This window comes from Melanostigma gelatinosum, assembly GCF_949748355.1.
Source record: "Melanostigma gelatinosum genome assembly, chromosome: 1".
NCBI classification, from domain to species: Eukaryota; Metazoa; Chordata; class Actinopteri; order Perciformes; family Zoarcidae; genus Melanostigma; species Melanostigma gelatinosum.
The window spans coordinates 24,912,713-25,201,070 of record NC_136634.1 but is presented as its reverse complement, the minus strand read 5'-3'; the positions used below and the strand labels follow the sequence as shown (position 1 = coordinate 25,201,070).

The following is a 288,358-nucleotide window of genomic DNA, read 5'->3' as shown; positions in this document are numbered from 1 at the left end:
GGATTCACCCAGCTGTATGAAAGTTGGTAGGTTTGTGGAACGTGATGAGACGCACAAAAAATCCTCTTGGCCGTTTTCTCTAAACCAAACAGGAAGTCGGCCATTTTTACTTTTATGACGTTTTTTGGCCGTTTCAAGGCGTCATACTTTAACGAACTCCTCCCAGAGATTTGACCCGATTGACTTCAGATTCGGCTAGTCTGCTCTTGAGACCTTGGCAGTGAAAAGTTACTCAAAGATCAAAAAGTTATCGAACTATGTGGCCGTGGCGTGGCGTCAAAGAAACACCATTCGCCACGAAACAGGAAGTTGTTGTAACTCGGCCGTACATTGTCGAATCTGCTCAAAGTCTCTCATATGTCATAACATCCTGACCCGGAACACATCTATATGATAATTTTGAATCAAACTGATAGCGCCACCTAGTGGCAACCGGAAGTTGTACGCTGCGTACTTTGACATCCTGCTCCTAACAGATTAATCAGATCCCTCTCAAATGTTGTCATACAAGCCTTAAGACCTTGATAATGCTTCATTGTGAAAATTGTAAGAAGTTACTGAAGGGCGGCGACGTGGCGGCTCGGCGAATTTCGATCCTTCGCCATGAACGAATAAACTGATGTATCTCGACTCCACATCATCAGATCTTTACCAGATTTCACATGCTTGATTAGACTCCAGGCCTGAAGACATCTGCAGGCCAATTTCGAATCATAGTCATAGCGCCACCTACTGGTAACAGGAAGTTAAAGTCTTTATACTTTGGCTTGTTTCTCTTAGTAGGTAAATCAAATCAATATCAAATTTGTTCCACACAAATACAAGAAGTTCATAATGCCAGATCATGAAGCTTTTGATGTTTCGTCGAACGCCGTTGCCGTGGCGATGCAGTCTTCGCCGTGAACAACGAAGGTCATTTTGAGAGGCTAAAAATGCTCGAAACATAAGCAAACTTGGCAAGTAGATTCCAAGGCCGAAATGTAGTTATAGAATATGATTTTATTGGTTCAGAGTGGCAAATCGGCTCAATAGCGCCCCCTACAAAATTTCGACGAAGCAGCCCTCGCAGTACGTTTGACCTAGATGTATGAAATGTGGTAGGAACATGTATCGCATATGGACTTCAATAAAAGTCTCTTGGGGCTATGCTCTAAACCCAACCGGAAGTCAGCCATTTTGCATTTTTTATGAATTTCTCATGTCGTTTTTGTCATTTCCAGGCGCTGCACTTTAACGAACTCCTCCTAGGGAATTCATCAGATCAACTTCAAATTTGGTCGGTACAGTCTAAAGACCTTTGTGATTAAAAGTTACTCAAAGCTTGTTGTTTCGTGAAAAGCTGTTGCCGTGGCGACGCCTTCTTCGCCGTTAACAACGAAGGTCATTTTGAGAGGCTAAAAATGCTCGAAACATAAGCAAACTTGGCAAGTAGATTACAAGGCCGAAATGTAGTTAGGGAATATGATGTTATTGGTTCAGAGTGGCAAATCGGCTCAATAGCGCCCCCTACAAAATTTCAACGAAGCAGCCCTCGCAGTAGGTTTCACCTAGATGTATGAAATTTGGTAGGAACATGTATCACATATGGACTTACATAAAAGTATATTGGGGCCATGCTCTGAACCTGCATGCAGTGTCTGACGGTCACGGAACTGAATGACAGCATCAACCAGAGTCCTCGCGCCGTCCGACGGTCGCGGACGTTCTCGGCCGCGCAGGCCGGAGTCCCGCCGGCACCCCGACGTGCATGCACCCCGACGTGCATATTGCGAGGGCCCGCCCATCGCTGCTCGCAGCTTTAATTATTCTTATTTTTAGTGTTTCGTCGCAAAAAGGAGGTGCTTGGGATATTGGGAAGTCTGTGAAATTTGGCACGCAAGCCAGAATTTGCGAAAATTGCAGTCTGATTGGGGTGTCCAGCTGCAGTATGAAATATTGGCTCGCTAGCGCCCCCTATTGAGTAGCCCCAACATCAGGATTCACCCAGCTGTATGAAAGTTGGTAGTTATGTGGAACGTGATGAGACGCACCAAAAATCCTCTTGGCCGTTTTCTCTAAACCAAACAGGAAGTCGGCCATTTTTGCTTTTATGACGTTTTTTGACCGTTTCAAGGCGTCATACTTTAACGAACTCCTCCCAGAGATTTGACCCGATTGACTTCAGATTCGGCTAGTCTGCTCTTGAGACCTTGGCAGTGAAAAGTTACTCAAAGATCAAAAAGTTATCGAACTATGTGGCCGTGGCGTGGCGTCAAAGAAACACCATTCGCCACGAAACAGGAAGTTGTTGTAACTCGGCCGTACATTGTCGAATCTGCTCCAAATCTCTCATATGTCATAACATCCTGACCCGGAACACATCTATATGATAATTTTGACTCAAACTGATAGCGCCACCTAGTGGCAACCGGAAGTTGTACGCTGCGTACTTTGACATCCTGCTCCTCACAGATTAATCAGATCCCTCTCAAATGTTGTCAAACAAGCCTTAAGACCTTGATAATGCTTCGTTGTGAAGATTGCAAGAAGTTACTGAAGGGCGGCGACGTGGCGGCTCGGCGAATTTCGATCCTTCGCCATGAACGAATAAACTGATGTATCTCGACTCCACATCATCAGATCTTTACCAGATTGCACATGCTTGATTAGACTCCAGGCCTGAAGACATCTGCAGGCCAATTTTGAATCATAGTCATAGCGCCACCTACTGGTAACAGGAAGTTAAAGTCTTTATACTTTGGCTTGTTTCTCTTAGTAGGTAAATCAAATCAATATCAAATTTGTTCCACACAAATACAAGAAGTTCATAATGCCAGATCATGAAGCTTTTGATGTTTCGTCGAACGCCGTTGCCGTGGCGATGCAGTCTTCGCCGTTAACAACGAAGGTCATTTTGAGAGGCTAAAAATGCTCGAAACATAAGAAAACTTGGCAAGTAGATTACAAGGCCGAAATGTAGTTACAGAATATGATTTTATTGGTTCAGAGTGGCAAATCGGCTCAATAGCGCCCCCTACAAAATTTCGACGAAGCAGCCCTCGCAGTACGTTTGACCTAGATGTATGAAATGTGGTAGGAACATGTATCGCATATGGACTTCAATAACAGTCTCTTGGTGCTATGCTCTAAAACCAACCGGAAGTCAGCCATTTTGCATTTTTTATGAATTTCTCATGTCGTTTTTGTCATTTCCAGGCGCTACACTTTAACGAACTCCTCCTAGGGAATTCATCAGATCAACTTCAAATTTGGTCGGTACAGTCTAAAGACCTTTGTGATGAAAAGTTACTCAAAGCTTGTTGTTTCGTGAAAAGCTGTTGCCGTGGCGACGGAATTTCGATCCTTCGCCATGAACGAATAAACTGATGTAACTCGACTCCACATCATCAGATCTTTACCAGATTTCACGTGTTTGATTAGACTCCAGGCCTGAAGACATATGCAGGCCAATTTTGAATCATAGTCATAGCGCCACCTACTGGTAACAGGAAGTTAAAGTCTTGATACTTTGGCTTGTTTCTCATAGTAGGTAAATCAAATCAATATCAAATTTGTTCCACACAAATAGTTCATAATGCCAGATCATGAAGCTTTTGATGTTTCGTCGAACGCCGTTGCCGTGGCGATGCAGTCTTCGCCGTTAACAACGAAGGTCATTTTGAGAGGCTAAAAATGCTCGAAACATAAGCAAACTTGGCATACACATTTAAAGCCCAAAATGTAGTTGTATAATATGATTTTATTGGTTCAGAGTGGCAAATCGGCTCAATAGCGCCCCCTACAAAATTTCAACGAAGCAGCCCTCGCAGTACGTTTCACCTAGATGTATGAAATTTGGTAGGAACATGTATCACATATGGACTTAAATAAAAGTATATTGGGGCCATGCTCTGAACCTGCATGCAGTGTCTGACGGTCACAGAACTGAATGGCAGCATCAACCAGAGTCCTCGCGCCGTCCGACGGTCGCGGACGTTCTCGGCCGTGCAGGCCGGAGTCCCGCCGGCACTCCGACGTGCATGCACCCCGACGTGCATATAGCGAGGGCCCGCTCATCGCTGCTCGCAGCTTTAATTATTCTTATTATTCTTATTTTTAGTGTTTCGTCGCAAAAAGGAGGTGCTTGGGATATTGGGAAGTCTGTGAAATTTGGCACGCAAGCCAGAATTTGCGAAAATTGCAGTCTGATTGGGGTGTCCAGCTGCAGTATGAAATATTGGCTCGCTAGCGCCCCCTATTGAGTAGCCCCAACATCAGGATTCACCCAGCTGTATGAAAGTTGGTAGTTATGTGGAACGTGATGAGACGCACCAAAAATCCTCTTGGCCGTTTTCTCTAAACCAAACAGGAAGTCGGCCATTTTTGCTTTTATGACGTTTTTTGACCGTTTCAAGGCGTCATACTTTAACGAACTCCTCCCAGAGATTTGACCCGATTGACTTCAGATTCGGCTAGTCTGCTCTTGAGACCTTGGCAGTGAAAAGTTACTCAAAGATCAAAAAGTTATCGAACTATGTGGCCGTGGCGTGGCGTCAAAGAAACACCATTCGCCACGAAACAGGAAGTTGTTGTAACTCGGCCGTACATTGTCGAATCTGCTCCAAATCTCTCATATGTCATAACATCCTGACCCGGAACACATCTATATGATCATTTTGAATCATAGTGATAGCGCCACCTAGTGGCAACCGGAAGTTGTACGCTGCGTACTTTGACATCCTGCTCCTCACAGATTAATCAGATCCCTCTCAAATGTTGTCAAACAAGCCTTAAGACCTTGATAATGCTTCGTTGTGAAGATTGTAAGAAGTTACTGAAGGGCGGCGACGTGGCGGCTCGGCGAATTTCGATCCTTCGCCATGAACGAATAAACTGATGTATCTCGACTCCACATCATCAGATCTTTACCAGATTTCACATGCTTGATTAGACTCCAGGCCTGAAGACATCTGCAGGCCAATTTTGAATCATAGTCATAGCGCCACCTACTGGTAACAGGAAGTTAAAGTCTTGATACTTTGGCTTGTTTCTCTCAGTAGGTAAATCAAATCAATATCAAATTTGTTCCACACAAATACAAGAAGTTCATAATGCCAGATCATGAAGTTTTTGATGTTTCGTCGAACGCCGTTGCCGTGGCGATGCAGTCTTCGGCGTTAACAACGAAGGTCATTTTGACAGGCTAAACATGCTCGAAACATAAGCAAACTTGGCAAGTAGATTACAAGGCCGAAATGTAGTTAGGGAATATGATTTTATTGGTTCAGAGTGGCAAATCGGCTCAATAGCGCCCCCTACAAAATTTCGACGAAGGAGCCCTCGCAGTACGTTTGACCTAGATGTATGAAATTTGGTGGGAACATGTATCACATATGGACTTAAATAAAAGTATATTGGGGCCATGCTCTAAACCTGCATGCAGTGTCTGACGGTCACAGAACTAAATGGCAGCATCAGCCAGAGTCCTCGCGCCGTCCGACGGTCGCGGACGTTCTCGGCCGCGCAGGCCGGAGTCCCGCCGGCACCCCGACGTGCATATTGCGAGGGCCCGCCCATCGCTGCTCGCAGCTTTAATTAGGGCCCGAGCACCGACGTAGTCGGAGCGGAGGACCTATTGAAACCGTAATGTTTATTATTATTAGGGCCCGAGCACCGACGTAGTCGGAGCGGAGGACCTATTGAATTTCGAATGTTTATTATTATTATTCTTATTAGGGCCCGAGCACCGACGTAGTCGGAGCGGAGGACCTATTGAATTTCGAATGTTTATTATTCTTATTATTCTTATTTTTAGTGTTTCGTCGCAAAAAGGAGGTGCTTGGGATATTGGGAATGTTGTGAAATTTGGCACGCAAGCCAGAATTTGCGAAAATTGCAGTCTGATTGGGGTGTCCAGCTGCGGTATGAAATATTGGCTCGCTAGCGCCCCCTATTGAGTAGCCCCAACATCAGGATTCACCCAGCTGTATGAAATTTGGTCGGTATGTGGAACGTGATGAGACGCACAAAAAATCCTCTTGGCCGTTTTGTCTAAACCAAACAGGAAGTCGGCCATTTTTGCTTTTATGACGTTTTTTGACCGTTTCAAGGCGTCATACTTTAACGAACTCCTCCCAGAGATTTGACCCGATTGACTTCAGATTCGGCTAGTCTGCTCTTGAGACCTTGGCAGTGAAAAGTTACTCAAAGATCAAAAAGTTATCGAACTATGTGGCCGTGGCGTGGCGTCAAAGAAACACCATTCGCCACGAAACAGGAAGTTGTTGTAACTCGGCCGTACATTGTCGAATCTGCTCAAAATCTCTCATATGTCATAACATCCTGACCCGGAACACATCTGTATGATAATTTTGAATCAAACTGATAGCGCCACCTAGTGGCAACCGGAAGTTGTACGCTTCGTACTTTGACATCCTGCTCCTCACAGATTCATCAGATCCCTCTCAAATCTTGTCAAACAAGCCTTAAGACCTTGATAATGCTTCATTGTGAAGATTGTAAGAAGTTACTGAAGGGCGGCGACGTGGCGGCTCGGCGAATTTCGATCCTTCGCCATGAACGAATAAACTGATGTATCTCGACTCCACATCATCAGATCTTTACCAGATTTCACGTGTTTGATTAGACTCCAGGCCTGAAGACATCTGCAGGCCAATTTTGAATCATAGTCATAGCGCCACCTACTGGTAACAGGAAGTTAAAGTCTTTATACTTTGGCTTGTTTCTCTTAGTAGGTAAATCAAATCAATATCAAATTTGTTCCACACAAATACAAGAAGTTCATAATGCCAGATCATGAAGCTTTTAATGTTTCGTCGAACGCCGTTGCCGTGGCGATGCAGTGTTCGCCGTTAACAACGAAGGTCATTTTGAGAGGCTAAAAATGCTCGAAACATAAGCAAACTTGGCAAGTAGATTACAAGGCCGAAATGTAGTAACAGAATATGATTTTATTGGTTCAGAGTGGCAAATCGGCTCAATAGCGCCCCCTACAAAATTTCGACGAAGCAGCCCTCGCAGTACGTTTGACCTAGATGTATGAAATTTGGTGGGAACATGTATCACATATGGACTTAAATAAAAGTATATTGGGGCCATGCTCTAAACCTGCATGCAGTGTCTGACGGTCACAGAACTAAATGGCAGCATCAGCCAGAGTCCTCGCGCCGTCCGACGGTCGCGGACGTTCTCGGCCGCGCAGGCCGGAGTCCCGCCGGCACCCCGACGTGCATATTGCGAGGGCCCGCCCATCGCTGCTCGCAGCTTTAATTCTTATTATTTTATGTGTTTCGTCGCAAAAAGGAGGTGCTTGGGATATTGGGAATGTTGTGAAATTTGGCACGCAAGCCAGAATTTGCGAAAATTGCAGTCTGATTGGGGTGCTCAGCTGCGGTATGAAATATTGGCTCGCTAGCGCCCCCTATTGAGTAGCCCCGACATCAGGATTCACCCAGCTGTATGAAATTTGGTCGGTATGTGGAACGTGATGAGACGCACAAAAACTCCTCTTGGAAGTTTTCTCTAAACCAAACAGGAAGTCGGCCATTTTTGCATTTATGACGTTTTTTGACCGTTTCAAGGCGTCATACTTTAACGAACTCCTCCCAGAGATTTGACCCGATTGACTTCAGATTCGGCTAGTCTGCTCTTGAGACCTTGGCAGTGAAAAGTTACTCAAAGATCAAAAAGTTATCGAACTATGTGGCCGTGGCGTGGCGTCAAAGAAACACCATTCGCCACGAAACAGGAAGTTGTTGTAACTCGGCCGTACATTGTCGAATCTGCTCAAAATCTCTCAGATGTCATACCATCCTGACCCGGAACACATCTATATGATAATTTTGAATCAAAGTGATAGCGCCACCTAGTGGCAACCGGAAGTTGTACGCTGCGTACTTTGACATCCTGCTCCTCACAGATTAATCAGATCCCTCTCAAATGTTGTCAAACAAGCCTTAAGACCTTGATAATGCTTCATTGTGAAGATTGTAAGAAGTTACTGAAGGACGGCGACGTGGCGGCTCGGCGAATTTCGATCCTTCGCCATGAACGAATAAACTGATGTAACTCGACTCCACATCATCAGATCTTTACCAGATTTCACGTGTTTGATTAGACTCCAGGCCTGAAGACATCTGCAGGCCAATTTTGAATCATAGTCATAGCGCCACCTACTGGTAACAGGAAGTTAAAGTCTTTATACTTTGGCTTGTTTCTCTTAGTAGGTAAATCAAATCAATATCAAATTTCTTCCACACAAATACAAGAAGTTCATAATGCCAGATCATGAAGCTTTTGATGTTTCGTTGAACGCCGTTGCCGTGGCGATGCAGTCTTCGCCGTTAACAACGAAGGTCATTTTGAGAGGCTAAAAATGCTCGAAACATAAGCAAACTTGGCAAGTAGATTAAAAGGCCGAAATGTAGTTACAGAATCTGATTTTATTGGTTCAGAGTGCCAAATCGGCTCAATAGCGCCCCCTACAAAATTTCGCCGAAACAGCCCTCGCAGTACGTTTGACCTAGATGTATGAAATGTGGTAGGAACATGTATCGCATATGGACTTCAATAAAAGTCTCTTGGGGCTATGCTCTAAACCCAACCGGAAGTCAGCCATTTTGCATTTTTTATGAATTTCTCATGTCGTTTTTGTCATTTCCAGGCGCTGCACTTTAACGAACTCCTCCTAGGGAATTCATCAGATCAACTTCAAATTTGGTCGGTACAGTCTAAAGACCTTTGTGATGAAAAGTTACTCAAAGCTTGTTGTTTCGTGAAAAGCTGTTGCCGTGGCGACGGAATTTCGATCCTTCGCCATAAACGAATAAACTGATGTAACTCGACTCCACATCATCAGATCTTTACCAGATGTCACGTGTTTGATTAGACTCCAGGCCTGAAGACATATGCAGGCCAATTTTGAATCATAGTCATAGCGCCACCTACTGGTAACAGGAAGTTAAAGTCTTGATACTTTGGCTTGTTTCTCTTAGTAGGTAAATCAAATCAATATCAAATTTGTTCCACACAAATAGTTCATAATGCCAGATCATGAAGCTTTTGATGTTTCGTCGAACGCCGTTGCCGTGGCGATGCAGTCTTCGCCGTTAACAACGAAGGTCATTTTGAGAGGCTAAAAATGCTCGAAACATAAGCAAACTTGGCAAGTAGATTACAAGGCCGAAATGTAGTTATGGAATATGATTTTATTGGTTCAGAGTGGCAAATCGGCTCAATAGCGCCCCCTACAAAATTTCAACGAAGCAGCCCTCACAGTAGGTTTCACCTAGATGTATGAAATTTGGTAGGAACATGTATCACATATGGACTTAAATAAAAGTATATTGGGGCCATGCTCTGAACCTGCATGCAGTGTCTGACGGTCACGGAACTGAATGACAGCATCAACCAGAGTCCTCGCGCCGTCCGACGGTCGCGGACGTTCTCGGCCGCGCAGGCCGGAATCCCGCCGGCACCCCGACGTGCATGCACCCCGACGTGCATATTGCGAGGGCCCGCTCATCGCTGCTCGCAGCTTTAATTATTATTATTTTACCAGTTTGATGGCAAAAAGGAGGTGCTTGGGATATTGGGAATGTTGTGAAATTTGGCACGCAAGCCAGAATTTGCGAAAATTGCAGTCTGATTGGGGTGTCCAGCTGCGGTATGAAATATTGGCTCGCTAGCGCCCCCTATTGAGTAGCCCCAACATCAGGTTTCACCCAGCTGTATGAAATTTGGTCGGTATGTGGAACGTGATGAGACGCACAAAAAATCCTCTTGGCCGTTTTCTCTAAACCAAACAGGAAGTCGGCCATTTTTACTTTTATGACGTTTTTTGACCGTTTCAAGGCGTCATACTTTAACGAACTCCTCCCAGAGATTTGACCCGATTGACTTCAGATTCGGCTAGTCTGCTCTTGAGACCTTGACAGTGAAAAGTTACTCAAAGATCAAAAAGTTATCGAACTATGTGGCCGTGGCGTGGCGTCAAAGAAACACCATTCGCCACAAAACAGGAAGTTGTTGTAACTCGGCCGTACATTGTCGAATCTGCTCAAAATCTCTCATATGTCATAACATCCTGACCCGGAACACATCTATATGATAATTTAGAATCAAAGTGATAGCGCCACCTAGTGGCAACCGGAAGTTGTACGCTGCGTACTTTGACATCCTGCTCCTCACAGATTAATCAGATCCCTCTCAAATCTTGTCAAACAAGCCTTAAGACCTTGATAATGCTTCATTGTGAAGATTGTAAGAAGTTACTGAAGGGCGGCGACGTGGCGGCTCGGCGAATTTCGATCCTTCGCCATGAACGAATAAACTGATGTATCTCGACTCCACATCATCAGATCTTTCCCAGATTTCACATGCTTGATTAGACTCCAGGCCTGAAGACATCTGCAGGCCAATTTTGAATCATAGTCATAGCGCCACCTACTGGTAACAGGAAGTTAAAGTCTTTATACTTTGGCTTGTTTCTCTTAGTAGGTAAATCAAATCAATATCAAATTTGTTCCACACAAATACAAGAAGTTCATAATGCCAGATCATGAAGCTTTTGATGTTTCGTCGAACGCCGTTGCCGTGGCGATGAAGTCTTCGCCGTTAACAACGAAGGTCATTTTGAGAGGCTAAAAATGCTCGAAACATAAGCAAACTTGGCAAGTAGATTACAAGGCCGAAATGTAGTTACAGAATATGATTTTATTGGTTCAGAGTGGCAAATCGGCTCAATAGCGCCCCCTACAAAATTTCGACGAAGCAGCCCTCGCAGTACGTTTGACCTAGATGTATTAAAATGTGGTAGGAACATGTATCACATATGGACTTCAATAAAAGTCTCTTGGAGTTATGCTCTAAACCCAACCGGAAGTCAGCCATTTTGCATTTCTTATGAATTTCTAGTGTCGTTTTTGTCATTTCCAGGCGCTGCACTTTAACGAACTCCTCCTAGGGAATTAATCAGATCAACTTCAAATTTGGTCGGTACAGTCTAAAGACCTTTGTGATGAAAAGTTACTCAAAGCTTGTTGTTTCGTGAAAAGCTGTTGCCGTGGCGACCCATTCTTCGCCGTTAACAACGAAGGTCATTTTGAGAGGCTAAAAATGCTCGAAACATAAGCAAACTTGGCAAGTAGATTACAAGGCTGAAATGGAGTCATGGAATATGATTTTATTGGTTCAGAGTGGCAAATCGGCTCAATAGCGCCCCCTACAAAATTTCAACGAAGCAGCCCTCGCAGTACGTTTGACCTAGATGTATGAAATTTGGTAGGAACATGTATCACATATGGACTTAAATAAAAGTATATTGGGGCCATGCTCTGAACCTGCATGCAGTGTCTGACGTCACAGAACTGAATGACAGCATCAACCAGAGTCCTCGCGCCGTCCGACGGTCGCGGACGTTCTCGGCCGCGCAGGCCGGAGTCCCGCCGGCACCCCGACGTGCATATTGCGAGGGCCCGCCCATCGCTGCTCGCAGCTTTAATTCTTATTATTATTCTTAGTCTTTCGTCGCAAAAAGGAGGTGCTTGGGATATTGGGAAGTCTGTGAAATTTGGCACGCAAGCCAGAATTTGCGAAAATTGCAGTCTGATTGGGGTGTCCAGCTGCGGTATGAAATATTGGCTCGCTAGCGCCCCCTATTGAGTAGCCCCAACATCAGGTTTCACCCAGCTGTATGAAAGTTGGTAGGTATGTGGAACGTGATGAGACGCACAAAAAATCCTCTTGGACGTTTTCTCTAAACCAAACAGGAAGTCGGCCATTTTTACTTTTATGACGTTTTTTGACCGTTTCAAAGCGTCATACTTTAACGAACTCCTCCCAGAGATTTGACCCGATTGACTTCAGATTCGGCTAGTCTGCTCTTGAGACCTTGGCAGTGAAAAGTTACTCAAAGATCAAAAAGTTATCGAACTATGTGGCCGTGGCGTGGCGTCAAAGAAACACCATTCGCCACGAAACAGGAAGTTGTTGTAACTCGGCCGTACATTGTCGAATCTGCTCCAAATCTCTCATATGTCATAACATCCTGACCCGGAACACATCTATATGATAATTTAGAATCATAGTGATAGCGCCACCTAGTGGCAACCGGAAGTTGTACGCTGTGTACTTTGACATCCTGCTCCTCACAGATTAATGACATCCCTCTCAAATGTTGTCAAATAAGCCTTAAGACCTTGATAATGCTTCATTGTGAAGATTGTAAGAAGTTACTGAAGGGCGGCGACGTGGCGGCTCGGCGAATTTCGATCCTTCGCCATGAACGAATAAACTGATGTATCTCGACTCCACATCATCAGATCTTTACCAGATTTCACGTGTTTGATTAGACTCCAGGCCTGAAGACAACTGCAGGCCAATTTTGAATCATAGTCATAGCGCCACCTACTGCTAACAGGAAGTTAAAGTCTTGATACTTTGGCTTATTTCTCTCAGTAGGTAAATCAAATCAATTTCAAATTTGTTCCACACAAATAGAAGAAGTTCATAATGCCAGATCATGAAGCTTTTGATGTTTCGTCGAACGCCGTTGCCGTGGCGATGCAGTCTTCGCCGTTAACAACGAAGGTCATTTTGACAGGCTAAAAATGCTCGAAACATAAGCAAACTTGGCAAGTAGATTACAAGGCCGAAATGTAGCTAGGGAATATGATTTTATTGGTTCAGAGTGGCAAATCGGCTCAATAGCGCCCCCTACAAAATTTCGACGAAGCAGCCCTCGCAGTACGTTTGACCTAGATGTATGAAATTTGGTGGGAACATGTATCACATATGGACTTAAATAAAAGTATATTGGGGCCATGCTCTAAACCTGCATGCAGTGTCTGACGGTCACAGAACTAAATGGCAGCATCAGCCAGAGTCCTCGCGCCGTCCGACGGTCGCAGATGTTCTCGGCCACGCAGGCCGGAGTCCCGCCGGCACCCCGACGTGCATATTGCGAGGGCCCGCTCATCGCTGCTCGCAGCTTTAATTAGGGCCCGAGCACCGACGTAGTCGGAGCGGAGGACCTATTGAATTTCGAATGTTTATTATTCTTCTTATTATTATTATTATTTTTAGTGTTTCGTCGCAAAAAGGAGGTGCTTGGGATATTGGGACGTTTGTGAAATTTGGCACGCAAGCCAGAATTTGCGAAAATTGCAGTCTGATTGGGGTGTCCAGCTGCGGTATGAAATATTGGCTCGCTAGCGCCCCCTATTGAGTAGCCCCAACATCAGGTTTCACCCAGCTGTATGAAAGTTGGTAGTTATGTGGAACGTGATGAGACGCACCAAAAATCCTCTTGGAAGTTTTCTCAAAACCAAACAGGAAGTCGGCCATTTTTACTTTTATGACGGTTTTTGACCGTTTCAAGGCGTCATACTTTAACGAACTCCTCCCAGAGATTTGACCCGATTGACTTCAGATTCGGCGAGTCTGCTCTTGAGACCTTGGCAGTGAAAAGTTACTCAAAGATCAAAAAGTTATCGAACTATGTGGCCGTGGCGTGGCGTCAAAGAAACACCATTCGCCACGAAACAGGAAGTTGTTGTAACTCGGCCGTACATTGTCGAATCTGCTCCAAATCTCTCATATGTCATAACATCCTGACCCGGAACACATCTATATGATAATTTAGAATCATAGTGATAGCGCCACCTAGTGGCAACCGGAAGTTGTACGCTGCGTACTTTGACATCCTGCTCCTCACAGATTAATTAGATCCCTCTCAAATGTTGTCAAACACGCCTTAAGACCTTGATAATGCTTCGTTGTGAAGATTGTAAGAAGTTACTGAAGGGCGGCGACGTGGCGGCTCGGCGAATTCCGATCCTTCGCCATGAACGAATAAACTGATGTAACTCGACTCCACATCATCAGATCTTTGCCAGATTTCACGTGTTTGATTAGACTCCAGGCCTGAAGACATATGCAGGCCAATTTTGAATCATAGTCATAGCGCCACCTACTGGTAACAGGAAGTTAAAGTCTTTATACTTTGGCTTGTTTCTCTTAGTAGGTAAATCAAATCAATATCAAATTTCTTCCACACAAATACAAGAAGTTCATAATGCCAGATCATGAAGCTTTTGATGTTTCGTCGAACGCCGTTGCCGTGGCGATGCAGTCTTCGCCGTTAACAACGAAGGTCATTTTGAGAGGCTAAAAATGCTCGAAACATAAGCAAACTTGGCAAGTAGATTACAAGGCCGAAATGTAGTTACAGAATCTGATTTTATTGGTTCAGAGTGCCAAATCGGCTCAATAGCGCCCCCTACAAAATTTCGACGAAGCAGCCCTCGCAGTACGTTTGACCTAGATGTATGAAATGTGGTAGGAACATGTATCGCATATGGACTTCAATAAAAGTCTCTTGGGGCTATGCTCTAAACCCAACCGGAAGTCAGCCATTTTGCATTTGTTATGAATTTCTCATGTCGTTTTTGTCATTTCCAGGCGCTGCACTTTAACGAACTCCTCCTAGGGAATTCATCAGATCAACTTCAAATTTGGTCGGTACAGTCTAAAGACCTTTGTGATGAAAAGTTACTCAAAGCTTGTTGTTTCGTGAAAAGCTGTTGCCGTGGCGACGGAATTTTGATCCTTCGCCATAAACGAATAAACTGATGTAACTCGACTCCACATCATCAGATCTTTACCAGATTTCACGTGTTTGATTAGACTCCAGGCCTGAAGACATATGCAGGCCAATTTTGAATCATAGTCATAGCGCCACCTACTGGTAACAGGAAGTTAAAGTCTTGATACTTTGGCTTGTTTCTCTTAGTAGGTAAATCAAATCAATATCAAATTTGTTCCACACAAATAGTTCATAATGCCAGATCATGAAGCTTTTGATGTTTCGTCGAACGCCGTTGCCGTGGCGATGCAGTCTTCGCCGTTAACAACGAAGGTCATTTTGACAGGCTAAACATGCTCGAAACATAAGCAAACTTGGCAAGTAGATTACAAGGCCGAAATGTAGTTAGGGAATATGATTTTATTGGTTCAGAGTGGCAATTCGGCTCAATAGCGCCCCCTACAAAGTTTCGACGAAGCAGCCCTCGCAGTACGTTTGACCTAGATGTATGAAATGTGGTAGGAACATGTATCACATATGGACTTAAATAAAAGTATATTGGGGCCATGCTCTAAACCTGCATGCAGTGTCTGACGGTCACAGAACTAAATGGCAGCATCAGCCAGAGTCCTCGCGCCGTCCGACGGTCGCGGACGTTCTTGGCCGCGCAGGCCGGAGTCCCGCCCGCACCCCGACGTGCATATTGCGAGGGCCCGCCCATCGCTGCTCGCAGCTTTAATTGAATTTGGATTTTGATATTGATAATTTTTAATTGCTTTTTTAATTGATTAATTATTGATTTTTTATTTAATTTTAATTCTGATTTTGAACTATTTGAATTTTGATATTGATAATTTTTTATTGCTTTTAGTAATTGATTAATTATTAAATTTTAATTTCATTTTAATTTCGATTTTAAATTTGATTTCGAATCTTAATCTTAATTGATTTATTTATTGATTAATTATTGATTTTTTAATTAAGCGTAATTTTGATTTTAAACCTTTTGAATTCGAATTAGGATCTGATTTTGATTCTGATTTAGGTGTTGCATTTGTTTAAGAGTTCTAGCTTCAATTTTGGTTCAAAATTTCTTCACGTATCCCGTCTTGACTAATTTTGGTACATTTACTAATTTACACAGTTCCGAAGAATCGACTTTGACGGGGACGGTGCTACGACGGGTGAGTGAACGTTGAGCTCACCTAGGAGATAGAATGGCCGTCTTAACTGCTCAGGAAATGTTGGGAAGAGCCAGAGAAAGGATGGAGGACCAAACGGTGCCCAAAGAGAGGGGAAAGGAATGGGAGAAGATGAGAAAATATCTGAAGAAGTGGCAGAGGAACTGGGTGGTTTCCAACGGTGACGGCACCCACGGCTGAACACAGATGCAAAGTGTGGAGAGAAGCTGCGAAGGCTAGGAACAACGCTGTTGCAGATCATGTGGGAGCCAGTCGCCTGAACAAATTAGGTAGGAGCAGGGCCCGCAATATGGAAGAAAAGAGGTGTGCAGATACCAAGCGTCTGCTCACGTACTGGAAGGCGGTCGACCCGAACACCCTTCCAGATGCAGTAGGACTACCTGAGGTCCTGAAGGAGACTGGCTTCAAATCCACCACCACTCCCAGACCTGACACCCCTGGCAACACACCAGTATACCCGTCAGTGCTGACAGAAGCACATGGACAGACTGGGCTTTCCTCACCTCCCCCGCCATATGTGAAAGTGAAGAGAACAATCTATCCCTCAATCCAAGCACCTATCTACAGAGTCAAAGGGGGAACATTGGATATGGAAGAGGAGAGTGAAGAGGGAAGCAGGTCTGGGAACGAGCTTGAAGACATCAGCCCACAGACTGACAGTACAGGAGTGACGGTAAGTACTCCAGAGAGTTGCCATGACCAGCAAGGGGCAATGGGGGGCAGAGTTGAAGGAGAGACCTCAGGGCCCTTCGGTGATATCCAAGCTCCAGAGATGTTGCCCCGGGAACAACGTTATGAAAGGGTGGACAAACAGCTTATCTGGGACCTAGAGTGGTCAAGAAACCATCAAGAATTGACATCAGGCAAGAAAGGAAGACAGGAAAAAGTGAAGAGGAAAAGGAAGGGAATCTGAGGATGGGTGAGTATAAAGCAAAAGGTTACTTGTTCCTCACCCCCGAGAACAGACGGACAGCAATCACCAGTGGCGATGAAGACACTGATGAGGACAGAAGAAAGAGAGTAGAAGGAGAAGATGGAGGTCGCTCACCTGCCAGACGATCCAGTAGGAACAGGAGGCAACCAGAGCGCTATGGAGATCATATCTATCCTGTAAGAGGTGAGATGACACCATTAGCCCATACCCAACAGTACCCCCTGCTGGTAAAATCCAACGGACAAGCTGAGTTTGTGCCATGGGGACATCGAGACATGGACGCACTGGAAAAGGCATTGCCACCGCTGGCCGGTGGAGCCAATCCGTGGATCCGTGTCTTTGAAAAACTCACAGCAGCTGATAAATTGGCATTGGGAGACATCCGTGCCATGATAATCCGAACAGAAGGAACAGCCCAACTGAATATTTTGGAAGTAAGTACAGGAACGACCAATAGGGGGGATGAAACCTCATTTGACAACTTCCGAGGAGTTTTCTGGTCAGCAATGAGGGGCATCTGGGCCACAAAACCCAATATGAACTCTCTTTCTGGACTGAAGATAAAATCAGAGGAAGAGACACATCAGTATCTGAAAAGAGCTGAAGTAGAGTGGTTTATGGCCACAGGAGGGAGACATGACAGCGATGAGGCCACCACTGTTGTATGGCGGCACACTGTACAGCAGGGCCTGCCCCCAACAGTACAAACAGCGCTGCGTGGAGTAGTGGGATTGAGTAACATGACTGATGCCATGTGGAGAGAACACCTTACTCACTACACCCAAAGGCATCTAGCGGAGGAGACAAGTGGAGAAGATGACATAAAGAAAATGACGCAGCGACTGTTGAAACTTCAACTAGCAGAGGCTGACAGAGAACTCACTAAAAAACTTCAGGCCAAGAAACAGATGATAGCTGCAGAAGCCCAGCAGCCACCAACTCCAGCAGAGCCAGCCCCCATGGTGGAGTACTACCAGCCTCCGCCCTATAGAGGCAGAGGACGTGCACGTGCATCCAACAGAGGCAGAGCATATGGAAGAGGCAGAGCTTACCAAGCAGGCGGATATGGCCAACCAGGAAACAGAGAAAACCCTGACAGGAGTGATGAATGCTACACCTGTGGGAGATGGGGCCATTGGGCCCGAGACTGCCCAAGGCAAGTGGGAGGAGGAATGCAGTTCAGTGCGTCACCACGACAGGCTCCATTCTCACCCCAGCGGCAGCAGTACCCAAGACCAGGTCCGCCAGGACCACCTGCACCTCCCATCATGGGACCTCACCGCCAACAGATGCCCATGAGGTCACAAGGACAATGGGAGGAGGCTCACCAACAGAGTGAGTACTGAGGAGGCCCAGAAGATCCAGAAGCATGGGTGGTTTACAGGGCTCAGACAGAACCAATGGTGACCTGTAGCGTTGCCGGAGTTGACACAGAGATGATGGTTGACTCTGGTGCCGCAGCCTCATGCTTACGAAACCTAAATGGGAAGACACCCCCACTCTCGGATAAAACGATGAGAACGGTTGGATATTCGGGAAAAACAGAGGTGCAGAGATTCACAACACCATTGGAAACCACACTAGGAAGACAATGTTTGCTTCATCAATTCCTGTACTCTCCCAAATGCCCTGTCAACTTAATGGGAAGAGATTTGATGACAAAGGTTGGAGCTGAAATTCAATGTTCAGCAGACGGACTTAGAATTACGTTCAAAGGTCAACCACTGACTCCATGGCAGACACATGGGGGAAGAATTCTCTTCATGACAAATTCTGAACAAGCAGAAGAAAAGACTGAAGTGTTTTGGACCAGGCTGGTGCCAGGAGAGAGAGAACAGCCGTGTGTCAACAAAACATACCAAGACTGGAAGCCATGGATCAACAGCCAGGGAGCATATGGTTCCCCTATTGACCCATTCCATTGCACCTATAATTACTTGAGGGCACCTGACGAAGAATATGCTGACGCATGGGAGGAAGAACGAGAAGGAGTGCAAGAGATGATCAGGATCACAGACATCTTTGTGGGTGCAGAAGGAGTTGCAGCACACTGTGAACTCACTGAAACTCAAGCACAATGGTATGAACTACACCATGAGAGTGAACCCCATGTCACGTTAGCCATAGCAGCAGGACAGGAGGCCCGCTCACTAGGACCGATGATGAAGAGAGCCCAGGAAATAACAGACTGGTGTTCCACTGCCTCACCGCTACTTCATCACAGTCCAGACAAGACAATCTGGAAAATAGCACATTGCAGCAGGGAGAATGGAGTATCGGAGAGGCAGGAATTGGAAAGACATCACGGCCGTGAGTTGACTGACCACCCCGCAGCAGAAGACTTGTTGAATGAAATGCCAGAACATCTGTGGGCAAAAGGCGACTATGATGTCGGCTGCACTCCACACCATTTGGTAACCATAGAAAAGAAATCTGGACAGCCATCGGTGTGGAAACCACAATATCGTCTTAGCAAAGATGCTGTGGAAGGGATAACAGCCACCATTCATGGCCTGCTTGAAGCAGGAGTGTTGAGATTAGCAGAATCTCATTGGAACACGCCCATATTGCCAGTTCCCAAAGCTGGAGGAAAAGGTTGGAGGATGGTACATGATTTAAGAGAAGTAAATCAAGCCACAAAGACGAAATGAATTGCAGTGCCCAACCCATATGTGGCACTACAGAACATAAGCCCACAACACCAGTATTTCACAGTACTGGATCTGGCAAACGCATTCTTTTGTCTGCCACTTGATCCTGCCAGTCAAGAGATGTTTGCATTCACATTTCAAGGCCAAAGATATACTTACAACCGAATGCCTCAAGGGTTCAAAGACAGCCCCGGCATATTCAATGCAGCATTGAAAGACGATTTGAAGAATTTGAAACTGCCAGAAGGAGTGACCCTAATACAATATGTTGACGATCTACTGTTGGCAGCGCCATCAGCAGAAAGTTGCCTGGCAGCAACTGGAGCTGTGCTAAGGAGAGTAGCAGAGTGTGGCTACAAGATCAAAAAACAGAAGACTCAAATTGGGAGAAGACAGGTGACATTCCTGGGAAGAGTACTCTCAGGAAACAAGAAAAAGATTTCACCTGAACAGAAATCAGCGGCATTGACCTACCCCAAACCCAAAATTGTCCAAGAAATGCTCGGATTTCTGGGATTGACTGGATACAGCCGAAGCTACGTGCCAGACTATGTCAACCTCACTCAGCCTCTGCGTGACATGCTGACTAAAGTGGGTAACCGAAACCTGAAGGCAGAATTGATCTGGACAATTGAAGGAGAGGAAGCATTCATCAAAACCAAGCAGTGTCTGACTCAGGCAGCCGCATTAGCAGCCCCAGATTATGGATCTGACTTCCATTTAGATGTAGGGGAAAAACAGGGGGTAGTAAACGCAGTCTTATATCAGATGAGGAGAGAGGGAAGAGCAGTTTTGACTTACCATAGTTCTAAACTAGACCCCATAGAGCTAGGACAGGTAGGTTGCACCAGACATTTGGCAGCAATAGTCAGGGCTGTCCAAAAGACAGCATATATAGTTATGTGCCACCCATTGAAAATACACACACAGCATGGTGTAGTCGCCTATCTAGAGACTCAAGCCTTTACTCTAACAGCTACAAGAGGAGCTAGGGTATCAGACACATTGACACAGCCCCACTTATCCTTCACCTCACAGGGAGTAAATATGGCAACTGGATTGCCAAATGATGAAGGCACCCACGACTGTGCAGAAATGGCTGGAAAGGAGACCAAGTTAAGATCAGACTTGGAAGGAGAAAAAGATCCAGATGCAGAGATGACACTCTTTTGTGACGGCTGTTGTTATCGAGGACCAACAGGTAATGTGGCTTCATACGCGGTAGTGGAGCAACTACCTGATGGGACATTGGTGGAGGCAGAAGCAGCAATTATTCCTCAACCTGCTTCAGCTCAACTGGCAGAAGTGATAGGGCTAACTCGAGCCCTTACTTTGGCCAAGGACAGAAGAGTAAACATCTACACGGATTCTGCATACGCTCATGGTGCAGTACACTTGGATGGACCGCAATGGCTGAGAAGAGGGTTTTTGACGAGTTCAGGAGCCCCAGTCAAACACCATGAGGCGCTGAAGAATCTGTTGGATGCTGTAATGCTGCCAGCACAAATTTCTGTGATAAAGTGCAGGGGTCACTCGAGGGAGGACGATCAAGAAGCAAGGGGTAACGACGCAGCTGACCTTGCAGCTAAGAGAGCTGGAGGGTACATTGGTAATGAAACACAAATGTTGGTAATAAGTGTAAACGAGCCACAGCAAGCCCCGGATGAAGGTGACCTTGTTTTGTTGCAGAAAAAAGCTGGTGCTTATGAGCATTCCCAGTGGTTAGCTCATGGAGCATCCTGCAGGGAAGGATTGTGGAGGTCTCATGATGGACGAATGGTAGCTCCTGCCGAGCTGGTACACTTACTAATGATTGAAGCACATGGTCCATCTCACGAGTCGAAAAAGCGAACATGTGCAGCGTTGGAGAAACATTGGTGGCATCCATATTCTAAAGAGATGGTAGAAAACTTTGTAACAAACTGTGCAACTTGTAATGGGTATAATAACAAACCAGTGTATAAGTGCCCAATGGGGAGCTATCCTGTACCACGAGCTCCTTTCCAGGAAATTTGTATTGATTATACAGACATGGGAGCAGACAACAGAGTGAGAGGGTTGCGATACATGTTGGTAATGATAGATCGGTTTTCCCGATGGGTTGAAGCAATACCCTGCCGAAATGAAGATGGTGCAACAGTGGTAAAGTGGCTCAGGAATGAACTTGTTCCGAGATATGGTCTCCCGAGAGTTATACATTCAGACAATGGCTCTCATTTTGCTAATGTACTCTTAGCAGCGGTAGAGAAGTGTCTAGGAATCCAACATAGGTTTGGATCAGTTTATCATCCAGTATATCAGGGAATAGTGGAGAGAGCTAATCAAACTTTAAAAAGGAAAATTGCTAAAAATCTGTCACACCACATCTATCAAATGGCCAGACGCCTTGCCTTTGGCACTAATGTCCATGAGAAATACAGAACACAATAGTACACACTTAACACCACATGAGCTACTCACAGGAAGACCTATGTCTGGCCCACTACGGACCAGTAGTCATGGTCCTAGCCTAGACTTGCTAACTTTAGAAATTGAGGAATACACAAGAGCGCTAACTAACATGAGCCGAGTTTTGTTTTCTCAGGTGACAAACGCAGAAGCAGCAGCTGACGAAAGGAAGCCGCCTCCTGTCGTGTCACCAGGCAGTCTGGTGTGGATAAAAGTCCACAAGCGCAAGTGGAGTGAACCAAGGTGGACCGGTCCATGGGAGGTAGTATTGGCAACCTCACATGCAGTAAAGGTGAAAGGTAAAACTGGAGCTACTTGGCACCACCTCACTCACTGTGCAGCAGCGAAGGTAACGAGTGAGACACTCGCAGAGACAGGATTGAACATCAGACAGGCAAAATTTGAAGTTAAAGACACCTCAAAAGAGGGTTTAGACAGTACTGACAATGACGTTTCCCCCACAGTTTAAGCGAGGCCTTCCATTGGGAGACTCTAGCTTCAGTAGGTTATGGAAGTCTGTAATTACTTTCTTCCTGATTTCAGTAGTTTCCCTCTTAGTATGGGGAATTAACCACAGACAGGAACCAGAACACATGCATGACTACATCAGGATTCGAAATTTAGCCTCAGTAACTAATCAAACCGATCTCAGACCACGTAGAGAGGCTTCTCTGACGACACTCACCTATGAAAATGTAACTCTCACTCTTACGTTCAAAGAAGGTACAACATCAATGGTCCAGTTCGACTTCTGTGAAGTAGTTTCCTGTCCCAGGTATGAACACACCTACGGGTGGATGTCCAAGACCTTGTGCATCATAACTGACGAGTGTGGGCCCGCCACAAATAAGTATGGTAAGCTGTTATCGTATCATAACTGTGATTGTGAAGATTGGGGATGGGCAACGATGAACACAGGTGGCGAGGGTTTAGGAAAAGACCCCAACCCAGGTCTTAAAGACCGACTAAAGATGTTAAATGCCCCAGCTTCTTATCACATGTGTAGAAAAGGGGTGGGTAGATGTAATCCTTTAAGACTTACCTTAACAGACCCAAAATTGACTGACGGAGGACTTTACGTAGTACAGGGAAAGGCAACTACTGATAGTCCTGCTCCACAAGGGCTTATTAGGATTATTGTTAAGCCTGCCAAAAAGATCATGGATGACCAGGTTCGACATACGACTGATGCAGAGAATGAGGTACCGGGGGTGGAAACTGGAATGGCAGATGGGAATTTATGGCTCCGGTGGGTACAATATACGGCTTCAAGTCAGAGAAGTACAGATTGTATTGTGTGTTCAGGACCTAGACCCCTAGCAACACCAGTTCCTTCAAGGTTTAGACCCCTAAGCCCTGAATTTAGTTGTATTTTAACTCTGTTTACTGATGACACTTTGCCCCTCCATCACACTTGTCAGGGGCTGCACTGGGATTACCCACCTGTAGAATATAATACCCCACCTCTGTTCAAGGTTTCAGAGGGTCCATTTGATTGTATAGTCTCAGATACAGCTATGGGGCCCAATGTAGGCAGTATTATTGAAGCAAATTGTAGCAACAGTCACAATGCTAGCGACTATCTATATAACAGTGTGTTAAGACAGACAACACCCAGAGCTGATTTATGGTGGTGGTGTGGAGGAAGAACCATATATCCAATCCTGCCTAAAGATTGGACAGGTAGATGTGCGTTGGTGCAACTTATATTACCATTCTATATCTTGCCTGTCAACGATGCAACTTATAGAGAACTCATCTCTCCACGCCCCCATGCTAACAGAAGATCCAAAAGAGATGCTGGTAGCCCGAAGGGAGCCTTCGATGACCAAGTATACATAGATGGCATAGGAGTGCCAAGGGGGGTGCCGGATGAATTCAAAGCCAGAAATCAGATAGCTGCCGGTTTTGAATCTGCATTTTTCTGGTGGGTAACGATTAATAAAAATGTCGATTGGATCAACTACATTTACTATAACCAACAGCGTTTTGTAAACTTCACCAGAGATGCCATATCAGGACTGTATGCACAGCTGGCGAAGACTAGTTTAATGACCTTGCAGAACAGAATGGCATTAGATATGATATTAGCAGAGAAAGGTGGCGTTTGTCAGATGTTTGGGACTGCTTGCTGTACTTTCATTCCAAATAACACAGCTCCTGATGGATCGGTGACCAGGGCTCTGGAGGGACTGACAGCACTCAGCCAGGAGCTAGCGGAGAACTCTGGTGCCACTGATCCATTCACCGACTGGTTGGGAAGTATGTTTGGCAAGTGGAAACATACATTTTTGTCAATCGTAATTACTCTGTGTGTTGTCATCGTAGGCCTCCTAGTCGTCTGTGGATGTGGGTTCCCTTGCATCCGTGGACTTCTACAGGGGTTTATTGCTTCAACGATGAGCCAGACACCAGTCCAGGGCAACCAGTTATGTGTCGAGGATGAGGGAGAATTGGAGCTTCTGATGGCCACAGTCTAGATGAGGCCACCAGCGGTGCCATAGCGGAACTTCACAAGCGGTTCCTGACCATCCTCTCGGAGATCCTGAAGGACCTGATAAAGGCCCAGATGGACTTCTAACACATCCGGTGAGATATTGGAAATTTGGGAAATAGACTGATTGTTCTGGATGAGTAATTTGAGATTTTATTTTTGTTTAATGGGTTATAATGGGATTTTAGGGTGTAAAGATTAAGAAATGTAATTTTGTCAAGTGTAAAAGAACAGTCAAGGCTTCTCAGTATGTGTTCTCTAGCCTACAGGCTGTATCCTGATCCTGCCAGCCCCAAGACATGGAAGGCAGTGATTTTCAACGCAGTCGATCTTTTCTTTTCCTTTTTTACGGATTCTATCTTTCCCTTTTTACGGATTAAATTTTTCCCTTTTTTTTTGTCTTCCTTTTTACGGACTCAATTTTGAAACGGACTGAACAGAAATACTTGAAATGATATCTGTATGCATGAATTGTTTGCCTCTGTTTAGATAGATAGGGAGCCTCTCCCTGGATTGAGTAGGGGGGAGGTCTCCAGGGACATTTGAGTAACTGACTACATTTGAGTAACTAACAATATTTGAGTAACTTACTACATTCGAGTAACTAACTCACAGTGAACTGTGGGTTAGGGGGGAATTGTAAGAAATTTGAGCAAAAACAGGGGTGGTTAGTAGATATAATAGTGTTTAATAATTCATAATTAAGATTCATAATTAGTCATAATCATAAGGGTTTTGGGGATGCATAATTAAGATAAACATAAAGTGCTGTAGGATTATAGAAGGGAGTAAGTCATAACTGACAGGATTTGAATGTGTTTGTTGCAGGTAGAGCGAGATGTGTAGACAGGCGTATACTGAGGTGTAAGCGTAGATAGCCAATAAAAATTGAGATAGACGAAAGGGGAGGAGTCGCGAATGAATATGAGGGAGGGATATAGGCAAGCGTTTTTTCTCTTCTATTAGGTAGCTGTCCTGGGGAAGACGTGTTCTCCTGGGACGGAGAAGACTTTTTTTCCAAAGGGGGTTAATTGTTTAATATTTCAAAGATTAATGTACACCATTGCATAACTGTAATTGCAACAGCAGGATTAAAATCCTTTCTGACGGTAAACCAGTTTCGGTAACGTTTTTAGCGCCGTGTGCCTGAAAAGCTATCAGGACCACGTGTGCTGGCTGCTACACGCTCCTCATGAGGAGTTTTTCTCAACACAGCGTTGATCAAATATGACTCAAGATTATATTACTGCATTGCTTATTTCTTACCTCAAATGTTTTCAGAAATTATCGATGATAACAGTGATCATGAATGGATCATAAATGTATTTTCTTTGATCTTTCTGTAAATGCTGACCCCGTGTGTCTGAAACGAACATTCCACTCCCGCATCATTACTCAGAGTACAGCTGATCAGTTCTCTATGCACTTTTGCTGTGATAGCAACACAAATCACAATGATGTCAAAATTTTAGTACAGTTGTTTAATGAACATTGCACCACATAGCTGGATGAAGTGGCACCTCTTAAGGAAAGGACCAGGGCTGCCTACAACACTTCTCCGTGGATGACAGACGCTGTCTGCAGCCTGAGTCACAGGACAGAGCGGCTCTGGAAAGCCACTGGGCTAGAAGTGCATCGCTCATATCTCGAAGACCTCAGAGTTTCCTTTAATACTGGAGTAAAGGAAGCTAGAACTGCTTATTTTGCCAACTTAATCTCTTCCTCAAAGAGAAATCCCAAGATTCTGTTTGACACAATTAAGAGAATTGTCTCACCATCTGTCTCTACATTACCATGCTGTTCTGTTGGCGATTGCAACAAGTTCCTTACCTATTTTAAAGATAAGATAACAGCTATTAGGTCTGGCATTCAGCCTGGGATCTGTTCATCTACATGTAGCTCCTCTCAATCTCCTGCTGTTCTTGTTAGGATCTTGGTCTGACCTAGTGTGTGCTCCTCTGTTTTTCCCCCTGTCAGTGTTGTTGTTTGAAGGCCATGTGCTTATGTTTTGTTTTTGTGTCAGCCTATAGTTTCCACCCCCGAGTTCCATCTCCAACCACGCCCCTCTCCCCATGGGCTCAGCTGTGGGGAATTCCAGTGATCATCTCCGACGGACTTAAATACCCCAGCTGTCCTCCGGCGCGTTGTCAGTCCGTCCGGTTACCAGTCTGGTTCTAGTCCACGTGAGTTTGAACAGTGTTTTCGTGAATAGTTATTTCTAGTGATGGCGAGATGAAGCCTCATGAGGCCTCGCAACACTTCAGCCAATTGGTTCGAGAAAGGGTTCATTACTCGATGCTTCATGTGCACACGATACCACCTACTGGCCAAGTGTATAATCACAGGCAGCTGTATCTGAACCACATAATGTGATGCATTGAATTGTTGTGTCTGTTATGGCTGTTGGGAATGACTGAATTACAAAAATGTATGACCAAATAATTTCTGTACATAAATGATCACATATGTGCATAATAAAATATTTTTATATATTTTTTTAATGTATTCTGTGTGTGAATTTTCCCAAAATGGGAGTATCATATGATATGGCAGGTTGTGTAATGATGTTATTATGTCACTTTAGGAAAATGGCATGGGCTTAAGCAGGCAGAGGACAGTGAAAGTGCTTGTGGAACTAGGAAGAGGGGACTGAATATGCTTGTGGAACTTGGACAGTGATGTACAGGACACGGGACATTTTATTCATTTTTATTCAGAAATAACAGTTTCTCAACAGTGTTTGGTTTTAAACGATTCCTTTTTTTTGACACGACCTCTCCGGCCTTTGAAAACACCCTTTCACAGGGTACAGAAGATGCTGGCGTGCACAAAAACGCAAACACAAATGCCCTGAATCCAACATCATCCACAAGACTGAAGGGCTGTGTGTCCGTCACTATCATGGAGACGAGGGCTTCATCCAGCTCTTGTTTTCTGGTGGCTGGTTAAAAGAGAATAAATACAGTGTCTGTTACCTGTCTTAATTTGCACAATACACAAAAGTGAACAGGGAAAAATTGTGATGGTGCATTTGTAATATTGTAATGACTTACAATGGCTGGCTGAAGCTCCAGTTTCCTCCTTATTCTCATGCAAGGCACGGTAATGCCTTAGCATGGATGAGGTGTTGTTATTGTACCCCAGCTCCTTGGAGCACAATAAACACCTCACCTTTGAATAAAAGAAGAAACTGTGAAAAATACAGTTCTTGATAAGCAAACCTAATGTGTCTGAAATAGAGTTAGCTTTAGCTTACCTTATTAGGAGTTATCAAATCAAAGTGTTCCCACACAGGGGAAATCCTCCTCTTCCTAGCTGGCTCCATCACCTATCCTTCTCTCCTCACTCTCCTAACTCTCCAAACTATCTCTCTCTCTCTAAACTCTCCAAACTATATAAACGCTATCCAAACTATCTCTCTCTCTCCAAACTATCCAAACTATATAAACGCTATCCAAACTATCTCTCTCTCTCCAAACTATCCAAACTCTCAACTGACCGCAACTCTCCACCAACAACCCACATTTTGAATGGAGCCTGAGTGGTTTATATTGCTGTCGAACCTCCCGGCAAACTCTGAACCACTTCCCGAAGCAGTCACGTGGTACAGCCGGGCAGCGAGGCTTCGGACGTCATCATTTTTGGCTCCTCCCCTACATGAAGCAAGCCTCGATACGCGCTTCAAGGAAACGCCCCCTCCATTACTCGACACACGCTTCGAAGCGTCGGCACATCTCGTAACATCACTAGTTATTTCTAACCTTTCTGGCTGTCTGCAGCACTCCTGCCGCGCAGAGTCGATCCCCGGGAATTCACCTGTGCGCAGAGGCCGACCCGAGTAGTACCATGGAGTTCACCGGTCGGCGTCCTTTGTTTCCATCCCGGACCGTTTCCAGCCGTGAGTAAGGTTGAGTTTCCCTCCCGACTCCGGAGGCTGCATCATCCTTCCTCGGTTGAGTTTCCCTCCCGACTACAGAGGCTGCACCATCCCTCCTCGGTTGAGTTTCCCTCCCGACTCATGGAGAACGGACAGGCTTTGGCCACTGGACACGGTGCCGTAGTTCGTTTGTTTATTGTTTTCTATTTAAGTCTGCAGTTATATTTATAATAAAGATCTTGAAGGATTAATCTGCTGTGTGAGCGTGCGTTTGGGTCCATCTACTACACCACCACATAACAGTTCTGGACTCTTTCCAGCCTATCAGCCTTCAACACCTGATGGATTTAATCATGAAAACAAAGCCTTCATCTTGTCCTCTGGATGTTATACCATCCTCTCTATTCCAGAAAGTTCTGCTAATTATTGGCCCTACTGTAACATCTATTGTTAATTCCTCATTGTCTACAGGTCCCGTCCTACTTTAAGCATGCCACTATCCAGCCTATATTAAAGAAACCCAACTTAGATCCTGCATTACCTATGAACTACAGGCCCATATCAGAACTGCCTTTCCCATCCTAAATCTTAGAGAAAGTGGTGAACAAACGACTTACTGCTGCGCTGGAGAGGCACAACATGTACGACAAGTTCCAGTCTGGGTTTTGAAAGCAACACTCTACTGAAACCGCTCTCCTGAGGGTTTTGAATTATATAGTCATATCCTCCGATGCAGGTGACTGCTCTGTTAGTTCTTCTGGACCTCAGTTCTGCATTTGACACTGTAGACCAGGGGTCTCTAACTGGCGGGCCGCGATCCGGACCCAGACGCAGTTGCATCCGGACCCAGGACCTAAAATCGATATTTCGGAATCATACATATTAGGCAGAGAGTTTTCACTTTTAAGCGGCGCATCTTATACAGCCGTTACGGTACTTGTTCAGCGGTGCAGGAGACACCGACCAATGCGTGTAAAGCTCAGCCAATCAAATGTGAGTATTCTGGCAAGTTTCCTGACTGAGCGAGGTTTACACACCGTGACACACGGGGGAGAGACGAGGAAACAGAAACAAGAGCAGGACAATTGTGCTAATCAGAGAAGTTATCTCACATGATGTTCTCCAAAAAGAGAAACGTGTTCAGAGAGAATATAATTTACAAGCATGAATGAACAGACTCTTCTCTGTTAATTCTTCCCGCAGGCAGTTAAATCGAAAGTTACGAATGTAACTACTGTTCTATGAATCCTGGATGACCGCCAGAGGCAGTGCTTAACACTGGATATCTTCCGTCGCGCGCATGCGCAGGTCGAATATTTATATCAACAAAGTCACGTGTGACCTCGGATGACCCCCGTCGTCTATAAGTTCCGGTGTCATCCTGAGCTCAGTCCTATGGAATCTTCTCGCGAGTTCACGGGATTCCGAGTGACCAAGAACTCTGGCGGTCATCCAGGATTCATAGAACCGTAGTTACATTCGTAACTTTCGTTCTATTTCATCCTTACTGACCGCCAGAGGCAGTGCTTAACACTGGATGACTTATACCAAAAGAGTCACGAGGAAGCACAGTAACTACCCCTTATAGCTCCGGCAGAGAAAATTGGCCAAGAACCCTCCCCAGTGGGTGAGGGTTGGCAACGTTAACTCTGTAGTGTTTGGTGAATGTGCTCGGTGATGCCCATGAGGCGGCCGCACATATATCCCCCACAGGCACACCACTCAGGGTTGCCCTCGGTGTGGAGACACTCTTGGTAGTGACCCTTCACCCCGGATGGCCGAACGCAGCCGCTCGCCTTGTATGTATCGGCAATGGCCTCCACTATCCAGTGGGACAGGTGCTGTTTTTTCTTTTTTTAAAAGGAGCACAGCCCTTCTTAGGCTCACCATAACTGACTATGCAGGAGGTGGCTTCCATATAAGCTCTGAGGGCCCACACTGGGCACAGCAGCCTTGACCTCTCCTCTCCCGATGGGGGAGGGGGGGGTCAACTTTGCCAGCTGGATAGGCCGGTTTATATGTGAACGTATCCACCCCCTTGGGAGAAACACTGCCTTAGGCCAGAAAGTGACACCCAAGCCATCTGAGTTCCACCTCAGACATGATTCTTCCACTGATAGGGCATGCAGCTCGCCCCCACATTGAGCTGAATTGACAGCAAGGAGAAAACCGTCTTGCTGATAGCCATCTAGGCTCCGCCTGTGCCAGGGGTTCAAAAGGACAAGCATAAGGTGTCCAGTACCAAGGGTAGGTCCCATGCAGGGGAGACCGGCCCTTATCCAGGAGGGACTGTAGAAACTCAGTACAGCAGGCACGGGGCGCTGTACTGGGACCTTGTTCTGAGCCGCACACCAGTCGGAGAACAGCTTCCACCTGTTTCTTGTACTGCAGGCAGGTAGACCGCGCACTGGCATTCAGAATAGTCCGTCAGACTGGTTCTATGCAGCCACTCAGCATCCGGTCGGGCCCTCCCGTGACCCCTAATTGAAGGCGGCAGGGATTGGAATGCCAAATCCGACCCTCTAGTTGCGACAGGAGATCCCTCCTGTCGGGGAAGAACTCTGACAAGCTTATAGCAAAAGCAGAGGGAATGGTGGAAAGGCATAAAGAAGATCCTCTGGCCACGTGTGAGCCAGGGCATCTTGACCCAGAGGGCTGGTCCTCTCCGTCAGGGAGACCCAGTGGGGGCAGTGGGTCGACACGTCTGGATGCAGCCGCCACTCTAACGGTGGAGGCTTGTAACGGAACAGGAAAACCACAACCTTGTTCCATTCTCCTGGTGGGTACATTGCCCACAGGCTGGTCAGGCGAGGCTGTCCCAAGTCAGAAGGCCACGGTGATCCCCGTAGCAACTTCTGCAGATCTGTTGCCCCATCAATAGTTCATGGAAAATCACAGCAGAGGTGCTGTCCACCGGACAAGCACATGCTTTCCCTTCAAACATGGAAGGAAGTGCTCGAGCGCTAGCTCTAGAACCTGGACCTGCGGTCTTTCAGCAGACAACTGCCCCCAGGCTGTCCTGTTCTGTCACCCTGCACCCCGCCTTGAGAGGCAGGTATCTGTTGTGACAATCTCCTGGTGGAATGGAACCGAGCCCCTGGGGCTCGGTTCCTGGGACACTGTTCGCCAGATATGCACTCCCTCCATGGGGATAGTGAATAGATGAATAGACACTGTTTCGATAATATTATTGCCCTGTATCTGTGCCACTTGGCATCCAAGTGAAGGCTGTTCAGCCATCCGTACTGGGGCGACAGACAGGCCCTCATAGGGCCACACTAATGACGGTTATGCTCTGAGAAGGGCTCAGGTAGCTCCTCTCCATGTTCACCTTGAGGCCCACCGGGCCACGTGAGAGAAGGCGAGCAGTGTCCTGTGGCGCCTGAAGCCGGGACGGCGCCTAGGTCAGCCAGTCGTCTAAGTACGGCAGTATGTTCACGCCCTGCGATTGCAGGGGGAAAGGACAGCAGTAACACACTGTGGACACCCATGGGGAGATGGGCGAGTCCGAATGAAAGCACCCAGGACTGAAAGTTGTGGTGATGCACCATGGGAACAGATGTCGATAGACGTGAACCACTCTCCCTTGGAAATCCGCTGATGGGAGAAAGAACCCCGACAGCCGGCCTGGAGACATCTCGCTCTGTTAACTGTGACAGCTCTGTTAACTGTGACAGCCGTAAGGATACAAAGTTGATGGACGCAGTCCCAGTATCAGCTTTGTTTAGCTAGTTTCTGTTAAGAATGAAGATCGAGTTAACAGACTGAGATCGAGGCATTTAGCTCAATTCAAGCAATAACATTTATTTGTGACAGAAGTATTATGTCCAGCAGTTAAACGTGCACGGACCCTAGCAAAAGCAAAGAGTGCCAAAAGTGAAACCAAAGAGCGCTTATAGCAGAGTAAGCAGGCGTGTCCATCTGGTTCTCCTTGTGGAGCCATTGGTCAAAATCAAAGCAGAGGCGGATTTGTTTCTAGCATTCAAATGGCCTGATGGAGCTCTGGACAGCTTCATCCACACTGGCTCACGTCCGAAACCTGCCTTCTCTGGAACGTCAGTGTGTGTGAAATGTTGATCTACAGCATATTGTTAACACTTAAGGTGAAGAAAATGAAAGGAGTGCAGTTCTAAACTATTTCGAAGTCTCTGTGTGAATAGATAAAAAGAGCTCTTCTCCTACTCTAAGATGGCAGTTTCTGCCCTAATCTGGTGGTTTAAGCAAGCGTTACTTTCAGGGCCACTGTATCTGTTCCTATCGTACGAACGGGTGACGGAATGCCCCATTCGGCGTTTTTGACCTACTTACAGTGACCTCACAACTCCGCAATATAAGCTTTACAAGTATAGCGCATATTATTTAACAGTGAATGAATATATTTTATTTACATTTCCCACTGAGTTAACCTGAGCGGGGACGCTCTGTTAACTGTGACAGCCGTAAGGATACAAAGTTGATGGCTACAGCCCCAGTATCAGCTTTGTTTAGCTAGTTTCCCACTGAGTTAACCTGAGCGGGGACGCTCTGTTAACTGTGACAGCCGTAAGGATACAAAGTTGATGGCCACAGCCCCAGTATCAGCTCTGTTTAGCTAGCTTCCCACTGAGTTAACCTGAGCGGGGATGCTCTGTTAACTGTGACGGCCGTAAGGTTTACAAAGTTGATGGACGCAGTCCCAGCTAGCATCCAAGTTAGCCTGAGTGAAGACACTGCTAACTGCGAATTACGTCAGATGTAAAGATTAAATCTCCATGTACACAACGCCAATGTGGATCTAGTGTCTCACAAAGTTTGCCTGAGCAGGAACACTCTGCTAACTGTGATAGCCGTAACACTGTGAAGGGCGGGCCGACAGCGTAATTCTACGCTCTCGTTAGCGCGCCACTCGATTAACTAGAGCGGAAGCGCTCTGCCAACCGTGGAACAAACAACTGTTATAGAAAACAATGTTAATCGATCTTACCGATTGCTGTCATCACGACTTAGCTGGCCCTTATCAGACTGGTGACGACCGATGATAGGGGCGTCCACCGGTCCGGGGCTCGATGTCCGAACGGCGACCACACCGTTCCCTCCGAAGAGGGACAGCTCGTCGCAGCCTTTGGAGGGCGAGAGAACCGCAACTCCTACCGGTAGTCACAAGGCTACAGCGACGAGCTCTAATATGTCTTGATCGTAGACACATCCTTGTTTATGCTACCATGGTAGCTAACCTGCGACGCGAGAAGAAAAAAAGGACTGAGCTCAGGATGACACCGGAACTTATAGACGACGGGGGTCATCCGAGCTCACACGTGACTTTGTTGATATAAATATTCGACCTGCGCATGCGCGCGACGGAAGATATCCAGTGTTAAGCACTGCCTCTGGCGGTCAGTAAGGATGAAATAGAACCAGCATGTCTCATATGTTCAGAAACCGTAACTATTGAAAAAAGCATCAAATGAAGCGCACTACGAGACAAAGCACAACTCTTTTGAACAAACGTACCCACTCACATCTAAATGAAGACACAGAAAATAAACCTAAGAGCCAAAAATGATCAGAATCCTAACGCATGAATTCACTGCCCAACAATGTTACCAGAGAGAATAGAGCTGAAACAAGTGGTTTAATAACCACAGATAAAGTCCATGCTCACTGATTTATCTATTTAGAAGACAAAAATATTATATTGTGACTTTTTTATTGACATCACTTCACACCTGAATGAACTGAATTTAAAGCTGCAGGACAATTCAGTGAAATTGTTTCTAAAATGAATTTATTTTAAGATGCACATTTTTCAAAAGCTTTCTGTTATGTCAGTTATTCTTTAATCCAGCCCTTATTGTACTTGAAATAAGAACATTTTTTTATGTATTTCTATGTATTATTTATAATCTATCCAGTTCAATTTGAAAACTGAGAATAATAATTGTTAAAATATAAATATATAATTGGTGTACTTTCTTTCTTTGATTTGACAGTTGTTGACAACACAGAGACATTGTTACTACTACTAGGCTTCTTCAATATATATATATATATATATATATACATATATATATATATATATACATATATATATATATATATATATACATATACATATATATATACATATACATATATATATATATATATATATATATATATATACATATATATATATATATATTTATTAGGCGTGTAACGGTTCCCAAAATTCACGGTTGGGTTCGGTACGATACAGTGGAGCCACGGTTCGGTACGTTTCGGTACAGTAGAAAACTATAAATGCCAGAGAAATGTACTTGATTTTAAAATATATTTATTCATTACAACTAACATCATGAAGTTATTCTTTGACTTTGAACAATGATGGAACTATACCTGAGTGACCCATCTTCTGGGGTGTCTTCTTAGCAACACATAAGCATAAAAAACAAAAACTGCTCCTTAATGTTATGTAGTATTGTTACTTACATCTTGCTTACATCTTGTATTGTTACTTACATCTTGCAAAAGAGATTTTTAATCTCAATGGGACTACCTGGTTAAATAAAGGTTTAAAACAAAATAATAATACTATTTTATTCAAGCGTATTCGGTTCGTCATGCGTACCGAACCGTGAGCCTCGTACCGAACGGTTCAATACGAATGCGCGTACCGTTACACCCCTAATATATATATATGGCACTAAATAGCGCAAGTTAGATATTATTGTAATGTTTCGGACCTTTGCCCGAGGAGATTTTCTCAATCTGGACCTTTTGGAATTTTAGTTGAAGACCCCTGCTGTAGACCATAACATCCTGATTAACAGGCTACGTGATTGGGTTGGCATATCTGGCATAGCGTTAGACTGGTTCACATCTTACCTCAATGACAGAAGTTTCAATGTCTCTGTGGGTGATTTTGTGTCAGTTACCTCTCTACTGTCCTGTGGCATACCACAGGGCTCGGTTCTGGGGCCTCTGTTATTTTCTTCATATTTGTTACCCTTGGGACAGATTATAAAAAGTAAAATGCTGCATATCATTTATTCAACTCCATCTTTCCGTCTTTATCTCTGCTAGTTAGTCAAAGTAGGTGGACACCTACTACCATCTTTAACACCATTACCGACACCATTACTGCACATTAATGACTTCTTCCCCAGAGTCTTTGTGCTTCCTCTCCTCACAGGTGGAGCATGGTTTCATCTGGACCCTGGTCCTTCCTCCTACCATGACACTGCTGACTCCAACTGCTAATATCACTTTTTATTATTACTCACATTACTATTTCATATTAGCGACACTATTAATGCACATTATTGACCTGCTTCTATACCAGAGTCTCTGTGCTTTCTCGCCTCACAGGTTGATGTGTATCCGGGTTTACCTGGACCAGGTCTTGTCTCCTGCCGTGGTTGTGTCATCCATTGAATGTGCTGTAATTACATTGAATGTGTTTTAATTCACTTATCATTTTCTACACATGACATCTATTGCACTTCTGTCCATCCTGGGAGAGGGATTCCTCCTCTATTGCTCTCCCACATGTCTCTTCCTCTTTCCTCCCCGTTAAAGGTTTTTTTTGGGGAGTTGTTCCTGTTCCGATGTGAGGGTCTCGAGACAAGAGGATGTCAAATGTGTACATGTTGTAAAGCCCTCTGAGGCTAATTTGCAATTTGTGATTTTGGGCTATACAAAAATAAATTGAATTGAATTGAATCTTTCCTTCAAACCCAGCGAGGCCTTCAGGTTAACTAGGCTCCTGGACTGTGTCAATGCCATCAGAAACTGGACGGCAGAAAACTGTTTACAACTTAACGGCACCAAGACGGAGGTCCTAGTTATTGCTCCGGATGAGTTTGTCCCCATGATCAGGCAGAGTATTGGTCCACTCTCCTCTGCTGCCCACTTCAACCTGTGTAATCTGGGGATGTTCTTTGATCGATCCATGTTGTTTGAGCCCCATATTAAGCAGCTGTCCAGATCATGTTTCTTCCATCTAAGAAATATCAGTAAACTGAGATCTGTAGTATCAACAGCTGAATTAGAGATGATCATACACACATTTATCTCTTCACGCATTGACTACTGGAACTCACTTTTCTCATCACTCAGTGTATCTGCTCTTAACCGTTTGCAGGTCATCCAAAACGCTGCCGCCAGATTACTCACCAGGACAAATCGACGGTGTCACATCACCCCCGTACTCCGATCTCTCCACTGGTTTCCTGTAGCGCATTCTCCCTTACAGAGCAAGGCAAGGCAAGGCAAGTTTATTTGTATAGCACATTTCAACAACAAGGTAATTCAAAGTGCTTCACATGAAACCATTAAAAGCACAAAGGCAAAAGTAAAGGAGATTTAAAACATACATTGAAACAATAATCAATGTCTCCCTGAGACATTACGCTGCACGCAATTAACCATACACTGCCGCAATTCTGCAATTACTCGCACACAAACCACGTCTGGAAAAGATCTCTGCCGATCTGCGTTTTATAGTGTACGCCTTGCACGAACTCGGTCCCGGAGGAAATGGCGATATATTGTGCAGTCCTTTTAAAACCATTAAAAGCATCAAAACATAAGGCAAAAGAAAAGGAGATTTAACAGCAATTAAGAACAGTGTAAGAAATAAAATACAATAGTAAAATGCAGAAATGCAGGAAATTGATTAATATAGTAATTGAATGTGGTTCAATTAAAGGCAGCAGCAAACAGAAAAGTCTTCAATCTTGATTTAAATGAGCTGAGGGTCTCAGCAGACCTGCAGCTTTCTGGGACTTTGTTCCAGATATGTGGAGCAGAACAACTGAACGCTGCTTCTCCATGTTTAGTTCTGACTCTGGGAACAGAAAGTAGACCGGTCCCAGACGACCTGAGGGGTCGGGATGGTTCATAAGGTAGCAGCAGATCAGAGATGTATTTTGGCCCTAAACCATTCAGTGCTTTGTAAACCAACAGCAGGATTTTAAAGTCAATTCTTTGTTGGGCAGGAAGCCAGTGCAAAGACATCAGAACTGGGGTGATATGATCCACCCTCCTGGTCTTCGTGAGGACTCGAGCTGCAGCGTTCTGAATCAGCTGCAGCTTTCTGACAGACTTTTTACAGAGACCTGTAAACACACCGTTACAGTAGTCCAGTCTGCTGAAGATAAATGCATGGACAAGTTTTTCCAAATCCTGTTGAGACATAAGTCCTCTAATCCTTGATATATTCTTCAGGTGATAGTAGGCTGATTTTGTAATTGTCTTTATATGGCTGTTCAGGTTGAGGTCTGAATCCATAACTACACCTAGATTTATGGCTTGGTTTGTGGGTTTTAACATCAGTGATTGAAGCTGAGCGGTGATTTTCAATTGTTCGTCATTGGTACCAAAAACAATTACTTCTGTTTTATCTTTGTTTAATTGAAGAAAATTCTGGCACATCCAGTTGTTGATTTGTTCAATGCAGTTACCCAGCCCTTGTATGGGATTATAGTCCCCTGGTGACATAGTTATGTAGATTTGTGTGTCGTCTGCATAATTATGATAACACACTTTGTTGTTTTCCATAATCTGAGCTAGTGGAAGCATGTAGATGTTGAACAGAAGAGGCCCCAGTATTGAACCTTGGGGAACACCACATGTCATTTTAGACATGTCAGAGAAGAATGACTGCCTTGCATTTCTAAGTTCCAAATTATAATTGCGAAGTCTCTCTTTATAGATGTCACAGTGAACCTGGAGATTAGTTTTTCGCCACCTGCACTCAGCTTTCCAACACTCTCGTTTCTCTATTTTGACCAGCATAGCATTTCTCCAAGGAGATCTTTGCTTACCCGAGACAACCTTCACTTTAGTGGGTGCAATGGCATCAATAATATTTTTTACTTTAAAATTGAAGCCATCTACAAGCTCATTGACTGAGAGGCAATACACAGAGCACTACACAGTCAGACTGTGAACATCATGCTGTATTGAAGAAGACTTGGAACTAGAGATTGAGAACATAAACTCATGTTTACAATGTTTATTGAGGTAATAAATCAAGAGAGAAGTAGAGTCATCTTCTCATAGACTTCTATACAACCAGAGGAGTCGCCCCCTGGTGGACATTAGAGAATGCAACTTTTAAGACACTTCCACATTGGCTTCACTTAAGACTGCTCTAGACTCTAGAGCAGTGGTTCTCAAATGGGGGTACATCTACCCCTGGGGGTACGTGAAGGCATTCCAGGGGGTACGTGAGATTTAAAAAATATATATTTAAAATTAGCATCCATTCAAAATCCTTCAAAAATAGTTATTTAATAAATATTCAATAATAATATACAAGTGTAAGTTCAGAAACTGAATTTGATATTCAGTAGGCTATTTCATTTCATTATCCTTAAAACCCAGAGTCTCCCCCATACCAGGATGGCAGCACTGAGATCCAGTAATACTAAGACTGAACTTCTGCCATTGTCTGTGTCGTTGAAAACCTTAACAAGAGCAGTTTCAGTACTGTGGTTCTGTTGAAAGCCTGACTGGAAAACATCAAAGCAGTTATTTACAGCCAAAAAGTTGTTTGGCAATTATTTTACTTAAAAATGGGAGGTTTGATATAGGCCTATAATTTTTCATTGTTGCGGAGTCTAAACTAGCCTTCTTTAGGAGCGGTTTAATAACTGCCGTTTTTAGGGCTTGTGTGAAGACACCTGAGAGAATGGATGTGTTTACTATGTGTAAAAGATCAGTGGTCATGCAGTTTGAAATATTTTTGAAAAAGTGTGTTGGTAGAATATCCAAGCAGCAGGAGGATGACTTCAGATGTTGTATAATGTCTTCCAGGCTTCTACGGTCGATTCTAAGGTTTTATCAGCCTCATGCTCCATACAGGGAGAACTATGTGACTGTGACAGAAATGACTTGTACTGTGACCTTTTGATGCAAGCAGAGAGGTTTTGAGGTTGTGTATTTTATTAAATTTATCTTAATAGTTTCAATGTTTTAGGCCTGTTGTAACACATAAGTCAGCCGATATATTTCTCTCAAATTTGATGTCTGCACAATTGTTTTGCGGTATCTATGATACTTCCCATTTATTCTTATATTTCATTTTGATGTTGTTTTCTGTGTATCGATGAAGAACCACATTTTAATTAAGTTAATGCGGAACTTATAACTTGTTTTTTGAACTTGCAAATTTGTTGCTAAATTTGTGAATGTGAATGTGATTATTTCCATTAAATATCATATTACTTATAAGGTGTGTTTTTGTGGCAAAATAGTTTTGGTATTTGTTCAGTGTGGAGATGGAACAACGGGGAGATGTAACTGTGTCACGCTGTGTAGAAATGCCATCACATCAATGATCTGAGTCTGTATATAAACAGCAGTATGCATGAGTGTGCTGCAACAGGATCTCTCTGTCTGCTGATCCGTGTGAGAACGCTTGTCCCTCAGCATATGCATATATAAGCCTACAATACACTTTCAATTGCAACACTGTTCCTGTTCTCTCCCCCCCCCCCACACACACACACACACACTAACACAGGGACACTGAAAAGGCAGAGTCCCTTTTTTCCCAGTTATGCAAATAACATCAGCCCTTAAAACGGTTTGAGTGAGAATTAAACGTGAATTAAATGAGGCTTGGCTTCTTTCTTCCCATTCTGTCTGAATAAGGCAAAGTCCCGTCACCATGGGAGATCCCCACGCCGCTGCCATGCCTGTTATGGGATTGACAAAACGAGAAGTGACATAAATACCGTGGCCGGCGTTCAATCCAATTATGTGGCGTTACCCGCCTCAATACCTGCTAGCCATGCAGCGCTGTGCTGGCGTCCTTGTATTCAGCCCGCCTCAGAAATGAGACTGGCCGTATTCATCTCTAAGCCTAGCGCTAACCTCGGTCTCTTCACCTCAGCTAGCTCTGAGACTCTGCCCTCAACCCTACGCTCAAGCCACAGCCTGCTTTAATACAGGCCTTTGGAGAAGGTGCTTCTCCAGGCTCTCTAAATACCCCCGGGCTGAAACAAAACCCCCTCTGAACTATCCAAAGACCCCAAGCTAGCACTGGAAATGAATAGCTATTGATACGATATACACAACACAAAGACAGGAAGTCTGAGTGGAAAGAAACTCTGGGTGATGTTTCTGTGTGTGACTGAAGTTTCTACTGAGTCGAAACACGAGGACGACCCAATGAAATCAGCTGTGAGCCCATAGGGGACCATTGCTGTTGATGAGCTTGTTTTGCACGATATAGAACAATTTGTGTTAAATTGAGGAATCGTGGTGCAATGGAACACAGAAATCACAGTCATTATTTTTGACTATTCTATCACTACACACCCCACTGCTCCACCTCCGAGTCTCTGTGACTTTCTGTCAGTAGTCTTTGGAAGAATTGAAACATATGGAGTTTACAGCACATTAATCCTGTGATTTTAACGATGACAGATTTCTTTAAGCATGCAAAAGACCATCTTAAGTTTTACTGCAGCAGCATAGTAGCTCTCTGGCTCATCCACGATGTTCTCCTCCAACATATACTTCTCAACTGTGATCTGTAGAACAATGTGTACAGCTCTCCCCTCATTATTAAAGCCATGTGTGAAGTAGCAGCAGCCACTGGTCTCTTTTGTGGAGCCGGTGACATCGACACAGCAGGCACAAAGACATAAATATGCATAACCTACGCATTGTTTTCGTTTGCCTGGTTCTGTTTCATATATCTGAATCATTGTGAAATTGAGTGCACATGCCAAACATGCTCACACCAATGTGTGGAATAACGCAGCTTGGTCAGTGACACTAAGCTTCAAACTATGACGCTCCACGTACCCCTTGAGCATCAATTCTGCATGTTTCATGCAAAGCCTCTTTTCAAAATGAACCTGTCTTCACAGGAAGTTAGGTTTAGGCCCCAATCACATCATGACGCGGAGCTAGAAAAGCATCGCTCGCAAAACCATTGTCTTCCTTCGGGTCGGCGGGCGCTCGTCTCTTGCGCTGCGTTTTTCAAGCAGATTTTAGACACACATGAAAGTTATAATATGATCAACTTTTCAGCGCCAGGTGCAGAGAAACACAGCTTGTCAATGTCACACTTCGCCCGGGCAGTCATTCAAATCCAGTAAGAGGCAGGCTTTACTTCTTTACCGTTGCCTTCCTTGGTGCCTGCTGCCTTCTCACTAAGTACTCTTAACCAGCCCAGGACGGCGGGGCCCCAGGACGGCGGGGCCCCTCTGCGCCCAGAGTTCTATTTAATTCAATTAAATTTAGTTGTATAGCCCAAAATCACAAAATCCTAAATTTGCCTCAGAGGGCTTTACAATCTGTACACACAAAATGAGTTTCATTGTTTTACATCGTATCCTAACACAAACGTTACAAATGAACAGAATGTGTTGTTGTTGTTGTTGTTTTATTTAATTTTGAATTAGTGAATCATTGATCAACAAACGTGTTAGTTTAGTGCTCATCAGAATGCCCCCGGCTGCTCTTTGTTGCAAGTCCGTCACAGGTGACCCCTTTCACAGTGTCGCATTGTTCTCACATTGTCATTTCAAACATTTATTATACAAATAGGAATTACAGCTGCTGTACAGCTGAATGTAGTTTTCTGTAAAACAACATACAGTATATTTAGTGGTAGCGCTGTGAGAGCATATCAGGTCCTTTGGTTTGAATATATCTGTGCAGTAATACTCCTGGTGCACAGACGATACCGCGCTTTCTGCTTTCCTCTGGCTCTGAGACGACGATTCCAAGAAAAAAGCAGAAGTAAACTGAAGCAACACGTTGCTGTGAGCACTGCGTCACTTTCTTTTTTCCCCAACGAGTGACAAAACCAAAATGTAAAGTGGACTTGACAACCACATCGGTCCCCCCCCCTCTCTTCTCCGGCAGTGCTCGGCTTGTGTTTGGGCCCCAGAACTCACTTTAACCACAGGCATTTACAAGCTCCCCTCTAAACAACCTGCCAGGTGCTTTGAGCTCCCGCTGAAGGGCCGCAGAACGTTATGAGACTTGTTGTGGAATATTTCTATGAAAAGTCGGGAGAAGAGTGTCAAAGTGTTATCAAATCAATGTCAAATGAAACAGAGTCTGGATGAATGATCAAGGTTGTAATAGTCAATTTATTTGCTTGCAAGCAAAGAGAACACTGTCCCACAGACACATCACGTCATCTGCAGGAGGTGCTCTGAATAACACAGTCAGATGCATGTCTTGCAAGCAAAGAGAACACAGTCTCACAGATACATCGCCGTCATCTGTAAGAGGTGCTCTGAATAACACAGTCAGATGCATGTCTTGCAAGCAAAGAGAGCACAGTCTCACAGACACATCGCCGTCATCTGTTAGAGGTGCTCTGACAACATAGTCAGATACATGGACCTTTATACTGCTTCCTTTGATTGGGTCACTGTGACCCAATCAAAGAGTTCAGTCACAAGAAATACAGAGTCTGAATAAGCCTGTTTTACCATCACATATCACATATACATACAGAGGGTCATGCTCTTCAGCTGATGCTGATCAGGAAGTACCGTAATCTAGACCTGTGTGTCGCCGTCTTTGAAGACAGAAACAATGCACAGGAAAACAGATAACAAGATAACAGATAACAAAAACAAGACACCTGGATGCAAAACTGATAGAATCATCTACTCAAATAGGTTTTGTGCCTGCACTTTTAAAGACTTACATTCTTCAATCCTAAAGCATAAGACCATGACATATTTTCCCATAACAGACTCCAATAAGATTAGAGCAGAATGGGCTGTGAAGAGAAGAATGGAAGCTCTTATAATGGGATAGATTGTTAGCACAGCGATATGTTGCTCTGAGCTCCCATGACCAATCTATAACTAATGAGCATTCAGTGAGCGTGCTCTATGTCACAAGTGTCCAGAGGCTGCGATGGGGACACCGAGGCGAGCAATTTCTCATATTTGTCAGCAACATGGGCTTATCGCTTCGGGCAAGTTTTACTTGTATTGTATGAATTCAGTATGCTGAGGACGTTCTCACACTCTGCTTGATGAAAATTCATGGGGCTGGTCACTGACAAGTCAGTATTTTGTAGTGAGATTTAAGCCTCCGGAGATTGAGTTTTGACATTCTGGTTCCCACGTGCTGGGAATGAAGTTAAAAAAACGAAATATTGCTGCTGTAATACAGATTGTACTGTGTATAAACCTTTGCTTAGAACGCTCAATGAGTTTGCTAATACAATTGAAACGCCCACTTCCAGCCAGTGTCAGTGTCTGCAAAACTGCAGCAAACAATGCTGTGGTTGTATGCAATGAACAGAAGTGATGAATAGAAACAAAACGAAGTGCCTGCAGCCATGCTAGCAGCACTGTGGAGCAGCTTTCAGCTAAATGCTAATGTTAGCATTCTAGCAGCACTGTGGAGCAGCTTTCAGCTAAATGCTAATGTCAGCATGCTAGCATGCCCATTGTAGCGGCAATCTTCTCTCCGTCCGATAGTCCACATTACCACTACTGTTACAGTCTGGGTTTGGCAATAAGCTTGACGCGTAATGAATCTTCGTAGGCAGTAGCTTCATTTAAAGAAGGTTTACTTAAAAAAATAAAGTTACAAGATACATTCTTTGCTCAACTTGTCACAGCGTTAGCACAACGGTCAAAAAACTATGTTGCTCCGCAGACTGAATAACCTCAACTGAGGGCTGTTGGCTGTGACGTAGTCAGTAATGCAACTAAAGGAGCATTTCCACATGTTTGTTACACAAATCACTTAAGACATCTTATCAAGTCTCATATGGCTCTTACACCCATAGTGACATTGCTGACATGCTGAGGTTCAGCAGATATTTTATAATTTGTAAACCATGTTCACCATCTCACCAAAGCGTTAGCTAGATTGCAATATTGAAAAATAATAATGTCAAATTTGGTCTCAGATCAAAGTATTAGACAACATGTAATTCTGGCCTAATGGTGGCAACAGATGAAAGGTCACAGGGTCACCAAAGAGAGTTCATATTTAGAATGAGGGGTCAGTGCAGTCCAGGCAACAGTTTGCAAGACCTTTCTCTCCCCACGAATGTCAACCTCATGGTGCTCAAAGAGAAGTCAGAGGATGACCTCATGTTCAATGCTGTGTTTTTATGATAACATAGAACTAATGATTGATTGTCAAGATGAATAATATCGACCTTCGTATGTATTATTACAGCATAAGAAACAATAAATAAACTTGTTGTGGTATTTGAATCGCTCCCTGTCCACACAGGTGAACCATCAGCTGATCAGACTGGAGATGTAACTTGAAAAATCGGTGAGTAACTGCAATCTTAGACATTTGAACTTTCAATTTTTCGATTGTGATATTTACTGAAATGACCAAAAGCAGGATACTCTCTGGCGATCTCCCTCCCTCCTCCTTTTTCCAATGTGAGGGTCTAAGGACAGAGGATGTTGTACAGATTGTAAAGCCCTCTGAGGCTAATTTGTGATTTGTGATATTGGGGTATACAAACAAAATTGAATTGAATTGGAGTGAAATGAAGAGGTATCGTACAGCTCCTCATTTCAACTTCACCAATCAGCTGCTCCTCATTCATATGATGCTTTCAAAGCGAGCGACAGGAATAAACCACAGACTGGATATAAGGAGTGGACGTAGTCACAGTGACGTCACCCATTGGTTTGTGAACTGTGGTTTTAAAGCCTTTAGTTCAGCATTTTTTCCGTCACCATCTTGGTTTTTGGTCGTCACCATCTCGTTTTTTTTGTCGCCAGAAGTGACTCGATAGGGTGGAGCTCAGTACAAGTAAACACTGAACACTTGTAACCTCCATGAAGTGACAACACACTGTGAAAGGGTAAAGTTGTGAGACAAAAACACGGGCAACTTCCAGACCGGACAGCGTCTCTGGTGAGAGACCTGTTAATCACAGTCGCCCCGCCCTAAAGCATCCCCTGCTTTATGGTCTGTTTGACTCGAAATGGACCATAATGTACGAAATGATCATGCTGTATTGAAGAAGACTTGAAACTAGAGATTGAGACCATAAACTCATGTTTACAATGTTTACTGAGGTAATAAATCAAGAGAGAAGTAGAGTCATCTTCTCATAGACTTCTATACAACCAGAGGAGTCGCCCCCTGGTGGACACGAGAGAGAATGCAGCTTTAAGACTCTTAAACATGGCTTCACTTGTCAGACCTGGAGGTTGCTGTCTGCATAAATAGAAACATGGTGTCTAACAAACGTTTAAAAAGCCACGCTGCTGATTTTGTTGCTGTCGCAGTCGCTTCCATCACATTTCATAAGGATACGGTCAAGGAGACTCAAAAGAGGAGCGGTCATGTGTTGTATCATTTGGGCTCAGCAGGATGAAAGGCTCTCTTGTTGATGCACAAGCGTAGAAGTTCTGTCAGGTCGACAACATCCGACTCAGCCATGAAGCACCGGCGGACAACATCCCTTTATTTCTCGCAACGTCTGCTGGAACCCTCAAACATGGCAACTCAAATTGCACTGCGCTTGTGTCCCATAGCTCAGGACCGCTTCCTAGCCGTCATCAGCCTTGGACACGGTAAACGCCGATGGAACCTGAACACAGCATCCCAACACACTAGACCTCTCAGTGTCACTGTAATGAGGTCATAGACACACGTCACTTCCTGCATCTGCTTCACTCTCAGCTTTTACACTTTGTGTTCAGGTTTGGTTTCTACAGTCATTTTTGCGATATCACTCATTGAGTATTAGCTGGGATATGACTATGCACAGGTTGTTGTTTACATCACAGTCACTCTGGATTATTTAAAGTTCAAAGTAAAACCAAAACGATGGTTTGAAAGAAACTAAGACCCGGACGGGAGCTGCAGAGACGGTGATGCTTCTCTGCAGTGTGACACGTCCTCATCTCATTCTTTGTTCAGATAACAATGAGCAGCTAAACGTAGAATTCACTTCCAGTCAGTTCACCTCGTGGACCAACAAACATGTATTCCATTCGGCTACATTCTTTTCTTATTATATCATTATGTTATTATAATCATCTGTTTAAAATCCGTGATATTTATACACATATCATAGATATATGATAAAATATAATAAATATTCTCATGCAGCTTCTTCTTCCCAATGCTTTGAAAGCTGATATTCACAGTTTGATGATGTCACTGACAACCATAACAGAACTACAGTGAGTCTGAATGGAACAACTCTCAGTGTGTCATTCAGTATTGTTCTGCATTGTCTTTTCCACTGCAAAACAGTACATTGAGGGAACAGGTGCATTGAGGGTGACACACACGCACACGCACGCACACACACACACTCTCTCTCTCTCTTTCTCTCTCTGAGGGGCTTTATCCCAGGCCTTGTGTCTTTCTCTCCCTCCACAGAGCGAGGTGATGTTTAATGGAAAGTTAATATGGCTTTAATGCTTGTCGTCGCACTTCGACACTGAAGGCCCCACTAATCCACTCTGTTCCACACTGCCTGGCCCAGGGACACGCAGAGGGACAGAGAGAGTGAGAGAGTGGGAGAGTGGGCTCCAGGAGGAGTGAGAGAGAGTGGAGAGAGACGATACTATTGGCAGTTGTATTGAAACAGTATACAATATTTCCACGATGACATTTCACCTTTTTACGAGCTCATGTCACTCTAATATTCTCGCTCTCTCGCATTCTGAACTTGTGACTTTTCTATTTCTGAAGCGAGGCACCAACCTGCATGGTTATGCATCCCTCTGTCACTGTAAACCCTGGTACTGATGTGCCTACAGTGCTTAATGTTGTTAACACAATGAACTTTTTGTCCTCGCTACACCTTTCTAGTCTACAGTTGCTTCATGGAAGTTTTTAGCAACACTGCGCAACTTTGGTTGCTATCAATTAGCATATCAATTAATATATGTGGAACAAAACTATGCAACACAACAGCAAGTTGAAGTTGTCAGAGGCGATATTGTGATTTCAGATCATTCTGGTGAGATGTTTGAGTAGATGGAGACGGCAGTGTGGCTGCACAGGACAGAGAGCGACCTCCTTCTTGGTGTTTGTGTTTGGTGGCTGGTACGAGTGCACCACGTTATATCCAGCAAACACGGAACGCTCACAGGGACGTCTCCGTCACATACATGTGAGAAAGTATGTCACATGTTGCATTGTCAGGAAACGGAGGATGTTCATGCACGTGAAGAACCGCCCATTTACATTATTACATTATTACATTACATTATTACATTCCATTATTCCATTATTACATTATTACATTATTACATTATTACATTACATTACATTATTCCATTATTACATTACATTATTACATTATTACATTACAGTACCACATTATTACATTATTACATTACATTACGTTACATTACATTATTACATTATTACATTATTACATTGCATTATTACATTATTACATTACATTATTACATTATTACATTATTACATTACATTATTACATTACAGTACCACATTATTACATTATTACATTACATTACATTACATTATTACATTATTACATTACATTATTACATTATTACATTATTACATTATTACATTATTACATTGCATTATTATATTATTACATTACATTATTACATTATTACATTGCATTATTACATTACATTATTACATTATTACATTATTACATTACATTATTACATTACAGTACCACATTATTACATTATTACATTACATTACGTTACATTACATTATTACATTATTACATTATTACATTGCATTATTACATTATTACATTACATTATTACATTATTACATTACATTATTACATTACGGTACCACATTATTACATTATTACATTACATTACATTACATTATTACATTATTACATTACATTATTACATTATTACATTATTACATTATTACATTACATTATTACATTATTACATTCCAGTAAGGCAAGGCAAGGCAAGGCAAGTTTATTTGTATAGCACATTTCAACAACAAGGTAATTCAAAGTGCTTCACATAAAACCATTAAAAACATCAAAACATAAGGCAAAAGAAAAGGAGATTTAAAAACAATTAAGAACATTCTTTGCATGAAAACATTTTTTCTTTTTTTTAAACAGTGTAAGAAATAAAATACAGTAGTAAAATGCAGGAAAATTATGAATATATTAATTGAATGTGGAACCTTTTTGCCACTATTCATTTCTTTCAGTTTACCGTCTAAATCCCCTCATAACATTTTAAGTTTAGCGGCACTTAATGAGCCATTTTCTGGAAACCCAAACTCTTCTGACCAGTATGGAAGACATTCCAAACATGACTCTCCGTGTTTTTGTCGCATTAATTCAACAATCGGACCTTCCGGTTCCGCTGATTTTGAACATTTTCCACCCATGTTACCTTCTGGTGTGGACGTCGACGTTATCTTAGTACAATGCAATTGTCACTGCAAAGTTGAGTTTCCTTATACATCGGAAAAACTTCACAAAAACCTAGTCTGAAATTCACGCATTACGTTATTACCGACGAATCTTATTCTATCAAGTACATTAGTAGAATTCACGTATCAAGGTAAATAATCGTTACATTACATTATTACATTACATTACATTATTACATTACATTATTACATTATTACATCATTATATTACATTACATTATTACATTATTACATCATTACATTACATTACATTATTACATTACATTACATTGCATTATTACATTACATTACATTATTACATTATTACATTACATTATTACATTATTACATTCCAGTAAGGCAAGGCAAGGCAAGGCAAGTTTATTTGTATAGCACATTTCAACAACAAGGTAATTCAAAGTGCTTCACATAAAACCATTAAAAACATCAAAACATAAGGCAAAAGAAAATGAGATTTAAAAACAATTAAGAACATTCTTTGCATGAAAACATTTTTTCTTTTTTTTTAAACAGTGTAAGAAATAAAATACAGTAGTAAAATGCAGGAAAATTATGAATATATTAATTGAATGTGGAACCGTTTTGCCACTAATCATTTCTTTCAGTTTACCTTCTAAATCCCCTCATAACATTTTAAGTTTAGCGGCACTTAATGAGCCATTTTCTGGAAACCCAAACTCTTCTGACCAGTATGGAAGACATTCCAAACATGACTCTCCGTGTTTTTGTCGCATTAATTCAACAATCGGACCTTCCGGTTCCGCTGATTTTGAACATTTTCCACCCATGTTACCTTCTGGTGTGGACGTCGACGTTATCTTAGTACAATGCAATTGTCACTGCAAAGTTGAGTTTCCTTATACATCGGAAAAACTTCACAAAAACCTAGTCTGAAATTCACGCATTACGTTATTACCGACGAATCTTATTCTATCAAGTACATTAGTAGAATTCACGTATCAAGGTAAATAATCGTTACATTACATTATTACATTACATTACATTATTACATTACATTATTACATTATTACATCATTATATTACATTACATTATTACATTATTACATTATTACATCATTACATTACATTACATTACATTATTATATCATTACATCATTACATTACATTACATTATTACATTACATTACATTGCATTATTACATTACATTACATTATTACATTACATTGTTACATTATTACGTGACATTACATTATTACATTACATTATTACATCATTACATTACATTATTACATTACATTATGATATTATTACATTACATTATTACATCATTACATTACATTGTATTATTACATCATTACATTACATTATTACATCATTACATTACATAATAGTATTACATTATTACATTACATTACATTATTACATTACATTGTTACATTATTACGTGACATTACATTGCATTATTACATTACATTACATTATTACATTACATTGTTACATTATTACGTGACATTACATTATTACATTACATTATTACATTACATTATTACATCATTACATTACATTATTACATTACATTATTACATCATTACATTACATTATTACATTACATTACATTATTACATTACATTGTATTAGTACATCATTACATTACATTATTACATCATTACATTATTACATTACATTACATTATTACATTACATTATTACATTATTATATTATTACATTACATTATTACATCATTACATTACATTATTACATTACATTACATTATTACATTACATTATTACATTACATTATTACATTATTATATTATTACATTACATTATTACATTACATTACAGTCATTTAGCAGACTTTTTATCCAAAGCGACTTACAATTCAGATTCTATCACATTCACACGTAGGCACAGGAAGGGAGCATGTTTGGGGTTAAGTGTGTTTCTCAATGACACATCGACATGCGACTAGCGGAGCCGGGAATCGAACCGCCGACCCTCTGATTGAAGGACGGCCACATCATCTGTCTCTGCACACGAGATTGTGTTCTAAAAGTTGACGACTATTTTCTGTATTTACCCACAAAAAGTGCTTTGAGTGGTCGGAAGACGAGAAAATATCTATAAAAGTTGAAGTCCATAACATTCATCATATTTTAAAAGTATACGCTTATTCTACATGAACTGTAAAAAGTATTAATAAACAAAAAAAGATATTAAACTCAATGAATCGTCTCTTCTGTTCTTTGGTATTTTTGTCATATACAGATAATGATGCCTGCTGGGTAATATGTTTGTTCACGTCTCCATCTGGTCACGTGACTCTGGTACGATGGACAGCAGCTGGTTCAGCTGAGCGAGCATCGTGTCCTTCAGTCAGAGAAGCTTCAGGAAGAAGCCGGGTTCATTGTAGACCGAACCACCGAACCACCGTTCACCAGCGCACATGATGTGATGTTCTGTACATGACACCTGCCACACTCCGTGATGAACATCGTCGCCCAGAAACTCTTCTGCCTCTGATGAGTAAAGCATATCGATGTATGTAGTTTCACGTCGCATGCAAGCTGAGCTATGTGCCTTTAAGACAAACAGAGGGAAACGACTTAACAAGCTTCTTGTGAAACATTCATCCCATCATTCTGACAACACGTTCCAGTCAGCATTGTCTCTTTGCTTTGTTTGCTGCATTTTTGTTGAAACTTGGAGGCTTAGAGCTTAACTAGTTACTTCACCACAGACACAGCCGTAGTTGTTTTCCCTCTTTGCATGTGTAACCAATCGGGCCAGTAAGGTGGGAGGCTTCCTGTTGTCAGACTTCAAGAGGCTAATAGCTTAGAAATGAGTCTTAACTGTGTTTAAGTCACCGACAGCTGTTGTGCTGGTTAAGAATCGAGCAGCAGGCCGGCCTGTCTGTCGGACCAGCAGCAGACATTAGTTCTGCTGATGCCCATGTTCCCTCCCAGGGAACCATCTGCTCCACTTCAGTACAATAGAGGGATTTTCTGAAGGAATAAAATGCTTTGAACGCAACTATTTCTCTCTCTCCCTCCCTCCCTCTCTCTCTCCCTCTCTCCCTCTCTCTCTCTCTCTCTCTCTGGTTCTGGTTAAGGTGCGATATTTCACGGCAGGACGGCCACTCAGAAATCTTCTGCATATTTAATGAGTGGTTGTTTTTATTGAAGAGTGGATCATTTCATCTTGATGACTTCAAAATGATCTGATCTAAGTGGGTATAGATTTGGGCCTGAGATGTCTGAAGAATGAGAAGGCTGCTATGTTGAGTGGGGTGAAGCCTCCTGGTTAAAGCTGCTGGAGCATGTGGCCACTAGGAGGTAAAGGCACAGGTGCCTCAGTTGGTTCGGTATCTTATGTTCGGCGTATGTCAGACCACACACGACCGTCCAGCAGCAGCTCCTCTGGTTCTAACCTCCTCAGCAGTAAAGATGCAGAATGGACTTGTGACCCGAAAAGTTGGTCCGAAAACATTTGAGGAGTCAGCGTCAGCTGTCAATGGATGTGGAGCAGAGTGCTGCAGGACAAGACGCCACGCCTTGTAATCAGTTAATTCATTCAGTCCTTCCTGAGCGTCATGCTCACCAGGACGTCATGCTGGTGAGCCGGTGGAAGAGAAGGAGGAACGATGGTGGCTTCAGAGCTCACGGAGGATGAACGGAGAGGAGAGCAGCACACGCTCAAATGCCATCAGTCACAGGTCTTATCAAGAGAGTCAAGAGAGACCAGATCTTCTCTGAAAGTCTTTGTTCCTCTCTCACCTCGATCTTTGTGAAGTCCAAACACCACCACCGCCTTCTCTCACAATCACAAACTCAATCTATAAGAAGACATCAATGCCAAAGGTCACAAACATTTTGCCTACTGCCGAGATCTGAACGACGATTTCCTCCGTTCAGCCTAAAGCAGCATGCCAGGGGGAATTCAGGGGCAGTGGGTGCTCTGTGCCTCATTTTACACTCATTCAAGTCAACGGGGACATTCAGACGATCACATGATCAAAGGAGGCAGAACAAAGCTGACTTTAAGTCTCGCTCCCTTTCAGTCCTTTTAAGTGCAGGACACCAAGGACACCAAGGACACCTGTTTTCAACTTGACTGGATGACTAATCGATGATGATGATGACGATGATGATGATGATGAAACAACCTGGATTTAAGTAGAAAAATAAGTGCTGTTCTTTTTTGGGGGAAATCCCACAGAAAACGTCCAGATCCTGAAATGATTTAATTGACTTTAAGTGACTTGAATAAATATGAGCATTGTTAATTATCATAATCATTATTCTCACAGGCCTGTGATGATGCACAAGAGACTGGGGTTGTTGTTATTATGATTATTCAATTCAATTCAATTTATTTTTGTACAGCCCAAAATCACAAATTACAAATTTGCCTCAGAGGGCTTTACAATCTGTCCCTATTGTTGTTATTATTATTCATATTATTAATATATTTAGTTGAACTGTGCTAGTGGTGGGGTGTCCTTGTCTGAACACAGCCTGTGTAAAGACACTAGTTCTGTGTATTCCTCTGTCGGCTGCATTCATGTGAGTGATTAGTCAACGGGGTCGAGTTCTTCAGAGGTTCTTCAATAAGAACACATATTATATTACAGCTGTCACAAATAATCCAATGGGTCAGACGTAAAACACCTTGATGTGTGCATCTCATCAGTATCATGCGTGCATGAATGACATTTATTACACACATGAATTACAATGAATACAGCAGATCAAACATGAGGGTTTGACTAAAGCATCAGAGGACGTTGACCAATCCCGTCAGCCTGGCCTACTGTTCAAAGAGACTCAGGCGGAGGCTGAGGGCAGAACTTGTGCGCGTGCACATGTGCACGTGTCTGAGTGTGAGTGTGTGTGTGTGTGTGCGTAGAAGTGACTGCCTTGTATAAAACCTCTCCAAGAGGGCGCAGAGGCGCACAGCGCGCAGAGTGACCGTGTCTGTGCGTCCCTCTTTATTTTCTCCTTCGAGGCTTCTCTGCAAACTAAACAAGAAAAAGTTGTAAACTGTTCCAGACTGGACGACCATGATGTTCCCCTGCAGCGCTCTGCCGCCTCCTCTGTACCCGAGCTCACTGCGTCCCGCTGCGGCTCTCTCCTCGCCCCTGAACCGCTCATTCCACTCAGGCTTCCTGGTGGAAGACCTCCTCCGGTTGAGCCAGCCGGTCAGCTACATACATAGGACCTTCTCTTCCACAACTCCCGGGGACATTCTCCCGCTCAGCGTGGGAGCGTGCGGCCCACCCCGGGCGTTAGGACCCAGCACAGAGCGCTCTGCGCACACTGCCCGCCCGGACTCCGGCTACCTGAAGTTCGGTGTTAGTGGCACCGCCGACACGGAGCGGTGAGTGTGAGGCCGGTGTACTGAACGACGATGATGATGATGATGATGATGATGATGATGATAGTTATGATGATAGTTATGATTCTTATGAAGGTAGAAGCTGCTGTTAGTAGCCTAATGATCAGTAGAATATGACAAAATATGTATTTCTATTATTATTGCGATGTTATTTATTATTATAATTATGATTATTATAATTAGTAGTGATAGTAGTATCTCACAATAGACTTTGCAATATCAACTCTCCGGCTCTGCAAACTGCTGCTCCTCTCTCTTGACAAAATAATGATAATAATAACAATAATAATCATAATAATACATTTCACGCATGAAGCGCCTCTCTTACACAGACAGAGGTCAGGCTCAGTAAATTAGCATATGGCCAATAAAAACACTGCCGAGCTGCATCAATCAGAAACAATAAAAAAATGTTATGTTATCTGTTTTTTCAATCAATTATTTGTCCCTAGGCCCAGTTATTAAAGTATTGCATATTTAAATGTTCCTTATATTTATCATTGTGATATATTTCCTGCTGATGTTGTGAAATATCAGCTCAGTCGATGTGTTCTTGTTCCGCTTGCTCCTCAGTCCAGAGTCTTCAGACCAAGTCCTTCCCTCTGCCTTTCTTTGATGGAGGCCTTCATCCTTTCATCAGAGCTTCCTATTTCACAGGTTGGTGGACTGAGAGTCATTTTCATCTCTTTAAAGATGAACATCTCTTTTACAAGAGGGATCTGAGAACACGCAACATTAACAAGAACACAAACGACACAAACGACACAATATACAGCAATTAAAAGAGTTACAAGAACCACAAACATCAGACTGAAGCTTAACATCTCCAAACATAACATATTCACACATTGATCCCTTTTACATAGGTCTCACTTCAGGTTGAGGATATGGACCTCACTTTCACTTTTCTATTTACAATATATTGCACAAATAAACAAGATCAGCGTCATAGTGCACTACGTGCACTACGTGCACTATGAAGTTGCTCCTGTAGCTGTGCCTACGGTGTGATAGGATCTGAATTGTAAGTCGCTTTGGATCAAAGCGTCTGCTATGACTGTCATGACTGCTATGACTGTGATGACTGTGATGACTGCTATGACTGTGATGACTGCTATGACTGCGATGACTGCTATGACTGCTATGACTGCGATGACTGCTATGACTGCTATGACTGCTATGACTGCTATGACTGTGACGACTGCTATAACTGTGATGACTGCTATGACTGTGATGACTGCGATGACTGCTATGACTGCGATGACTGCTATGACTGCGATGACTGCGATGACTGCTATGACTGTGATGACTGCTATGACTGTGATGACTGTGATGACTGCTATGACTGTGATGACTGCTATGACTGCGATGACTGCTATGACTGCTATGACTGCGATGACTGCTATGACTGCGATCACTGCTATGACTGCGATGACTGCGATGACTGCGATGACTGCTATGACTGTGATGACTGCTATGACTGCGATGACTGCTATGACTGCTATGACTGCTATGACTGCGATGACTGCGATGACTGCGATGACTGCGATGACTGCGATGACTGCGATGCCTGCTATGACTGCGATGACTGCGATGACTGCTATGACTGCTATGACTGCGATGACTGCTATGACTGCTATGACTGCGATGACTGCGATGACTGCTATGACTGTGATGACTGCGATGACTGCTATGACTGCGATGACTGCGATGACTGCTATGACTGCTATGACTGTGATGACTGCGATGACTGCTATGACTGCGATGACTGCTATGACTGCTATGACTGTGATGACTGTGATGACTGCTATGACTGCGATGACTGCTATGACTGCTATGACTGTGATGACTGTGATGACTGCTATGACTGCGATGACTGCTATGACTGCGATGACTGCGATGACTGCTATGACTGCGATGACTGCTATGACTGCGATGACTGTGATGACTGCTATGACTGGGATGACTGCTATGACTGTGATGACTGCTATAACTGCGATGACTGCGATGACTGCTATGACTGCGATGACTGTGATGACTGCTATGACTGGGATGACTGCTATGACTGCTATGACTGCGATGACTGCTATGACTGCGATGACTGCTATGACCGCGATGACCGCGATGACTGCGATGACTGCTATGACTGTGATGACTGCTATGACTGCGATGACTGTGATGTAATGTAATGAATGTAATGAATGAAGTGGGGTTACAGTACAGATGTGTGTCAGACCTCCAGCTGTCTGTAAAATATGATGCCTCCATATCTAACATTTGGCGCTGAACATTTCAAACTGATATTGATTAATATATGAATGAATTATTTCATGGATATACCTGATTGATACGTTATCTGTGACTACAGCTGTTGATCAGATCTCACTGATGATGTGACAGCTTGTGATTATGAGCTGCACATGTTACCAGCTGATGCTAATAATGATGCTGATGATGCTGATGTGGTCTCAGCCATTTAGCATCGGAATTCCCTGGACAGCTTGGAATCAGCTCCGCCAATTTGAAGGTCTGTTAAGCGGCGCACTGACTGCTGACATTAGCACCAGTTGTCCCAATCTACAAATTAGTCCAGTTTGTCACGCTCTCAACAGATCAGTGCGGTTTGTCACGCTCTAATGTGAGGCGGGTTTCTTCCCAGCTCAGGAACTCAGCGCCTCTTCATGCGCCGTCGTTTTCCCACCAAGCCCCTCTGCAACCACAAAGATCCCTCACCGTGACCAATACAGCCAAAACCACACACACACACACACACACACACTAGCTCTCACACACACTCACACACACATTGATTTGATTTATTGATTTGATTGTACACATATGAACATGTAGAAGGAAGAGCTTTGATAAGTAGCTCATGAAGAGCGCTAAGCTGTGTCATTATACTGACCTGTCTTTAATGGGCCTGTAATATACTGGCCTGTCTTTAATGGGCCTGTAATATACTGGCCTGTCTTTAATGGGCCTGTAATATACTGGCCTGTCTTTAATGGGCCTGTAATATACTGGCCTGTCGACGGCCTTTTCCACTCTGTTCATTACAACACAATCACTTTTCTCTGTGCATTTGCAGCCCATACACGCCTCCTTCATGCCTGATTAGAGGCAGTGTGGGCTGAGCTGTGGAGAGCCCGTCTCATTAGCATACACTCTGTTTCCACTGCTGGACAAATTGGGGCTTTTTAACGCCAGATTTCAGGCAGAACAAGTATATTATCGGCAGCATGTGTGCTGATGATGGAATCAGAAGGGACGACTCATTGCTGAGATCCTGAGAAACGTAGAAGTTCAGCAGAAATCCTGCTAAAGCAGCTTCAAAGCTTCTCGTCATGAATCACATTCAAATGTATCCGTTCAGAAACTGCAGTTTTACTAAATAAACAAGGACATCAAGAAAGTATGATAGATCGATAGGCTGATTGATTTCTAACATTTTCGACATATTAAAGGCACAAACAATGAAAAAGAAGCAGAAACACCAGAAGGCTCAGTTGGTAGATGTTCTCTTCTGGTCCTCTGACTTCACTTCAGAGCGCTTTAACACGACACCTCATCATTCACCCGTTCACACACTGGTGACTGCTCAGAATGGTACGAGTCAACCTTCAAGATGCTCAGAAACTCTTCATCAGAGGACACAATTATAATTAAAGTTATTAATGCAAAGAATTGTTAATTCATCAAATTGTACAATGAATTGTGGAATGAAACTGTTTCATCTTTAGCAGTGGATACAGAAACAACTGCACGGAAATGTAAAGCCCAACATTATGACTCATGCACTCATCATCATCATCCTCATCCAGTAGCTGCTCAAAGCTGCTGTAAACCATCTGTGTGTCTCAATGTTAGAAATCAACCAATGAATCCATCTATTGTTGCAGTAAGCATCAAACTAAATCATATGTAATGTTAGTACCACAGTATAGTTGAAGGTCATGATTGAGGTATGAATGGCTCACCTACCTGTGCATCTGTTCAGAGGAGCTTCTCTCCTCAGGCTCTTTACCTCCGTACTTTATCCTCATCCTCAACATACTTTCTTCTTTGTGTGTATTTACTTATGTAGCAAAATGACTTTAAACTTCATTTTGTTGTGCGATGACAATGAAGGAACCTTGTAACCTCGTTTTGATGGCTTGCTGTTCGATAATGAGCTCAACTAGTTCTCCATCTTTTATAAACCTAATGACGTCGATCGTTTCTTCTTTGTCCGCGTCGGCTCTTTCTGGGAATTTGGGAGTTAAAGCCACCAGCAGCTGTTCAGTGGTCCTGTCACAGCTCCGGGATATGTTTTTGTAGACTCAATCTCCTCAGAGTTGGCTACAGGGGTCCCAAGGGTCTTACAGAATTTGATTCATTGTTATTTCATTTATTTTTCATCATTAGCCAGATGCAGAATGCACGATGACAACTACAATGCAGTGTTTCCATGAGATGATACAGGGATGGCTTATGAATCTCTTTCGTCCCTCCAGCCTCGTCCTCTGTGGTTCCTGTCCCGGGAACGTTTTCATGGCCCCTGGCCCCCAGAGGGAAGCCCAGGAGGGGCATGCTGAGGCGGGCTGTGTTCTCAGACCTCCAGAGGAAGGCCCTGGAGAGAACCTTCCAGAGGCAGAAATACATCAGCAAACCAGACAGGAAGAAACTCGCCAGTATACTGGGACTCAAAGACTCCCAGGTACAGTACCCCTCAAGGACCATTTCATCTTGTCCAATGCATTGAACACGTTCACGTTACATAATGAGCCAGCGCCCCATGGCTCTCATATTGTGTATTTAAAAACGTGAACGAGGTTATTCGTCGATGAGGTCAGTGACATTCACACACTGGCTTTCTTGTCCTTTGAAGGTGAAGATCTGGTTCCAGAATCTCAGGATGAAATGGAGGAACTCCAAAGAGCGGGAGCTGCTGTCGACAGGTGGCTGTCGCCAGCAGACCCTCCCCACCAAAACCAATCCCCACCCAGACCTCACTGATGTAGGCAGCACCCACTGCCACGAGTCCCGTCTTCACCACCATCATCACCACCATCTTTCCTCTCCGTCAGAGTCCGGCAAACAGTCGGAGCTCTCAGAGTCAGACAGTGAAGAAATCACCGTGTCATAAGAGGCAGACATCTGCCCACAACATCTGGTTAGACTCTCAAACAGCAGCCTCCTCTGAAGACCCCGTCAGCTGTGAAGGACTCCACAAACTGGTGAATGGAGGTGAAAACCACAAGTGCTTGAATCTTCTCTGTACATAGCTACAGCTACTCCATGTCTGTACAGCGCTGTTTATATGACTTATATGTAGTCCAGTAAATAGAGTATACGGAGTTATTTTAGATATTTGTAGATTGAACTGTCCAAAACTCTTAAATATACAAAGTGGTCTTTTGATGCATATCTGTATTCTTTACATTTTCTCAAATAAATCTTGACAAGTGCCATTTCGTGTCCTGCTTCATGAACTCTGTTCCTAGCACGTCTGATATTAAACTAGACAGTACAGGCTGTTTGCCGTTAGCTTAGCTCTGGTTAAGGTTGAAGACCGACAGTGGAACCAGCACAGCCCACAACCTGCAGCTCAGCGAGTCGCCAGTGAAGAGCGGTGACCTAAGGTCATCATAGAGGAGCTGCCACTACATGACCTCTGACCTTCTACAGTGTGACAGTCAGGAATCAACCATTTATTGCCATTGTATGTTGAACATACAAGGAATTTGACATGACGGCAGGTGCGTAACATTTAACAAGCTGCGAGATCACGTGACTGTTTGGAGACATTATCTGACATTGGCAGCCATGGAGAAGAGGAGGGGGGGGGGGGGCTGTGTGAGTGATACATTAATCCGGAGGTCTGTCAGTGTGTGAATGACGTGTAGTGGTAAATAGACTCCTCCTCCGACCACTCAATGCATTCCCCACTCCACGTCCTCCGCAGCCCGCAGGAGGGTGAGGGGTCCGGCCCACGGACAGGAGCACCGCTTCAGTAACACACAGCTGAATAAAGAAAAACCGCAAAATCACAGCTGGATTGTTAAAAAAAAACAACTTTATTTCCATTTTCCACTATGGATTATACAAGGAAAGCAACAACGTAGGACCAGCACACACAATCAAATTAAAAACAATGTTAGTGTTTTTTTTCCTTCTTTCAGATAACAGACAAGACCATCATCACCACCACCATAAAAACAATGATTTAATAAACACAGCCGGTTCGTTAATGGAAACTTTATTTACATGAGAAAATAAAAACAATCATTGACTTCATGCCATACTGTTTAAGCCTACACACACCAGAGTGGCTGCTGTTAAAGAAGTGCAGGGAGGTTAGTGGAGGACAGCTTTTAGTCGCGATCGCAATCGCACGCTTCATGTTGCTGTGGAAATGCAGCTCAAAGTACTTTGTGGCAGGAAAAATATCTAAAATTGATAGAAATCAGACATCCGTATTTGCACGGAGCTATTAGCCACCAAACAATGCTAATTTGACAATTCTCCTTTGCTGTTACAGACAGAAAATGTTAACTTTCTGCAAGTAATCCAAATCATCAGATGCTCCCAGTGCGGAGAATTACAAACTGATACTATGACAGTGTTCAGCCACAAGGGGGCGGTCACACGCTGCATTTACACAGCGACACTTTGCGCTCTTCACCAGCATCTCCTTCTGAACCAGCAGCAGCGCCGCTGTACATCATGTGAAACAACTTTTAAATATGTACAAACATATTGTGCAGGGATATTGAAACAGAGCGGAAGATTACCATTTAATTATCAGAATAAAACGTGTACATGAGTAGAGGGTGGGAGGCAGCCTGAAAGAAAGCTGGGACGGGACGGCAAGATGGATCTGTACAGACTGAGAATTAATAACATCAAAGCTTACTGCTAGACTGAAGTTTGAGTCTCGATCTGAAAGTTCTCGTCTACGTCATACATATCAGATTAGGGTGCGTTTGATGTCTGATCACTTACAGGCACAGTGGGTGGAGTCAGGTGTGTTTTGTCTGCTGCTACCTGGTTTGTTGAACTGCTTCCTGTTTCCGTCCACCAGAACATGAAGATAAACACAGACCGGGTTTTCTACCACCAGCTGAACTCCACAGGCTCTGAGATGGAATGAGGTGCTCCTTACTGCAGGTTGCTCTTGATCCTCTCCAGAAGTTTCTTCAGGTCGTCCAGGTTGGCCGCCGGTGAAGCTGAGCGGGCGTGCGTCGGGGAATGGGATTGTGCGTTGCGTTTCTGCCGGTACAGCTCTCTGGACTCTTTCAGCTGAGACAGCTTACTGTGGAGCATGTCGGTGGACGAGGCCACCGGCGGCTTGGAGGACAGCAGGGAGGACATGGGAGGTCGCTGCTGAGGCTCGTCCTCGCTGCCACCGACACCCTGCTGCAGTAGAAAGGGGAAGACTTGGGTCAGCTGCTATCAGGAGCACACAGTCAATGGTAAACTACAAAGTGTAACGTGCTGCAGCAGAACACCAATTCAAATAATATTCCAAATGTCATCGGAAGCAACATGTTCAGCAGGTGTTTTGTACAAAGCACAAGTTGAACTGCTTTGTAGAGCAGCAGGAGGGAAAGGAAGACCAACCCAGCTCACATCAACTCAGATATTACTCAGTGATGTATCGAGATTAATCATGACATTCCAGAGTACTGGTACACTGCATCTATTGATTAACTGCACATTTGCTGGATTTACCAGCAAGTTAACAGTCAGGGATTTAGTTGCGATGGTCTAGATCAGGGGGGGGCAAACTTTCTGGCTCGGGGGCCACATTGAGTTCTAAAATGTGACAGACGGGCCGGGAGCAGATGAATGGAGTGTTTGTGTGAACTTATATAAATTACAAGTAAAATGTAATTCCAGTGGGAACAGTGCTGTTGGTCACCCTTTTTAACCAGTGCGTCAACGTTTGGTGTCAGTTTGGTTGTGGCAATTCTCAGAACAGATCTGAGGTGTTCATCAGTTAGCTGGGCTCTTACACCGTATTTTTTTATTGCATAAATGCCTATTTTATCATGCACTTCATTATTAAGCAGTCATTTTTGACACAGAGTTTTTAGTGTAAAGGTCAATGACTGTGGTCTTTTTAGCAGTTTGATTCTTTGAAGGGATCATACAGATATTTAACTGTCACATGTAACATGATCAGAGCTCTGCTCTGTAAAGTCTTTCCTCGTCTCTTCCCCCTGTGTCACGGTGTGGGTACATCTCACTGGCGTCAGGAAACGTATCAGAATACCCTTATTGTATTGGTTAAACTGCATCACGTGACGTGATTTACAACGCATTGGTCGGTGTTTTTCCTGCACAGCTGAACAAAGTGCCGTAAATGCTGGAAAGGAGCGTGAATAACTCCGCTGCATAAAGCAAAGGCCACTGAAAACGGGTCCGCGACGAACCACCAGTTAAGAATCACTGGTCTGCAGGATGGTGACGAGCGGTGAACAGCTGTTTGTGTGGCGTGTCTTCCGTCTCTTCCAGTTTCCTTCGCCTACATTCCCCTGGGTCCTAAGCCCCTCCCTGTACAGCTTGTTATCACCTCTTTTCACCAACGTACATTTATAACAAATACCACGCATATTACGGTAATCAGCGTTATTATGTGTCAAACTATCGGTGCATCTCCGGTCTGTCTTTGTTCATCCTGAATCGCTCTGTTCTGTTCTTTAATGGAACATTACTGGAGTACGGAGCCTCTCCCAGCTGTTAGCAGACTGTTGTGCTAGCAAGCAGGCTCGCTCGCGAGCTGTACCCAGCATGCAGTTCGGCGGTGAAATTTTATAAATGTACAATTGTTAGTGTTACAAATTGTTTATGTGTCAGACTGTTGTGTGCTGTGGTGTGTTTCTCTGTTACAGAGCGTTAGTTGTGGGTTGTTCATTGTTGTGTTATAAAGTTATGACCATGACTAGAGTTCCCTCTCAATACATATAAGACAACTAGCGCTGACAGCAGCAAAAATACATTCAGCTGCCTGTTGAAAGCAGACAGCAGTTGTTTCGGCTATGATGTGTGTGAAGAATTCATATCACACGGGAAAAACCCGGGTATACTGCCCAGCCCTAGTCTTTATTATAGTATTGACAATTTATACCAATATTTGACGGGCCGGATTAAAACGCCCAACGGGCCGTAGTTTGCCCATGCCTGGTCTAGGGTCAGGGATTTAGTTGCGATGGTCTAGGTTAGGATCAGGGATTTAGTTGCGATGGTCTAGGATCAGGGATTTAGTTGCGATGGTCTAGGATCAGGGATTTAGTTGCGATGGTCTAGGATCAGGGATTTAGTTGCGATGGTCTAGGATCAGGGATTTAGTTGCGATGGTCTAGGATCAGGGATTTAGTTGCGATGGTCTAGGATCAGGGATTTAGTTGTGATGGTCTAGGATCAGGGATTTAGTTGTGATGGTCTAGGATCAGGGATTTAGTTGTGATGGTCTAGGATCAGGGATTTAGTTGTGATGGTCTAGGATCAGGGATTTAGTTGTGATGGTGTAGAGCAGGGATTCCCAAAGTGTGGTGCGTACGGTTCTCTAGGGGATGTGCGAGAGGAAGAATGTAATGGTGGTCTCATGGTGCAGTCCTGTCTCCTAAAAATGACGTTCCCCAAAACTAAAATGCATTCTCAATTACGTTTGACCACAAACGTATTTTCTCCCCGATTACGTTTGTGTTTGACGTATTACAAATACGTTTCTCATCAACATATCTTTGCCATACTCTAGTCTTTATTATTTTTCTGTGATCTGCCTCGCCTCTACCCTGCCACCCATGAGTTGTTGACCCGCGGCCTGTTCTGAGGGCTGAAGACCTGACGATCGGGTGCCTCGCGGCGGGGGCGGCTGGAGACCTCACGTCCCAGCGCCAACGGGTGAGCGCCCGGATTTCACCCGGGGGACATTCTGGAGGTATTGTGACCGGGTGATGTGCCTCGTTGCTGGGGAGGTATGAGCCGAGAGTGGCGGGGTGTTATGGAGGTATATATTACAACTCTGTTGTTCCCGTGCGTGGATGAGCGCATTTCTGCCGGAGACAGGCGGTGTGTTGTGGTAGTATTCTGACCGCGTAATAGGGAGAAGGAGAGGTGGTGGTGGAGAGGGAAAAAAATGTTAAAGAGATGGTGGAATGTATGATTGGAGAGAGAGAAGCAAAACAGTTGGACGTGATCCGGCGTCCAACAACACTCTGTCGCCGCATCGAAGCTTTGGCCGAAGACATCCTGGCTACATTGGTCGGTCGCGTGAAGAAGAGTGAGTTTTACTCTCTGCAAGTAGACGAGCCTACAGATGTGGCCAATCTGGCCAATCGTCCGTTACCTTCGTAACGTTACGTCCGTTACCTTTTCGAAGGCACGGTGCAGGAAGAGTTTGTGTTTTTATCTTGTGAACAAACGCCACGCGCGAGCAAACTGTTCCCTCATTAGTCCAATTTGGCTGTTGCTTTTTTTTTAAGGTGGGGGGGGGGGGGGGGGTGCGTGAACCCGTTCGGGATGTAGAAGGGGGTGCGTGGCCTAAAAAGGTTGAGTGGCGATGGCCTAGGTTAGGATCAGGGGTTGAGTTGCGTGGGTCTAGGTTAGGATCAGGGGTTGAGTTGTGAGGGTCTAGGTTAGGATCAGGGGTTGAGTTGTGAGGGTCTAGGTTAGGATCAGGGGTTGAGTTGTGAGGGTCTAGGTTAGGATCAGGGGTTGAGTTGTGAGGGTCTAGGTTAGGATCAGGGGTTGAGTTGCGAGGGTCTAGGTTAGGATCAGGGGTTGAGTTGCGAGGGTCTAGGTTAGGATCAGGGGTTGAGTTGCGAGGGTCTAGGTTAGGATCAGGGGTTGAGTTGCGAGGGTCTAGGTTAGGATCAGGGGTTGAGTTGCGCGGGTCTAGGTTAGGATCAGGGGTTGAGTTGCGCGGGTCTAGGTTAGGATCAGGGGTTGAGTTGCGAGGGTCTAGGTTAGGATCAGGGGTTGAGTTGCGAGGGTCTAGGTTAGGATCAGGGGTTGAGTTGCGAGGGTCTAGGTTAGGATCAGGGGTTGAGTTGCGAGGGTCTAGGTTAGGATCAGGGGTTGAGTTGTGAGGGTCTAGGTTAGGATCAGGGGTTGAGTTGTGAGGGTCTAGGTTAGGATCAGGGGTTGAGTTGTGAGGGTCTAGGTTAGGATCAGGGGTTGAGTTGTGAGGGTCTAGGTTAGGATCAGGGGTTGAGTTGTGAGGGTCTAGGTTAGGATCAGGGGTTGAGTTGTGAGGGTCTAGGTTAGGATCAGGGGTTGAGTTGTGAGGGTCTAGGTTAGGATCAGGGGTTGAGTTATGAGGGTCTAGGTTAGGATCAGGGGTTGAGTTGTGAGGGTCTAGGTTAGGATCAGGGGTTGAGTTGTGAGGGTCTAGGTTAGGATCAGGGGTTGAGTTGTGAGGGTCTAGGGTCAGGGACTAGGGAGTGAATAACGTCAGTGAGTGTCCTCCTGAAGATGAGATCCTGGGATGCGCTCCAGTCCACTAACCTTGGAGTTGTTCTCCAGGCCTTGTCTCTGTCGGAGGATCTTGAGTCTCTCATAGTAAACGGCTGGTTTCAGCTCTTCATTGTTACTGCTCAGACTGAAGTCCACACCATGCTGAGGGATCACTGTGGAGATGCACACACACGTTACTATACAGGACTGGCTTCACTGGGACCAAAGAGCCGGTGACGGCTCACAGGTTTACCTGCTGAGGTCTGGATGCGAGCCTTGCCCTCCCTCTCGGACTCGATCATACGAAGGCCTCGCTCTACGGAGCTCTGGAAGAACTGGGACGTGTTTTTGAGGAAGGGCTCCAGGTCTGCGGCAGAGTACTTCTGTTTGTACTCGTACAACTCTGTCAAACCCTGGAAGAAGATCGGACACATAAACTATATACTAAATGTGCTCCAAGCCCTTCGTCAAAATACTCATCTGAAGGTTTAACAAGGCAACGGTAATAGAAACATTTCCTTTAAGTTTGAGACTGCAACAACCAGTACACTTCGAATGATTTGAAAAATGGAGTGGACCTCTTTGGTGTTCTCCTTGGAGCCGATCTTCTTGAAGATTTCCGACAGAATGTCGCTGACCTTGGCCTTCGACATCCGATCCTCCTTGAACAAAAGGACAGAGTCACATCACTTCAGAAACACCGCCACCCCAAAGACTACGACACCGTTTGTGTAAAGTCTTGACCAACACGACGGCGGCTCCAGTGTGTGTAGCTCACGGTTAGAGGAGATACTCTCGGCTCCGCACAGTTCGAGTCAGAGGAATGCAATGCGGTTATAAAACGGATCGATTCTTCGTGATGCATCAACATTTTTTTCTCACTGACTATCTGCTACTTTAGCAGCATCCTCGTAGTAAAAACAGAACTCAGCATGTTCAGTCATTTGACATAGTCTGGTCCATAAATATTTGGACATTGACACAAATTTCATTCATTTCATAATTTTGTCTCTGTACACAACCACAGTGGATTTGAAATGACACAATCAAGATGTGCTTTGCGTGCAGACTTTCAGCTTCAATCTGAGGGTATTTACATCCAGATCAGGTGAACGGTGTCGGAATTACCAGACCTTTTATAGGTGGTCCCTCCCTTTTGAATAATGGTTGAAGAGACAATCCGCCACCACGACTCACCGTACGCAGACCGGTCTTCTCGTTGCCACGGTCACTCTTGAGTCCCGAGAGGTTTCCAGACTGTTTGACCGCCCGCCTCAGATAGGCCTCCAACCCTGACTCATTACGATTCTCTATCATCGATAGGTGGTCCAGGATCTGTTGATCAATGCATCGATACAGAAGTTCAAAACTCAATAAGTCAAAATGAAATAGTTATCACAGCAGGTTTATTTATATCGCATGTTTCACAACAAGGCAATTCAAAGTGCTTCACATAAAAGCAGAACAATAACTAATAACATGGTGGGGTAGGTTTAGTGGTGCTACCTTGGCCCCCTTGAGCCTGCAGAGTGTGTGTAACAGAGTCTTCAGGGTTCTGTGTGGGACGTCATTCTTGAGCTGCTTGAGTTTATCTTTGGGGAAGATCTTCATGAAGTTGTGGACATCCAGTAAGATCCGATCCAGGTTGATGTTGTCGATGGTCTCTGGGAGAAAGCGGATCACCCTCCACAGACACTGAACACACACAAACCGCGCAGAGTCAGGTACCGGACAGCAGGGTCAGTAAGAGGAGGCGGAGTCACTCCTTACCTTCAAGACCAGCTCACAGAACATGGGAGAGGCATTCGTGACCAAACTGTCCTGAAGCAAAACCAGCAGAGCACTGCAGACAGGAAGGGAAGGGTTAACAGCGATGTTCTACCTATTATTATTATTCCAATAATGGCAAACATATTGGTATCGATAGACTGAACACTAAAATAAAGCACAGAACTGGATTTAAGAACATCTCTTGCTTTAAAGAGGAAACTATTTCTGCACTGTACACAATCACGGATTGTTAGCGTATAGAGGCCACATCCCTGGTGTTGATAAAACTAGCTTATATGCAGCTTTAAGTAGCAGATAGCTTATATACAGTTTAATTAGCAGCTAGCTTATATACAGTTTAATTAAACACTAGCTTATCTGTAGTTTTAATAACCATTAGCTTATGCAGCTCTATTAACCACTCATACAATACACACAGTACACGCTAGGGCCAGGGAGAAGCAGGAGGGAGACTACTGATTTAACTGCGCCACAAGGAACAGGCAGCCATCTTTAGATAGATAAGGAAGGAACAATAGACAGTGAGATACAGGGACAACGCCCCAGCAGAGCACACTTTTCCCAGGTCCTCACCTCAACATCTCACTTCACACTGACAGAAGAAACGCCTTCTGGGAGGGGCCAATGTGAACGGACGTTCAAGGCCTCCAACCAGGTGTCATACACGTACAAACGTGCCACGCCTGCATCTTTGAATTTGACCAATGGGCTTCCATAAGAAGTGACTATATGAATTATCACGCTGCTGTGTTGAAGCGTTCTTATGGCAGATCTCGAATACGAGTGAAGCTCTATTAACCCATGCATGTTTGATTGCTGGGCTGAATAACTCTGTTGAATAATAAACTATTGCTTTTGATATAACTATACGCCTCTTGAGAGCTTCTGTTTCATTCTTAAATCCGCTCTAAGTGTGAAAGATAGCTTTATTTTCACAACACTGGGACCATATTTTAGTAAAAATATGTACGATAGTCAACAGCAAGAGAATATTTTTTGACCCCATTTGAATTGTGCCATGAATTACACATATGGTGTTTGTCAGACAGTTTTGCAATTCAAGAAAGTGGCAGTTTGTTGTAGAAACATTCTGTTTTGTGTGAATGCGATCAGTGAACTTCATCTCGTCACCAACATGGCCACTAGCTAGACTAGCTAGCTAACATAGCTAGACGTGCTAGCTAGCTAGCTAACATAGCTAGACGTGCTAGCTAGCTAGCTAACATAGCTATGTTCCTCGCACAAACGTCACATCTTTTCATCTCCCAGGAAGCAAAAGCAGGAGGAGACCAGCTGTTGGTGTGAGGCATCGTAGCTTCAGAGAGACGTCTCTTACGCCACTCCTGGGCGTCTTTGTAATCACGTATTTTCACAGCCTTATACTTTAACCCTTTTTGGACAAACTGCATCTTTCTTGACGAGCAAAATGATCTTTTGAATTAACAAACGTCATGTTACACAATTCAAAATGGGATCAAAAAATTATTTGTCCCTCTCCATAGACTACCGTCAATATTTTTTAGAAATGATATCACATGGTGGTCCACTGGAAGGGGCGGGACTTCGCTGCTCTATTATAATAATACAGGAGATTAAAACCAATTATTTGAAAGTCTGGTTCGGGCGAATTCTCTCTTCCCTCACTGAGTCACAGAAGAGTCAGAGGTCTGTTACGTACGCGTTGAATAAACACATTGAAGAACTACTGGGCGGTTTGGAATAATGTTACCATTTCTTCATACCAACCTGTTTATGTTGGTCTGGTCAGACTTTTCCATAACTCTGGTCACCAGCAGGTTGACTGATCTGATGACCTGCTGTCCGTCTTCTATGTTCTCCACTCTGCCGTCCAGCATCAGCGTTATCACACCGTGCATCAGGTCCTTCAACACTCCCATAGATGCCTCTCGGGCCAGGGACTCCATCGAGAACAACTAATAGAAAGAGAATGAGTCATATCAACCTCACCAATGTAGTTATTGATGCATCACGTTAGTATATGTGACTCACAGAGAGCATGTTTCCGATGATGCAGCTGTACAGTTTCATGATGTCCTTCTTGTCCATCCGCTCATCAGCCATGTGCGTGCTGTAGATGAGCCTCAGCTGCATGAAGGTAGCAATGAGGAACTGATCGATGTGTCCCGACATGACTTCTGCCTTGTCCTCCTGCCGCAACACCTCGTCGATCTACGGGGACAAAGCACACCTCAAAGCATCTGTGTTGGATATTTCTAGTACAACAAATGCATCATGTGACAATATGTAGTGGGGGGGGTCGCTACTTGTAGTGGTGAACATACGAGAGGTATCACTAGATGCTTTATCGAGTGAATTGCAGCTCATTGTTTAGCTGTCTAATGCTGCGTTCACACCGGTCGCGTTGATTTTTTGACGCACTGCAAAATCGCATCCAACGCACCGCCGGTCGTGTTCACACCAAACGCCGCAAAATCGCTCCGTGCCGGAGAGGGGGCGTGGTTTATCGGCCTGAAGCCTGGAAGCCGTTCACCTGGCCGTCATTTCTTTCCGCTGTCAACCATGAAAGGAATAAGGACAATTGCTGCTTTGTACGTGTTGTGGAGGTCCCTCAAACATCGGAATGCCAAACGCCGTCATGTCTGGTTCATAATATTGTTCAGAGGAGCTCCGTGGATTGTATCGAGCTGTATTCACTGTGTCTAGCAAGCCACCGGTCGCTGTTTACTACAGCTGTAGGAACACAAAATAAACTGATTTGGCTGTGATTCAACGGCAATAAACCGACAAAAAGGGACTCCGAAATAACTACGTAATGATGCCGATTTGTACTTGTCTTCTCCGACAACAAGGGACTCCGAAATAACGACGTAATGATGCCGATGTGTAGGTTACTGGTCTTCTCAATGGAGCTCTGATGGATCGGTGCTAGGCTATGCTAACATCGTAGCAGCTCCACCAGCACTCAATAACGTCACGTAGACGTAAATACGGCAGCGTCTATTCATTGTTTGTACCGTATGGTTTACACACACACACATGTATACACACAGTTTGGTCCGGTCTCTGTTGATATGAGGTATCGTAGAGCTCTGGGTGAACACAGACGGCTACAGGATTTATTTCCTGATTCAACAACGGCAGGAAGCCAGTGATGACAGGGGGAGCAACTCAACGCTGATAGGCTATCGCGCCACGCGATTATGTCGCTGAAGTTGAAAAATTTCAACTCGCGCGTTGGCGATTTTGCGGCGTCCACCGCACTGCAATAACGCGTCCAACGCGCCGCTCCATCGCAAAATCGCGGCGCGCCAGCCTCATCGCGTCTGTGCATAGACTTTGTATGTCATCTCGACGCGCCTCAAAAAATAAATGCGACCGGTGTGAACGCAGCAGGCTTTACAGATGCAGCAGGCAGCCGTTTTCAGAAAAAAGCCATAAAACCCAGTGGCCGTTACCTGCTCAGCACCAAACTGACTAAATGGAGCATTTGACAGCAATTTGTTGCGGCCGTTTACATTCCTCCAGATGCAAATTCATCAACCGGATGGTATTTTTTATTTTAGCTGGTGATTTTAATTCAGATGTCAGATCTGTTTGACCTAAATTCCACCAGCATGTCCACATCTCCACCAGAGGAAACAACTGTGTTGTTTGTGTGGAGTCTCTTCCTGTTTCCTTCACCTACACTCCCCTGGGTCCTAAGCCCCTCCAGTACAGGTTCTTATCACCCTCTATGTACCAACGTACATTTATAACAAATACCACATATCACGGTAATCAGCGTTTCATACGTGTCTGACCTAAATACCATTTGTTGTTCAGTCTTTGTTCATCCTGCATCGCTCCGTTCTGTTCTTTAATGTAACGTTACTGAAGCGACACAGCCTCTCAGCTGTTAGCAGACTGTTGTTAGCAAGCTTTACCCAGCATGCAGTTCGGTGGGGAAGTTTTATAAATGTACAATTATTAGTGTCACAAATTGTTGATCCGGTATACCGCCCAGCCCTAGCGTTAACATCGCGGTAACTTGCCCAGCACTAATAAAAACATATTTCACACATGACCTGTTGATTTAATCACAGATTCGTTTAGTGTTTCATTATCAGAGCAGCCATGAGAAAGCTTTAATATTGCTCTCCAGACTGCATATTGTTATTGAATAGAATGACCAGCAGTAAAACTGTTTTCACACTATGATGGTTAAACTCTAACAACATTAATCTGCAGATCACTGACTCCTTGATACATTTTTATATCCAAAATGCTCCCACACTGTGATTTACTCTTTTGGCAGATATAAGGCTGGAGGACATTCTTACAGCTCTTCTATAACACTTCAGGTGAGTAGCTCGAGTGTCACACATAAAACAAACCAGAGCACACACATGCAGTACAATCATAGGCTCACTACTTCCCAAACACATGCATATCCACTCAAATCTTACCATTTAAAACAATTTGGACTGGCCCGGCGAGTAATTGGCCTGGGCATGCGCAAGACTTTTTGTTAGGGATCACTTCAATTTGGTTATTATAGAATTGTGTCTCAGTTATGTGGAGGGTTGGATTTTACATTTGGAAAATAACCGGTCTGTGCTGGACAAACTTTGAGACGCTGCGTCTCTCAAACCACTTCTTTTCTCTGCTGACCTTTCTTGTGACTTATTTGGCCAACATCTACAGCATACTGATGCATCTGTTATAGGCATTCAAGGACTGATTGGTAGGTGTTGTGGTGGTTCCAGCATGCTCCACCAAGGCTCACCCTTTGACCAATATTGTTTTCTAGCTCTAGTAATTGCAATAACGGCAGTAGACAGAAATCCAAGCTTCAAAACATCCCATCATCAGTGATGCCACAGATGCAGTCTTCATGTTTTCATACCTGTGCCAGTGCTTGTATGCTGTTGTTGATGTCACCGCTAGCCACCTGAGAGATGACAAAGTTGATGGTGGAGGCCGTGCTGTTGTGGAGGTCATCAAAGTGTGGAGAGACTGAACGCATCCTTTGAACACAAAAACACAGACTGTATTAAATCACCAAAAATGATTTCCCCCCCCCATGGCTTTCTATCTGAACTGCGTATTTGCATCAGTGTTTGTCAGTCTGGTTGTGTGTCAGAGTGCGTTTACTTGGGTTCAGGCTCGTCCAGCTTGTGTTGGACGAGCTCCGGCAGCTCACACACTCGGCTCAGGTCCATCTCGATCATGTCCAGGTCTAACTGAAACTCCTTGGGGATGGAGGGGTGGGAAGACTCGCTGTGCTGGGCGTTCTGACGGGCTTGGCTGGATGGACGATAGGACAAGAGAGTATATTTAGTCCAGTGTATTATCGATCAGTGCCTTTTAGCTTCAGTCCTGACTGACAAGCTTTCACGTATTAGTTTGAGCATCTATGACACTGTGTGTGTATCCGATAGCAGTCAGTCTAATGAGTATTCAGTGCACGGAGGTCAATAAAAACGAGGATAAAATGTTTGTGATCCTCAAACGGCACAACGCTTTTATTGAGAATCAATTCCATTTTTAAAAAGCATAATTTCCCCTTTTGGCTTCAAAAACCATCAATATCTAATTCTAGTGAGTTAAAAACAACTTTAACAGTCAGACAACAGTCAAACCTTGAGGGTTTTCCCTCCAGTGCATCCCTGCTCTGAACTCTAGTTTAAAGGACCTCATATTACAGAGTTCAAGTGATTAGCTTCAACTTCTCCAAATTGCAGTTGGACTGTCAGGACTGGAGCTGATCAGTACTGATCTAAAACAAACATTGTGCATCTGTATCAAGTATTTTCCATTCGATGACTGTTGGCCACATTAATGAATAACATTGTTGCTACTAGGTGGTGGAGAGGGAGACACTGAAGAAACTATTATCCATATTGGATAACCCAGACCACCCTCTGCACCACCTGCTGCAGGGACAGACTGATCCAGCGCCACTGTCACAGGACAGATACAGGAGAACATTCCTGCCCTCTGCTAGAAGACTGTACAACAAATCACCTCTGGCCAGATCAATCACACAACTACAACACCGCTACACTGTTTGGTTGGTTTTGTTACATCTTGGCACTATTGTTCAGTTAGTTAATATTCTATTTTATTGTATAGATTGTGCATTTTTATATTTAATATTTTTTACTCCTGTGCCTATAACTGCTGCTGTAGCAAAAACGTTTCCCCTTGCAGGATTATTAAAGAACCTATTTAATCTAATCTACCAACTGCCATTTACTGCCACAATGTTACCAACGTAACATTGCAAAGATCAGTCACATCCCATCTCAAAGTGAGTTCATGCATTTCTTACTTCTGGACTAGATTATTGCAATCCCTTATTATCAGGCTGCTCTATCAAGTTCAAATTCAGACTCCGGTTGATCCAGAACACTGCAGCATGTGTACTAACAAACACTAAGAGAAGAAACCCTATTATTGTTAGTCCTCTTTCTAATATTATTGTATTATTAGAACTGTTGTGCCATTATTGTTGTTGCCGTCTCTCGCTTTCAACCCAACCAGTCGAGAAGGGACAGGTTTCTACTCATTAAAAGGTTTGTTTCTTGCCACAGTCGTCTAGTGCTTGCTCATGGACAGTTGAGCCTCTGTTAATTATAGAGCACAGTCTAGAGCAGCGCTATATGAATTGTGTCTATGATTTGACACTATAAAAAAAATTATAAAATAAATAGAATGAACATTATAATTTACTTGTGGTAGGACAAGCATCGGGGTTCTTCTTGGTTTTTCCACCAACTACAGAGGTTGGTTTGGCCTTCTTTGATGGGCCCGATACAATACACATAGCTTCCATGAACCCATTTATGAATGCTTTCATTTCCTTTGGGTGTTAACAGTTGTGAAAGAACCAAAGACTCCTGCTGCATGTTGATAGAATGAAGAAACAGGCGATGGACCACCGCACGGTCATTTTGGGCTGGAGCATTACCCACCACTCTGCATTGCTTCTACATAGGGCCGTAATAGGTCGCGTGATGACCGGTCCCGGTAAATTACTCTTTTCTAGTCTTTCCGACCACTCCTAGCGCTTTAACACTATGTCACCATTCACCCACTGGATGGTAGAATGGTAGCCCCTGCCATCAGGAATAACTAACATTCACATACCGTAGGCACAGCTACAGGAGCACTCTTGGGGTTAAGTATCTTGCCCAAGGACACACCAGCATGCGACTAGCGGAGCCGGGAATTGACCTGCTGGAACCGGGATCGGTAATGGAGTCACGGTCCGTAATGCGGAACCAAAGTTGACAAGTGCAAATTCTGCTCGGACACATTTAGCACACAAAGCAGATTGCTGGTTCAGTCAATCGCACTTGGAAATTAAATAGTGGAGCTGAAAGACCCACCAGCAGGTTTCTTGGTCAGCTGCAAAGTAACTACATATAGAGTGGTGTATAAGACGAGGACGGCGTACTTCCATCGGGAGAGGATGTGAATGAAAACTCATCCCCCAGGATGAGGAAAAAACAACCAAAATTTACTATTTTCAATTTCGAGTTCTAAGAGATGCTTTTCAGTTTCATAGCCAATCGTCACCGGGAGCCTTTTGGCAAAGTGTTTATGCAAAACACAAGTTAGCGGTATAACCAGCCAGATTCTCCTACGGCACGTAGAGAATAGACCATAGGACCCGAACCGCGACTCCCCAAGCCGGGTAGGACCCGAACCGCGACTCGTAACCCTGGGGCTCCCAACAAATACCACAGCCAGGGTTGAGGCTGACCGTGGGGCTGAACGTGAATGAGTGCAATTTAAACGCAGTTGAATTACATGCCTGCTCTCACTGATTGTTGAAACCGATAAAGTAGCCACGCTTCAGTAGGTTAAATAGCCAATGTTAGTATAGCAAGTCATGGTCAAAGTTGCTAGAGCTAGACAGACGATGATCCCGGCCCTCTGGTCCTACAGTGACAGTGTCTCCGTTTGACTGGTAAAAGGTTAGTGTTGAGGCTAATCAAAGTGAAACTACTGGTAAAAAGGCAGGAGAATCCTGATAATGACAGCAATAGAAGTAGTAGGAGGTGCTGATACCATTAAAATGGTTCACTACAGTTTATACAATAGTGAGACCAGTGCACCGGCACATCTCTACCAAGGACCTCACTTCAAAATTGTGCACAATATGTCACATTTTGAGCATAACACTATGACAACCACATAACAGTCTCATTACCAGTGTGTTTAGTAAATTCAGATTTCACATAGAAACACCCAAAATTTAGATAATTATAAAAAAGGTTAAAAAAAACAAAACAAGGTGAGGCCATCAATGGGGGAGGTCTTTTTGCAACTGTCAAAAAGCAGATTTATGTCCCTATATTTGTAGCTGGCACAGTATAAACAACATACATGAGTAAGCCAAAGGGATGATGGAGAAGAGGAAGCGACAGCTAGACACCTTGACTATCAGTCTGGTGCTTTACCTACCATGTGCAGAAGCATGACTAAACACAACGTCACAGCAAACATTTCAGTTTATTAGTTGTTTGAACGATGAGTATTAGATCACATTCAGAGGGGAGTTCTTCCAACGACAACATGTAGAGGAGGGCGAGGAGGAAGAGGTACTCACATCCTATACGTGCGATACATTATTCTGCTCCAGAAGAGGAGGAAGGCAGAGCAGAAAAGAAGGAAATCACACAGGAAGAAAGATGAAGGGTTAAGAGACAGACGGGCAGAAGACAGCCAGCTGCTTTCACGGACCGTGGATCGGATTATTAGGTGCCAATTTCCCTTTAAAATAAGTATCTGTGAGAGCGGCCCAACATGCAATGACTTGCAACGAGAAGGACAGATTAGTTGCGAGCAGAACACAAACATTCAAAAGATTGAAGAGTACGAATCCAACCACAGTCCTCCGCATGTAGAAGGATGGGAAGTGCATCGATAGAATGGATAACATGCTTATGAAAAACCACTGGAAGAGTTGGATTTTAGTGCGTTCAAGACAATTCATGGCCAACGATAAGACATATTAACTAGGGGTGGGGAAAAAATAAAAAATAAATCGATACAGCATAGTATTGCGATATTTTGCGTGGCGATATTGTATCAATACACGGATGCCAAGTATCGATATTTTATTATATAAACCATTAAAACAAAAACTAAAAATTACTAGAAAGATCAAATAAATTGCTTTTTCAGTCCACTAGATGGTGCCGAGTTGTTTTCTGGTGAGGTCAGCAAAGGTCCCGGGTCAGCGTGATTGGTAGGAAGTTGGTCAAAACAAAGAGACATCTGGCCTCAAAACGGGGTTAAACCTGCCAACAGTAGCCGGCTCATGAGGAGAGTGCAGCGCATAACTCTCTCTGCCCTCCACGCATCACAAGTTATATAACTCTAATATCCTACTTATATAAGTTATAGTTCATATACTGAGTTATATAACTCTAATATCCTACTTATATAAGTTATAGTTCATAGACTGAGTTATATAACTCTAATATCCTACTTATATAAGTTATAGTTCATAGACTGAGTTATATAACTAATATCCTACTTATATAAGTTATAGTTCATATACTGAGTTATATAACTCTAATATCCTACTTATAGAAGTTATAGTTCATATACTGAGTTATATAACTCTAATATCCTACTTATATAAGTTATAGTTCATATACTGAGTTATATAACTCTAATATCCTACTTATATAAGTTATAGTTCATATACTGAGTTATATAACTCTAATATCCTACTTATAAAAGTTATAGTTCATATGCTGAGTTATATAACTCTAATATCCTACTTATATAAGTTATAGTTCATATACTGAGTTATATAACTCTAATATCCTACTTATATAAGTTATAGTTCATATACTGAGTTATATAACTCTAATATCCTACTTATAGAAGTTATAGTTCATATACTGAGTTCTATAACTCTAATATCCTACTTATAGAAGTTATAGTTCATATACTGAGTTCTATAACTCTAATATCCTACTTATAGAAGTTATAGTTCATATACTGAGTTATATAACTCTAATATCCTACTTATATAAGTTATAGTTCATATACTGAGTTATATAACTCTAATATCCTACTTATAGAAGTTATAGTTCATATACTGAGTTATATAACTCTAATATCCTACTTATAAAAGTTATAGTTCATATGCTGAGTTATATAACTCTAATATCCTACTTATATAAGTTATAGTTCATATACTGAGTTATATAACTCTAATATCCTACTTATATAAGTTATAGTTCATATACTGAGTTATATAACTCTAATATCCTACTTATAGAAGTTATAGTTCATATACTGAGTTCTATAACTCTAATATCCTACTTATAGAAGTTATAGTTCATATACTGAGTTATATAACTCTAATATCCTACTTATAGAAGTTATAGTTCATATACTGAGTTATATAACTCTAATATCCTACTTATATAAGTTATAGTTCATATACTGAGTTATATAACTCTAATATCCTACTTATAGAAGTTATAGTTCATATACTGAGTTATATAACTCTAATATCCTACTTATAGAAGTTATAGTTCATATACTGAGTCCACACGTTTGCATTAAGTTCAGTTGGACTATGTAGTGATACAAACAGTTCAGTTTGTCAGGTTCATGCAACATTGATGACATTGTTGGTCAGTCTGTCTGCTTGACAATCATATTCTGCTGCAATAAAAATGATTGAAGTGAGATGAACAGACTGAAAACTTTATCTTATCAGATAAAACATGTTGACAGTTTTCCTTTGGGGACATCATTTGAAGTTGAAAAAAGTAATAAATCGCAATATAGGCCTATGTTATAGCAATACTCAGAATATTGCGATGATATCGTGATAATATCGTATCGCGGGACCTCTGGTGATTCCCACCCATCATTTTAACTGCATTCATTTAGAAGCATGCCACGGTCTTCTACCTGTAAAATAATGGAATGAAAGTTTTGTTTGCTGACCAACATCACTGGATAAATCATTTCTGTAAAACAGAAGTGTGCGTGTGTGTGTGTGTGTGTGTAGGGAGCGGAGAAAAGAAGGGGCACCAGATTTCGCGATGGTTTTGCAGCCTTTCTACCAGTTGATGTTGGATCCACCCCATTCATCCCCGGTTGTAATGTTTGGTCATCAGTGAGGCTGCTCGATCGCTTAAGAGTCTTGTATTATGAAAGTCAAAACTTAAACCAATTATGGAAATATCAGTATTGATTTTACGTCTAGTTTTATTTCGGCAAGAAGGTAACTGTTAAGCATTAAAGTCCTAAAATATATTAAAGGATTTATTTGTGCAATACTGTCCAAACTCCCAGTTCAGAGAGCAGCGAACTTTAAACAGCTGAATCCAACCAAGTCTTTCTATATTGTATATTATGCCCACTGTGACTGAATGTTGTATAATAAACAAAGTGGTGAATACATTTCATATTTAGGCACTTTAACACCAGGCATCGCTATGTTTTTGTTTGGAGAAAGATTTGTTGACTTTAAAAGTGGCTGAACCTGTTATCCATCCAACAGTAACCATGAAGCTTTCCAGGCCCGTCCACACAACCAACTATAAGGTCAAAAGCATCCTCCAAGTCAGCATACAGCTGACCACATAATCCACAAGCTCCCCATGTTCTAGTTAAATGCTTTTTACCGACAAAGCAAGGGATCGTAAATCATGGCTCGCTCTCTATCTATCTATATTTCTTTTTTCTCTCTATGGCCATAGATACTGTATATGCTTTTAGTTTTTCCTCCTTCAATATTATACATTTAGTGGTGAGCTGGTATTATTGGCTTCCTTACTGGTTTTTATTCGGCTGACTTTAAAACAAACAGCGCTGAGCCAGAGGGGGCCCTGAACCCTACTTGAGTTTGTTGGGGTCTTCTTGTGCAGGCTTGCGGAGGAGGGTGGCGTTGGGGTTGGTAGGGTGCTCTCTCTGAGACCTCTCCGGCGCACTCGGCTTGGCGGGAGCTGCCGTCGTCTTCTTGGCTGAACGCTTGATCCTCTCCTCCAGCATGCTCATGTCTGTCTCTGATAACTGGAAAGGATAGGGGAAACGAGTCATGTACAATCGGCTGTTTTGGGGTTGATGCTTTTGATAATGGTGTCCTCCATCTTACATTTCCTATTAGTTTGTAGACTTGGTCCCCACAGACATTGTAGACAGCCACCAGAGTGTTCAGGGCAGCGTTGCGAACAGATGTGTCTCTGTCGCCTATGTGCACGGCTATCTCCTTCAGAGACTTCGCTGGTGTTGGCTGGCATACATTCATCCCATAGCCCTCTATCAAACAACCCAACTCCTCCAGACATTCTGAGGACAGGGAGCAACCCACAGAAACAATGTTGTTAGAATACATCTCTTCAAAGACATCATCCCCCACAGTTTGCCATTAAAGAGGCATATAATGGAACAGTACAGGTCTGTAGCGACTTACCAGCTCTCTGTTTGGAGTTCTTGGACTTCGTTCCATCCATGAGGAAAGGGAAGACCTTGGATGCTGGGTGAACCTTACACAGCATGGCCAGTATGGCCCGAACATCTTTGCGAACCACATCCGTTGACTCTCCGACCTGAAGAAGAGACGAAACGGTGAGCAGAAAAGGCTCGACAGTGGCTTCTACCAACCTGAGGGGGCCGTGTGCTCACCTTGAGTATGAGGTAGGGGATGAAGGAGTTGGCCTCGTACTCAGTCAGGTGGTAGTTCTCTCTGCTCAGCATGGCAAACACCAGCTTCAGATACTCCAGCACCTTCATCAGGACTGTGGTGTTGGTGTCAAAGAACCGCAGAGTGAACCACTTGAGAATCAGGTCCAGACAGCTGATGGTGGCTTCGCTCTCACTTTCCAACCTCTGCCAGTCACAAACACACATACAGACTTTATTACCAAAACTAGCCGACTCCTAATGCCGTCATGTGTAGATTAAGACCAACCACTACCTCAATCATGACTGCTATAGCCTTGACTTGTCTCTGGAAGTCGATGTGAAAAAGCTCGTCTTGTAGCCACTTGGCAAAGCAGGTGGACATCTGCGTTTTCAGCTGCTCCAAATATCCATCTCGGGGAGTGGTGAAGTTCCATTTCAAAACCTACAAAGGAAACATTTTGTCAGCAATATTTACGGAGTTATTTCGACAAGTCGCCAGTTTAGGCCGCCTGTTGGACTTCCCAAAAGGACGGGTACCTACAGTCAAATTGACGTTTGTATTGTAATATGCTTGTGGTGCCTTTTTTAAATGAGATTTATTGTTTTTTTCTAAACACTCTAAAACATTATTACTGATATTTCCTCTTCAATACATCTCACCAACAATTATAGACAATGCATTAGTCATGGTAGCCCCACCCAGTTACAGTCCATGCACCTCTCACTCAACTACTAGAGCATCTTACATGTCAGCTAACACTGGACAGAAGCACTCACACATTTTTAAGAGGTACAGATGAAGGTTGTCAATAAAACATGTTATTCATAAGATTTCTTTTCATGGATGTTGACAGTTTTTTCTGATTTGTAGAGAGATATCCAAAATACCATCTGCATAAACCATCGAGCTCAATATGTCAACAAAATGAAACTATTTTGAACCATGCTTCATCCAATGTTCAGATTTATGTTCTGGAATTGTATGCAAATAAACACATTTAGTAAGACAATGCTTCATTTGCATGTTTGTAAGTATTTCACTGGGGAGGCTGCATGCTGGTATCCATCAGTTAAATAGTGTGACCCTATTCACCTGGGTGTAGTCAATAGACCTAATACACCGGCAGCTCAGTGTATACAGTACTGTTTTCATCAGCGTGTACAACAGTGCCTTGTTAGGCGTAAGTTTGGTAATATTTGATTACACTGCACAAAGCCTTACTCAGCTTCCTAGCCATCAGCTGACACTTTCACTCTCAGACACAGAATAGAGCTGATCTCCCACTGGGATCAGGACATGTTTCTCAGATACCTTTAGTTGTTTCTCTTCCTTGATCCTTTGCTCCTTAGCGTTGGGGATGAGGACGAAGATTGGCCCGGACCTATCTTCATCATCCTTCTGGCTTTTGGCTGCAGGCTTCTTGCCAGCTGCACCCTGAGAGGAGAGGCAGCATCACAGTGAGGGACAGCAAGTGAACCAATGTGCTCCGCCTGTGGAATGTTTGGCAGCAGTGTGTGTAACCAGCTTCTGCTGTGGATGACGGAGGGGTGTGTAGGTGGCAGACAGAAGAAACAGGAGACAAAGGGTGTTATGCTGAACAGATCTCAGTGCAGGTTAACACAGCGCAGAAACACAGATGTGATACTATTCCAACACATTGATAAACACACTCATGCAGTGGGGTGACCTGAAACGTGACCCCTCTCAGTTTGTGCTTCTGTTAGCATGCATTCACTGTCTGTCTGTCTGTCTGATGCACTGCATGGGCTGATTTATCTCATGTTAGCAGGTTTCTACATGTTAAAGGTTACTACAGACATGAGTTGATCTCATTCCACCCAACAACTGTGTGTACATGTGCTTCCGGTTATACAGTGGTGTGTTCACTGGCGGTTTTAGTGATTAGAGAAACAGGGTTAGACTGAGCCGAGCCGACCGGGTCAAGGCAGAGAGCCGGACAGGGGTTCACATCTGTCCACGGAAAAACTGGCCCCACATCTGCTACGCAGCTTTAATAAGTAGCAACAGGTAGATGAAGTGTAAACACATTTCATCACAAGGACTACCTGTTGACCGCTAGCAGCAGCCTTCCCTTTGCAGGGGGGCTTTTTACTAGCATTACTGTCCTTGTCCTTGGAAGGGGGGGGGACAGGTTCTTCTGGAGGGGAGGGAGGCTGGGTGAGTAGAAAAACCACATCATATTTACACCTCACGGTCATAAAATGAAACGGTGCGCATCAACAAAAATGAAATTGTGTCAAATGCTCATGCCTGATATGCACAACCACTAACAGGAGAGACATCAATGGGGGAGTATTTACTGAAGGTACAGATCAACTCTTAATGTCAAACCAAACAATTGGAAGGGTCAGACTGGACTTGAACCGAACAAGTCTCTCTTCCTTCATTATTAATATAAATGAGGACATTTATATCAATAATGAAACAAATGATACTTGAGCTAAACAGCCATTCAAACATGTATTAGGTCCTACCAAGTAGAACACATCTGGTCCTCTGTGCACACTGAAACGTCTCAAACAGAAGAGCATCCAGAAAGACGTACCTTCTTCCCGGCCGCTCCTCCTCGGACCTTCTTGACTTCAGGTTTACTGTCCACAGAGTCCTCACTGGCTGGCTGCCTGGAGGCTGCAGAGGAGGGACAACTTTGTGAACATGTGATCAAACTAATATTGCGCAGACTATTAAAACATTTGATGTCAGACACTTCCTGTGTTTGCATTTTTTCTACCCATTTTGTAAATGGGCTGAATTCATACGATGCTTTCAAAAAGAAAATATAAAACATATATTAGCAGGGAGAATTCACACCGCTGTACTTCCTACATCGGTTACACATTCCTCCCCTTGTCTGCGTGGACGTTTAGTGAATACAGCTATTCTGCCGAATGGGAACCAGATCCAAGCTGTCAAACCCAACCATACCTCACATTATGTGTAAAAGTAGCAGAGACTTGGTTTGACATTGAGCATCTGTCTTAATGAGAGACCGTGGTTGTAATAAGGATTGACTGTCATGTGACACAAACCTGAAGCAGCTCTGCTGGGCTCTGCAGAGCCTCTCCCCCCTCCAGCTTTGGCAGGGGCAGCAGGTTTAGCTGGCATCACAGCTCTGGCCTTCTCCAACATGCCTACCACCTGATCTTTGGAGGCCGTCTGCAGGCAGATGAGGAGAGACACATTCCTTATTGCAGACAAGATGGTTGTGAAAATGCATTTAGATAAATGCCAGCCACAGCACAATACATCTGTGAAGTACTTTGAGTTTCCCAGCAGCCTTGTCCATTTTCTCGTAGCCCAGGTGCATCATGAAGGTAGGTAGGGCATCCTGAGCCTTCTTCCTCACATCTCCGTTTCTGTCCTCCAGGCAGGCGTAGAGCTGAGGGACACACGACATCAAGTCCCCCGGTACCGTCCTCAGGGTCGTCAGCTTCTCTGCTAGCCAGCCGAGCACCTGGGTGATAAGGAGAGGGCCGTGGCAAATCGTGAGTCTCTCATCTGCGTTGTGTGCAGTTCTCTGGAAAATGTGCCTGAAATTTCACAAACGAGTCAGTTAAGAGTGTGTTTCACTGTGTACCTCCTGTCGTAGGAAGGGATTCTCCCTTTTTAGCTCCTCTGACAAATCTTCTCCCTCCAGCCACTCCTTCATCCCAGTCTGCTCCACCCAGGCCTGCAGGGTGGTCATTGCAGCCGCCCTTACGTTAGACTGCAGAGAAACAGAGGACATGTCCATCACCACCACAACAGGCCCCAGAGCGACGCGCTTCTTCAGATTCATTTTTCGAAAGTAGACATTTCACATCAGTATTTTACACTGTGCATTTCTCATCTTTCGTGTTAAATTGTAAACTGCTGTAATTTAATATTAAACTGTTGTATGTAATGCCCTCCACTTTGTTTTTCTCCCATTTCTATCTCCACTATGTTCCGTTCTGATGGATCTTATTGTTTCAGTGAAAACCTTGAACTTTCCTGGAACTTCATGAACTGTATGACAACTAAAGAAATGTGTCTGTAATGCTGTGCGCTCCCTTTCAATGCCAGCACTACATTGCCACCGTTGAGCATGGAAACAGAGATGCTTTACCTTGCTGTCTCCCAGTACGGTGATAACGGGGAATCCCAGTGATTTCACATGCTGCTTGAGTCCCGGTCCCATGGGTGCAGACATCTGCTGCAGGATAGCAAGAGTCTGCTGGACCTGGAGACCACAAACAAGTCTCATTTTTACTTCCCATTACTGTCAAATATGCATCATTCCAAAAAAACTATGTACAGACTAATCTCTCTGAACCACCACTGAAAGTTAGGAAACCCTGCCGTACAAGGACAATTCATTAACCTTGTAACTATCTGCAACGATGAAATTACCAAAAATCTCATGAAATCAGGGGCAGTGTGTTGACTTGAGGACTTTCATTTCATGTGGTTTCATTCTGAACAGAGCTGTGCTGCTGCAGGGACGTCTGCTCCCTTACTAACCAGGATCTTGTTGGAATCGCTGAGTCGGGCTTTCAGGGCCAGAGGCAGGTCTCCGATGTTGGCTGTGATCAACTTGGCCTCTGAGATGATGGCTGCAGTCTCATCCAGACCCTCCTTCCTGATCTTCCAGTTCTTGTCACTGATTTTAGACAGCAGATCAGACGTAATCTTGTCACTGTGAGACGGGAGGGAAGAGAGAAAATAGGCACAATACTTCAGTCTATGCCATCGCAATCAACGGAGTGTCTCCTCACTTGAGCCAAACAAACACAATGGGACATATATACTGTACACACACACACACTGCATACTCAGTGGTATGGATAAAAGGCATAGCAAACTTTTAGCTTAAATACGCATCGTGGTTTCTTCAGTACCACGTTACTAATCATTGTTAAAATCTTGTGAGTAAATATGTTATGTTTAAGTGTAGCAACAGTGAAGTCATATTATATCATGTTTGTAGATGATGATCTTCTAGGAGGTCGACCGGTGCATATTAAAGGCCGATATAACGATAGTTTGGAGCAGGAACAATTTAATTGAATCATTAGTAAGAGAACATCCTGAAGTGGGATTTATTGGATTCAATAAAACCCTTGGATCCCTGATCCTGGTTTTTTTGCCGCCGATACAAATTATTGATGATCAATATTGGCAGATACAGTTCCCTTTGTTGTTTGATTATGGCAGCTGGTCTACAAGGATCCAGACTTTTGTACCACCATCCCAAAAATAATTTCAAGCGCTCTGAAGTCAGTGGCAAACATTCTACATGTTATCCTTCTACTTTGTTATAGTCATCTATAGTGTTCTTCCATAAAAAGGGAAACTATTCAAATGATTAGGAAATAAAAGATTATATTTTCATTGATAAAACAAATCTTGGCATTAGTAGTTTTATTGATGCATTATAATCTTTAGGAGGCAGTGTAAACAGCTCATAATTCATCTATTACTTATTTATGTTGCTGTGAAAACATCTCCTTCAAACAACTGGATCTATTCAGGGATGTTATACGTTTACAGATCGTTAAGCCCTCTGAGGAAAATCTGTGATGTTTATTATTTCATGTGGCGAGATTATATAAAGTAAATGTGGCAACAACAAATGTTCAAATAGGCTAAATGTGTGTCACGAAAGCATATCAGCATAAAGATTCTCCTGACGTCGCTGACGGCCGTCTACAATAGTGCCTCATGTTTGTACAGAGACCAGACGATAAAGGAGATTGTACGAATAATAAATAGATAATCTAAATAAATACTGACCTATTCGTGACGTTATTTTGAGTGTTGATGGAGCAGCTACAATATTAACATAGCCACTGAATGAGCCAAACTCCAATCAGATAACAAGCATTTTAAAGTGGTTTGCTTATCGACGTGGACAGACAAGAAACGGCATGAATAGATACTGTATACATGAATAAAACATCTGGGACTTCCACACACATACACCGGTACAAGCAACACTAGCGTATATTTTGGCCAAGATGGATGTTGTATCTACATGGAGGTAAGCTCCTCCTCTCTGAACGAGTCACATAAGGCAAAACGTGGCATGTTTGATATTAACTTTAGGCTTAAGGATACCCTCTTCTCATTTATGGACAATTCCTAAAAGCTTGAGAATTCTCAGAATAGATGTAGAAAAATAAAAACAAGAAGTACGTTTACAAATTATTATTGTGTTCATATTTTGAAAAAGTAGGGCTGTATGAAGTTCAATCTTGTTTTGGTAGACTGGGGCTGTCAGTGTTTGGTTACCCGATGTCTGTTCTGGGCAGTAGGTCCATAATGTCCTGTGCTGCTTCATCTTCTTCCTGCTCCTCTCCTTCATCACCCTCTTCATCTGCTGCTGACTTCTTGGTGAATCGGATTGGTGCTGGTGGGGACTGGCCCTGCATCTGTGTGGGACACATAGAAATAGAGATTTTAGTTTTTTTTGCCAGGTTCTCTTTTCCCTGCACGGGATGACCAGGTGGTGAGAGGGAGAGGTATAAATGTATGCTGTGAAGCGGGGGATAGTAGTTTTGCTTGATGCCCATCCGTCGTCCATACCTTCTCAAACTCAGCATCTATCTGCGTGAGGAGAGCAGGCTTCTCGTCTTCAAAGAACATGCGGAGACGAACTCCCATGTAGAGGAACATGACTCCCAGCAGGGCGATGGCTGCTGTCCGAATAGCAGGGTTAGTTGCTCCCAGAGCGGTCTTCACATTGTTGATGAAACCCTTCACATTGATACTGGAGAGAGGGGGGGGTTCAGGAGGTCTTAAGCCAAAACACTTTCAAACATTGGAATCATTTTTGAAGAAAATCACTGAAATAATATACATATTCCATCAATTTGATATAATAATGAGCTCTAAAATAAGGACTGTAAATTACCCAGCAAAGCCAAACTCCTTCATGGCATTAGCCAGCCAGTTGAGAGTCTCTGCCTGGTTTTTGGGGTTCTTCTGTGCAAACGCCATAGACACAACCTGACAAATACAACACAAGCTCTGTAAATACAGTCGATGGCTCTTAAACAGAATGTATTTTTAACTTTTATTTGGGAAAAATTAACTTTTCTTCTGTCCAGAGTATACCATCCCTCGTAACGAGAAACAAACCTGATCTGCAGTCCAGGGCAGAGAGCAAGCCTCTCCAATAGCAGTCAACCCCGCTTTGGCGTTTCCTCCACATTTGACATCTCCGACCTTGTCCACCAAGCCATCCAAAGCCACGGAGGCTGACATCTTTGAAAACTGTCCTCTCTGCGCGATGAGAGCCACGATGTGCAGCTTCATCTGCATCACCTACACAGGGCAGACAGCATCAGAATGGGTACATCCAATCCCCAAGTGATCATTCCAGCATCCATCTCTGCAGTCGACCTACAAACAGGCGGTTCTAAAGGAAGCCGACAAGATAATAACCGACTCATTAGGTGTGGAAATGTCTATTCTAAGATGCATCACTAAGCGGACGTGAACGGCTTTTTTTGTTTACTCGTTACATTCTTAACACAGTAGAGCGGTCCCTGACGTACAACCTCTTAACTAGAAAGAAGGCGCATGACGAAGCGAATACTAATAGTTAGGGGTGTAACGATACGCGTATTCGTATTGAACTGTTTCGGTACGCATGACGAATACTTTTTTTTTTTTTTTTAAACCTTCATTGAACAGGTAGTGCCATTGAGATTAAAAATCTCTTTTGCAAGATGTAAGTAACAATACAAGATGTAAGCAAGATGTAAGTAACAATACTACATAACATTAAGGAGCAGTTTTTGTTTTTTATGCTTATGTGTTGCTAAGAAGACACCACAGAAGATGGGTCACTCAGGTATAGTTCCATTATTGTTCAAAGTCAAAGACTTTCAAATAACTTTGACTTCAAAGTCAAAGAATAAATATATTTTAAAATCAAGTACATTTCTCTGGAATTCATAGTTTTCTACTGTACCGAAACGTACCGAACCGTGGCTCCACTGTATCGTACCGAACCCAACTGTGAGTTACACCTCTACTAATAGTACAAACAGTTAGCACGGTCTGATTTCACTTTCTCAACAAAGAGAGTTGAGATGTATCTCACTGCTATTGCCTCTTGAAAAGGCAGCCATGTGCAGTAGTAAAGAGGATTGAGGATGCGACACATTGAGAAGCATCGAGAACTGAGAACCGTAATGGAATGGTGAGGCTTCACAGAACCACGGTGTCCACGGAATAGATCCCTTCATTATTTTATCCCCACTTAAATGAAACATTTTTAATGGCGGCAGATCAAATCAGGATGAAATCTGCAAGAAAAAAAATAAGCTCCGTTGGTTTCCGTTTTATCGATACCAGTTTTGCACCATGTTATTATTGTGTTCTTAGTAGTGCTGGGCAAGTTAACACGTTATTATCGCCGACAATTATTTTATCTCACGTTAACGCATTTTTTAAAATGTATTATTTTGAAAGTCTGTTGCTCACTGGCTCTGAAAACACAGACAGAGGGTCACAGGAGGGGCGGGATGTTGCTCAGGCTTGGCGCCATCGCGCGTCTCAACCAATGAGAGCATTTGGGGCGGGCCTAAGACTGCTGCAGCCCTCACATGAACCGGGAACAGAAAAGAACCGGCGGGGACAGAAAAATGTACCGAACTCTTACAAGGACATCTTCATTATAAATCTATTCCACACGGCGGAGTTGACAGAACCAAAGTTATTCGCCACGAAGAGGGCTACAGTCGGAGCTACATGTCTAGAGTGTATTGAGAGGGACCCCTGATCATGGTTATAACACAACAATTAATAACTAACGCTCTTTAACAGGGCAAACACCACGACACAACAGTTTGTGGCACTAATAAGTGTACATTTATAGAATGACACCGCCGAACGGCATGCTGGGTACAGCTCGCTAGCTAGCCCACTAACACAACAGTCTGCTAACAGCTGGGAAAGGCTCCGTCGCTACAGTAACGTTACATTAAAGAACAGAGCGATGCAGGATGAACAGAGACAGACCGGAGACCCACCGATGGAGTCTGTGCCCAAGAGAGGAGCTGCGTCTGCTGTTTGGAAGTGTTTTGGTTTTTAAAAAATCCAACGTAGACCAAAAGACTATATATTGCAAAGTTTGTCGAGCCACTGTTGTTGACGCTAGTGGTAACATGAGCAACTTACTCCATCACCTCAGCAGAAAACATGTTGGAATACCAACAGTGTGATGACGGCCGTCGGATTCGAGGTCGTCAACCGTTAACGTGAGTGAAACAGTGAAGCCGAAGCATCAGACATCGCTTGAAGAGGCATTTGCTCGAGGCACTGCTTATGACAAGAAAAGCAAGCGATGGAGCGACATTACGAACGCAATAATGATCCAGCTCTGCAAGGACATGGTCCCGCTACAGACAGTCGCGAAAGACTCAGAGCAATGATTAAAACACTGGATTCAAGGTACGTCTTACCGGCAATACTTCAGCCAAACTGCTATCCCAACATTATAGGAACAAACGAGCACACCCTCTAGCAAGCAAAGCCTCCATACATGACATTAAAATGTTTTTATAGCATATGTACTTCTGACAGTATAAGCCACTATGAACCTATATAAAAACACAGTCAGGGAAAAAAAAAAAAAAAACAACGTGAAACCACCAAAACCTTAAAAAATACCGTGATACACATTTGTTCATAGCCATAACATGGATGATATTTTGGGTGTTGATGGAGCAGCTACAATGTTAGCAAAACAAACTGATCGATCCAAACATTCAGAAAACAAGGATTGAACGAGTTGTTTGCTTGTCGTCTTGCGGATAGACCTGAAAAAGCATGAAGTCAGACTTCTTACAAATAGGCTTCATCTTGTAGTAAATTCGGCCACCTTCTGATGATCATAAACCCAGGTATCACAGCAGACGGTTTGGTATTTGCCCATCCAGACATGTTAAGGATATCTGCCGGCTGATCAGCTGTACCGTCTTAATCAGAATATGATGATTCAGGGGAGAGGATCTCTTTTCTCTAAAAACATGCTTCCTCACAATTAAGAGTGACAGTCAACCCCAGCCCAGACCACATGGCTTCAGGAAACAGTCTGCTGCTGGACCAGAGACACGTACCTGGAAGTTGGTCTCCTTCCAGCCTGGTTTCTTGGCCAGCATCCTGACTAAGGCCTGGCAGGGCATCTCCGCCCCATCCATGGTCTCAACAGCCTAGAAGCATACATCAATCCATCGATTATTATTACTGCATATTATTGGATAACACGTCAGCCTTTTCCACGGCTCCAACAGTCTTCAATATGAAATGTAGAAGTTTTAGCATTTCACACAGAAGATGTTCATAGTTATGCGTTCAATCAATGAGTTTCTTCAAGAATTGATACTTTGATGACATTAAAAACTTTACTTCAATATTCACTTTAGTACCCTGTAGGGCAGGGGTATTCAATTGAAATTCAGCGAGGTCCAGTTAGAGAATACAACAGGTCCAGAACTGAATATCTGTTATTAAACCACTTCTTTCAGCTCTATTCTCAGCTCACATCTTTGTTGCAGTGAATTCATGCGTTAGGATTTTGATCTTAGATTGTTTATTATCCGACTTCATTTTGGATGCGAGTGGGTACGTTTGCTCAAAAGAGTTTGAGCAAACGACTTTGTCTCATAGTGGCGCTTAAGATTGCTGCTTTAAATAATCCTCATGGTCTCTGAACACATGAGACACACTGGTTATGAACTGAACACATGAGACACACTGGTTATGAACTGAACACATGAGACACACTGGTTATGAACTGAACACATGAGACACACTGGTTATGAACTGAACACATGAGACACACTGGTTATGAACTGAACACATGAGACATCCTGGTTATGAACTGAACACATGAGACACACTGGTTATGAACTGAACACATGAGACACACTGGTTATTAACTGAACACATGAGACACACTGGTTATGAACTGAACACATGAGACACACTGGTTATGAACTGAACACATGAGACACACTGGTTATGAACTGTCCGTGGGAAGAATAAACATAAGAATGTCCATTCTTGGTTAAAGGCTCTGGTCTAACTGTCCACTTTTCTCTTTTTGGAGAACACAATGAGAAATGTATATACTTCTCAGACTATTCTGTCTCTCCTGTGTGTGTTTATCTAACTTGGGTCACGATGCTTACGGGAATACACACATTTGATTTGTTGGGCAGCATCACGTGATGTGACGGGCAAAATCATTTTCATGCAAACCGATAAAAAAAAAATGTATGAAATAATTAGTCATGAATTAACACAGTCATCAAGGAACAAAACACTTCACCCTCTGGAACTCCTCCATACTGGCCAGTCTCTCCTTCCAGTTGGCAGAGTCCAGCTGCTGTAGACAGGAGGCAGGAAGTACAACCGCAGCCCGCTCTTCACACACCTCAGTCTGACATCACACACACACACACACAAGTCATTAGAACGTCCAACAACAATGTACTGATAAAGCCTAAAGTTGGAGCTAAATGGTAATTTACAGTCTCCTTTCTAGTTCCACGACCACTCAAAGCACTTCGACACTACATGTCATCATTCACCCATTCACACACTGATGACAGGGGCTACCATGCAAGGTGCCACCTGCCGATCAGACTAACATCTACACACTGGAGGCACAGCCTACAGGAGCGGGAGTAAAAAAGAAAGAAAATTGACTGACTGGAGGAGCCGGGGATCAAACCGCCAACTGAAGGACAAGCTCAACCTCTGACCCCCAGCCACCCTGGTGCTCAACATAATAGACTCTGTTCAATGCAGACATTGACTTGTCAAAAACAGCAGAGGCACACAGCTGTAAATAGCATTAACAACGGCTCCTAACTACGGACCCCTCTACACTTCCAGACACTCTGTAGACATTTTTTTTTTTTTTTTAAACTTGAGGATCAAGAACTGCATTTAAAAAGTTTGAAGACTTTTAAGGAACTGCAGAGACCAGGGCTGTGACAAAAGCTTCAGCAGCAAAGGAAAGGAAAGCGCATGCACGCAGACTTACCGAGAGTTCGCTCTCGGTGAACTCTTTACTCTCGGGGTTCTTCTTGGTTTTTCCACCAACTACAGAGGTTGGTTTGGCCTTCTTCGATGGGCCTGCTGACGGCTGCAGAAAAGAGCCAAAACGCTTCTAGTACAACAGTAGACCCTTAATGCGACCAAGTTATCGGGTCATGATGTCCATAACACAGCAACATTGGGTAGAACCAGGGGACAAAGTTGTTTCTGGAGTGATTTTAGTTTTCTATATGTGCATCACCCTGAGCATACCTTGCTGGCAGCACCAGTTTGGGTCTTCTTGGGTGGGGCAGAGGATTTAGGTGGAGCTTCAGCGGGGGGAGGAGCTTTAGCTGCTGCCTTCTTTCCCCCCCCTTTTCCTCCTCCTGCACCCTTCTTCGCTCCAGGGAGCTCCACTTTATCAGCAGACTCCTTTATCTGTTCACATGTGGAATAAAAAAAAACAGTGGTCAGCAGGACAGTGGTAAGCAGTTCACTACAATTAAAATGGGAGCTTTATCCTTGTTTGAATTTATTTAACCGTCTTCTAGTGGTCCTTACCTTGTCCAGTTTGAGTTTATCCAAATCAGCCAGGAATGGGTTTACGGCTTTCTCTCCCACCACTTTCATGGCCGTCCCCAAAGCTTCGAAGGCGGCATCACGCACCTCTAGAGCAGAGTCATTCACTTGCTGAGACGGTCAGAGAGAAAAGCACAGGTATGCCTTTTAAAGATGGCAGTTGAAATGACATCATGTACAGCATTACCAAGAGGAAAGGATAGTGGACTGTTGAGACATGTCCAGCCAGCAGACGAGTACCTTGGTGAGAGCAGCACAGAGTGGTTTGAGGACACTCTTGGGCAGCGTGGCCTGTGTGCAGTGTCTGAAGGAGCGGGCCAGAAACAGAGCGGCCTGCTGCTTAATGGAGGGGTTCTTATTGTCCATCACACTCAGAATCTCCTCCGACAGGTTCTGAAGAGTGGTCTGGAAAAAAAAGATGTCACCTTAAATATGACATTATATAAAATTACAATCCATCCAATTTAGATTAGTGCGTCTTCTAGAAGCTTGTCTGGAGAGTCAGTAGAGTGCTCAATAAGAAACACACGAGGTTTACATAAAAGCAGGAATGTTTCCATTTACTGCACGGTTAACATGATTAAAAGGATACAAGTATGCCTAACGAAAAAGGTTACCAAAGTAAAAACACCATTGTGTAAGGCTGTTCTTCAATCAAGTAGTGATGGCTGATGTCACCTACTGCCGGTGACATTTTAACCAGTTAAAGCAGCAGTATTATTATCAATTCATAATTTCTTTCATTAAATATTGTCCTCTGAGGAAAATATCTTAGGATTTTAGGTCTCTCCAGGCTGCCAAAGAAAAAAATAAAAAAAAATAAAAAATAAAAAAGCAGCCCGAGTCTTCATTTGATGCTCCAAAATCAAATCAAGGTCAGAGTAAAGGCACTAAAGCAGTTCCACTGATCCAAATCCTGTCGAGAGATCATTCTCTGTGGAAGTCGTGCTTAGAAATTATGTAAAATATATATCATAGAACAATGCAAACACAGCTGCAGATTTATGCATGCATGGCAACAGAATAGGGGTGTAACAATACGCATATTCGTATTGAACCGTTCGGTACGAGGCTCAATAAGTTTGAATAAAAATATATATATATATATTTTTTTTTAAACCTTTATTGATGAAGAGCCACATTCACTCAGGTTTAGTTCCATTGTTCATACTAAAATGATGATGGAGAAGCTGTAAGTAACAATACTATATAACATTAAGGAGCAGTTTTTGTTTTTTATGCTTATGTGTTGCTAAGAAGACACCCCAGAAGATGGGTCACTCAGGTATAGTTCCATCATTGTTCAAAGTCAAAGAATAACTTCATGATGTTAGTTGTAATGAATAAATATATTTTAAAATCAAGTACATTTCTCTGGCATTTATAGTTTTCTAATGTACCGAACCCAACCGTGAGTTTTGTGAACCATTACACCCCTACAACTGAACCATGTCAACATCGGGGAGCTCTGATAGAAAGTTGTTCTGAGCTAAAGGGAAATAGGAGTATGTTGAAATCATTTTCCAGAACACTTGACTTTTTCTCTCATTTCCATGTGTTTTCAATGGCTGGAAAATTGAGCGACTGTTTTCCACATTTACCAAGATGCGTGAGCACCCGGAGTTTGACGCCCTTCATAACACTTTGTGTATTTATGTAAATGCTAAGAACAACCAACCAAACTGAAAACAGAGCAGAAAACACACGGACATATTTGAAGTGAAATGACAAAAGGAGTAGAGATTTTCAACTGTACATGTTCAGGCTTGTGTAACATAGAGCCACACAGACACTGAGGAGCGCTATCGCACACTGACTTTCCTGAGCTGGGTTTGTCACAGTAACCAACTCCTCCATTACGCTCATTAACATTTCATTGGATGATTCAAGAAGAGCTGCTCACAAATGATGAAGTCAACTTAAGGACTGAACTTACAGTGAGGAAGATGGCATCAATAGCCTCCTGCAGGGCCAGGACCACCTGAGGCTTCTTTTCCTTGAACTTCTCCAGAATAGTTGGAAGCACCTAAAAACACAACCAATCTAATTCAGCACTTACCAAGGATTTGGGTACATGGAATAGAACTGTCATTTGCAGTGGTGGGCCATCAGGGCCAGCAAGGCCTTCTCTGCTGGCCTAGACACAATCACAAAGTTCTAGCTATTTTATAATTTCATAAATATACTACATGTATTATAATTTCTCTTTATCTTATGTTCTCATTGCACAGCTACTGTCTTCCTCAGTTGCTCTGCTTCCAGTGCAGCTTGTTTTAAGTAGAGCTTTTATCCAATCAGATCTCACCTCTGTGTCTCTAGGTAGAACAGAGCCAGAGGCCTGCAGACTCACAAGTGCATCCATGTGCAGTTTAAGTGAATGGGGACGATATTGTTGATTGTCATAGTGTTCAACCAATCAGATCTTTAGTTTGACGTATTCTTTGACGTGTCAGAGCTGCTGGCCTACAAGGATACGGATGTTTCTTGTCATCGTACGAACAGACAACGAAGTAACGCGCCACGGTCGCCCAATGGTCGGTTGTATGAATTTGTGGTTACTTGTAAGTGGGTTGGGTGTAGTTATGCGTGATACATTGACTGAAAGAATAGTTTCTAAAATGTATTCTCAGTCATTCATTGATTAATTTCCTGTTGCAATGGTAATTAAACAAGGCAATACAACCATTGTATTCGCTACATGTCTCTCTCAGTGAAACACAGAGCATGTGGTGTACCTTGAGAATACATGCTTAGTTACTACCTGTAATATCGGCGCGTATATTCATATTGCGACGTCGTCGGGCAGTAGCAGCCACACAGTCAACATTTCCTGCGGAATTTTCTCGTTCATATATTATTATTTGTAAAACTTGTTTTTATGAAGATGAATTTTTGTTTGGTTTTATATGTGATCTGAACCATTGTTACATCCAATGTTGTGCTGGGGACATATTTAGTCGGTGCTAGTGTTGCCAACTTTCTCGCAACATCTGGCAACTTTCCAAACGCTCTTGGTGACTTTTTTTGTCAAACGCTACTAGTGACAAATCTGGCAACTTGTTCTGGTGTTAATGGAGACTTTTCTGGTGTTTTGACTTGACTGTTTTGACATGAAAGCACGTACGTTCTGCCCAGTCGTGAACGAGCAGCGGGTGCTGCCGTGAGCCGCCCCAAAGCACTCACAGGCGGTTACACTCACAGCAGCCTCGCGCTGCTGTCCCAGCTGCAGGCAGAACAGAGCGGAGACGCACTCTCAGCGTATTCATGCATCTGAACTCTGCAGTTAGTATTTATAGACGTTTAGGTTCATTTTTACACAAAACGAATAATAACCGTAGCATCATGAGGTTATTCAGCTGCAGGACAGCAGTGAAGGCCCAGGTATGAAATGCACGGCCCACCACTGGTCATTTGTTCACGTGACCAGTTAAATGTGTTGGGAACTGGAAAATAGTATGAACAGCCAATCTTAAATTCCCATGTAGTTTGTATATCCTGAATGGTATCGGTATTATCCAATATAAAGTTATCTAATGACTACACCCATTTCTTTCCCACCCACATGAATGCAGCACCAGCATTCTGCTTTCTGGCAGTGCGTTTGAAAATGTTAAGAAATAACTCGTCTCTTGATTTCATAAATGTCTGATAACCACTGTAGCCATTTTCTGTGAAATGAAAACAGCAATGCTCATGAGTTCTTTGTACCAATTAAACCCATTAGTTTCACTGGAATGAAAACAAACTCTTTTAGGTGCCAATACAAACTTTTCCGTGGACATTTTGAGACAACAATTCATAGAGGAAAAAAAAAGAAAAAACATCATCATAGCATAAAGAGATTGCTTTACTTACTTGTCCTGCATACGTTCCAAACTTCTTCCTGAGACCAGAGGCCAGTGCAGCAAGACATTTAGCTGCCACTGACACCAGCATCACATTGGCATCTTTCCCCACAACCTGAAACATAAACCCAGTAAGTCTTGTTATGCTGTGTTCACACCAAAAGAGACGCAAATTTATTGCGCGAGGTTATATATGAAGTCAATACAAAGACGCGAATGGACGCAACATCGTGTCAAGAATGATGAGAAATTGGCGAGACGCTGTCAGCATTAAGATTCTCCTCCTGTCATCACTAATGTCGCTGAATCAGAAAACTTAGGAACAAAAATACTGTAGTCGAAGGAGTTCACCCAGAGCTCTAAGATACCTCATATTAGTAGAGACCAGACGAAACTACATGTATAAATGCATGTGTATGAACCTTATGGTACAAACAATGAAAACAACACTGCTGTATTTACGCCTAGATGACGTTATGTTCAGTGTTGATGGAGCTGCTACAATGTTAGCAGAGCCTAGAATCAATCGATCCAAACTCCATTGAGAAAACAAGCATTTTAAAAGTTGTTTACTTGTGGAGAGAACTAAGAAACATGAATTCAGACTTTATTTTGAGTTCATACAGCTGTAGTACACAGCAGACATGCAGCTTGCTAGATAGTGATTACACCACATCTGGGACTTCCACAACAAGTACTAAGCAGAAATAGTGGTCATTTCGTCCACGGTTGATGGCAGAAATAAATGGCTTAGTTGATAACGGTTTCCGTGGAGATCAGCCACGCCTCCTCTCCGGCTCATCTAACACGAATGACGCCAAAGAGCAAATAAAAATAAAACTGATATTCGTTTTCAGTCGTGCTAGTGTGGACGGAGATCATTTCACAAATCATGCTGAAAGGCCCGTGTGGACGGAGATAGTCCGTTAGCCCGGTATTAAGCGAAAACATGGTGTGGATGTAGCCTGAAAACGTCTTTACCTTCTTCAGAGCTCTGACAAGGTCTCCATAGTCTCCATTCTCTAGTTTGAGGTTCTTTGTCAGAGCCTCTACAGCCTCCAGAGCTTCTTTCCTCTCCTGCCACTTTTTAGCTTCCTGCAGTCAGAGACAGAGGAAGGACACATACTGAAACATGCTGAAAGAAATGATTAATTACACAACAGTGTGTGTGTGTGTGTGTGTGTATGTGTGTGTGTGTGCGCTCGTGCGTGTGCACACACACACAGGAGTGTTTCAGTAGCAGAATCTGAATTCACCAAGGCTACGGCTTGGCCAGTTAACACAGACTTCATGCTTTGAAGGGTTGTTGAGTAATCTACGTAGTTAGAAAAACGTACTATTTTGTCATAGAAGTCTTTGGGTATCTTGGACAGAATCTCCACAGCTTCCAGCAGTTCATAAGGATCCACTGCTGCCACTGTTTCCACCTCATCCTCTCCTGAAAGAGGAACAGAAAAAGAGATGGCAGCAGACCGTCACTCTAGAACCCATCAACATCAAAGCACAAATTTGTATGCAGAAATCTGTTAGCAGTTAGCTACCTTCTTAAACCTACCATCAGACGGTTCTCCTCCCTGGGCTTGTTGCTGTTCAAACTTTGCCTTCAGGTCCTGCTGTGAGCGCAGGAACCGGGTCTGCTTGGGAGGCGCTGAAGGCAGCTTCACCCACTCCTCCTCCAGCTCCTTCAGCTGCAGGGACAGAGAGAAAACAAGCATCATTTAGTTTAACTTGATGTTCACAGCTGAATAATAAAAGGTGGGCAGGTGTGTGCACTGATGTGTGTCCCACCTGTAGAGAGTTAATATTTTGCAGTGGTGGTCTCAGAGCATCTCGGATCCATTTGTAGATCTCTACAGCAAGCAGCTTGACTTCATCTCGCACCGCCTTCTCTCTGGACTCAAACTGCTTGGACAAAACCTTCACTACAGGCTTCAACGTCACTATCTTCGATCCAAACTCACTGGAGGAAGAAGATGAGACCGAGAAGGGACAAATGGTTCGTAAACATACTTTACACACATGGAATATTGTCTTCAATTAAAAGGAATTAAAGGAAAATAGTTTGTCTGAAAAATTGAAATTGTGTTACACCAGGACCATTGACAAGTATGTTCCTTTCATATTACTTTACATCAAATAATATAGTCTGGTCCATCATTCAGCCATTTTTTAAAGGTAAAGTTTGCCAGCGTTAAAGCACTGTGTTTTCAGTGCTGATGGTAAATGTAGTCCACTGAAGCTATATTGACAGAGAAAGCCGACTCCTGCTCATGCCTACATGTACCAGGATGCACTACACACAAGCAGCTTGTTAGTGGCTCTCACTCAGTCTTCAAATATTGCCCTGCTGGTCTTGGTTGTGTTTTCCAGTTTATCTTCGGGATCCTGAAGACGGTCTCCAGCACACATCTGTCCCAGTGAGGAGGAGAACTTCCATGCACAGCAACGTACACAAGGACCGCTCGGTCTGGGTTCTCGTCTCAACAGCTGGCAGTAAAAACGGCCCACGCTGACATTCATTAATGATAGTCGGAATAAACACACTCAAATCTACACTGTTTAAATTCTTATCTATAACACCCTCTGCACTCATATTTTGGAATGCCATAACAGAAGCGAAGAGAACCAGGACATTTATGAATGGCTGCCAAAGCTGAAGTAGCACACAGTTATTAAAGAAGAAATGAAAAATAATAATAATGCATTTTATTTGGAATGCACTTTTCATTTTTTTTTTTTTAAATCTCAGAGTGCCACAGAGCCAGTACATAGTAAAAGAAAAGAAAAAAAAAAAAAAGAAAAAAAAAAAACTGTTAAAACAAACCATAATAAAAACCAGTGAATGTACAGAAACACTAAATAAATAACTGACAGTGATTTAGGTCAGAAAGGCTTTCCTGAATAGAAAGGTTTTTAGGCCAGTCTTAAAAGAGACCAGTGTCTGTGTTGCCCTTAGGTGGTCAGGGAGACTGTTCCAGAGGCGTGGAGCTGCCGAGCCAAAGGCCCGGTCGCCCATGGTGCGGAGCTTGGTGCTGGGGACCCGGAGGAGCGAGCTGTTTGAAGAGCTGAGGGTGCGGGTGGAGATTTGGGGGTGTGATGTACCGTACTTTTCGGACTATAGAGCGCACCGGCATATAGGCCGCACCAGCTGATTTAAAAAAAAAGAAAGAATTTGTACCTAGATAAGCCGCACCGGTCTATAAGCCGCAGGTGTCCCCGTTGAACAGCAAGATGCTTTTAACAGTACTAAAGTTGTCTTCTTCTCGGATCATAACATGTCGCTAGCTTCTAAGCTAATTTTAACATTACGGCCAATGGGGAAATGCTAACCGCGATTAGCATTAGCGAATATATAATATATCTTTGTACATCTTTTCATGCAGACATACTAAGGTCTCTCAAGGCTACCAAACGGAAGAAGTAAAACGAAGCAGCGTGTCTTCTCATTAGAATCTGAAAGCCTTGAGAGACCTTAGTCTGTCTTAGCGAGTCGGACATCTACCTACCGTTCATGATGTGGTGTGTTCAAGGATCCAAATGCAGACTCAGGACAGCAGAGTTATATTGCAAACCAAGATTATTTATTTCTCTCACTCAAAAACACGCACACAAAAAATGGTAATACGTCAACTAGGAGGCGTCTCCACGCGCTCTGCACAGGTGCAAGCCGGGAAGTAGCTTACGGTACCGGTAATCCCTCTGATCCGAGCCGGAAAGGATCGCTATTGATCGCTGCCGCCGTCGTCCTCCTGTGCACTAAAACCATTAAAGTCCTCTTCTTCAGTGTCGGAATTGAACAGCCTCAGAATTGCTTCGTTCATGCTTTCAGTCAATCTTTCGTCAGTGTCACTTTGCTATTCATCCGCCATATGCTCCATGGCGAGACGGCAGAGAGAGCGCCATACAGCGATCATAGTTCGTCGATTGTTGGCCACAATTGTGGCAAATCTTCTAGATATCTTCCAGATATGATCTTAGTTCATGTATAATTGTGTTTACAATGGCTGGTATGATGATGTTGCAGACTTTTATTTTAATATGTCTGGACTATTTCTGGTATTTTTCTCCGTGACAAATTCTTTCAACAACACACTGAATGCTACACTTTTCTAAACATTGTCCTAACGGGACCCAAATGCAAACTCAGGACAGCAGAGTCTTATTGCAAACCAAGATGATTTATTTCTCACACAAAAACATGCAGGATCGCTATCGCCTTCGTCCTCCTGTGCACTAAAACCATTGAAGTCCTCTTCTTCAGTGTCGGAATTAAACAATTAGTCTGTAATGCAAGTATGTCTGCATGAAAAGATGTACAAAGATATATTATATATTCACTAATGCTAATCGCGGTTAGCATTTCCCCATTGGCCGTAATGTTAAAATGAGCTTAGAAGCTAGCGAGTCGGATATGTACTGTTAAAAGCATCTTGCCGTTCAACCTTTTTTGTTAACAGTCCTAGTGAGAGGTAGGTCAAAGGTACTTCATCCATATTGTAGCGACCCTGTCAGTAACAGCTGGTAGCAGAGGGGTTGCTGGTAGCAACTGTTCTGTGTCGGGAGCTAGTAAATGTTGTGTTAGACCGGAACCGGAAGTTGCGGTTGTTGTTGTGGCGGAGAAAGGCTACAGAAAAATCCGTATATAAAGCGCACCGGACTATAAGCCGACTCCTCAAAGCGTGGGGGGAAAAGTAGCGGCTTATAGTCCGAAAAGTACGGTAGGTAGGGAGGTGCATGTCCATTTATGCATGGACGTAATGCAAGTAATAACATCGGGGATGGTCATTTTTATCTGCATTACGTTGCACGAATAACATAACAGAGTGAGAATAAAGTACCATGGTGGCTTTATAGATGAGAGACTGCTCGTAGGACTGTTAAATAAAGAGACGTGTTCAACACTGACCTGAGAGCCTTCCGGAGCGTCTCGATGCAGGCCACCACTACCTTGGGGTTCTTGTTGTCCAGGCCTTTGAGCAGCTCGTCCTGAACCACCTCTGCCTTCTCTAGCTCCATGTACATCAGACAGATGTCTGTGCCGAGCTCCTTAGCGCGGGCCTTTGGCTGGTTGAACACTTTGGTCACCACGCCCAACACCACCTCCCCCGACGACCTGAAACAGAGCACATTGATAAAATCAGCATCAGAACACACCGGACAAACTCTTACCAACAGGTTGCCTCACATCATACATATACAGTCAGGGTCCGAAGTATTTGGACTGAGACACAATTTCTCTAATTTTGCCTCTTCACACAACTCTAATGGATTTGAAACTAATCAGTCAATATGTGTTTGAAGTGAAGACTTTCAGCTTTAATTCAATGGATAAAACTAAAATATCACAATAACCGTTTAGGAATTACAGCCACTTCTACAGTCATCCTCATGTTCAGAGGCTCAAAGGTTATTGGACAAACTAACATAATTGTGAATAGAATCATTATTTGTAATGAACAGCGCATTTCTACCATTTACCTCACAGTCGCCACACCAAAAGTTAAAGTAGTTAAAGCCATGAGAACTTCCCAGAGGTGTAAATTCCTGTCTGTTACAAACTGCAGTGTTTTGGTGCCTTTAAAAAAATAATCTGTTAATTGGTGGTGCAATGGATCATAACACTCACAGTTGGGATTAAAGATGGAATCAGAACAAAAGAAAAAGGAGCGAAATTTAACTTTTAGAGATCCCTGATAGTGTTTTATTTCGTGGCCGATACTAATTGCCGATCGTTGATGATCCATGTTGTTGATCGATGATCCATGTTGTTGATCGATGACAGCAGCTGGGTTACAAGGAACCACACTATTTTAATCACTCTGAAATCTGTAAACTAAACAACTATTCTAAAAAGGCTATCCTTTTACTTTACCTAATGTTTTTTCACACAAGATTGTGTTTTCATTGACGAAAACAGATCTCGTCATTCGTAGTTTAATGATGTATTCTAATCTACTTAGAGCTAGTGGAAACAGCTCATAATTCATCTCTAATATCTATTCATGTTGTGAAAACATCCTGAACACATAATGTAAGTGAACAGAACCTTCGCTCTCCTCCGGTCAGTTTAAACACAGATTAGTCGTTTACATTGTAACATCATGAGAGTTCAGCGACTAGAGAAGAATAAATGCAGATGTCCTGATCGCATATTTTACTGAATATTGGCAGATAATGACTCAGTAAAACTGTATTTCACACTGCGGTGATTAACGCTAAACTGTGATTAATCGGCGGTTCACGTGAGTGCTGAACCGCGTGGGGTGACCCATACTGATCAACAGTGGTCCGTTACACCACTACTTTTAATGCATCTGTACTGTATTTGATTGTCTCTCCAGTCCCTTAAACAACGCAGACCCCAGATGAGATTCCTTTGGCAAACATCACTTACTTGCCAGCTACATGGGCATTCTCAATGAAGGCCAAGGCAGCCTCCAGGCCTTTAAGCTGAGCCACAGCATTCGAGTCAGTAACAAACTTCCTTATCAGTCCCAGGTACTTCCCCCACTCCGGACTCTTCTCATCAGTTATCTTCTTGAACAACTTTAGAGCTTCTTCATAACCACTCAGACGAGCTTTCCACACCTGAAGAAGAGCAAGACAGAGCGAAGGTGAAGGCCGGAAAGAGAAAGGAGTATACACAACAGCCATACACAACAGCCAGGAGTTTAAGGCAACCCCAGATGTGCATGAACAGATTCCTCTGTCTTAAAAAGCAGAAAGAGAAGCATGGCTCGTATTCATCACTGATGGGGAAAGTATATGGGTGAGATATGAAAAACATCTTGTGTCATTATTTGACGATATTCATCTATAAAATGAGTGAATGAGATTGAAGTTAACTGCATTGAGGACAAATATTAGTCAGTGAATCATTCACCTTGTGTTCACATTTCTGATCAGTGGGAAGCTCCATCCACTCGCTATCGTCCCCCATGACGGCCGCTCTGGGGTGGGCTTCCCCAAAGGTACTCAACTGGAAAACAACAGAATTATTGAAATAAAATTACATTTGTTGTACTTAATCTGTGACTTGCTGCTGGGGGAATAAGTGAGCCCTAAAATGTATCACAATGTTGGTGACAGCGGACCACCGCTTGAAAACAAAAACACCACTTTCAACAGATAAATTAGCTTTAAAAAGGAAAAAGGTGCCTCACTCACACCTCTGCTTGGGATATTCAACAACATTAGGACTGCACAGAAGCTATTACACTCCAATAATTAGGACCATAGTGGTGAGAGTCGACTGGCCCTACAATTACTGCAATTTCCAAATTGCAAGGGGGTGTAGCTTAATACAGATCATCCACATGGCAACAAAACAGACTCACAGAAATGCCTTCAGTTGCAATGCCACCTCCTGATATGCACTCACTTCCACTTGAAAGCATTAGAATGAAATGGTCTAATGCACAGTCAGGGAGGGCTATGGGTTCATATTTCATATTGATCCAAACCATTCTGGTAAACAGTCCAAAGACATCATCAACATCTCGGTAAATACTGTCAGCTTGGAGCCAGTCCTACACATACGCAATGCAAGCTCAGCAATTCATTGTGTTCATAATGTATGGGCATATTGAGCCGGTATCCGTAGAAGTTCACAACAATGGCTAATAATGTGTGATACAAACATTATAGCAAACCTCTGGATGGAAACAGCACCTAGCCCTATTAAAACATTGCTAGTTTAATGTGCATACTAGAATGAACACAGGGGTTGAGTAGGACGGGCATTTCAAAACTAGACCATCAAATACAGCCAGTCATAATTAATTAGACTAGCAGCCGTTTGCAAACTGGGCTATCATCTAATTTAGCCAACCAATTAACTGGCTGTTCCCGATATTCTCAGCTTGCTCAGACTAGGAGTGGTGCCCATATTATCTAGCTAGCTGTCGTATACTACGAGCAAGTCATATGAGCGCCATTAACTAGCGAAGTTAGCAACGACTGTGACAGTTGCTACATTAGCACTTGTTTAGAAACAAGGCTATGAGCTAGCGGTAACCTTCCACAAGCGCCAACACAGCCAGGCCTAACAACGCAGTTCACAACGACAGATGCTGACCACAACAGCCTAGCATTCTAGCTTAGAGCAAAAGCCACGTTTTAACCAAAATAAGCAAACATTCGCACATCACTGACATACCTGTTTATGTCTCTAGAGGACAATGAGATGCTGGCTGTCCAATTAGATGACGGTGATAATGGTATCACTGGAGAGAAGCCCAGCCGAGCTTTATATAAGCTTTGCCAGTGCCACCCTGTTAATTGAAGCAACTGATTGTGCTCCCAATTATTGCCAATGCATTTCAGGTGTGAGTGTGTCATGTGACTGTCTATTTAAGCTGATGCACCTGCGCAGAATAAAATACGTGTTTTCTCAGAACTTGACCCAGTGGCTGCAGGTTGTTTGTTCTCCCAGGTTTAAATGTGTTGAGTCGGTATATCTCTAGTCAAGCTCTGCAGAACACACCCAGAAGACAAATCACTTCCGGTTCTAAATAAAACTGACAGACAACGTTTCTTGCTCAATACAGAGTACCTAATTAATTGACCTATATTGTGCAGTAGTAAACGCCTGACGTAAATCAAAATAGCAGAAAATAGTTTAATTTGATCATGTCTTTCTGTGCAACTGAGACATTTTACACTCTTATATTAAATGCAAATGACCACCAATTTCCGGTGCAGTCACTGCTGCCTGTGTCCAACTTGTTGTCGTTTTTTGAAACGCCTTCACGGGCGGAGAGACAGAAGAGGGGCGAAGACAGGTGTAGCAGAAGGGAGCATCGGTGTCCCTTTAATTACCGGGCCAATCGCAGTGGGCGGGCATCGCATAAATGCGCCAGGGATCCCCTCTGCTCCCTCCTGACGTCAAACGCGTGTCCCGCTTCCGGTTTGCTGGACATCCGCCGCTGTGCAGACTATCTCTGGGGCTCCCCTCGTCCTGCACAGGTGATTCACCTGCGGAGCTGTCGGTGAGTCTCGATTGGGTCCTGATTTAAATATACTCGTGTTCTGTTAGTGACAGTGCTTTGCTTGTATAGCTGCCGGTAGCTACGCTACATGCCCTCCTCCCCCCCTTCTGGAGCCGACGCACATTGCCTGATCGGTAAGGTGATTTTATTCTGTTAGTTTATATACTTTGTGTTAATTATCCTTTTATTCATTTTTTGCTATCCCGTATTACAGGGGACTTTTGGTTGGGTTCAAGCGGAACGCCGCCAGAGCTGCGGCTACAGCTAACCCTGCGTAAATTAAGGACGCTGCTGTTTTGTGTACCGGTGTTTTGTCTATGGCCTTGGTTCAACTAACTGCGTTGGCCTACGGGATTGGTGTACTTTGACCGGCGCTGTGTCGCCTACAGAGTCTGACGCTGCTGTTATCAGCACTGCGCCCCTGTCTTGTGCTGTTGTTAGCAGCACCCTTGTTTTAATGAACCACCTCTTTTTAGCCTGAGCCATTCACTTCTTGTATTCTGACCAACGGATGTGAAGGCCCACTTTAGCTTTTAGTGTGTATAGATTGGGTTACTGATCACCCCCCGTGGCTGATCAGCCAACCCGAACTATTGTTGTTTTCCTTTTTGCTTATTTTTGTTTCGTTTCCTTTCTTAAGAACCAGAGCCTTTTTATAATTGTGTTCTTTGTCCGAGTAGGAGCTGCTAAGCCAAGGTGGTGGGGTTGGTGCTTCCAGGTGGTGGTGTCTCCCTTTGTGTGCTGTGTCGTTTGGTGTGCCCCGGGTTGAGACCCTCACGTGTGGTTGTGTGTGTGAGTGTTGTGTACACGGGTGATCGGGGTGCCTCCTCTTTTGGGATCCTCACCTGCGCTGGTCCACCGCGCCACTGGTAAGCCGCAGTCCTCCTCTTTTTAAATGTATAACGGCGCTCTTAGATTTCGTGTATAAACTGTAAACAGTGCATTGTATAGCAGAATAAAGTTAATTTTGTATTGGAACCACGTCTCCTGCTCATTTGTATAATGAACCTGAGTGTCTTTGGTACCCTGATACAGATCAGGGGAAAGTGAATCTCTAGGTGCAACTCCTAGGGTGGCGTTGTTGTGCGCTGATAAAACAGTTAGTCCACGTTTCGCCACACAGGGACACCACCCTGACGGACTAACACTAACACACCTCTTCTATTTAATCCTTAATCCAGATGTTGTATACAGTCTCACTGCATGAAGAATACAACACAGAATAGGAAACCCTTGTACACCCCACATGAAGCTGGATTCACGTTTTATACAGTTTAGTCATTAGCGGATGTGTTATTCGTCACTGGACAACGCCATTGATTGGTTGCATTTGAATTACGGCCCGCTCCCAAGGTATAACATCTCTTTGCTGATTGGCCCATCACGCGTCCTTATCCTTGGTAAAAATTAGATTGGCAGCTCTGAAATTAAGCCCTTCCTGTAACTACGAAAATCTCGCCATCATTAATTTCATGCATTGCCTTTGCATTGACATAATTTGTGAGCAATGTGCAATACATATAGAAGCCATTTAGCACTTGGGCATTTAGCACTCTAATCATCCGTGTTGTCAATGTCGAATGTCTCTTACTGTATGTGTTATGATGGTTTTAAGTTGTTTCTGTGATGTTTTTTTGTTTAAAGCAACGGACTGTAGCACTGTCACTAAAGTAGAGTGGTAAGCATGCAGGAGAACAGCACTAAAAGGGACAGTGAGGACAGAATGCAGAGACAAACAGTGTCCTACTGTTAGTGGGGATTGAACTCCATGTTGAGCTGCTCAGGCATTCCCTGAAAAACAGAATCAAGTATGGGTTTGCTTCAAAGACAAGTACCGCAATACTTAAGAAAGACACAAAATCTTGCAAACAAACCTAAATCACTTTGAGAGGAATCACTTGGTGATGCAATTACCGTTCATTTAATCCTCTCTGAAGTCCAGAAACAACCCTACTAGACTAAATATTGAGTATGGGAATATTAGATACAACATAGGCGGTATAAAAGGCATGTTATCGAGTACTAACCATAGAAACACAAATTTAAGAAGACAAATAATCAGAAACGGTTTATTGGCAAGTATGATGACACAAAAGAGAACTCTGACAAGTATAAAGATATAACTAAGAATAATAATGTAAAAATAATCAATATAATATGAAAAGCAGTAATCAGATGTTGGGACTTCCTTGTACAGCAAAGGTGCAATTAAAACTGTAAAACGGCGATGGATAATATAGCGAGTAATAATATTAAAAATACTGCTAGTATAAATAATAATGATGACGATTATTATTATTACGGTATGTCGAAAATAGCAATGGAACCTTTGTGTGCTATGTTGCTTGGGGGCATTTCCTGAATGTAACTGACAACATCCTGCTGTTTCCATGGAAGCCCCAGCCCACCATATTAGAGTCACATCCACGCGACGGATGGTCGGTGCTAAGATGGTGCTATGATGGATGCTACAGAGGTCGCATTGCTTTTAACTGTGTACATTTACCTCAAGTCTATTCATGTTCATTTCAACGTCCTCTCCTGAAAGCATGAGCAGAATGAACCGCTTTAATTCCACCGTCCCAGATGACGAGTACCTCGGTAGGATGTGTGTTAGCTTTGCAGTGCTAACAGCTGAGCTCTTTAGCTGGTGTACTTTAGATCTGTCTAATGGTCGCTCTGTGTCTGTTTCCTCTCAGCGGACAGTAACGTGCTGTTCTACCTGAGTGATGCAGTGACCCAGCTGCTGGAACACAAAGAGGAGTACACCCAGTTTGGGGTGATCCGCTACTTTGCTGAATAGTATGTCACTCCTCACACAGTTAGTCTAATAGTTCCTCTGACCTGGGCAATAGTTTGGACTGATGTAGGCTTTGGGAGGGCGAATCTCCTCAAAGATAATATTGGAAAATTACAGAATATAAGGAAACTGGAACTACAATTTTCAAACTTCCCCGGTACCTTTTATCTGTTATTAGGTGTACAGTATAGTCACAATCATTCAATTGCCATTGTAGTTGCTGGTTTCTTTTGTAGGAAATGTATACTAAGCCAGTGTTCTAATATGATAATGTGTTTAATAATATACATTTGTACATTAAAACACTGTAAATGTGATGCATACTCGTCTTTCACGCTGTTTTGCGTTTATGCGTGGTATGTAATCTAAACGGTGAGAAGTCTACTGAACTAGATCACATTTTGTTTTACAACACTGTCACCCTCGCTTAGAGAGTCGGTGGAAGAAACACAATTTAGTGCTTCTTGTGTTTCTTTTTGATCTAACTGATTACATGAATGTTGAGGTGGACTTCTTCTTGTTTGTTTTAATTGCTGTGTGTGCATGTGTGTAGTTTCAGCAGTGTAAAGAACAGTAACCACGTCCTCTTCAGAGAGTATAACTACATCAGGGCCACTCCCCATAACAGAGCCTCCTTCATCAGAGTCTTCTGGAGATGCTACAGACAGATCGGCAAGAGCGGAGGTGAGTGAGAGCCACACACTTCTTCTGTTGGAGGTGTAGTTTGATCGTTATAGTCACTCAATAATTGCCCCTTTCTCTATATAAGGCTACGTTTATGTTATTACATGCGGAAGTATTAAAATATGAATAATTCATTGACGTGTAAAACCCACTAGACCTGACTTGGTTGGTTTGACTCTTTAACGTTGGAATGAATGCATCACTGTGTCTCTTCTGTAACTGCATTGAGTTGTATTCCAGACTCTCTGTCCGTGCTGGAGTACAGGTCGCTGCTGCACTTGTTGTGTCCAGACTTCCCTTTGGCGATGGTGCAGAGTGCAGCCAGGTCAGTACACAGACGCACCTCAGACAGCACGTGCACATTGTTTTATGTCTTTGTACTGTTGTTCCCCGATCCCAAGAGGTCACACCTTTGTTTGTTTGGTTACCACAACACTAATGTTGCATGCTGGGAAAATGTGCCTTTTTCAGTTTACTCTAACAATCAGTATGAGGCACATGCGGTAGAGTAAAGAGGATGGCCACTACATTTGTATTAAAGTACAGTGTAGTCGTTATTTTGTAGTTACACTGAACAAAAATATAAATGCAGTGTCAGTTTAACTGAAAGATCTAAGACCTTTTCTAGACCCGCAAAATGATTATTTCTCTCAGATTTTGTGTTGCTGATTTTTACACAGATGTGACTTGGGCTGGTCCCAATAATAGGCCACTGTAGCATATGCAGTTTTATCTTCATAAAACATGTATTAGGCTCTCTGAGCTATGGATTTGACATGACTGCTGCTACAGAAATGCATCTTTTAGTCACATCCGTCTTTTATGATGTTTCTCTTTTTGTTGAGTGTAGATTGTGTATACTGCACATGCGAATGCTTTATGTTACAACAGACCTAACAAGAAGATATAATGCAATCAGTCATTGGGTGAGGAGCCTTCTCTTCTCTGTTAAATGCATTTCAGTGTGTTGCATACTGACGTGTTACTGGGCTAGTCGGGTCCCTTAAGGACCAGTTCTCCCCTGGACGTATCTGGTATGAACTGTTATCTGCTTTTCTTTTCTTGTCCTGTAGAATTGTTCTGATGGACGATGCCATCGACTCTCTGATGTCTTTTTCTGATTTCCTCTATGCCCTCCAGCTGCAGTTCTACTACCCAGGTACAATACAAGCTACTGTTTCATATGGCTGTGTTCAGTATGTCCAGGCTTATACATTCACTTCACTCAGTTTGGCTGTAACCTTTACTAACGTGGGTGTGTTAAAGGGACAGTTCACCCCAAAATGAAAAACTACATATGTTGCCTCTTACCTGTAGTGCTATTTATCTCGACAGATTTGGTGTGAGATGCCAAGTGTTGGAGATGTCATCCATAGAGACGTCTCCCTGCTCTCCAATGTCCACCAGACTCTCCGTCTCTCTCCAACAGCGCACTATAGCTCCGATGAAACTGCTCACAAGGTCTGAGGATTATCTTGAGTCAACGAGTTATGATTTCTAGAAAGTGACATCGCTGTTGAGGTTGTAAATGTACTTTTTTGGCGCTTTGAACACCACCAGCCGAGTGCCAACGAGTCGCATTATGTGGGAGAGAAGGGAGATGTCTCTATGGACGATACCTCCAACACTTGGCATCTCACACCAGAACCATGGCCGTGTAGGTCACTGAGGTCCTAACTGTTGCAGAGATGTTGCACGACGCCAAGATTACGACCTACGTATCTCATCGCCGTCATTGTTTGTGTGTGTGGGGGGGAAGGGGGGGCGTGGTGAAGTGGATGATCTAGTTGTTACTTTAAAGTCTTTACTCAACAAGTTGGTTCTTTGATTATATCAACAGCTTGAGGTTCACCTAGTGGACTGCTTGTAGTCTCGTGCCGTTCAATATACGTTGATGTCTGCTCGGTGATGTCTGCTCGTCAGCTTCACTTCCAGCCTGTATCGCCTGCATGTGTTTAAAATCGTCACTGAGACGGATGAAAATGAAACGACATCAGTCAGAGCTCAGCTTTGGGAAGGGTAGAGGTCAACAAAAAACCATCTAGACTGATAAATAGTGCTATTCATCAGTCTAGATCGTTTTTTTGTTTTTTTCAGGTAAGAGGAAAAATATGTCCTTTTTATTTGTTGGTGAACTGTCCCTTTAATGATTTGCATTTGTTTAGACTCTTACTCAATATAATCTTTGTGTTTTATTCTCTATAGTAAGAGGTATGTTATACAAATGTTTCATATTTTCATTATGGATTGATTGTTGTTTAGTTAGAGGGTAAAACTGTCTGACAAAGATAAAACTCTTGCCCACTGGAAGGATTTCTAAGTTCAGATATCTGATATGAAAATAATAAAAGCTACATATTATCTACCGTTAGTGTGTGAGGAATCATCTTATCAGAAGTGAGCCATATAGAGTCATCAAATGTATATCTGATATCGAAGTTATGATGTGTGCAGTGTTAACAGTCTAATCCCATTTCCATACAAAAACTGAATAAAACAGTATTTAATCCGCGTGTCTGTAGAGTTCCTGGACAGCGTGCTGGTGATCTACCAGGATCTGTTAGCAGGGAAGAGTCCTAACACCGTCATCGTCCCCACATCCACCTCCATCGAGCAGCTCCCTTCTGTGGCTGCAGAGGAGACCGACAAGGAGAAGCAGCCGCAGGACGGCGTGGAACCGTCCACTCTGGCTCAGTGTGTTGATGCCCTCTGTGACCGGTTCAAACGCAGGTAAAGCATACACACACGTCCAGCCCTCACTCACTGGGACCACACAGCGTGTAGAATACACTCTGATGTTACAGGGTACATCGTGTTTACAAGAAAAGACATGGATGTTCAGAGAGGTCAGTGTCCTTGCTTCCCATTGGCTGTTGAGCATTCAGGTTGAACCATTTCTGCAACACTTCTAAACATATGATGAAAGGACCTGTACTGCAGCTTGTTGACTGGTATTTGTTTTCATCAAAATAGTTTAAGCATGATTCAAATAAAATAAGACAACTTTTAGTTAAAGTTTAAAATGAGATTAGATACACTTTATATTTGTAGATTTATATTGTATTGATTTAAAACAACTATTTGTGCGTGCATCAGATATATATTTGTGAATTAGATGTTTTGTGTGGATTTTTTTGACATTTACACATTTGAAATGACTTGTTCACAAGTCATAATTTGGCTTTTTTTTATTTCTGCCTGAGACCTGGCAACGGAATATGGAATGCATCCATTTAAACGGACTCCGCCCTGTGGACTGTTCTTATGTTGGGACACCGCGTTTGGCCGGCCGCGGTGGAGGTCTCGCCGTGGTCTGGAAGAATCAGTTTTCCTGCCATTTGGGGAGCACAGAACATTATACTACTTTTAAACTACAGCTGACTAGCTAGTAGCACCAAAGCTGTGGAATGCTCTGCCTGCACCTCTACGCTTTGCTGTTTCTGTGAACTCATCCAGAAATCAGCTCAAGACACACCTGTTTAGACTGGCGTTTGGGTAACAACTCCTGTCCTAGGCCTGCTTTTAAACCGTGTTTCTGTTTCTGTGCATTTTAATGTAATGATTGGCCCTTATATGGTCACATTGTGCTTTTTGTTTGTAATTCTTCTCCTGTTAAGCACTTTGTGACTTATGTCTGTGAAAAGCACTTTATAAATACATTTTACTGACTTACTTACATATAATGATAACTATTTCTATGTGCATTGAAAAATATTTTTGTGGCGAGTCATTAATCACAAAATACATTTGTGAATCTTTCTGTGTGCATTCATTAATATTGAGACTGATCTGACCCTGTCGTGTTTGTGTTCCTGTGTGAAGTCATCCTCCCAGGTCCTGTATGAGGGAAGTAGGGAACAGACCAACAAAGTCTCTCACTACAGCTTCCTAATGAGCCTGGCTAAACACGAGACCATCAACCAGACTATTGGTAGGTTTAACATTACACAGTCGTAGTATTACTGCTGCTACTACTGCTTCTGCTACTACCTATACTGCTACTACTGCAACTTCTACTTCTACTACTACCCCTACTCCTACTGCTGCTACTACTACTGCCTCTTCTACTTCTACTACTACCTCTGCTGCTACTGCTGCTACTACTACTGCCTCTTCTACTACTACCTCTGCTGCTACTGCTGCTACTACTACTGCCTCTTCTACTTCTACCTCTGCTGCTACTGCTGCTACTACTACTGCCTCTTCTACTTCTACTACTACCTCTGCTGCTACTACTACTACTTCTACTACTACCTCTGCTGCTACTACTGCTTCTGCCTCTTCTACTTCTACTACTACCTCTGCTGCTACTACTGCTTCTGCCTCTTCTACTTCTACTACTACCTCTGCTGCTACTACTGCTTCTGCCTCTTCTATTTCTACTACTACCTCTGCTGCTACTACTGCTCTGCCTCGTCTACTTCTACTACTACCTCTGCTGCTACTACTGCTTCTGCCTCTTCTACTTCTACTACTACCTCTGCTGCTACTACTGATTCTGCCTCTTCTACTTCTACCTCTGCTGCTCCTACTGCTTCTGCCTCTTCTACTTATACTACTACTACCTCTGCTGCTACTACTACTACTTTTATTACTACCTCTGCTGCTACTACTGCTTCTGCTTCTGCTTCTACTACAGTCTTCAGCAGACTGGACTACTGTAACGGTGTGTTTACAGGTCTCTGTAAAAAGTCTGTCAGAAAGCTGCAGCTGATTCAGAACGCTGCAGCTCGAGTCCTCACTAAGACCAGGAGGGTGGATCACATCACCCGAGTACTGATGTCTTTGCACTGGCTTCCTGTCCAACAAAGAATTGACTTTAAAATCCTGCTGTTGGTTTACAAAGCACTGAATGGTTTAGGGCCAAAATACATCTCTGATCTGCTGCTACCTTATGAACCATCCCGACCCCTTAGGTCACATGTGTCAAACTCAAGGCCCGCGGGCCGAATGCAGCCCGCCACGTTATTTTATGTGGCCCACGAATCCGCCAGCAAAGAAAAAATTAAATATAATTTTTTTTTCTTTTTTTTTGGGGGGGAAAAATAATTAAGTTTGACTTGAAAATAAAAGTATCCCCATGTTCGAAATTATGAGATAGAAAGTTGAAATTATGAGATAGCATGTTGTCTGTGTACCGACATTAACTATCACAACAGGTGGACAGGAGAGGCAACAGCCCGAAAAGAGGTTTTCCAACGATTGAAAAAGATCGACAAATAATCCCAAAATGTCCACGAAGAGAAAAATTGATACAGAGGGAAGGAAATGAAAGATGGGAAAGCGAATACATGTTTGTGCTTCAAGGAGAAAAACGGGTCTGTCTTCTGTGTTATGAGGCGTGTCGGTGATGAAGGATACAATTCACGTCTGCATTTTGACACCAAACACGGAGCTAAATTTAGCCTCCAAGAAAAACATCAAATTGTCCAAGAATTAAAAGGCAGACTGCAATCACAGCAGAATATATTTACACAGCTACAGCCCAGTGCATGCTGAAGGTATGTGAGCAGAGCTCCGACCAGATACAGACTTTTACAAATGTCAGTTTGTGAAGAAACACCATCGCAGACCGAGTTCATGAACTAGCAGCAATCTAACACAGCTAGCTAAGAGACGAGCAGGTACTTGTGTTTTTAATGAACTGTTGATGAAAGCACAGACAACACGGATACATCATCTATCCATGTTCATCAGACCTGACTCTCAGTGAGCAGCTCTTGGATGTAGCTGCCATGCACAGGACGACGACAGGGAGGAACATTAGTGATGCAGAGAGGTGACACAAACAGCTTTGAACAAAGTTAATGGAATAACTTGTGTTTGATATGTGTCTTTGTTCTTTTCTTTAATAGTTTGATCTTTGATAGAGTAATGTGGGTTTCTTAACCCTCAATTAAAATGATTTATGTTATAATAACAGAAATGTGTTTAAATATCATTTTTCAGTTATATATCTGCATGTACAATATTTTTACACTTGAATAAACAATAATCAAATGCAGAGACAGTTATTTAACAATATGTTAGGGAGAAGTTAGTTTTACAGTCTGCCTTAGGTCGTCTGGGACCGGTCTACTTTCTGTTCCCAGTCAGAACTAAACATGGAGAAGCAGCATTCAGTCCCAGAAAGCTGCAGGTCTGCTGAGACCCTCAGCTAATTTAAATCAAGATTGAAGACTTTTCTGTTTGCTGCTGCCTTTAATTGAACCACATTCAATTAATATATTAATCAATATTTTTAATAGTTTTATGTGAAGCACTTTGAATTAAGACCTCAGAGAGGCCGGGTTAGAGTCCCGAGGCAGGGTTGGAGTCCCACGCTATATAAAAGAACTGCACAATATATCGCCATTTCCTTCGGGACTGAGTTCGTGCAAAGCGTACACTATAAAACGCAGAAAGGCAGAGATCTTTTCCAGACGTGGTTTGTGTGCGAGTAGTTGCAGAATTGCGTCAGTGTATGGTTGATTGCGTACAGCGTAATGTCTCAGGGAGTCCCACGCTATTTTGTGTTTTAATGACTGTTTTTTACCTGTGTGCCTGAAGCTATTTGAAAATATTCTCCATAGAGATCCCATTGAAAATAAAAAGCTTAATAATTCAAAAAGTTTAAAGGTTAGAAATATGAAAAGTCATAGCACCCCTCTGGTGCTTAACAGCATTCCAACAATAAGCTGAACGTTGTCTTTCGTCCCTCTTCCTACAGGAGCATTACCCAGCATGGCAGAGTTCCTCATTGATCCAGAGATGGACCAGGAACTGGACAAACTGTGAGAACGCATACAGTGTACTGTACACTGCACAGGATGACAGTATCATAATACGCAAACACGTTTAGCTTTTCTCACATTTGTTTAACAGACATGCTTTTCTCGTTCTTTCCTTTCGCTGTTTTCTCATTTTGTTGTCCTCATTTGCTGTGTCTGGCCTTTACTTCCTGTCCTCTTTGCTGTGTTGTTCTCCTATCTTCCTTTCTTCTCTTAATAACTCGTTCTTTTTTCCGGTGCTGTCCAGAATCGCCCAGATCTCAGTGAGTCCCGGCAGCAACAGCAGCGGCAGTGCGGTGGGGGGGCTGAAGGAGGTGCAGAGGAGGGCCTCCCCCAGGAGGAACATCCACCACAGGAGGAAGATGGAGGTGGAAAGCGATGGTTCCACGGAAGAGACCGACTCCTCTGAAAACTGACCTCTTATCTTCCACCAGTCTGTGACATCTCACCTTCCATCTTATGTGGGAAACACACTGTGGCTGTATGGTACATGTCAAAACGTCCATGACCATTATTAGTTATGTGAACCCACACTAGTAGTGGATCAGCGCACGGCGGTGCAAGAGAACACTCCACCTTGCGACAGACTGTCTTCATGAGAGTAGCTCTGCATGCACTCTAGATTGACTGATGCTACGTATTGTTAGAAGTCCCACGTCTGCACATGATCATGTGACATGCTACTGCTCTGCACAGTGTTTTGAATTTTACTGGAATCTTACCAAACAGAATGTTTGCATTGGTTGGCAGTAATGGTATTTATTTAGTTATGAGTGGTATAACTAAGTAGAATATCAACAGTATCACTCCACTTTCTACTCAATTTCAAAGTATTTACAATTTTACCTGAAATTCGGTTGTTGTGATGTTGGAGAAGCCTCTTCATACCATAATGAAACACCAATACTCTCCACTACGAGTGAAACTAAGAAGTTTAAGTAAGTTAGCTGCTCCATATTACGCAAAACAAGGCCGGTCTCATTGCTGGAACACAAGATAGGAACCTCTTTTGGTTGTATTGAGTTATTTGTTCTAAACAGCATCCAACGACCCTTTTCTTTGCCTTTGCAGGTGTGTTTGGCCTTAATCCGAGTTTCTTGTAAATAAAACAACTGTCCGACTGGTTTTATGATGCTTCCCCTTTCCCCTAGTGAACTGGGTCGTAACAGGGTGAGAAACACGTCTTCTGGAGCAAAGCTGCACCTCGGCTGCAACATCTCAGCCAGCAAGAAGCTTGCACCATTTTATATCGCTTATGTTCCCACTGAGTATCATTCAGCTTCTCCCTCACAGACATATGCCCATTTTAGAGTGAAACGACTGTTGGAAAAACTTCAGTAATGTTTTTGTTTAGCCACTGTAATCTGAGCAGCTGGTTCCATAAAGTCTGTGTCCTATGAAGCATCGTCACACAAGCTTCCTCAGCTCTCTTCTTCATTAAGTGTCTCAGTTGTCTGTCTTAATGACTTTCTCATGTTTGTTTACTTGTGACCGGCGTCGAGGGTTGATCGTAAATCTGTTGTGTTCACATCAGTTTATACGTAGGATGATTTGCATCCCCACTAGTAGCTGAAGTTCGTCCTGTTTGTTACACAGTGAGCGGACGTTTGAGAGGAATATGCCCGGCAGCGGTGTGCGGAATCCACGTGAGCGGAGACGTACAAGCACGCCGGCCCGCTTTCCTCTCCTGCGTCGCCTCACTGCTTGAGAAAGGATGAGCGCACCCTTAGCAAGAATGTCCAGTAATTCCACAGAAGTTAGCAGAAAAGTTGGAACTAAATCCGCTGGAGTCGTACCCCTGATGTTCATGAGCTCATCTCTGGTGAAGGAGCTCCGGGTATCGCAGCATAAAACTGAATTAACAACAAAAACAACACAAAACATTGCGCACCGAATCATCGAGGCAGCCATGTCCGGCGCCATCTTTATTGACCAGCTAGTGCCCTTGTCCCTACTGGTAGCATGAGGTGGTACCTGCAGTCCATCCAGGTTTCACAGGTAGTCCGGTTCCTCCAGGATGGCACATCCATACGAGCCGTCGCAAAAGGTTTGCTGTTTCTCCCAGTCCCGTCTCAAGAGCGTGGAGGGGATACCAGGAGACGAGCCATTACACGAGGAGAGCTGGACAGGAAACAACCCAGCAGCAGGACCAGTATCTGCTCCTTTGTGGAAGAACAGGAGGAGCACTGCTAGAGCCCTGAAAAAAGTACCTCCAGCAGGAGAGCAGGTTCACAAGTAGCACATGAGACAGACGGGACAGAGTCTGGAGGTGACGTGGCGAGTGTCATGCTGCCTGCAACATCATCCAGCATGAGCAGTTTGGCGGTGGGTCAGTGATGGTGGCACAAACCTCCACGTGCTAGCCAACTGTACCTTGACTGCTGTTGGGTACAGGGATGAAATCCTCAGACCCATTTTCAAGCCTGACGCTGGTGCAGTGCACCCTGGGATCCTCCTGGTGCAGGACAATGCCCGGCCTCGTGTGGCCAGAGTGTGTAAGTCGTTCCTGGATGACAAAGGCATAGAGCCATTGACTGGCCTTCACGTTCCCATGACCTCAATCCATTGGAGAACCTCTGGGACGTTATGCATCTGTGCATCTGACGCAGCCAAGAGAGTAGTGCCACAGACAGTTCAGGAGCTCGTGATGCCCTGATCCAGGTCTGGGAGGAGACTCTGCATTGTCATGAGTGCATACATACACACTACTGAGTGAGTCACATTATGAGCTGTCGTGATGAAATTCAGGCCAATTTGATCAGCTGTGATTTAAATTTTTCCCTTTGATTTCAGGAAAATCTGAATTCAGACCATCGGCCTGGCATACTGGAACAACCCCGGTGTTCCATCGTTTGGGGTTCCCCTCGGGAGAATGTCACACATATCAGTGAACACGAAGGCGTCGCCCTCTAAATAGCATGGAATATGCCACTCTCAAGTTGTGGGTGGAAAATGGGCAAATGCTCCATCCCTCCACATACTGGAGTGTCTGGAGCTGGCCACTGTATGGAAAGTTTGTGTATGCCACTTTGTTTGAACTTGTAGTTGAAAGTCTCATCTTACCTTGATACAGTCACTGATTCCCAGTTGAACGCATCGAGCAGAAACTAGATAATGAGCAGATCAAGACAGCCTGTGTCAGAAGACCTGTACTCCTCTATGTATGATTGATCTGAGGAGTGGACCTCTCTATGTATGATTGATCTGAGGAGTGGACCTCTCTATGTATGATTGATCTGAGGAGTGGACCTCTCTATGTATGATTGATCTGAGGAGTGGACCTCTCTATGTATGATTGATCTGAGGAGTGGACCTCTATGTATGATTGATCTGAGGAGTGGACCTCTCTATGTATGATTCCTCTGAGGAGTGGACCTCTCTATGTATGATTGATCTGAGGAGTGGACCTCTCTATGTATGATTCCTCTGAGGAGTGGACCTCTCTATGTATGATTCCTCTGAGGAGTGGACCTCTCTATGTATGATTCCTCTGAGGAGTGGACCTCTCTATGTATGATTGATCTGAGGAGTGGACCTCTCTATGTATGATTCCTCTGAGGAGTGGACCTCTCTATGTATGATTGATCAGAGGAGTGGACCTCTCTATGTATGATTCCTCTGAGGAGTGGACCTCTCTTTGTATGATTGATCTGAGGAGTGGACCTCTCTATGTATGATTCCTCTGAGGAGTGGACCTCTCTTTGTATGATTGATCTGAGGAGTGGACCTCTCTATGTATGATTCCTCTGAGGAGTGGACCTCTCTTTGTATGATTGATCTGAGGAGTGGACCTCTCTATGTATGATTCCTCTGAGGAGTGGACCTCTCTATGTATGATTGATCTGAGGAGTGGACCTCTCTATGTATGATTCCTCTGAGGAGTGGACCTCTCTATGTATGATTCCTCTGAGGAGTGGACCTCTCTATGTATGATTCCTCTGAGGAGTGGACCTCTATGTATGACATGACGTTGAATCTTGTACTTAGTCGAAGCTTTGCCACAGTCTACTGAGTACGTAGCTGTGGTATTCTCTTCCCTCTTGCAAGCGAACAAACAGACAAAGACAACTTTGAATCTTCTGAAGACTTTATTATTGATTTGTGAACAAAACTCTCTTCCCCCGATTAACATAGAAATCTTCCATCACACCATTCTGTTGCTAACTCTGGTACAAGATGCCTCATGTATGTGTGACGCATGTGATTAGGGGAGGTACTAGAATCAGAGGAACATAAAAGAAGCAGGAAAACTGTGAGATTGGGCTTTCCCCCCATCTCTAGAGACTGGGATAGACTTCTTTAATAGACCCTTGGGGGTCTTACCCCCTCAGAGGTGGGGAGTAGAAGACCCTTTGTGCGTTATCAGAAGATCAGCGAGAGAGAGAGAGAGAGGAGAGTTCCAGGGTAGAAGCTGGATTATACTTCTTTAGCAAATCAGCGAAAGCTGAATAGAAATAAACCTACGTATTACAGTGAGAGTGCTAGAATTAGTTATTGTAGTACTGTGACTGTTTCATTGAATTTTAATTGTTGTATGTGACTGTTGTGTGAAAACCTTTAATAAAACAACGGCCTTACTATTTGTAAGTGTCTGAAACCAAACACTCTGGTTCTTTAGCACAGTTAACCGTGTGACCCAGACACCAGAAGCTACCAGAGGAGCTGAAGGTAAGTTCTCTGGGTGAAGACTTGGCAGTGTTAGTCATAAATGGTGAGATGTTCACAATAGGCAACAGTAAAGTATAGACGGTGTACATAACTATTCATACAGGGTGTTAGGGTTACATCCTACTGAGAGCGCTATAGGGCGTAGCCGTAAAAGACTTTCACAATGACAATATTTCCGAAATCCTAACGACTCAGCTATGGGGTGAGATAAAAGGCCGAAGGTATAGTTCTGACACCTCCAAGAGGAACCTAACCCTCGCAGGTGGGACAGCGGACGGAGTGACCGCCGTGCTAGGTGTAAGCTTGTGCTGCTTTCCCCGGGTCGGGATCCCTTCACGCTACAAAACCCGAGAAAAAGAAACCCATCTCCATCAAGGTTTTTATATGTTTATATAATATATAATAGTCATTAGGAATCTGTAACAAAATGATGTCCTTTATACCACATCAACTATCAAACAAACTACCCAATTAAATGAATCATTTCCTATTTTCTTTGGTATTTTTGTTATATACACTGTATATAACAAAAATACCCAATCAAATACCCAGCAACCATCATTGCACATCTGTATATGCAATGATGATTGCTGGGTATTTGATCATGTGACGAGTCAATATGAGAAACGGTAGCTAGTTTAGTCGCAAGACTGACAAGCTGAGCACAAACTGAGCAAGCAGTGATGCGGTTCAAACATAAAGGTGGCAGTAACAGGGTCCTTTAGAGCAGGTAACACCTAAACAGTGATGAGTAACTGACAAATACATCTTTCAATCTCTGACAAAAGTCAGCCACAACTGCAGTCACTCAAGTTTAGCCCTCCAACACATTCATATATTGCAAAATCCTGTCAAGGGTTATGATGAATAAAAATGAGGTGAACTTACAGACTTGTATTCTCGAAGGAGAAGGTCCTCTGGCTCCCACTGAAGAACATGTATTCTAAGTGCAGTTGTAAATGTAATTTATTGACAAGAAAAACTAGCATCATTATCACCAGTCTGTGCATCTTCTGTGTCTTCATTTTACAACATCGATATCATGCGGTGCTACACCCAGGTTTAAACCAACAGCATACAATGATAACTCCGATACAAACATACATACATAGAGTTTCTATACAGGATATATCGATATTGATGAGTCATGTACAGCAGATCCCCATGGTGTTAGAATCAGAAGAGTGGAATACAAAGAAGACACTTTCTGGTGGATCACAACAACTTCCTGTGGTGCACCTTGAATGGCTGCATGGAAATGAACGTGGTGGAAAGTACACTCAATGAGACTGAAACAGTTTGTCTTTCTTCCAGCTCGCCATTCATTTTCATTCACTTCAGTATGAAACTCAAACAACTGAGACTTGGAAGTGTGACATCTGTCATCCATCTTTGTAAAGTTCTTGTCCGCTTAGATTTGGGCAAATTTCTGATGCATTATTGAATTATTTGATCCCGTTCTGAAATGAATGATAGTTTGGGTGTTTTGAGGTGGGGTTGTATGTACTTATTCACAGTCAGCGTGTTACCGACAGAAGACAGGAGAAGCAGGGAGGACCACCAGCTCTGGAGCAAAGTAAAGTGTTGCAGTGGACGAGTGCAGCACCAGAAGCTTTTTAGCCAATCCACCTTTTAAGAGAGCGTAGGTAAGTTTCACTTTCAGGCTGTCTGCCGGCAAGATGAAGCAGTGAAAACCCTCCAAATATGGCGAACACTTCAATTGATATTGACTTGTGTAGGTGGGTCTTTCTTTTAGATGTCGACAGCAACTTATTGCTTTGCTCTTGTGTCGGTGTTCCTGCCTGTTTCTCCAAACTGGGGATGTGTTGACCGCCAACTACAGTCGGTAATACACTGACTTTGGATGAGGACCTCATACAACCCGGCTTCAAACACCCAAACCATTTCTTTAAGGTAATGGCAGGTAATGGCATATGTGAAATCAATGTTTGTCCTGTATGAAGGCTTCATTTGATACAGGTTTTGCAGACCAAATATAGATGTCAAGATGTTAGTTTCGCCTGCATTGTTTGTATTCTTCCTAGACTACAAAAGTAACAAGACCATGGGAGAAATACTTAGCTACTATTAATACTGCAAGTACTAACGCAAACTATAACAATACATTTGTGCAAACTCTCAGCAAAATGTTTCATTACATCATCTTAGATTAATGGCCTCCTGTAGAAAAGGTAATCAGTTCTACAGTAAATATGAAGTCAATCAAAGAGCATTGAACCACAATGACTGACTGAGGAACGACACCAGCCCCGTGTTCAGATGCACCTTGGCCGAATATCTCTCTCGAGTCCCAGTAACATCATTTAACACGACTACTCATCTGGATGAGATTGACTGTATGGATCTAAATCGTATGATCAGAGACATCAGCAGTCAGCAGCTCAGCAGTCACCACTACACCAGAGCACACAGCACTATCCTCTGAAGACGAAACATTTCAGCCTTCATTTCCATTGACTTTACATTCTCTAATCTGTTTACCAACTTGTTCAACTGCTTGTACAGATGCATTCCGACTGGCTGGACATTCCAGTCCAAATTGTCACAACCTGGATCTTAAAGCTGCATTAATTGATTTTCAGGCTACTTGAGGCAGCAGGACAAGCTGAAAACACAACTTTGCCGTATAAAAGCTGTAATCTCTAGCTTGTTAGCAAATCTTTGTCTCTTTACATATCTGGCAGACACTGAGTAATATTATCGTTATTTTGAGTCAATGCTCAGATGGCCTGAGAAAAATAAATCCAATATTCACTTTCGTTTGGCTCTATTTTGGGCTCCATCAGCCCATGAGAAACGCTCTGTCTCTTTAGCTGCTGTGTGCTCCACTGTGTTCCCCGGCTAGCTGCCAACTGTCAGTGCACAGTGGGTCCATCAGAGCCTTCAGCTCAAACAGCTTCCTGCTGCTCTCAGATGACAGGTTGGTCGGGGTGGAGCTGAAAGAGGCTCTTCATAAGAAGAAGAAGAAGAAGAAATGATTCATAGAGCTGAGCGTCACTGCGTTGTTGGATAAAAAGTCTCTGGTTCATCACTGTGTGTGTCTCCTTTTACATTGCACATCGTCATTTGATCCAACATGTGACTGGTGCAGCTTTGAGCCTGGAGCTAGTCTGAGAAACAAGGAGGAGCTGCATGGACATCCACTCCCCTTGCTTAGATAACAAGTATTTCCTTTTAAATACATCCCATTCAAAATAAAACAGGAAACTAATTCTATGTCTGATGACAAATAAGTGTTTCCAAGCTGACTTGACCACAACTTGGTCCTAGATTTGAGCAGACAATGCAAAAGAAGTCTGAGCTGAAAGTAACACGGACAGACATGGACAGGAGTGCACAGTGATCCACTTCCTCACCAGCCACTTCTTTTGCACATGTAGTAAATTGCACAGCGTCATTTGGGCCTTGTTATTCCAAAGAGAGGACATTCGATTGCTCAAGCAGAGAAATGCTGCAGGTGTTTGTAGTCGAAACCACATTTGGTAAAAAAGAAACATCAAGCAGCAAAAAGAGAAATGAGGCACCTTAACATCTCCAAAGGTCTCCAGCAGTAGATTGTCTAGTCGGGGTTATAAGATACAGAATAAGTCTTATATAGTTCTGAAAACATTAGTTTGTCCTCATTGGTGCAGAGAAGCAAGCAGCTCCATTCGTTTTTGTATGTTCCTTCAAATTGTTGTATGAAGCTAATTTCACGCAGAAGATTTACCGTCTTTTCATGAACATGCAGTCTTGTGTTGTGTCTCTGATCCTCACGTGTGTGTTTGTGGTAACACTGCTGCCTTCCCCGCCATTGAACTGGGGTTTGATTCCACCTGTAAACTCAGACACCTGAAGATGGGCTCACGTCATTGGACACTGCGTTAAAGCTGCAATAACTGTGACTGGAATTCTAGTTTGTTTACCCAAGTGAACACAACACTCATGATCACTAACATTGCTGATCTATGCATTCTCAGCATTAGAAATTAATTTTGGTCAAGAGGATGAATGTTGACTAAGGGAGATGCTCTTCATTGCACTCCCACTTCATTATCAACAGATACATTACATGCAAGTCTTACATAACTTGCTAGGTTTTGCTACTTTTCATTCTACCTAAATTATTAATACATAACTTCATTGCAAAGTAAGACTTCTAAGTTTTCCTTTCAGTCAACATTATTGGTAACATTATGGTCCTACTTTTACATCAATATTCCCAAGTTTAGAGACTGGAATTAAAAAGGTTTGAGTGATTAATGTTGAACCACATGTGACCGTACAGCTAAGAATGGGCTATGACGTTCATATGTACACAAACTAGAACTCTAGCTACAGATATAGACCCTTTCCACTCGAGTGCATTCATCGTACCAAGATTAAAGATTTAGATTTTGTTGTGATAGTCCGGGAGCCAAAGCCTGATTTTTTGATGAACCTTGTTTTGTCGGATAAAGTTTTTTTTTTTTCTGTTTCTTGTAGCTTAGGGGTACCTCTTCAAAATCCAGGAGGGTGCTCGGTGATATCCCTTGAGCATTTTGAGATATTAACCCTTTCATGGCCAAATCACTAAAATCACACAAAAACCAAGATTCATGACATTTGTCTTGGCCTGAGGGAGATGACCCTGCTCCCTGCTTTGTTTTGTGTTGTATCCATGGAATTCCGGGCAGTTGGACTGAGTAAGAACATCCTGTAGAAAACTAAGGTTGGCCTCTGAAGATCTGCTAACCACGACTGCTTGTTGAGCAAGTAACTTCAGGGAGCAGACAGTCTTTTTAGCTCCATCTGGTGGCATTGAAGGCTGTTTGGGTCCCTGGTATCTGTGGATGTCCACATCATATGGAACATCTGGTGACTCTTTAGGGATCCTGTTGATCTTGGGATTTGTCTGCTCCTCACCCTCTTCTCGGTTCTGTGAGTACTGTGTGAGAAGAACAGCCAGAGAATGTGTGGACTGCTTCCCATTCTGCGAGGATATATCTGCATCAAAGTTATCCACAATTGCCTGAACTAGACCCTCTTCAGCCTTACATATGCCAGATAACTTCAGATCGGCTACTGCTGCCTGAGATGCAGATTTCTTGAACCTGCGATACTCTGTGTATGAACAGCAGACACCATAGGAGTACATGCTATTTATAAGCTTCTTGGACTCTACCATCTTTCCTGCTAGGTCTACTTGCAAACAAGTTGCCTGTGACTTGAGAGTACTTGTGACAATTGAACCTATGAGCAGTGCAGGAAGGGTATTATCTAGCCTTGGGGACAACTTTGCCAACAGCATCAACAGGAAGTCACTCACTGACTCTTTGGCAATGTCCTTATTAATGCTGATGTTGTAGTGTCCCTTGTCCATGTCAATGTTTTTCACATCCTGAATGATTTGCTTGCTAGCTTGCGTTGCAATGCTTTCCAAGTCATCCTCGTCTTCATTCACAAGTCTCATAGTCTGCGAGGCACAACTACGAAAAGCAATGATATCAGCTATGCCAGGTGAGGACAGCACCAGGAGCTCACTGGCAAATGTCTGCTGGAGTTGTCGGATGAGCGTCCTCCTGGAAAGCCTATCCCCATTACGGTCTGTATAGGCTGCAAAAAGTTCAACAGAATTCCACATTCTTGACCGGTCAGCTGTCATCTTCTCTACAACTGATGCAAAGGGACTATCCTCATTATCAGTGTCATCTGTGTTTCTACAAGTAGTGGCCGGCCCTGGGAGTGACCGAAAAGAGAGAAATCTTTGTCGACAGTCAGCATGGTACCGGGCATCTGCAGCATGTAGGTCACTAATTGCCCCCTGAAGACGGTGTTGGACACTTTCCGCAACATCATCATTTCGTTTTCCACAAACTTCTAAGAGAGACTTTTTGGTTTCCACTTCTCTGAATAGGTATGCAGCCCTCCATCTGGAGGGGTTCTTCTTGTCGACATTAAGATTGCAAAACTCACCACAGAAAACACAGTGCTTTTGAAAATCAAAACATTCAGCTGACCCTCCTGACCGTGAGCGCCTGGTCACCTTGCAAGGAACATTTGATTCAGTTTCTCCGGGCCTCTGACGTTTGTGCCGTTCAATGTAAGTCTTTGAGGTGTAACTTGAAACACAACTTTTATGGCATTTCAATGTGGTTTCATTGTTGTTATCTAATGCTTCTTGAAGCTCAAAGTGTTTTTCATCCCCATATATCTTACTACACTGGATAATGTTTGTTATTCTGACTGGTCCTGAAGATATCAATGGTTCCGTCTTCGCTTGGCAGTTGAACTTCCAAGTGAAGTAACACTCCTCAGGCACTGGATCCATAACCAACTCTGTAAATAAAATGTTAAAATTTGTTAATATATAAAAAAGGGTTTATACATTTCCCTGTGTGATTTTCACTAAAATGTTGTCTCGATCAGCAGACTTACTCAATTGAACAGCTTGTTATTCTCTTCGCAGGTGAACCTCCAACAGAACACTTCTGAATCCATAACCAATCTCACTGCCAGCTTTTACAGTGTTTTTACCTTGTTTTTTGATGGCAGCTGTTGTAAGCAGTGACCAGTTGTAAACAAAAAATGGTCTTAAACGAAGCACATGGCTGTCTTGTAATTGGAAAAAAACAAAAATGTGACAATACAGGCATACACAGACACAATGCACTCACTATATGAATTAACTGAGTGTTTTTAGCTTGTAATAATCACTGTAGGCAACAAATTATATGCATTTAAATCAAGTATATTGCATGAAATATCATAAATCTAGTTTTTGCATGATTTTGGGCAAGAAGGGGTTAATATCTGAAAATGCTCAAGGGATATCACCGAGCACCCTCTTGTATTTTGAATACGTATCCCTAAGCTACAAGAAACAGCAAAGAAAAAAACTTTATCCGACAAAACAAGGTTCGACCCCACGGCTCCCGGACTATGAGGAACCTTTTTTGAATTGATTCGTGTTTTTTCATTTTATTGACTAATCAGTTCATGAAATGTCAGAAATGATGGCAAAGGTTCATTATAAGAGCTCAAGGTGATGTCTTCACATCGTTTCTCATGTCTGACCAACAGTGCAAAAACACAAACATATTCAATATCCATTACATGATATTTTAGAAGCTGGAAACAACAAAAGATAGCGTTTTCATCAGCCACGCTATCGTGAGCTTTTACACATGTCAGCGTCCGTCAGTCGATTATTCGCTGTGGTGATCTCCTGGCCTTTCATCTAGTTTGGTTTATGGCCAAACAACCTGAAACTGATGACATTACCATCAGCCTCAGCTGAACTTTGTGTTTAACAGATGTTAGCGGCTGACATGATGAACATGCCATTGTGCATATGTTAGCATGCTGAAATGAGCATTTACAGTAGCTTGAAGCACTGCTGTGCCTAAACACAACCTCACTGAGCTGCTAACGCTTGTTTTTTGATACATGAATTAAACGGGTTAATCAATTACCAAAAATGTCACTATTCATTATCAGACATTTCACCAAGTTAAGAAATGTACAACATAACGATTCTGTCATTAAATGAACTCCATAGTCCTGAAGGCTGTCGATATGGTTTTACATCCAATATCTACATGTAGTCACGTGACCCATAAAATATATCAATATCACATATCTGTATTTGTATTTAGGTAGGGTTTATGTCACATCGGTTCTCAGTGGATGGAACATCTCATGTGATCCAATCCATCCACAGAGGTATTTATATTGTGACATGGCTAAAGTAAGGACAAGCTCGCTGTGTCACTGGATGCAGGGAAGAAGAGGAATGCAGTACTCTGACAAAGACATACGAGTGGTCCAGTCTGCTGTGTAAGACCAAGCTTACATGCACATAGTGAGTATTCAATACATGATGTGGATGGGGAGAGGTGTTACTCAATGAAGATGTCTTCAGTGGGACAGGAGTAGCCAACGTTCTCCTTGTAATACTGCTGGAACGCCCTCCTGTGGGACACCAAAGGAGAGAACACAAGGAAAGACAGAAGAGATGAGCACACATCTGTTGTGTTGTATCATCCAACACTCTCTGGGTACAGAGGAAGATAGAACTACTGGCCTGACTGACATTATAGATATCATTATAATGTATAATATCATTATAGATATTGTCAAAAAGAGTTGAGTTCCCAGGATCAGCCTTAAATGAGGAATACATGGTAGGCCTGTAAATTAGGTTAAAGGGACACGAAGCATAAAATTAAGAGAGAAAAGATGAAATAGAATAATTATTTTAAAGCAAGCATGTATTACATAACAAATGTAAAGTGATTTTAACAAATGTCAACCTGATAATAATAATAATATGTGTATCTGAGAAAGAGTGCAGTTTGTGTGAGTGTTTAAATTGAGGAAGTAAGCAGAGTGAGGGGAATGTGAAATCCTGAAGGGATGTGGAAATATCGGCCGAAGAGAAGAAAAGAAAGAATAAGGAAAAAAAGCATAATAATGAGGAAGGATGAAATCAATGATTATTTTATAAGCAAGCGTGTGCTAAATAAAGCGATTAACAACTGTAACCGTGATGATGATAACCAATCTGAGTTAGAAATGAGTGTGTGTGAGAATAGAGGAAGTGAGCTGAGAGCAGGCCTGGATGTGGAAATAACTGCTGCAGAGAGAGAAGGAGAGGAAATCTAATAAGTATTTTAAAAGCAAGCCTGTGCTGAATAAAGTGGTTAACAACTGTAACTGATTATAACAACTGTAACTGATTATAACAATTGTAACTGTGATTAAGATAACCAGTCTGAGTTAGAAATGTGTGTGTGTAGAAATGCAGAGACGTTTGGATTGCAAAATCAGGCCTAACGGAAGGCAAGGTGATTTCCACACGTTCACAGGACAAGCGCACACACATTATGATGAGGACTGGATCAGGTGCCGAGTGAGAAAGGAGGGGGGTCAAGATAACCCAAAGGTGTTATAAAAGAAGTGACACGCTGACAGACGAGAGGATAACGTCGTAAGAGCCATTCGAGTGCTCCACCTGAGAGGACCCTGGACTTCGCTCTACAGACGCAGCGGTGGACTTCGTCTCTGCTCAAGGATGAAGAAAAGAAAGAAGAAAAGAAGGAAGAACAAAGACGACAGAAGCAAGACCGAAAACCAACCGAGAAGGACGATCCAACCAAGAAGGAAGAATCCAAGTGAGAAGGAAGAATCAATCCAAGTGAGAAGGAAGAATCAATCCAAGTGAGAAGGAAGAAAGACGAGAAAAGAAGAAAGAAGAAAGACGACAGAAGCAAGACCGAAAACCAACCGAGAAGGACAATCCCACTGAGAAGGAAGAATCCAAAGTGAGAAGGACGATCCAATCAAGAAGGACAAATCCAAGTGAGAAGGAAGAAAGACGAGAAAAGACGAAAGCAGAAGACGGCCCTTCTATGAGCAGAGATTGAAAGACGAAGAACCACCTATCCTCCCTGCTCAACTTTAACAAGATCAAAGATCGCTCAACAGACGTCGTTTGCCGAGCAGGCAGGAGTGAGGAGGGTCTGGCCAGACCCTCACCCCTGACAACTCCAAAAAATAACTTTTCACCGCACCCAAAGCCAGCTCCAACCTCTAACCATGAGTATAACCAAAGAATTGAAAGTAAGAAATCATGTGTAGTATTATTATTTTATGTGAGCTGAAGCTTTGCCCTTGCTAAATATATTTTGCAATAAATATCTAACCTGCATTTCAAGTAAAATTCTCAATTGCATTAATTTGCTTACGTAGTAAATGTTCCTCATGATAGTAAAAAGTTAAATCTATGTATGTCTAACAACTGAGTTCTGAATGGTTATCCTAATGACCAATCCACTTAGCAAACCCTTACGGCTTTATAAGTAATACAAGCCGTTAAAACCAAACCTGGCAATTTACCAAGAGCACGGATCTAAAAGGGGAAGCTACCATAACTGACGTGACAGGTAGGTGCGCCCGGGGTAGGGTGGACCCTCAGCCGAGTGCGTGGTTACCAGAGGAAGCAGGGGAGACGTCAGGAGTAACGGTAGTAAGCAGAGCCAGGCGAGTTCCTCGAAAAAACACCAGCTTGCCAATCTTTTAATCGAGAGCTGAGTCAATAAGTAGCCCCGTATCGGGCCAAGGAAAACCCCCGGATCTAACAATATGATTATAATGTATAATGTCATTATAGATATGATTGTATCGATAATGAATGTAACTATTTTTGTCATTAAAAGTATTTAGATCCTTCACTTAAAGTTACAACAAGGAACTTTCATTGAGTCACGATTTGGTCGGTCCCTGTGGGAGGAAGTGGTGGTGTTCCCGAGCACCAGATTCCCTTCAGAAAACCTCTTATCTAACTGCAGCAGCCTGCTCGGGCCTGGTTCTCCAGCAGCGTGCTCGGGCCTGGTTCTCCAGCAGCCTGCTCGGGCCTGGTTCTCCAGCAGCGTGCTCGGGCCTGGTTCTCCAGCAGCGTGCTCGGGCCTGGTTCTCCAGCAGCCTGCTCGGGCCTGGTTCTCCAGCAGCCTGGTGTCGGACCGTCAGTCAGCCCAGTATCATGGCAGGTGAAATAGTCGCGAACACAGGACTGTCATCTTGGAGTCCGGTGTTCGACGCCGCGTTGTGGAGTTATGGTTGTGGAGTTATGGTTGTGGAGTTATGGTTGTGGAGTTATGGTTGTGGAGTCATGGTTTTGGTTTTGTTGCCTCAACCTAACCTCTGTTTTTAACGTAATTTTGTTCAGAAAAACAAGTCGTTCCAAAGAGTCTCCAGCAGCGTGGTGGCATTGTTGTTTGCTACCAGTAGGAACCAACTGTTGCATAACCGGTTGTCACAGTTCAGCTCCACCCTCCTCTCCCTCCTCACCCTCCTCATCAGTCCAACTCCCTTCACCTTCAAGCCGCTCTATAGACTCCTGCCTCCCAGACACACATTTGCCAGATTGTTCTTCGGTTTCCGATGCCAGACTCTGCAGCACGCTCTCAGGACTGATCTCCTGTTACTGACCCTGCCTGCCCCTGTTCTACCCGCCTTGCCTGACTCCCGGTAAACCCACCAGCCTTCTGATCCTGACCCTGTTTAGAGTCTGCCTGCTGTTTCTGGAAGTTTGTAATAAAAGGCCAAAGATCCCTGGAATCTTGTGTTGCATTTGGGTCCATATACAACCGGTTACACCAGTAAAAGGTTCCTCACAATAACTTTAAGTAAAAGAAGCAAAAGCCCAATGTAACAATATCCCTTTATATACCTGCATTTTACTTTTTAGTAGCAAAGTAGTACTTATTATGCAGAGTTGTACGTTGTTAAACCATTATATTATCTGCTCATTGTTATAATATCTTAATAAGCGAAGTAACTAGTAACTGTTGCTTTTCAATAAATATAACCTAGCGGAGTCAGGTATGATGGAGCCAGTACAACATTTCCCTGTGTAATGAAGTAGAAGTATAAAGTAGCATAAACTAGAGCAGCGGTTCCCAAACTTTTTAGGCCGCGCACCCCCTTCTACATCCCGACCGGGTTCGCGCACCCCCCCCCCCCCCCCCTTAATAAAAAAAAAAAAAAAGAAGCAACAGAGCCTTTTAAGGCTTCATAGCCGCATAAGAATCGGACCAATGAGAGAACAGTTTGCTCGCGCGTGGCATTTGTTTACAAGATTTAGTCCGCTGTTAAATGTTGCAGTGTGAACACAAACCGAACAAAGGAGCAACTGCAACAAAGCAAACGAACTGAAGGTGTGAAAACGCCCTGAAACACTGCAACAAAGTTTCAATAACTTTCAGTGACACAAGGCGTCACTTTTAAAGAGCAATACGGATGCGAGCACACACGCACAGGCTCAGAGGCAGATTATCACATTTAATTTACAATTAATGACCGACTAATGTAGCCAGGATGTCTTCGGACAAAGCATCGATGCGGCGCGACACAGTGTTGTTGGACACCGGGATCATGTCCAACTTGTTTGCTTCTTTCTCCCCAATCATACATTCCACCATCTCTCTGGCAGCTGGCAAGCTCACGTCTTCGGCGATTGTGTGCGGTAGCCCCTTTCTCGCTATTCTGTAACCAGATATGAAGCCCGTAGTGCGTCATTTATAGACCCAACACATGAATGAGACTGCAGTTGTTTTTGGCTGTTTTGTAACTCCTCCAATTTCGATATAAAATATGTAAGGGGCTTTTGACTTGCACTGGCATGCTTGGTGTTCAGGTGGCGACGTAAATAAGAGCTTCAGACTGTTAGCCAGAACCTCACTGCACACCACGCACTGTGGCTTTGGGGAATCTGCGTTGCCAATCCAAGTGAAGCCCAGACACAGATACTTTTCATCATATTTCCTCTTTTTTTCCCAGTCTGATGCTCACTCTCGTTTCCTCTTTTTTCACCTTGACTCCGCGATGGGCTGATGTGCTCCCGATTTGTCTGTGCTATCCCTTCCTCCTTTTCGGTCTCCTCCGTCTCATCTTCCTCTGACTCTGGCTCGATTTCTTCTCCCGGTCTCTCCCCAAAGCACCTCTCCGTTCCCCTCGCCTCCGATTCCTCTCTCTCTCTCTGTCCCTCTCCTCTTTTACGACTGATAGCTTTAGATGTCCCACCTGACAGTTTTTAAATTAAAATTACATTTTTTTTTAAATATTTAATATTATTACACCATTACACTTTTCCTCTCGCGCACCCCCTAGAGGCAGCTCGCGCACCCCCAGGGGTGCGCGCACCCCACTTTGGGAATCCCTGTTCTAATCCATATCTATGAGACTAAAGACAGCTGAAACATTCAATCAGCTGAAACATTAAAGTCAGAAGTCAGAACCGTAAAATAACCGTAGGGATAGTGGACTCACAGGATCATCTTTATGAGGTCAATAACTAATTGATAATTCATAAAGGCCAGAAGAGCTATAACAGGAGTCCATGTTTACTCCATGTTACTGTCTCCCCCCCACACTGTTAGAACAAATACACATTTAACTACTTGTTTTAAGAGATTTACTTCGCTTGCCAGGTTGGCAAATTTCCCTATAACCATCTTTGTGAATGTAGAGAATATTGCAGGTGTCCGCGTGTGTGCTACAATTTGCAATGAAGACACATTCATCTTGAGTTTTTCTGTTTTCAGGAATGAAAATTGAAGAATCGATTTGAAACCACCACAGAAACTAAGACCAGGAGCTGAGACGGACACACATTACTACACAGATTCATTCCATCTTCAGCTAATTTACGTTCAGAATATCTTCTCTTATCTAGTAAATATTAACTGAATGAGCTACACCGGCCAGCAAAGTGGATGAATTAGTGAACACCATTATTTACTATCAACTTTAAAAGCCAGTAAAAGGAACACAGTCACTGAGACCAATGACTAAATGTGAAGCATTTTTAGGCCAAATGACTCATCATGTTTAACTAAAGATCAAAATCAAGTTGATCTCAATCACTTATTTCTGAAATTTAATACCAGAGTAGACATCACTAATAAGCCAAAAACGGTCCAAACTTGCTGTGAAATTAGCTGTTGGCCTAGCAAGCCTAGATGGCGGACCCCTATCAGAACAACATCCACCACCAAGGAGGGGGGGACAGCTATGGGTCTTATGGAGAAGGTGGTGGCCATGATGGATATGGTTACCGGGAAGACTTCCCTCCCCAGGAAGAGGATGCAGCGAGCGACGTAACCGAAGGACATGATGAAGAGGATCAGACGTACGAGGGAGAATATCAAGGTATCCCGCATCCTGACGAGGAGAAGGCTGCACAAAGAGCTGCACGGTGAGCACGTTTGTTCTTCTTGTTCTTGTGTAAATGTACCAGAAAATGTGCAGCAGTTTAGCTGCAGATGTACCAATTCTAAGGAGGTTTTGAACATGTAGTGTATTCACTCTGGAAAAGTAAAAACTACATAAAGACACAGAGACAGAGAGAGGAGGTTTACGACGCTGAGTTCTCACTCCGTAACTGTTACAGTACCTACAGCAGAACCGTTAACGATATTGGGGTGTCTTACTAATTTGGAACCGATTCTCGTTTAGGACTGAGTTGATGAAGATGAAGATGAAATGTTCTTTGTAAAAGTAAACAGATGATGGGGACATTCAAACAATTGTAATATCACTACAGGCTGCACCTGAACTCTTGCAGTGTTTTTACAGTACCTCACTGCTTGACTGACACACCTGCTGGATCCGGGCAAGCCAAGGTGCCCCAACTAAAGGTGCATCTAGTTTTTGGCAATGAAAAAATAAAGCCTGTTTGAAAACAGAGAGAGCATCTGGGAAAGCTCACGATGAGGTGAAGACATGCTGCTTGAACTAGAGAACCCGTCCTGGTCCAATGGTGAGAGGCTCAGTATGTGATTCTTCAGAGCAAACCCAACACAGTGATCTTCCTGTTAAGGGCTTGATCATTTGATCTGACTAACATCACCAGAAACCAACATCTTTCTACTAGACATTTAAAGGTGTAAAATGAATCTGATTAATAAACACAGACGCATGTTCTTGCCATCTGTATGACTTTTTACTTTCCATCTCTTTCTGTGTCCCAGGGCTAAAGCTCGATCAGCCGGCAGTGTAGTCTCTGAACTAGAAGAGTTATCTGAACAATACGAGGACATCATGGAGGACTGTGGCCATGGGAAGTTCCAGTGGACGCTGTTCATGGTGCTGGGCCTGGCTCTGATGGCTGATGGAGTGGAATGTTTTGTGGTCGCATTTGTTCTTCCATCTGCAGAGAAGGATCTGTGTCTCTCCAACGCAGAGAAAGGAATGTTGGGTAAGGGCTGATTACTGATTTACTGTTGATTACAGTGTTTTATATCCGGCACAGCCTTGTCTAGCCTTTATATGTTCACCGGTCCTGGAAACACACCGATCAATAACATGCATTTTACATCATGTGATGCTGCACAGCCAATTCTGATAAGCACCACAGCTCCAGTGAGATTTAGACAAACACAGGAGAGACGGGGAGAGAGAGCCAACAGTCGAAGAAGTACATGAGTCAGAGAAGTTATTCCACATGACGTTCTCCAAAAAGAGAAAAGTGGACAGTGAGACCAAAGAGACCAGAGACTTTCACCAAGAATGGACAGACTCTCATATGTTCATTCTTCCCACGGACAGTTTAAAACCAGTACGTCTCACGTGTTCAGTTTAAAACCAGTACGTCTCACGTGTTCAGTTTAAAACCAGTACGTCTCATATGTTCAAAGGCCGTGAAGATTATTAAAATCGGCAATGTGAAGCATCACTACGAGACAAAGCACAAATCTTTTTAACAAACGTACCCACTCACATCTGAAATGAAGTCACAGATAATAAACAATCTAACAGCTCAATATGATCAGAATCCTAACACATGAATTCACTGTAACAAAGATGTTAACAGAGAGTATAGAGCTGAAACAAGTGGTTTAATAACAACAGAGAAAGTCCATGCACACAAAGTTCTCTACATATAATATCGTGGCTTTTTTGGTTGACATCACTTCACAGCTGAATGAACTGAATTTAAAGCTCAGGGTGAATTCAGTTCAGTTTGTTTTTCTAAAATGAATTGCTTTCAATACATCTGCTAGGCTAATTCAATATATATGTAACTAAATCATAGCGCAAGTTAGAATTGTTTGTGATGTTCTGAACCTTTGCATGAGGAAATGGACCTCATTGGATAAATTACAACTTAGCACAGTTTAAGCTGCCAAATACAGGAAGGACAGCTGGTAATAAATCAGCGACTGTGTGAATGTGTTTATTAAATGAACAGATTTATAATATCACTGCTTCATCTACAGCATGGTTGATCTGACTATAACTACATGTGTATAGCGTTAAGTTTTGCTTTGATGTTATCTTAAAGAATAGAGGATACTTTATTCATCTATGACAATATGATATTATAATATGACAATGTTTAAAAAATATCTTTCATAAATCAAAAAGAAAATGATCAGGTTTCCTTCCATAATCACCACAGCAAACATAAAAGTAACCGGAGCTACCACACATAAGTGAATATATGATATGAATGAATAATAATAATAATATTTGTTTCTATTTGCTCCCAAGTCTGTTTCACATCGTTGGGGTTTCAGATGAAACAATAAGACTAAAATATTGTCACACACACCATCAGAATACATCTGCAACACATGAATTCAACACACACGCACACGCACACACACACACACACACACACACACACACACACACACACACACACACACACACACACACACACACACACACACACACACACACACACACACACACACACAGTCTTGGGGAGTGAATGATTTCCTGAAGCTTCTCAGTAAACCCTCATGGCCCTGCAGTCTAATCAGCTAATGGGCTCTGAGGAGGCAGGAATGAGTCAGCGAGATGCGTTGGTGTTTTATCTGAATATACTGCGTTTACATTTAGGAGGCTCCGCTTTGTGCAGTGTGTGAGGGAGTGTGAACATGTGTGTTTATATGGTAACGTTGAATGTTGTGTGTGCTATACCTCTGCAAGGTGTGCAGTATATATTGTCTTTTAGTTGAACAGGAGAAGGAAAAAGAAAATATGTGGAGTTGTTAGGAGAGCAGAGAGAGGGGAGGAAAGAAGAGGCGAGGGAACAAGGGGAAGGGAAAACAAGTATCAGACTAGTAGAGTGGAGAGAAGATATAAAGAAAACAAAAAAGAGGAGAGAAAAGGGAGACTGACTGTTGTGGAAGGAGATAAGAACCTCCACACATTCAGACTAATACTTCATGAATTATGAAGCCTCAGTCAGCTACATGCAAGCACAGAATGAAAAGTTAGTCTTTGTTCTCTGCCAACCCGTCAAATACTGACGGTTGGTCAGTGCCCCTCGCAGTCTGGAACTGATGCACCGCACTTTCAACCAACTTAAATGTTAACACGCCCGCATCTCATTGCATTACATTACATTACAGTCATTTAGCAGACGCTTTTATCCAAAGCGACTTACAATAAGTGTATTCAAATCGGTTTTCGAGAGAACAACTAGTCACCAGAAGTCATAAGTGCATCTCCTTTCCTCAAACAAGCATCTAAGAGCATAAACCAGCGCCAACGTACAGTGCAGAAACAAATGATCGGCCGCAGGGACCTCTGAGCGACGGGGCGACCAGTCTCCCCGAGGCAGCAGAGTGAAGAGGTCGGGCGGGGGTGTAGGGCTTGACCGTGGCCTGGAGATAGGAAGGAGCTGTTCCTTTCACTGCCCTGTATGCTAGCACCAGAGTCTTACACTGGATGTGAGCTCTTACAGGGAGCCAGTGTAGAGAATGGATAAGGGAAGTTGTGTGGGAGAACTTGGGGCGATTGAACACCAGGCGAGCTGCAGCTTTCAGGACAAGCTCTAGAGGTCTGATGGCCGACGCCGGGGCTCCGGCAAGTAGTGAGTTGCAGTAGTCCAGGCGGGAGATGACAAGAGCCTGGATGATCACCTGCGCCATCTCCTCAGTGAGGAAGGGGTGAATCCTCCTGATATTGTCGAGCAGGAATCTGCAAGAGCGTGTAACCGATGCAATGTTTGCTGAGAACGACAGTTGGTCATCCAGGGTCACACCCAGGTTTCTCGCAGTTCGAGTTGGCGTCACCACGGTATCATCAATGGTGATGGACAGGTCTCGGTGTGGGCAACCCTTCCCCGGGAGGAACAGTAGCTCGGTTTTGTCCAGGTTGAGCTTGAGGTGGTGTGTCGTCATCCACTTCGAGATGTCAGCCAAGCATGCAGAAATGCGTGCCTCCACTTGAGTGTCCCTGGGGGGAAATGACAAGACCAGCTGGGTGTCATCGGCATAACAATGGTAAGAGAAGTCATGTGAGCGAACAACAGAACCCAGAGATGTAGTGTAGAGCGAGAAGAGAAGAGGGCCCAGGACTGAGCCTTGTGGAACCCCCGTAGTCAGCATGCGTGGTTCCGACACGGCCCCCCTCCACGTCACCTGGTAGGATCGACCTGTCAGGTAGGATGCAAACAGGGAGAGTGCAGAGCCTGAGATGCCCATCCCCTCGAGGGTGGAGAGGAGGATCTGGTGGTTCACCGTGTCAAACGCCGCAGACAGGTCCAGGAGAATCAGGACAGAGGAGAGAGAGTTCGCTCTTGCTGTGTGAAGCGACTCCGTCACTGCAAGGAGGGCTGTCTCAGTCGAGTGACCCACTTTGAACCCGGACTGGTGGGGGTCCAAGAGGTTGTTTTATCTATCACACGCTTAGAGCAACGCACGTAGTATCAAAGAGGAAGGGGAGGTGCGTCGACATTTTGTCATAAGAGTTGCTCGTCAGTCAAGTTAACATCAACCAGCTCTTTTCTTAAACCTAACTTCCATTTATTTTGAAAAGACACTATGCAGATTTCACCAGTTGGGAGTGAGAATGTGTTGGTTTGTGTGTATCATTCATTTTCCCAATTATTAACATGTTACGTTAAATACTCCATGTGTGTATGTTCCAATACTGAAATCTGAAGATGACAGTGGACTTCAGGAGGAGCCCCCCAACACTGCCCCCCCTCACCATACTCAACAACACTGTGTCTGCTGTGGAGACCTTCAAGTTTCTGGGATGCACAATCTCCCAGGACCTGAAGTGGGCTCCCAACATCGAGGTCTGCAGAGAGAATCATTAGTTCCAGCCTGCCCTCCATCCTGGACTTGTACACCTCCAGAGTCAGGAAACGGGCAGGAAAGATGCACTGCAGACCCTTCAGACCCTCGACCTAACCAGTTCCAACTCCTCCCCTCTGGTAGGCGCTACAGAGCTCTGTACGCCAAAACCACCAGACACAGGGACTACCTCTGTTTGCACTATTACCACCATTCTGCACTACTACCTCAAATCTAGTGTCATTGTTGTTGTTCTTTATGTTCATATATATACTTTTGGATATATTTTTACATTTTAGATACTAGTGAAATGTGCATGCTTACCTCTGTTCTACTTTGTTGTCCTTGTATTTATTTGTTTATTTGTATATTGTACAAAAAACGGTGTCAAATTCCTTGTATGCTTACGCATACATGGCCAATAAAGCTGATTCTGATTCTGATTCCTTAACCTTGTACTTCCGAAACTCATACTGAACCACTCTGTATACTATGTCCTGTTGTTTGTTGCTGCTGTCCATCAGTGTTCAGGGTTTTCTGTGTTTTGTTTGAGACCTGGCTACACACAAATTCACTGTAAAGGACAACAAAGACACTTTGAACTGTGAACTAGTTATAATAGTTCCAGTTGTTTTGTTGTGATAACTAAGCTCACGAGATGTCGGATCGGCTGTGCAAGATTAATGTTAATAACAGCTCGTATTTGGCAGTACAGTGGCCAACAGCAGAATAAGTTGTTATGCTGTGGACTCATATGAGATCCAGGATGATATTGAAAGAATCCACAGTAGGTTGGTAGCTTTGAATCCAACCAGAAGAGGAACATGCTCCCTGCATTACCATCAAGTCAATAGCAATTAGTAAGCAGCGGAACACTAACTCTTGACCTAGTTTAGTCACATCTTTACATACGTTTCTACTGAACTCTAAAAAAATGTTGTCTTCAGAATGTCATGAACATGGTATTACTTTGTTACTTTAGGTGACTGATGTGTCTATTTCTCTCCATCTGTGCAGGTCTGACCGTCTTTCTGAGCATGATGGTGGGAGCGTTCTTGTGGGGCGGTCTGGCAGACAAAGTTGGGCGTCGGCGCTGTCTGATTGTGGCATTAGCAATAAACTGTGTCTTTGGCTTCCTGTCTTCGTTCGCCCAGGGCTACGGCTTCTTCCTCTTCTTCAGGCTGCTGTCTGGCGTTGGGTAACGTTCACAAAAACACACACTCTTCCTTTTAGTCAGGTGATAAAGTTAGGCCCTATAACAGTGAACATTTATCCCTGAGTGACTGAGTGAAGAAGTTACGCCGTTGGTCAGTCGAGTGTTGGTCGTTGCTCTTTCATAATGAATAGGTGTGACAGTGTTTCTGTTCTGCTGTTTATTAACCTGAAATTCAGACTGATATCTCTCATTCACTCTGTTTGATAAGTATAACTGGTCATGTTTAAGTGTGAAGCTTCCCTCTTTTCTGATCTGCTCCTGTTTCTCCAATTTGTTGCCATATTATGCTGTTAAATGGTAAATGGACTCTACTTTTATAGTTCTTTTCTAGTCTTCTGACCCCTCAAAGCGCTTTAACACTACATGTCATCATTCACACATTCATACACTGATGACAGGCACCATGCAAGGTGCCACCGGTCCATCAGGACTTTAACTAACATTCATACAACATTCCCAAACATACACAAAATACAGTTTGGAGAAATTAACACACATCAAACCACAGGGATTGAAAAACTACGAGACTTTAGATGAGGAATCCAAGACTGAGCCACCAACATACTGTAGACAGGGTTTTAGACACACCAACGATACAGGTTCAAACATTCCAAAACAAAACGGTTTGGTGTAAACCTGCAGAATGTTCTTGTGTGCTATGGATGTCTGGGTACTGGAGTTCCCTTTCACTGTCATTAGGAGCCACCAATGTGTAGCATTCATTTGCAGCATTATTTGTATTCAACTGCTCTTTGAAAGCCTTTTCATTCCATTAATGTTTCATTACATTAATGCTTTTATCCAAAGCGACTTACAATTCAGATTCTATCACATTTCTAGGCACAGCTACAGGAGCAATTGGGGTTAAGTGTCTTGCTCAAGACACATCGACATGCGACTAGTGGAGCCGGAGCTGGGGATCGAACCGCCGATCCTCTGATTGAAGGACGGCCCTGCTACTTAGCCACAGTAGAAGTACCATAGGATGTTTTCAGCCATCAATACAGTTTTTTAATATAGAGCACATACATTAAATCAAACTTCATACAGTCCATATGCAGAGTCTGGTTAGTGTTTCATTGCAGTGACAGCAGAGTTACTGTCGTCCACAGGGAGCCACACTGGCTTTGGAATTATAACTCTCTTTGTCCTTCATTATCTTCTCATCATCCCTCTCTCCTCTCAGTATTGGTGGCACAGTGCCGATCGTGTACTCGTACTTCTCTGAGTTTCTTCAGATGGACAAGAGAGGAGAGCACCTGTCCTGGTTGTGCATGTTCTGGATGATCGGTGGGATCTATGCTTCGTTCACTGCCTGGGGAATCATACCCAGATACGGTAAGAGCCCAAAAGACGTCAGTTAAGATAGAGCACTGTACAGCATTCCTGTAATGCTGCTTGTGGGGAAAGTGGGTCATTGCAACGTCCAATAATAATGCTGGGGTAGAACCCTGTGTGGAGTCACTTTATCTACAGACAGGAATGAAGGAGAGTTCTATAATTGATATATTGACTTTTGATGAAGATGAGAATTTTTAAACTAAGAAAAAATATAGATAAATATGTTAAAAATATATAATTATTCACATATAATCACAATCAATGTCATTGTTTACCAAGCCTAAACGTCTTAAGCTCTCAATATAGCACAGCGTGTGTTGTGTTTACTGCCACTGAGGAATACGTGTCACACATGTGAGACGCTGTTTTCTCACTGTCCAATGGACAAACTCTCTTAATACAAGGAACCTGATCCCTTGCAAAACGTATTGAAAGTTGTTGTATACAGGCATGCAAAGAGACTAACTGTGGAAGATCTGAGACTCTGAGAGGTGTGCCGTATATTGAGAGGTAGGGAGGGTGAAAGCAATAGGTGGGAGGAATTTCCAAAATCTGTAAATCATATCAGCAGCTAAACAGTTAGCTTAGCGATTAGCTTTCATTGATTATCCTGTTCTTATGATCAAACTCTGTATGGCATCACTAACGTTACCTGCAGTGGACGAGGACAGACGGCTGCTTGACAAACAGTAGAAAACTGAGCATTTCTGCACATTGTTGTTTTGCTTGTTTGTCAGATGTTCCAATAGACTGCTGAGGGAGATACCAGTTTTATTGCATTTATGACAACGAGAGTTCTCAGCCTCTCCTGGAGTAAAATGTAGACAGACTTTGGACAGTTTTCTTCTCTCTGCCATGATGTGAGTCTCACGCTGTACTGAGCCGGAGTCGGTGTGTGTGTGTGTCAGAGTAAAACACGAAGACAAAGAGACAGAGAGAGGAGGTTTGAGAAGAGGACATCTCACTCCAGAACTTCTAAAGTATCAATAGCAGAACCGTTAACTCCGGACCGCATCAATACTTTGTTTTTTTTACTAATTTAGAACCGGTTCCCGTTTAAAACAGGGTTTTGGGGGCATTCCTACTCAAACACATCTGCTCTGAAATATGTTGCCCTTTTGCGAAGGTAGAATTGTTTTGACCTCACTCTGACCGTCACTTTGATCTTGACAGAATGATAGCCTTCGTTCCGCCTACTTTTAAGCCCCAATGCAAACCGAGTAAATCCCAGAACCCCATGAGGTAGAGCTTCTATAACTGCGGGGTCAACTTCTGGCTTTGCCCTTTTGCTCAGAGACCAGGTCTGCGGTCGAAAAGACAAAAAAGTACCTCCTACCGTCGATTCCTAACCACTTTTCCTTAACCTCTATGGAAAACGTCATGAGGTCAAGGAGAGATGTGAAAGAGAGTTCATGAGGAGTTAGGAAAAGACAACTGTGGTTAGGTAATTATAATGCATGGGGGATGTCACTGACATAGGTCTGCTGTGGCGAAACTACAATGAAGGACTACAAAAAGCGCAACTAAAACATTACGCCATGAAAACTATTACTTGCATGCATGCAGGCTGTATAAAGAGCTTCTTTTGTGAGAGGCTGCTTCACTCGGGGTGTGAAGGAGAGAACCGATATCCTGCTGATGTCACACTAACAAGCAACACGGCTTCAATAGAAACAATTCCGTATTCTTTTTTTTGTACTTATTCATGTTCAAAGTGAATAAATACATAGGAGATGAAACACAAGGATTGTCACAGCCTATTCATATTCATCAACATGAATCCTATTACTTTATGACTATGAGTATATTGTTAAACCTGTGTTAGATAAGCACATTGTTTGTTTTCATGGACGGCTGAATGGGGCGTCACTTTAAATGTTGCTGCCGCAAGGAATTGTGGGACGGAATTATCTCCTTCCCTTTGGTACACGATGGTGCAGTGTTTCCTATGCTAAAGGAGCTAATAAAGGAAGCATTGAAGCACCTTTGCTTAGCATTTAGAGAATTGGAACAGCTCTTATCATGGCGGCCTCTTAGATACTTCTGGGTCATTTCACTCAGTTAGGAACCTTCCTAAGCAAAGATTCAATTAATCACTCACGTGGTGCAGGTGTTTGTTGTATAGGCTACATTGCTACATGGTAGTGCTTAGCTGACCATTGCATTGTTTGTTATTAGCCAGAGGCTACTTTTACTAGCATGCTAGCTGGCTCCAGAGTGTCTGTGGTCATTTCTGTTAATTTCAGGTTTTCTACCAGTGAAACAGCCCCTATTTTCACAGTTGGTGAGGTTAAGTGTTGTGCCCACTGGGTATCAGGTACCAGTGCGCGCTAGTTTCTTTGTGTGGGCTTGATTTCCCTTTACTGCAGCCCTGTACTGTTGTGGAATATTTCTATGACTATTCGCGAGAAGAAAGTGAAGGTTTTCAGTCAATATCAAATAAAACAGAGTCTGATGAAAGATCAAAGTTGTGATGTCAATTCATTTGCCTGCAGGCAAAGAGAGCAGTCCCACAGACACATCGCAGTAACCTGTGTGAGTGCTCTAACTAAACAGTCTCAATGCATGGTCATTTAAACCCAGACAGCTTCCTCTTTTTTCAGCTTGTTAGATCCTGGGGTGCTTCTGGCCCGATACGGGGCTACTTACTGACTCAGCTCTCTATTAAAAGATTGTCGAGCTGGTGTTCTTGCGAGGGAACTCGCCTGGCTCTTCTAACTGCCGTCACTCCCGACATCTACCCTGCTTCCTCCGGTCTGAGTGCACTCGGTCGAGGGGCCACCCTGACCCCGGGCGCTCCTACCAGTCGCGTCGGTTATGGCAGCTTCCCTCTTATGGATCCGTGCTCTTGGTAAATGCCAGGTTAGGTTTTAACGGTGTTAAGAATGAAGATCGAGTTAACAGACTGAGATCGAGGCGTTTAGCTCAATTCAAGCAATAACATAGCAAAAGCAAAGAGTGCCAAAAGTGAAACCTAAAAGTGCTTATACAGAGTAAGCAGGCGTGTCCATCTGGTTCTCCTTGTGGAGCCATTGGTCAAAATCAAAGCAGAGGCGGATTTGTTTCTAGCATTCAAATGGCCTGATGGAGCTCTGGACAGCTTCATCCACACTGGCTCACGTCCGAAACCTGCCTTCTCTGGAACGTCAGTGTGTGTGAAATGTTGATCTACAGCATATTGTTAACACTTAAGGTGAAGAAAATGAAAGGAGTGCAGTTCTAAACTATTTCGAAGTCTCTGTGTGAATAGATAAAAAGAGCTCTTTTCTTACTCTAAGATGGCAGTTTCTGCCCTAATCTGGTGGTTTAAGCAAGCGTTACTTTCAGGGCCACTGTATCTGTTCCTATCGTACGAACGGGTGACGGAATGCCCCATTCGGCGTTTTTGACCTACTTACAGTGACCTCACAACTCCGCAATATAAGCTTTACAAGTATAGCGCATAGTATTTAACAGTGAATGAATATATTTTATTTACAAATCCCCCTTTTCACACCTGCTAGGTGTGAACTTCTATGTTTTGGAACTACCCATTCAATGGCTGTAACTCGAGGTTTAGGTCCCTATCATCTGAATCGTCTGGATCAGAAGTTGGTGGGGTGCTATGTCTAGTTCGGGTGTGTGTCTGATTCGGGGATGGAGAGGGAAGAGGGGCAGTTGAATTAGATGGGTGCTGGTGTGTCTGATACTTGGTTTCTAATCCCCAGATCAGTAAGGCAACTAGTATGCCCATACCCACCCCCATTATAGTTTTCTTCCCACATCCCACCCCTTTCCAGGTGAAGCGCTGCCGACCTCGGTCGGCGGGGTTTGCATGAGGGTCCCCTAGACAGCGTCTAAGTTCCCGATGCATTTTCCAAATTAGTGCGAATTTCTCCCAGTGTTCTGGTTGGTACCGGTGCTGGGACACAATGTGTCAGGTGGTGCCAAGGGGCGCCTGATTTGCCCTTGACCTGGACCGAGTGTGAAGTAACCTCCTTCACCTCGTACGGCCCAGTCCACCTGGGGTCAGTCCACTTGCGCTTGTGAACCTTGACCCTGACCCAATCACCTACTTGTATCTGCTTTCCAGCTGCCGCTGCTTCAGGTACTGCTCGAGTCCTCTCGATCTGTTTGAAGAGAGCTTCAGTAAGAGAAGTTAGGGCACTCATATAGTCAGACATTTCAATCTGCTGTACATCCAGAGGTGGCATATGACCTCCATCTCTGGGTGGACCTGGCATCGGCCGGCCAGTCATGATCTCGTGTGGGGAGAGATGTGTTTCTCCCCCTTTTCCGGACCTCATGGCCATAAGGGCCAGGGGCAGGGCCTCAACCCATGTTAATTTGGAGCCCGCGCAAACTTTGGCAATTTTGGCCTTAAGGGTCTGATTCGCTCGTTCCACCAGGCCCTGAGATTGCGGGTGATAGACTGACCCGAATCGGTGTGTGATTCCCAGAAATTGCTCTACCTGTGCGAGCATGGTGTTGCTAAAGTGTGATCCGTTATCAGAGCGGATGCATCTCGGCACTCCGTAACGGGGAATCAGTTCTGTCTGCCGCCACTTTACAACTGTCTGCGCGTCTTCTCTCTTGGTGGGAATTGCTTCCACCCATCTTGAAAATCTGTCTACCATTACCAAGATGTACCTCTTTCCCTGCACTCTGTTCTCTGGTCCCATATCTGTATAATCTATGCTGATGTCTTGGAAACAGGCAGAGGGCACGGGATAAGATCCCATCGGTGTCTTGAATGGTTTTCTTGGGTTGTATTTTCCACAAATTTGACATTCATCGCAGAAGAGGAAAGATATCGCTTCCATGTGCGGATGCCACCATAGTTGTTTTAAATTGTCCAATGTCCGTTTCTTTCCCTCGTGTGTAGGTCCGTGGGCCCCTGGTAGGAGTGCTGCACACAGTTCTGCTGAGGCAACCACTCTGCCGTCGTGGGCTCTCCACAGACCTTCTTTGTCTTTTGAGGCTCCTTTCCGTGTCCATTCGGACCATTCATAAGGTCCTGCTTTCTTTTGATGATCTTTGATGTGTTCGATGGTAAGCTCAGGTGGGCCGGATGTTGGCTTCATAACCATTTGGCGAGGTGTGTAGCCTCCAGTTTTCTTGGCTGCTCTGTCTGCCGCGTCATTACCGGCGCTGATTCGTGATCTGATTGTGTCATGTCCTTTGCATTTCATGATGGCCATCTCCTTTGGTAGTTGGATTGCTTCTACCAGCCTTCTCATAGCTGCTTCGTGTTTTATGGGGTGGTCATTTGAAGTGGTGAAGTTGCGTCTTCGCCATACAGGGCCATCGATGTGGGCCGCTCCATGGGCGTAAGCCGAATCTGTGAAGATATTTACAATTTTGTCCGTGCTCCACTTCAGAGCCTGAATCAGTGCTTCCACTTCCGCTAGTTGTGCTGAAGCGGGTTGTGGCAGAATCCCTGACTCCACTGTTTGGTGATAGCCATCACTCTTCTGTTCGACCACTGCATAGGATGCAATGTTCCCTTTGTAGCAGCAACCATCCGTGTAGAGCCAGGCCTCAGCTGTGAGGTGGGGAGTGTTTTGGAGATCCGGTCTCAATTTGTTTTCTTGTACTGCAACTTCCTTGCACACATGTGGTTGTCCATCCGTAAAGTTAGCCGACATATTTCTTGTGGCTGGCACAAAGGTGATGTGTGGCATGGTGCAAGTGTGTTGAATCTTTGTTTTCCTTGCGGCACTGAACGTGAATTCTTTACTCATCAGAAACGCTGCCACGCCATGGTGCGTGTGTACTTCCAGTGGATGGCCCATGACAATATGAGAAGTTTTTTCAATTGCTTTTGCCACTGCTGCAACATATCGTGGATTGACCATTTTCCACAGTGTCAAGTTTTGATGTGTGATACATCAGTACCTGTCTCTCACCCCCCTTTTTCTGGAAGAGTACAGCATTGAGTAGGCTGTCTCTTTCGGAAACATCAAGGTGGAACGGTAGGGAGTAGTCTGGGGACATGAGTGCAGTGGACGTGGTCCAGGGGAGTTTTGTATGGGAAAAGCTGAGTGATTTTTGGTTTGAGAATGTTGAACCAATATTGGATGGCAGGGGTCTGGGGGCCAGTTTGAAGACAGCGTAGCCAGAAAACTTCTTCGTCTGTGGCGGACACTGTCTCTGTAACGGGAGCAAGGGAGAGAATGCGTACTGGCATGGACAACGTACTAGTTGGTGGGTTGGACGAGACATGGACACCGTCTTGGTTCATCCAGATGATCAGATTGAGGCGAGTCATCAGATTGCGTCCTGTGTGGCATGGGCCCCGCCTTGGGGACCATGTCCCTCGTCCCAAGGAGCCTGATGGGCCCCTTGCTGTGGTCTTTGTCCATCATAGCCATGTCCGCCTCCTCCTCTGGAGTATTGTCCTCTTCCTCTCTGTGTTTGCTGCCGTGCTGACCTGCAGTGTCTTGCGAAGTGTCCCGGTTTCCCACAGTTGTAGCAGAAATAGGATGCTCCTCTGCCTCCAGGCTCTCCTCTTCTTCTGGCTCCTCTTCTTCCACCCCATTGGCCCTGAGGGACCCATGGGCGTGACTGTTCACCGCCTGCTGACATCATAGCTATCAAGACCTCCAGTGGGACAGAGGGAGTAGGTGCCGTTGGAGGTGGAGCCGGTGCAGGTTGGACTACCAGCTGTTGTTGCTGTTTAGCCTTAGATTTCTTGACTAGGGCCTTCTGCAGGGCCTTAATTTCTGTGTCACTACCCGCCTCAGTTTGAATGTGCTTGGAGAGGTAATGTCGGAGCTGGGCGTTCCACATGTCTTGTGTCATTTCTTCTAGGCCAACCACTGCGTCCATGCACTGGCGAGGTCCATCAGGGAGGCCTCGTTTAATCATTGCACGCCATAGTGCCACTGTGGTAACGCTTCCATCATGTGGCTCTCTGAAGGCCTGGCGCCATACCCGTTCTGCTCTGGCCAGATACAGGGGTGGAGACTCTCCCGGGGTCCAGATGAATGCTGCCACTGCGCCTTGGTTCACTGGAGTGGGGAACTTAGTTCTGAGCTGCTGCCACAACGCTGTACGATGTTGATCAAAGGGGTCGGCATCTGGTGCCGCACCAGTGCCTGCCATGTGTAGTAGGGCAGTACACTGGGATGGGTCCAGACAGCGGGAGAGAAGTGCTCTCAGGTCGCCCACTGCCAGCTGGCGGCCAGCAGTCAAAGATTCCATGAGCTCAATCCATGGATTGGCTCCCGCATGGAGGGATGGGAGCTGTTGTAACATGCTGGTCATGTCTGCAAACCCAAAAGGCACAAATTGATCACGCAGTGGGTGCGCGAGAGTGGGGGCTGCTCTCAGGGGATATTCACCGGCATCAATCTCTTCTGTTTCTCCTTTGGGGGGCGGGCCATGGGGCCGAAGGTGATACTGGGGGGGGGAACCGGAGGAAGTGCTGGAGACAGGCCAGTTGAGGGCGGGGGAGGGGCCGAGGCCAGAGATGCCTGGCTCATTTCCTGTGCAGCCTTTTCCAGACCTACCGGGGCTTGAGTGGTAGGGGTGACGTCCAGGGGGTTGATGTTGAGTGACAGACGGGACCAGGTTTTTTCTTTTCCGGTTGGCATGTCCACCTGCATCCGATCTGTCATGGCCATCCCTAGTGCCATCATTGCCACTCGCTGTTCCTCTTCTCTGTCTTTGCGGGCTTGCTTCAGTGGGTTAGCGAACCCCCATCGCTTGGTTTGATTTGTCATTTGATTTCTCTCTGCAGTCTGTGCTCGAGCCACTCGTTTTGTCAAATCGTTGGTGAAGAGCCGAAGGTTGTTGACTGATGGAGGTAGTGGACTGGCCGCCTTCCACCATCCCTCCTCTTGCCATCGTTTCATGCATTTATCCCAATGTGTCTTGTCTCTTTTCCATGCAGTCCTGCCTCCAGTCTCTGTTACTGTTTTTTTTTCAGTTTTGCACGCAGTACTTCTGAGTAGCCACCAGATGGAGCCACAGCTCCAGCCATGTCTTCTTGTGTTCTTCGTCTTCTTTCTCTTTTTTTTTTTTTTTCAAATCAAGTTTTTTTTTTTTTTTTTTTTTAAATCAATTCCAATCTTCTTTTTTTTCAAAATTCTTTTTTTTTTTTTTTTTTTCAAATTTCAAATTTCAAATTTCAAACTTCAAATTTCAAATTTCAAATTTCAAATTTCAAATTTCAAATCTCAAATTTTTCAATGTAAAATGTTTGGATGCAGTACTCCCGAATGTCCACCAGATGGAGCCAAAGCTCCTGTCGAATGTTCTTCTTGCAGTTCCTGAAGTACCCACAGAGGGAGCCAAAACTCCTGTCAAATGTTCTTCTTGCAGTTCCTGAAGTACCAACAGAGGGAGCCAAAGCTTCTCCCAAATTTTCTTCTGCAGTTCCTGTAGTGCTACCAGAGGGAGCCAAAGCTTCTCCCAAATGTTCTTGTGCAGTTCCTGTAGTGCCACCAGAGGGAGCCAAAGCTTCTCCCAAATTTTCTTGTGCCCTCTGACCTTGGCCTAGATCCTACACTCCCTGCACCTGGTTTCTTATCTGAAATTTTCACTCCCTTTTTTTTCCCAGTGTCTCTCTGACTGAATGAATGCCTGCTCTGTCTTCGCTTCTAAATTTGTTGACGGTCCCTATGGAACACAATTTCCAATAAATCTGTAATCTTTGTAACTACACCAGTAAAACTGACACGTATATTAACCCTCAGCTTTCCTCTTCTATCCTCGTGTTCGTGTGCCTGTGTTGAATGCAAAGTTTGTGTCTCATGAGTGTGCTCTGCTCCACTGACCGTCAATCACTGGCAAACACACACGAGCCTCTGCACACTTCAACTCCAAATCTCAGCTGTGTCTCACACATGTACGCTTCACGCAATCACTCTCATCCATACCAAATTGAAACCATACACTGCCGTCACTGAAATACGCACAAATCACATATGGATTTGTTCTTATAGCGTTTTCACGAGCCCGGTCCCCGAAGGAAATGGATACCTCCCTGAGGCATTACTCAACACTCAAACGACCATACACTGCCGTGATTCCACAAATAATCGCACACAGACCTCGTCAGGGAAGATCTATTGACCTTATTGTTTACAGTGTACGCCTTGTGCCAATACGGTCCCGAAGGAAATGGCGAATTCTTGTGCATTCTCTGAATTCTGACCTGTGTCTCCCTGAGACATTACCCAGCACTCAATCCACCACACACAGCCGTGATCCCACAAATAATCGCACACAGACCTCGTCAGGAAAGGTCTATTGACCTTTTTGTTTACAGTGTACGCCTTGTGTGAACACGGTTCCAAAGAAAGTGGCGATATCTTGTGCTACAATTGAATCGATGTCTCCCTGAGCACATCTATGCTGCATGCAAAACCATACACTGCCACTTCTGCAATACTGGTACACAAACCATCAATTCAACCTCCTATTTAACCTCATCAATTTATTTTTCTCAATTAAAATTCTCTGGATGGATCTTCGTTTTACAGTGTACAACATGCATGAACGTGGTCCCTTTAGGAAATGGCGCTGTGCAGTCTCCAGACACACTACTTTCACATCAGCGTATTTCAACAACACTTTCTATATACTTGATCCAAATCTCAGCTTGCAACTTCGCATAAATCAACAGTGTGGCCCGGAATTCAGTCTTTCAGACCGTCATTGGTCAGCGAACCGAAGCTTTCGCCACGGCTGTGTAACCTCTGAACAGTCAATCAAAGCTTACGCGGTGAACACAATGGCAGCTTATACAATGTTAACAACCATCAATTTCTGTTAGATCCACTCACACACATATTCTATGCTAAAAACCCCCACTGCTGTAATAACAATTCTGTCACAATGCTCCATAGTTTATCTTTAGAAATTTAGTCAATGCAATTCATTCTCAAACTCCAGTACTTCCGATCAATTCAATTTAGTTTTTTTCTATATACAATCTGCAGAATTCATTTAAATAGGCTCTGCTTTACCTTTTGATTCAGCGCGCTGTTTGATCAGTTTCTCAGAGTTGAGCAGAATGGCGCCAGTAGGCCTCTGGCCTTCCCCAGCCTCGAGGGGAAACGCCCTGATTTTCCTTTCTGTTGACAGAAGAAAGTCTGTTGCTCGATGAAAAAAACGTCTTGGATCGTTATAACCATTCTCTGCTACCATGTTAAGAATGAAGATCGAGTTAACAGACTGAGATCGAGGCGTTTAGCTCAATTCAAGCAATAACATTTATTTGTGACAGAAGTATTATGTCCAGCAGTTAAACGTGCACGGACCCTAGCAAAAGCAAAGAGTGCCAAAAGTGAAACCTAAAAGTGCTTATACAGAGTAAGCAGGCGTGTCCATCTGGTTCTCCTTGTGGAGCCATTGGTCAAAATCAAAGCAGAGGCGGATTTGTTTCTAGCATTCAAATGGCCTGATGGAGCTCTGGACAGCTTCATCCACACTGGCTCACGTCCGAAACCTGCCTTCTCTGGAACGTCAGTGTGTGTGAAATGTTGATCTACAGCATATTGTTAACACTTAAGGTGAAGAAAATGAAAGGAGTGCAGTTCTAAACTATTTCGAAGTCTCTGTGTGAATAGATAAAAAGAGCTCTTTTCTTACTCTAAGATGGCAGTTTCTGCCCTAATCTGGTGGTTTAAGCAAGCGTTACTTTCAGGGCCACTGTATCTGTTCCTATCGTACGAACGGGTGACGGAATGCCCCATTCGGCGTTTTTGACCTACTTACAGTGACCTCACAACTCCGCAATATAAGCTTTACAAGTATAGCGCATATTATTTAACAGTGAATGAATATATTTTATTTACAACGGCTAGGATCTCTTCTTTCTAAAACCGTAAGGGATTGTTAAGTGGATTCGGTCTCTAGGATAACCTTACAGAACTCAGTTGTTAGACATACAATGGCTTTAACTTTTTACTGCCACGAGGAACTTTTTACTACTTGAGCAAATGAATGCACTTGAGAAATTTACTTTAAATACAGATTAGATATTTATTGCAGGTTATATTTAGTTAGTTTGCAAGGGTTAAGCTACAGCTCTCATTAAACGTTCCTACACTTGATTCTTCTTCAGATTATACTCATTAGTTTTAGATGCCGAGACGGCTCGGTTGGAGCTGGATTTTCAATGGTGCGATGAAAAGGTCATTTTGGAGTTGTTAGGAGCGAAGGTCCGGCCGGACCCTCGGGCTCCTCCTGCTCTCGCAGCGAAGTTCGGCCAACAGTCCACAAAACTCAGTACAAAGTCTTTCTAGGGCTGCTGCGTCTTCTCCGTTGTTCAGTTGTTAACGGCGAGCAGTGGGGAGAGGAAAATCTCCGTCTTTCAATTCTTTGTCCACGAACTGCGGTCTTCTTTCCGTGAACAGACCCGAAGTCCTCGGATACTTCAGTTGCGATCGTCCGTATCTTCTTCTCAGAGCACTTGGACGGCTCTCGTGTAGAAATCCCAGTTTGCAGTTTGCAAGTTACTTCTTTTATAACACTTTTGGGCTGCCTCTCGCGTCTCTCACCCCTCTTCCTCAACACGGGGTCCCTCAGCCCGCTCAGTACTAGGGCTATCACATTCTGGTCCAGAATTCTGTCTGGGGAGAGGGAAGCTGGGGTAGGGACTGGGCTGATTGATGCTTCGTCCTCGGACCCACGATAAACCGCTAATCCTTCAGGGATAACCTCCACCAGCTCTCTGCATTCCTCGTCGTATCCCCACATCCCCATCAGATTTGGTACTATTCCTGCGGTCTCTGTTTGGCTGCCCATGTCTCGGTGTTCCACACTCGTGATGCTTGCTGCGTCGTTATCTTCTTCTGGAGTTGGTGCGCGGTACAGCACCGCTGGCAGGCGTGGTCCAATGATGACGAAGCGGCCATCGGTGAGGTGGGTGATGGACACTCGGGTGCCATCAGGGTACTCCCATATTTTTGTATATACTGGGCAGTACATACCATCAGTGTAGAGCAGGACCTCTGGTGCGGTTCTCTCAGCGAAACTCCACACGGCTTTTGCCTTCGTCTCTACTTCCATACAGTTGACCACATTCATTGCAGGTATATAAGGGGTACGTCCCTTGCAGAAGATGCCGCTGGCTGCTCCTATCGGGAAATTCCCCAGGTAGCACCGGGTGCACCATAGGGCCTGGGTTACCTCCCACAGGTGCAATATCTGCTCCGGGAGGATCCCACAGCAGATACAGCGGGCATCCTCCTGGAATGATGTTGAACACAAAGACTTCATTAATTATTACATTTTCAGCGCGTTTTTTACAAGCAAAGCTAGCAAGCAGGGGGTGGTCTTATTTTCATTCTTTTTTAAGGCCCCCTCTCAGCATTGGAGCGCTTTGTAGAGCGCCTTTCAGCCAGAGAATGCAGCCATGGAGACGCCAACACCATTGGAGGAGGTGTTAGGCCTGGGCTTGTAGGCGCATCCCTTCTTGGAAACAGAGGCTCATACATCATGAGCCAAGCTGCTATCCCGATCGATGATTCAGAACCCGCCCAGTAGATGGTGACAGTTATGCCCCAACCTATGCCCCAAAGAGCAATGGTGCCGATCTTGTGGAGCCAATGCCCTCTTCCTCTTTCCTTTATAGCCATGGTCATGACCACGAGGTACGCCAGTGCTGCAAATGCCATCATGGCCTCGACGATTGCCGAGACCAGCTTCAGTGGGTTGTAGAAAACTGCAGCGACGTTGATTCCCAACCAGATGATCACCATTCCGGCCTTTACTAGACCGAAGCGAGTGGAGTCGATGTGGACTCTCCCCAGGAGGTAAGTAGCGAACCAGGACAGGGTGAGCCACATTGATCCTCGATAGATGTTTTCAATCACTGTTTTCAGACACCCTACAGCTAGGGCTAGTATTCTTAGCGGCTGATCTATGGACCATTTGCCCATGCAACAGTAGAAGAACCATATGATCTCAAGGACTCAAAAGTCCAGTTCGGTTAATCGGATCACTGGTCTGCAGATGCGTTCTGGGTCAGGGGAGTTCTGGAATGCTTCAGTAATACTCACTCCGAAGGTGGTCATTTCTGAAGGTTCAGTGGTTGTGGCCTTGGTGGCGTTGGTCATCTTCGCTATTTAAGATAATTTGTTCTTATTTCAGTATGAGGCTCTTGGTTGAGGTTCCGGGTCTGCAATGGCTATGGCGCTCCAGTGGTTCACCCTTTATAGGTGGGTAGACTCCTCCCTTGTCCGTGGGAGGAGTCTCTCCTTTACTTCTCCTTTTTCCTTCAACTTCCCCTTAAAGCACGAGGCAACAGTGGCTGCTACCCCGCCCTTAATGGCGGCACAGATTATTAGGCCCACGATCACAATTCCAACTATCATCATTAAATAAGGCCAAAGCCAGGAGAACAAACTCCCCATCCAGCCCCTTATGACCGTGAATCCTTCTCCAATTTTCCCTGCCAATTCTTCCACTACGATTGTTGCGGTCCCGACCATGGAGGCTCCTGTTAGTTCGATCCAACTGCACTCGTGTTCTCGTCGGCCGCTCCCGCAACTCAGCCAGTGTTCTTCTGGCTCGGAGCACGTTCCGTTCCCATAGAGGCGCTTAGCCCCTACCCATTCAAATCCTTTGTCTTCTTTACCCTCGCAGAGGCTTTTCCTGAAGGCGTGGCCCTCAGCAAGAAAGACGGTAGGGTCTGTTACCGGGGGGATGATTTGGCCGTTCACATTCACTCTGTCTTTCATGCGATGGCCCAGGATTAAGTTGGTACAGCTGCTGGTTAGAGGCCCTGACCATCTCCATTTCTTATCTTTATCCTTCACCCAGGTTACCTCTTGCACGTGGGTTTCATATTCAGCTCCATAGTGGTTCTGGCAATGGTCTTTCCATCCTGGCACAGTCTCACAATGTCCCCCGGCCAGGCTGATGTTGCAGGTCGTGTTTCCTTGGTTGCATTCCATCTTCCAGGGCCGCGGGCCTATATATGGTTCTGGTCGGCTCCAAACCCCAGGCCAGATATCTCTTTCTTTCGAGTATACTGTGGCCAGGTACTGATACTTCACCCAGTAGTTTGTGGTTTGAGTTAGACATGGCACCACCCATTCTAACACTTCATCCTTCTGTAGGCCCCACCAGGTTGAGCTGTCGTCCCTGGTGTGGGCCTCTTTCCATGCCTGCAGGGTTCCTTTGATCGTCTGATTCGTTTTCAGGCCTGTGCAGTCATATAGCCACGTTCCCCAAGCCCGGTACCACTCTTGCCAGAGTGTGCATCGCGGGGAGGCTCCGTCGGCTAGATACTCTGTTCCATGCAGAGCGTTGAACATTTTGGTGGTCACACAAGTGTCAATTTTTTGGAAATCCCCTCTTGGGGCTGTCATTAAATCCTCGGGTTTCGGCAGTTTTTGTACATACATGTCGGTTGTCCTTGGTCCCAAAAGGCCGTAGCTGGCTCTGGAGTATCCCTGCGTGAAGGCCCCCTTGAAATGCGTTAGCGGGGTTATCCATATCCATGGCAGGGTGTTGTTGAGCCACTCCTCGTGCTGGGCATTAGGTAGATAGATGTTCTTATGAGCCTGATACTGTGGTTTGTTAACCGGAGTTATCACGAAGTACTTCTGCTTTTCGCAATAAAAGAACACATTCCAGAAGCACTTATCTAGGAGAGGGAGCTTGTTCGTTTTACAATGCTTGGTCCACTTCCTCCTCCTATTTCTCCGAAGACTGTCACTCGGATTGAATTGTGGCGGCGGCTGCCATTCTTTGTCCTCTTGATTGTCCTCTTGAGCCGTAGGTAGTACTTCCTCTTCTTCCTCTTCTTCCTCCTGCGTGACATTGTCGGCTCGGCTGGTGATGTTGTGCTGCTGGTGGTTGGTGGTGTTACCTAGTGGCTTCACTTTAACGTTGGGCGCCACGTGTTAGATCCTGGGGTACTTCTGGCCCGATACGGAGGCTACTTACTGACTCAGCTCTCTATTAAAAGATTGTCGAGCTGGTGTTCTTGCGAGGGAACTCGCCTGGCTCTTCTAACTGCCGTCACTCCCGACGTCTACCCTGCTTCCTCCGGTCTGAGTGCACTCGGTCGAGGGGCCACCCTGACCCCGGGCGCTCCTACCAGTCGCGTCGGTTATGGCAGCTTCCCTCTTATGGATCCGTGCTCTTGGTAAATGCCAGGTTAGGTTTTAACGGCTAGGATCTCTTCTTTCTAAAACCGTAAGGGATTGTTAAGTGGATTCGGTCTCTAGGATAACCTTACAGAACTCAGTTGTTAGACATACAATGGCTTTAACTTTTTACTGCCACGAGGAACTTTTTACTACTTGAGCAAATGAATGCACTTGAGAAATTTACTTTAAATACAGATTAGATATTTATTGCAGGTTATATTTAGTTAGTTTGCAAGGCTTAAGCTACAGCTCTCATTAAATGTTACTACACTTGATTCTTCTTCAGATTATACTCATTAGTTTTAGATGCCGAGACGGCTCGGTTGGAGCTGGACCCTCGGGCTCCTCCTGCTCTCGCAGCGAAGTTCGGCCAACAGTCCACAAAACTCAGTACAAAGTCTTTCTAGGGCTGCTGCGTCTTCTCCATTGTTCAGTTGTTAACGGCGAGCAGTGGGGAGAGGAAAATCTCCGTCTTTCAATTCTTTGTCCACGAACTGCGGTCTTCTTTCCGTGAACAGAGACGAAGTCCTCGGATACTTCAGTTGCGATCGTCCGTATCTTCTTCTCAGAGCACTTGGACGGCTCTCGTGTAGAAATCCCAGTTTGCAGCTTGCAAGCGTCTCCTTTTATTCATGATTTGGGCTGTCTGTTCTGCCCCCTCCTATCCAACACATGATCTCATTCCCCCACTCACTTGAGTGGGCGTTTGGTTCTGGACATGTCCAGACAAGTCCAGACAAGTTCAGACTTATCCTATATTATATATATTATGCCTCTATGACTCATCTCTTGCAACAGTCTTTTCCGATCCACACCCAAAAACATCTGTTCCTAACTTCACTCTTTCTGCTGACTCATCATGACAAAACACTCTTCCCACATCTCGGCTCCGGTCACACAGAATATTATTATAATCAGTTTTTACATTTGTTAAATCACTCTATGCATTAAACATTCGTTACATATTCATTAAACATTTTTTTATATAATGATCATAAACCTTATCTTTTGATTACACTTTAACTATTGATTTCTGAGTACATACTTTGTGCTTTTATATCCTGACTCTCCCTTGAATGTGCAAGCATGTATCCGAGGCAGCTCTGTGGGCTCAACTCTTCTCGACAAGCTTAGCTGGCAAGAATACAGAAAGGAGACAATGAAAGGGGGCAAGTCATCATCTGAGCCTTGGTAAATTTCCTTAAGAAAACAGGAAGGTGCTTTATCTCCTGTTGCAGATACCTTTGTCCACAGCTTACAGGAAACCGTTTTAACACACAGCAGGTGCTTCCTCTTAGGCCATTGTGACACATCTTACAGACTATTGCAAAGACCATATAAAATTTTTTTTACGGTTACAGTACACAGGCTGCGATGTTGAGTTGTGGCCTTAACCTGCTTTGTTGGGGGCATCATGACTTCTCAGTGCTTTTTCAGTCTGGGCTGGACCCTGGGATCAGCATCGACAATGGCCCTCATGCTTATTTGGGGACATGTCACCAGTATATTGGTAATAGCTATATGGACAGCACTAGTCAGCCCGTTTCTCTACTCATCTCCACTGCCCCAGGTGATTTCCTGCTCGATTAGTGCTGCGCAGTTTACTCGTATGGGCACCTTGGGCATCCTCCTGGCGGCCTCACGAAAAACAACGAGTCTCGAGGATCAGGATTACAAAGCTCTTATTGATTCCACTTTGTCAGCTTACTCGCATCTGACGCTTGATGTGGGGGAGGCTATGTCATCTGCTTGTGGGAAGCTCCGCCTCCTGGGGTCTTAACTATCACTTTGTTGACATAAAGTCTTGAGAGTAGGCGGGAAAAGGCTACGTTTAAGTTGTAGTGAAAAGTTTCAGTTTGATGGACACCTGACCCACATATGCACTCATTTTCTGTTCTCATAAATTAGTTAAGTATGTTGAGTTTTCTCTAAACTAACTAATGATCATAGTATGCTGTTGTAGTCGTGTGTATTATACAGTAAACTGTAGAATTATGCAACATTTTGGAACAAAGAAATGTCCCACCTCCTACTTGAAAAAGTACAATGGTATAAATAAATGCTGCAAAGAAATTGATAGTTCAAATGAATAAAAGCACCTTATTAGTTACGGTAAACAATCCCAGTGTGTGTGTGTGTGTGTGTGTGTGTGTGTTGTACAGGTTGGGGGTTCAGCATGGGCACAGAGTTCCAGTTCCACAGCTGGCGGGTGTTTGTCCTGGTTGCGGCTCTTCCTGCTATCGGCTCTCTGGTTGGACTCACCTTCATGCCTGAGAGTCCCCGCTTCCTCCTGGAGGTGAGACTGCACACATGTTTATAGTGCACTTCTACTCCAACACTAATGCAAAGGACGAGCACTTCACTGTTCAAATGTCTCTGAGCGCTTCATTAAACCTCAACCATCGGAACTAAATCATCTAAATGCAAATTAAAGTGCTTGTGATTTAGACCCGGAACACATGACCCCTCTGATGGTGAACAAATCAACAAAGGAGCCGATTCAACTTGATACTTGATGGGAGTGCTTTCATCTTTGGGGCCTTGCATATACCTGAGATGCACTAACCCCATGCAGGTCCACTGCTCACTGCTTCTACCTGATGTTGGTTTGAGTTTATGGTGACGACATTGCAATTTAGTGACTGGATTATTTTTACATTGCTGTGTGCATGCTTGTATGCGTGTGTTTGTGTGTGTTTTGAGCAGAATGCCAAACATGATGAGGCATGGATGATCCTGAAACTGGTCCATGACACCAACTGGAGGGCCAAAGGACAGCCAGAGAAAGTCTTTACTGTGAGTACATGTCACTATCCAACATGCATGTAACAGTTCAGAAATATTATTCAGATATGAATGGATGTATACTTCCTGCAAATGCTTATTGCTGAAATGTGAACCATTATCGGACCTTATGCATCTAGTAACCCCATAGCGAGGTATCAGTTCTGTTTGCAGCCACTTTATTACGGTCTGTGCGTCTTCTCTTTTAGTTGGGATTGCCTCCACCCACTTTGAGAATCTGTCCACCATTACCAAGATGTACCTTTTTCCTTGTACTCTGTTTTCAGGTCCCATGTCCGTGAAGTCTATGCTGATGTCCTGGAAGCAGGCTGATGGTACAGGATAAGAGCCCATAGGTGCTTTGTATGGTTTCTTCACATTGTGCTCCCCACAGGTGGTGCATTCGTCGCAGAAGAGGGACACCATACTCTCCATGTGTGGATGCCACCACAATACTTGCATTCTTTGCAATGTTCTTTTCTTTCCTTCATGCGTTGGTCCATGTGCCTCTGATATCAGTGAGACACACAATTCTGCTGATGCTACCACTCTGCCGTCATGGGATCTCCAAAGTCCACTTTCTCCTCTTGTTGCTCCTTTCCTTTGCCATTCGGACCATTCGTATGATCCAGCCTTCTTCTGTATGTCAATCAGTGTTTTCTCAGTGAGTGCTGGCTCTTGTACGGCTGCCTTCAAAACCATCTGTTTTGGTCTGTATCCTCCCACTGTGTTTGTGGTGCTTGGTTGACATGTTCTCCAGAGCGAGGGTCATTTGGCGTCCATGGCTCAGTGCCTCCTAGTGGTGGCTGGTATGGCTGGTATGGCTGTCCAGCTTGATCCTGACTTCTCGGATCCTGATTGCCTCTCCCTCTCTGGTAACTTCCTCTTCTTCCACGTGGTGGGCCTTGTCGTTGTGGCTGACCACGCGAGCGGCAGTCACGTGCGTAGTGACCTGGCTTTCCACAGTTGTAGCAGTAGAAAGTTCCTCCTTGGCCATCCCCTTGCCATGGTTGTTGCATCATCATCACCGGGAACACTTGTTCTGCTTGTGCTTCCTGTTGAGCCATCTGTTTCTTTTTATCTTTAGCAATCTTTTGAGCCGCATCAAGCTCTGCCAGCTGTCTCTTCATTAGTGACACTTGCAGTGCTTTGAGCTCCACATCCGATCCTTCCACTGCTGCCCTGTGTTTATCATAGTGATGCAGTACATGTTCTCTCCATGCCGGTTGAGTGAAGGAGGCAATACCCACGGTATTTTCAATCGCCTCTTTTACTTTTCCGGGCAACCCTTTGGTCACCATGCTCCTCCAGAGTGCTAATGATGTCTGAGATGTATCTGGGGATTCTCTGAATGTTGTTCTCCACACTTGCTCAGCACGAGCTAGGAGATCGGCAGCAGCCTCCCCAGGCTTGGCCACGAAGGTGGACATTTGGCTGTGGTCTGTTGGAGTAGGGTACTCTCTTCTTAGGGACTGATGTAGTGCCAGCCTGACACTGCCTATTGGTGTGGAATCTGGCATCTGCTGCGTTCCAGCTGCATTTTCAATTTTGTTCAGTGTGTGCTGGTCAGTAGCTCGGGCCAATAGGCCTCTGTAGTCACCCAGTGCTAGGTTGTGTGTTGACGTGAATTTTCCCAACTCACTGATCCATGGCTCTGCTCCTGAAGTTAGCGAAGGCAGTGCGGCCAGCAGTGTCGTCATATCCATGAAGGAGAAGGGAGTGAATGCCATTCGACGAGGTGCGGCGGCTGTTGGAGCCGGCCTGAGGGGCATCATGGGAATGCTGCGGAATGGTAGCCCACTTCGTGTTTGTCCCGCCTCCTCGGCCGTGCCTGTGAAGTGTCCGTCGATTTTCAGTGTCTTTAGTGTCTTTACCGGTGTCTTTCGCTGGTAGGTAGACTGTTCTCCCTCATCATCTTCTTCTCCAACCTCCTCTTCCTCTTCACCTGGGTGGTAAAAAACCGACTGTTGGACGCTAAACCCTGCAGCTGGCCCGCCATGCGGAGGCGATTTTGGTAGCAGCCCTTCCTCATCCTCCTCTAGGGTGAGACTTGTCATCTTTGATTGTAGATCAGGGAGCTCTACAAAGTCGAGCGCGCTTAACATACGTGTCTCTCTTCTTTCTGCCACTTCCTGTCTGCGATTGATTTCTTTGGTGAGGCGCTCAATGTCTGCTGCTGCTGCTGCTTCCAGTTCTTCATCATAAGCGTCTGCACACGCTCCGCTTAAGATCCTTCGTCTAGGTATGTTTGGTGTTTGGAGTTCACGGAGGCGTTCTTCCAGTACACTTACTGTTCTTTCAACTTCCTTTGCTTTTCTTCTTCTATTCTTCTCTTGGGGGGAAATCGGTATTTCCAGACTTCCTTCCTCCACTGTGAAGAATCCTTTCAGTTGTCCTTTTTTCACCTCCCTCTGTGGGGCCTGTATGAAGGGGTTGGAGGGCACCTCCTCTGGAGGTGGAGGTGGTAGGTCAGGATACAGATTGCTTTGTTCCTGCTCATGCTTATTTTTGTTGTTAGGAGCGAACGGGTTGTTGTCATATGAGGGAGGGGCTGAGGGTGTTAAGGACGGAGATATGCCTCTGCCATATCTGGCGGCCTCTAGTGGTGAGCTTACTGCTCCAGCTGCCAGCTTCATCTCGTCCTTCTGTTCTCCAATGGGCATCGGCTTCCTGTCCATCCTCTTTCTGTCATAGTCAAAGCACCTCTTGATGTAGGGCCACACTCCTTTCTCTTCATCCACGTGGGTTGACGCCTTTCTTTTTCCCATGTTCAAACTTTTAGGATTTCTGTCATCCCAGTCTTTCTTCTTCTCTTCGTAGTGTTTCACTACTTCTTTGTTTATCTGTTGCAGCTCCTCTTCCGTTGGGGGACGATTCCCACGTTCTCCATCCCAAATGCCTTTATCCTTCCATCTCTTTATCATTCTCTTGTACGCTTGCTGCTCTACTGGCCAATGCTTCCTTCTACCCTTCATCCTACTCTGATCCTGCACATCATTCTCCAAATTGCACAGATAAGTGCGCTCTTTGCCTGCCATGTCTACCTCCTCTTCACTGTCTCCACTAATATGAAATATAAAACGTTTGGATGCAGTATTCCCAAATGTCCACCAGATGGAGCCAAAGCACCTGTCAACTGTTCTTGTCTGTCCCTAGTAACTATTTCTCTGTCTGGGCTGCAGCTGGCCCTTATCTACAATTTTCACTCCCTTGAGCCTCTGTGCCTTTGCTGTGTCTTCGCTCCTAAATTTGTTGACGGTCCCTAGGGAACCAAATTTCCATCATCTGTAATCTCCCTAACTCTACCAGTAAAACTGACACGTATATTAACCCTCAGCTGTCTCTCTCACACATGTACGCTTCACGCAATCACTCTCACCCATACCAAATTGAAACCATACACTGCCATCACTGAAATACGCACAAATCACATATAGATGATCTGTTCTTATAGCGTTTTCACGAGCACGGTCCCCGAAGGAAATGGCATTACTCAACAATCAATCCTTCTCAAACTCAGCAAACCGACTGCAGTGCCGCTGGCTTCTTAGCCACCACACAAATGACAAACTGCTTTTCAGCAAACAAATACAGTCAAATAATAAACACTTCTTTCCCTAACCTAAAACAACAAATGCAGTAAATCAACAGAACAATTTAAAACACATAACCTAGGGATCTTCTCTCGTCCCTGTTCGTTCCTGGTTACTTTTCCTTTAAACTTCGTCCGTTATCAACGACACATCGGTTACCTTAAGTTCTGTGCTCTCGTGCAGAAACTACGTCTAGGCTACTCTAAGCAGAGATAGCATGGTTTTCCACTACACGCCACACACAAACCTAGTGTCCGGAGACTTGATGGCCTTGATACGGTATTTATTCACGGTCTATTTTCTCTATTCAGTTTTCAATGACCTTTAACACATATCCCCGTCATGTTATGCAGTTTTCTTCGTAGTCCAAAACGTTTTATAAATTACGGTAAATATTACGCTATTTGTGGCAAGAATTCGAATGCTTCGGACTCCACGCGTGACCGCGCTTCTTCCTACTTCACTCTACAATACCACAAATGCGTTATCTTTCGCCTTTTATCTTACGTTTTCTGTTGGACTCATTCACTCATGTGTACAAACCCCCCAAATGGCTGTATAACAACTCTGTTGCAGGTTGATTATTCTGTATAAGTACGCTACGACTATGTCATACTCACAGTTCGGTCAGTCTGATAAAATTTGGATTATGTCTATAAATACAATATGCAGAATTCAGTTAAATAGGTTTCTGCTCACCTTAGTTTGTACCGGTACAATCAGACTTTCCCCGAGCTGCGCGCACGGCCCTGGCGGCAATTACCGGGATCCCAGCCTCACGGGAAAAACGCCTTTTGGTTCTGAAATCACAAAGAGAGGTCCGTCATTTCTCCAATCCGATGCTCTGTATCGTGGCTGCCCGCATCCTCCACCAACTTTGTTGTGAGAAAAACTTATCTCCCACACTCAGAGCGGATTTAAGAGGACAACGAAAGCTCTCAAGAGGCGTTTAGTTATATCAAAAGCAATAGGTTTATTATCAACAAAGTTATGCAGCCCCGCAATTCAACATGCATGGGTTTCTAATAGCTTCACTCTCAATCGAGATCCGCCATAAGAACAACGCTTGAACAGAGCAGCGCAGTAATTCATATAGGTTCCTCTTATGGAAGCCCATTGGTCAAAATCAAAGAAGCAGGCGGAGCTTGTTTGTACAAGTAAGCCACCTGGTAGGAGCCTGGACAAATCCGTCCACACTGGCCCGTCCCAGAAGGCGTAGTCATCTGTCAGTGTGTTATGAAATGTTGTAGACTGCGGGGGGGGACTGGTTTAATACAGCCCGAGGCTGTTGGGCCTACCCTAAGATGGCGGCACTGCCCTTGTGACGCAGTTAAGCCAGTAAACTTCCACTGCTTCTCCCTCGCCCTACCGTCTCATATGAGTATTGCCCGAGTAACTATTAAAGCTAAAACTATTAAAGCTGCTATAAGCTATTTTATCCATACTAACTGCGAAACCGTAGAAGGTGTAAAATATTACACCTTAGAAGAAATAAGATTGCATAGCATTTTATCAATACAAGAAGAGACTGGAGCTCAGTGATGGAGGCCGAGGCTCAGAGGAGGGATTCCCTCCAGAATCACTTTAGTTCTGGTCCAGTTTCTGTTCACACCGACTTTTTACAAACCAACCAAGAGAAGTAAACATTACGTTATACAGACTGACTGCTAACTCATTGATTGAACAGGTTTGGCAATTGCCATGATTATTATTATGACATCGAGAAATCAAATTCTGTGACTGACGGAAGTCGATGCAGCACTTTGATGCTTGTGTGTATATGGAGCATATAGCCAGCAGCACTTCTTCTACTTCTCATATGTCCCAGGTGGTGAAGAATGTGGCATCACTCCTGTCTGCCCAACTGAGGTCTGCTACACTCTTGATGGCCATCATCTGGTTCTGCATGGCCTTCAGGTTAGTTCATGATGTCATGTGTTGTCAGTCCTGAGATGTATGTATGGGTGTGTGTAGCAGTGAATGCCGATAACAGAAAAATCAACCCAACAGAACCGTGTAAATGCAGTCTTTAGGTCCACAAGGACGCCCAGAGAGCAAGGCCATATTGACATGATGAAGCAGAGGAGCAGTCCTTTCTGATGTGATAGACAGTCTGCAGTCTTTCTGACCTGGTTGCACTTGTTTTATGCACCTTTCACTGATCCAGCCTCCTCTCTATCACAGTTACTATGGTCTGTCCGTTTGGTTCCCTGACATGATCAAACACCTTCAGCATGAGGAGTACGAGTCCAGAGTCAAGGTAACGAAGCAGCACCGATCACTTTCTCCTGCTCTTGTGACAGCGAGACATTCTGAATGTGTCCATGGTTTGAATTAACATTGTTTGGTTTTAAATACCTGCTTTGTGTCTGTTCAGGTGTTCCATAGAGAGCGAGTGGAGAACTTCCACTTTAACTTTTCTTTGGAGAACCAGATCCACGAAGAAGGAGAATACATCCACGACAAGTAAGTCTCGCTGTATTACCTCCTGGACACAAAGCAAACAGAGATTCACTCGGTGTGAGGTCTATACTGCTTTGACTGATGACCAGTGTGAAGACGTGTTTGTTTGAACAGTCATAGCCGTGTCCTCTGAGACAGATACTTTCCATTTACTGCTTGGAAACCTCCCCCTAGTCAACATCGGAGTTATTATTATCTCAATCAATCATTTCATTCTCAGTTATGTTCTTATCAGAAACTGTGCTTTGCATGCTGACTTGTGTTGTATGTGTTGTATGTGATGCCCTGGAGCTCATAAAACATTAGCAATATGCTCATAGACAGAACAAAGACATTAAAGACAGTAAACCTTGACCGGTTTATGAAGGCTTCATGCTTTTATTGTATCACTCTTTTCAGATCCTATAAACAAGAGAGTTGTGTGTTGTGTACATGCCAGAGGTTGACTCTCCGTACAGGTGAAGTTAGTACAGATACACCAACAGTGTTGTTACAACCCCACGAATCCATCGCTTCCTGTAGCTGAACGTTTGAGAACTCAGTATAGCGTGAAAGTGTATGCAGCAGTGACAGGACAGAATGCTGCTTAAATGTGTTCTTGAATGAACTAAAATACATGAACCTGTGAAAAAGGTGACAACTCCAGTACCAAACTAACTTCAGGCTTAACTGAATGACGGTACATCGCCATGACAACTAACGCTGAACACCTGACTTAATCTAGAGCAGGTTGTGTTGAAGACAAGAGATCGACTTGAATAAGAGCAGCCTACTGACCAATCAGAGCTCGGTGTGAGGATCGTAAATTAATGTTACACAAATAATATTAACAAGTCATAATCCAGACTACAAGAGTTTAAACTGACACATGCAAGAAAAGGCTAGCTGGCAATACATCTCAGACTGGGTGAATGTGTAAATGAACAGATTTATAATATGTCTCATCTAGAGCACGACAGATCTGACCATAACTACATGTGTGAATATTGGTCAATTAAAATGCTGCAGATGTATTCTCATGTTTTTGTAGGACAATATTTTAGCCTTTTCCTTTCAGCTGAAACCCAGTGGTGAGAAACAGACTTGGGAGCAAATAGGAAAAATAAATAGTCTGTATTCTTTAATCCAATATTAATATCATTCATTATCTTGTGTGTTAGTCTCTTGAGCCGTGTGTTACAGTGTGACATGTTGGAGTCCTTTCTGACAGTCACAGACTGGATGTATTGTCTTGTGTTACTTTGCTCCGGTTACTTTAATGTTTGCTGTGGTGATTAGAAGTCATGGAAGAAAAACTTATTACCGCTTTGAATTATGTTTTTATCTGTATTTCACACAACTGGTGTTGCATCTTGAAGACAAAGGCCAAAATAATGTGAAACATGTGTTGCATAATCATGTGGATGCGTCTAAATCGCATGTCCTCCGGGACAAAGGATCCTAATTGACTTACTATTTTCTGTTTTTCAACACATGTTGTGCCACCACCATGTAGTGCACTGCTAAGAGGTCGTGGTCATGTCACGTATTTCTGTGAGATCAGGTTGTAAATCTTCAATAGGTTTCAGTTTTGACCTTGTTTTTTTCTGATATGTCCGTGCGCAACCAATGAGATCACACCGGCGCATGACATAACCTGTAATACAAGATGGATGAAAGGGAAGAAAGGATTTAATGCATGCAGACCTTCGTGATCTTGTTTTTTAAATTCTCCAGTTCTATAAAGTGAAGTCAGTGCTTCATGTGTTAAAGCTGCATTCACTCTAGTGTCCACCAGGGGGCGACTCCTCTGGTTGTATAGAAGTCTATAGAAAATGACTCTACTTCTCTCTTGATTTATTACCTCAGTAAACATTGTAAACATGAGTTTATGGTCTCAATCTCTAGTTTCAAGTCTTCTTCAATACAGCATGATGTTCACAGTCTGACTGTGTAGTGCTCTGTGTATTGCCTCTCAGTCAATGAGCTTGTAGATGGCTTCAATTTTAAAGTTAAAAATATGATTGATGCCATTGCACCCACTAAAGTGAAGGTTGTCTCGGGTAAGCAAAGATCTCCTTGGAGAAATGCTATGCTGGTCAAAATAGAGAAACGAGAGTGTCGGAAAGCTGAGCGCAGGTGGCGAAAAACTAATCTCCAGGTTCACTGTGACATCTATAAAGAGAGACTTAGTTTCAAGTCTTCTTCAATACAGCATGATGTTCATTTAGTACATTATGGTCCATTTAGAGTCAAACAGGCCATAAAGCAGGGGATGCTTTAGGGCGGGTCTATCTTATGATTGACAGATCTCTACCACAAAGTTTTCCGGTCTGCGAGTAGTCAGTGTTTCTGTTTTACATCTTTAACCCTTCCATAGTGTGTTTCACTTCGTGAAAGTTAATTGCAACATTTTGGTCTCTAAAAATGTCTTATTCAGTGTTGGGTTGCACTTAGCTCCACCCTCTCGTGTCACTTCTGGTTATATCCAAAGATAGCAATGTTCAAAATACTGAGCTAGAGGCTTCAAACCGGCAGTCACCAATAGGTGACGTCACAACGATTACGCCCACTTCTTCTACACAGCCGATGGTTTTAACCCGTCTTTCTGTCGATTCAGTGCCTGACTGATATAATGCAGTCATACACATCCTGTCTTGATAGACGTTATATTTTGTTCTTTAACTGATATACTTTGGTGACGTATGTTTATGACCTCAGGGTTCATTCAGACTGAATGGGAAGTTTATATGTTTTAGTCTTTCGTATAATTGTCTATAATCAGTGGATCTACTGACAGCACAGACATTGTGCTGTGTGTAAGGGGTGCGCCGCATGTATTTTAGATTTGAAATATAGCCTACGTTAATGGTATCTAAGGTTTATCCTTGTGGTTTCTATTCTGTTCTTTCAATTTACTTTGCATACATTTTTACCTCTATAGCTCTATAGAGCTGTGTTCACTCTGAGCAAAGCTTTTGCACACAGATTGCATCACCTCGACAGCTGAATCTCAGAATGATGAGCTGGGAGGACACTTGTGAACCTGGGGTTGCTGTTGGGTTCTTTAACACAATGAGAGAGTGCACCTTTCCCAGTACAGATATATACAGTATGTTGCACTACTGTATATTATTTAACTTCTATGCTTTTTGCAGAATTGAAACAGAATGGGCTTTAACTGTCAATCAAGCATGAATAGTATAAATATACAGGCTGCCATTGAATATATCATATTGCCATGGAGATCATCATTCCACTACTTTGCCTCTGACAGTGTGTCTATCTGTCTATCTCCATGGCAGTATTAACAGTGGTAGCCATCTTGGATTTAGCACAGTTGAACCCATTCCTAGCATCCTGATTCTGTGCTGCCACAGCAGTAGAAGTGAGAGTCCATGCTTTCTGTCTGTTGGTGTTTGTGTCCCATCCCATTCCCATAGGTTCATCAGTATAGAGATGAAGTCAGTGAAGTTTGAGAGCTCACTGTTTGAAGACTGTCACTTTGAAGACATCAAGTCCACAGACACTGTGTTTGAGAACTGCACCATCCGTTCCACTGTCTTCTATAACACAGGTAGGTCCAGCTGCAGCAGGGCTGGGAAGAACCCAGAGAATAAGAGTGAATTACGGTTACAGCTTAAATATGAGGTGGGTTGAACCAAAAGCTTTACTCTCAGGTCAGTGTGGGGTAACACGGACCACACCTGAACCAACACGCTGTGAGCTGGCTCGATCTAGACCTTGTTTGTCTGTAAGGTTGTCTATGTGGGAAACAAGTGTGCCCCGTATGAGCCATCATCGTCAGGCAGAGAGTCTGTAGTTAGAACAGTGAGGTACTTTTAACATAAATGTATTAGATACTGAGTAGCATTGTACTGTAGGAATTAGGAATGCAGATACTGTGAAACGATATAACTATAATATACAGTAATCTAACCAAGCTTGTTTGATCTTTCACCACAACACACATCTACATTGGATTATGAAGATCATGTATTACAGGATACAAGGATCCGGTGCTCCTTTATGGTCAAAGGACTCCCCCCACAGTCCATTAAAAAGGCTTCAGTGGTAGAAGTGCAATGCAGGATAAAGCATGACTGGTGTTCCACAGGTGTTTTACCTCATGATCCAATAAATGCACCTCTCATGACATTTAAGCTGAATATATTTTCACCTGGGTCTCCTCTCATTGCATACACAATCTTTTTTATGCAATAGGGCCTCGTTAGTTGTTGTGGTCCCAGGTTTTTGTCAATAGCGGCTCATTTTTCATCATAGACTCATCGTCCCAACCTAACATTCACCTGAGCCTCCTCCCATTAGAAACACAAGCTCCGTTACCGTAAACCATGCAATATCGCCCAATACAATTCTGACTTTCTACTAACATTACGTTACATTTTCACTGTTCCTTTCCGTCCACACCATACAAGTTAAAAACGTTGTATTTAGACTCAGTTTAGAACCTTTTCTTTCTTAATGTTTTGAAGCATAAATACCAATTATGTTTTATTATTTAATCAATTCAGAGACATCTTTAAACTATGTTGATATATTTGGTTGGCAACTGAAGTCATTGATGAAATACGGTCACTTTGCATCTGACAGAGCTAAAGGGGACCATGAGCCCATGATGTAATAATGCTGGTGCCTCGGTGTCACACGTCCGGGACATGACAGAGTGCCGTTAACGGGATGCAGAGAGCAGAGTCTGCAGATACAGACGTCACACACACTTCATCCGGCTCACAAGTGATGAGAGAGGGATTCTTTTTCAGAACATTCCTTCATATTATACCTTTAATTAATCAAATCTAAGATCAGTAATAAAATTCCAATTGAATGAAACCTTGCCATGCGGTTGGCTGAACCAGGTTCAACCAGTTGAGTTCTGTATGTTTCCTCTCATGTTTCCTGGTCTCCCTGTTCTCTGTAGACCTGTGGGAGAAGTTCATTGACTGTAAGATGGAGAACACCACCTTTGAGCACAACAAACAGGGCTGCCACCTGGATACGGTGGAGGAGAACGACGTTCTAATTTACCTGGTCAGCTTCCTGGGCAGTCTGGCTGTGTTGCCAGGCAACATCATCTCAGCCCTCTTCATGGACAAGATTGGCAGAGCCAAGATTATAGGTGGTTATCATTTACTGATGACTGTTGATTGTTGATACGTACATTCTGAAAATGTTCACTATTAATGAACAATGCATTCTCAGAAGAGATGATGACCAGCCTGACTAGTCTGGCTCTGAGACTAAAAACAGACGATTGATTCATCTGTTGGTCCAGAGCATGTTGGACCAACAGTAGAACATGCTGTCAGTTGAAATGCAGGGATTGAATCAGTAACGAGGCAATAACATATACAATTCAACCTCCATGCCACTGCCTTCACGTATCACAGGATTCATTTCCAAGGACCAGATGAAGCCAGGAAGCATCATTTACTATGAGAAGCTGGTCCTCAGCAGGTTTACTCTCCTGACTGTTGTCACTGTTAGATAAGGAGACATGCAGGAGGATGCTTTCTGTTCAAAGGGCCAGTTTCACTTGTGATCTGCAGCCTCATCGCTAGATGCTGCTTTAAAGAGTGTCGCTTAATGAGCTGTTCTATAAGTGACTGTGGACATTTATCATTCTGTAATCACACAAAAACATCTCAGTCTGCTCAAGTACAACTAGCTACCTCACCCTCACTATTAGTGTATTAATGGATGAACATTTCACCATAAACAACAGATCAAATGTTCATATCAACAGTCCAAATGAGCCAAAAGTACGCGAGGGATGATTTAACAACTGGTAATTATCATTAATAATCCTGCCTCTGATGTCTCCCTGCTGGAGATGAGTTTCCATGGTTCATCTCAGTGCTAACGGTTCAGCACACTGCTGTGTTTCAGTGATCAGCTGTTGGCCTTCATAGAGACTTCATCTCTTCCAGCTGTTCGCTCTCTTTGTCTGGTCTGTCATGGTGTTGGTGCTGCTTCATTTCTGCCAGCTTATGTTTTTGCTTTTCTTTTGCATTAGTCCAGAACAATGAAGAGAGAAGCTGGAAGTACATCCATTGACTCTACGTGGTTTAATACTGGCATTGTGTGATCTCCTCAGGTGGCGCCATGCTCATTTCAGCAGGCTGCACCGTCTTCCTGTTCCTGAGCTTCAGCCAATCAGCGATCATCGCCTTGCAGTGTCTGTTCTGTGGCGTCAGTGTAGCTGCATGGAACGGCATGGAGGTGGTGACCGTGGAGCTGTACCCTGCTTCTAAAAGGTACCAACCTTTACTGTTGCAGCTGTCTTGATATTCCTTATTGTCATAATGAAGATGCAGGAAAACAATTCTGTTGATTGTTCACATGGATTGATCAAACTTGGCCAACCTGACAGAAATATCACGTTTGAAGACCTTCAGAATCCCAGTAGTGGTGATGTCATGTCATGTCATGTGATGTCGTGTCTCGGTCTCTCAGGGCCACCGCGTTCGGCCTGCTGAACGCTCTGTGTAAGCTGGCGGCGGTGCTCGGCAGCTCCATCTTCACCAGCTTTGTGGGCAAAACCAAAGCTGTCCCCATCCTGTTGTCCTTCGCTGCCCTCGTGTGCGGTGGCCTGGTGGCCCTCAAACTACCCGACACCAGAGGGAAAGTCCTCCAGTGAGATCGGGGGGGGGGGGGGGGGGGGGAATCAATTGATCTGACTTCTCTCTGCATTGGAAGAAAGTAAGAATGCAAAAAGCTCATACCTAATAATATCAATTATTGTTTCATTTAGTACAGAGAGGGACGGCTATTTATGTTCAAAGTGTGATCCTTTAACAATGCAACAAATCCTTACTAACCACATGATGATGGTGATGATGATGATGATGATGATGATGGTGATGATGATGATGATATGACTGTAGAGTAATGTGATTCTGTTTGGCTTGAATCAGAAGATGTAACTGGCCTTCATGTCCTCTGCATGTGGTCTTCAGTACGTCCATGCATGATTGGACTCATGTCAGATCCCGGCCAGATGTTTTCTGTGGCTTTTTGTTTTTAGCAAATAATGTTACGTCTGTGTGTTATAATTCTGAAGGAGTTAAAGTTCCCTTCTTCTTCTTCTTCTACTTGCACTTCTTGATAACAATGTTATTTCAGTGTTGGTATTTACAGATGTGATTGTCAGTTGTCTTTGTCTTGAGCTTCTAGTTCTGGCTTGATGATGATTCTGTGGTCAGTTAAAGAATCATCATTTGGGATTTTAAGAAAGGACATGTCTTCAAATGATTTGGTGTGTTTGGGAAAGTCTTATTCAAAGTGGAATTACAATTGTAATTCTCTTTTTTGTTTGGGCATAACTAATTACACTGCAAATATTGTGAACACCTTCCCATTGTTCATCTTTTTTGTACATATTTGCAGCAGCAGTGTCTGAGTGTTCAAGCCTAGAATGTTTCTTTCACCCTTTTCACGTCCATAAGGCGTTGTTGTTTATGTACCGTTAGAATTAAGACAATGAACATGTGGGAGCAGCCGTTGTGCTGGTAGGGTGCCTGCACATTGCTCTTGTGAAGTGGGACTCAGTTAGTACGTTAGTACGTTAGTACGTGTTGTGTTTGAGGGTCTAACTCTATCAGCTGTTGACTAAAGGTCAGACTCACCGCTCACAGCCACTCGTGCTCCTGAGCTCCTGTTCCTCAGCTGGTCCACTCGTGTGCCCGTCGGATCTCAAGTGATGGACTACTGTCAGTGTCCACTCACTCAGAGGTACCAATTAAATTACATTACAAACATCATCAGTCACCATCACAAAACTTACATCCGTGCATTCATTTTTCACGAGTGAATTAAATTCAACTTCAGTTTCTTGTTCTTGGTTATTTTTACCAAATAAGTGCATCACGAAGAATACACACCACGTGTGTATATATATAGATATATATATCTATATATATGAGATATACATACATGTATATATACACTTGTTTTAAAAGGATGAAATCTTAAGTTGCGTCATGTTCATCTTAATAATAGCAATGAATGCTGAAACTCATTTGTGACGTGTTGACATTATTGCACCATCTGGTGGAAGAAACTGAACGTCGCAGTTTATTTGGACTTCATGTTTGAACGAACAGCAGAAATAAATAATGAAAACGTTTCTCCATTTAATATGAAGGTGGAGGACATCAAGTTAACTGAAGGCGAATTACAACCAGGTGATGAAGTCAGAAGGAGATTCTTTAATAACTAATTGACAAAAGTGTGTCTTTCACCGATCACTGGTGAAAGGACTGAGGTACTCAGAGGGAGTGTTGGATGGAATACTTCAGGATAGTTCTGATAATTGATGATTGAAGTCCATGTTTTGCTTGTTGTGTTATTCATCATTGTAAATTGATACTTTTTGACTGTTTGGTCTCATAAAACAAGCAGGTTGAAGTCATCAACCAGTGATGGGAATTACATTTGCCAAGTAACATAAAAATGAATGATGAATTATATTAAATAATAAAGTTAATAATGTATTATGGAGCTGTGGAACCAAGTCACACCAACATGTATCCTCTCAAACACACACAGCTGTATTATCCACTCACCATCATGTTCACCTGAGCTTTGATGAGTTAATGCAAAGCTCTCTGATTGAAGTTATGGCCCTGCTTATCTTGTCTTACTGACCTCCACCCCGGAGGCTCCGCCCTCTTATCAGCAGCAGCAGCAGCAGCAGCAGGACCATGCAGGATGAAGGCTGTGTTCATCTGTTCTTGTCCAGTTTGATGTTGAATATGTATTTATTACAGAGGCTTGTGTAGATGACTGCATGTTTGTGTAATGTTTCAATGTTTCTTCAACATAATGTGTACGTTTAAAATGTGTTTTATTACAAAGCAAAAGAATCAGATACAGATAGAAGTGACCTCTGGTTGGACTCTGATGGAGCTGATGTTGGTCGGAGTCCAATGTCTTCCAAAGAGACCGTCTCAGTTTACACGGAGTACGTTCTGCTACCGGCCACATGAGGCGGATCTGCTGCTCTGTGCTTGGCTTTCATCTTGAAGCTGAACATATATCACGACTGACACTTACATTCATTCGCTGCTTCACTGACATGTCTTGCATCAGCGCAACAACACGTGGGTTTAGTGTGTTTCATAGAAACCAGGAGGAAACCATTCAGTCCAGATGAGCTTCCGTGCTGTAGATCCATCCATGGTTTGCATGCGGCTGCTCAAACTAAAAGTTGTGTAAAGATTAAAGAGGCCGCTTGGGAGGGAAATTCTACCTTCTCAAATGTCTCACCTCAGCCCGATTGAAGGGGGAGGGAGGAGATCCCCTGCTGCTGGACCACCTGACAGCCCTCAGTCTGAAGCACACTGGCACCTCTACAAGCTTAAAGCTCAGTGACCTGCAGATCTCTGAAACCGAGTTCAAATTCAAAATATCAACAAGTCCCTTCAATAGAAGTGAATGGCAAGGTTTCCTTTAATTGACATAAAACCTCACTGCTTGCTGCATTGCACTATTTTGTTACACATGACTGGAAGTGTGAAGGACCCAGTTGACCTTCAGAGCTGGACCCATGAGAAGGCACCATGTGAGTTTATTCTCTTCCATCTGAAGACAGACTCTGTCCTCTTGTGCTCCAACAACCTCCCCAGAGTTTCAACATTAGACGCTCTTTGGGTTTTGAGCTTCTTTGCAGAATGAGGATGAAGTCCAGCACCTTTCTAACAACAGTAAAATGGCTCATAAACATATTGTATTGATTCATACTTGTGTGTGTGTCACATTGCTGTGAAGCAGAGATAACAAAGCCAACATTTCCTCTCTGCATCATTTAAATCATCGTCTTCCTTTTCATTGCTGGAGGAGAATTCTGTTGTCTGATTTCATTTCTCTTTGTTACTTTATGTTTGTGTGGCTTTGACAAATCAGACCAATAAAATGAGTTCATCAATTCACCAACATTTGTCAGAATTTTTTCAAAGCACATAAAAATCAATAAAATATCTAAAATATATTTTTTTCAACAACCAAAAAGCCCAAGTGGAACACAGCACCACATCCCAGCAGGATGAACAGACATGTGGACTGGTCATGGGTGACATGTGCTTTGAGAGAAACAAAAGCAACCTTTAGAGTTATGTCTGACTTCAGCCTCCACATGATTGGTGGAGGCTGGACAAAGTGTCACAACAAGCACAGCATTGGTGTTAAAGTAAAACTATGATTTGTTACAACTGGGTTTATTTGTGGGGCCGTGGCTAATGTAAGATCTGGGACCTGGCTAACAACAGGAAACACCAGCAGTCAGACAACTCGAAGTAATCTTTCTCATCAGCCAAGTCTTTATCTGGAGGTAAAGAACACAGCTTACAATCATGTACAAATAAACATTGCAATCAGTGCTTTGTTGCACAACAATCAAAAGAAATACATAATTTGATGCAAATCTGAAACATTCAAAATGTTACAACTTCCTTGGTGAGAAACATAGAGTATGCAGAGAGGTTGAGGATTTAATGGAGTTGTATTAAAACATGTTGCAACAGCTGCATAGCCAATAAGCTGCTTATGTGTGTGTGCAGATCAAACCAGCTACATGTGACTGAAGGTCTTAAGTCACGTTAACCATTGTTACGATGGCATTTCAATGACTACATTCTACTTCGCAGGTTCCAAGTGGTTATGAAGTTAAATCTATGCACTACATTGCAGTATGTTACTGTGTGGACTTCTTCTTGATGAACTCCATCTCGGAGGCTTTCTGGGAGGACTTGGCTATCTTTGGCTATCTTGTCCACAAAGCGCATGGTATGTTTGGTAATAACAGCTGTTTTACTGATTCATGCAAACCAGGTTCATTTGAGTGACATCTGACTGTTACTATAGAAATGTAGCTGCTCAACTCTCCTCGATGATATTCCTTCTTTATGTCTTTCTGACCTGATCCCTCTGAACTCTGGCTGCTCTGGCTGCTTTTAAAGATACAGAGAATCTCTTCCTCTGGGGGACGAGTCGCTGCTCCCAGCTCTCTGGCTTTGCCCGTGTTAGTGAATCTAATGTCCAGTCTGACTTTTGAACCAGTCCAAGATCTCCCGTTTGTTCTGTTGCAGCCAGTTGATGTTAGCTCTGGTCCTCTCCAAGGCCTGCTCCACAGCCAGGGTGGCGGATCCAAACCCTGCTGCTCTGTGCTTCTCCTCAAACTCCACCAGCTAGCACAGGAAACAAGAGAAGGAGTTCTGACAACAGTTTGATGTTAATAAGGTCACTTCCTTAGTGAGGGCGTACCTGTTGTAGTTCAGCAGGTGTAGAGAACCGAGCAGTGACTCCGCTGATCAAAGAGGCAAAGGAGAAAGAGCCCACGCCATATCTGCAAAAACAAGTGTATTCAACTCAAACAAGAGCTGATATGATGCTGAACTACAGCAGCTGTTTCAGCTTGAACAAGACACTTTCGTGGTGCAGCAAAACTCTTCAGCTAATCTAAAGAGATGATGATCAACTTTGGGAGAAAACAACTGAAAGAGTTCAAATTGAATCTCTGATAAACTTAACTGAGAGAAATGTGTGAACTTTCTCTGTCACCGTTCGGTTTAGGAGTCTGAGTAATGAATGCCTGACAGATAATAGTTTGTAGTGCATCTCAACATATTGGTCACATCCTCCCATCTCCACCAGGACCTCCCTCTTGGAGAAAGAGCCCTATGTGAAGGTCCATGATGTCCATTGTATTTACACTGCGGGCAAAACAAAGTAAGTTCCAAACAACGCTTGTTGTAGCAGCAATAACGGTAAAAGAGCACACCAACAATTATTTCTTTTTTATTTTCCGAATATTTTGTCATGCATTTATACATCTGTAAATGGTATGAGCACAGTCGAGCTGAGACAGGAATAAGCAGGCGTTATTAAACATGACGTTGATCTATAAAGAAAGAAACTGTGTGAACTTGAGTTCGTTAGAGTTCCAATGTGATACTTAAATTAAGATTTATTTCCAACAAATGCCCATATATGTATATTTATGTAATTACTCAATACCAACACCTCTAAGGATGTTGCTAGAGAGGGAAGGAACCATTGTATTACTGGTTGGAAATAGTAAAGCTGTTTGTTTGCATTCAAAAACCAATAAAGGTTTTCTGCTATGGGTTAAAGTCAGACTGTGAGTTGCAGCCAAAGTCTCAAAAGAAGGATCAGGACAGATACAGCACTGTATCATCAGCATACACGTGGACTGTTGAGTGTTTCATCCGGTCACTGTTCATTATTCATTATTAGAGAAAGTAGAAGCCCCAAAATATACACTTGAGGAACTCCTTTTTGTCACGACAACAGGAACACAAACAACATTACAAATAACACGTGACAAATAACAGGCGACCTGTTGAACAACTAGTTCTGTCTACATTATAAACAGCAAGCAGCATCACCAGCATCAATGTTAACTAACATGTGATGAGTCATGTGACACTACAAAGAAGATGGCTGCTAAGACGTTTTGATCTCTTTAGCATTATTAACAGACACAATATGAGAAAAGTACAGTATGGAAGCTAGCCTCACTCAATACCAGGATCACTCACGCTGTGACAATATACGGTAATAAACCTGGCGGAGGAAAGTGATCCAACTGCATTCATCTCATCTCTACTGAAGTGGTTTCCAACTCTTGCTCATGTGTAATTCGAGGTGATGAGACGGAAGGTTTTTCAGTTACGTCAAAGCTACACTCACGTAAACGTGTCTGCATTTCAGGGTCTCATGTCTGATTTTAGTTGTACAGATGTATATCAACCCCACATCCAGACAATATGGTTTTCACTCTGCTCCATCTGTTGGCATCTTCTCAAATTGATTCCGTCAACATTCTCCCCTGTTCGTTAACCTCTGCATGTACTTCCACAAGAGCTACGAGATGGACCTTTATTAATGTAACGTTACTTAGAAACAATGAGTTTTGCACGTATTTCAGAGAAGCCTTTACTGTACCCAAGTACCGAGTGCTTAGTTTACCAATCAGTTTCATGGATACATTATTATTTCCGTTACAATACTAAGATGGAATCTAATTTCATGTTTAAAGCCCATTTGTAGGCTAAAACTAAGATGTTATCATTCTATCTCTTCTCACATGTACACATACATCTTTATAAGTGGAGCACTCACTCTGTGAACATGTGTTCCCACTGTTCCCTGACGAAGTCCCATGCCAGACTCTGTCCCACTCTGTTGCTGGCGACAGATGTGATGACAGAGGTGGCGTCCTGTTTACGGATCAGAGCTGGGTTCAGCGTGTACGACAGCAACCTGTGAACAGAAGCGACAGACCTGAGTATTAACTCTTCTCTGTCCAGCTCAACAATCCCGCTCTCGTTCTATTGGTGTTATATAACTTTGGGATTAGGATTTCCTAAAAAAAATGTTTACATTTAATATCTTTTATGTAAAACAATAGTATTTTTGAAAATAATCCAATTTGGCTTTCATATGAGTGAAAGGGCAATGATTGAAGTGACAGGATGCTGTTCTGTCAGCATCCTGTCACTTAATAATCCTGGATGTCAGAGAGGATGTCAGAGAGGGCTCTGTGAGCATCTCTGTGTTTGAGAGGCTGAAGGGAAGCGTTCACTGGGAGGACATGGTTGTGTAATCACACTATACTTATTATTGCATGCACAACAGTACTTTCCTGTTACTGGGAGTACCTTTAAATACAGAATACAGTTATTTACTAGGAACGTTTTTCAATGTGTTTTTTTTCATATTGTATTGCAAGATCCTGTTTAAAGAGATCATGTAGCAAACAACTGATCAACGCTGACTCATAATCGATGCAGAAAGGATGGCATTCAGATGATAGAAGGTCCATTGAATACATAAGAGACTTGAGACTTATCTCTCTATTTAAACCCCTTAAACCTGGTGACACTAAACATACTACAGCTCCTCAGTTCATCACTCAGCAGATGCAGATCTCAGGAAAGTAGCCGATACTTTTACATCCTCTCAATGGAGCCCTGAGAGATGATGGGGGAGTTATTTTGCATTACCTCGCAACACGTTTAGCATGATCCATAGAGCAAGGCGTAGCTGTATTTTGACATTGTATTCTGCATTATGTAGGAGACATAACTGTAGGTTGTGGCTACAGTGTGAGTGGGTGCACAAACATCTGTAGCTGGCTCAGGCCGAAGCTGTATCATCAGCTCGTTGAGCTCTCTCACTGACTCCTGCTGAAGCTGACTGAGACACGCTGCAGGTGTGATCAGGACTAAAGCGCTGTCTCATGATTATGACTGCAATGTCTTCTTCATCTTGAAGAGGATGGGAGGACACACACCTCTGCAACAGTTGTGTGTTGTTGCTACATGCCAGTGCAGACATGAGCTTGCTGGCCTCACTGGCTACAGTAGCATTCCTGAACTGTGACCAGCCGAACTCCCACTCTGCCTCATCACCAGCTGCCATGGCACTGCAGTACACCGCTGAACGCAGGTTGGGATGGATCCTGCCAAGAGAGCTGGAGTTAACCAAACGTTTGACTTTCTAAAGAAAGGGGCACGATCAAATGACCTCTAGAATAGACCAACAGATTGTGTTGAGGGGTCTCCATCCATTGCTTGAACCATGTGGTGGTCAGGTTCTGGCATTCGGTTACTCCAGTCCTGCAGGCCATACGGATGGCATTCACCTGGTTATACCTGCAGGGACAGACAAACATGTTCCAACATGATACGGTGCTACATTTAGTTACTGAAACAGAAAGAGTTCAATGTATGTCCCCCTGCTGCTCCAGGTCTGGTGAAGAAGATGAAGAAGACCCAGTCTGCTTTAAACGTTAATACATATTAAGTGGTTCGGGGCTCGACGGTTGTTAAGACCCTGATTGAGTCTGACTGCACGGCCTCTCTCTCTCTCTCTACATTTCCTGCCTGTGGATTACAAAATATATTACGTAAAGGCTAAAATGCCTATTTGTTCTGTCCCAGCTGCCCCACATCTGTTCTGCACGTGTACTGGAGCACCTACCCAGTGTGGCTTGTGGGTAGACTCATTGCTAGTCTGCCTCTGATTGGCCACAGCAGCTCAGCTGTTTGTTCCCATAGTCAGCAGGAAGGCTATTTACAATTTGTATATATCATTACATTCACTTCTGATCATTTTTGAGGCGAGAAATCAACTGTGCAGAATATTGTCAGTTTGACACTATTGTAAATTATTGATAATACTAATAATAATAATGGTAGCCTCCAATAAATGTAAAAATATGGGAATGTGTACAATAATAATAATACATATAATCAATATTTTTACAAGTGTGTCTGATAGATAAGTCTAAATGAAACTCTTGTTTGTTTGTATAAGTCTGGAGGCTCTGCTGGGGCTGGAGAGGCAGGGCCCACAGAGCATGTTGGACACTGGACATCCAGTGGTGCGTGGACATCGGAGGCCGGCCGACAGCAAGCATGGACACATCCTGCCCTCCCGCTGCTTCTCCAACATGCTCTGCAGGCCCTTGCTACACAGTCGATTCCTCCCTTCAAAAATGGGGAGAAGTCAATTGAATGAAAAGCAAAAAAAAATGATAAGAATAAAAACACCCGTTGTCAGACGGGTAGCCTCCCTTCAGACTTCGGGATCATGAACCTGCGTTGCTGTGGCTGAGCCTCTCCTCTCCGGCCTCTCTAGTTTCGGAGTGGCAGTTAGCATCGTAGAGGCGGGTCTACCCGCAAGGCATTCTGGGGAACCATGCCAGCACATGCAGCTGGGACAGATGGCCATGAAGGACATGAAGCAACTGCAGAAGTTGTACATCAAACATATTCTCAAAATGTGTTTCAAAAATGAACTCAAGAGACTAATTTACCAAGTCCATCCAAACAGCAAAGCAAAACCAAGGTCAGGGGCCCATTGAAGGGACCAGACAGAATGCATAGCTCGCTGCATTATCGTTTTCAATATTTTTTCCTCACAGGATAATTGTTAAATCTATTTTTTTTTAATGTGTTGAATAAAAAATAAATAAAATAAAAACAGCCAAGTTAAACTCAAGTTTAAAAAAGGAAAACAGTGTGATCTAATGGGCTCCTTTATGGCCCCTAGGTGAACGCGGACCAGGGGTCTGCGGGCCTACAGTACATCCAACATGTAGCGGCTGGTAAATTATGGTTTCATTGTTTTTACAAAAGTCATGTACAGGAGCTGTAGGCACAGTCTCATTTCCCAGACCAATACATTCACCATCAGCCATCAGTGCTTTAGTACATATACGTACAGTATATTGTTCATGCATATACTTTTGTATCCAGGTGAGTATACTCACTGGTCAGTGTGTCTGTCAGGAACAAGGGTCCAGTCTGACGTAATGCTTTTGAAGTACAGGAAGAGAGGCGTCACCAGCTTCTTGATGTAGTCCTAGAAGCATCACACACATGAGTAACGGATGCTGGTTCTGCCTCCAGACAGACTCACCATGGTTGTGTAAATGAACATGTTGTAAGTGAGCTAAACGTTGAAGAATCTTTGCCACTGGTACACAGATAGTAGTGTACCTGCATCGGCTGATAGACTTCAGTGCGGTCCAGCATGAGGTAGTAATAGCCCAGATTATCCAGAGCAGACTGCCAGGGCATGTATTCCGCCTCCACAGACAGGTAGAGGGTTGTGTTCAGAGCGAGAGTAGTGGAGACCATCTGAGCCCTGCACAGAGATGAGATGTGTGTGGGTTAGATGATGTAATGTTACATTGGGACCATGGGTCTATGAGTTGACTGCCTGCACCGTAACGATGGAGGTGAAAAGGTTTTGTTTTGTTTCTGTCTTTTGGTAATTGACCCTTACATATTTAAATGCTTAGCCCACATTCATAACAGTTTCCTTTTGTAGGCAGGTGCACTGATGGCAGGCCTTTCTGTTATTCACCACGGCAACAAGTAGGAAGACATATGTGTCTTGGTTTGACTTGGGTTCTAGCTCTTCGACTCTGATGAGACCGAGCATGGAGATGGGCTGGACACACTGACATACCTGGCCAGATTGAAAGCATCATCCACAAGCTGGGCTCTGTTGATCACCGGTATCAGCTGCACAACAGAGTGTACGTGTCAACCATTATGAACATTATGAAGACACTCAGCAAAGTAATGGAAGAGAGAATGAAAACTAAGACAGGATCAACAGGTGTCAGCGTGTGGGATGTGTCGGAGCAGCCTGACTGTACCAGGTGCTCTGAATGAAGCTGAGCTAAGAGCCTCTCCCAGTTCCCCAGGTCATAGTTCACCCGGTAGTACCCGGTTACATTGATGTTGGCCAGAACCCACAAACCACCTCTCCTCATCTCCAAGTTTACCGCTGAGAAAAGAATGGAACCAGTAAAACATTGTCTCATTGAACAAATGCATTATGTATTAATACACATCATGTGCAAACTGTGTAACCGGCTGTATCAGCCAATGACTTGTGTGGATGCTAGCATGTTATTACAAACCTTCTTTTTCCAGCAGCCACCAGATATCTCTCTTCACCTCGCCGCTCTTCATCCACCTCACAGGGATCAGCCACTCAAAGCTAGGGCCGGCAATACATTCTGATTCACTCTCAATTACTGCCACATACAGTACATCATCAAAATGCATTCAGGTTTGAAGAGTAATGCGACTTTGAGTCACTTGAAGTAAAGTAACTATATAATCCCTGCAAACATGTTGCAGTGAAACGTTGTAGCCAGTGTTGCGTACTTGTAAGGTGATTGGACTGTGATGTCGGACTCTGGATCCAGCAGGAAGTGCTTCTGGGATACCTGTCCTGTGCTGGTGTCCAGGGTCACCACTGGGAAGCCCATCTGGAGCACCCAGCGGTCCATGATCGTACAAACCGGAGCAGGTAGTGAAACATCGTTTGTCTCCACTGCCTGTTGACAAAGATGACAGGACACATTAAATACTTCCATGTAATTAGTTTAAGGTATTTATATTACATAAACAAATGTGTCAAATACACACTTCAATTCTTCAAAGGCCCAAATGCACATGAGTGTGACCAGAACATCTGTTGTTCATAAAATATACAATGACTTAAACAATGACTCAGAATGTGAACACATTGTTTTTCCTGTCTATAGACAGACATTGTTATTATGACACAGACCCATGTAGATATACATGGATGTGTCCATATGCATAATAAATACATGGATAGGATTAAACTCAACATTCCAGCACTAATCAGTGTTCTGGGTGAGAGACAAGGTAGGGGGGGGGGGGGGTCTCAGCTGTGGTTGAGAGAAAAGTTGCAGGACAATCAACATCCAGTTTATATGGCAGGAAACTAACATGATTGTAAACAGAGTTAGTTATCATGAATGTATCTGTACATCGTTTTTATAAACTTACCGGTAGATGTTTCAAATGTAGAGATTTTGTAAATGTCAAGCTTGCATAATTAATTGATAAAGACACGTTACAGCGAGTCAGTGATGTAAGATGAGTTTTGTAAGACTGCAGAGTCAATTTGTGAATGTTTTGCAAATGAAGTGAATTATCTCTCCGGCCTTTGGCATCAGAAAGCTCCGTTCACTGTGAGGAACACACCCCGAGGGATTTGAAAATCATATGGCAACACACGCAGACAATACAGTTCTGTCTGTCGACGTGTTTTCTTGATAAAAGGTTCTTAACACAAGTTGAATATTCTACACCGAAGCCAATGGGCCCACAATACTACAACAGAGCACATGTTGCATTGCAGCCAATTGTAATAAAAAATGTGTAAACTTCAAGTAACATTTAGCAAAATAATAAAAAGACTTCCATCTCACCATTTGTAGATGATGCCACAGGTCATTCCCGACTGTGTTGCTGTAGGCGAAGTGTTGGAGGTATCTCTGAAGACAAAGGAACAACTCAATCTGTGGCTGTGGTTCAAGACAACCCGCTCACCCACGAACACATAGCCGCCCCATTGGATCACGTTAAGCCAACACAAATACAGACAAACGTACGCTGAGTCCCTGGACAAAGACCGGCTCTGAGAGAAAGTCGGACAGCATCCTCAGCACTGCTGCCCCCTGAGGAGCCACAGACGATACATCAGCTTACAAGAGCAACAAGTATCTTCTCTTGTACAGCGTAACATATACAATACTAGTACAGCAGCCTGTGAAAGGCACTGTGGACGTGTTCATGCTGTCATACATGACATACAAATCTTTTTCTGTTGTCTGTGTACCTTGCTGTATGAGATGGCATCAAACTGCTCACTGATTTGGCCTGGCAAGATAATACTGTCTTCTTCAGAAGACAGGGGATGAGAGGAGGTCAAGGCATCGACTGCAAACACCTTGTGGACGTCATCTAGTATGATCAAGTCTTTCTGCAGCAAACAGACATGTATTAAGATGGCATATGATGTGCCAGGGTGATGACAGAAATGTAGGTATGTAGGCCAGCGAGTGCCAACGGAGCGTTGTGTTCTCACCACATCCCATGCAGGCTCAGCATGGTCGGCTCCCAGGTAAGACACATAGGACGCAAAGGCCTCGTTCAGCCAGACCTCGTTCCACCAGCGCAAAGTGACCAGGTTACCAAACCACTGACCAGAGACGACATCAGTGTTACTACTTCATGAGGACATCAATCAACAGGTACAATTCAAAAGGAAATCTCTTCACCATGTGTGCTAGTTCATGAGCAATAATGGTGGCAGTGGTCTCTTTATTCCTGCTGGAGGAGGTCCCTGGGTCATAGAGAAGGTTGGTTTCTCTGTATGTCACCAAACCCCAATTCTCCATCGCACCAAAATAGAAGTCTGGCAGAGCAATTTGATCTGTAGAGACCAGGTTTAATGTGGATTAAACGCCAATATACCCCACAACCCTAGAAATGTGGTTCATCCATTCATTATTACAAAAAGCATTTCCTAACTGCCCTCTAGTGTTACCAAGCTATCCAGGGAGAGCCGAGCAGCAGTATCCCATCAACCCCTTTGTCCTGCGGTGGCAGCAGAGATCTCAGGGAAATATGTTGTCATTTGAGTTGAGGAACATCCTGCAATGTGAGATACCTCAGCATACCCTATCATATCTGCTGTTTTGAGCAGCAGGATATTTAAAATGTAAAATGGATGCCTGCTCTCTTCTTACATGTTCAGCCTTATTGTTGAACAAGGATGTAGTGCAGTGTATACCCAACAGTGATCAGCTTCCTCAACCAAGTCAAGTTTCCATCCAAATGTAGTGCACATTATAAAAGAATTCAAGATCTCACGTGTTTGTCTGCTCCTGTCTCTTCTTCCTGTCTCGGCTCTGTGAGGCTGTACTTGATGGGTAGTCCTGAGAGTTAAACCCCAACGGCAGCATGCTGACATGCTCATGATGGCGGTATTGACGTGCTGATGTTAGGCAGAAGTGTCTACCATGCTCACTATCTTAGTTTAGGTAACCCCCTCATATTAAGCAAGAAATAGATATAAAATCAACAATTCAAAATGCCCATTTTGGTCCTGGAAGGTAGATGATAAAAGCAGACTCACCTGCTTTGCTGAGAGGGTAGGACACGTTATAGTACGACTGGAAGAAGTCCAGTATGGGCCCGGTCACATTGAGAGCATAGCTCCCCTGTCCCTGCTCAATGGCCGTCCTGCGAGCCCAGATACGGATCTGAACACAAAACAGCACGTTATGTAAATGAAGTATTGTCCTGCATAAAGGTTTTAAGAGACTGACGTGTTAATATATTTGTGTCTTAACCAGACAAAACCAGACGACACCTTTGGGGCTCTCTGAAGGTTGTGATCGGCGTTTTTTTACCATTTTCAACCATTTTATAGAAATTTAAAAAATGATTCATGGTTCAAAAAATAATCATCACAATATTGACAATAAAAATATAAATTTCTACAACTATAATAATGAAATACATCTTTGCTTCGCAACATGAAGCTTTGCTGAAAATTCAATAAGAAAGATATCTTCCCTCTTTTCTTTCTCGTGGCAGTTCCTGTTCTACTCTGTCACTTCCTCTTTCCCACAAATCTACTCCGTCACTTCCTCTTCCCCACAAATCTACTCTGTCACTTCCTCTTTCCCGCAAATCTACTCTGTCACTTCCTTTTTCCCACAAATCTACTCTGTCACTTCCTCTTTCTCACAAATCTACTCTGTCACTTCCTCTTTCCCACAAATCTACTCTGTCACTTCCTCTTTCCCACAAATCTACTCTGTCACTTCCTCTTTTCCACAAATCTACTCCGTCACTTCCTCTTCCCCACAAATCTACTCTGTCACTTCCTCTTTCCCACAAATCTACTCCGTCACTTCCTCTTCCCCACAAATCTACTCTGTCACTTCCTCTTTCCCGCAAATCTACTCTGTCACTTCCTTTTTCCCACAAATCTACTCTGTCACTTCCTCTTTCTCACAAATCTACTCTGTCACTTCCTCTTTCCCGCAAATCTACTCTGTCACTTCCTCTTTCCCACAAATCTACTCTGTCACTTCCTCTTTCTCACAAATCTACTCCGTCACTTCCTCTTCCCCACAAATCTACTCTGTCACTTCCTCTTTCCCACAAATCTACTCTGTCACTTCCTCTTTCCCACAAATCTACTCTGTCACTTCCTCTTTCTCACAAATCTACTCTGTCACTTCCTCTTTCCCACAAATCTACTCTGTCACTTCCTCTTTCTCACAAATCTACTCTGTCACTTCCTCTTTCCCACGCCCTCAAATCCCTTTCACAGCTCTGATGTCACCATCTCGTCATTTGGAATGGCTTACAGCTCAATGGCTACTGGAACACAGTTAATGGCAGTCAAGCAACACGTAATATTAATAACAGACGTACCAAACAGTGGGACCTGCAATGTAAAAGAGGAGCCTGTGCAGTGCTCACAGTTTGATTCTTAAATTGTTTGTGAGTTCAAGCACATTTGTTATAATTGCCAAAGTCCCCCTCTGTTAACATCAACAGCCTTTGTGATACAGCTCCAACTGATTGAGTCATCAGGCTGGCAGTGACCGTCAGCTGTCTGCCTGATATGTCCATCACTTTGAGCGAAATATATATCAACAACCACTGGCAGATTGCTGCAGGTTAAATTGAAATTTGGTATGCTCATGGTCCCCAGAGGAGAATTCCTCATTACTCTGGTGGCTTGTTTTACCGCTTCTCTAGCTTTATATTGACAAATACATCATCATTTTACACACACACACACACACACACACACACACACACACACACACACACACACACACACACACACACACACACCTACACACACACACACACACACACACACACATACACACACACACACACACACACACACACACATTCATGCTTCAGAGAAGATAATTCCTTTTGATTTGAACAAATGCATTTCCACAGGAATACCATCCCGTCTGAGGTTGCTGTGAGCCAGTTAGTTTGTTATGTTTCTGATTATTATCTGGTGGAAATGCAGGTCAAACTTTGCCTGAACCACCAACTTACAAACGTTTGGACTTGACCGGCATGTTCTCTCAGTGAGCATCATCAGTGTGTCTTTCCCTGTCAGACATCTGTCCGTCTTGTACTTAGAATAGAATCTTTCTTGATACCAAATCAGATTTGTGGACCTTTTTTACAGCAAACCTTTTGACGAGTCACAGCAAAGAAGCAGAGGCGGGATTGATAACAGAAGTGACAGCTCTGCTCCAGCAGATAATACACTGCAATGCAGAAACTTATACCAGTGTTAGGCACATGCTTGACTGGTCATAATGTCCGCTGTGAGAAGCTTTATTGAACATGAGTTAGAGTGCCGTTGTGATTTCAGTTGTAGAGCCACTGCATCACAGTTACCAGAGTGTCTCCTTGTGTAGCACTGAGCTGTGTGTAGTCACAGATGACCATGGCCAGCAGATAGGTGGACATTTTCTCTGTACGCTCATACCTGGTCTGTGTCACAGCTACTCCATCCACAGTCGCCTACCTCTACACATGTGTTCTCTTTCTACAAGTAAGGTGATGCACCTGCTGACGAGTAGCCGAAATGTAAAACGTATTATTCAACAGCTCTCTCACCTTCCCTTCCTCTCACTTGTGTAGTAGTTTATTTGAGGACTGTTCCTTTAGGATTTAGAGAGCAGCACAGCACAGAGACAGCACTGTAAGAAATACCAATGGCCTTCTGATCGCATCAGACAAAGGACTAGTCTCAGCACTTGTCTTTAGATCTTACTTCTGCATTCAACACCATTGACCATGAAATGCTGGATCATTTAATGGGCATCAAAGGAACTGCATTACGCTGATTTAATCTATAGTCTATTCATCACATAGATCCCAGTTTGTACTGGTGAATGTGGCCAAAGTTAGTCGCAGAGTTCCAAGTGAAGTGCTTGTACCAATTCTATCCACCGTAGATATGCTTCCTTGAGGCAGCATTATCCTTGTTAAGGACATAAAAACCTGGTTGACCGATAACTTCCTGATGCTAAACATGAAGTTATCCTGCTAGACCCTGAACACCGAAATCAGTCATCTGATGATGTAGTTTCTCTAGATGCTGCATCCAGCAGCACCATAGATAATCTCAGAGTTATCTTTGATCAGGATATGTCCTTTAACTCTCAGATAAAATAAACTTCAAGGACTATTTCACCTACATTACATTTCAAAAATCAGGCACATCCTGTCTCAAAGCGATGCAGAGAAATGAGTTCATGCATGTGTTACCTCTAGACTAGATTACTGCAACTCCTTATCATCAGGCTGCTCTAATGAGTCTCTTAAATCTCTCAAGTTGAACCAGAATGCTGCAGCTCGTGTGCGAACAGAAACTAAGAAAAGAGAAGATGTTACTCCTGTATTAGCTTCTCTGCACTGGCTCCCTGTAACATCTGGAAACCCTGATTGGTGTGGCACCGTCATATCTTCAGGAGCTTAGTACCCTATTGCTCCTCTAGAGAGCTGCTCCCAGAGTGCAGGGTTACTTGTGGTCCTAGAGTCTCAACAAGTAAGATGGGAGTCAAAGCCTTCAGCTCGTATTCAGCTCGTATGCTCCTCTCCTGTGGAACCAACTTCCACTCTCAGTTCAGCTGCGCTTCTTTCCCAGAGTTTTTGTGCTTTCTCGCTCTGCAGCTTTTAATGGATCATGGTTACACTGGACCGTGGTCGTGTCTTCTGCTGACACCCACTGCTACTATGATTCTAATTATTATTTGTCATGTGTGTCTTACTAGTACTGCTACCTCTTCCTGAGGGTTCTTCCTTTATTTCCTGTTAAAGGTGCTTTTGGGGAGTTTTTCCTGTTCCGGTGTGAAGGTCCAAAGACCGAGGATGTTGTCTGCTCTACAGATTGTAAAGCCCTCTGAGGCAAAATCGGAATTAAATTGTTGTTGTTATTCAGGTTTTCACTTGCAAGGAAGGAATTTGACCCCAGGAAAAACAAACACAATTTCAGTATGAAGGGACAGCGCCCACGAAACACAACCAGACATTCAGAGAGAGAGAGAGAGAGCGAGAGAGAGAGAGAGAGAGAGAGCACACAGAGCACACAGAGAAATGGTTTCGCAGGCTGCTGTGCAAGTGTTTGCTCCGCCCCCATGTCCTGTGAACTATCAGTGGTTCTCGCACTACTACAGTTGTGCTTATGTTAGGTTAGGGCCCTAAAGCTTTCTGAAGATTATAAAATTGCATGTTATAGTGACCTCAATATCATCCAAAACAACCAAAACAAATGTGTGTGGAATGTTGATATTTCTTATATGTTTTACAGCTAAAACAGCCTGGAGTCAAACAGACCCCAAAGAACACCGAGGCGTACAGCATGTGTACAGCATGTGTACAGCATGTGTACAGGACACTGAAAACACATTATCATGTTCATTTCATGTTTACCCAGTTGTTCCCATTAAATTAGGAAAAGTCATTTGGAGGAAAATGAAACAAAACTTTAATAAATTAGATGGTGCAGCTCGAGTTACGCAGTTTTCGTCTACTGAAGAGATCTGGTAGTAGCCCAGGATCCAGGATCTAGTGATTATACTTTAGTGGTGCAAATTCACCCCAGAATCTGCATATTATTAAATGACCAAGAAGTGACCAACATGAATGAATGAATGAATTTTATTTATATAGCGCTTTTCACAGACAGTACTATCACAAAGTGCTTAACAGAGCAGACATTTAAAAGCATAAAAAACACAATGTGACCCTACGGTCAATAAATTACATACACAGAGTGAATAAAAAATGTTAAAGAATAAAATTAAAATAAAATAAAAATGTAAAACAAATGTTAAGAGCAGGTCTAGGACATGGGTTTACTTTTACACAAACGCCAGCCTAAACAGGTGGGTTTTTAGCTGGCTTTTAAAAGTATCCACAGTATCTGCGAGGCGTAGAGTTGCAGGCAGAGCATTCCAGAGCCTCGGGGCCACTGCCTCAAAGGCTCGGTCACCACGGGTCTTAAATCGTGTGCGTGGGACTGACAGAAGACCTAGAGCATTTGACCTGAGAGTGCGGGCGGGTGAATAGGGGCGAAGTAGATCAGCTACATAAGTCGGAGCCTGACCGTGAAGTGCTCTGTAAGTGATGGTGAGAATTTTGAAGTGTATCCGAGATGCTACAGGAAGCCAGTGGAGAGATCGGAGTACGGGGGTGATGTGAGACCGTCGGTTTGTCCTGGTGAGTAATCTGGCGGCAGCATTTTGGATGACCTGCAGACGGTTAAGAGCAGATACACTGAGTGATGTAAAAAGTGAGTTGCAGTAGTCAATGCGAGAGGAGATAAATGTGTGTATGATCATTTCTAATTCAGGCGTTGATAATACAGATCTCAGTTTACTGATATTTCTTAGATGGAAGAAACATGACCTGGACAGCTGCTTAACATGAGGGTCAAATGACATGGAGCGATCAAAGAAAATCCCAAGATTGCGCAGGTTGCAATGGGAAGCAGAGGAGAGAGGACTAATAATCTGCCTGATCATGGGGACAAACTCCTCTGGAGCAATAACTAGGACCTCCGTCTTAGAGTCGTTGAGTTGCAGGCAGTTTTCTGCCGTCCAGTCTCTGATGGCATTGACACAGTCCAGGAGCCTAGTTAATGTGAATGCCTCGCTGGGTTTGAATGACAGATGAAGTTGGATGTCGTCTGCATATAAGTGATAGGACACATTATAGCTTTTTATGATCGGTCCCAAAGGTAACAGATAAAGTGAAAATAACAGAGGCCCCAGAACCGAGCCCTGCAGTACACCACAAGACAGTGGAGAGGTAACAGACACAAAAGCACCCACAGAGACATTGAAACTTCTGTCACTGAGGTAAGATGTAAACCAGTCTAACGCTATGCCAGTTATGCCCACCCAATCACGTAGCCTCTTAATCAGGATGTCATGGTCTACAGTGTCAAATGCAGAACTGAGATCCAGAAGAACTAACACAGAGCAGTCACCTGCATCAGCACACATGAGAATGTCATTTGAAACCCTCAGGAGAGCGGTTTCAGTAGAGTGTTGCTTACGAAACCCAGACTGGAACTTGTCATACATGTTGTGCCTCTCCAGTGCAGCAGTAAGTTGTTTGGCCACCACTTTCTCTAAAAGTTTGGACAGGAAAGGCAGTTTTGATATGGGCCTGTAGTTCATGGGCAAAGCTGGATCTAAGTTAGGTTTCTTTAATATGGGCTGGATAGTGGCATGTTTGAAATAGGAAGGGACAATTCCTGTAGACAATGAGGAATTGACAATAGATGTTACTGCAGGGCCAATAGTTAACAGAACGTTCTTAAATAGAGAGGATGGAATTATATCCAGAGGGCAAGTTGATGGCTTTGTATTGTTAATTAAGTCCATCAGGTCTTGAAGGCTGATAGGCTGGAAAGAGCCCATAACAGCAGGAGATTGCGAGGAGCTACAAGTAGCCGAACAGATCCCAGGCCGAATGCCAGACCTAATACCTGTTACCTTATCATTAAAATAGATCAGGAATTTGTTGCAATCGTCAACAGAATAGCATGGTACAGTGGAGACAGGTGGTGAAATAATTCCTCTAATTGTGTCAAACAGAATCTTGGGATTTTTCTTTGAAGAAGAGATTAGGTTGGCAAAATAAGCAGTTCTAGCTTCCTTTACTGTGGTATTAAAAGAAACTCTGAGGTCTTTGAGATATAAACGATGCACTTCTAGCCCAGTAGCTTTCCAGAGTCGCTCTGCCCTGCGACACTTCTGTCTCACGCTGCACACAGCTTCTGTCATCCACGGAGTAGTGTTATAGGCAGCCCTGGTCCTTTCCTTAAGAGGTGCCACTTTATCCAGCAAAGTGGTGCAATGTTCATTAAAGGACTGTATCAAGTGTTCAACATCATTGAGATTTGTGTTCATATCACAGCAGAAGTGCATAGAGAAATGATGAGCTGTACTCTGAGTAATAATGCGTGAGTGGAATGTTTGTTTCAGACACAAGGGGTCAGCATTGACAGAAAGATCAAAGAAAATACATTTATGGTCACTGATCAATAGGTCCTCACAACAGGTATTATCAACATCAAGACCCAGAGAAAACACAAGGTCCAAGGTGTGACCACCCCTGTGAGTGGCGCCAGAAACATGTTGCGTGAAATTAAAAGATTCAGTAATATTGAGAAACTCAGTAGCTATACAGTCTGTGGTATCATTGACATGCAGATTAAAATCACCAACCAGAAGCACTTTGTCTAGCTTGATAATAGAGGTCAGAAAGTCTGTGAATTCTGATAAAAACTGACCTGCAGGACCTGGAGGTCGGTAAATTAAAAAACAGTAAAACGGCTTTTGCCGGCCCACTTTAGTCAGCTGTAGTTCAAAAGTAGCATAGGATTCTGTGCTCCCCAAGTGGCAGGAAAACTGATTCTTCCAGACCACGGCGAGGCCTCCACCGCGGCCTGTCAGACGCGGTGTCCCAACATAAGAACAGTCCACAGGGCAGAGTTCATTGAAATGGATGCATTCCATATTCTGTTGCCAGGTCTCGGTCAGAAATAAAAAAGCCAAATTATGACTTGTGAACAAGTCATTTAAAATGTGAGCCTTGTTTGTTATAGAGCGTGCATTAATCAGACACATTTTGATGGGGGAAGACACTGTGTCGTCATCAGCACAGGAAGCTTTGGGGGTATGTGCAATAGGACGGATCACTCGTGCAGCACCTCGAAACCGACCATAACTAGGGCGTGAGCGCGAGTCTGTGATTCTCACGGGAATGTTCATGGGTCGTGGAGTGGAAGTTACGTTAGAGGCTGGAGATCCTCCATGCCGCCAGGGGGAGCTGGTGTTGCTTGTAGGGGATGAATGCGGCTGATGAATTATCGTAGAGGAAGAGTGACAGCGGACAGGGGATCCAGGTGTAAACAGTCAATCATGTGAATGGGAGTGAACAGCATACTGTAAATTAGCCGCTAGCAGGCGGCTACCCAGCTTGTTAAAATGAATACCATCCTTCTTAAAAGCGGAAGAGCGGCCCCAAAACAGATTAAAATTGTCAATGAAGCTCACGTTGTTGATCCTGCAGGCGGCCTGGAGCCAGGTGTGGAGGCTGAGGACTCTGCTGAACCGCTGTGATCCACGGCCGAGTGTTGGACTTGGACCACTGATAAAAACAGACAGTCCACAGCTGTTTAAAAAGCTTAAAAGATTTGTAAAATCCATCTTGGTCAACTCGGACTGGTGGAGGGCTGTATCGTTGATTCCCACATGAACGATAATTCGCCGAATGGAAGACGGGAGGGCGCGCATCAGGCCAGGCAGTGTCAGCAGGATGTCTGGAGCCGTTGCTCCGGGGAAGCAGTGTGTCTCCGCGTTGAAGAAACGGGTGTTCCTGATGATTGAGTCCCCGACTATCAGCGTCGTCGGGGCGAAGAGGGGACGAGGCGGCAACACTGCGCGTGCAATACGCGTGGATGGAGGCGAGGATTCAACCAGTGGTGGCGGAGCAGACAAGCAAGGACTGAGAGAACGGGCGACCGAAGCTCGCCGCGGTGCTGGTGTAAAGCACGGTATGGAGCGGCGTGTCCTGGGGCGAGAGGAGGGCTCAGGAATGACTGGCGTAGGGATGTCGGTGGACCCGGGGCTGTGGGTCCCCCGAGGCGGCAGCTGGGATGATGTAGGAAGCTGGGAGTCCGTAGTCAGAGGAGGGAACTCGTGCAGGGCAAGGGCGTCAAATCCATTCTTCAGCTGGACATCGAAGCCATGGGGTGTAGGAGATGAGCGTCTCCCTCTCCGGCTGCCGCGAGCACAGACCAGGGACCAGGGCTCGTGATGTGATGGAGTAGAGCTGACCAGGGCTTTGGGCTTAGCTCCGAGCCGTAGCCAGGAGGCCTCAGGAGCTGCGACCGGAGGAGGTGCCGCGGCAGCAGGACTGGAAGCGATGGACTCATGCACGCGGTCGCTGGCTGTGTCAGTCTGTGATGGACCGAAAATGATGGTGTCCATGAGGCTCTCGGCATACTGGATCCTGTAGAGCGTGGATATTCTTCCCTCCAACTCTGTGATTTTATCCACCAGGCGGGCGCAGCTGACACAGTCGGATGGAGGGGTGAGTGAAGCCATAGCAGATCAAATGCAAAAACAGTTCTAGTTATAAAAAACTTCTAAAAAACTTCTAGTACGTGTTGGCTGACATCGTACTATTAGTAGATCAATTAAAACTAGAAAAAAGAGGGTGAAACAGACACTATGCACAAGTGAGCTGGATCAGGTGACAGGCAAATTGGAGGGAAAACAGCAGCACAGCGTCAGCAACTCGTCACTTCCTGTAGCAGTCCTCCTACAACTTCCACATGACCGTAACCTCGGCCTTAAGGGCCGCAGGAGGTCTGGGGCCGAGCTGTAGTTGCCTGAAGTGATCATGGCTGGTTATCCAACCTCTCTGGAAACATCTCTGAGGAGTTAATCGCTCCATTTCTGTTTGCATGCAAAATAGTGATTGAAATGTTTAACGGTAGATTTATGCAAATCCAGCTCTGCTTTGATATATGTGGACTCCACGAACCTGTTTCCATCCCATTGGACAGGGCTACAGTTCCAGGGGGATGGATGAGAGTTATATAGAAAACTGCTTTCATTGCTGGCTCATCAAAACACGGGAAGGTCTTTCTGGCGTGAGTTGGATGCATCTGAGAGGTGGCAACAATCCTGAAAACCAGCAAAACATTCTGAACACAGTGCCCATCAACACAATGTACAGATTTGAAATGAGTTTATTGAAACAGAATATAGATATGAGGAAGACAGAACAGAGAACTTACTTTAGCACTCCACCTTCTTCATATTCACTCCTGTAGAAGCCTTCCAAGTCATCAGCTAGTTCTCCACTGAACTCAGTGTGCAGCTGATACTTCTGTTTTTGGGTTAATTTACTATTCAGCTGGATAACCAGGTACTGAGTCTCAGACTGCAGCCAGGAGGACGTAATACTGGGAGCCCAACCACCACCTGGGGAAGAGATTCAATTGATGGGAAAAAAGGTGACATGGGATCATTATGCAAAAATAACCCCCAAATATAACTTTTTCTTTTACTTTGTCTGAGTATGTTTTGCACATTCATTACTTGCTTGAAGCTGTGTTCATGACAGATTCACCGTAAAATGCGTTGAACTTGCAGGTTGCTTCAAGGAGCCGCAATGCATGTGACATCAAATTGAGTTGAAGGACAATAACAAAAACATTTCTTCTTTAAAATATCTTAGTTTTTTGTTGAAAATTAGTCAGATCTCAAAGCAACAAGCCTGAATGAGGCGATGTCCAGCCTTCCATCCACCCCTCTCTCCATCCGTCCCTTCATCTTCTCCGTTAGGATTTGTCTGAGCTCCTCAGCTCATCTCTGAGACTGAGACAAACCACGCTGTGAAGGGAACTCATGTTGGTTGCTTGAGTCCATGCTCTCACTGGTCACTAAGCTCATAACCATGTGTGAGGGTAGAAATGAAGCTCCAGCGTAAATTCCGTCAGGAAGACTATACTCTTGCATGCCTGTCAATCATGATATCAGCTGTTTAGATCAGCTGGTCTCTCTAGCCAATAGCACAACAACACAATGACATCGTTGGCCTGTCATCTTGCTGCTGTCTCTTGTAAATATGATTGTCTCTCTATCTTCAGTACGCCTCCCCATCTCCACCCAGTCTTCCTCAGATCCATCATCTTCATCAACTCATCATTCTATCAGCCTCAGCACCACCACCAGTGTCTGGACTCCACGGGGGGATGTTCTGTTTAGTTATTGTGGATTTTTTACTTTTTTACTTAGTTCATATCTTTACTGAGTGGACCAGGGCCAGGACGGAATCAGCATAGCTCCTCCTCAATCTGAGGTTCGACAATCAGTCACACCCTCATTTCCACCAACCTGGAATAAAGTATCCAGGCTGAGCAGTGTGACGCTCCTGACCTCCACTGAAGAGGAGCGTCAGCAGAGACAGCCCAACAACGTCCAGAGCTCCATCTCAGAACTCATCCTCACCTGCTTCTTCGCCACTGAGGAGCTTCTTGCCTGTGTTCATGTTTTCCTTGCTAGCTTTAGTCTTTCTGTGTGTGTGTGTGTGTGTGTGTGTGTGTGTGTGTGTGTGTGTGTGTGTGTGTGTGTGTGTGTGTGTGTGTGTGTGTGTGTGTGTGTCTGTACTGTACCTGCAGCGATGAGCCTGGCAAAGTGTGTGTTGTCCAGCTTGGTGTAGTTGAGTTTGTTGGAGTGGATCAGGATCATATCTGTTTCTTTCACACACTCAAACTCCACAGTGGATTGGCCTGGTGAACGCATGGCATCAGCAAAGACATTACATTACATTACATTCAACATCAATTACATCTGATTGGATTTGTACAGCCCTGTTTAGCAACGACATCTGTCCCTAGACCAGTGCATCAGATAAGGAAAAACTCCCCCCAAAAACACTTTGACGGGGGCTTCTCATGGCGTGTCCCTGGTGTGTCTGGAGACCCCCAGAGTGTAAGAAAACATGTGTCCACTGTACTGAGAGGACTGAAGCACCTCCGTACACCAACTGTCAGGGCAGCATGCGCTTCACCCCGCTGCTCGAACTTTCAAGAAGAGAATGTAACCGTGGCAGCTCCCACGGCACAGATGCACCGTCTCAGCTGGACGGTACCAATGGCTGTGATCCCGGCCGCTGAACAGGAGCACATAGAAAGGTTAGCGAATCAGGTCATTCCTTCCATCTGCCAACCGAAGAGTCATTTATTTCCTATCAAGAGGAGCTGAGAGGAGAGCCAGGGCCTGCAGAGCCAGTCAGGCTCCACATCCGGGCTCCATGGACACTGGAGGGGCCGACAACCAGCACTCGGCCATGGGCACAGGCCCCGTAGCATTCTGCTGCAGGAATCTGCTTCATTGTTGTGAATGATTCTTAGCAATAAATACGACTGCAGTAATGATGAAGTACAGTACTGCTGCTGCAGCACTGCATAAAGCATGATCGGTCCAACGTCCACGATAGCTTTCTCGCTGCATTGTACTGCTAGTTTGTGCATCGCTGCAGAGCTGCAGTGATGAATACAAACTGTAAGAAGATGAAAAGCCTTTTTTCCTGGGTGGGCTCGGCCATCAAGCCTTTGGTGTAATATTGGGGGGGTGGAGCTTCTCTAATGGGAGATGTTGTTTCATGCTATGAAACACTGTACTGCTTAATCTTTATTCAAATCATGAGACGTTTAAATGTTGCTGACGTCCAGCTAAAGACTCGAAAGCAATGCTTCCACAAGCATTGCTGTAAATAAGCAGCGTTAATCACCTGTGAAGATGTAGAGGCCAGTGTTTGGGTCACAGCTGAGACGAGGCCACAGGGTCACGTTGTAGTAGTCAGGGAGCAAATCAGTGGGGAGCCGGTAGCTGCAGGGGACACATTCTAAGGTCACTGACAGGAATCACACCATGTATTTACTGAATGTATTTGTGCTATAACAACATCACGCAAAGTCCACCTTTTGAATTGCCAAGCAACAGTCATAATTCATGCAACTAGGAAAGCACTGTGAAGACAGTGTGAATGTGGCTTGTTTTTTGTCACAGTGACGGCCGTGCTCCTGCTTATTCCTAAAGCACATCCCAAGTCTCTTATTTGACATTTTCTCACTTCTCGATCCTCACGTAAAGTAGTTCTGGTCCGCCATGATGAGGGCCGTCCCAAAGCTCTTATTTCTGCTCTGAGGAGGGAGGAGGGAGGAGGGAGGATCGAGGAGGGATCTCTGAGGATCGAGGAGGGAGGAGGGAGGAGGGAGGAGGGATCTTTGAGGATCGAGCAGGGAGGAGGGATCTTTGAGGATCGAGGAGGGAGGAGGGAGGAGGGATCTTTGAGGATCGAGCAGGGAGGAGGGAGGAGGGTTCTCTGAGGATCGAGGAGGGAGGAGGGAGGAGGGATCTTTGAGGATCGAGGAGGGAGGAGGGAGGAGGGAGGAGGGATCTTTGAGGATCGAGCAGGGAGGAGGGAGGAGGGTTCTCTGAGGATCGAGGAGGGAGGAGGGAGGAGGGATCTTTGAGGATCGAGGAGGGAGGAGGGATCTTTGAGGATCGAGGAGGGAGGAGGGAGGAGGATTCTCTGAGGATCGAGGAGGGAGGAAGGAGGAGGGATCTTTGAGGATCGAGGAGGGAGGAGGGAGGAGGGATCTCTGAGGATCGAGGAGGGAGGAGGGAGGAGGGATCTCTGAGCAGCCATGTTTTCCACAAAACATTTTGCCGAATAAATAATTTCTAGTGTTCAAAAGACACCATAATCATATTCTGGGTTATTAAATAATGGCATCACAATCAGATTATCAATAAATACAGAAGCAAATAATGAATGAATAATATTACAAGCAGAATGCAGGTGTTTGGTAAACAGGTAACACACTGCCGTGCTGCTGTACTGACCCTCACACTTCTCTCACATTACATTTTACTTTCACTTTATAATGCTTTTCATCCCCATCAACTCAGCTACACTTCAGATCATGGTATCGTATTATCTTAGTAAATGTTTCATTATTCGGTGTTGATTAATATAAGGTGCAGAAACACAAGAAATACACAAACATCTTGATGTATTTCCATATTGCATGATAGTGTAAGATACATATTGTGCAATAGTATGCACAAATATAATCTATAAAATATAAAATATAACAGAATGTATATGCTGTACATATGATCTGTAAACAAGATGAACCACAAATGACACATTGTTATAAATATCGGTACCTCATAAACTGACGTGCATTTTTGAACTTATGTCTTTTAGACTTAGTAGACATCACAGTAATATAATACTGACTTCATGTTGTCTCACTTAGTGATGGAGAAATACTGATGCTAAGGACCAAAAGACCATTTGGCTGTTATTCAATGACCAATCACTGTGTGTTGCATCTACAGGGATTAAATAAAGCTCGATTAGGATTTATTGATCCAATTATATTTCTCATTCATCTTGTGTTGCATCATTATTCACCATCCTGCGAGGCACATTGGATCTTTGTATTTGTCTGCACTAACTATAACCTTCAGCACATTCTGTATTCTGTATCATCCTTAAAGTGTCAAACAGTTCGCTGAATCAACGTCCTACCTGTCCCAAGGAGCTGTGACATCATCACCGTCGCCTCCTCCTGTCAGGGCCACAGTCCACAGCGTGACAATGGTTGCCACAGAGACCAGGGCTACGATCACGGACACAATGCAGAGCTTGCTGACTCTGAAGCTTTTCTCCATGGCCTGAAGAACAGCACAGACGTCGCACAGATGATCTGTGCTGAACCACTGTGAGGACACCAGCCGACTGAAACACAGATGATCTGTGCTGAACCACTGTGAGGACACCAGCCGACTGAAACACAGATGATCTGTGCTGAACCACTGTGAGGACACCAGCCGACTGAAACACAGATGATCTGTGCTGAACCACTGTGAGGACACCAGCCGACTGAAACACAGATGATCTGTGCTGAACCACTGTGAGGACACCAGCCGACTGAAAGCACTTCCCTCTTTAGTGGCAGACGGCTGCAACGCACATGGTACTTAACACTCAGTCTGTCCAGTTCGCTTACTTTCAGATTGCACAGAATGAAAAACAGAAGATAATGTGAGCATTTAACTGCTGAGCCCCTAATGGATGATATATTAGCACCAAACAGCTCTCATGGAATGTGGAAGTGGAGACTGTTGCTGACCTGCTCAGAAGTGAATGATAAGAGTGATGGATTGCCTACAATAATGTGAGTGGATGTTCATATAGCAGTCATAAAACACTGCACGTCTGCTGAGAGTTCACTCGTGTGTGACGGAAAGAATTTATTGTCTTTGTGTCCAAAGGTCAAACCGTCTGCTAATGACACAGCTTCATTTCCAGATGGTTCTCTTCATAGATCTATAGATCTTATAATGAAGGCACTGACAGTCAGTGAAGTAATAGAGTTAGAGACATGCTCGTTCATTAGACAGTATACTTGATATATAAGCTGAAAGGTATGATGTTATACTTGTTGTGAATCCATTTCTACAAACATAGTAGGATGATTAATGACAGAGATTAAAGATGATGCAGTTGGATTGTAAAAAGATCACATAGAACATGAAGTTACTTGTAATTCTTTCAATGTGTTGATGAGTTTCGGTTGTATTATTTCATGTTCAAGAGGTTTCTATAGAATGGGAATCCACGTCTGTAAAGGAAGAAAAAAGCTACCAAGTACCAGCAAGATGCATGTGAAACAGTTTAGACACAATGTTACAGCGTAGAAATAGTCCCCAACTTATATCGCTCTGTCCCTTTATATGTCACTGCATCCGTCTGTTCACTGATCTTGATACACGGCTGTAGTAAAGAAAAGAGAGAGAGAGAGAGAGAGAGACCTGTGAAAGGGCTTTCTTCCCAACAGAATGTCCCTAAATTGAGCTCCTCGTGGACTCAAATGGGAGGTATGACAGGATGGGAATTCCAGCTCCCCTTCAACCAAAGGCTAAATGCACACATCTCCAGTGTGTGTGTGCAATGAAGCCAAATGTTGGTGCCAAGTACCCATCCTCAAGGCATGATTCCAATTTATGCAAAGACCAAGAAGGACGACACACTGAACCTAATTGACTTCAAATATTGGACTTTCTATACAACCTATTTCCCTTTATGGTTGTGAGGTCTAGGGTCCACTTGCCAACCAGGATATGGGACGAATACCAAGTTGAGACTGCATGCAAAATTCTAAAAATCCAACTGAAAACACTAAATAGTGCACACAGAGCAGAATTAGCACACTACCCTCCAACTATCAACATTCAAAAGAGCATTAACATTTCATAACCACCTAAAAGAAAGTGGCCTTCACACACTCTCACACAACAAAGCTATTACTAACAGAAATACCTTTATTCATAGCTACATTTTACAAATCATACATTTTCCCCTTCAGCCTTTACAGTCTGTGCAACATCCACTGTTGTAGAGGAAACCAGGACATAAGCAAACAGAGGGTTGTGATAGATGGCTGCCAAGGGATCCGTCAGGAGACAGGACCCCGAGGTTCTCATGCACAACGCATACAACTCATCGCAAAAGCTTTTCTTGGCAACCAAGAGCTGTCCCAGACGGTTCGCTGTTCTCATGGGACTAGGCCGGTAATCACAGGTGGATAGCAGAGGGCAAGGAGCAGATGTGGGAAATGTGAACAGGTCACGATGACCTGCTCTGCGGTGTGAATCAGAAGAAGAAGGTTGGGGAAGGAGACTGGTGATTAATTAGACACATGGTGGTAAATGTCTAGCCTCGGGACAGGTAGACAGGAACCCTGGGTTCTCTCAGGACAGATAAGTCACCAGACCAGGGCCAAAGCAAAGCTATAAAGTCACGTGTGCATCTCTACTGTGACGTTCGTGATCCTGGGACAGCTCTGTTTGTTTGTACTCTGTGATGCAGATAAACCCGTGAAGTGAAGAACATCTAATCTCCCTTCTGCTCTGGGTTCGTTGCTGAGCTCCTGAAAGTGAAATCCTGTGGTGTCTCATAGCTTAAAGTTATTAAGTTAGCAGTAAGATATTAAGTTATTAAGACTTGTGCGAAATCAACCTGCCTTGATCGGCCTGCACACATCTTTGAACTCTGCCTTTCTTACCGTTAAGATGACGGATCCGAGGTATAAATATCATGTCAATAATTATGTGTGGGAACAGATATACATGGATATGTAAAGTATACCTGTTCATGTGTAGTGTGCAGTCTTTGATGTATTTGATGATAATGATGCTTACAGCTAAACAAAACAATGGGAAGCATATATAACCTGTACTATTATTATTATCCGGTAGTAAGAATTCAAAAGTTATTCGGTCATTTTCCAATAAAAGAGGGTTCGGGAAGACTATTCAATTTTCTATTTATAATAATAATAATGTGATGAACACAGTACTAAGGCTATCATTATCAACATCCACTTGAATGTTAAAGTCACATTCAATAATTACCTGTTATCTGTTTTTTTAACCACAAAATGTCATAAAAACAGAAAAGGCAGCTGGGCTGCTGCAGACTATAAGAACCAGAGCTGGCTGTAGTGATCTCTGGTTTTCAAATGAATTCATAGCACAGCCAGGGTGACAAAATAAATCAATATGATTTATGTTTCACGATGATTAAATAAAATAAGAAAACAATAAAACTACTTGACATATGGGGAAAACCAGAGCAGATAGGAATGCTGGATTAAAAACATGTTAAAAACAAACAGATTGAGAAAACTAGAGCAGTAACGAACCTACCACACCTTTAAATAAGCTGCATTCATTTAAAACATGTTTGCACTTGAGAAGGAAAGAGTGGGAGTCTTCTGACTGACAATATATACAAAACCAATTATTGACACATTCTCCAGACGTTGCTCCACTTCTATGTAATATTCTGTTTATCTAACGTCTGTCGCCGTCCGTTCTACGAGATGCATCAGTACAACAAGGCGGCGCCCATTCTGATGAACACTCTGTCACTTGAAACATGAGGTTTCCTTCCACTCATTGGGTGAAGAGAAGGTAACGGGGAGACATGAAACAACATGTCTATCGTCTTCAAATGGTGGTTTTGTGGAGTAGCAGAATGTTCTGTTCTTAGTGTGCGATAGATCGGAACCAGCCAGTCAGTGAGTCAAAGGGCTGTCAGCCCCCGAGGACAGCCCTTTGCTTTGCTGCCATCCATCTAAACGTTACATCGACTTCAGCTGCATGCCTTATGATGATGCCTTATGTAAGTGGCTTGATTATTACAGTCAGACATCTGATCTCAAACATATCCAGCTGTAGCAAGAGCTAATCATCAAGTCCAGATTGTTCCGTCACATCAAAGACAGAAACAGAATACCAGCATTGGTTCAGGGTGACTTGTGATGCTCATGATGGCCGTCATAACCGGGAAGAATAAAGCTTAACAGAAAGGAATGTCTTCAATAATAGTTCAGTTCTTACCATTCATTATTTTGTGTTGTTTTGTGTTTGTCTCACATATTTAGAGCCCATAAGGTACGCAATATTAAAAATAAATGCATTTTTATGTGTTGTGTTTGTTTCAGCTAATATGAACGATGGCCAAAGAGTGATATCTTAATTATGTTTAATAATGTTTTGTGTTTTTACCGTTAATGACATAGATGAATAAAATAATCACGTTATGATCACAATATAATGATGTTTTTCATGCAAAGTCTCCTGATCCTGACGTAACAGGAACGTCTAACAAAACGCAGACAAAAGAAGGCTGTGAAAGTACGCTCAAAGAAACAACACAAACTCTTTACTGTGTCAAACAACAACAACAACAACAACAACAAAGCATCCTGACCCACGTCCTCTTGGCTCTGTCTACGTAGCTCTACTTTCAAGGAATCATTTTCTTCTTTTCAGTTTAACCAAACAGCTACATCAAAGATTCAGCAAGCACATTCTGGTCTAATTCATTTCGTTGAAGTCTTTAAGTTGCATGTCTTACAAGTATATACAGAGCTACACGGCATCATCAAACCAATTCAGAACATTCTGCTTGTTCTCTGTGATCCATTTCATGTTGCTGATGGTTCTCTCAATGGACTGATCCACTGCCAGCGTCCCGGAGCCAAAACCCACCACACTGTTGTCTGCCTTGAACTGCTTCAGCTGTCACAAACAAGACAGAAACACAGGTGAGAGTTGTTAGAGGAGATGGTGCAGCTCTCTGAGGTGAGTCAGCAGCAAATAACAACACAGGATCACGCTGGTTTGTGACACGGGTCAGAAAGTGTCCTAAACACAGACGTAGGAACAGTGTCAGATGTCTCATAGGCCAGTGTGAGTGAGGACATCATGGTAGGTACTTGGTACTTGACTTGATTTGAAGTTTGAAACTTCGAGTATTTTTACAATCAATCAGAAAAGGCAATTTTTTTTTAAATTGGTAATGTCAGTGGGCTCAGCACAGCATTAGCACAGTGATGTCACATGGCTCAGCAAAACTGTTTAACATCAATTTATGTCGAAATATATTTATTGAATACTATTCACCTGGATCTATTGTAATATCGTTTAATTACTTCTGATAGTAACTTTAACGCCTTTTTCATCATTTTGATGCAGTTTTAATCAATATCTACTGATATATTAATCTCATTGATGTAAATAATTATCTTTATTATTTGCTATGGCCACATTTAAACTGTGCTCACACATTTAGACATACAAAAATTCCTAGCTTTGTTTTATCATGCAAATTTAATGTAATAATTTCAAAGGCTGACAGAAGTGCCATGCCTAGTTCCGTTTGCTGAGTTAAAACTATCAATCGAATTTTGTAAAAAACAACTTTGGGTTTCACTGACCTTAAACGAACTAGTAGGCCCTTGAACTAAACGACCGACCCATAAAACAAAGAAATTCCACTAAAGTGAGACTCAGGATTATTGGTCACATATGCTGAATCTACATGCTCGTATAACGTAACAAAATGTACCAGGCAGACCACAATCTCGACACTTCAACTTGAAAAATCCCTCAAAATATCGATAAAAATGTGTTTGATTCTAGATGAAATAACCCATTTCAAAGAAACAATGTGGACAAAAAGGTAGAGAACATCTAACCTGCTGAAGCTCAAAGTCAGTGGAAAAGCGCTTGGTGACTCCGTTGATGAGGTTGGAGAAGGAGAATGATCCACCACCATACCTGTGAGTCAAGACATGACAGATAATTAAGTAAATTTGTATGCAAATCAAAGCTTTTGGTGAAACATATTTCTTCATACTGAATGTACTTTTCCAAACTCTTCAGAAATGTAGTCTTTGCAAAATGTACCTATGCAACCAAAACACTTGTTACACATCTCAGACAACCTCCGGTTCTAAAAAGTGAAGTTAATGCTGAAGTGTCTTAAAGTGCTCTAATGTCCCTCTAGTGTCCAGCAGGGGGCGACTCCTCTGGTTGTATAGAAGTCTATGAGAAAATGACTCTACTTCTCTCTTGATTTATTCCCTCAGTAAACATTGTAAACATGAGTTTATGGTCTCAATATCTAGTTTCAAGTCTTCTTCAATACAGCATGATGTTCATTTTGTACATTATGGTCCATTTAGAGTCAAACAGACCATAAAGCAGGGGATGCTTTAGGGCGGGGATACTGTGATTGACAGGTTTCTATCACGGCGTTGTCTGGTGTGGGAGTTGTTGTGTTTTTGGCTTAAAACTTTTAAGGAATGTCATAGCTCTGTTTTACATTTAGTATTCGACTCGGGTACACTAAAGGCTACTTACAAACTCTGGGGGGGGGGGGGGGGGGTGCGTGGTTTATCAGAAGAACAAAGGTCATCTGAGGCAGAGCTTGAATTACACCGAGTATGCTCGTCAATAAAAGCTATCGCTGATAATAAACCTGAATGTAAAACTGCCTACCTGTTGTTCAGTGATTATGTGACGATTGATATTTTATTATGTGGCTGTGCTTCATGGGCATGTGACTATCAGAGGTCAGAGAGACATGTTACCTAACACATCCTTCAGCCTATCCGCATTCAAAACTGCCTTTCACTCAGAACCATAAAGCCTACTTTAGCGCCATTAAAATTGACACGTGGGAATAAAGTTTTATGGGAATAAAGTGATGTTTGCAACTGAAAAGTACTGAGTTGTACTCACTCCGTGAAAATGTATGACCATCGAGCCCTGACAAAGTCCCACGCCAGAGACTGTCCAGCCACATTGTTAGCAATGTAAACGATAGTGGAGGTGGCATCCTGCTTTCGGATAATGTCTGGATCCAGAGTGTACTCCAGATACCTGAAAGGGTAAAAGTAGAATAGAGTATATAAGTGTGTACTAGTCAGTAATTGCCAGTTATACGCTGATGTACACTGTATTACAGTATTAACAAGCTGTCTGTGAGCAGACCTGTTGAGCAGCCAGGGTTCCTTCGTGCAGGCCAGGGCAGAGCGGAGTTTTTCAGCTTCAGTAGCAATGGTGGCATTACCAAACTGTGACCAAGCAAACTCCCACTCTTTAGCGCCACCTGCTGCAATGGCATTACAGTACACAGTGGAGCGCAGGTTGGGGTGGATCCTGAAACAAGATGGCAGTACAACATAGTTGATGGACAGAAAGATGCTCTAAAAATACAGTTAAGAATCATTAAATCAGTGAAACTACAATATGTCACATAATGGGAGAGGATACACTCACTTGTTCTCATTAGTGTTCATCCACTGATTGAACCATGTCTTGGCCAGATTTTGGCACTCCTCAAGGCCTGTCCTGCAAGCCAGGCTGATAGCATTCACCTGGTTATACCTGCATTACGGAGAAACAAGGATGATGCACAGGGACAGAGTCAGGTTGAATACGCATTCATCAAATACAGGTAGCAAGAATACTAGCAACTGCAACACATTCTCACTCCAAACTCATCAAATACTAGATCAAAGCACTAGGTACTCCTCTCGTGTACATGTTCAACATGATGGCATGTCAATATACGTTAGTTACATGTATAGTGTCCTTGATAAATAAACTTCCCTCTTAACAGGAAGTTAGGTCCAGGCAACAAAACAACTTAGTTTGGTTTAGGAAAAGGCCGTGACTGAAGACTCACGTCACTACTAAGTGACTAAAGAGTAACGTCACTACTAAGTGACTAAAGAGTAACGTCACTACTAAGTGACTAAAGAGTAACGTCACTACTAAGTGACTAAAGAGTAACGTCACTACTAAGTGACTAAAGACTAACATCACTACTAAGTGACTGAAGACTAACGTCACTACTAAGTGACTGAAGACTAACGTCACTACTAAGTGACTAAAGACTAACATCACTACTAAGTGACTGAAGACTCACGTCACTACTCAGTGACTAAAGACTAACGTCACTACTAAGTGACTAAAGACTAACATCACTACTAAGTGACTAAAGACTCACGTCACTACTAAGTGACTAAAGACTCACGTCACTACTCAGTGACTAAAGACTAACGTCACTACTAAGTGACTAAAGACTCACGTCACTACTCAGTGACTAAAGACTAACGTCACTACTAAGTGACTAAAGACTAACATCACTACTAAGTGACTGAAGACTCACGTCACTACTAAGTGACTAAAGACTCACGTCACTACTAAGTGACTAAAGATTAACGTCACTACTAAGTGACTGAAGACTCACGTCACTACTAAGTGACTAAAGACTAACGTCACTACTAAGTGACTGAAGACTCACGTCACTACTAAGTGACTAAAGACTGTTGAGAAAATTAGCTTATATACAGCTTTAATCAGCAATTAGCTTATATACAGCTTAATCAGCAGCTAGCTTATATGCAGCTTTAAGTAGCAACTAGCTTATATACAGTTTAATTAATCACTAGCATATTTGTAAGTTTTAATAACCATTAGCTTATGCAGCTCTATTAACCACTTATACAGTGCTCACAGCATACACTAAGGCCAGAGAGAAGCAGGTGAAAGGTTACTTATTTAACTGCGTCACAAGGAACAGGCAGCCATCTTTAAATAGATAAGACACTCAGATTCAAGCGAGGGACTACGCCCAGCTGAGCCCGGCTTCTTCACACACACACTTTCTCTAGGTCTGCTAGCATGGAACACCTCCCTCACACTGATGGAAACCAACGCCTATTGGGAGGGGCCAAGGTGAATGGACATTCACGGCCTCCATCCAGGCGCCATAACGTACAAACGTGCCACGCCTGCATCTTTGACTTTGGCCAATGTGTATCAAGGGGCGGAACCCCTATATTAAGTTTCACGCTGATGTGTTCAAGCGTGTCTCATGGTGAATCTCTGCGAAGTTCATCCATTAGCACCCAAGCTTGTTTTTGATAGCTGGGCTGAATAACTCCTCTGTTGATAAATAAATCTATTGCTTTGATTTAACTATACGCCTCTGAGAGCTTCTGTTTCATTCTTAAACCTGCTCTAAGTGTGAAAAACAGCTACAACACATTTTTTCACAACAAAGTGGTGACCCCGACGTGATTTATATGATACAGAGCTTCGGGTTGGAATGTTAACAGACCTCTCCTTTTGATTCCAGATAACGGCACATCTCTCCCTGAGGCTGGGAACCGATAAGTGCCATCGGAGCGAGTTTGCAGTTCGGGAGACAGTCTGATTGTGCCGGCACATCTCAAGGTGAGCAGACGCCTATTTAACTGAATTCTGCATATTGTATTATAGACATGAACTAAATTAGATCCGACTGTCCGAACTGTAAGTATTGCGTAGTCATAAAAGTATTGTAAAGATTAAAAACACAGCAGCAGGGTTGTTCAGCCCAGCATTTGGGGTTTTTTGTACATATGTGTGAATGAGCCCATCAGAAAACGTCAAATAAAGGCGAGAAATTGCGCACTTGTGATAGCGTAGATGTGAGGTGTTGTGAGCCGTGTAACGCATCTGCTCGCAGACACGCGCTTCACGCTGAACACTCAAATTCATGTTACAAAAGGCGTAATTTCTAACGTACTTATGGGATGTTTTGGGCTACGAAGAAATTGCATAACATGACGGGGATATATGTATATGTCATTGATGTCATTGATAAACTGTATTGAGAAAAGTGACTGTGGAATACCCGTATTAAGAGCATCGAGTCCTCGGACATTAAATCGTGTGTAGCGATCCAGTGGAAAATAATGTTACTCTGCTTAGAGTTTCCTTGACGAAGTTTCTGGACGAGAGCACAGAATTTAATTATATCGGTGTGTTGTTAATGACGGACGAGATTAATGAAAATGGCCAGAACGTGTACAGGTCCAGAGATGACCTAGGATAAAAAGCAGTTAAATTGTATTATTGACATTCTACCCTGATGGTGTAGTGGTTAAAATAACGGTCTTCGACGCGGTAGGTCCGGGATCGGATCCCGGCTGTAACATTGTTTTTGACAATAAGCAGCGGCCGTTGTGATGTATTAAAGAAGCAGAGCTCTTTGATATGTGTGTAGGATAGGGACAGAATTGATTATAATTTGACTGATTGTTTGCTGAAAAAGCATTTGTTTTTCATTTGTATCGTGGTCAAGTGGTCAGCGGTACACAGTCTGTTTGCGGAGATTGAGGAAAAAGACAAATTGCTGTTAAAATGCGTTGCTGATAAAAGTGTGTCTAAAAGAAAAAGAGCTGTTTTCTGCGCTTCTGACTGATTTATATTTAAAGAGACAGCCGTGTATGTTCTAATGTGTGTTCATTGTTTCACTGCATTTGTAAAGATATTAATTACATTCTAGACCGTATTTGTGAATTGTGCGCATTTCAGATGTGGTTTTAATTGGTGTTTATCATTTTGACTGTGTTTGTTTGCTGAGAAGCAGTTGTCATTTGTGCAGGTGGCCAAGAGGCGTCTGTTTGTTTAGTTTGATAAAGTGGATTAACTGTCAAGGAATAGGGAAAGAATCCTTTATAATCTGACTGTTTTTGGTTGCTAAAAAGCTGTTTGTCATTGGCGTTGTGATCGAACGATCAGTAGCGCGACAGTCTGTTTGATGAGGTTGAGAAAAAGAACCTTGCTGATGGAATGTGATGAGTGTGTAAAAAGAGCTGTACATCTCCTCTACAGTTCCGTGCTTGTGACTGATTTATGCTTAAAGAGACGGCAGCATGTGACTTTGATTATTTAGTATGAATGCGTGTGACTATTTGCTGAGCTGTACGTTTTCACTTTTGTTCATCATTTAACAGCGTTTGTAAAACTCTTCACTTCCTTCTGAGACCGTGTTGTGACGGCAGAGTATTGATTCAAGTTTGTTTGAATGAGTGGAACTATTTGGAGCATACATGAGCGAGCTGACAGCTGAGCCGCTGAGGTGTACGTTTTAATTTTTGTTTATTTGTTTGACTGTATTTGTAAAGATATTCCTTTACCGTATTTGTGATCTGTGCGCATTTAAAAATGGCAGTGTGTTGCAATTTTGTTTGAATGAAAGTGAATGTTTGAAGCGTACATATGAGAGAGAGAGAGCTGAAAGCTACAGTCGAGTTGTTTCAGATGTCCGTGTGCTTATCACATCATATGCTGAGGTTTTGAGATGTGTGGCAACATGTTCGTGCGTTGTTTCAAAGTTTGGTGTCTAGAGCAGGAAAAACACACATTATACACGGGTGTTGCATTCACACACACACATAAATCACTAGAATATGCTGAGAGACAGCTGAGGGTTAATATAAGTGTCAGTTTTACTGGCGTAGTTAAAAAACTACTGATTTATTGGAAAATTGGGTTCCCCAGGGACTGTTAGCAAAGTGTAATGCGGAAACACAGCAGTCACTCATGCAACCAGAAAAAAAAAAGTTTTAAAGCTGATACACAGCTTCTATTCTTCCAGCCAGACAGTCGCTAAAAAATTAGGAATGTACAAGGTTTAAAGCTGATACAGAGCTTCTATTCATTTAGTCAAACAGACGCTGAGAAAATAAGGGAGGAAAAAGCTTTCCTGATAAGAAAGAACAGTGCGGCCTTAGATTGTGTCCACTGCAAGGACAGAGAGAAGACAATTAAAAAGGTGGGGGCTTGGTGCACACTAGAGGCCTTATAAAACATTTAGTTACATCCATTGCATGTGTAATTAAAACATAGCATTTCACACCTAGCAGGGGTATATAGGGAGATTTGTAAATAATATATATTCATACACTGTTAAATAATATGCGTTATACTTGTAAAGCTTATATTGCGGAGTTGTGAGGTCACTGTATGTAGGTCAAAAACGCCAGAAGGAGCATTCCGTCATCCTTTCGTACGACGGGAACAGATAACAGTGACCCTGAAAGTAACGCTTGCTTAAACCCATCAGATTAGGGCAGAAAACTGCCATCTTAACGCAGGAACAGAGTGTTCTGCTTATCTATCCACACAGAGACTTCGAAATATGTTTAGAACATTACTGATTTCGTCCTCTTCACCATAAGTGTTAATAATAAAATAGATCATCATTTCACACACACACATTCCAGAGAAAGCACGGTTGTGAACGAGGGCCAGTGTGAATTCAGAGAGCAAACATGTCAATTGAAGGCATAAGAGGAGGTTTGGCTCCCTCTGCTGGCACTTCACAACCTGGGAAGGAAAAAAAAGAAAAGAAAAACATTTGACATGCAATTTGGCTTTTCTGTGGCCTCTTAAAGAACTGCAACAGGAACAGTGGATAGGAGCTTTGGCTCCATCGTGTGGACATTTGGGAATACTGATTTCAGATTTCTATTGATTATTGCAGAGGGGGACATCATGGCTGCGAAATACTCCTCTTGTCTGTGCAACTTGGAGAATGATGTCCAGGATCAGAGCAGGATGAATGGAAGAATCAAACATTGGCCGGTGGAACAACAAGCGTACAAAAGAATGATAAAGAGATGGAAAGATAAAGACATTTGGGATGGAGAACTGCTGAACTGTCCTCTCACTGAAGAGAAGCTGCAACAAATAAGCGAAGAACACACTTATGATGAATACAGAGCCGCTGTGGAAAGAACAGATATGGAGCTCGAAGCACTAAAAGTGTCAATACAGCTGGCAAAGCTTGACGTGGCTCCAAAGCCTGCTAAAAAGAAAAAGAAACAGCACGGAAGAACTTTCTACTGCTACAACTGTGGAAAACCTGGTCACTATTCACGTGACTGCCGCACGCGTGGTCAACAACAACAAGGCTCACCACGTGGAAGAAGAGGAAATTATCAGAGAGAGACAGGCAATCAGCATCCAAAAAGCCAGAATCAAGCTGAACAGCAATATCTTTCACATATCTGGCAACAACAGAGACACTGCTGCAACTATTAGCCACAATACCTGCGTCATATCCAGTTCCAGATCCACATATTCCCTTAACAACCCACAGCCCACAGCCCACAGACAAAGCATCCTCCATCATGACACACCTCAGCCCCTTTAGTTTGAACACAAGAAACAGAAGATGTGTTCACCATTCTCACGTAGACTCTGTCACATGCTTCGGCACTTCAACAATTGACTATTCATTCCCTTTACACCTAGATGTTTCTGAACAAAAAAGAGGGATGTTAATGCAGTTTTGTATCAGAAAAAAGGGGGAGAAAGAGACTCATCAAAGAATCCTCCTAAGCAAAAAAAAAGAGACTCATCAAAGAATCCTCCTAAGCAAAAATTCACGTTCGGAGCTGCAAGAAAATCGAAAATTCAAAAGAATGCACAAAAGCACATATTGTCTATGAAACAGGAAGAATGTTGCTACAAAGGAGATGAAGGAAACACAGCATCCTATGCTGTGGTGAGACAATTCGAAGATATGGAACACTCAATAGTAGCATCAGGTATCCTACCTCAACCAGCATCAGCACAACTGGCAGAAGTCGAAGCGCTCATACAAGCCTTGATAATAGCAGAAGGAAAATCAGTAAACATCTTCACAGATTCTGCTTACGCACATGGAGCAGCTCACGTTGATGGGCCCATGTGGCGAAGAGGAGGATACAGACCAAAACAGATGATTCTGAAAACAGCCATACAAGAACCAGAAATCACTGAAGAAACACTGATTGACATACAGAAGAAGGCTGGACCATACGAATGGTCCGAATGGTAAAGAAGAGGAGCAACAACAGGAGAAAGTGGACTTTGTAGATCCCATGATGGCAGAGTGGTAGCACCAGCAGAATTGTGTGTCTCACTGATATCAGAGGCACGCACGAAGGAAAGAAAGGAACATTGCAAAGAATGCAAGCACTGTGCCTCTTCTGCGACGAATGCACCACCTGTGGAGATCACAATGTGAAGAAACCGTACAAAACACCTATGGGCTCTTATCCTGTACCATCAGCCTGCTTCCAAGACATCAGCATGGACTTTACTCATCTTGGTAATGGTTGACAGATTCTCAAAGTGGGTGGAGGCAATCCCAACTAAAAAAAGAAGACGCACAGACAGTAATGAAGTGGCTGCAGACAGAGCTGATACTCCGATAATGGTTCACATTTCAGTAATAAGCATTTGCAGGAAGTAGTTATGGATCAGTGTATCATTCACAGTCACAAGGACTGGTAGAGAGGGCAAATCAGACGCTAAAATCAAAAATAGCGAAAACATGTGTAGCATCAAAGCTGACATGGGTTGAAATTTTACCATTAGCTCTAATGGCAACGAGGAGCGCACAAGGAAATAAGACGCATCTTTCACCACATGAGTTAATGACAGGGAGGCAAATGCCTGGTCCTCCAAGAGACGGTAGTCATATACATAGATATACATAGATACATAGATGTACATATACTTAGATGTGCAGCAAGTTGAAATGAAGGCATATGTGACTGCATTAATCATTCTCACGGAGGCTCTCTCCAAACAGGTCCAGCGAACCAGTGCAGCTGACCAGGAAAAGGTAAAAATCTCATCCGAGAGGGTGACTGGGTCAGGGTCAAAGTTCATAAGAAAAGTGGACTGACCCCAGGTGGACAGGGCCGTACGAAGTGAAGGAGGTTACTTCACACTCGGTCCAAGTCATAGGTAAAGCAGGAGCACCTTGGCACCACCTGTCACACTGTGCCCCAGCATCTGAGCCGTCCAGACCTCTAGCAGAGGTCCGAGGTAATCTGACGCAAAATGCATAATTTGTTTTGTAATTTGTAATTTGACTTTTCAGCAACCACCAACAGGTGATCCAATTAGCTACAGGACATGGAAACGACAATGTTTGGTTAAATTGAATTATTGATAATGCTATAAAAAAAAAAAAAAAAATGGGTGGCTGTATAGCTTGTGCTGCAGCTAGACCAGCTAGGTTCACCGAACCAGCACCACTATATCCTGAATCTGACCCAACAGGATACGCATGCATGACAAATATGACTAAAATGGCTACTCCACCACATTGCACTACTCTGGCATCCATATTCCCACCGATTGACAACCAAACTGCAGTAGGTTATTTCAAAGCTTACAAAGGACTAGGATCCAGATATGTCTGTTACCATTTCACCAACGATAGAGCTCAAATCCACCTAGGTAGTGTGCCAGAAGACTGGTGCAACATGACACGACCAGGCTCAGAGATAGGTTCTTGGGCTAGGGGAGGGCTATTCTACTACTGTGGGGGTCTGCGCTTATTCACTAACATACCACCATCTACAATAGGAGTCTGTGCTATGGTGAGGCTGGCAATGCCACTTACCTTAGTGGGAGACAAAATAGTACAGGAGCAAAACAAAGTACAAAGCCTGACCCAACGCAGACGCAGACATATCTTAGCTAAAAGAGCAGCTGGAGCTGAGTTCAGCCTGGACAGAGGTCCAACCTACATAGATGCTATCGGAGTGCCCAGAGGAGTGCCTAATGAATACAAATTGGTAGACCAAATTGCAGCAGGTTTTGAGAGTGTCGCAAGTATTATTCCATGGATAACTGTGAATAAAAATGTTGATCGTATCAATTATGTGCATTACAATGTTCTTCGTTTGGCTAATCATACTAGGGATGCAATAGAGGGTCTGGCTGAGCAGCTGGCCCCAACTTCTTTGATTTCTATGCAAAACAAAAAGGCTTTGGAGCTTTTGCTCAATGTTTGGAGACCTGTGTTGCACTATCGTCCCCAACAACACTGCGCCGGACGGTTCAGTCACAAAAGCACTGAATAGTCTGAAGGCACTGTCAAAAAGAAATGCAGGAAGCATCAGGTGTGAATAATCCATTTGGAGATTGGATGGAAAACATGTTTGGAAAATGGAAGCACCTGATCTTGTCAATAGCAGTGTCAGTGGGTGTGTTCATTGCAATACTGGTCTCATGTGGATGTTGTATAATACCCTGTATTCGTTCTTTGGTTGGCCGTCCTATCACCACTGCCCTCTCCAAGGAACCATCACCACCCCCTCCTTATGGAGCTTACCCAGTAGGGGAAGAGCAGACCAGCCTGGTAGGGTCAGGAGAGGCAGAGGAAGACACCAGCGTGAGAACAGGGCAGGAAGGTAAAGAAAGTGACGTCCTTCAGACGTCAAGAGAGGGATTTGTTGAGAAAATTAGCTTATATACAGCTTTAATCAGCAATTAGCTTATATACAGCTTAATCAGCAGCTAGCTTATATGCAGCTTTAAGTAGCAACTAGCTTATATACAGTTTAATTAATCACTAGCATATTTGTAAGTTTTAATAACCATTAGCTTATGCAGCTCTATTAACCACTTATACAGTGCTCACAGCATACACTAAGGCCAGAGAGAAGCAGGTGAAAGGTTACTTATTTAACTGCGTCACAAGGAACAGGCAGCCATCTTTAAATAGATAAGACACTCAGATTCAAGCGAGGGACTACGCCCAGCTGAGCCCGGCTTCTTCACACACACACTTTCTCTAGGTCTGCTAGCATGGAACACCTCCCTCACACTGATGGAAACCAACGCCTATTGGGAGGGGCCAAGGTGAATGGACATTCACGGCCTCCATCCAGGCGCCATAACGTACAAACGTGCCACGCCTGCATCTTTGACTTTGGCCAATGTGTATCAAGGGGCGGAACCCCTATATTAAGTTTCACGCTGATGTGTTCAAGCGTGTCTCATGGTGAATCTCTGCGAAGTTCATCCATTAGCACCCAAGCTTGTTTTTGATAGCTGGGCTGAATAACTCCTCTGTTGATAAATAAATCTATTGCTTTGATTTAACTATACGCCTCTGAGAGCTTCTGTTTCATTCTTAAACCTGCTCTAAGTGTGAAAAACAGCTACAACACATTTTTTCACAACAAGACTCACGTCACTACTAAGTGACTAAAGATTAACGTCACTACTAAGTGACTGAAGACTCACGTCACTACTAAGTGACTAAAGACTAACGTCACTACTAAGTGACTGAAGACTCACGTCACTACTCAGTGACTAAAGACTAACGTCACTACTAAGTGACTGAAGACTAACGTCACTACTAAGTGACTAAAGACTCACGTCACTACTAAGTGACTGAAGACTCACGTCACTACTAAGTGACTAAGGACTAACGTCACTACTAAGTGACTAAAGACTAACGTCACTACTAAGTGACTGAAGACTCACGTCACTACTCAGTGACTAAAGACTAACGTCACTACCAAGTGACTGAAGACTCACGTCACTACTCAGTGACTAAAGACTAACGTCACTACTAAGTGACTGAAGACTCACGTCACTACTCAGTGACTAAAGACTAACGTCACTACTAAGTGACTGAAGACTCACGTCACTACTAAGTGACTGAAGACTCACGTCACTACTAAGTGACTAAAGACTAACGTCACTACTAAGTGACTGAAGACTCACGTCACTACTAAGTGACTAAAGACTCACGTCACTACTAAGTGACTGAAGACTCACGTCACTACCAAGTGACTGAAGACTCACGTCACTACTAAGTGACTGAAGACTCACGTCACTACCAAGTGACTGAAGACTCACGTCACTACTAAGTGACTAAAGACTCACGTCACTACCAAGTGACTGAAGACTCACGTCACTACCAAGTGACTAAAGACTCACGTCACTACCAAGTGACTAAAGACTAACGTCACTACCAAGTGACTAAAGACTCACGTCACTACCAAGTGACTAAAGACTCACGTCACTACCAAGTGACTAAAGACTCACGTCACTACCAAGTGACTAAAGACTCACGTCACTACCAAGTGACTGAAGACTCACGTCACTACTAAGTGACTAAAGACTCACGTCACTACCAAGTGACTAAAGACTCACGTCACTACTAAGTGACTAAAGACTAACGTCACTACCAAGTGACTAAAGACTCACGTCACTACTAAGTGACTAAAGACTAACGTCACTACCAAGTGACTAAAGACTCACGTCACTACTAAGTGACTAAAGACTCACGTCACTACTATGTGACTAAAGACTCACGTCACTACTAAGTGACTAAAGACTCACGTCACTACTAAGTGACTAAAGACTAACGTCACTACTAAGTGACAAAAGACTAACGTCACTACTAAGTGACTAAAGACTCACGTCACTACTAAGTGACTAAAGACTAACGTCACTACTAAGTGACTAAAGAATCACGTCACTACTAAGTGACTAAAGACTAACGTCACTACCAGACAGTGGTGGGCCGTCATTTTTCATAAATACACTACATGTGTTCTAATAATTTTTTACATTATCTTATTTTCTCATTGCACAGCTCCTGTCTTCCTCTGTTGTTCTGCTTCCAGCACAGCTTGTTTTAAGTAGAGCTTTTATCCAATCAGATTCAGCCCCTATGTTGTCTCTAGGTTAAAAAATCTGATATGTTGGGCGGTGACAATCCCAATATCTGCTGCCTCTTGCTGCGTTCACACCAAACGTGTTGCGAATGATTCGCGCGTCTAGATTACATACAAAGTCTATGCACAGACGCGATGAGACTGTCGCGGTGCGAATCTGCGATAGCGCGTCGCGATGGACGCGAATTTGCGACGTGATGGACGCGAATCCGCGGCGTGATGGACGCGAATCCGCGTCAAACGCCAAATCGCCCCGACGCGCGAGTTGAAATATTTGAACTTCTGCGAAATAGTCGCGTGACGCTGTGGCGCGATAGCCTATCAGTGTTGAGTTGCTCCCCCTGTTATCAGTGACTTCCTGCCATTGTTGAATCAGGAAATAAACACTGTAGCCGTCTGTGTTCACCCAGAGCTCTACAATACCTCATATCAATAGAGACCAAACTATGTGTACATGTGTGTGTGTACAGCTGTAGTAAACAGGGACTTGTGTGGCTTGCTAGACACAGTGAATACATCTCGATAAAATCCATGGAGCTCCTCTGGACAATATTATGAACCAGACATGACGCCCCCTCTCCGGCGCGTCCAGCGCGATTTGCGTGATTTGCGCGATTCGCGCGATTCACACATGAACACAAATGGTCCCCGGCGTTTTGACCGGCGTCGCGATGGACGCGAATATGCGGCGCGATGAATTCGCGACGTGTTTGGTGTGAATGCAGCATCTGTCGAGCGGACATTTTCAGCCTCAAACGCATTAAAACGTATTCAAGAAATACAACTGTGGAGGCTCCACTGTCTTCACTGGCGTCCATGAATGGAGAAGGACTTCTTACTGGAACTAAAACACACGGATGATCTGAACAACCGTGAGATTAAACTCTTTGTTAACAAAGAAAGGAGGATGGACTTTGTCTTTAAATAGTAAACAGCAGCTCTGGTAAGTGAACTGCTTTTGTTTTTACATCTGCAGTAGCTTTAATATAAATATAAATCCGTTAGTAACAAGAACTACGGTTTGGTGTATTTCCTGGAGGGAGTGAGAGCAGCGTTACTCCTGTGTTCATGTGTCTATGGTGTATATTGTTCCCTCTGATGTGAATAATATTTGAATGGCCCGTGCTCTTTAGTGTGCGGTGAAATGCGTGTTTTGCTGCAGTTTTGCTGATTGATTTTACGATATGCATTGTCCGTTAATGACGCAGAATCCCATCATGCGCATGTTCATGTATCTGCACTCTGCAGTTAGTATTTATAGGTGTTGAGCTTCATTTTTACACGAAACAAATGATAACCGTAGCTGTGGTGTCATAATGAGGTTATTAGGAGGAGGTTCAACTGTAGTACGACAGCAGTGAAGGCCCAGGTATAAAATACACAGCCCCCCCCACTGCTACCAAGTGACTGAAGACTCCGTCTAATCGTGAAAATAGTCAAGGGACTAGCAAGTCACGTGACTAGTGACTGATGACAAAATGTCAACGTTTACTTTAACTTTGGCATGGGACATGAGCATCAGTCTCTTGGATGAACATCCTGTGTTTTTTTGACCCATCTACCACTCCTCGCTCCTGATAGATAGACAGTTGTTGTTAACATTAACTACTAAAAGCAAACACAACACTAGCCGGTGAATGCTTGCAAGTTTAGAATAGGATAGTTTAAAGCCAGATAGATTTGACAAGGGACTAATGTTAATAAAGTTATACGAACATGGTTTACCAAAGTAGCATGAGTAACTGTATAACTGCATAACTGTAAATCTGCAGTGAACTACAGATATGGTTGCTCAAGAGCTGGAGATCTTCAATGTTGCTGCAACCTCTAACGCTGTTCTTTAATGTTTAACTTGCTAGTTTGCAAATGTCATATTTAGTTATTGCCTCTCTTAAGAAGTATGATCTCCGGGACAGTAAATGCCTGTGTTTTCCAATACTCACTGGTCCATGTGTCCGTCAGGGACTTTGCTCCAGTTGAGAGTCATGTTCTTGTAGTATTCAAACAGAGGGGTGACCTGCTTCCTCAGATAATCCTACAAAAGAAGGCAAGACAGAGCTCAGGACATTTCATCATTCAATGAAGATTGGAATCATAGAAGTAATTCATTTGTGTTTTTGCTCTTTTGCTCTTTATGCTGATATGTTGGGCTGAAGGAAGCATACCTGCATGGGACCATAAACCTCACTGCGGTCAAACATCAGGTAGAAGAAGTCCAGGTTGCTCAGGGCTGATGTAATCTCTCTCCTCGTTCAGGTACTGGGTGGTCTCAAGGGCCAGGACTGTAGAGATGATCTTTGCTCTTTTGGGGTTACACAATTGTAAAAATGAATGGGATATCCAACATCGACCTAGTGTTAAATGGTGTTTTTGCTTGGACCATCTTTAATAGTCTATAAGTCTTTCTGCTTTACTGAAGGTAACACATCATTTAGATTTCTTTTTTCTACATCTCAGTACTGCACATGATCATTCTCTCAATTACTGACACCATCTATGTATTCTCATATAATAACAGGACTTACCTGGCTAGGTTGAAGGCATCATCCACCAACTGAGCTCTGTTGATCACTGGAATAAGCTTGAAAAACAAGAGCATTATCCTGTCACAGGAAAGCAGAGATCACACATTTCTCTAAGTTAACCTAAAACATACCTGATGATCGGTTCTCAGATTATCTACGAGTCTGTTCCAGTTGTCCGTGTCATAGTTGACTCTGTAGTAACCCACCACGTCGAGGTTGGCCAGAACCCAGTCAGCCCCTGATAACTTCATCTCATTGTTTGTGGCTAGAGCAGAAAAAGAGGTTGGAGTCATTATCGTTGTTGGCACTTAGCACTCAAATTGGTGGCTGAGCCATTGAACTCAGTTTCCAAGAATTCTCGCTCGTGGATTCAACAGGCTCATTGGAGATGAACTGCACCTCGCCTGGAAAGGGGATGACAGCAGGCGGCAGCAGCAGGGGATGTTAAAAACAAACTGCGGTCAAATCGGACAGTTTGCAGCTGCCTTCGAAGAATACACAGGAAGACAAAGAAACAGTTACGTCCTGTTAGATGTGGTCTGCAGGCTACCTGTAGATTCCAGACCTTGTTCGGATTTGTAAATATATGTTTATGTGGAATGTGCGTTGTCGAGAAGAGTTGAGATCACGAGAGCTACCTCGAAAACATGCATACACGTTCAGGGGAAAGTCAGGATATAAAAGCACGAAGCATATACTCAGAAATCAATAGTTAAAGTGTAATCGAAAGATAAGGTTTATGATCATTATATAACAAATGTTTAATGCATAGAGTGATTTAACAAATATAAAAACGGATTATAATAATGATCTGTGCAATAGAGTTGAGACATGAAAAGTGTGTGTATGAAAGAGGTTTTGGGGAAATATGGAACCTTCCAGAAACAAGTGAGTCAGGAACAGATGTTTTGGGCGTAGGTCGGAAAAACAGACACGCGGCAGCAAAGTCTGTTGCAAGAGATGACTCATAGAAGCAAGAGGAGAACTCCGGTACTTTCCATACATAAGCACACACACATATGGGTGGGATAAAGATCATGTGTTCACAATAGGAGGGGGGGGGGGGGGAACAGACAGCCCAAATCAAGGATAAAAGGAGATGCTTGCGATATGCAGGCTGGGATTTCTACACGAGCCGTCCAGACGCTCTGACAAGATACGGACGATCGCAACTGAAGTATTCGAGGACTTCGTCTCTGTTCACGGAAAGAAGACCGCTGTTCGTGGACAAAGATTGAAAGATGGAGATTTTCCTCTCCCCACTGCTCGAGTTTAACAACTGAACAACGGAGGAACGCGGCAGTCCTAGAAAGACTTTGTACTGAGCTTTGAGGACTGTTGAACGGACTCCGGTGCAGGAGCTGGAGGACCGAGGGTCTGGCCGGACCTTCGCTCCTAACAACGCCAAAATAACCTTTTAATCGCACCATTGAAAATCAAGCTCCAACCGAGCCGTCTCGGCATCTAAAACTAATGAGTATAATCTAAGAAGAAAATTAAAGTAACGAATCAAGTGTAGTAACATTTTATGTGAGCTGTAGCTTAACCCTTGCTAACTAACTAAATATAACCTGCAATAAATATCTAATCTGCATTTAAAGTAAATTTCTCAAGTGCATTTATTTGCTCAAGTAGTAAAAGTTCCTCGTGGCAGTAAAAAGTTAAATCCATTGTATGTCTAACAACTGAGTTCTGTAAGGTTATCCTAGAGACCGAATCCACTTAACAATCCCTTACGGTTTTAGAAGTAATCCTAGCCGTTAAAACCTAACCTGGCATTTACCAAGAGCACGGATCCAGAAGAGGGAAGCTGCCATAACCGACGCGACTGGTAGGAGCGCCCGGGGTCAGGGTGGCCCCTCGACCGAGTGCACTCAGACCGGAGGAAGCAGGGTAGACGTCGGGAGTAACGGCAGTTAGCAGAGCCAGGCGAGTTCCCTCGCAAGAACACCAGCTCGACAATCTTTTAATAGAGAGCTGAGTCAGTAAGTAGCCCCGTATCGGGCCAGAAGTACCCCAGGATGTACTGCTTCCCTTTCCCGCTAGTCTGCTGTCTGATTGTGAGGTCAGGCTGATCTTATATCAGCTCTTTGGCCTGAAGGTTGTCCTCAAAGTTCTCCTCTCAAACGGCTCTTGGAGGAGCAGTGCTCGCGCTCGCCTATAGAGACTAGTCCGGACGGGAACGCGCAGCTGGGGGCAGAATCGATTCTGCCCCCAGCTGAATCAATTTGAGGATGCTGATTGGCTAAATTGTATGTCACACATTTAATCAGCAATTGGATAAACTGCTTCATAGACCAGCCAGCTGAGACGTGCAGACAGGCGGAGAGGATGTGCAGGAAAAGCATATATTTACCACAGATATCATATTTTACACATATTACTGGGTGATTGCATATTTCTAAAACACAAATATTGACAATTTGTATAGTTTATTATTATTGTTATTTATTTTATATTAATTGTTGTGGCTCAAGGTGGGGCGGCACCCTAGCGCCCTCTATTGACCAGCCGGCACTGGTAGGACCCATGATGTCACTGGGTGATGCATAACCGGCGCCCAGCAATCGGCAGACTACACTACGCACCGGAATCCTTTCCTGCAGCAACGCAGCCTGCCTGAATACGGCCTTGGTTGTCTAAGGTTTGCTAACAGTGAGCAAACAAGTTTAGTAGCAGCTACGACACAGTCTGCACACTGACTGTAAACAACAGGAGCAACAAGCAAGTTAGCGCAGACATAACTACACTCTGCAGGGAGAACAAAGGAAGACTGGAGCGACCCGTTTTCTTCAATCTGCACCATCGGAACACAGCACAGCAAAGACTGCATTCGCAGACTGATGTATCCATCCAAAACCAATGGCACTGTAAGTAACATCCCTCTCTACATGACTGTTGAACTTGGCATTAGCATAGCATAACAGGACACGTCTATGCACAGGACTGTTTAAGCTTTGCTCATGCTTGCACTTGGCACTGTAGTGTAGACCCTCCACAGATGGCACTCGAGCTATGAGCATGCACAGAGACCATCATGCTCAACGCGCTCTTCCTTACATTATTCTCCCAAACCCCGGAGCGAGTACAAACAGCCTGTAGTGTTAAGAAACAAGAAGACAACACGGTACCCGGCACAGAGCCAACATCCCACCTCCACAGTGCAGAACTGTAAAGTCATATCTCATGTTCATGGATTACTTTATTGCCTTTATACAAGCCCAGTAAAGAGATACATCGAGTATTAAATGCATAACAAAGGAACAAAGTTTGACTACTGTTATTTGGCAGGTCAAATATCAACTCAGATTTTGAAGACCTTCTGTTTCTGAAGCATTTAGAGTTGTAAAATCCTCAGACATGACGCGTTAGCATAAGTTCAGTCAGGAAGACTTTCTGTACACTCCTTTGCATTGATAATCTCTCAGTCGCTCTCCCTGTCACTACTCCATCAGCTGATTATGGGCGTTCACTTTAAATTAACAAACCAGATTCTGAACGCTTTCTTGAAGCCAATCACATCGTTGCTGTCAAACTTTAAAAGTCTTCTCCTCTCTGCTGCTGTCAGTTGTCATTTCAACATAATCAGATCTGACCCTCCTCCACCCCCGTGACCTCCAGTCAGCATCACAGTCATGCTCTTCACTCATCATCAGATTGCAGCAACTCCCTTCATCACCACCACCACCAGTATCTGGACTCCGGGGAGATTCTGCCTTATCTGACCTCAGCATCACGATCCCTCTATTATCCTACTTCAGGATCAAGTCCAACTGTCAAAGACTTTGCACGATTCACTTCTGATGCAAGTGCAATACATTACTGTTCAAATCTAATTAAGTCTCTCCTGATGAAATGTTAACAGCTTTTATCAGAAAGCTTGTTTGACAAAGTTGATGTACTTCCATGATGCTTTCATTTTCGGGTTGTCTCCACAGAGGGGAATACAATTCTTGTAAGTCATTTTGGATAAAAGAGTCAGCTTAATAGAGAGAGTACTTTATTTTCCATTACATGCCGACATCCAGTAGTGGTGGATGGCGATGGGGCTGCCAGTCGGCGCTCCAAGCAGTTAGGAGTTCAATGCCTTGCTCAATAGCACCTCGGCAGTGCCCCTTGGCTTGCTGAAGTCCCAACAGGCTGTTTTAGATTAAAAGCTATATAGCGAGTATATTGCTGCACCTTACAGTCAATAATACACTTTGTTTTGAATGTTATTTCTGGATCTGTATTTAAAAACCATATTTGTCAGACACATAGATACAATACAGTCATGAACAATAGCTTGGCCCACCCACTCATCGTAGGGGTTTTCCTCATCTTCTGTGTGTTTAAGGTTTGTTCTTCTTGCCAGGCTTGGTTAGGTTATGTAGCTAGTTCTTTTTTTCGATCCTCTGTCTGCTGCTTAGTGTTGTGTTTCTACTGCTGCATTGCATTATTTTGACTGATAGTTGAATCAGTCAAATAGACTAGCATAACTCACTGAAATCCTCTACAGTACTATTTGAGAACAAAACACTGTCCACTGAAACAATACCGGTTTTGACCACAGGGGCCGCCAAAATCAACGCACAACAAAGGTTCTGTACCACCGTTGAAATACTGTGCCAGCAAAGTCTAGAGTCCCCTTTAGCTCTACGGAACCTTTTAATATACTTTGTATCATTCTTCTGGTTTTCTAACCGACAAATACACTCATCTGCCTTGTTTCCAAGGAGCATTCGATATGTTTCTCAGGAGGCGAACAGTCAATTGAAGCTGATGTTGCTCTGTGTCAGCTGGGGGCATTAATAGGCTACCGTTTAACATGTTAGCCTTAACGACTTAATGTTAGAATAAGTAAATTTATTATTTTTTTCAGTTAGTTCCGTTGCTCCCAAGGGGGTAAGTCAGTGGACTAGAGTTTACCACGGGAGCATCAATGATTTTGGTCCTTTTCTCCATTTTTGAACTCACTGGTCCAAGTCCACGTGCGGGTTTGTGTCCTGTGGGAGGTGACTCCTAATTTGTTTGCAGCGCATATCGGTGTTTTAACACGAGCTTCAAGGATATGGCTTCTGCCAAACAGGAAGAGCCGATGATAATGTGCGGTGTCTCCCAGGCCTAATGCGAGGTCTTCGCAGAGTCCTGAGTAGGGTTATCTTTGATGTTAAAACAACTCCATTTCCCAGACACACACACCCCCCCCCCCCCTGACAGCCCGTGGCGCTCTCTCTCTCTCTCTCTCTCTCCCTCCGATCTATCTCAATCACTGTCAGATGTCGGTTAAGGAGAGGTTCTCTTCCACAGCAAACTTCAAAAACGCTTGACGTGTCACAGCGTGTCTCCCGTTAGCCACCCAGAGACTGACTAGATAGGAACACATGGCATTTTGAGGTAAATTAAGTGGGGAATTAGTCAGGTATTGTTGGTCCGACAATATGACTCTTCACATCTTTAGAAAACACCACGCTTCCCTTGGATGATTGGCTACAAAGGTAGGTATAAATGTTTTCATAGAGCCAAAATAGTGGCACACAAACGCCCAACAGATGCATCGACACCGGTGAGCTCACCGGCACAGTTTCTGTATGACTCGGGCTTGTAATGAAAAGGTCTGAATGATGGTGTGATTTATCGCTGGGGTTCAGCCCCGTGCCGGTTCTACGTCTCCCTCTGAAGCTGCCACCCAGCAGCCAGTTCCATTCTCACACAGTTTAGATGCTCTTTAAGAAGCAGACCTTTTCTCCTAAGGAAACACGGCACTGCACAGTATACAGAATATTACCGGTAACAGATACATCCTGACATTTACAGAAATCAACATTCTCTCTGTCGTATGAGAGCGATAACCCTCTATATATGGAATATGAAAGCTCCAGGTGAGGTCATTTTGTTCCGTTGGGAGACCGACACTCAAAACTGTGACTGAACGCATCCTGTGTCGATATAGATGAGGAGTGAAGCCGTGGCTCCTTTTTCTCTTATCCACAGGTGGCCAATCATGCCGTTAAGTTGCTTTGAATGTTGGATTGTCGGTTTCAGAAATGTCCGGACACGCACCGCCTAATCCGACATCGGAAAGTTGTGGGATGAGGGGATCTTTCCCAAATATTCCCTCTACAGAGAATCAGGTGAAGGGTTCTGGTTTGGAGTGGACTCACAGTAGGAAAAAGTGAGCAAAAAACAAAACAACTTTGTGTAGCCAACAGGCTTGAATGACAGTTACAGATTTAAGTCTAGTGGGAATGCGGCTTTCGGACAGATAAAGGACAAAAATAACTAAATAGTGTGTGATGCAGCCCGTCTTAAAATCCGTCAGTCTTTTACCATTCCTCTGGAACATTGTTTTGGAGTTAAAGACTTCCTTGAGTTGAAAAGGACTATTTTTGCAAGTATGAAAGCTAAATCCACCACTTTTGCTCTCATTTTCTCTCTCTATTTTAGAGTTTACAGGCCTTTAACACTGTCGCCCTGGCTTAGAAATGTCATAGCTTTAACGACACAAGTCATTTAAAGTCATTATAGTTCAACAGAAACTGGCTCGGCATCAAAGCGACTGCTCCAAATTAATTAATCTTGGATCCCGTTCAGCTTTAATTTAACTGCCGCTTCCAAACAAACAGGTGCTTGTTGTATAAGAGGTTGTTCTGTCACACTGACGTGAACCGCTGGTCTGATAAGATAAAGGCTTCTTGAAGTGGAAAGAAAAGAAATGTATCTTTTTTAAATGTATTGATATTTTAGGCCAAATAGCAAAGAAAAAAGAATAATAAAAAAAGAATGATATAAGCTTAAGTCATTTGGATTTATTAATAGAACATTTCAGACTTCCACAAAAGAAGCACCTCAGCTACTCGCTTTATACATCTGATGCCAAAATAAAGGTTTAGACTAACACTATCATGATAGATGCCAAAACACGCACGCACACCTCTATTCTCATACTGTAATGACAGGGTTGAAGACATGTTGGCAGAAAACAACGTCACATCAGGTATCATAATTCTTAGCCAAACTATTGGCTGGGCTCTAGGAATGGTAATGCTGTTCAGGTCGGTCGGTCCACCATTTTGGTCCCGACAGAAATATCGCTACAACTTTTGGATGAAGCGCCATGAAATTCAAACATACGTTCATGGTCCGCAGAGGATGAACCTCAACATCTTTGGTAAACGCAAAGCTGCTAGCCTGACTGTAGACTTGTTTATTGAAAAAGTAACTTTAAATAAACCCATTGGAGTTAGTGAATTACATGTGCAGTCACTTTATCATAGCACCAACTGATCCTGGTCCCAGTCGGTAGTGTTCATTGCAACGTAAGTTATTTGCCTTTTCAGACAACGTACAATAACTCTGTAGTCTAGACGCCCAAAATGTATGACCATGTGACAGTCGAATTACGAAGCAACGGAACAATCATCCCCACAGTCCTGACAATAATTACAGCAATGAACCATTAGCAGCGTGAAGTAAAGAGAAGTTAGCTACCGGATATCACTGTCACTGCTTTAAAATTCGTCCGGATCAAAAAAGAAGAAGATTGGAAATGGAATTGGATGCGGAGAGGCGATTTAGCTCATCATCAGCAGTGATGCGGGCATTGTACCAGACCCTTGTGTTGAAGAGGGAGCTAAGCCAGAAGGCAAAGCTCTCCATTCACCAGTCAATCTACATTCCGACCGTCACCTATGTTCATGAGCTTTGGGTAGTGACCGAAAGAATTAGAACTCAGATAGAACACATTGTTGCAGGAAGACAATTTGTTTCTCAAATCATTTGCCAAATTTACTTTCAATGTGCTTTCAGATCTACATGAGACTTCGACATACGATCATGGAACGTTGTATTAAAAATGATGGCTACACCGACATCAATACCCAATGTGATCAACTGCAAACAGGTCATCAAAAGCACAGGGTATGACGGGCTCTCTAAATATTTCACTAACTCGTACGTATTGCTTAGAGGGTAAGGGTCGAGGCAGTCAAAGTTATAATTATAGGTCTAACTGTCGGGCTCAAAGTCTGTCTTAAAACACATCCACAGTACACTCACAGACAGACACAGATATATGAAAACAAATGACATGACACAAAAGGTGATGAGGTAACTTTAACCTAATCACAACTCGCAAACAACAGAGAATGTCAGTGTAGGTGAGCTCAGCGCCGGGGTTTTCTCGATGACTCAGGGCTATAATGAGATGGTATGAATGACAGTGGGTGTTTGTTTTCTCTTTCTCTCTTTCTCTCTCTCTCTCTCAGATGACAGAGTGCTGTGCTGATTCCTTAGTGTCCAGGAATTAATGCTGATGACACGCAGCCTTTTGAAGGTTGTGTTTTGGTGCGTTTGAAGCGCCTGCCGTCCTCTGGGAGGCGGCGGGGCAAGCACACCTGTGGCTGGGATTGAATAAGCTCTAATGTAAGGCTGGGCTCAGCAGATCCCTGTGGCCTGGGAGCTCCCTGATGCTGCTGCAACGGAAAGCTTTGAAGTGCTGATCATTTAACGGAGGGGGGAAAAGTAGACAGAACTAAAAACAGGTTGGGGGGCCTGGGACTTTTCTGTGGTCCAGACCAATATAAGAAACGGACAAAGAAAACATCCTGAAGGAAGGAAGATGGAAGGAGAAAAAAATCATGGAGACAAAATTGAAAGATTCTACTCCTATATTACCTGAACACCTAGCCAGCAGGATATAAAACCAGACATGCCACCTGAAAATGATGGCCTCTAAGCTCTCCCTGTAGAACAGTTTATAGAGAATGTAAATTCAATCTGGGCTCAATACAAGAGGCGAGCCAGAAAACAGGCCATAATTAGAGAAAGGATGATCTCAAGATTACAAAACCCTCGAGTAATGTGATGACCCAAGTTTGGACTGTGGACTATTTTATCTTCTTTGCTGTAATAAGTAGTCGGTGGAGACCAAAACAGAGCTACAAGGAGAGTGAATATTGGTCATGCTAATGTTGCCATTAGACACATCTTTGTAAGGTGACAATATGTCAACATTGTGCATGCAGTGTGTATCGCTGCAGGTTATCACTGTTAAACCGGCGGGAATAATATTTAGCCTGCTTCCTATTACAGACCACTGTTAGCTAGTCAAGTTATTTGTTATTCTAGCCGACTGGACACGACTCTGATGAACCTCCAGTCACCCCACGTCCTTCCCATGCGCACTGGTCGGTCACACAACACAAAGGACTGTTTAACCTCTACTACTGGGCACAGTCTGCAAAAAAGATAAAGAGCAGAGGAGAAACACTGGGGAAAGGAAAATGGTAAGTAAGAAAATAGGAAACGGTGCGATAATCGCCAGATGTCTTGTGTAGTTGGAGATAAGCTGATGATCAGTAGGACTGCTCTCTGTGCTCGCCCGCAAACAGATCAGTGGCTTTTGAATGCGTCGGATTAAGATCAGTCAGCACTCATAGTCACTGGTCCATCTGACATCCAATGTGAAGTAGAGTCAAAATAATGAAAAACATATCACCATCTAAATCATTTTGGGATTGCATTATTTGTGATTCTAGTCTTGCATTTTTGTTTATTATTTAATTCATTTTTTATTCTATATTTTAAAAAGAATTTCCACATATGGCATCGGAGGAAACTAAATACTTTCAATGGATTTTTATTGCCTTTTCAGCAACATTTAGTAAGTAAGTGGAACTAGAGGCTGTATTTCTAAACAAAGATATTGGCTTCTTATTCAGCTGGTTTGTACAGGCACTAACAGACTGAGGCCGGGGGTGTGGACATGTGGTCATTTTATCAGGCTAGCGCATCGCTAACATCAAAGTTGTTTGTAGCTCAAAGCCCTAAGCGGCCGTCTTACGATTCCTCCACTGTCCACCATAAGGTTCAATTAAGGGTATTACAATAGAGAATGAACCAGCCCGTAGTGTGTGATCCGACTGGCCTGAAGGAACAACCTACTGTGTTTCTCTGAGAATCAAAGTTTGGAATTATTTTTCATTGGATACATGAGGTCATGCGTGAATCTTGAAGGCTGTATTCGACTTCACAAGTGGGACTAAAATGACAATGAACTGATATATTTAGCCTGCGCTGATAAAGACGGGAAGACGAAGACAGGAGGAAAGTGTAAACAGTAGGGAGGATGAAGACAAAAGGAGAGTGATGAACATGTGAGGGCGAGATGTGTAAGAGGATGGGGATTTCCACAAAGAGGCTGTGGCCACTTACAAAGAAAAACAGTTACAAAAGAAGAACTGTCTCTCTCTCTCTCACTCTCACGCTACATTTTTAACACTTCTGTAAAAGAGAAAATATAGCACATGTCGTATATTATAAGCCTTGTTTTCCAATGGCACAATGATGCAGATGGTGGAAACGATTTTGGAAAAGTGCAGTCACAGCAAGAAAAACATCAGATTGACATAAGGCCAGAGAAACGCAAGTGGCCAAGAGATGGAGGAATGAGGTTAAAGAAATAACTTACAAAAGTTAGCACAGAACAAAAACTCCAGCGCATCAAATTCAGTTCTCAAAGTTAATACTTAAATTGTTCTTTAAATATTTACATTAAATAACATTTACTTTTCGAAATCCACATGAACCACTCAGCATAAATTAGATTCACCTTTTCACAAATTTTGTATACATGATTTATTTTTTCTCAAAACACGACATTTTTTTTTATGTTTCACAATTAAAAAACTGATGAATTTACTTCCATTGTCTTTTATTAATTAATATTAGTAACAAATAGAAGAGATGTAGAACTGGAGGGTTACATGCAAAGAGAAACAACACGAAATGAATAAATACAATTGCAGCAGCATCCTGTAGTAAAGACACAGAATTCAATATGTGCCGAGTCATTTGACATAACAAGGTGGTCTTATTCACACATATATAATATAGACTTCTCTTCTAACAAACCCCCTCGTTATAGGCAATGAGCATTCAGTACATACATAGATAACTCTTTCTGAAAGATGTGGTTAAACTATATCAGTAACGATCACACAACATTCTGTAGCAATCAACTTCTTACTACTATCCGACTTTAGCTTTGGTTTTGTTGACGAGTATCGATGTGTCCGTAAACACGTTGAGATGAATGTTGTATCTCGGCTCCAAAATGTGCAAGCTCTGATTCTCAATGACTTGTCAAAAAGAAGTTTCAATCTACTTCGCGATTCACTTCGCCATTTCCGAGTTGGAAGAAGACGTGAGCCAGGGGGTGCCGGTCAGATTGTATCCATATTTGGCTGCTCAACTCAGCACCCCTCATTAAAACTCTGCTGGTATTTAGCCTAGCTTAGAAAGTAAACAAGACGCACATGTATTACGTCTGTTGCGTTCAGGGGCAGCGGTAAGGAGCGGACAGCCCGGTGTCACAGAATTGTTTCAGGCAATCATAATGTTGAGAATTGAGTTTGAAATTTCCGATAAATACGTTTTCTGCATAGAGTCATAATCGTTCAAGAGAAAGTCGCGATGCATCTATGAATCAATTACTGCTTATTGCCAAAGAGGAAACAAAGCGGAGCTCTTCAAGATTGTAACTTTCAAGATAAAATATGACAGATTGTGACTTTTAATCCATTCACTACAAATAGGGAAGACATGAAGTCAAAGCGGGGCCTCAACCTGTTCGGTTTAGCTCAAAGTCACTTAAAGGCAACCTGTACTAGATTTTTCTATTTGAGCACTGAATGTACTCGCCCCCTTTCTGAGCGACTCTGCTGATTCAGTGGTTTAATTGCTGTTTGTCTTTTTCACGTGAAATTCTTACGTTTCTTTTCATATTTTGCCGTTTTGTTTATAAGGCGTAGCTCGTAGCTCTGCTAGCTGCTCTGCACCCTCAGTGTCACTTTGCTCCCGAGGCAAATCCGCCCTTGAGCTTGCGTTGTCCTCCTCATTGCGCTGTCCTCTTCATCTCGTAGTAGTCCAGCCTTTCGGAACCCGTTGGTGATGGTGGATTCTTTCACACTGCTCTGCGCTGTTAGGATCCACTGGCAGACTTGAGAAAAAGCTGCTCTTCTCATGCAGCGTGTCTACGTTGCTCATAGCTCTGAATAGCATTTACGGCTAACTGGCTTGGCCAGTTGCTGCTAGCACAACAGCTATTCAGAGCTATGAGCAACAACAGTTATTGCCTCATTGCTTTTCGTTTGGTAGCCGTGAGAGACCTTAGTCTGTAATGCAAGTATGTCTGCATGAAAAGATGTACAAAGATATATTATATATTCGCTAATGCTAATCGCGGTTAGCATTTCCCCATTGGCCGTAATGTTGAAATTAGCTTAGAAGCTAGCGACATGTTATGATGTTCAGAGAAGAAGACAACTTTAGTACTGTTAAAGCATCTTGCTGTTCAACGGGGACACCTGCAGCTTATAGACCAGTGCGGCTTATCTATGGCCACATTCTTTTTTTCTTTTAAAAATCAGCTGGTGCGGCCTACATACCGGTGCGCTCTATAGTCCGGAAAGTACGGTATTTGTACTTTATTATCTGTATTGACTTTATATGTTGGACTGGAGAGAAACGTTTTTTCAACTCCTCTGTATGTTCGGTACATATTGAGAAATTGACAATAAAGCTGACTTTCACTTTGACAAAGGAGCACTGTGACCCTCCGGTTCTGCCGGAAGCCTGGCCAAGTAAATCCACCTCATACAGAGCGAGATAGAGACAGAAAGAGATCTGTTAAAGGGTTCCTTGTGCTTCAGTGTGGAGCAAATTATACTAGTAAAGGTCCAACTAACAAGAAATGTGTCTAATGAGGGCCGTAGGTGAGCCTAGGGCTGATCAGGCAGGTGGCATTCCACTTCAACCATAAAAAAGTAGAGGGGGGGGGATTAGGACAAAACTTTATAAAGAGCAAAGCTTACTAGAAAGCAGGTCCAACGGAGGAGTCATAGGTAGGCTAATTGCCCATGGCTAAGAAGCCTTATCCAGGTTAGAGGGGTGACATTCTTTTGAGACTAATAAATGAAGCACAGCTCCAACAACGACCGAAGATGGCCCAGATATTTTCAACCATCTCCAATTAACCGGAAACGCCATTTCCACCACTGGTAACATCATTTATCACAAAAAAAGAAAAAGATTTGTAGCACTGCAAAGTGTGCAGATACTACATTTATTGGAAAAACAAGCTGTTACACAAACGCAGGTCGATCTTACGTGACAGGAGCGGCATCAAATATGTCATCAGCACAATATGCAAGGTGACTTCCACTGTCCGATCAATAGGTGAGATCTATTAAAACAATTAGAGGTCGGCTGAACTATTAGATTAATCTAATATCAGAGTCACAGCAGAATGACAGAGTGCCTTTGTGAAGTACAGGTATCATTAGATCTACAGATCCCACAAAGTCTCAGAAATAAGGGTTCTAAATGGGTTCTTCCTGAAGGGCCCAGGTTCTGAAAAAAGCCATTTTTTTCAAGGGTTCTTTAAAGACTAAAAGGTACCATTAATAGAACCATTTACATCAAAATAACCTTTTTTTGGAAGAAAGAGTTCAAGGATTGTTGAAAACATGGGTGTTAAAAGATTGTCCCAGCCCGCACACCCTAAAAAGCTGATAGTGAACCATGATTGTTGTGTGTCATGCACCACATCAGCCCTTGTCCTTGGGGAGCCTTGTGAAGAACCCTGGGTAGGTTTCTAGATGAAACCCTGTGAATAAAAAATGGTTCTTGGTAGAACCCCCTGGGTGGGTTCTTGCTAGCACCCTTAGAAGGTAGAAAGGTTCTGGATAGAACCTCCAGAGAGGGTTCTGGGTGGAACCAGTCCACCATAGAAGGGCTCTCCGTAGGACTTCTCATAGGGGGATCTAGGTGGAACCTCTGACAGATGGTTCTAGGTATAACCCTCTATGGGTGTGAGGTGGAACACTCTGAAAAGGTGGAACCAAAAAGGGTTCTCCGACGTGGACAAACCAATGAACCCTATATGGTTATAGACAGCGCCTCTATTCTCAGTTTGTACAATGTAAAGATGAAAGTTGGAACTAAAAATGTTGTCCAGAATGTTGTTTACTTTCATCTCTCGGCTAGGTCTTGCACACTTTACTTTGATGTTGAGGCCATCTATTAGAACGCTCTGAGAAGCCGGGCTAGGGCCAGAAGCTGAATAACCTCAGCTGAACCTATTTTTGTCTCAGTCACCTGTGACCTGTGTGTTGGTGTGTCAGTGACCCCGTTGCTCCAGCCTTTAGGGAGCCAGCGGTTGTGTTACACTGAGAACACCTTCTGTAGGTCGTAAACTCCACGGCATGACCCTTGGGGCACCCTTCATCTCCTCTCTTGTAATCCGTTTGTGTGTGTGTGGCCGCTCCAGCTGTGAAGCTTAGCCGATTCCTTTTGACCCTCCTTTTTTTAACCTGACCTTGCTTGTTGCAACAGGAACTATCAACTCCATTTTCACACATTTTTTCTTGATCTACGTTGTGCAAGCAACGTACATTTTGATAATGTCTACCTCTGTTGTTATGATTTATCTGAAACCGAAATGGCAGCAAAACCATGAATGATGCATTGGCACTAAGTCAATAAGTATGTTTTCTGTGGCTGATCCATTTATCATAAGTCAAGGAAGCAAAGAGAGAGAGGAAATAGTGTTTGCATTGTTTTTTACAAAGTATTGAACAGATTCTTAAGCAGTCCTGCCAAACAACATATATAGATGGACATTAAGGTCAAATGGTGTGAACAAGAGGATATTCAGAGAACAGATGCATCCAGAGTTCACTGATGGGAAGAGCAAGGAAATACAGAACGACAGTGTCGTAGTCAAGTGTAGAGCCTCAAGAGACCTAACTAACCACCTGGTCGTCCTGATGGTCCAAAGCATCAATAAATCACACTGCACGAATCCCGCAAAGCCAGGACAGTCATAAAGCATATTAAACCATCACAAAGTTTAAATCTAGAATGCAAAGTAAGAAAGCAGCACAGGAGCAGCACAGGAGGTGGTTTAGGGGCACAGTATAAAATAAATGCTGAGTCAGTGTGCTAAGGCTCGAGCAGCAGGCAGACAGGAAGAAAACGGCAGAGGTATCATGGGAGCCTGCTGAGGAGAACGGGACACTGGCATCTGCCGCTACACCAGAGGAGTCACGAGGGGGAAAGGAGACGTAAGCGCGAGAATGAGAGGAAGCAATGGAGAGGGCGAAAGGAGGGCTGAATGAAAAGGAGAATGACGTGGGAGTGAGGGAGGACAAGAAGGGGAGAGAAAGGTGGTGAGTAGGGGGGAGGATAACGTGAGCAATTCAAGAGGAAAGTAACCTACAGAAGGACACATCTACCTGCTCTCAGAGCTTCTCGGACTGCTGACTCGGCATAACCTGAAGTCACTTCAGCTTTGTCCTTTATCGCTGACTCAGCCTGCAGTTCGACGGGCCCCAGGGGGAACCATACCAACACAACTGAAACCCTCTCCAACACCTACTCTTACTCGGGCAATGAAGCACATGCAACCTTTGTAGTCACTTGTACCACCATGATAGCTTCATGTCAATATATATATATATACATACACATATATATACATATATATATATATATATATATATATATATACACATATATATACATATACATATATATACATATATATATATATATATATATATATATATATATATATATACACACATATATACATATACATATACACACATATATATATACACATATACACATACACATATATACATATATACACATATATATATACACACATATATACACACATATATATACACATATATATATACACATATATATATACACATATATATACACATATATATATACATATATATATACACATATATATACACATATATATATACATATATATATACACATATATATACACATATATATATACATATATGTATACATATATACACATATATGTATACATATATACACATATATATATATATACATATATGTATACATATATACACATATATATATATATACATATATGTATACATATATACACACATATATATATATATACATATATGTATACATATATACACATATATATATATATACATATATGTATACACATATACATATATACACATATATGTATACATATATACACATATACATATATACACATATATGTATACATATATGTATACACATATATATACATATATGTATACATATATATACACATATATACATATATATACATATATGTATACATATATATACACATATATATACATATATGTATACATAGATGTATACATATATATACACATATATATACATATATGTATACATAGATATATACATATATGTATACATAGATATATACATATATATACACATATGTATACACATATATATACATGTATACACATATATATACATAGATATATACATATATATACACATATGTATACACATATATATACATGTATACACATATATATACATGTATACACATATGTATACACATATATATACATGTATACACATATATATACATGTATACACATATATATATATATATATATATATACATGTATATATATATACATGTATATATATATACACACACACACACACACACACACACACACACACCTACACACACACACACACACACACACATATATACATATATGTATACACATGTATATACATATATATATATATATATACACACACGCGTGTATATATACACGTATATATACACAGGTATACTGTGCCTATACTGTGCATTATATGTACACATATAATGTGTTGCCAATAACAATGGCTCGCTGTTCTATTTAAAGGAGTACTCAATCAAAATCTAGCATTGCTCCCCTATGACTTTGTCATTCTTACCTTCTTTCTACCATTCTTACTTGTTAAAAAAAAGAGAAAACAGTACAGATATCGTCTTGTAAATTTTGCGCGTCTTTCTTCCTTTTCAAAACCTGGTGCCTATATTACCCACAATGCAGCTTGAATGCCAAAAGTTTAGAGGGAGATTTCGCATGGGTTATGCTAGTAGCGGCTAATTCTTTCTGAAAACGATCTAATGAAAATGCATTCTTGTGAGATTTTCAATGATAGAAGTTGTATCCATATTGCGCTCCAATAAGGCAAGTTCAACATAAAAATACATGTCATTTTGTGGGCGAGATCTTTGATTAAAATGATTGGTGAAATGATTGGTGCCTTTTTCCAATCTCCCTATAGTGGTTTTGCCTAAGTCAAGTCAAATTGTTTTTAATTCTTTAAATTTATTTTACTGTAATGCTGCATTCACAGTCACACCAAACGTGAAGCGAATTTTCGCGTTGCGTGACTCGCGGGATCATTTGTGGTTATTTGACACAAATAAACATATTTTGCTGTGATTTAATTGCAATAAACGGATAAAAGGGATGCTGAATCAACCACATAATGACGCCCATTTGTAAAAAGTCTGAACTCATGTTTTGTTAGTTCTCTCCGCAAGACTACAAGCAAATAACTTCGAAAATACTTTTTTTCTCAATGGAGCTCGGATCAATTTGTGCTATTCTATGCTAAAATTGTAGCAGCTCCATCGATACTCAAAATAACTTCATCTAGACGTAAATATGGCAGCGTCTTTTACACTGTTTGCACAATATGGTTTACACACATTTATACAGTTTCGTCCGGTCTCTACTAATATGAGGTATCGTAGAGGTCTGGGTGAACACCTACAATATTTTTTTCCTGATTCAACAACGTCAACGCTGATAGGCTTTAAAGAATTTTGTGTTTTTGCGTTACGCCATTCAGGTATGTAATCTACTCGTGCGAAGAATTCGCGCTGCGTTTGGTTTGAACACAGCATTATAATGCAATTTTTTGGTTTATATTGTTATGCTTTTACTATTTCACCATGAGTACGTTTTAAAGTGCTGTATAAAATAAATGTATTATTACTATTGTTATTATTATTATTCTGATAGCCAAAAATGACAAATTCGCCTCAACCTCTATAGCATTCAACACCGTCTATCTTTGGAAACAGCCGGCTAAGAGTGCAAGTGACAGAAATGTTGATTCCTCACAGCGAACAGAGCTCCAATTGGCCGCGTTTGGTTTCAGCAGCAGAGGCCCTAAACTGCCGATGGGAGCATTGAACACACAGCGCAGGATTTGTAACACCACCATGACGGTGCTCGGTGACACAGGGAATGAGTGAAAGTAAGAGAGAGAGAAAAAACACAGCATCGTGTTGGAGTGGCAGGCGGCAAATGAACCAGCTTGTTTCCCCCCCGCTGCCTTGAGGGCTAGACGGTCTGACAGGCCAGCAAATAAGGATGACTCATCCTGACTCACACACCCACCCATACAGGTGGGCGTGCACACACACACACACACAGGGTTGACAGATTATTCCCACTGTAAAACATGCTTTTGTGGCTTCTAATTGCCCTGAAAGGAAACATTGCATGCTCCTCTCAGATCTTCTTCCCCTTTCGCAAATACTCTCTCACTTACATTCTTTCTTTCTTTCACACACCTTGCCTTCCCGGCTGCATTGACAAACAGCCCTACAGCCACCAACCTGTTACTCATCCTGGTTGTTACCCTTTCTAAGTCTTGTCGAGTTGCGTGCACGAACACAAGCATTCGTGTACACTAGCAGCCACGCACACGCACCGCATTCCCATCTTTTGTGAAGATGACACTGCAGTGGTGAGGGGTTTCCAGATCTTGAGGAGCTGATACGTGAACGACCTTCAAAAGATAAAAAGCTGCTTTGATCTGTCAAAGTTACAGTAGGCGCTGTCAAGAAGAGTTGACCTCTCAGAGCTGCCTCGGTAACATGTCGACACATTCAAGGGAGAAGTAGTCAGGCTATAAACGCACAAAGCATATATTCAACGTTGAAGTGTAATCAAACAGATAAAAATGTATGAATAATATAACGAAATGTTCTAATCAATTGTGTAACAAATGTTTAACTGCATAGAAGTGATTTAAACAAATGTAATGAATGTTTCTGTGTGTTCTGTGGAGCTGAGATAGAAATGTATTGGGCAAGAATGACATTGCTGTAATCAAGACCAGATGTTGGGTGTAGTCAAGAGAAGGATCTAGAAACTGATGTAATAGTTGAGTCATACAGGCAATGTTCGGCTTAACGCCCTTTCCAGAGGGAGGGGGGATGAGTCATGGACCAAACAGGTGGGGGCTGATCACAGCCCATATGAGGAATATAAGGACACGCTTGCGGAGAACAAGCTGGGATTTCATCGCGGATGCCGTACCAAGCGCACCGGAGGAAGATACTACAGCCTGCAGCTGATGTATTGAGGGCTTCGTCTCTGTTCACGGAAAAGAGACCTCTGTTCGTGGACATTGAGATTAAAAGACGAAGTTTCTAAACTCTCCCCACCGCTCGCCTCTAAACATCTGGACAACGGAGAAAGCCGCAGCTGCCTGAGAAAGACTTTGTACTGAGTTTTTGGGGACTGCTGAACGGGCTCCGTTGCGGAGCGGGAGGATCGAGGGTCCGGCCGGCCCTTCGCTCCTAACAACTCCAAAAGAACTCTTTTCATCGCACCATTGGACATCCAGCTCCAACCGAGCCGTCTCGGCGACTAAAACTAATGAGTATAATCGAAGAAGATAATTAAATTGACTAATCATGTGTAGTGACATTTTATGTGAGCTGTAGCTGTAACCCTTGCAAAACTAACTAATATAACCTGCAATAAATATCTAATCTGCATTTAAAGTGAAATCCTCAAGTGCATTAATTTGCCGAAGTAGTAATGAGTTCCTCGTGACAGTAAAAAGTTAAAGCTATTGTATGTCTAACAACTGAGTTCTGAAAGGTTATCCTAGTGACAGAATCCACTTAACAATCCCTTACGGTTTTAGCAAGAATTAATCCTAGCCGTTAAAACCTAACCTGGCATTTACCAAGAGCGCGGATCCATAAGAGGGAAGCTGCCATAACCGACGCGACTGGTGTGAGCGCCCGGGGCCAGGACTGGTCTCTCGGCCGAGTGCGCTCTGACCGGAGGAAGCAGGGTAGACGTCGGGAGTAACGGCAGTTAGCGGAGCCAGGCGAGTTCCCTCGCCAGAACACCAGCTCGAGAATCTTTTAATAGAGAGCTGAGTCAGTAATTAGCCCCGTATCGGGCCAGAAGTACCCAGGATCTAACACGTGGCGCCCATAACGTGGGGCTCGACGGAAAAGGAGTACGTTGAGTCCAAAAGAAGAACCCCGGCAGCTAAGAGAGGCTGTTGTTCGTGTACGAAAAGACCTGAGGTGAGGCGTTGGGGTAGAAAGCAAAGCTGCCCAAGCCTCGAAGAAGTCCGATTGCGAAGACATCCACGAATCGAAGCTGTGTGTGGTATTTACAGGCCAACACAGGAGAATCCGCAGGCGACGGGGAGCATCGACCAGACTCGCCCGACCTGTAGAGGGACCAGAGCCTGATCCCATCCCTTCCTCAACGCGCGACGAGAGGCTTTGGGAGGAAGGCGACTCGAGACAACAAAGACAAAGACAAAGTCCAAGATGGACGAATCGCCCGGAGGATCCGATAGCGGCGGAGGCGACCCAGCGGTACGAGCCAACGGCCCTGATGGAGGAAGCGCCACCGGACAGCAGAGAGGACCCGACGGCGACGGAGGCAGCCCGCAGACGGCGACGCCTCAGCAGAACGAGCCAGTGACATCGCCCCTGGACCAGGCAACAGATGACAGCCCGGACCAGCAGAAGGACGACGCTGGACCACACGGAGCGACATCGGGAGTACAGACACTGACACCGGCTCCAAGAGGCAGAAGCAACGTCCAACATCAGATCATCCTGAATGGCAGAGGATGGGACACCTGGGACAAATCAATTCAACAACACCTAATCGTGCTGCATGAAGAAGCAGATAGAGCGAAGGTGGGAGAAGAAGTAAAAAAGAATTGCGAGAAGGAGGGGGGTTATCTTGCTCCCCTCACCCATAAGTCCGGAATGGTGGCGGCAGTGGTAGGGTGTGAAGGACCCCCCTCAGGCAAGAAGAAAGTGGGAGAGTGGCTACAATGGTGGCTAGTAGTAATGAGGGTTATTAAAGGAAAAATAGTCACCATTATTAGCCCGTCAAAAGAATATGACTCGGTCGTGAAGATGCTCGCCGCAGAAATCGGAGCGGGGGCAGTGACTATAAAGCAGAAAGTGATAGCCACCTCCCGCTATAAAGAAAATAAAAAAGAGCAAGACGCAATAGCGGCATACATAGCCACCAACCTAGAATATACTGAGGAGACCGGCGACGATCAGCTCAGCACCCAAGGGACCGAGGTGCACACGGACTCCTCCGCGGGGGCGTCCTCGGAATCCGACAAAGGAGACGGACAGGACAGCAGCAAAGACGAGGAAAACTCGGAGGAGGATGAAGAACTGTTCAACTCGACGCTGGACAGAAGCGATGCGTACCAACCGCTCCCGCCCTTCATGCAATCCGGGACTCCCGCTGCCGCTGCAGTAAAAAAGGTCCTGCGGGACTACAACGGCCCAGTACCGAGAAGGCACAAAAAAGCTCAGGGTAAGACAAGACACGTTCACTCCCCGAACCCAGAAGAGCATCTTCAAAAATTGATAAAGATGCCCGAGGGGACCAAAAAATATGCAAACCAGACCGGGTTAACCGCATATAACCACTTCGGAGAGCCTTGGGACATAGACAGCCATGGACTGGTTGTCTTAACCAACTCACATCTAAAGCCGCATATCTCCCGGTTCAGAAAGAGTCTGGTAAGAGAGGCAGGCAGCCCCTACAAAGAAGAACTTGAGGTGCGCCTCCAGGGATGCAGACAAAGACAGGAGGAGGTGGTGGTTACGAGCGGCGGAGAATCAAGCCATTTTGCGGTGCTACACGTACCGATCGAAAGATACGAAGATGGCGAAGATCAGGACACTTATCGGGACAGCATAGAGGAGGCATTAGAAAAAGGTGTCACCCGAGCAAGCGAATTGTCATTCAAAAGAGTCGTTATATGTAACGACGGCGCCAGGTCCGGCAACCTACCATGGGAGGTAGCAGAAGAAGCGGCAATGAGGATTCTGCACCTCCTGATGAACGCTCCCCACGGGTGGAACAACATCCGCGAGTTGGTGTTAGTCACCTCGGTGGCCCAATACCACGAGAGAAAAGAGAGAATACTGAGACCCCTCTTCAAAACAGAGGGGCCAAACAACTGGAGGGCAGGACCGCCGGAATACGAGGACGAGAACGCCCCAGTTGCGAAAGCAGTTCTGCCACGGCTCCCGCAATCAGCAAAATTGAAGAAAGAAACCAGGACGGAGCGGAGGAGCTACCAGGAATCAACACCCGGTCCCTCAGGACGGGAGGAGCGACGTCCACAGGTCAGCTCAAGCCAGGAAAAACCACCAAAGGAAAGAAGAACCCCAATCCCCTCTCCCCGGACAGTAGCGGTGCAGACAGAAGAGGAAACACCCGAGCCAACCAAACCTCCACGGGGGATCCCCAGCCCAGCAGAGTCCGTCGGCCTGCAGACAATGCGCTACTCCGGAGGCGGAGAAGCGGCCATGATAAGGTTCGAAAGTCCCGGCGGGAGCAGGGAAAGTCCCAGGACTCCACAAAGAATGCCAGAACCAGTTCAGCCGGCCTCGCCGTCAGCAGAACCAGAACGAGAGGCGCAGGAAGAAGCCGCAGATGTGAGTTCAGATGAAGAAGAAACAGCGCCAAGCCTGACTTCCATCGAATACGAGGCTCCGGGAGGAATAACCGACCTAAAGATGGGAAGCAGAAAAGGCAAGAAGAACGCGCTGCCCCTTGTTTCAGTGTACACGGCTTCGCAGAAATTCCCCCGAGACGAACGTTACGGGCCCATGACCACCAAAGACGGAAGTAAAGCCTATGTTCCAGAGGTCGGTCAAACAGGTTATGATGTTCCAGAAATATGGATACACGACCTCGAGGGAATGAAAGGAACAATGGTCTACGCGACAAAAGGAGAATGGGCGAATTTTCTAATGACCCCGACCTACGGCTCCCTCGCAACAGCCACGGAGCTAACGGGTAACTTTCGCACAGGCTTTGTGACAATCGTGTACGACGTCATGTTGAGACGCCTGAAGAAAGCAGCCTACAAGCTGGCTGTGGAGGAAGAAAAAGCGCTGCAGCACGACATCTCGGACAGCGAAGACGAACAGCCACCTCAAGGGCAGGGCCTCGCACGAAGCAGCTGCCCCGCCACCGCTGAAGAAAATGACTGCATAACAAAAATGCAGGCTTCCACCCAGAGCTTTGGTGAGTTCAAAAAGATCAAGGCGATGGTGACAAACCGAGACCCAAAAGAATCGGTGCAAGAATATCTGACGCAGAAATGGCTTATGGTAAAAGCCAGTTCCACAAACGATGAAGCGAAAAGATTGTGGCTGGCTCATGTGACGGACCAACCGATGGGTCCCGAAGAAACCGCGGAACAGCACTACCGAAGATTAGTGTTGGAAGACTGCGAAGACGAGGAGTCACACATCGACAAGGCAAGAAAAAGCTTAGACAAAGGGCAAACTCTCACCCAGGCATGGTACGCCTTGCGACAGGCGATTCCGCCGGACAGAAGTGTGCAAGTCCTTAGGAAGCTGACAAAGGGCCTAATGAATGACATCGATTTTGTGACCCTAAACATCAACAAAAGTACCACAGAGCAAATCCAAGAAACAGTAAGAAAGTGGGATTTGAAGAAAAAACACTTGGAAGACAAAAGAGAAAAAGGAAACCAGCCGAAGCCGCCGGCTCCCAGGCCCTCGTATGACAACGCAAGGCCCACAGAGGGACCCGGTCCTTCACAGACACAGAGAAGGCAGTCGGGAGGATTCCAGAGGAGTCCACAAAACTACGAGCGTGAGCCAGGATTCCGGAGGGGTTCTCAAGGCTACCAAGGCTACCCGCGAGAGCAAGGACCTCAGCGGGGTCCACAAGGCAACCAGAGGGAGCAGGGAGCTCCAAGGCAAGAAGGCTTCCAGAGGCAGGGCGTTTACCACAGGGCCCAGCCGGATCAACAACAGGAGGGGCCACGGCCCCCACCAGCCAACAAGAGCGGTTTTCTCTCTTCCGAGGATTACAACAAGCTGACGACAGAACAGAAACAGGCCCTTCGTGCCTCCCGCCTGGAAGCTGGGAGCGAAGGGCAGAGAAAGTAATGGCTAAGCGGGCGCGGGTCACAGTGGATCATGCCTATTGGGTGGGGGACGACATATACACCGACGTGGATGGAATCCCCTATCAGGTAGATACTGGTGCAGAAGTGTCGATGACCCGCAAATGCCTTGAAACAAAAGGACACCTGACTGTTCAACTAGCCGACGGAACCATCAAAAAGATTCCGTTTGGCGTCTGGAAAGGAGTTGTATGGGCTCTAGGACCCTACAATTTAATGACAATAACAGACTTAAAAGAGCTGCATAGCAGCCCAGGAAATCGAACCCCAATACAACAGCGACTCAGAGTCCTCGGGGCAAAACTAATCCAGATGGGATCGTTATCACCGGAGTGGTACAAACCAGTGAACATTCCAGAAGTGACCAAGCAACAAATCGAAGACAGCGACCTTTCTCAGGAGGGAAAAGAAACGCTAGAAGACATACTTTCCAAAGCCGGAGTGGCTAGGTTCAAAAATGACTGTGGAGACATGGGTGCGAAGTACACCCACACCATAGAAGGGGGTGTACACCCGCCTGTTCGCCAATACCCCCTGAATCCAGGGGCCGTTGCCGAAATGGACCTGATAGTCACGGAACTCAGCGAACTAGGAGTGGTGCGCGAGGAGCCAAATCCCATCACAAACAGCCCAATACAGGCAGTCAAGAAGCCTGAGTCATCGGGAGGTGGATGGAGACCTGTTATCAACTTCAAGGCCCTCAACCGCAGGACGGTCGCCAACCGCGCCAGCCTGATCAACCCACAAGGGACGCTGAAGACACTAAGACTAAAAAGGTACAAATCCTGTATAGATCTGGCAAACGGATTTTTCTCGTTGAGGCTAGCCAAAGCCTCCCAGGGCAAGACAGCGTTCACCCACAAAGGTAAAGCGTACGTCTGGGAACGGCTACCGCAAGGCTACAAAAACTCTCCGAATGTTTTCCAGTCAGCCGTGATGGACATACTCGACGGCCTAGAGACAACAATCTACATCGATGATGTATTCATTGCAGATGACACCGAAGAAGAACATCTGCAAAAATTGAGAAAAGTCGTAGAACGACTAACAGCAGCAGGCTTGAAATTGAATCTGAAAAAATGCCAATTTGGACGATTCCAAGTGACCTACCTGGGATTCCAGGTCTCCAACGACCTGGGACTCTCAGACGGATTCCGGGAAAAAGTGGAGCAGATCGACCCGCCAACCTCGCTGAACGAACTACAGCAGGTGCTGGGGCTCTGCAACTACGTTAGGGACCATGTCCCTAGCTACCAGAAGTATGCAAGACCACTGTATGTAAAACTACGAAAAGAAAAACCAGAAGACGCTCACAAGAAGTGGGAATGGACCGCAACGGATCAAAACAGTTTGGAAAACCTGCGGACAGCCATTAAAGAAGCTTTGCGGCTGGAGCCACGAAGCCTTACAACAAAGCTGGTGGCAGAGGTCAGTTGCAACGACGACGACGCAGTGGTAAAAGTGTGCAACGAGGGCGGGGGAATAGTCACTTTGTGGAGCTACACCCTGTCCTCCGTGGAAAAGAAATATCCAGCAGAAGAGAAGGAGTTGGCAGTTCTGGCAAGGTATTGGAGCACCCTGAAAGACCTTGCTCAGGGGCAGGGCATCAGGGTCCTCACGCAAAGCCAGGTCCATCGATTCCTAAGAAAAGCCACGGTAGAGAGCACGAAGGCGACGAACGCGAGGTGGGGACGTTGGGAAGACATCCTGCTGGACCCAGACCTCGAAATCGGCCCTGCACAACCCGTGAGTAAGAAAAAGACGATTCAGGACGAGAAGCCAGCCGAACCGATAGAGTGGACTCTATACACCGACGGCTCGCGAAAAGGACAAGATGACAAAGCCTACTGGGGCTTCATTCTCAAGCACAAAGAGAAGGAGCGCTTCAGACAACGAGGCCAAATCCCCGGCAGTGCCCAGACCGGGGAGGTGACAGCGATACTGGAAGGTTTGCTCGAGTTGGAGCGAAGAAAGGTGAAAAGAGCTAGAGTCATAACTGATAGTTATTACTGTGCTCAGGCCCTTAACGAAGACCTGTCCATATGGGAAGAAAATGGTTTTGAGAGTGCTAAAAACAAGAAAGTAGCTCACGAAAACCTATGGAGAAAAATAGCCGAATTAAGGCTAACAATGGAGCTCGGAGTGGTGCACCAGAGGGCCCACACGCGAGCAGGAACTCATTGGCAAGGAAACGAAGAAGTGGATCGTTTCGTCCAGATGAGACAAATTGTCTTTGTTGGGATCGAGAAGTGGGAAGATTTGCCCAAAGGACGGGTAGTCCCAGAAGAGAACGTGAAGGAGGTGGTGCAAGCAGTGCATGGAGCACTTGGACATGCAGGCACCGTTCCAACACGAAGGGAACTGGAAAAGCAGCGACTCTGGATTCCTGAAAAAGAAGTCCGCAGAATCCTTCAAGACTGTGAGTTGTGTGGTCGATACAACGCAGGAAGGAGAGGACAAAGAGTGGGAGGACTCACCATTAAAAGTACCGTACCCTGGGGTTCTATCTGCATGGATGTGGCAGGACCCTTAGGGGTACCGGGTAAAAGTGGAGAAAAGTACCTGTTGGTGCTTGTGGACTCCATGTCAGGGTATGTAACCACAAAAGCAGTAAGAAAAGCTAATGGCAACAGTGTTGTTAGCATGCTGGACCAAGTCTGTGGCTACTTAGGGTTGCCTAAAGAGCTCAGGACCGACAACGGAACGCATTTTCGCAACGCAAAAGTGGACCAGTGGTGCCAACAGCATGGGGTGATGAGGATCTACTCTCCCCCATACACCCCCCAGGCTAACGGGGTGGTGGAAAGGACCATTGGCTTGGTGAAAAGTTGGATTGGGAAAAATGCCAACTCGAGAGAATGGAGCACTAAGACCCTGGAAATCGCCAAAACCCTGAACGACCGCTACCGAAGTGACAGGCCCTCCCCTGCGGAGGAGCTGATGCGCCGCCCCTTCACATCACAGGAAGTGGGGCGGGGCTCAGAAGACAAAGAGCCCAAGCTTGAGCAAAAGGTGCCACTTCGAGTAGGACAGCGCGTCTGGATTAAGGCTCAGGTCGGTGCTTCTAACTCTGCAGTCAAAGCCAAGTACGATAAATCAGACATAATTGTCAAGATTTTGGACAGTAATACTGTTCAACTCAAGAAAAAAGGAATCCAAGGAGTAGGGCAGCTGAAGCCAGTTCCGTACTAGGAGAAAACCAGGAACTCAAAAATGGCCACCAACATACAAGCTTTACCACCCTTTGTCAGAGTGGCCAATGTCAAAGGGGTGGTTAACATGAGAAGGAGTACTACGGGGCTCTGGGCAGGAAGAGCCCTGAAGAAGTTAGAATATGCGAAGAAAGGCTTTCTCTCGGAAGAGAAAGAAGTTTTAACATGGAGAGAAGTCAAGAATAACTGTGTGGTCTGCATGGAGCCGACCACCCTGGACCTGATATGGCAGGGACCCGGAAACCAGAAACCACTCCGGGTCACAGGCCGAAGAAAAGAATTTTACCATATGACCCATAAACCAGTGAAGGTTTTGGATGCATATGTATGCGGTTTTTGTCGTATAGGCATATTACCAAGGTTGCACTTCGTCGTCCAGTGGGATCTACGTGGGACGAAGCTGAACCTTAAGGACTGTGTCTGCCAATGGGATGGACACAGGCTGCACCTCTGTGCGTATTGTTCCGTACTCCAGCAAAATGGAATGCTGGTGCGTGCTGGAACAGCCGACGGATGGCAAGTGAGGAAGTTTCTTCAGCCAATACAAACCCTGGCTCCCGCCTCTTGGGAAGGAGAGGGTGCTGCCGCTCCGGTTGACATGATTCCCGACGCGGAGACTGGGACACCCTCGGCACCATCTATGAGCCCACTCGACGGTGACCCATACGAAGCAAGTGGAAACCGTAGTGAGGTCCCCATGAGATCCTGGTGGGAGTCAGTGCAAAGGAACTGGCCATACAGCCCAGATCAGGCTGAAGTTACCAACCCACCTCTGGCTTCCGTACAGATCCCAGCGGCCTTCAGGGTCTTTCGCAACCCTGATGACCCAGGCTACGCAGCCACTGCTGCATCCTTACCCGATTGCCGCTTACAGATGGCAACGAGAGAGGGATGGATGGGGCCCTGGGAACTTACAACCTGGCGCCTGTTAATTGAAGATGTGTTTTGTGATCCTGAGGTGCCAATACATGAGCTTGCCCCGGTGCCAACAGAAGCTGGTGCTCGCGGCACAAATCTCCAGTATACCATCACGGATCTGGATGCCTTCCACCATACCGGGGCCAGGACCAAGGAAAAGAGTACGATTTTCACGGTCACCCCAGAGGGGTGGCGCAGAGACGGTGTTATGCAACTACCGGGCTCCTGGGCGGCCAGAGCGCCAACGCCTACATGGGAGGCCAGCACGATGCGCGTCATGGTGACGCTGAAAACCGTGATGGTTCCATTCGACGGTGTGTACTCCGTCGGGGTGGAGCTGACCAGAGCGGATGAGGCGGTGCCTCCTCCAAACCCACGCGCAGACGCAAAAGGTTTGACCGCTTGGGCACGGAAGTCATTTCAGAAACTACAGCGGGGTAGAAAGCCTCGCAGTAGCAGCACTTAGAAAAGTATCGCTGCTGGAAAAAACGGAACTTGATTGTCAACATGTCGCTGCCAAACCCACCAAACAAAGATTGCAGGGACCTACCAATAGTCTCTCTGTCTCTCCTCGCACAAAAAAGGCCATATCTGCAATTGCCTAACGAAAGTGTCTATTTGGACAGACCCCAACGCGATTTTGCATACCGCAAAGGCCTCTGTGGATCCGGTGCCTATTTCTGCAGCAATGGCGAATATAGGCGCTCGTTTGACCTGTCAGTACCCGGGAAGGCGGAATTACTGACTGCTTTTCGCACAGGATGGCAACTCCAATATGACAGAGCCATGGTCAATTGGACCCATCCGTGGTGGCTGCAGCCAGTCCTCCCTTGTCCTGACCAGTCCCCCTGGATCCTGAATACCGTTTTCATCCCATTCAGGGGTCTACGCTTGAAGTTGCGCTGGGGTCCTAACTATGCTGACTATTTGCAAGACGACTATGTTGATCTTTGGCTCGGTGAGAACTTACTCTGGACCACCAGCCCGGTCATGCAGCGTCTCATAGCACTCCACGTGAAAAACAGCGCGCGCTGTGTAATTGAGAACCAAGACATGCAGTTGCGTACGTTGCATTACCGCCTGCCAGGCCTTGGCCCACCGAACCCGGACCCATGCCTGAACATGAGGGCATTGCCTCCTTCCCGATTGCGGTCTTGGGGGTTTGCCCTTCACGAACCCTCTGCAGCATGGGCTAAAGTAACAGAGCTCCAGACGGACGACGGCCAGCCATTATACGCATCTCTTGCCAAAGTCCGGAACCTTATCGACCCGGTGGACAGGCAGGTGTACGCATGGCTGCGGCTCCAAAAAAAGGCTGGGAACGAGGGTTGCTTTGAACCCCCCCCCTGCTCCCCCTCGTTAATCGTCACCTATTACCAATGGGTGTGGCGGGGGCTGGACTTAGCCATTGGCAGATACCCATCGGTGCTATATCACCAGCTACTGAAGGGCAGGATTAGTCAGTGCGATCCTGACTCTCCCCCGCGCCTCAGCTCCGGATGCCTAGCACCTCTTCCAGAAGTGCTACCGACCAGAGCACTGCAGAATCCGAGACCATGGATCTCCCGCTACTTCACGGGGGAGTTCATGAATTTAGGCGATCCTCAACCTTTACCCCCGTCTCATTGAGACGCCCCGGCAAGCGACTGGACCAATCAAGTGAACGACCTCGGAATGGAAAACGACTATGGCTTTGCTTAATGGCTAAAGTAGTAGCAGTATTAACAGGACTATGCCTTGTCCTGGCTATACTGTACTACTATGGTAGTATCCCATGGGCCCTCACCCATGTGAGGGTGTCCTACACTACCACAAAGAAGTTCGACCAGACATGCTGGACGGTCGACTCTGGAACGATCGTTCTCTCTCAACTCGCTGGACAGAAGCGCGCCTCGCCCTGGTTGGACCTTGAGGTTGGATCTAATGCAACCCGTCAAGTCCAAGAAGGGGGTGGGACGGCTCCGAACCTGACAGCTACTATCATCGCGTGGATGACTATCTGGGAACAGAAAATCAACGATTCAAAAATCAACGACACGGGTGAAGAAACAGACTGGGCAGGCGAATTCCAGAAGGTGATAGAGAATTCGACATGGAGGATAGATGAAGTATCTACGCTAGGAGCGGAGATGAAGATTACGGTAATGATGAAGAAAGCACAAGAAGAAAAACGGGCACAGTGTAATTGGATCTACCCCGAAAACGGTGTCCCAGGCTGGTACTGTTCATGGGCATGTGTCTCATGGGCAGAGCAAGGGAACGAGGGATACTGGAAACCCGAGGTAACCTATGCAGCGAGCCACCGCAATGATACGTGTTTGATGATTTTACCGGCAGACGGAATGTTCTGGGGACACTACAATCTCACCTGTGAGGCCACACAACCGCGGCGAAAACCACGACGGTTTAAAGCTAAAGTGAGGCCGCTAAGTGCCACAGGTAACACCACACTAGGAAACTCCACCGACTGCCAGCGGAACAACCTCACCAGCCGAGCCGTGAATGTCACGCAGGAGAAGGAAGAAGAAGAAGAGGAAGTACAACCTACGGCTTCAGAGACGGCTCCAGAGGAAAAAGAAGAGCAGCCGCAGCCGCCGCCGGTATTCAAGTCAAGTGACAGTCTTCGGAGAAATCGGAGCAGGAAATGGACGAAGCACTGTAAAACCAGCAAGCTCCCTCTCCTTGATAAGTGCTTCTGGAATGTGTTCTTTTATTGCGAAGGTCAGAATTACTTCGTAATAACTCCGGTAAACAAACCACAGTATCAGGCTCATAAGTTCATCTATCTACCCGAACCTAATGCCCGGCACGAGGCCTGGCTCAACAACACCCTGCCGTGGATATGGATAACCGAGCTGAAGCATTTCAAAGGAGCCTTCACGGAGGGATACTCCAGAGCCAGCTACGGCCTTTTGGGACCAAGGACGACCGACATGTATGTACAAAAGCTGCCGAAACCCGAGGAGTTAATGACAGCCCCAAGAGGGGATTTCCAAAAGATTGACACTTGTGTGACCAACAAAATGTTCATCGCTCTGAACGGAACAGAGTATCTAGCCGACGGCGCCTCCCCGAGATGCACACTCTGGCAAGAGTGGTATCGGGCTTGGGGAACGTGGCTATATGACTGCACAGGCCTGAAGACGAACAAGACGATCAAAGGAACCCTGCAGGCATGGAAAGAGGCCCACACCCGGGACGACAGTTCAACCTGGTGGGGCCTACAGAAGGATGAAGTGTTAGAATGGGTGGTGCCATGTCTAACTCAAACCAACAACTACTGGGTGAAGTATCAGTACCTGGCCACAGTGTACTCGAAAGAAAGAGACATCTGGCCTGGTGTTTGGAGCCGACCAGAACCATATGTAGGCCCGCGGCCCTGGAAGATGGAATGCAATCGAGGAAACACGACCTGCAACATCAGCCTGGCCGGGGGACATTGTGAGACTGTGCCAGGATGGGAAGACCATTGCCAGACCCACTATGGAGCAGAATATGAAACCCACGTGCAAGAGGTAACCTGGGTGAAGGCTAGAGACGGGAAATGGAGACGGTCAGGGCCTCTGACTAGCAGCTGTACCAACTTAATCCTGGGCCATCGCATGAAAGACAGAGTGAACGTGAACGGCCAAATCATTCCCCCAGTAACCGACCCTACAGTCTTTCTAGCTGAGGGCCACGCCTTCAGGAAAAGCCTCTGCGAGGGTAAAGAAGACAAAGGATTTGAATGGGTAGGAGCTAACCGCCTCTACGGGAACGGAACCTGCTACGAGCCAGAAGAACACTGGCTGAGTTGCGGGAGCGGCCGACGAGAACACGAGTGCAGTTGGATTGAACTAACGGGCGCCTCCATAGCCGGGACCGCAACCATCGTAGTGGAAGAAGTGGCAGGGAAGATTGGAGAAGGATTCTCGGTCATAAAGGGATGGATGGGGAGTTTGTTCTCCTGGCTTTGGCCTTATTTGTTGATGATAGTTGGAATTGTGATCTTGGGCCTGATAATCTGTGCCGCCATTAAGGGCGGGGTAGCAGCCACTGTTGCCTCGTGCTTTAAGGGGAAGTTGAAGGAAAAAGGAGAAGTGAAGAAGGGACTCCTCCCACGAAGGAAGGAGGAGTCCACCCACCTATAAAGGGTGAACAACAGGAGCGCCATAGCCATTGCAGACCCGGGACCTCAACCAAGAGCCTCATACTGAAAGAAGAACGAATAAACCTAAGAAAGCCAAGATGACCAACATGACCAACACCACAACCATTGCACCTCCAGGCATGAACGCCACTTCTCCCCCAGGCATGACCACTTTCGGAGTGAGTATGACCAACACCACGACTATAGTACCTCCAGGCATGACCACCTTCGGAATGAGTGTAACTGAAGCATTACAGAACTCCTCCGACACAGCACGCCGATGCAGGCCGTTTATTCGCTTAACCGACCTGGACTTTTGGGTCCTTGAGATCATATGGTTCTTCTACTGTTGCATGGGCGAATGGTCCATGAATCAGCCGCTAAGAATACTGGCCCTGGCTGTAGGGTGTCTGAAAACAGCGATTGAAAACATCTATCGAGGATCGCTGTGGCTTACCCTGACATGGTTCGCTACATACCTCCTGGGGAGAATCCACATCGACTCTACTCGCTGCGGTCTAGTAAAAGGTGGAATGGTGATCATCTGGCTGGGAATCGACGTCGCTGCAGTTTTCTACAACCCCCTGAAGATGGTCTCGGCAATCGTCGAGGCCTTTCTGGCGGTTGCGGCCCTGACGTATCTCGTGGTCATGACCATGGCTATGAAAGAAAGAGGAAGAGGGCATTGGCTCCACAAGATCGGCGCCATTGCTCTTTGGGGCATAGGTTGGGGCATAACTGTCGCCATCTACTGGTTGGGTTCTGAATCATCAATCGGGATAGCAGCCTGGCTCATGCTGTATGAGCCTTTGTTTCCAAGAAGGGTTAGGCCTACAAGCCCAGGCCTAACACCCCCTCCAATGGTGTTGGCATCTCCATGGCTGCATTCTCTGGCTCAACGGCGCTCTGCAAAGCGCTCCAATACTGAGAGGGGGCCTTAAAAAAGAATGAAAATAAGACCACCCCCTGCTTGCTAAAGCTTGGCTTGTAAAAATGCGCTGAAAAATGTAATGATTAATGAAGTCTTTGTGTTCAACAACATTCAGGAGGAGGTCTGCTGTGTCCGCTGTGGGATTCCTCCGGAGCTAATGTTGCACCTGTGGGAGGTAAACCAAGCCCTATGGTGCACCCAATGCTACCTGGGGCAATTCCCGGTAGGAGCAGCCAGCGGCCTCTTCTGCAAAGGAAGTACCCCTTATATGCCTGCGATGAATGTAGTCGACTGTATGGAATTAGAGGCTAAAGCAAAACCAGTGTGGACTTCCGCTGGGAGAACCCCACCAGAGGTCCTGCTCTATGCTGATGGTGTATACTGCCCAGTATACACAAAAATATGGGCGTATCCTGATGGCATCCGGGTGTCCAGCACCCACCTCACCGATGGCCGCTTTGTCGTCATTGGACCACGCCTGCCCGCCCTGCAGTATCCAGTACCAACTCCAGAAGAAGACAACGACACGGCAAGCATCACGGGTGTGGAACACCGAGACGTGGGTAGCCAGACGATGCTCGCAGGAGTAGTACCAAATCTAATGGGGATGTGGGGATACGACGAGGACTGCGGCGAGCTGGTGGAGGTAATCCCTGAAGGATTGATAGTTCCAAGCGAGGAGGAGGACAAAGCAGCAACCAGCCCCGTCCCTACTCCGGCCTCCCTCTCCCCAGACAGCATTCTGAACCAGAATGTGTTGGCCCTGGTCCTGAGCCTGGACGAGCAGATGAAGGATGCCATAGATGACGAGGAAGATGACAACGCCCTCCTGGATCTCCAGCCACCAGGCCTGGAGGGCATGGTGGTGCTCGACAGCTGGCAACACGAATCCGAGCCGGAGGACGACGTTCTCATCATCACCGCCGAGGACGACGATGAGTCCCTAGAGGATTACTTGGGGCACAATGCGGCAGCTTGAGACCTCAAGAAGGGGGTGTCAAGAAGAGTTGACCTCTCAGAGCTGCCTCGGTAACATGTCGACACATTCAAGGGAGAAGTAGTCAGGCTATAAACGCACAAAGCATATATTCAACGTTGAAGTGTAATCAAACAGATAAAAATGTATGAATAATATAACGAAATGTTCTAATCAATTGTGTAACAAATGTTTAACTGCATAGAAGTGATTTAAACAAATGTAATGAATGTTTCTGTGTGTTCTGTGGAGCTGAGATAGAAATGTATTGGGCAAGAATGACATTGCTGTAATCAAGACCAGATGTTGGGTGTAGTCAAGAGAAGGATCTAGAAACTGATGTAATAGTTGAGTCATACAGGCAATGTTCGGCTTAACGCCCTTTCCAGAGGGAGGGGGGATGAGTCATGGACCAAACAGGTGGGGGCTGATCACAGCCCATATGAGGAATATAAGGACACGCTTGCGGAGAACAAGCTGGGATTTCATCGCGGATGCCGTACCAAGCGCACCGGAGGAAGCTACTACAGCCTGCAGCTGATGTATTGAGGGCTTCGTCTCTGTTCACGGAAAAGAGACCTCTGTTCGTGGACATTGAGATTAAAAGACGAAGTTTCTAAACTCTCCCCACCGCTCGCCTCTAAACATCTGGACAACGGAGAAAGCCGCAGCTGCCTGAGAAAGACTTTGTACTGAGTTTTTGGGGACTGCTGAACGGGCTCCGTTGCGGAGCGGGAGGATCGAGGGTCCGGCCGGCCCTTCGCTCCTAACAACTCCAAAAGAACTCTTTTCATCGCACCATTGGACATCCAGCTCCAACCGAGCCGTCTCGGCGACTAAAACTAATGAGTATAATCGAAGAAGATAATTAAATTGACTAATCATGTGTAGTGACATTTTATGTGAGCTGTAGCTGTAACCCTTGCAAAACTAACTAATATAACCTGCAATAAATATCTAATCTGCATTTAAAGTGAAATCCTCAAGTGCATTAATTTGCCGAAGTAGTAATGAGTTCCTCGTGACAGTAAAAAGTTAAAGCTATTGTATGTCTAACAACTGAGTTCTGAAAGGTTATCCTAGTGACAGAATCCACTTAACAATCCCTTACGGTTTTAGCAAGAATTAATCCTAGCCGTTAAAACCTAACCTGGCATTTACCAAGAGCGCGGATCCATAAGAGGGAAGCTGCCATAACCGACGCGACTGGTGTGAGCGCCCGGGGCCAGGACTGGTCTCTCGGCCGAGTGCGCTCTGACCGGAGGAAGCAGGGTAGACGTCGGGAGTAACGGCAGTTAGCGGAGCCAGGCGAGTTCCCTCGCCAGAACACCAGCTCGAGAATCTTTTAATAGAGAGCTGAGTCAGTAATTAGCCCCGTATCGGGCCAGAAGTACCCAGGATCTAACAGCGCACACACACACACAAACTTTGTCAGAGGTGCAGGCTGAAGCTGAGATTGTCAACTGACGCCGCAGTTTAGTTGTTTTTAAGGTCCATCTATTGTTGTTGAGCCAGAATAAAACAAGACAAACTCAGCGCGTCTGAACAGAATCACAAAACTATTTGCGTTGTGCTAACTAGCGGCTCGTTAAGAGGACAGTCTATCGCCAAAGCATCAGCTTCAAAATTGTACAGTTCCTTCTAACATTTAGCTCTTTAGCTTCCAAGATGCTATTAGCATCTAATTATGTGGGAAACGCTGTCCTTTTGTTACGGCCCTCAGGAACAAGATGGAGACGTCTTCCCCAAGGTCCACCAATCACCGTGCAGAACACAACGGTGTGTGTGTGTGTGTGTGTGTATCTATGTGCAACAGTATCAGAGTGTGTGCCGAGGGTTAAGTGATGTGAGCCTGAATGAGTTAGCGGAGTTGGAGCGACTGTGTGCCGAGTGGTCCCCGGTGTCCCTTGGTATTGTTAGCTTCTGCTTGAGAATGACGGCTTTGTGTGTGTAATGTGAGTGTAATGTGTGTGTGTGTGTGTGTGTGTGGTACCTGGTCCTTGGAGGCTCTCGTCCAACACCAGACTTTTCATACATTTGAGCTCCCAGTCCTGGACCTCAGTATTCCACAGGGCAGGGATTAAGACAGCGTAATGGGCTCTGCGGGAGGAAGTACAATGAGATTTCACAAAAAAATAAGACAGAATTATTGAACCACCTTTGACCCCGCTTCTGTATTCATCAAAGTGTGGACATCCAGGTGCAGATAATGCAACATTGATGGGAGGGTGACGGAGGAGGTGATGAAGAAGTGACGTGTAATCCAGATCGATCACACGGTTGAGCTGTCCATCCCAGCATATGATGATGAATGCTTGGAGACAGCAATAGATGGAGCGCTTGGGAGTGAGTAGAAATCGAGCGATCGTGGGGGAGGAGGATTGAATGATGTGTGTAAACTTTCCATCAGCTCATTTAAAAACGATTCCAGCGAGCATTTCACAGAAGATGGTGACAGTAAACCATTTATATAAGTAGATGCAGGCAACAGTTGGGGAAACTCTAGATGGCGTCCCACTTCTCATTTCTTTGCACAAAACTGTATTTACATCGAATAGATTCTCAATGCTTGTGATGGCTGATGTACCAACCTACTCCAATGATGGCTCAGACATGAATCACACACTCTTTACTCCTTAAAAGGTGCTAAATATGAAATTCAGAGCATATGTAGTGCCTCAACACAACTCTCGACAATATATCTGCTTTTCCACGCAACAGCTTTCTATCTGTCTTTATTCATAATTATTTTAGGCTACAAGCAGGCAGCAACCTCTGGTTCTGAAGAGTGAAGCCAAGCCAATGCATGTCTTAGACTTGCTTTCTTTCTACTGTCCATCAGGGGGCGACTCCTCTGATTGTATAGAAGTCTATGAGAAAATAACTACTTCTCACTTGATTTATTTCCTCAGTAAACATCGTAAACGTGAGTTCACGGTCTCAATCTCTAGTTTCAAGTATTCTTCAATACAGCGTGATGTTCATTTAGTAAATGATGGTCCATTTAGAGTAAAAATTACCATAACACAGAGTATGCTTTAGGGCGGGGCTAGCTTGTGATTGACAGGTTGCTACCAGAGCCGTATATGGTGTCTCTATGTCACTCCTCCACATTCCAAATATGGTAACTTACATTCATGGCTGCAAAAAAGGCAAGATGGCAACGGCCAAAAAGCCAAACTCAAGGCTTCAAAACAGCAGTCCACCAGCCAATGATTCACGTCACGATGACTACGTCCACTTCTTAAATACGGTCTATGGCTCGGTGTACTGTGGCCATTTAGAAAATAGTGCAGATTTCTTTTTCCCCACATCAATCAATCAGCATTTCAGTTGACCAAGACTTTCTTTGGTTGACTGCGGCCCGACTGATCTGTTCCTGTTTGAGCAATGAACAATTAGTTGAATGATTCATTAGTCGGTCGACAATTAAGCACAATTTTCTTCATAATCCATGAAGTCAGTCAGCCACAATTTTAGTTTATAGCTTTGCAAATGTGAGGATTTACTGCCCGTGTCTGATTTACATCAGCACCAAATGGATGTCTTTAGCTTTTGGACTGTTTGGACATATTAGTCCATCCGAGACATCATCTTGGAATCTGGGATATTGTAAGGCTCAGACAGTTAGCGATCAACAGATCGATGGATGCCACATAACGATATAACACACTGAAGTGTTAGAAGTCTGTGGACTTGAGTATACTCTCACATGTAGGACTTGCATAATGCTTGTACAAGTATATACAGTACAGGTACATCTTAATGAATTAGAATATCATCAAAAAGTTAATTTATTTCAGCAATTCAATTGAAAAAGTGAAACTCATATTGTATAGATTCATTACACACAGGGTGATATACTTAAAGCGTTTATTTCTTTTCATTTTGAAGATTATAGCTTACGGCTAATGAAAACCCAAAATTCAGTATCTCAGAAAGTTGGAATATTGTGAATAACGTCAATATTGTAGACTCATGGTGTCACACTAATCAGCTAATGAACTCAAAACACCTGCAAAGGTTTCCTGAGCCTTTAAATGGTCTCAGTCTGGTTCAGTAGGCTACACAATCATGGGGAAGACTGCTGACTTGACAGTTGTCCAGAAGACAGTCATTGACACCCTCCACAAGGAGGGGAAGCCACAAAAGGTCATTGCTGAAGAAGTTGGCTGTTCACACAGCGCTGTATCCAAGCATATTGATGGAAAGTTGAGTGGAAGGAAGAAGTGTGGTAGAAAAAGGTGCACAAGCAACAGGGATATTCGCCTTGTAAGGATTGTGAAGCAAAGCCCATTCAAGAAATTGGTGGAGATTCACAAGGAGTGGACTGCGGCTGGAGTCAGTGCTTCAAGAGCCGCCACACACAGACGTATCCGGGACATAGACTACAACTGCATTCCTTGTGTCAAGCCACTCCTGAACCAGAGAAACCGTCAGAAGCGTCTTACCTGGGCTAAGTTACCTGGGCTAAGGAGAAACAGGACTGTTGCTCAGTGGTCCAAAGTCCTCTTTTCAGATGAAAGTCAATTTTGCATTTAATTTGGAAATCAAGGTCCCGGAGTGGAGAGGCACACAATCCAAGTTGCTTGAGGTCCAGTGTGAAGTTTCCACAGTCAGTGATGATTTGGGGAGCCATGTCATCTGCAGGTGTTGGTCCACTGTGTTTTATCAAGTCCAAAGTCAGCGCAGCCGTCTACCAGGACATTTTAGAGCATGCTTCCCTCTGCTGACAAGCTTTATGGAGATGCTGATTTCATTTTCCAGCAGGACTTGGCACCTGCCCACACTAGCAAAGGTACTGATACCTGGTTTAATGACCACGGTATCACTGTGCTTGATTGGCCAGCAAACTCGCCTGACCTAAATATTGTCAAGAGGAAGATGAGACACCAGACCCAACAATGCAGACAAGCTCAGTGCCACAGGCTGATCGCCTCCATGCCTTGAATGTCTGTTTATATATCTACACAGATCAGAAGGGTAAGAGACATACTATGATGTATAGTTGTGTGTCTTTAAGGGAAGTCAGTTGCTAGACTGAATGAATGTGCTTTGTAAAACGTAGAGGTAGGTCTATATTATTAAATGTTTAAAGAAAAAAAAGAAGAAAAAAAAAGGTTCAAACGCTGACCATCTCAAACCAATTTTCTGGATCGGATCGCAGCGGGAAAGACATGGACATGGAAAAATCTAAAATGCGTATCGTGTCAAAAGAAGAGACCACAAGCAAGAGGGATCCGCTGAGTCTCTCTCAGTCTACATGCATTTGGGAATGTTTAAAAGAGAAGAAAAAAAAAACACTAAAGCAGAGACTTGTCAGAGTGAAGTAAACAAATGATGTGTGGACCCCTCTAGCTGAACGAGGGTGTCAGTGTGTCAATGAGGATGAATGAAAGGAGGCATATAAGAGGAGAGGGGGCGCAGAGGAGGAAAGGAGGAAACACAGAGGGAGGAGGGACAGCCCGGGGGAGGTTTATGGGAATCGACTGCTGCGAAGGGGGGGGGGGGGGGGGGGTAAACAAAAGAGAAAGAGGCATGACTGGTGGAGGGCACTGTGAAAAAAACGGTGTGTATTCCCTATACACACAGTGAGTGGGATGAGGGGGAGACAGAGAGAGACGGGGCTGAGCACAGGAGATACTGACGGGGGAGACAATGGAACATGGGTTGTGAAAGAAGAAACAAGTCAGTAGTGTGGCAGTGGATGCTGGAGGTCGTACAGGGACTCGTGATTAAAAAGGAATTTACCATAATATTAATATCAAATTCAGTTTTAGTCTTTATCTTAAAATGTAAGATATGATGAGTATTTCTCAAGGTGTATCATCACAATTCTAAACAGCCAACAACATTATCTGGAAAACAATTTCTATTCATTCTTATTAATAGTAAATGCAGAATTATAAGGAATGCATTTTTTTATACCAATTTTATTCCTTAAAATGGCACTAGATTAAAAGTTAATGGGTCAACAAAGTGATTACAATTTATTCTGAGGGGGGAAATAAATGTGTGTGACACAATTTAATGGCAGAACTATTTATCCCCAGGGCGCAGTGGGTTCCTGCAACAAATATAATGGCAAGCCATCAAATAGCTGTTAATAACAATAATAATAATAATAATAATAATAATAATTTCCATCAGGACCATAGACTGTATGTAAGAAGTGGACATAGTCGCCCTGACGTCACCCACTGGTTTGTGGACTGCGTATCTGAAGCCTAGAGATCGGCATTTGGGACGTCGGCGACTTTTTGCAACTGGTAAAAGGAAGTGACCACTTTTGGACTGCGGCGAAGTGGCGCCGTGGCACAGACTCCATATTCGGCTCTGGTAGAGACCCGTCAATCACAAGGTAGCCACGCCCTAAAGGATACTCTGATTTATTGTCCTTTTCCCTCTAAATGGACCATCATTTACTAAATGAACATCATGCTGTATTGAAGAAGACTTGAAACAAGAGATTGAGACCATAAACTCATGTTTACTGAGGTAATAAATCAAGTGAGAAGTAGAGTCATTTTCTCATAGGCTTCTAAACAATCTGACTTCTTTGTGCAACCAGAACAGTCGCCCCCTGGTGGATATGAGATAGAATGCAGGTTTAAGGCACTTCAGCATTGGCTTCACTTTTTAAAACCGGAGGTTGACGCCTGGTCTGGACCAAAATGTTGGACCGATCCACATCCATAGAGCCACACCGATAGGATGGCTGAAACAGACTTAGGGAGGCAGAGCGGGTTCTATCACTGATTAAAGACGGGGGTAGGGAAGTGAAGACGCAGTGGTAGAAATTCCAGGAAGAAAATCGACTAAATCCATCCACTGTGTGTGAAGCTGCTCTTTGACTGGTGATGCAGGGTATGCTGGGAGCCATTGTTGCAACCTGTAACGGAGGAGATGGCTGACTGACGGCCCGTGGTAGAAAGACAGACAGACAGACACACACGAGATGGATGAGCCCCTCCACAAACCATTAATCAGAATGGGCTATATGGGTGGATGACAACTACTATTTATACCATTCACACAGTAAAAGAGCAGAAAGGTTGAGAGGTTGAAGATCTCGCCCTCCTTCACTTCTATCTCTCTATCTCTCTGACCCAGCATTCATCTCTCTTCCCCTCACTCCTTCAACAGTATCTTCCCAGCGTAAGGGGATCCTGCCTTTGGGAGACGGTCAGACCACTTCGTGCTCTCGTAAGGATGCCAAGCGGGCAACAAGGACTCTTCAATGTGACGCGGTGGCAGGCTGCCCACTGAACGCCAACACATAAAGGGACTGTGCCCTTGGTGCATGCATACACAAACAGAGGAAGAGTCTCGCGCATTGGATCGTTTCGCTGCTCGCAGCGCAGAAAGAATCGGTTGCCGTGGTAACCAGTCCTCGCTATTAAGTGGTTGCAAAAGCGAGCTGTAAAATGTTGCAAATAAAGCAATTAAAAGAAAATGTAATGGTCAGTTTAACAGTTGTTTAGCGGTTCCCCTGCAATAATCCTAAAGATTTGTCCTTCATAATCCACTTTGCAGGTCATTGGTGCGTACCTAGCACACACGTCCCCCCTCCCACATGATAAAGTGCTTTATCTCTGCCTGTGACACAGCTACGTTTATGGAAACAACTTTGCTGCAATTCTCTACTGCACACATCTCAGTCCTAAGTAAACAGACCTAGGTCCAAACGGTTGAAACCTTTTCTACAATGTGATCACATAGCAGTGTTGAAAGTAGTTGAAAGGAGCTTATCTATGAAAACAAATATGATAAACTGGCTCACTGTGCACCAGTCCGTCACACACACACACACACTGGCTGTATACACAGACCCAGTGACCCTGCCGAGTTGCTATAACTACAGCACCATGTCAACAAAACACGTCCGCCGGCATGTGACGGTTTTTTTTGTATTCAACGTAGCGAGGGACAGACAGAGGGGTCCCGCTGAAAGCAGTGTGGGCTGCCATTGAGGGAACTAATTTAGCATAAAGGATGTTTAATCCAAAACATGTAACAAAGACAACCACAGCAACAAAAAAAAATGATGCTCTACTTTTGCCCGGAATGCTTGGTGTCAAAATATGTCCAGTCCTGATGAGCGGATTGATATTCATGAGCTGCCTGGGTTTTTGTATTTAGCCAAGTCGAAAAACTGAGTTCTCAGCTCTGAGAACTGCGCTGCACATTCTTAAGAGGGATACAGTCATGAGCTGGTCTGGGACATTATAATATGACAACATATCAGGGCGTGAGGGTCCTAAATGAAAAATATAGGCCTCTTAATAAATAAATACAATCCACAGAGATTGGAACAAGTAGATGAAAAAACTAACTTTGTTAATGTCTTCTATCGTGGTTATTTGCATAAAAACACAATTCAAAGAACAAGTAAATAAATGATTATAGTTTTCTTTGAATATTCGCTGTGATAAAAAAATGAGTAGTTATAATCATGCATTATAAGCTACATAGAGCATAGACTATATTAAAACATTAAATGTAGATTGTGGACAGCCACACAAATGTCAGAGAACTCAATTGTTAAATAGGATAAGCCACACAGTTGTATATGTATAATAAAAAATAAAAAAAACTTTTTTAAAACCTTTATTTAACCAGGTAGTATCATTGAGATTAAAAATCTCTTTTGCAATTGCAAGATGTAAGTAACAATACTACATGACATTAAGGAGCAGTTTTTGTTTTTTATGCTTATGTGTTGCTAAGAAGACACCCCAGAAGATGGGTCACTCAGGTATAGTTCCATCATTGTTCAAAGTCAAAGAATAACTTGATGATGTTAGTTGTAATGAATAAATATATTTTAAAATCAAGTACATTTCTCTGGCATTTATAGTTTTCTACTGTACCGAAACGTACCCCTCACTTTACTCACACATCAACAGGTACTCTCAACAGCAGTGGTAACACCGCTCCCTCGTCATTCAGGTCCATCAGTTGAGGCTCCAGGAGCTCGACAATGGTCAGCGCGGTACGGAACACAGCCGACAAGCCTGGTGAGAAGAGAAGACAGCGGGGTTTCCAAAAAACGATCGCTGTACAAGCTTTGTTTCATACAAAGTAGATGTAAAAGAGATAAGATAGACGTAGAGAGGATGAAAAACAACGAACGATGTGAGGTATCGAACCATGAAACCAGTTCGAATGGCCTGCTAGTCTTTTCCCTGCCGCTGGACCAAATGCTCACATAATAATAAACAAGTCACAGTAAAAAGACAACTATTGTCTTAGTCGTTAAATACTATGTAATTAAACTATTTTATTGCCCCCTTCCCCACGAAATGAATGTAAGCAAATGATAAATCTACAATTTGCTTGTACATTTGTGCGTGTGTGTATGTGTGTGTGTGTGTGTGTGTGTGTGTGTGTGCGCATACCGTGCAGAATGATGAGATCCCAGACAGCCAGGACAGAGTCCCAGCAGGGCAGGGAAGTGAAGAGAGTGAGGAACCATGGCATCACAAAGTGGACTGAAGAGACCCCCACAGACTCCTGCGGGGAGGGTAGATTTGGCATAACCAAAACATGTATAAAAGACTCATTTCACTGCCAATTTCTGTCAACTTTACTTATTTACTGACCACCGAACTGAAACATTCATCCAAGACATATGCAATTGAGATAGTGTTGAAATTTTAAAAAGGTGCTAAATTCAAAATTCTGAACATTAAGATAACAACAACCTGAACTGAGATTGAAGTCGCTCTCCCGCGCCCACCCTCCGGTCCCCCTCAGGATAACACTGTTAGCTCTGTCAGCACTGTTGGCCAAGCCGGTTGCTAGAAGCTGTCGCCATCTTGAGAGCAGTGTGGAGTTAACCCAACAATCATAGATGAGCTCTGAATTTCAAATTGAGCACCCTCAATGAATTTCTTAAATGGTGTTACAGACAAACCCTGATGTTTTATGTTAACTGCTTGTAATAGTGACAGATGTCTCACAAAAGGAGATTACAACATTAGGGGTCCTTCGTGCTTGCTCAGGTCCGGTGGGTACAGCCAAAGCCCAGAAATCTGTGTAGAGCTCGCTTGCTCTACCTCTACTGAACAGCTCTATTACAAAGGAAACGCTGACCACTGATCTGTAATAGGACTTTTCTGTAAGGACGGGCAACTATTGTGCCTACAATAAGCCCCTGTGGTGTGTGTGTGTTTGAGTGTGTTGGCTCCTAAAGGCCAGCTTTTCTCACAGACCTGCTGAGTTAACGTGAAGTATAACAGTCTCTTCAAAGACACAAATGGCAGCAGTGATTGATCGGAGGGTGCAAATACACTTCAACTGAAGATTTTAACAGTCCGACTGCAACATGGCAAAGAAGGCTCACTGTTTCCATAACTTAACAGGACTAAGGGCAGAAATGTTTACTGTGGTCACCCCAGTTTAGCATGTTAGCATGCTAGCATTTGGTAATCAGTGTTAGCTGCAAAGTACAGCAGAGTGTGATGGCTGTGTCATTAGTTCTGCAGGCATTTGGTCATTTATAAAACTTTTGGACAAATTAAAATGTGAAAAGTTAAAAGATCACTAAAGTTATTGAAATTCATCCTGTGGCGGTACCACAGTCTATGGCAATGCATCCGGTCATTTTGTATTTTATAAAAAGTTTCTGAAAACTACAAATATGAACAAAACTCCAATGCAATCTATCCAGTAGCTATCAAAATATGTCAGTCCGAATTAAATTGGTGGACCGACTAACTGCTCTTTAGCTCAGCACTTAACACTTCATTGTCAATTTTCTAGTACACATCTTCTGGTTTCCTGTAATATTCTGAGAATAGTTTTTTGAGCAAAACACCTTTTGGTTGCAAGGGGCTATAAAATCCAGTTAAACATCACCTCTGAACTAGAAAACTCACAGCAAGTTTTAAAAACATCTTTTCATAAAAATAAAAAAGAAATCCGCCTTATTACACGATCATAAACAGTACAAAAAAAAGTTAAACTTTCTGACGGCCCTTGAACACATCATGTGGGATGATTATTTTCCTTAGCAAAAGCTTAATATCTAAGTTTAAAATTGTGATATTTCATTATTTATTCTACATGTGTCCTTTAAAATTTCACCCCAACAAGATCGTTTGAACTAACCAGATAAATGTAAAAATAAATTAAAGCTGCGAGCAGCGATGAACGGGCCCTCGCCGTGTGCGCGTCGGCGTGCCAGCGGGACTCCGGCCTGCGCGTCCGAGAACGTCCGCGACCGTCGGACGGCGCGTCGGGTTTAGAGCATGGTCCCAAGAGACTTATATTTAAGTCTCCATAGAATACATCTGCCTACCAACTGTCATACATGTAGCTGACACATAGCGCTGGGGCTGCTCTTTTGAAATATTGTAGGGGGCGCTATAGAGGCAATTTAAAACGGCCAAGCCAAAAAACCACACTATGTCTTCCTATGACCTATGACACATGTACAAAGTTTCATGAGTTTTGGATTATCCCAACACACTAAACCATCAGCTTCCTGTTTCATGGTGAACGATGCGTTGCCACGGCAACACCGTGCAACGGAAAGCGCACAATATTCATGATGATGCATCATCAATGTCTTAAGGCTATCCGTACCAAATTTAAGACTCATCAGGTCATCAGGCTAGGAGGAATAAAGAAAGGTATAAAATATGACATTTCCTTTAGCCAGTAGGCGGCGCTATGAGTTATTGAATTTTTTTAAATTGAAATATGTTCAAGCTTGAAGTAGCATCATGCATAATAAGTTTTGTGCGGATTGGATAATGTACCTTGGAGTTATAACAACTTATACAATTTTTTTTTTCAAAAACAGTGAGGCAAAATGGCCGCCACGCCAAGGTTCTTCGATGAAAGGGCGAGATTTTGATAACTTTTAATCACAAAGGTCTTAAGAACATCCTAACCAAAGGAGAAGTTGATGGCATAAATTCTCTAGGAGGAGTTCGTTAAAATGCGAAGGCTGAAATCGGCAAAAAGTGACAAAAAGCACAACTTCGCGGGTTTATTGTGGCGCCCCCTAGTGGTTGAATGCAAAACAATTCGCAGGGTATGTTCCAGCATGCGATGTGCACATATGCTGCAAATTTTGGAATTTTAGGACAAACGGTTGAGAAGTTGTGTATTGATATTAAGCCACGCCCCTAAGAAGTTTATTGGTCCATATGTTGTAAACGCTGAGAGCTATCAAAAAGCTTTTAATACCTTTAGATGAGGTAGATCCATTAATGATCCACAGCAAATTTGGTAGCAATCGGACCCAGCATGTAGGAGGAGATAGCAAAAATGGGTTTCACACTAAATCCAACATGGCGGAAAATCTAAGGAGGCGGAGCTTAGGGGTCTGAGAGACTTTTTTTTAGATCTAGCGGATTGGGACATGTGGGTCAAATTTCAAGTCAATCGGACATACTGGAAGAGGGGCGTCGCCGGGCCGATTTGTAGGGGGCGCTAGAGAGCCATTTTTTCTCCACACAAATATGCAAATTTGGGCCGCATGGGATTTACGCGAGATCTGACAGGCGTCCAACTTTGGTGAGTTTTCATGCATGGCAAGTATCCCTACAAGGTCCATCCTCAGAAAAATAAGAATCACAAAGAAGAATACCCCATACAATTTCAATAGGGCCTTCGCGGCCCGACGTTGTCGGTGGCTCGGGCCCTAATAAACGAGGTATTACTGCACTCCTCAGAGCAACTGGGAACCCACTACTGACTCGGCCGAGACAGAAAGTCACATGACAAAAACTAAGTGGAACTTAACTGACCTGCAGGCTGCTGAACACAGAGCAGAGAGGTTGTAAACATGTACCACTCACATGGAGCATCAATTGTTTATCACAACATTGATATCACTTGGAAAAATGTTGGATATATAGAATCCAGTGTTTTCCAACTTTTGCAAAATACATTAGCAAAGGAATTCTACCTGGGTTTTTGATTTTTTATGATTCATGGCATCGTAACTGTGTAATACTGTTTGACTTCTCTCTACTTCCAGCCAGGATTGAGCTGTTTCCACAGCGGTGCAGGACTTTTATTATTGCAATTAAAAACAACACAGAGAGTCAAATGTGACGGGAGCAAGAAACACCCCGCCACTGTTCAGAGGGTTCACGTGCTCTGCTTCCCGATATCATTTGGGAGATTATGCTAGGGAGCATAGGGATTATGCTAGAGAGGTATCCTACCTACAAAAAATATGCTTTTAGGATTTTGCCAAAACATAAACTTCTGAGTGCTAAATAGCTTTGCTTAGGCTTTACTAAGCAGACGAGAAACAGGAATAGTTTAGTTTGAAAACACTATTTTCAATAGCTTATATAATGTATCAAAATCACAGTAACTCTTCTCATTATGAGGTCTAATAATAGCGCAGGTACCAGAATAGGCCTCTCAAAATTCTCATACAACTTATAAAGTATATAGTTTATAGAACACACGCTGTCCTCTTACAAAAAGCAGCTGGATTAACACTGAATGACTGGTTTTACGTTTGTGTCATCTCTCATGGAGTCATTCACAAACTATAAAACAGCAAATCAAATATTCCTGAGTGTAAACCCACCAGCTCTTAAATAAATGAACAACCTACATACTGTATAATTCCCCATGAGGTGTCCAGCAATAGAAATGAAATAAATATATACACAGAGTCGCACAAGTAAGCAAACATGACCGAAACAAAACCAACCAATTTATGCTGAGGATGGCCCGATCAAGTTTTTCTTCTAGCATTTAGGATCCTGATGTGATACTTCCATTCTCCTAGATAACACAGCATACAATTGACAATGGAATAGCCTGCATCCAATCTGTTACTTCAGGCTTTATTTTTCCTTTATTGTTTTTAAGCTCATTATACCTATACTATACCAATCCGATTTAAAATCTATTCAATTTAAGATCCATCCTCAATTCTAAAGAATCAAATTCTGGAAAATTAGCTGCTTGCTGCTTTTTCAAACAATGTTGGTCGCTAAACATGATATATAGGAGAGTTGAGAATAATCTACTAATTCACAATAATCTTCAGACACACCTCTATACCTTCCAGTTTCAATATGTATTGGCAACATGACACCACGCCTGTCTGTGGACAGATCTCCACTTATTTTTTGACCAATTACAACATATTTTGCACTATTTCAATCTTTCTTAAATCAACAAGTTATCAAATTTGGCTTTTTTTTCCCAGGTTTCTATTGCTCTCCTGCTTCCATGTTTGTATGCATGTAGGCCTGATGTGGTGTTTCAACCCCACCACTTCTGTTTTTTGTATTTATCTCCTTATCCATGAGATGACATTTCTTACTTTTTTTTCCTCCCCGTTAAAGGTTGTTTTTGGAGGTTTAGTTTTTCCTGTTCTGATGTGAGGGACCCGGGACAGAGGATGTCGCAATTGTACAGATTGTAAAGCACTCTGAGGCAAATTTGTGATTTTGGGCTGTACAAAATGAATTCAATTCAATTAAATTTCTGTTCACATGCAGCTGTAGGTGTTGCATGTCTGCTGGGAGGTTCATCGAATGATTTAGTAAAAATAGATAAATAAGAGTCGGGACAGAGGCAGGAAATCACACAGCCGTACTGCCTCTCCTCTGTGCAGTCAGTAACGCTGCTGAACATGACAAGCCTGGAGCCTAATACAGTGAATGACAGAAGAGGCCCGTTGCTGATGGATACCTTACAGTGGCCTCTGCCTCACAGATGAACTACTCATCACTTGGCCATATCTGGCCTGAAACACACACATGCATTTTCCTTGTCAGTCAACAAAAGCATTTCCAGTACAAACAGAAGCACCCTACTTTCCTCACAGTTTTCCGTGTCCACTCATGATCAAAACGTGATCAAATTCTCACTTGTTTCTTAGTCAAAGTGGCATTTTACAGAGAAATAAAGTGAAAATTCACAAAGCACTCACCAGGTGCTGAGAGAGCTGTGGTTTCCTGTGTTTCAGGAACTGGTCGAACACCTTCACCTGATGCTGGACCCTGATTGGACCAAAAATAACAGTTTAGTTTGGTGTCTGCCAGATCGGCCTGGGTCTCTGTTCTTACCTGGAGACACAGAGGTGAAATCTGATTGGATAAAAGCTCTACACCACTGTCATGTGGCCACACAAATAGCACCATCAAAGTGTTTTTTGTCGAGTCCTAAAACCCAGAAATGAGTCAGCCGTTTTGAACTTCAGCTTACCTCGTTGTACGGAGTTCTTTGGTAGGATAAACTTTTAAAATTGAACACACCTCTGCTCTTTTCTCAACATTACCAACACTAGCTTTACCTATGAAGTGTACTAAATCCATGCTGAATTCCAGATGCATTTAATGGCATTCATAAAACAAGACAAAAATAAAACAAAAATATTAGAGCCTAGCTCACCCTTTTGGCCCTTCATCGATTATGTACTTTAACCTATTCTTACTTTGTGAGGCTGAGGTCAAACAGTTCGGTTAGATATTTGGGTTTATCCAGAAAGGCGGTCAGAGCCCAAAACGCCTCCTCCTCCCCCAACTGCATCAGCAGCACCGCAGCTAAGTAGGACATCCCTGTGGCAAACACACAATTAAAAACAATTAAAATACAGGTTCAAACATGTTTAATCAGACGGCTGAGATATAATAAAATGAATTAAATAGTTTGTTAGCAGCAGCAGTAAGGTACACTGCTGAGCATGACCTTAGCAGGCGTACTATAGCCGACTCAGAACTAGCACAGCTTTCCTCAGAAATACAGAAAGCAGCGCACAGAGCAGGATATATACTGTGATGCAGAGAGGCATCGCGGAAAAGTGGAAACCATGAACCATGAATGGGATAATAAGATCAAGAAGTAAATAGAGGAGGTTCATTTGACTTTTCCTCCATGCTATCACAACTGAAGCACTATTTTCTAGGAACAAAAAGTACACACACATATATACATGTGTGTGTGTGTGTGTGTGTGTGTGTGTGATGTAAAATATCAAATGTTTTGAGGACTTCAGGAATTTCCTATTTGACAAATGGTCACTGTAGCTGACAGTGAACATTATTCCATGGTAAGAACAGCTTAGTACATTTTTCTAGTACATTGTAGTTCCAGCAACAACTACAAAACTACAAAAAAATGCAACAGTAATAAATTATTGTGGTGCTCATAATATTTTCACAATCAGATATTCACCCAAATTTTTGTGATTTTATTAATCCAAATTCCCACGTTTATTAAATAGTTTAAATAAATCAAAAATATATCTCATCAGAAATAAATCTGAAATATTATTATTATTGTGTTAAGAGTAATTAATAATGTAAAAAAGAGGTTTTCATTTCACTGAGAGCAGAGAAGATGTTGATGATGAGGTAACTCTCGATATCAGCAGTACTCTGCTTCCATCGAGTGTTAACCTTAAGTACTGCAGATATTGTCATTAAATTACTGATGTATTTGAAAAAACTCTAAAAAAACATGATGAGTGAGAGAACACAATTAAACTCAGATAAAAAAAAGAAAATGCATTTAGAACAAGGGCAACAAACTGATTATCATCACGTAAATGCTCTTTGAGGTTCTTTATACTGTTTTAAGACTGTATCATGTGGGATATAAAGGAATACAGTTAAATCACATGATCCGTTACCTTGGCTGTATCCAACCTGCGGGCTGTATTTGGCGTAAGCGATGAGGACTCTGAATAGTTTAGCCTGGCCCTCAATGGCTTCTGGGCTGTCCCCCATCAGAGAGCGGTGGGTCGGGAAGGAACGTTCTGTGGAACAGGTCAAATTAATATGACATGAGTCTACTTTTCCTCTATTCTACGATGTCACATACTAATAGTCGACATTTACTAATTTTTACAACATTTTAAGGACTGAAAAATAGCCAAAACCATGTTTTCCAACAAAAATCGACAGTCAATGTTCTTATAATGAAAATAAAGTCAGTTTGAGCTCACGTAGGTCGAGGGCGATCTGTCTGAAGAGTGTGATGTCGCCCACAGAGTATCTGGACTCGGGGGAGCTGGAGGGCTGCCCATGGTTCAAACCCAGGTGGTTTTGGGTGTCGCTGAGTGTGGCGATTGCAGATAGGATGCCGTACTCGCTGACTCCCAAGTCCACCAAGGGCACTCGCACCTCGAGCAGACACTTCTGTTGTAGAGAGACCAAAACACCCCGTTGTTTACGAATCAATCCGTAACATTTCTGTGAATGATGACCAGGGCCCTGTTTCTGAGAGCAGGTTTAACAGTACAGAGCCTAACCCTGAGATAGAACAGCTGATCAGAGTTTGTTCAATCAACTCACAGTCTATTCACTCGCAATTTGGCTCTTGTGTGGTGAATGAAAAGAGCGATCGTCAATGGATCTCTGATTCCACAATTCACTATGGAAACAGGTGAACAAAAGGCAGGCCTCCATTTGAATCCAGTGGAAGTAGAGATATTCATGAATGTAAACGATGTATGGACTGTGCTCATTTATCTTTAAAAAAGAGCCAGAGTCAGAGGGGGGAAAAGAGACAATAAGTTTACACAATTAAGCATTATTCTGACGGGTAAAAACACGGGAGCCAACAACTGAGAATGAGAAACAAAGTTGAAAATTTGAAAAATATATCCAGTAAAAATGTGTTTGGTGAATAAAATTGTGGATTTTTAAATGCGAGACATCTATTTGGATTATGACTGAACACCATTCATTGGCTATATTTCAGCTTCTTCAACAAATGTTATTGAGTTAAACACAGTCACTATACGCAGCCTACCTAAAACAAAACTACATTCTACAGCTACTCCTCGATCCTGCTCACTTATGCAGGTTTTATTTTGAGCAGAGAGTATTGACTGTGTAATATTTGAACATGAGGGGGGAAAAACGCATTAACTTTAGATTCTCCTGTGTAACAAACCAATATCCAACCAGGAGTTACATTCTAATAGGGTTGGGTATCGTTTGGGTTTTTTCCGATACCGGTGCTAAAACGATACTTTTAAAACGATACCGGTGCCTAAACGGTGCCTGAACAGATACCTTTTTCTTCAAATTGAACAATATATGAACTGTTAAAATATATTATAAATAAATACAAAATACTTGGCTTCAAACTACAGCTTCAAACTTTTTAACTTCAAACTATGAACAATATATTAACTGTTAACAGTTTACAGTATACTTAAATAAATATAGATAAAATAAATACAAAACACACACTCTCTGTATACACACTACAGCTTCAAACTTCAGCAATTATTTTGCAGAAATATGAGCATATTTGCCTTCTCTTGCAAAATAAGACCTCTCCTGATTTATTTTATTTAACCAGTTGGTGGCGCTAATGCGCCAATTCGTCATTTGCCAACCGCCACTACACCTCGAAGAAGAATAAGAAAGTTTTGCGTGCCTGTGTTGTGCTTATGAGCGGCAGCGCAAAGTACTCGGATGTCGATGGAGGAAGTCAGTAGCCTGCCAGCCGTTTGACAGATCTCGTTCTCGTTCTTTGTTTTTTTTAACAAATCATGGCCGAAGCTTCGTCAGAATGATGGAGGGGTTTGTTTCTAAGCGTGCACGGCTCGTCCGGTTGTAATAATATTATGAGTGAGGAGCGGAGGACCGATGCTATCGTTAGCATCGGTCCTAGGACGAGCTAACCTAGGACGGAGTCATCAGAGTAGTGTAAAAAAAGTATTTCAATCGGCTCAGGCACCGAAAGGAAGTACCGAAATCTGCGTTGCATTTCGGTCCGGTAGATACCGGTCGTATAGGAACCGGTACCGGTTTTCGGTACCCAACCCTACATTCTAACAGACAATAGACCTCTGCTTATTAATACGCTACAAGACAGGCTTTAGTACGGACTGAATGAAGAAATAAAACAGCATGTCTGGCCCTTTAAGAGAGAAGAGACAGAGAGAAAACTAGAGTTCAAGTCATCTCTCTGCCTGGAACTGAAAAACCAAGAGTTTCCCTCATCTCAGGGTTAACTAACTCAGAGTTTTCACTCAACCTGCCTTCTGAAACAGGGCCCAAGGTTTGGTCAGGCAGCAAATGAATGTACAGCACGCCTGGATTAGTTAAACTGCAATAAGATCATGGGTAGTGATGGTGGAAATGAAGCTCTCTGAAGCGCTGAGCCAAAATGGCGACATCTGCTCGCCCTCTGTGTTGCATTTGAAGGAACTGGATTTTGTGTCCCCAATATGTTCAGAATGAGAGAATATAAGCCCTAATGAATTGAATGCAGGTCTGGTCATATCGTACAATGACAAATAATAACCTTGTAACCTTGTAATTCTACCGCGATCTGGTCTGGTTCTACCCACATCTGGTCTGGTTCTACCCACATCATGTAGAAATATTTGTTACCCAGATCTGGTCTTATTCTACATAGATCTTGGACCTCATTTATAGCCTTCTCCTGCAGCGATTTTACTCAAACACTGAATGAAAATTAATATTTTACTTGGTGATATACTGTATGTACAGTGTTAGACTGCTGCTCTGTTCTGCAGTTGTTTAACACTATTTGACGTTATCTGCGGCACAAGTTTTGGTAGTTCGGTCTCTCCTCTGCGCTCCAGGGTGCAGACAGTGCTGATGAAATGTTAACCGAAATTTGATGAGGGTTTTAGTTGGTTTGTATCTTTTACAATTGAAATGTGCTCACTAGAACAAATAACACTGCTGGTTTGACCGTTAATGATGAAGACAAGTGCAAAGTAACGTGTGATGAAGTGAAATGAAATGTGGGAGACATCATTATACCTGCAATGATGCCTCTCACATTTCATTTCTACAACCCTGCTTCAATTCACCACCCGTGACAATAATCCCATAACGACAACAAGACGTCCTCTCCGCTGCACGTCTCGTACCTGATAGCTGAAGTCACTGGTTTCTCTCAGACCGTCGGTGGCTAGGAGACACTTCCACACTCTGCCACGCAGACTTGGAGGAATACCCATACGGATGAAGCGCTCGATCTGAAAAACACAGAGAGTAAAGCAAACAAGCCGTATGATGGCACAATTAATGCATGGTTATGGTTCTGCAAAATTAAGGTACATTTTTTTAATAAACATTTTAAAGTTTTTTGTTAAGTAGTTTGTAGAATCTCACTTGGCTCTTGCAGATGAAGCTGGCTCCATTCCAGTAGCTGAGCAGCTCACCCAGCTCCTTCACCCTCACTGAGCTCAGCTGGGGGAAGCTGGCAGAGACAACGCCACATGGTGAGTTTGGGCTCATCCAGTACTGATTCTTTTGAAGTGTTCATGAATAGGATTTTAAATTTTGCTTCTCATCATGTGAACGCATAAATTCCTTTCAGTGTGGTCTGGGGGACTTTGCTTTAAACAGTACATACAACCTACAGTTAAAGTTATACTTTATGTAAGCAACGTTAGTTAACGTTACTTACTGTCATCCACATAAAATAATTTGTGAGGCAGAGGAAACATTTATACTAACCCTCGTGAGCAACAAGGTATAAGAAAGCTCCAATTTAATTATCAAATATATAGTATTGCTACTTTATTTGGTAGCCACTTACATTTTTTTAACATAATTTAAAATGAAACCTGGAACAATAAAGTTGGCGACATAACGTTACTTTACTGCCGTACTCATATGGAGTGGTCTCGTGTGACGTCACAGTTTAGCTGTCGGCCATGTTGGAGTACACACAGCCACTGGCATGCACGGCTGAGTCGCAGAACCTATCGGTGGTGAACTTTTGTGCTGTCTTTGGTTGTGGCAGCAGAGCTGATAGACAATAAATCATTCTTTCGTTTGCCAGCGGTCATTACACATCAAGGAAATGACACGAAGGAGCTATCCAAGCGACGTCGCGAGAAATGGCTGTCACGCATCTCTCGAGATATAAAGGAATGGAATTTGGCGTACACTGGAGTATGTGCGGATCACTTTATAAGTGGTCAGTGATTTTATTTACAAATTCGTTTGTGAACAGTATTTAATAAAGGAAATATAAATTAAACTTGGACATGAGAAGGTTTCCGAAGCTTCATCGGCCCGTGACAGCAGTCGGTACCAGAGACGTGTCGAGCGTGTACAACAGGCGAAACACAGAGATGCAGCCTCAGCATTGCTTGATATGAGTTTAACGTCAGATCATATATATATATATGTATATATATATATATATATATATATATATACATATATATATATACATATATACATATATATATATATATACATATATATATATATACATATATACATATATATATACATATATACATATATACATATACATATATACATATATACATATATATATATACATATATACATATATATATATATATACATATATATATATATACATATATATATATACATATATATATATACATATATATATATATATATACATATATATATATACATATATATATATATATACATATATATGTATATATATACATATACATACATACATACATACATATATATGTATATATATACATATACATACACACACACACACACACACACACACACACACACACACACACACACACACACACACACACACGTGTGGGGGGGATGAAGTTAGGAGTTAGTTGAAAGTGAATTCCTACACACCGCACACAATGACATGCACGTACAATGTAAACAAACACACGTGTCTGTTTGCGCTGAGTAAACATTGAATATTGCTAAATATCGGACCAGATCTGTATATATTTACTCTCCCAATGACGAGATGAGAATTGTCGACGACCGTTGCTTTGACGTCTCGGACCCATCCACTGACAAACTGATTATAAGCGTCGAGCCCTTTGTAGCACTCCAACTCGTCTTTCGTGTAAGGACTGGGGGTGTTCACGAGATACGCGTAGATGTTGGCGTAGTTTACCGATGGAAGATAAGTAGGATCGGCACTGAAACGATCTGCACTCATCGTATAGGGATCCAAGTTACCAATAACCTTCAATTTGGCCAGGTAGCGAACCTTTGATGCACTATCCAGTGATTCAAAGTATTGTATTTTCGCCGCACTTCCTTGTTTACGCGCCGCCATGTAGGATCTGTATGTACTCCAACATGGCCGACCGACCTCGTAACTAAGGAGATCGTGACGTCGGTGAGACCACTCCATTGGTCCCACGTAGTTAATGGTTGTTACGTCAAATATTGCTAACGTTAGCGAGATACGCAAACTTAGCAAGACATCACTTGAGACACACTTCAAACGACACAACAGTCTAATTTAACGTTACTGACGGTATGTTACGGAAATATATAACATGATATAAATTAACGTCAACAACCGAATGAAAAAAATAAAACTAAAGTAAATACAGCTAACTAGCTAGCCTTAGTTAACGTTACGCTGTCCCGCACCTGTAATCATGACATCGGTGATGGAGTTTCTGGTCCTTTCGTTTAGTAAGAGCGAAGCCGAATTCATCAAAGCGCAAGTTCTCACTGCGTCTCCTTATTGTTGAGCTTCTCCTGCTGGCGTTACTGCCGTTTCTCCTCCTCATGGTTTTAAAAGACATTTGTTTTGAACACAATTTCGTCCCTTGTTCCCTCAAATCACAAGCAGCCTGTTGTGTGAGTCGCTCCTCTGCTGTCAAACTCAATGGTCACACTCGACCCGCCTCTTTTCCTCGCGTCACCACCAACCGAAAATGGGCGGGATGAATCAGTCTGTTCAAACAAAGGACAGTGGACGTCAGCCGCGGAGCCATTTGACAGCGAAAGAAATACATTACAGCATGGACATTACAGGGTCATGTAGTCATATCGAAGAGTAGCGCGGACTGACTTATAGATTGGTGATCGAAAAGCGGGTCCATTCCAAACACTTTGACGCTTTCCAGATGTCATTTTTAATCATAGTCTTATTTTAAATGCAGAAGACCAAATAGTATCTACACCTCTGACTATATACCTGGGACATTTAGGACTTTTTTAAACCTTATTAAAGACACCTTCTCTACTGCTGCCTCGTCATCACTTTTGCAGTTTTATGCTTTGTCACCGATGATACAGTTTGCACTCATCACCGCTCTCTTTGTCATAATATGTGTATAGGAAGGACTCCTGATGTCCATCTACAGTGTAAAGATATTATGTTAAAGCTTCCAAACTACATCACATCTCTTCTCTCACTTAAATTCAGTAACTATTAGATTTTGTTTTTATTCCCCCTTTCAGATTTGAAAGATCCGCTAATATATTTCTTTTACGACTCTTGCTCTTGTTTCTCTTGCCTCTATTTTGCTGCTTGATTGTAGGTTGTCTGGTTTATTTTGTATCTGGTTGTCTGACTATGAATGTTTCTAGTTCTCAGGTTTATTTAAAAAAGAAAGAAAAAAAGAGAGATCTTTAATGCGACAACCTGATTCAATAAAGTTACAGAAGTAGTCAAATTTAATCACAGCTTTGCACAGTCGGCGAATAAGTAACAAAAAACAGAGGAGCATCAGTTCCTGTTTATTCAAAAACAATTACTTTGATATAATCTATTTTTAAACTGTGAATTTACCTCATAGAGATTTATTTTACAGTATGCTAAATGCATTATCAGATAATCTAGTGTGCCACATCTGAACCAGCATAGCACAGCCAATCTTACTGTAAATACTTGCAAATCATTCATCGAGGGCAAGTGAAAACACACACGACACTTCAATGTTCTTTATCACGGTGATACAAAATAAAAAATGCCTACAAGATGTATAAAATGCCTTTGGTTGGACATGATCTTTATGTCTAGAAGCACTAATAGTGATGAAGGTATAGCATCCATTGCCAGCAAATGATCACTATACTGAACAACAGTAGATTACAAGATACTCATCAAAAGTATGCGTTTATTGATGATAGTTAGTGCATTATTCTGGTGATAACACAAGTTTATGAAAGGGTAAACACTGTAGAGCATCGTCACTCTGAAGTGACTTGGTCATTTATACGCGTCTCCACTTTGTACATCGTCTGGTAGCCGTCGTCCCAGGCGTACAGCTGTTTCTCGACGGGGTGGTAGTGGATGCTGCTGTGGCTGGTGTAGCGCTTCGGGAAGAACATCACGGGACTCTCCTCGCTGCAGGCGGGTGGTGCAGAAAAGGGAAAATAAATGTTGAATCAAATTAAGATGATCGCTTTCGTTGTAAATGTGCTTGAGTGAATCTGGATAAAAGACATTTGGTGTCTGTTTTTCCTGTGTTTACACATGTGGATGGTTTAGGAATGCAAGCTGGCGTGAGTATTTTGGGCTGTTTCCTCCTGTGTGTAGTCCAACCTGTGGATGGTGTCATGGATGTCGTAGAGACACTGTATGGTGGAGCGACCTCCATAGCGTGTGTTGTAGACCACATAGAGGGTCCCGCATATCAGGAAGGCTCCTTCAGCATCACGGCTTCTACACTGAGTATCCCAAGTGTCCTCTACTGACAGACTTGCTGAGGTGAGGAACAAACAAAGTGTTAAATTATGGTTACTTAAATATGTATGCACATGCATAGATGTGTGTACTACCTACCTTTATCCAGTTTGGTGATGACCAGGTTTGCTCCATACTCAGGGTCGGCATGGATGACCCAGAGGCCTAGTTCGTCCACAGCCAGATCCAGGTAGGTGTTGGGGTTCAGACTGTAGACTGGTAGACGACCCGCTCCTGGTAGCAGTGTACTGTCCACCACGGTACCATTCAACAGGTCTACCTTTATATGGGGGGGGAGCAGATGGAAATAGACAAATTCAGAAATGCTACCATTATGGTTTTGTTTTCTCTTCAGTTGTGTCAGAAATGTTTCTTACCCCAGAGTTGGATGTGTAAACTAACAAGGTTTGGGTAAGCAAGGTAAAGGTCCTATCTTACACCCACCACCAAAAGTCAAAATGTACTGAAAAAAAGTACATTTTAAAAATCCACAATAGATTTCCATTTTACGAAATATTCTTCTTCAATCACTGTTGGCGTTTATCTTTTCAAAAACTAAATTTTCCCTGCAGAAAACTGCTCGCTTTTCCAGTCCGCCATTAAATGGCAATGCCTCAGGTAAACAAACAGCAATGAGCTCCGCCTTTGCCCCTTAAATCTTGCTTTGCGCCCAGATTATGCACCGTTCAACGAGCAAAGGTTTAGTGCGACACGCCGTAAATGCATTTTAGACCAGCTATTCTCAACTACTGCTCCAGGGCCCACTGTGTGGCCCTCAGAGTGCCGAGGTACTGCCAAGTGGTTCGTTTAGTAAGACATATATTTTTTTGGTAACTTACAAAGCTAGCTATTCTTAGATCTAACTATGCTCGATAAGTCACATCAATATAAAACATCACATTAAAATGCATAATTTCAATGACACAACCTAACCCTAACTCAACCACATGGAGGTGCTATAGAAATAGCCCAGAACCACCGAAGTATATGATTCATCCTCTGGTAACTACATGTAGTAGAACAAAATGTCATGGCAATTCATTCAATAGTTGTTGAGACATTTCAGACAGTCCTGATACAATCCTGTTGTCGTGTTAAATACTGTAGTTCGGCTTTGTGGTTATGGTTCTATAGTACGTACTTTCAATAGTTTTATACTGCATTTCTTTAAAAACACACTTTTCCCCTGTAAACCTTCTGCTCCAAAACACTAAAAGTATCTTGAGAAAAGTCAGCTCCTTTCACCAGAACAAAATTGTTTATTTTGGCATTGTTAGCGCACTGACCTCAGCTAACAGGAAACAAGAGCAAAAAAAAAAAAAGTCCAATGACGAAGCGCCTTTGAAATGATCTGAAGTCAGTCTCCAGCCAAAAGCTACACAGCAGTTTGCCAAGCAATGTGCTCCTTCAACATGACCACTGACTGAACACACTGTTTTATTCAATGCCTTTTATATTTTACGAACATAATGCAAATCAACAGAGCAATGCCTTGATGTGAAACACACATACACAGTACAGTATTAGGGTTTGATTCAACATACCTTCAGGATCTGGTTGGGAGTGTCTGCCTTGTGGTAGTAGAGGAATCCGTTGTCGACCACTTGACCTGTCCCCTGCCAGTCGGAAGGCAGCTGCACCACCTTAACTGGTGGTGTGGTGGTCCTCTCTGTGAAACTGTGCAGAGAGACGTACTTCAGCACAGTGTTGTTACGAATTCCACTGAGCAGGTAGACCTGGAAGAGAAGAAGAAGAAGAAGAAGAAGAAGAAGAAGAAGAAGAAGAAGAAGAAGAAGAAGAAGAAGAAGTGAGTGGAAATAATTATTGTGGAACTCAGGTTTGACATCCCATTCTTGGTTTAAATATACTGATATCTATAAAACGATATATGTGGTGTTCATGCGATTGGCAGCTTTGCTTTTTTTGCACCCATTTATCACTTCCATTCTGATGCGTTGCAAGTCAAAGTGAAACATAGCAAATGTAGGTTAAGGCAACAAAACAAATTGGTTTGGATTCAAATAAGTATGCTTTTTTACGTAACTTGACGTAAATGAAGTGCATAACTTACGTAACAAAAGTACAGTAAATCACATCAACTTTTGGTCTCACGCGGGACACGAACTGCGGTCTCCAGGGTGCAACATTTTAAATCCTACTATGGCGGGGGCATGGCCAGCCCTACTCTGCCTCTGATTGGCTAGTACTTGTTGCCTTTGTTGGTTGGATTGCTTAGGTTTAGGCGTTTAGGAGTGAAATTGGTGGGGTTGGTGTCGTCATCTTGTATTCGTATCGCTCAATATCGATGACTGAATTGATGATAAGGTACTTCTGAACCTATACTAATAGGCGCAGAAGACCCCTTCCAACCCACTATTTTTCTGGGCACACACTTTAAAAAAAAACGACAAACCATCCTTACCCAATTTGGAATTAACTCGGCAAACCAGCCATTTCGAAGAGATACGTAGTGCCCTTTCAATCAACTATTAACAGTTTTTTTACATTACATATCTCCGTTCCTGATGAATGTTATTGGGTGAATTAGCCCCTAAACAAGTACAAAAAGCTCTACGCTGAGAAAAAGATAAACACAATTTGCTGGCCAGAAAGAAAATCAGCCATCTATTACTGTAAACACGTCATCGTTAAAAAAGAACGGACCTTAGCTGCTCCTTCGGTGGGGTCCTTGAACCAGGAACCGTAGGTGTCTCCTGCCTTCTTCACAATCTTGAGAGACTTGATTTGACTCAGCGCTGTTCTGCAGTCTGGGGATGTTGGAAAGAAAAGAAGAAACTGTAGCACAATGACCTGCATAGTGCATTTTGTATCTTTTCTTTTTGCTCTTTCCTTTTCCCTCCTGTAATACATAAGGTAAACAGGCAAATGCCGTAATCGTCATCTGTATACCGGCCCACATCCTACCATTCTCCACTTTGATCTTGGCTCTCTTTTGCAGCTGGTCCAGCTCAGCAGCCTGTATCTGTTGCTCCAGCAGCGCCCCTTCAATCTCAATGTCGGTCTGGGGAGGAATCTTGTTTTCAAGATATTCCAACTCCCTCTCCACCCGCTCGACACGCTCAGACACGCTGTCCACCTGGTTCCTCACCTCTGATCTATGGAGCAAACAAAATTAAGATTCGATTCTCACAGTTCTCACGCACCTTAAAGCTGCTGTTGGTAACTTTTTTTAAATTCCTTTTTTGTCATATTTGCTCAAACATATTTGCTCAAACTGTCACGATAAAGTAGTACGTGAGACAGATGATCTGTAAAAAATATCAGGTTCCTCTGCCTCCTTCTAATGGCATTTTGCAAGAGTCAATCATGTCCCAAAGAAAAACAACCAATCAGGGTTCGAGGAGTCACAGCTGTCTCAATGCTTTCATCAAATGTTTCTGCATTGCGTACTTCTCATCTCAAACGTTTTCAGAAACGTATCTTACTAAACTTATAGCTTTAAAATGAAACAATTGTGACCCAGCCGCCATATTGAAAACAGTCGAGCCAAAACCAAGCACCGCCCAGCAGCCCCGAGCAAACCTTCTAATTTTACAGCTAAACATGAACAAATGTCTCTGAAAACATTTGAGGCCAGGAATAGGCAACGCTGTCGTTGATTCATATTCGATCAGCGCTGCCAAGTTTCACAGTTTGATCGGAGTTCAAGCAGGTGCGTTAGAAACTCCTCAGCTCTGATTGGTTGTTTTTCCTTGGGGCGTGGGGGTACCAAAAGAAGGCAGGGGAACCTGATTTATTCACAGATTATCTGTCTCATTTACTACCGCAGTGTACAGTCACAGTTGGAGCAAATAAGATAAAAAGGTATTTTCATTGAAGTTATCAACTGCAGCTTGAAGTAACTACTGTAGTTCCTTCATTGAGTCACATGATGAAGTATTTTCTTTCAGACACGCCTACCTCAGAACACTGAGAGTGGACAGATATCCCCTGATTTCAGAGGAGAGGTCATAGGTCTTCTGGGTGACGCTCGCTGTCTTTTGCTCACATTGATTCAGACGCTCCTGTCATCATTGACACAGAGAAAAGAATGTTGTGAATACAGGATTAAAGCAAGAATACATGTCTTTTGAGGGAAAAAAAAGAAGAATTTCACTTCGGGATTTATTAACAGAAATGGAATATAATATTCACAACTATGTTTTTATTTGTGTATAATCACCTAAAACTAAGAATTCCTGAGTTTTGAGGTTTTAGCTCAGAATGTTTGGACAGTAGCCCAGAGCGGACAAACCAAACACTGGATCTAGCGGGAGCCTTTCACGTTTTAACATGACCTGCAGGCCAACTTGGTTCTCTGACGGCTGAGCATGAGCTCCAAATTACAAAACTGGGGTACTGCAGGAGTGTTATTGTGGTAAGGATGGCTTCTGAGCGAGGCGAATGGCGTTATCGCAGTTTTGCACCTTACCGCACTCTTGGAAAGGGAGTATTTAGTTGGTACCAATATGCAACCACGCAGATGCCACTAAATCCAGCACACTGTGCCTTTAAGTAACAGTAGAGTATCAGCATCAAATTACACTTAAAGTGTAACTTCACCCCCAGGTCTGAGCCATAGACTGTACATAAGAAATGTAGGAAAGCCGATTGCCATAGCCAGATAAGCATACACACTGATTCACCAGACGTTGTAATGGGCTGTCAGCTTAAATCCCAGTACACAGAAAGGCGAAAACAGACTTGTGCTGTGTGATTGTAAAGCTACACAGTGGTTATTGATTAAAGGGCATTCGTTCTTTTATTTCATGACGTAGATTAGTCCCACACGGACGACTCCATCTCAGGATTGGCCTTGAAAAATTCAAGCTGATTTAAAACATCAGGTGGCATTTTCAATCATTTTCAACCATGCATTTAAAAATATTTATTCACTATTAACACTATTGATGATGTGTTTCATCACAGTACAGTCATATAATTTAGTTTGCAACTTAAAAAACAAAAACGTTTAAGTCGACAGTTACTCTTAAAGTGCCAATAGTCAGATTACTAATGCAAAATTGCCCATTTAAGAATCTGTTATATGAGTGTATTATAATGAGTGATGAAGTACTACTTTAATGTTGCATAATGTTGTTACTTTGTGTATTGCTGGGTAGCTTAATCTATTCAAAAAATGACATTTCAGTTTTGCATTCAAAAGCTAAAAGCTGTAATTTGCAAAAAAACTCTCGTGGAGTAGAAGTATAAAGTAGCATTATGTGAAAATACTCAAGTCAAGTATACAAGTACCTCAAAAGTGTACTCTGCGTCAGTATTTGAGTTCATGTACTGAGTTACATTCCAGAACTGGTTACTGTTACACTTTGTTGTGTTCATGCTGGTATACGGGACAGCACTGTGAAATAAAGTACATTAAAGTACATTACCTTACTGTGACATTCAGTACTTCTACAGATCTGTCGAACACATGCACACATATTTACGAGACATCTGTCGCCAGATATCCCGTCACAGGAGGACGTTTGGCAGCCAGATGATCTGATCCTTGTGTAACTCATGAATCATTATTATTCATTTGAAGGCCGGATGTCTCTAGAAATAAATGTTATCAACTCACGGTAACCTTACCTCCATCTGAGACAGTCTCCTCTCCAGGTAGTGGATTATAAAGGCATCCTGGGAGGAGCCCTGGCCCTGGACTGAACCAACAGTCAGATAGAGACACAGGAGAAGGACAAGAACCAGTCTGCCTGACATCGCTAGCACTTCTGTCGACAATTCACCAGCTAGAACTGCAGCTGCTGCTGTGACAACTCCACTATTTCTGCGTATGAAAAGTCTTGTCAACGACAAAGAGACTGTTTCCTGTATTTCCTTTAAGCACTCGTGCAGAGAACAACTCACTGAAACATTCCTCCACACTGAAAATAAACCCCAAAAAAGATCAATTCGTGTTCAGTCACAGTTTAAAATAGTCTTTGTTGCGTTGAAAGCAATCCCCAATGGTCCTTTAAGTCTGCTGTGTCCAGTTTGCATCTAAGTTTCAGCCGCAGAGCTTTCTGTCTTGCTTCTCTAGGCGCACAGTCCCTCCCAGCCCCCCTCTCTCTCTCTCGTTCTCTCCCAGTTTCTCTGACTGTCTCTCAACACACCCTTTTCCCTTCTCTGGAGTTTGTGTACTTGAGTTCTGAGAGAAAAAAACAAAAGAGAAGGAGGGAGAGAGAGAGAGAGAGAGAGAGAGAGAGAGAGAGAGAGAGAGAGAGAGAGAGAGAGAGAGAGAGTGGGGAACCAACCGAGACAGTTCAGAGCCTGCTGTCCAACCCTGCAATTTTCTATTGTAATAATCTCCAGATGGCCCACTGACACGTCCCCTCGTCCTCACACGGGAGCAGGAGCTGCTCGATACAGTTGTAAAGTTGCACCACATTAGTATGAAGAGATACAAACTGTTGATAATATCTAAGTCAGAAAACTTCCATCCTCTTGCAAGACACATAGGGATTTAGAATTACAGGCTGTATTTTTGACATTATATTATACAGCAACAAAGCAAATATTACACAGCTGCCTTGTAATTTCTTGCTCCTATAATTCTAGACGACAATGTAAGAGACACGCTATCATATAATATCACCACAGCCTTCCAAAGCAATGCTTATTTAGACTGAGGAGAACAGAAAGAAATGAACAGATATCTGACTTTAATAGTCTCAAGAGTTTATTGTTTTATTATCTGATCCAGATGATATTTTGAGTGATTTCAGTCCAAAAAGTTGTCACTGCCGTTTATGGATAATTCCTGGTTGGCTGCTGTCGGTTGTCCATCTGGTGCTTTTTTGTATTTTGTATTTTTTTTAGAGCCACCTGGGCCTGTTTCCTGTTCTGTTCTGACAGACAACATCTGTCTGACAGCTTTCAGCGCTGTGCTAGAGATCTGCCGCACGTTGAACACAGAGCTTTGCTTTAAGCTGCGGCTTGATGTGAACACGACACGGTTAAATAGAGGACACGACGCTAACGTGCTAACAAAGCAAAACACAGTCGATCCCGTCCTCTTCTGTTGAGATCTTTAGTCTTTATCTGTTGTCAGGCCTCTGTGTGTTACTGGGTTTCTACCATGAGATGGCGCAACATCACAGCAATACCACCACATGCTACAGCTCTTTTTAGGGAGCAGGCCTTCATTCAACGTATGCATATGAGAACCCTATTTCTTCAAGACAGACAACATTTTGAACCCGTCAGTCAGTAAAAGCAGAAAATTGTTTTTGCATCCCGACTGCAATCAATGAATCAAATGCTCTGACGAAGAAAGAGAATATTAGATTTAGCACCTTTCATTGAAAAAGAAACATTGGGCTGGGCTTACACGGTTGGATCCTTTCATTTTTTTATTCAGTGTACTCTTGTTAGTTTCTCAATATCACCAAACCTGGCTTTAAGTAAAATACAGAAGTATTAGTCACAAAATGTATTGAAAGTATGAAAAAAGTACTAATTAAAAAAAGTTGGTGGATGTAAGTGTTACTGAAGTGGAGATTCTAATGTCTGAAAAAAAAACTATTTTAGAGAAAATGGCCTTTAAAGATATGTTTTGTAAAATACAAACATTTCATAGAAAAGTTCAAAAAGTAAAGAATAGATATCACCATGGAACTTCTCCAGATGATTTCTTACATGAAGACAATTCTTTTTTGTATTACAAGTTTCCTGAAGTGTTATGTTTTTATACACAAATAAGCAATTAACTAATGGTGACTTTACGCTGAATTTAGGAGAAAACGACAGTTGTGAAAAAACAAAATAGTCAAATAAACACCAAATGTGTTTTCTTTCCACTCGTCTGAAAGGAGACGTGTTATGGAAGCAAAATCTCAAAAATGACTTTGCATGAAAAACAATGTTTTTGCCTGGAGTGTCTCGCCTAATTTGAAAAGCTACATGTTGAGTATGAATGGCTCGTGCTCTTGTGTGGTGGAATGCGTGGATCCGCTGCATGTTTGCTGGATTGATGTCTCATGCTTTGTTGTCATATGAATATATGTGACTGGTTCTTATGACTTTGTGGTTGTCATTGTGTGAATTACGTTGATTTGTCCGTTAATGACGCAGCGTCCCGTCATGCACGGATTCATGTATCTGCACCGTAACTGTTCAACTGTAGGACAGCACAGAAGGCCAAGGTATAAAATGCACGGCCCGCCACTGATGTCCAGCCATTCATTGTGTCCAAGAAGGCAATCTCATGTGGCTGCTGGTCCGAGACTTTCCACTGTAAATGATTCTGTGATGGGGAGAGATGGGGAAACTCCCTTTTTCCTCACCTGGCACAAGTATTTCAGAGATGTAGTCAAGAAATTAAAAAAGAGGTTTTGACAATATACAAACATCTGCAAAATGGAGTGGAAACACACAGCGGTTTGGAGGTGGTTTCAGTGAGGGAACAGTTCATGAAATTTGAAATCACTTCATTTTGTATTACAGCAATGTCACAGTGACCGTGAAGTCCACATTGACGTCTGCTGTGCTGACTGTGTTAAGAGTTTGGCAAAACTGCACAACTCCACTTCTGCTCGTTAAACGGCCCATAATCTGGGTGCAAAGTAAAAGACAATGGGCAAAGGGGTTGTTTAGTCTCTTAATTAATCATAGGTGTGTTTTGGGCGCAGCATTGAACCAATCAGTGCCATCAACTTCCTTTGACTGCATATGAGCAAATGTACCGAATACATATTTAACCGAGGTGAAAAGCGCTGCTGCTTTTTGTGTGATGAGTGTTCCCACGTTGCGAACCCGCCTATGTAGGCCTTTAAATAGTCCTTTAAATAGGAGGAAAACATCCCTTGATGTTGGACCAGGCTTTTTTTGGCCAATGGCGCAATCACTTGAGCATAGATGAGTGCAAGTTACACAACATGAGCGCGGGGTGTGAAAATGTCAACTGTGTCGGTCTGAAACGAGCAACGGCAGTTGCGCCGCTTTGTTGTGTCTTTGCACTGCGGCTTTGCTGCGCTGCTTTTTACGCTGCTTTGCACCAGGTGTAAGATTGGGCCCAAAGTGTTGCTGTTGAGAGACAAATGTCAATGTTCTGGTGGCAGAGTTGATCCCGACATGTGTATCACATGTTTTGATTGCATTCGTGTATTTTGGATGTTTGATCGACTGGTTTGCTGAGCTGCATGTCGGTAAAGAGAACTGTGGTAAAAAA

The 288,358-nt window shown here is 43.7% G+C and overlaps 5 protein-coding genes and 3 pseudogenes across 10 annotated transcripts; 3 read left to right on the top strand and 5 right to left on the bottom strand.

Moving 5' to 3' along the window:
* Positions 1-53,481: 53,481 nt before the first annotated feature.
* LOC306776117 (homeobox protein DBX1-B-like) lies at positions 53,482-59,028 on the top strand (the record flags this gene model as incomplete). The annotated part of the gene is made up of 4 exons (XM_079266713.1): positions 53,482-53,860; positions 54,438-54,557; positions 58,397-58,599; positions 58,771-59,028. The coding sequence occupies exons 1-4, from the start codon at positions 53,566-53,568 to the stop codon at positions 59,026-59,028; spliced, it is 876 nt and encodes a 291-aa protein (XP_079122839.1). The 5' UTR covers positions 53,482-53,565.
* A 908-nt stretch (positions 59,029-59,936) lies between these two features.
* Positions 59,937-103,208, bottom strand: LOC306781354 (cytoskeleton-associated protein 5-like). Of its 3 annotated transcripts, none has more exons than XM_079274178.1 (43): positions 103,117-103,208; positions 102,628-102,821; positions 101,140-101,346; positions 98,022-98,193; positions 97,789-97,921; positions 97,571-97,671; positions 97,215-97,328; positions 96,244-96,348; positions 94,325-94,414; positions 92,629-92,793; positions 92,371-92,499; positions 92,083-92,247; positions 91,817-91,918; positions 91,097-91,207; positions 89,883-89,975; positions 86,893-87,078; positions 86,666-86,760; positions 86,338-86,521; positions 86,044-86,183; positions 84,274-84,448; positions 83,879-83,992; positions 83,369-83,497; positions 83,051-83,245; positions 82,821-82,947; positions 82,337-82,419; positions 81,837-81,944; positions 81,082-81,204; positions 80,062-80,211; positions 79,770-79,973; positions 79,558-79,693; positions 79,240-79,433; positions 78,985-79,157; positions 72,252-72,404; positions 72,004-72,124; positions 69,147-69,326; positions 68,883-69,070; positions 67,116-67,188; positions 66,852-67,040; positions 66,543-66,680; positions 65,924-66,007; positions 65,599-65,758; positions 65,397-65,518; positions 59,937-61,301 (listed from the first exon to the last, which is right to left on the bottom strand). In XM_079274178.1, exons 1-43 carry the CDS (start codon positions 103,171-103,173, stop codon positions 61,044-61,046), a joined length of 6,120 nt encoding a protein of 2,039 aa, XP_079130304.1. In that variant the 5' UTR covers positions 103,174-103,208; the 3' UTR covers positions 59,937-61,043. The 3 variants fall into 3 exon arrangements, with proteins under 3 accessions (XP_079130304.1, XP_079130305.1, XP_079130306.1); XM_079274179.1 differs by having other exon boundaries at positions 65,924-66,004; XM_079274180.1 differs by lacking the exon at positions 81,837-81,944.
* Positions 103,209-107,651: 4,443 nt separating this feature from the next.
* Positions 107,652-116,866, top strand: LOC306795065 (centriolar satellite-associated tubulin polyglutamylase complex regulator 1-like; annotated as a pseudogene). Its single transcript has 9 exons — positions 107,652-107,824; positions 107,923-108,025; positions 108,577-108,707; positions 108,948-109,032; positions 109,781-109,866; positions 111,230-111,437; positions 112,530-112,638; positions 115,417-115,480; positions 115,725-116,866. The product of its transcript is annotated as a centriolar satellite-associated tubulin polyglutamylase complex regulator 1-like (transcript).
* A 16,564-nt stretch (positions 116,867-133,430) lies between these two features.
* Positions 133,431-171,855, top strand: LOC306782290 (synaptic vesicle glycoprotein 2B-like; annotated as a pseudogene). The gene is made up of 13 exons: positions 133,431-133,883; positions 134,659-134,885; positions 139,741-139,921; positions 141,126-141,277; positions 158,538-158,671; positions 159,082-159,237; positions 164,553-164,669; positions 164,937-165,012; positions 165,130-165,218; positions 168,638-168,771; positions 170,137-170,334; positions 171,313-171,472; positions 171,672-171,855. The product of its transcript is annotated as a synaptic vesicle glycoprotein 2B-like (transcript).
* Positions 171,856-175,525: 3,670 nt separating this feature from the next.
* Positions 175,526-199,920, bottom strand: LOC306788241 (aminopeptidase N-like; annotated as a pseudogene). Its single transcript has 23 exons — positions 199,778-199,920; positions 197,966-198,063; positions 196,845-196,961; positions 195,465-195,651; positions 195,200-195,351; positions 188,036-188,161; positions 185,721-185,847; positions 184,861-185,015; positions 184,668-184,781; positions 184,419-184,562; positions 184,192-184,257; positions 184,009-184,074; positions 182,930-183,102; positions 182,680-182,759; positions 182,413-182,543; positions 182,220-182,275; positions 181,745-181,892; positions 181,516-181,607; positions 179,783-179,893; positions 179,533-179,700; positions 178,359-178,499; positions 176,478-176,559; positions 175,526-176,401 (listed from the first exon to the last, which is right to left on the bottom strand). The product of its transcript is annotated as an aminopeptidase N-like (transcript).
* A 4,127-nt stretch (positions 199,921-204,047) lies between these two features.
* LOC306796814 (aminopeptidase N-like) lies at positions 204,048-220,746 on the bottom strand (the record flags this gene model as incomplete). The annotated part of the gene is made up of 9 exons (XM_079295881.1): positions 204,048-204,339; positions 205,299-205,380; positions 206,347-206,487; positions 206,599-206,766; positions 206,887-206,994; positions 219,872-219,963; positions 220,094-220,172; positions 220,454-220,509; positions 220,585-220,746. The coding sequence occupies 9 exons, from the start codon at positions 220,744-220,746 to the stop codon at positions 204,190-204,192; spliced, it is 1,038 nt and encodes a 345-aa protein (XP_079152007.1). The 3' UTR covers positions 204,048-204,189.
* A 20,350-nt stretch (positions 220,747-241,096) lies between these two features.
* On the bottom strand, positions 241,097-277,282 carry LOC306795956 (carabin; the record flags this gene model as incomplete). The annotated part of the gene is made up of 11 exons (XM_079294694.1): positions 241,097-241,170; positions 256,781-256,887; positions 263,687-263,804; positions 264,189-264,303; positions 269,711-269,780; positions 270,215-270,338; positions 271,412-271,537; positions 271,727-271,919; positions 274,643-274,750; positions 274,887-274,974; positions 277,140-277,282. 11 exons carry the CDS (start codon positions 277,280-277,282, stop codon positions 241,097-241,099), a joined length of 1,266 nt encoding a protein of 421 aa, XP_079150820.1.
* A 1,145-nt stretch (positions 277,283-278,427) lies between these two features.
* olfml1 (olfactomedin-like 1) lies at positions 278,428-285,257 on the bottom strand. Its single transcript, XM_079277498.1, has 8 exons — positions 284,782-285,257; positions 283,108-283,211; positions 282,112-282,302; positions 281,851-281,954; positions 280,731-280,922; positions 279,286-279,466; positions 279,046-279,205; positions 278,428-278,847 (listed from the first exon to the last, which is right to left on the bottom strand). Exons 1-8 carry the CDS (start codon positions 284,908-284,910, stop codon positions 278,691-278,693), a joined length of 1,218 nt encoding a protein of 405 aa, XP_079133624.1. The 5' UTR covers positions 284,911-285,257; the 3' UTR covers positions 278,428-278,690.
* Between the last annotated feature and the right edge of the window lie 3,101 nt (positions 285,258-288,358).

What these genes read in the sequence shown, in the direction of transcription:
- LOC306781354 (XM_079274178.1), bottom strand. Translation starts at nt 103,173, where the DNA reads ATGGGGGACGATAGCGAGTGGATGGAGCTTCCCACTGATCAGAAATGT. An exon ending in ACGCTCCGGAAGGCTCTCAG is followed by an intron (nt 98,194 to 101,139) that starts GTCAGTGTTGAA and finishes TTCTTCCTCCAG; the next exon opens with TGAGTTTGGATCGAAGATAG. An exon ending in TCGCATCCAGACCTCAGCAG is followed by an intron (nt 65,519 to 65,598) that starts GTAAACCTGTGA and finishes GCATCTCCACAG; the next exon opens with TGATCCCTCAGCATGGTGTG.
- olfml1 (XM_079277498.1), bottom strand. Translation starts at nt 284,910, where the DNA reads ATGTCAGGCAGACTGGTTCTTGTCCTTCTCCTGTGTCTCTATCTGACT. An exon ending in GGAGACTGTCTCAGATGGAG is followed by an intron (nt 283,212 to 284,781) that starts GTAAGGTTACCG and finishes CAATGATGACAG; the next exon opens with GAGCGTCTGAATCAATGTGA. An exon ending in ATCCATGACACCATCCACAG is followed by an intron (nt 278,848 to 279,045) that starts GTTGGACTACAC and finishes ACCCGCCTGCAG; the next exon opens with CGAGGAGAGTCCCGTGATGT.